We start from the raw sequence: 288,358 nt of genomic DNA, 5'->3' as shown, positions 1-288,358 counted from the left end.
GTGGCGGCTAGTTTATTCATTATCACCTCTGAGTCTATGGAATTTAATACTCCGAGTCCTGTTCCCAACATTCCAGTTACATCTCTCACTATTCTGTTTCGATAAATATTTCCCCTTTTTCTTAACCAAGTTGTCCATCCCTCATAAGAGGTTCGTAAGAAGGGGGAACAGGATGGCTTAACATCAGAAACATTGACTTGTATTTTTAACTCTATTCTTTTAAGAGACCATTCTGGGTTAAACAACATTTGTTGCTGACCTGTATTTCTGATTACATATGGTCCAATTGTATAAATCTTTGGATCTGGTTTAGTTAATTTAAGATCAAGCGTTAATGGGGTTGTTGTAACTGTGGTGGTGGTAGGAACAGTGGTTAGCATGATTGTTATTTTGATCTTATAAGTCAGAGCTGTTCTTGGGGATTCCTTTCCTAGGCATATTATAAAGATGGGCTCGGTTAAGGTAAAATTGTGCCAACATTCCCGTGAATTAAAGCACATGGTTGTATTTAGAAGGGTAAATTCCTTATCTACCTTTCTGACATTAATCTGGGTGTCTCCCGAAATCTTGGTGTTATCCTTTTCATTATATGTTTGACATCCTACTTTTATCTTATCTCCTAATTTTCCCCATAATCGGTCGACTTTGTGTACATCCTCCCGATCCCATTGATTCCTTTGGTACACCTCATTTTCAGAAAAAACCACCATAGCTAGTTTCGTCTTTGAGTCCACCTTTCCCATTATTCCAGCGTGTTTTTTCTGAGCATGATTCCAAGGCCAATTATCAGGCTCTTGGTTGTAGGCAAGAGAGAGGGTACAAAAAAACACAAATGGTTTAAACCCACTATTGATCATTTTAAGAATCTAAACGTTAAAATCTGTTTTGATCAAAAATATCTTTGTTTGAGTTGGGGCTTACTAATAACAAGTTGGGCGAGCCTGGCCACTGGCTCAGTCCCCGACTCTTGTTCTATATTGTTTGTTGTGGTGCCCTTCCCATATGGTGGATCCGCAACTGCTCAGGTTCACTTACTTGCCACCCACATTGTTCCCATTTGTCCGAGTAAATTTGAGTTTCAGTTCTTTTTTATCTGGGGTTACTTTCCAAGAAGTTGCAGGGGCTTTCTTAATCCGGGTATGGTGAATCCAAGAATTCTGTCCCTCAACCTTGATTGCAGTGTAGGTGGTGAGTAGGACTCGAAAAGGTCCGGTCCACTGTGGTTCCAGGGTTTTATCTGCAAAACACTTAACGTATACATAGTCTCCTGGTTGTATATCGTGAACAGGTCCATCCAGACCCCTACTGCGTGTTCCCATCACATGCTTCTCAATTCTTATTAGTTGTTTGTTTAGTGCCACCATATAGGAAGTCATTGTTTCTTCACCAATCTGTGAAGACATCCCCTTTTGTACCCCATAGGGTCGTCCATATAAAATTTCAAATGGGCTAAGCCCCTCTTTTGCTCTCGGTCTAGTTCGAATTCGTGTAAGAGCTAATGGCAAAGACTGGGGCCAAGTTAGATTTGTTTCTTGGCCTAACTTGACAATCTGTTGTTTGATTAGATGATTCATCTTTTCCACCTGGCCACTCGATTGTGGTCGGTATGAGGTATGTAATTGCCAATCTATTCCTAGATGGTGGCTAATCTGTTGCACTATTCTGGACACAAAATGTGGTCCTCTATCCGAGGACATTACCGCTGGGACTCCAAACCTAGGTATTATCTCTTGGAGTAGTATTTTGGTCACTTCCCGGGCTTTAGCAGTTCTGCACGGGAAGGCTTCTGGCCAACCTGAAAAGGTATCTGTTAGTACCAATAAATATCGATAACCCCCTTTTCTAGGAAGTTCCGAGAAATCGATCTGCCAGTGTTGCCCAGGAACATTTCCTCTCCCAATTTTTCCCAACTTTGGCCCCTTGGTAATCTTAGGATTAGTCTGGAGGCAAAGATCACATTGTTGGGTTACTTGTCTAATAGTAGTATACAAATTTCGTGCTATTATGTTTTTAGTGAGATCCTTATATAGAGCTTCTGCCCCCCAGTGCCTTTTTCTATGTTCTTCCCTGACCACTGACCATACCATGTAGGAAGGAATCACTATTCTCCCATGTGAGATTATAGCCCACCCTTCCTCATTATATGATCCCTTTAGGTCAGAAATTAGTTTGCGATCTTCTTTCGTATAGTCTGGTTTACCTTCTAGAGATATTTGTCCATCGGGTATTAGCGCACCCTCTACCTTGATTGCTTTTCTGGCTGCCTGTTTTGCTTCCCTGTCTGCCAGTTCATTTCCTCTTTCCAATTCTGTGCTCACTTTCTGGTGTGCCTTAATGTGCATAATTGCCACCCTTTCAGGAAGCTGGACCGCATTTAGGAGTTTCAAAATTTCTTCCGCATGTTTGATGATTTTTCCTTGGGAGTTTAACAGTCCCCTTTCTTTCCATATTGCTCCATGAGCATGTACCACTCCAAAGGCATATTTAGAATCAGTCCAAATATTTATAGGTTTTCCCCGAGCTCTTTCCAGAGCTCGAGTAAGGGCTATGATTTCAGCCTTCTGTGCCGAAGTGTCAGCTGGTAGCGGCCCCGATTCTATCACTTCTTCAGAGGTTGTAACAGCATATCCGGAATGTCGCTTTCCATTCAGCATATAGCTGCTCCCATCCGTGAACCAATGTTCAGCTCCATTAATAGGAACATCCTTGAGATCTGTCCGACTAGAATAAGTGGCTTCGATTGTTTCTAGACAGTCATGATCGACTGATTCTCCAATATTCCCATTAAAAAATGAGGCTGGATTGACGATGTTTGTAGTCACGATCTCAACATCATCTTGTTCCACCATTATGGCCTGGTATTTTAGGAATCTCTGTGGGGAGAGCCAATGCCCCCCTTTTGTTTCAAGGACTGCAGACACTGTGTGGGATACTAAGACAGTCATTTTCTGGCCCAGGGTAAACTTCCGGGCCTCTTGGATGTTTAGGATGACGGCTGCTACTGCTCTCAGGCAACCAGGCCACCCTTTTGCAGTGGCATCCAGCTGTTTAGAGAAGTATGCCACTGCCCGTCTGTATGGTCCCAAATCTTGTGCCAGTATTCCTAATGCCATTCCCTGTTTCTCATGGGAAAATAGGAAAAATGGCTTACTCACATCAGGAAGTCCTAGTGCTGGTGCCGACATCAAGGCTTTCTTCAGTTCATGGAAAGCTCTGTCTGATTCAGCATCCCACTGAAGATCCTTCTGGTTAGCTGCTATCAGGGAATATAATGGTTTAACAAGCAAGCCATAATTGCATATCCAAAGCCAGCACCATCCTGTCATTCCCAGAAATGTCTGCAGTTCCTTTACAGTTCGTGGTCGGGGGGCTTGGCATATGGCTTCTTTTCGGGCCTTCCCCAGGACCCGTTGTCCGGCACTGATCTCGTACCCCAGGTATGTGACCTGTTGTAACACCACCTGTGCCTTCTTCTTAGAAACTCGATATCCCTGTAGTCCCAGAAAGTTCAGCAGACTCACAGTCCAAATAATACAAGATTCTTCGGTTCTGGTTGCAATAAGAAGATCGTCTACATATTGTAACACTTTCCCTTCTTCTGACGGTGGTTCCCATAACTCCAAATCCTTTGCTAATTGGTTTCCAAAAATTGTGGGGCTATTTTTAAACCCCTGTGGCAACACCGTCCATGTGAGCTGGGTCTTTCGACCGCTTCTGGGATTTTCCCATTCAAAAGCAAAAATTCTTTGGCTGGCTTCATGGAGAGGGAGGCAAAAGAAGGCATCTTTTAAGTCTAAAACTGTGAACCAAGCTAGGTCAGGTGTCAGGGTGGTAAGTAAGGTATAGGGGTTAGCTACTACAGGATACAGATCCTCTGTTGTTTTGTTAATGGCCCTTAAATCTTGAACTATCCTATAAGACCCATCAGGTTTTTTAACTGGGAGGATAGGTGTGTTAAATTCTGACTCACATTCTTTTAGTAGTTTTAGTTCTATGAATCGCTCTATGTTTGGACGAATTCCTTCCCTATCTTCCCTTTTCAGTGGGTATTGTTTAATTCCTACCGCACTCTGTCCATCCTTCAATTTTACTATTACAGGTGATGCATTCTTGGCACGTCCCGGTATGTCAATTGCCCATACTCCGGGATATACCTGATCAATAATCCTGGTATCAATTTCCCTTTTTATAGGAGTATTGGCCAGAGATAGGCTCATAACCTGTATGTATTGATGATTATTTACCTCCAGAGTAACTTCCCCTTTTTTAAATTTGATTGTTGCCTCCAATTGTTCTAATAAGTCTCTACCAAGAAGGGCCTTTGGGGAATTTGGCATAAATAGGAATTTATGGATCCCCATCTGTTTTCCCAACTTATATTTTAAAGGTTTACAAAAATAAGCCTTTTCAGTTTGGCCAGTTGCACCTTTTACTGAAACATAATCATTTCCCAAAGGCATTAAAGCCTGGTTCAAAACCGAATAGGTGGCTCCTGTGTCTATTAAAAATTCCACCTCCTCCTGTTCTTCTCCTAATTTTAATTTTATTAATGGGTCGGCTAGTCAATTTTCTTCTTCCATGTGAGCTATTGTTTTCCCTTGATTATTGCGCCATTTAGTGTTTTCTTGATGTCTGCGTTCAGGGCATTCGTTTTTCCAGTGTCCTGTCCTTTTGCATATTGCACACTGATTCCTACCCAGGGGTGTCAGCCCACGCCTTGATTTAACTTTAGATTTTTGATTCTCATTTTCTCTTACTACTGCTAATATTTTATTTTGGTCCTGCTTGTAACCTTCTTCTCGATTACTAAATATTCTCCATGCTTCCTCTACTAATTTTTCCAAGTCTCTATTTTCAGGAGGTCTCAATTTTTGCAACTTGCGCCTAATATCCCCCTGTGATTGTCCTAAAAAGAGGGATATTAGTTGCTGTGCGCCTACCTCCGAATTTGGGTCCAGAGACGTGTGCCGGCGCATTGCATCTCTTATTCTGTCTAAGAATTCTGAAGGTGTTTCAGAAGGACCCTGTCTGACCTCATATAACGCTGCCCAATTTATTGTTCTAGGAATTGCTTTCTCCATTCCTCTGAATATCCATTCCTGGTATGCTTGCAATCTTCCCATTTCAGCGGCTCGGTTTGGGTCCCATTCCGGGTCCAACAAAGGAAACCATTCTCTATAATTATCTCCCTTTATATTATAATGTTCCTTTGCGAGATCCCCCGCTGTTTTTATGACTAATTGTTTTTCAGTTTCAGTCAAACAATCTAATAATAATTGTATATCACTCCAGTCAGGATTGTGCTGTTTTATTAGAAATTTAAAATTCTGTGCCGTCTTTATCGGATCATTACGGTATTCTCGGGCAGCCTCTTTCCATTCTCTCAGATCAGCGCCCGTGAACGGAACTTTTATTTTCATTGTTCCTCCGTCCGGATTTACAGCTTCTCGGAGGGGTGCCTGTAAAATAGACTTCTGTCTGGTGCGTGAAGACACCGGACTATTTGGAGCCGTAATGGCAGTTTTTGTGTTTCCTTGTGTGGCACCGGGTGTTTGGTTTTCTTTATAAATAACTTGTGGAATTTCTTCCTCTTGTTCGCCTGGGGGTGGACTGGGAGCCCCGGCCGAACCTTGTCTCTCCACTCTATAAGGTGGATTAAATAAATCATTTAATTCGGGCTCTTGTTCTCCGTTTAATTTGATACACCTTTGTCCAATACTACATGCTGAGCAACATCTTTTTAACTTTCCTTTACGCTCCGTCCTGTCCTCTCTTTCTAGTGCTAGTACCATAGGATCCCGAGGGGGTACTAATCCGCAGTCCTTTTGCCACTCAGGTTTGTCCCGGAGGACGAAGAACATGTCTGCATATGATACTTCATCCCATTTTCCCTCTCTCCTCAGAAACAACATTAATTGCAGGAGAGTGTTATAATCTAACGTTCCTCCCTCCTGAGGCCATTTCGCATCGCTCTCCAATTTATACAAAGGCCACCACTGTTTACAATATTTAACCAATTTCCTTCTATTTTCGGTACCACCCTGTCCTACGATATCACTCCAATGTTTTAATATACAACCCAAAGGCGATTTTTCACAGGGCTTACTCCTTCCATTTCCCATTTTGCAATTTTAATTACTTTGTTTTTCTCCGGCCGCCTTAGCCACCCAAGGTTGGAAACGCGGATAGAGCTTTTTACTCGTTTTGCACTCAAACGCCTGTCTCAAGCACTCTTGCACTCACACTTAGTCAAAATAATTAAGCTATACACGGAAAATCAAAATGCGCATCTCAATCACACCATTCACACTCTCCGGGCAGCCCGCAGTCACACAAGCAGTATGTTATACGGTACCGTGCACTTATGTACAAACTCTTAGGAACACTAACAGTTCACAAAGTATGCATTTCAATGAACAATTGCCAATAAACAAACAACAAACAAAACCCAATTTTTCCTGGTCTTAAGCAGAGTGTTAAGTTTTCCGCTATTTGCCACAAATTACCAGAATGTTAATATTTTTCAACATACATTTCATAACTCCGAGTTTTGAACATATAACAAGACAACACATAGAACAAACAAGACACAGAGCGCTATTTCAGTTGTTACATTCCAGGAATTCCCCAATTCTTAAAACAACCTAAAGAAGTTTTTAGCTTCCTCTTTTTCCTACGCAAAAGTTTCCCTTTTACTTTTGCTGTGAGGTCCCTCTTGTTCCTGTGAGATTCCGCCTTATTCCGTCCCGCCCCCCGCTTTCCGTCACGAGGCCTCCGGGCTTTTAGGAATGGCAGTAACCTCGGGTTTGCTCGATCTGCCCTCAAGATCGCTAGCGGCCACCCCTTGGTCAGCAAACCCCCTCCCAAGGTACCTTTCCTCCTGGGGACTGCGCTGCGCGCCGGACGTCTCCGTGCGTCTCACCAGCCGCCCCGTTACTAAACATACCGTTTTATCCACGGATCCAGGGGTTTCTCTTCTGCTCCCGGGTGAACAGCTGAGAAGAGGAGGCTCCTCCGAGGAAATCTCCCGGGGCGCGCCTAGGAGCGTCCGCTCCGCAGCTGGTCCCTCAGCCGAGCAGAAATCCTCCTGGCTGGCTCGCCAAACTGACGTGCAGAATTAGACTCTATAACTCGAAAGTTATAAAGTAGGTATGTTTATTGCGCGCAGATGCACGGGGGATCGCTCCTCCACAAGCGTGCATACCCGAAGTGACGAACCATCTCACATTTATACAATGAACAAATGAATATTCAATTAACGCCTATACATATTCGTTACCTAAACCCCGCTTCGTATGTTAATTAGCTTATCAGTCCGTTTCCTGGAATGTGGTGGTCTTGCAGGTTTGTAGGTGATTCATGTTCTTGTGACCATCCGATCTTCTTCAGGTGATTCATGTCCTTGTGACCACCCGATCTTCTTCAGGTGATTGTGACCACCCAATCTTTTCCAGCAAGGAGACTTAGCACTCCCTCCCTCTAGATAGCATTTGAATGTCTCTCATCTTTTCTTATTCTCTTTTAAATAGCCCCTTTGTTAGAGGAAGAAGGGCAGGCGTCTCCCCGTCTCCCCTTTGTTAGAGGAAGAGGGGCAGGCGTCTCCTCAAAACTGTAGTTGTCACCGCAGCCATGACTAGTCACCATACCCACATTCCTTAAGCAGACACATACAATCACAATCCATGTCCATTATCCCCATTTCACATTATTTCTCCATATCAACATAACCATATAGTTTTAAGGAAATAGCTACTCTTCTTCCTCTAACAAAGTGGCTATTTATAAAAAGGATGAGAAACATTCCAATGTTATCTAGAGATCTCCTCGCTAAAGAAAACCGGATGATCGACAAGGACAAGAATTACCTGCAAACCTGCAAGACCACAACATTCCAGGCAAAGGACTGATAAGCTAATTAACATATGAAGCGAGAGTAAGCGGGTTTAGGTAACGAATATGTATAGGCGTTAATTGAATATTCATTTGTTTTATTGTATAAATGTGAGATGGTTCGTCACTTCGGGCATGCACGCTTGTGGAGGAGCGATCCCCCGTGCATCTGCGCGCAATAAACATACCTACTTTATAACTTTCGAGTTATAGAGTCTAATTCCGCACGTCATCAGCACTATTAGCAGTGCAAATTTGCTTTTGGTCAGCAAGAGCCGACTTGCCTCTAGCTGCCTGACGTTACCCATAGGTCCCTTTAAAAAAGAATTTTCTTTCTGGTTGTTTTTTAAGTCCTACGTCTTGAAATAGTTTATATTTTCTGTGTGCCTGTCTGTGTGGTGGGGGGCTGGAGTCTGCACTGTCCATAAGGGTTATATACATTACAGTAACCGTGCAACCTGTAATGCAGCATGACACGTGAGATGCTGATGTGAATCAGAGCTTGCCTAGGCGATAGGAGAACATACGCAACCCCTGGCTTCTGGATTCCAGCAGCAAGCAAACAAGGTATCCCATGCACATCAGAAAAGACCACCACTCCAGGGAGTGCCGCTCACAGAGCAGTTAATTCTGATGAGATGAGGTGCTTGGTGAGGTGTTGCACAGGAATTTGTCAGGAATCTGGTTTCACTTCTGTGGGAGACTGGCCTGAGCCAGCAAATACAGTTACTTGGCCTGAAATATTTCATGGGCTCTGTTCAGAATACTCCTGTCACTCAAAGTAGCTTGAAATGACATGTAGACCAATATCACTTTTTTGACCTTCCTTCTAATGGGATTAATGGCCCATTATTTCTATTGCTTATTCTGTATCAGGGCAAATCTGGATTAAAATACCTTTTCCAAATGCCCTGCTAATGTGCAAGCCAGAGTTGCAGCTTGATAAATGCTATTGGATTGATGAAACTGAAACTTAATGCAGTGATTGTTCAGAGTTTGGGTTTTGTGGGGGTTTTTAATCTTTGCGGGATTTTTTGGTTTTGCTTTATTTTTGGTTTGTTTGTTGTTTTTTTTCCCCCAGGTTGGCAAGTCTATTACATGAGAGAACGTAGACTGTGATTTGGCACCAGCTGAAAAAATTGCATGCACAAATACTTTGAAATGGAGAAAAGTGAAACATGCTTATTCACTTGTTTTCTGAGTTCCTTGTGCCTGTTCCTGTTACTAGTTAACCTGCTTCCGACTAAAATTACTTCTAAGCAAGCATGTAAAGTTTTCATTAAAAGTATTCAGTGTTCCCAGAGTTCAAGAGCTGAATTATGATCCAAGATTTGTTAATTTGAGAGGAAAACTGTTTTCGATTAAAGCAGATCTTAGACAAAACTTGCAAATACTTTCTAAGGGAATCAAAAACGTGTAAGCATGAAACACATTTGATCCAGAATACTCTAAACAGGGAAATACCTTGTGATTATTCTGGTAGATACAGAAGAAAAAAGATATTGAAATATTGCATGTAGCTGTACTTAATACAGCTAGACCAACCTCATCTACCTAAACTGGTTAACAGCAGTTTCTAAATCTAGGGGCTAGATCTTCCATAATTCTTGGAAATGTTATAAAATTAGATTACCTAATTAGCTGATATACCTCAAGCTATTACATTGCAGAAAGGAACTCATATGCAAGCGCATTCATCTTGTGTACTGTGCTTGTATAAAAAATGCCATAGAAAATGTGGTCAGAAATTTTCATTTTAGGTTCCTAGATATCAACATTTCGCCTGGGCTCTCCAGAACATTGCTATGCAGTAAGTGCTGCTTCACACAGGGGGTCTCAAATGGGGGTTCTGGATGACCAGCAGCCAGTCAAGATCTGCTGGCTTGGTCTTCATAGTAATTACCTGGGAAAACAGTGTGGAGGAGCTAGGATATAGGCAAGAATGCTGTGCCTGAGGGCTTGTGCACACAGATCCAACAGCTGAGAGCTAGAGGTTTTCTGTACTTTTTCTGTATTTCTGAGGTCTGTTTCTTCTTACAATACCACTTTTTTGATAACAAACTGTTCCTATCAAAACATGCTTTTGACTAGTCTCCACAGCTGTTTGGTTTTGGTTTTCAGCGTAGATGATTTTCACGAAACCAGATCTTTCTAAAGAAACAGCATTTTGACTAGTAAAGGGAACAGTAGCAGAAAAGAGTAAGGTTTGTGAAAAATGTTGGTTTTGCTTGTTTTTCTAAGGCTGTTTGATGTCAAGTCAATCGAACAACTATGGTCCAGAATGTATACGAAACTATTATCACCTAGTGTTTATGACTAGAGGAAATTATGACTGATGCGTTTTTTATCCTGACAACTGTATCAAAAGGAGATGAGGTCATATTGCCAGCCTTGTTGCTTTTACTTGTAAGTCATTATTAGACATAACTGTCAGAAATCAGCATCAAAACCCATGACAGGTACCAAAACTATGTTTTTGCTTTCTTGACTAAATAGCAGTTTTCCTTCTGAAATGCACAAGGATGAACCTTGAAACCAGAAGAAATCAAGGACTAACTGAATGTTAAACTCTTTTTTTCCACTTAGTGAAAGTCTCTAAATAAGTCAGAAATTCTGTTGTTATGTTGGAAGAAACGAATTGGCGTTTTTACCAGGTGGGATTTTCTTTCCTCTATGGAGACCTCACCGTGCCAGTTGAGGAAAGAACTTGAGACAACCTCTTTGGCGATACCCGGGAGGTGGAGTGACAGGGTGTCTGGGAACAGTAAGAGGAAAATTTGTCATTTGATGTGCTGTTTTCAGTGCCAAAGGCTTTGTGAAAAGGGCTCTCTTGCTAGCAAATCTAGGTAAGAAAGTGAGTACTGCGTGTCTTTCAAGAGCTAGAAAATCTTACTGGATAGCTTGACAGTCACATGAATGATGGCCAAGAGGTAGATGCTGTAAAAGCAATAAAGCCTGGGAGGCTTTCAGTGGTCTGTACTGAAGCAGCATCTCTGAACCTCAGTGTTAATGGGACGAGAGATGCTGTTGGGCAGCAGAAGGGCAGTCACCAGAAGCAGGCTGCATGCCACAGCAGGGTTGTCCCCTCAAGAGGACTTTGGCAGGCTGGAGATGGGGATGGAGAGAAAGCCACTGCAGGCTGGCCAAGGGCAAGGTCACAGTATGCCCTGGGCAGGAGAAGCCCCTGAAGGTGGACAGCCAAGGGTGGCAGGGCAGATGTGCTAGAGAAACTCTGGGTCAGGGTGGAGGTGAGAAGTTGGCTGAACCTTTGCAGCAAGGGTGGCCAAACGCCTGCCAGTAGGGCTGTGGGGCCAGGAGTGCAGCCGGAGAGGCGTGGGGAGGGGGTCTGCCTGCTCATGGCACGTCTCCAACCGCTTTTGCGGTCCAAAGTCCAGCCTGGGGCTCCCCCAGAGCAATGGATGTCAGGTGCCTGGAGCAAGCGTGGCTGAGGCCCCCGTGCCCCAGGGGTCTTGTGGGAGGTTCAGAGATGGGATGGTTTGTGGCCAGGGATGGGGCTTGGTCACCTGGGGCAGTCAGCAGCTGTTACCTGGCCAAGCAGAAGGGTGAAGGGACTGGGCTTTCGCACACACCAAAAGGGCACGAGGACACAGCTTGGGAAAGGGAACAATGCAACAAGGCAGAGAAGGCACATTTGCTCCCCAGGACAGGGCTGACCTGGGAAGGTTGCTCAGAGAGTGTGTGGGATCTCCATTGTGGGCAAAAGTCTGCTCCTGTTGGCCTGGCTATGACATGGCCACTTTACCAGGTGACCTCCAAAGGTCTTTTCTGACATAAATAACTTTATGACTTTATGACTGTCACTGTCAAGCAGAGAACACCAGTCCTTATAGGTTACCACTTCACTGTCCACCCAAATAGGGCCCTACTGGGAGAAGAGAGACGCTGTCATCCTTAAGCACTGAAGCAGAAGACTCACGGGATCAAGCAGCAATGCATGCCAACTTCCAAGAGAAGGTGTAAGGCCGGGGTTGTGGCATGAAGAAAACCCAAATCCATTATGAGGTGAAGTTCCAGGGAATATATATGAAGAAATGAATTTTTACTAAAAGCAAGTTGTACCTGGCTCCGGGGTGAGTCTGAATGTGGAAAGTAAATGGCAGCAGAAGAGCGCTTGTAGCTTTGCACCACGTTCTTCCATTCCTGGTTGGCATATACGTAAAAAAACCCCAAAACCCAAAACAAAAAACCACCAACCATGGTTCATCCATTCCCTTCACAAACCTCCTACTGAGTTCTGACCAACACGCTTCATCGGGCCACCCAACAAAACAAACACCAGAGCCCCGTATATAGGGAAGAGACCTGACACTCGCCCTCTGTGCTTCACCTTCATCACCTCTACAGTGAACTTGCAACTGAAGCATCTTTAAGCAATAACTTAAATGATGGAAATGAGAATTTCTACCAATTGTTGCTGTCAATAATAACTTGAGCTATTTCAGTTAGCTCATCAGCTTTTCCTTTGTCAAATAATTGGTGGGAAACACTGGTATTTAACTAATCGTGATCCTTTTCTCTATTTTAAATTCTGTTTTGGTAATGATAAACAGTCTTGTGAAGGGCAATTCAGTCTAGGGAGTGCCTTTGAGATAACTATTTGAAAAGAACTGGTGGTGATCCTTGTTCCTCGTCATCAGAAATGGCACGAGCCTGCCTTACACCAGATGTTCCGAAACATCTTGTAATCCTGTTAGAACTGGTGAAGCCAGTGGAGTGCGGTGCTGGTAAGATCCAAACTCCTTTTGTCAGGTCAGAATCAGATTTTGACCTCCTGTATCCCAGGTGGCTGGGTGGCTTGTGATGGACCAGGGGAAGACAAAGATGTGTGCTCCATCAAACGTGGGGCATTTTTCTCTGTGAAGGTTTCAGTATGTCATGAGTTATGAGAATGGGCAGCACTCCGCAGCCGTGAAAAGGCTTTTAAGGAAACAGCATCAGTCTGCACTAAAGCACAAAATGCACATAAGCAGAAAAATTATTTTTCTGTACACACAGATGTGTAGCTTTGTGACAGCCACATCTGCGAGTATTTTAGTGGTACAAGGCTGAGGCAGAGGCAGGAACATGACAAAAAGGACCGTGATAACTAGGGAGAGGACATACAGGCGGCATGTGGTGGTGTGGAATAACTGAGACGTTGTGGGACAGCTCGTGTGACTGACCTGCTGCAGCAGATGCGTACAAGCTCCTCAGCAGACGCTGGCCAGGAGAACGAGAAGGGGTGGCCCTCTGTGTGAGGGAGCAGCTGGGTTGTGTGGGCTCCCCTGTGGGGTGGGCGACAGGTGGGTGACAACAAATGGGCCAGGGTTGGAGAAGAGGGCAGGGAGCCAGATGACACCATGGGGGGCTGTTACCGACCACCTGGTCTCTGGCCACCGACGCTATTTCTCTGGTGGGACTTCAACCTCTCTGAGGGGGAAATGGAGTGGGGCATGAGCTGCCAGGGGCATTTCTGGAGGGTGTCAGGGATAACTTTGTGGTACCGGTCCTGGAGGGGCCATGCAGGGACAAGACAGAGCTGGGCCTGCTGGCCAGTAGCAAGGAGGAGCCGAGGGAGAGGTGGCAATCAGAGGCAGCCTTGGCTGTAGTGACCATGAAGTAGTGAGATCAAGATCTGGGGGAGAGTGAGCATCAGAGGACAGATCCCAAACTTCAGGTAAAGAAGGAAACTTTGGCATGTGCTGAAGAAAAACTAAAGTAAGGGGTGGGGGGAGAGGTACAATGCAAGTTGCGCTGGTTTAGATTTTCAAGGGCCCCAGCATGAGAGCGAACATGATGCTTTTCCACAGGACAGAAACTTCAGCATATTGATAGCCTCAGGTGAAAAGCCAAGGAACTACATTTTGTTAAGCAAAAAGTACACTCACATCATTAGTTCTGGGATCTGCACTCTTTCATTATGCAGCACATACACTGTAAGTTGCACCTCTGTAAAATGTTTTGCAGGGACGTAGGAATCAGCGTTCAGGCGTTTCTTCATTCCTTGCTGTGGGCTGAGCTCCCTGATTAACTTACTGCTCCCATGACACATGGTCAGCAGGTGTCTCCAATGGTGCATTACATATCTCTGGCAGGAGGTGCTTGAGGTGCGTCAGGAGTGGAGACAGAACTGGACAACGTCATTACCACTTGAAAAATGAGGGGACACATACACAGCCCCCATGGTTGTCCACAGTATGTTGAAAAGGAGATTTTTCTCCTTTTTCACTATGAAAAATATTGAAAGGAAATGTGTTAGGTACAAACAAAATACCGCCTTACCCCCCCAACCCAACTAACCAACGCTCCCAACAAAATGTTTCAAATGTGTCAGTTCAGATCAAGCTGACCAATGAAAATGCTTCCCTGTTCAGTGAAATTTTGTTCAGGGATTTTCTTTTCTAATGACATTAAATTTATGATCTATGTTTTTTAGCTAGTAGTTCCCAGATGGTCTTTTTTAGATACTAATTTCCTAGGAACTATTAACGAGACACTGCTAAATCCCTTAGGTCATGCTGAAAATCTCATTGCAAATAACGGAAAAATGGTTTTGGTTTTATATGTATATATACTGGGAAGATATATGTAGATATACCTCTAGGGACCATACTACTTCCAATTATTTGAAATCAAATAAATTCAAATTACTTTGAAAGTACTCAAAATGATGATTGAAGTTGCTCTTATCTGAAGTAATTTGTCTGCATTTATGGGTTGCTATACTTAATACTGATGACACATTCCAGTTCATTAATAACTTTTGAAAAATGTAGCATCAGATCCAAGCTTTCAATGACAGTGATGAAAGCTGTGGTTTGGAAATTTGGTATTTCTTTAGTTCATTAGAGATTCAGCAGTCTCAGTGCTTGTGAATTGGTAGACGCAGAAGTTTAATAGTTTTTGTTCATTTCTAATTTTTGTAAGATTGTAAAACTTCCAAGCCCATAGAGAGTGTGTGCTGTGTAAATGCCATCTTGGCTTTCCTACTCTAGCAACAGCTCATAATCCACCATATTTCTTCTGGCCCCTAAATGAAATTTTTCTTTAAATAACACAATCTTCGATTTTGCAGCTCTTTGCGAGGGGTTCATCGGGTCAGTGCTCCAAGGAAGGGATCAGTTTCATTCCCTCCCTCCTTTCTTGAGCACTGCCTCCTGGAGAGCTGCACCTGCCATCTGCAGGGGATGGGGTGCAGAGGATGGCTGCATGACGGGGCAGAGCCACCCTGCCCTGGAGAGTCCTGAGCAGAGGCCTGTGAAGAAGGGGGGATGCAGCTCACATGGGATCCCCCTCCCCTTGGTTAAGCAGGTCCCTCCACAAAGTGAAAGGTCCCTTCACTCTCTGAGGACCTCCCTTAGTTACTAAGACCTGAAGCCCTCAAACGAGAAACAAACCCACCAAACCTAAACCAAAAAAATGAAAAAACACTGGTACCAAAAGCCCACGCATTAGCTCTGTATTACTGGTAGTGATTGACAGACAAGTAGGCAACCTCCTTTAGTGTCTTCATTTTCTAACTAGTATAGCTATCAACAGATAAAAGCAACCTCATTATTTATTTGCCACTGTTTTGCTAAAAACCATTTTTTTATTATTATTATTTTGGTTGCAAATTTACACCAAACCCATGGCACTTCCCTGACTTCAATGCAGATGTGTACACTATGAGTAGGTGTAAATGATCCCACAAATCCAGAGAAGTGTGATTGTATTTACATGCTTCCATGGAAATGCTTTATGCCTCACCGCCCCCCACCCGCAAAACCCCACAACTCCCCAATAAACCTCACATTTAAATTTCAAAAAGAACCCTTTATACCTTCTTGCAGAACAAATGCAATCACTGTGTCATTCAATACAGCAACAATTGTCAGGAGCTAAGAGGTAATTAGAATTATTGTCTAACTAAATTGCTTACGATAGATCTAGCCCTACCGTTTATTAAAATCTTGTTCATGATGCTGTTTCCTTTCTGCCAGGAGAAAATCAGAAAATGGAAAGTGCATTAGATGTGTTTTGCTATTATTGTGCATAATGCTACCTTTAAATAACTGAAATAATAGCCTTGCTATCAATATCCTTACACTGGAACTGTGTTGGTCACAGCTGCCTGCCTAGTGAAAGCAGGTAAACCTAACTGCTCATTTGCATATGCTACTATTTTGGTAAACCACTTAGCTTTTGCTGCCAGCTGCCTCTTACAGCCAGACAAGGTGATTCATTTGGGATGTTTCTCAGCTCTGCCTTGATCTGTGAGCACGCAACTAATTGTTGTTCAAACCACTACCTTTTGATATGACTAAAATGTTTTAAAAAGCTTGGTTTGAAACAACTGAGTGCCAATTAAAGCATCTTCTTTTGTCACAGGAACTATAGGAAACTACACAGATGCCTCCATCCTGCTCACTACAGAAACACTGAAGTAACACAATATGCCACCGTGAGGTAGAAAACTCTTTAGTGTTCTGGGGAATTTCACAAGATGAGCAGATCTGGACTTGCTGTGGTTAAGATTAATTGGCATGCAAGGACTGCTTGCAACAAAAGAGTTGCAGTAAAGCCCCTTTTGTGAAGCAGTCAATAAAGGTTGCAGCATTTTCCTGTTCTAGGGAGCCTGAAAGACATTTCTGTCCATGGCACTCTCCACCAGACACAGCCGTCACAAGGAGGACTAGCATCCCAGAAGAAGTATATACCTGTTAAATTCAAACTTTGACCTCATCCTTAAGGCCTTCCACAGCCAGTCTCCATTCCCCTGATGCCTTTTCATTTTCATGCGCACAGAAATGCCAGCACTGAGATGAAGACCTTTATATTTTGATTGTTCTCTAAAAACAGCCCCAGGGCGGAGTTATGTAGCTTTTATTTAACCTGTCTTCATTGCTGTTGGGAAGATGGGGATGTAATTCGACTGCCATTGTAACAGAAGAGGCAGCTGAGAATCAAAAACTTATAGCCTCAGAGAAAAGATGAATGGGGAAAAACATTTTCTGCTGGATTTCCCTAAGTTAACTTTTCTCCCTCTCAGCATATGCACACGTGGAGAGCTATTGGGTGACAAGCATAGTAATGCTAGCCTAAATTGGAAATGAAAATTGTCTGAAATGGGAGGTCAAACTGAATGCAGTTAGAGCAGCCTAGACAGAGAGAAACTTACTTAACCTACACTGATTTGTTCCTATCAGGTCTCCCATTGATGGGTAAAATAATGAGTCTGATTGTTACTGTAACCTTGACAAGACTGCTATGCGTCCTGTGTACCTCTGCGTGGCCCTGCTGCCCTGCAGGGTTCATTTTTTCAAGTGCTTTGCTTCTTCCTGCATGGGAAGCCGCGACCTGTAACATCAGTCTAATTAGAGGAGCATGCAGCCTGCTGTCTTCAGTGGCAAACCATTAGTTTGAAATCGCTGGCTAGAATTCAATGAGAAGAAAAAAGGTGGCTTGGAACAAGGTGGGATATTCCAGGATTTTAACCTTCCACTTTGATAATCCTCTTTTTACACTGGGTCTCTGATGAAGTGCAAAACAAACAGTCTATGTTTGTCTTCCCCCTGCTGTCACTCCAGTTTTTAACTTGTAGATTGAATTTTCAACAGTCTTTTGTATGTGGGAAGAGTCCGAAGATTCTACATATTCTCTTAAATTAACAGATCTGGGAGAAGTGTGACAGACCCTAACTCTTCCGGAAAAAAAAAAAAAAAAAAAAAGAAAGATGATAGTCTCTGTTCTGTCTTGTGTCCTGTTGGAGGAAATCCAGCTTGAAACCTTTCAGCAGCACAGCCTTGTGCCTTGGATCAGTGTGTGTACTCTCAAACAGCTGGTGCATCCCCAGGAGCTACTGGCAAACTGGCAGTGCACCTGTAACGTAACACTGATACCAATATAACAACGCACTGAATGTTATTAGTACCCTAATATGCTTTTAGTTATTTTATAAATGGTTTATTGCATTTTACTGAGAAAGTGAAAAAAAAAAAAATTGATTTTCCCTGGCACAATTTCTAGATTTGCAAAGCCCAACAGTTTCCCACAGGGTCTGGGCAATTCTTTTTGCTTCAGGTCTCTTAAAGCCACTTGTACTTAAATGTCCTGCTCTCTTGAGCAGATACCACCTTCTCCACCCCCCTTTTTTTCCCTCTTGCTTTTTAAGAACAAAACTAAGCACGAAGATCAAGGAATATAGTGTATTCTTTTTTTTTTTCCCACTCAGGTTGCTTTGTGTAGCTTCACTGGTGGGCCATAGTTACATCGTTAACATAAAAAACACAAGAAGGTTATTGAGAAACAGCAACCTGGCCTGAAGAGGCAATACGGGTTGCATGGGGATGGGGGACACATGGAAATTGGTGAGGAAAATCTTTCTGGGATATCAAGGTAATATGAACAGCCTTTCCCTGTATGGATGCTTTTTGTGCTGCCTTTGTGCTCAGCGTTCAGGCTGGCCCACAACAGCAGCAGGAGGAAACCAGGGCCTGTTTAACACGACTCATCTGTATTGACCATGGACCTTGCTGAGGGCAGGTGGTACACGGCTGAACGCCTTCTGTAGGAAGCTAAGGAGGAGCCTATGGAATATGTGTATGTGCAGATTCACTCCTCATGTCCTGAGTAATTGCATAATGCTTGAAATATCACCAAGAAGCAATTAATCTTGACAAGCTTCTTTCAGAATTTCTACTCTCTTTCTTTTTTTTTCTTATTAATATTCTCCACCCCACCCCCCCACCCCACCCCACCCTTTTAATCTTGGGATTTTCTGCCTTTCATTTCAGGTCATTCTAAATCAAAGCCAGAGCTTTCTTTAGGCACGCTACACTTATACCATGAACCATATTATTCCCTTTTTTGCTTGAACGAGACCGTGGGATGGTTTTACTGAGAGACACTTTATTCCAGAAAAGCAGAATTTTGCTGCTGCTGTAATGGAGAAGATGCCAACATGACTGAACAAGGAGGAGGGTTCAGTGTGCTTTTCTGCAGTGTGATGACACTGGAAGAATAGTTGCGTAAGACGTTGCTAAACTGACAGAAGATTCTTGTCGTGAGTCTTCTGTTGCTTTTCACTCTAAGTGCACTTTTGCAGGGTAAGAAATTAGCCAATACAATGGCTATCAGTTGCTTTGCATACTGAAAGGCAATGACTTTCAGTCTTGAACATTCATTAAAGACACTTTATGAAAAGCCTCTTTCTCCAAAAGCATTCCTTTTGGCAACACTTCTGTACTTCCCTGTTTTTCTTGATTGCTTTTCACAAACACAGAAGTGTTTCCCTGATTTTGCGAGACTTAGTCACTAAGTTGGTATTACATATACTTCGCAGTTTTGCCTTCAAGAGCAACTTGATGTATCTCAGTGATAAAATAGCCCTAAAAATTTCTAGTGTCCATTACATGTTCCTCTGGGACCTTGTCTTGACTGTGAAAAAAGCACTAGTGCATGCAGAAAAACGGAGTCAACAAAGCAGTTTCAGTTCTGATAGACAGTTTTCCACTGTGAGAACTGCAGGTTTTCAGTCAAAAAGGCTTTTTTATGCTCTTTCAAAAAGAGCATTTTTTATGCTCTGTGGGTTTACTCTAAATCCTGATTCCCTATTTCCTTTGCTTCTTCCTCTAGTACAACATTAACAATTTAGAGTTATGAAGGGCAGCAAAGGTTTTGGAATAGATCCTAATGCTGTTCATATAATCGTGATAATGCAATTCCTGTGACTTGCAGTGCAACATTTTTGAATATATGAATTGTTCAGCAGTTGGGCAGTTGTTGGTGTTTATACTTGTATCAAGTATTCTCCAAGATAAGTAAATAGCAAGAATAATCTCAAATTGTTCTACCTTGTGTTGCTGAACTCTTTGAATATCTCAGGACCCATTTCCCTTTATTACTAGCATTGCCTGCTTGATATACGCTGTTCAAGAACACTGTACTGAGTATAAAAATAAGAACATATCTCGGGAGACTGTTTGGCTCTGTAATTTCTGCTTCTAGAGAAAATTGAGTGAATGAAGTACCATGACCACAATGTCCATGAATCATCTCCTGTGGAAGGCAGGAAGATGTCTGACCAACATGTGTTCATGCATAGTGAGTATCTTTCCATGGACTTGGGGGCAGATTTGCAAAGTGCTTTGGGAGAAATATTTTCTCAAGTTTTTAACCACACAGGCATCTCCTTGCCTCCTTAAGTTCTTAAATAAACGTATAGGTATGGCACGGGAGGCTACCAGGACTTTTGAGGCAAAAAGACCTCCCTTCTGACTCTTCATTTAGAAGTTTTCAAGGCCAGACTGTCCCATTAAATAATCTATTCTAGCCTCTTGTGCAGAAATAGAATATAAGAGGCAGGGTAAGTACGTTTGTAGGAATGACAAGACAGTACTGTCAGACAGATGATAATTTCTCTTATTTCGAATACTTTGTCCTGGATTCAGCTGAGATAGAGTTAATTTTCTTCCTAGTAGCTGGTGCAGTGCTGTGGTTCGGATTTAGTTTGCGAATAACGTTGATAACACACTGATGTTTTGGTTGTTGCTGAGTAGTGCTTATACAAGTCAAGAACTTTCAGATTCTCATATTCTGCCAACAAGAAGGCGCACAAGAAGCTGGGAGGGGACACAGCCAGGACAGGTGACCTGAACTAGCCACAGGGATATTCCATACCATAGAATGCCATGTTCAGTATATGAACTGGAGGGGGTTGGCTGGGAGCCACCGATCACTGCTGGGGGACTGGCTGGGCATCGGTCAGTGGCCGGTGAGCAACTGTGTTGCAAATCACTTTGTTTTCTTGGGTTTGATTCCTGTTTCTTTTTCATTATCATCATCATCATCGTCATTATGATTACTGTTATGATTATTGTTGTTGTTTGTTGTTACTGTGTTTATTATTACTATTAATACTATTATTATATCTTACTTGGTATTAAACTGTTCTTATCTCAGCACAGAAGCTTTACTTTTTTCCCTGTTGTCCTCCCTTGCTCAAAGCCGGGAGCGGGGGGAGTGAGCGAGCAGCTGCATGGTACTTGGTTGCTGGCGGGGGTTAAACCACGACATACTTGCATCTCTGTAATTTTCAATTATTGTATAGTAAAGATTTAGAATGGATTTACAATTAAAAATAATGAAGTGGAAAATGAAAACAGGAAATATTGAACAGGAACAGAATTTTCTTCTCCGTATTTGCAACTGAAATGACTCGTGAATAGGACAAGCAGACGTGCAGATGAAATGAGGAAGGGATAATTGCAGTTCAAGATGTTAAACTGTGGGATTTTTTTCTTTTATTTTATTTTCCTCACTGAGAGTCAAACTCAGTTTGCTGGTAACACTTCTTATGGCACTTCATAGCTCCAGGTGTAGAAAGAGCAGATCAGTTGTGTTGCAGGGGCCTTTCTGTGCACACTTCAGCAGGACTCCGTTGGGCACCGGTGGGGGTGGCACGGACGGACGGCTTTCAGCCAGGGAACAGCGGACTGTGTGCTCAGGTGCCGCACAAAAGGAGAAAGGCAGAGAAGGGGGAGACGTGAGGTGGCAGGTCTCTCCACAGGCTGTGTGCCTTGAAACAGTCAGGACGCTGTAAACAAAGAAGAGGCATTTATGGGTGCTGGGGACAGGTCAGGACAAGCTGCGTGTATGCAGAATTCTTCTGTCCGTAGCGGTGAGAGGGGACCATTCCTTCAATTTTAAATCCTCGTTGGTTCCTATTATATCTATTTGCCTCATTTCTTTCTTGGGAAAACAACTACTTAAGGCAATGGGTAGTTATTATACTACACTAATATATTTACATATATATATATATATGCACTATACTAACATGTAATAACTATATTCTTATGACATACTAAAATATAATATGATGAGGAGTTACTATACTATATGTACCAGACACAGAGGATTATTGTTTCTCTTTCTCACCTCACTTAGACTTACATTGTTAAATAATAATAATGACAATTATATTAACAACAACAGTAATAAATTTAAAACCATTCTTGAACTGGATTTAAAAGATTATTTTAGCCTCAAACAATTTTCTGATTTGTTAATTTTTATGTTATCTTGAAAGTGGATTTTTTTCAATCAGAAACAATATGATTTGATTTGATTTCTTTCATCTAGTGTAAGTAACATGGAATTTGACTTAGAAAAGAGAAAGCCGGTACTTTTGGTCCTGGAAACAATGTCTGACAGCAGCATTTCCATCTGTAAAGTTATACACCTGCTTTAGAGAATCTGAGATAAGACAGCAGAAAGCATGTTTCAATTTCACAAAGTATTGATGCACAGGAAAAAATAAAATAGAAAAAAAAAAAGAAACTCATTTTACCGTTGCGTTGCAGTGAAGTTCCCTTCTCAGCAGGATAAGCCCATTGAGGAGTGTGTTCCACGCTGCTTTCAGCAGCAGGCTTACACAGGACTGGCCTACGAGAGGTACCCGGCTGTTTTAGCTGAGACGTGCTAACTTTGCTTCCATCTCTGGGTAGCTGCGCTTGAGGTTGCACTGCTTTTCCACCGTAAAAATATCTTAGCATACGGCTTTAATTTTTTTAATTTTCAACATCATATTCAGTCTCTGTGTATAATTATCAAAGATGAACATGGGATAATCACGTGAATTGCATGATTCAGAATGGAGCGTATCATGGCTTCAGACAAAATGATAGCTGCTTTTGGTGAGGCCTCAGAAGTTAAGAAAGGGAGCAAATGTCTGGCTTGTCATGATGGGACAGCTACAGTGGAGGTAGGGAACTGCCAGAAAGAAAATGGGAGATGAAGGGAGACACATGTTAACAGAAAAGCTGTCACAGGGGCCACCCAACTGAAGCACACTCAGACTGGTTTGTAGAGAAACAAATGATGTAATACTGAAATAGTGTCAGGAGCAGACTGAGCCTGTAGTGATCTTGCATTCCAGAGAATTTCAAGGTCAAGGGCTTCTGAAAACTCTGTCACACTTTGCTGTAAATCTGATGTTTAGTGGCAATGTGTGATGTTATAGTTCTCTTTTAAGAAGGACTTTGATTTGACTTTATGCTAATTAAAATGATCAGCAATAGATTAAAAGAAAGAAAGGACAAGTGCAAGGTTTTTGAGGCTCAAAGGTGGTCTTCAGCGATCCTGTATCACCAAAAATGCAACTGACAACAGTGTACACTGTTTCATTAGAGTTTCTATGAAAATGACAGCTTCTTTTGCCAGGTTAAGCACAGTTTGCCATCAGCATTTGGACCATCATTGCAGTTAAGTAAATGTGAAATCAAGAAGTCACTGGGAATCTCCTATGTGATGTAGCACTTGGGTTGTTGGCTTTAATGCTGATAAATTTGGTTTGCCTGTGCTGAAGGCAGAAACTTAAATCTTAATTGACTGCCAAATTCTGAATAATAAATTCCAAATTCCTTTAATGACTGTCATCAGCATTTTTAGGGTTAAGAGTGTTCTTGGAATACCTCTACTGCTGCTTCATTTGTCAGCCACCTGATGCAATGTGTTCCAGGCAGTGGTTCCTATCAGGGTCAATTTGCACACATTATCAATTAAAATCTATAAATTTTGTCTTCTATTTGAAAATATGACTAGTAATTTTTCAAGGTTTTTTATGCATCTGCTGGTTTCCAGCCTCCTGTAATAGCCTGGCTTTCAACCTCTGGATGTTCAGGACTTCTCATTATAAGGCAGTACTGGTCTACAATATGATCCTGGCCCACCTCTCAATAGCTTCATGGGAAAAGGAGGGAAAAGAAAAGATCATGTGATAACCAGACTAGTGAGCCTCATGATGCTGAAGACTTTTATGGGACTGTTCTCAGGAGGGTTTGCCATGATGCTTTGCAACAAGAAGGAAAGAGGGGATTCACCTGTCAGACACAGTAGTACATTCAAAACTTCGATCATGTGTTATTGAACTGAAGTCTCTTGAAGACTGTGTTTTCTTAAATTAAAATGCAGCCCACGTTTTCCTTCACATTTTTGTGTTTTACATCCTGAAAGACATCATACAGTAAAATTACGAAATATTACATTGCCTTTCTCAGTGCACCTTTTTGTACATGTTAATGTGTTTTTAATGCATATTAACATGCAAAAAAATTAGAAGACTTTTCAATTTATTATTTGCTGAGATCTTGTGGTTTGGTTTTAATGAGGAACAGGCTGGTTAGGTTTTCACCGTCCTAGCATCTGAAACACAAATTGCCTTGCATTTCACTGCAAGTTTTCCAAATACGCTTAAAGTCTTTGGAGACATGAGTTCCTTCTTGCTCTTCTAGTTCTGGAAACCTGAAAATTGTTAAACTGGAATAGAATTGTGTTGGTAAGGCACATTGAGCTGCTTTAAAATGCTACAACTCCTTGCAACTGAGGGCAAGGTTTTGCCAAGACTAGGACAAGAAATCAAGGTTCATTAAAATGTCATTAGTGGACTAAGGAAGGTCGTTAATTATCTATTTTGCATTGCTTATTGGAAAAAATGCAAAGTTTATTTCAGCTAGTTTTAAGTAGTAACAGGAATGTATTTGTGCCTTATTTTTTTATTTGTTTGGGGTTTTAAAATTTAAGATAAATACTGCCTTCAATCCCTCTCATACCTTTTTGTAGAGGATGTACAAAGCTACTAAAACTTTTTTTTTCATTAACTGTCTAAAGCTTTCATACAAAAACAACAAAAGAGATGTTCTGTACTTATGACTTTGATTGGGGAGAAAAACCCCAAACCCACGAAGGCCATTGACTGATATGAATGTGGTTGCTATAGTTTGCAAAGAGCCTGAAACAACAGTGAGTGAATTATTAAACACAGTTGGGTTGGTGTTACTTACTCATCAAAGAACACAGAGAAAAAGAAAGGAACAATGAAATCTAAAGGCATAGCACATCTTGTCAGACTGAGGCTTGTGTACGCATAAGTATATATGAATAAGTAGCTAACAGAACAGAGAAGCTTATTTATTCATAATTGAACCATTCAAATCTGAAGGTAAAAGCAGTTACATATGAAAGATTTGTCCTTGAACTATTAGATTGCTAAATTTTTTCTGTATGTGGATTTTTCAACAGTGACCTCTAGTCAATGCATTGGTCAGAGAGACTGAGCAAAGGGTGTTTTCCCAAGCCATGTTTGTAACATAACTGATATTTCAGCAGAACAGCAGTGAATGTAGTGTGCATTTCTGGAATGGTGCAATTTGGCAGTTCAGAAACAAAGCAGCCAAGCAGAAAAGGAAACTCTGTGACTCTGTCCTTACAGCAGTTTGACCACATCAAATCCATGGAACTTCTGCCCTAGAGTCTTAAGTGACAAAAGAAGAAAGAGAAGATAGCAAGATAACAAGCAAGACAGCTGTCTTACTCAAAATTCAAGGTTTTGAATTTTCAGAATCAAACTAGTACCATGTTTTTATAAAATACAGGGGAAAAAAGTAAGAGGAGATGGTCAAACAGAGGAAATTCTTTTTGCTGCTTTTAAAAGAAACATATTTGTAATGCTATTCCTTTTGACAGACAGTCTCATTTTGAAAGAGAGAAAAAAGAAAACAATGAATCTAAGAAAGGGTGTTGGGAAAGTAATGGTAATTTCCCAAGCAATGTGAAGAGCAGAGGTTTCTGTAAAATCTGGGAACATTCTATGTCTCTGAGCAGTTGCACTTTCAAAAATTAGGTTTTAGTGCCTCCCGCCAAAAAGCTGTTTCACTATCAGCTGTACAAGGAAAAACCACGAGTAAGCTATCTGTTCGGTTGCATGTGTCTGTTTTGAGGGTAATGGAATGGTTGCAATTCTTCGCTTAGCAGATAACTTAATATCAGGTACAATTACTGAAAGTATATGTAAATTCTTATACAGCAAAAAATAAAGTCTAATATGCAGAGTAAGTTTTATAGTGGTATTTCTACATTACTTTTTTTATATCTTTCATTGAAATAATGGAGAATTCAGGAGCTTTCGTTAGCAGCTCCTTCCCTCCTCTCACAGTTCGTGGGACAGATATAGGGTACCTATACCCAGGAGACTTTGCATATATACCTGCCAGCAAAAATTGCTTCTTGCAAGCTATGCAGATGGATTTATTGGTGTTGTCAAAACCAAATGCTTATAGTGGACATAGTCTGAGCAATAAAAATGAATAGTTAACAACTATAGAAATCGTATTGTAACCTTCAAGGGAACATCCATGATCAGCGTAATGGATCTCTCCAATGACAGCCTGGGAATTTTGGTTAATTATCTTTTAAGAACAGTTTGCTCTTCTTGCAGTTTATCAATTACAGCAAAACACTAATCACTAATCTTGACAGCTGTGGTTATAAGCTTGGCACCTCTGTCTAAGCACACTGCATCTTTTCTGCAAAGGCAGTATAACTCATCTGTTTCCTTCAAAATTACCTGCCAGTTCTCCTTTTCCACCCAACCAGTTCTGTCACCTGAAGAATCAGAGAGGAACAAATGGGTACTTTTCCTCTTTGCCCTCTCCCACATATTTTCTGCCCAAGGTTGTCTCTGGGGTGTTGGGAGATGTGGAGTCCTGCCATTCCATACAGGGAGAAAGCTTACAGCTCAGCATTGTGCAGACTGACAGGAACACCTTAGCTGTTTTTGAACAGCGTGAAGGAGAGCACTTAGCCACCTCGAGGGTCTCCCAGGGGCTCTGTTAGCCCCACTGGCTCAACAGCTACTCCTTTTCCAGCTGAAACTTTCTTGATGAGAAGCTTTTTTACGTTCAGAATAAGCCCCACCGATTTACTATCTTAGCTGTCTAGCAAAAATATTTACACTGGTAAGGAACTGACGTTTATTATATACTAGTTAATTTGAAATAACATGTATTTTTGGCTTATCTGCCTTGTCCAGCCAACAAGTTGATACCTAGCAATTTTGTAAAAATCCATCGTATGCACAGATTAATTCAAAATGCAATTAAATATTTTTATGGCATTGCATGTAATGAATCTACTTGTTTTTCTTCACCATAAAAAGAGGTGCCAGGAAAATAAAAAGCTGTAAAAGAGTATGAATCCTGTTGAGGTAATCCAGGCTGCCTGAGTACACCCTGAACTTTCTGTGGCTCTTCTCTGTTTCTCTTTTCTGTAGCTTTTCTGAGCCACTTTTCCTTTCTTACATCCTGCATGGCAGATGAATTTGAAATAATATTCAAAAATAATCTGTTAACAACAAGAACAACAGGGACACAATACAGTGGGACACATTATTATTATTAAACATTCAGAATCTGTGTTGTGAAAGGACTTAATCAAAGCAAAGATATTGTCACATGAAGAGACACACAGTCCCTGCTCCTGAGCCCACTTTCAAAAAGGTGCAGTCCAGGTGTGAATATATATGAATTTTGCAAAGTCTATGAATCTCCCATGGGAAATTAGTTTATTTTAAAATTGGTCTGATTTACTCATCATCTTGCTTATCATGCCTCCCTAAGATGAAGGACCTGTTGATAACTTTGGAAACATTTTTATCATCTGGTTTCTAATCCAATGGATTATCCATAATTCATTCTTAAAATTATTATGAAATTTTTCACACTCCAAGACTGCCCAAAATGAAGGGCTTAATCTCTGTCCGTACTTCCAAATAAATTAGCTGCTGTTCAATTCATTATTGTAAGATTAGTCCCCACTGAAGAGTTGAAATGGCATCCTTATCAGGTCTGATGATCTTTGTGAAGCTTTTTCACAGACACTGACATGCCTTCATTCTCTGATCATCTAACTTGGTGCTTTGAATTCCAGCTGACTAGCAGGCACTTAAAAATTATGACAATAACATTTAATAACATGGCATTTTGGTTTCTGTTTATATTTTAGTTTAAGTAACTCTTATCAAGGCATTGAAAAATGTCTTTAAAAGAGACATGAAAAGTGCTTGGCTTTTCTATACCATTAGCCTGTTTGTTGTTTGCAAAAGAAAATCCTTTATTTTTATTTCATCTAAAGGAAGACAGTAGCTGGCATTTACTGATACCATCAATTACTTTGTATAAAATACCTACAAACTAGAATGAGTTATGCAGACAGTTAGGAACATAAAGGGCTTCCCTTGAAGACATTTTTACAACACCAGTGCTTTCCAGAACTAGACTGGTAGTGGATATATACTTCACCAGGTTTGTGGGTTTTTTTGCAAGAATTCCATTATATCACTGTATAATTTCAATAGCTCATGACAGAGATTGCTCTGAAGGAAACTCATATGAACGTTCCTGAAACTGGCAAGTGGGGAAAGAGGTAAAAACATAAACATTGCTGTACTGAACTAGACCAAGGAGCTGTCAAGCCTCCTTTTCAGTGTCCACTCCCCAAAAGTGAAAGCCTAGGGTAGAAAATACTAGAGCAAGGCAAAAGTAGGTGAAGCATGCAATGGTCTCTCCTTGGCAGTCCTTCCAGGCTCCAAGTGAACTCTGACATGACAGTGATGTTACTGTAGGTAACAATACTCCATGGATTTTCCTTCCATGAATTTGTCTTATTACTTCCTGGAGAAAAGTGCATTCACAGCTGATGATACAAGATGTTTCTTGGATTAACCATCAAATGTTGAAAAAACACTTTGGGAAGTTGTTTTGCAGCTTTCATGTCTTAAAATCATTTGATGTTTCCTAGTTCCTCTTCTGGAAGGGGCGGTGAGCAGCAAATCTCTATTCAGTCTGTCCCAGTCATTCAGTGTTGTATAGAGCCTTGCTGTGCTCTTTTCTATTTCTTTCCAGATTGAAGCATCCCAGCTTGGGAGGACTCCAGGTGCATGTCACAATAGGTACATTTCAGCACAATTTACAAAATGGATGAAAGCAACTTTCTGCATTCAACACCTTGAATGGTGGGAGTGCTTGGACTTCAGAAGGTTGTTCTGCAGCATCACCTTCATTCCAACTTGTACTAAAAAAGCTCATAAAAATAAAGAAGGAAACAGTTGAGAAGGCGAAGCCTGCATTTGTTGATTACTAACAAAAAAAGAAAACTGAACTGAAGCTTTGTTAGACATCAACAATTTAGGTTGTTTTACCTGTCTTCCCTTTTTTACTTACTACTATCTGGATCTCCTGTGTGTAGCATAGCAAATTGGCACCAACAAATTAAAAAAAACCCAACCAACTGAACAAAATCCCTGCCTTGCTCTCATGAATCACTGCCTGAAAGAGTTCAGTCTAGCTTAAATGAAAATAAGGGGAAGCTTCCACAGACAGACAGAGTGGAAGAGATGCAAAGGCAGCTTGATTACATGTTTTTGCTTGGATAACAAATCCCTGGTGTTGCTGTTAATGTACTCTGGGGTTTTTTAGGCCAGCTATCAAAGAAGACAAATGTGTTTTCATTTTAAGCTGTCCAAAAAAGAACAAAAAATGCAGATCAAAATTTCCTGAAGACAGACTGCCTTTATGCAAGACCTTTCTGGAATACTTTCACACTGGCATAAAAACTTCAGACACCCCTGGATAGTGTTTATCAAAAGCAAGCATTAATTACAGGGGGTTTGGCATGGGGTAGTGTTTGTGTGAGGAAACAAATGGCTGAGCAGTCAGTTGCTGTCCAAATGACAGTGGGAGCCTGGGTTAAAAGAGTGCTCTCAATAGCATCTTCAGCTGAGTCAGGAGAACCTCCTCCGACAGTTCTGCTGTGTTCTTATAACCCAGATGTCTGTGGTTGCACATGACCACCCCAGCACATGCATGATCCCTCACTACTGTTGTCACTACTTGCAAATCATGTCCTACATATCCTGCATACCAGAGGCTGCCCAGCAAGGTTATTTCTTACCTGCAGAAAGTTTCTATTGTCTAGATTTAAATGTTTGATCAGCAAGTAGTTGATCACTTCTGCAGCAGAAGCTGCCTGGGCATCTCCAGGTCAATCCACCTGAGTGTTACTCAATGCATTTACACAGACAAGGGGACACAGCAGGAACTGCCTGGGACAATGTCTGGAATGGTCCAAAGTTCCCACCTGGAGAGCACTGCAGCAATCAATCAAACAGTTAATTGCAAAGGTGGCTGGGAGCTGAGCACCTTGCTCCACGCTGGCCCACTCTCTCCAGCCAGTCCATTGTCTCGCCCTTGCAGGTGACTGCCCGGGTGCTCCAGGTCATCCAGGGAATTAATGATTCGCGTGCCCACAGCATGCACAGAGGCACAGCCGTGACATCCTGCTATGCCACAGTAACAACCGAAGGACAGACTTGAATTTCACAGTTCTAATTTAAGTACCTTAGCTTTTGGCACACCTCATAGAGATAGATTCATACTTTCTAAGCCTTTCCTTATTAAAAGAGAATTTGAGAAAGCAGCTGAAAATGGCCCCTGATAACTATCATTAATCTACCTTTTTTTGTACAATATTTTTTGTACCATAAAAAATGTAATTGTGCCTAAGGAGACAATCTGCTGTGGCTAGTGATATAGACACCTATCCATCAAGATAATGAAATAAACCACTGCCATTTTTTCACTAATTCTGAAGTACTGTTAAGAACACCTCAACCTACATTTGTGTCTATATGTACAAATGCACATGCACACAAAAATATCCCTTCCATTCTGGGTCCTCCCTAGGTTTTGTATTAAACTAATTAAGGAAACAAATGAAGGAAACAACCAAAGAAAGTTTTGATATAAATTAAGTTTCCAATACATTATTTGCAATGTAACTTTGTTACATAATCACTCCCTGGATATTATGCAAATTTAATTTCTGTTGCGATTGTACACGTAGTTTCTCAACTTGCATTGAAAGAGCTTTATACCTGTAGAAGACACAGAAAAACTTAGCACATGCTCTTACTATTAAATAAAATCCAAACTGAATGAAGTAGTGAAGGTCAAGAAAATATTTGTCTTTATTAATTAAACTAGTGCTCAGAATACACCCCTTCTGAAAAAGCATTTCAACAATGCTGTATCATTGATATTGCAGCACTGAAGTAATGAAAAGTTGCAGTGCATTTCATGTACTTGATTAAATCAATACTTTCATATAGAACAACTCAATGAAATGCAGACAGAGCATCTAAACTTAAAATACAGAAGACAGAACTGAAATAGATGTGTTATAAGTATCAAGGAAAATGTAAATTTAATGTATAGGTAACAAAAACATTGGGAAACTGAGTGTTTTCATTAAAGTATCCTCACAATAAAGTAATAGAGTTCCCCCTGCCCCACCCCCAGCCCTGCACATGAATAACAGCAGTAACACCATTTCTTCTGGCACACATAATCAGTTTTTAATCAGACAAAAGGTTTCAAAGTATTAACATTCAAGATGTCATTTATAATTGTATTGGCATTCCTACCCTATTGATGCAGGATCTCACTGCTGGGATGCCTCTTATGCAGAAAATCTAGTGTTGATACTGATTTCTGCTAATTTTTGTGTATATATAGTGACAAATGCTCCGTTCTGCTCTGAAAAGGCATTCTGCAAATATGCTATTGGGTATTTCCAGTCTAGTCTGTTTCTGAGTTATGATGGGGTGTGTGTGTGAACATTTGGACACAATTAAGAATACTGATAACATTTTTCCTCCTGAAATACCAATCAATACTGAAATCCAATCTGAACTCCTAGGATTAAGCTGCATGCTCTCTCTTGCACCATCTGCGGAAGACAATTGAACTGTGCACACTGAGCTATGAAGTGGTGTTATCTACCTTCGTGATGAAGACTTGCAGAGTTGCAAAAGGTGTTCAGTACCTCAGTGAAAGGTGAGAAGAAATATGCCCTTAACTCACATGTATGCTTTTAAAAGTTCTCCTCCCAGCTACTTTAACAGGAAATGACATGTTTGTATTAAACGGAGCTGAAACCCCTCTCTCCATAAAGACATGAGATGCCAGGTCCACGTGATTTGGATCTGGAAGCAGTCTAGAGGTGTTTCTTTCTCTTGAGATTTCCCTAGATGCATACTCCCATTGTTTCGTTTCCCAGGTAAGTCCAGTGAGAGTCTGGGCTGTATCAGCAGGAAAAGGTAGCGCTGTCTTTTAGCTGTGGCTCAGGGTTGTACCAGGTCTGTCAGCACTGGGGAAGTGTGAAGGGCAAAGATACCTATTCACATCCACTATTGTATTTCTTCATGTGCCTCAAGAAATGAAAACCTTTTATCCCTCTACTGCCAGTTTAAAGAACAGTTACATTTCAAGGTATTTAAAAGTCAGTTTTAGCTTTAAGATAAAACAGGGGAAAATACCAAATTTTTAAGGTCGAAAACCTCATCCATTAGAGGATGAACAAACAGGAAATAGATCCTTAAGTACGTGTCAGTTTACTTTATTTATGTCTTTAGCAATTATTCTTTGTATCTATGTGCAAAATGTAAAGCACTTTAATTTGACTAAAAATGTTAAAAATTAAGAGGAATGCCTAAAAAAATCGAGGGTGGGTGGTGGGTGTAGGGGTAGGGGAATGGGTGGCGGGAGAAGTACAAAGGCAAAGGGAGAAAAGTAATGGAGAAAAGTGTAGATCTGCTACAACCAAACCAATTGTTACCATAAAAGTGTCCATGCAAAATACAGAAGACACCACATTTGCTTGACTTAGTATGTATATTTTACAGTTTAAGCTGGAGTGAAGGATTCACTTCTTTTGCTGTTTCCATGTCTGACTCCACAGTCTGTAATTGCAGACATTTGAGGGGCTAGAACACAGGAACCCATTGCACTGAAGTGTCAGTTACAGCTGACTTCATGCCTTTTTCATGTGTTTTGTAATTTTTAAATATGGAAAGGATGTATGTAAAGCAAACACATTATGCAGATTCTTAGTGAAATATGAAATATACATTAAGTCCTGATTTTACACACACTTGCCTATCACACTAGTATGATTTTGCTCCAAAAATGCTGAATTTAATGAGATACAAAGTAAGAATTATAAATTAAATCAGTTTGACACTAGATTATACCTGTACAACTGGTTTGATTGTGTGACATGAGTTTATTAATCAATTAGGTGTGGTTACAGACAGTCTGTTGTTTATAAAACTAAAAATTGTTGGCCAAGAATCTTTTTTTTGTCCATCAGTTGTGCATAGGCAGAAAATAAATCTGCATTTGCTACAGGTAATGTTTATTCTTGGTGCTTAGGTTTCTAAAATGCTTGCAGCATGGTCTAAGTAGGTAAATAAGTAATCTGATAATGATTTAATAGTGTTAGTATTTCTAATTTTTCAGGTCTTAATAGGCATAGTGTATTCCAAGGTTTTAAATTCCACATTTAATTTCTTCCAAATACTGGATTTTCTCATTAGTTTAAATCTAATTTTTATTTTCAAGGTTTTCACTTTTCATAATAAATACACTGTTCTTTATAGTCTTCCCTGATTTTAATTGTTGAGTTATAAAACAATCTTTATACAGGATTTTTGCATCTTGTGTTCTAAATGTTCTCAAAATCTTTTAGTAAGGTATTTAAATTAATTTAAAAGCAGAAAATAGCAAGAGAAAAGAAGGCTGCTTTTGAAGTTTATACAGTCAGAGGAAACACTTAGAAGTAACCTTAGAAAATGTGGAGTGGGTGAGGAGACTGAAACATAAAAGTGGGAAAATTTACACAAAAATGTATATTTTAATTACAGCTTTGTGGATTTTTGGGGAGTCCAGGGTAGGATACATGATCAAAGTGAGAGCAGAAAAGACCTTCTGTCTTGGGTAGTTCAGCGTTTAGGGGTGGCACTTAAGATGTAGAACATATGCTCTGACAATGCCTATATAAAATAGAGCTGCCCCAGTGGGAATGTGAAATGCAAAACCTGCTCCACCTTTGATCTCCATCTGGCCGCTGCAGACTGGAGCTATTGTCACAACACGACCACAAGCTGCTGCAGTCAAAATTATGGCGGGAGTGAGTATAATACTGAGGTGGGTCTCTTCTCAGCTGTGGGAAATGGTACAAGGTGTAATCTTTGTTCTGATGAGGCACAGGAAAATGCATATATGACATGTATGTCTAAATAGACACAATCTAGAGACAAACACATGCAAGAAGTGTTTTGCACAAGAAGGCTAGTCTAGTATGTCCCTAATTACGAGTAATAGAAGCAAACTTGGAATTGCCTGATGAGTGCACTGTAACATTACTGAGGACACTGGGGAAGAAGGGGAGGGAGGTGGGGAGATAGAATCATGTGACCCCATGACAGTGAAGAAGTGAGATCGTTTATTGCATACATAAGTGCTAGTTATATACAAACACTTATCTGCTCAAGTTCTGCCCTGGAATGTGCCTGTGTGCAGCAAAGCACCTGGGAATTTGTCTATGTGTAGCAAAGCAGCTGCTCATTATGAGCTGTTCACACACTTGCGGTTTCACTGCCAAATTTGGCCACATATCTGTACACTAACAGCTCTGCCAATTCAGCCATGTTTCTCTCCAAGGTCAACTTATTCTGGTCCCCTACAGAATCATAGAATGGTTTGGGTCAGAAGGGACCTTCCTTGGTTAGGGACACCTTCCATTAGACTACATCGTTCAAAGCCCCATCCAACCTGGCCTTGAACACTGCCAGGGATGGGGCACCCACAGCTGCTCTAGGAAAACTGTGCCCTCACGGTAAATAATTTCTTCCTTACATCTAACCTAAATTTATCCTCTTTTAGTTTAAGCCATTACCCCTTGTCCTGTCACTACATGCCCTGCTAAAAAGTCCCTCTCCAGCTTTCCTGTAGCCCCCTTTAGCTGTTGAAAGGCTGCTATAAGGTCTCCCCTGAGCCTTCACTTCTCCAGGCTGAACGACCCCAAGTCTTTCAGCCTGTCTTCATAGGGGAGGTGCTCCAGCCCTCTGATCAGTTTTGTGGCCTTCTTCTGGACTCCCCCAACAAATCCAAGAGAAAAATAAACCATTAACTATAATGTGAATATTGAAAGCATAACACATAAATAAAGAGATTTTAGTGTTTGTGTTCACTTTACTTGAATAAAAATTTCTCCCTTAGCAGCGTCCCTGCAGAAACCTAAACTGACACAGTTGTATATGTGACATTGTCACAGCACCATACCAAGTCTTCCTAATAAAATTTTATTTATGCTTATGTATTCTTTTGTCTCTTTACATAACTGAAGATATCTTCAGGGATCTCCAAACACTAGCTCTATTCATTCATAGTGACTGACTGAGCAAGGGAAAAAAAGTAGTTTCTGGGAGTTGTACTGCTCTGCTTCATGAAATAAAAACGTGGAATTGAAATTGAGTGTAGCTAAATTAGAGCTGAGTGGACAATGTATAGTGGAAACTATACTTTATGAGGAATCTCTCTGTCATTTGCTGGATAAGACAGTTGTGAAGCCCGTCTTCAAAAAGCTGTTAAAACTCATTAGAGGTATTATGATCAACATGAATTCGAAAAAGTACAAGAGATTGCTTACACAGTGGATTAAATGTATCATAATATCATCATACAGTTAAGTCAACAGAGTGCATTAAGGATTAATTTGATCATATAGTTTTTCTTGTTCTTAATTTACAATATTAGGTTTTGTGTTTATCTCTGCTATGTCCTGTATCTGTTTTATTGATGTGTTCCTAGTGAATCTAAAATGTGCATCCACATGGGACAGAATTTATGTTTGGGTTTGGAGTATTTTTTCTCCTTTTTCATTCAATTATCAATTTTCATAGAAGCAAGAGCTGCTTTGTGACTGTAGACACTTAAATCACCATTTTTGCAGTGCTGCAACCATTTTTGATACAGCTACAATTCAAACTGGTGAACTCTTGGTCATGTACCTAATTTTCTGCAATGATGACTAATTGAAACTCTTCAGGCAAATTCTGCTGCTCAATGTATTGCTACACAATCAATTCTCACTTTGCCTTGCAGTTAATTTCTCCTCCCATTTCTTCATACCACTAACTTCTAAGTTGTTCCATGAATTCATGTTTTCACATTACAGTGGGCAATGCTTGTCTAGCTTGGCCTTGGATGTTCTTTCTTTTTTTTCTTTTTTTTCTTTTTTTTTCTTTTTTTTTTTTTTTCATTGCAACAGACTGCTTTCCTTCATCAGAAGCTGTTCGACAATATTTCTTACCTCCTTCCAGTCAGATAACAGTATGTTCATGAACTGTTGCCAGACAAAGAAGAAATAAGTATTAGATACCTGTGTAAGGAGGAATTTCTGCATCAGCTCAAGCAATAATATACAATTTTTTTTCTTATTATTGATGGAAAATACTCACCAGTAAGAACAAGTTTTAAATATTGGTCTTCCTAAATACATAAATACTTTGCTGAAACAACAGAATGATTTAGAGTAACATGTTGTATACCATATCATATTCACCATGAATGTTTTTATTTATATCTCCTAAGTAATTTTAAACTGAGCCAAACAGAATTGTAGGAATTAGTAGCTGAATATGCATAAAAGCCAGACAAATCTAATTTAAGAAATGCAAAAACACTTACTGTTTCAGATTCCTCAACTTCCACGTATCAGAGTTCATATTACTTCTTTACATGGATTAAGTCTTTCAGTAAATGAGGTAACATAACATGCAGTTTTTACAAGCATTTGAATTATCGTATGTAGTATTGCACCAGCGCAGACCGTCACTAAAGTAGTACGAAAACAAACAGCAGTGTCAGGTAATTGGACTGAGCTGCAATTAGCTGCTGTCCCAGGAACAGCCCGTTTCATTGCAGCTGTGCTCGGAATCTGAGTGGTGCAGGGTGTGGAAAAACCTGCCTGGTCCTTCCTTCCATCCTTCCTGCCACCCACAAGAATGAGCAGTGGGGCCATCATGTGACATGCAGACTTTGCTTGTGCCTCTTGTCAGGGGTGCCTGAGAATGGATGTTCCTTAACCAAATTCAATCATACCTGAACACATATGATCAAAGCAAAACCAAACACAACAGCTGTTTGCCCACCCAACAGGTTGCAGCGTTAGAAAACTGGAAAATATTTGTTTCATTATTTATTTAAACCATGGAATTTCTCTACCAAAATGTTGCTTTGTTCCCCTTTCTAACTCCACACACTAGTCCTGATTCTCTTTATCCTTACAGCCCCATAACTTCACTGAGCTGAGTTGTGTAATTTTTATTCATACCTTGTTAAGAGGAGGATTAAATTAAGTCTATTTATTTAAGTGGTGAACTGTGAATGAATGTAAGTTCATTTTCCATATTTGACTTTTATATCACTGTAAAAGTTGAGTTATTTCTTACATTATTTTTATAAGCATTTTTTAAAGTGAAGTTTTGTAACCAGCAGAAGTTGTAGTGGAGTTAAATTGAAAAATCTCTTTTTCTCCTCAAAGAAAGGGAAAACACTGTAAAATTAGAAACATTGAACACATTTAAAAGTATTGAGTTAGAGAAAAATTTTAGTTCCTGATGGTCCTATGATAGTGTGCTAAATGCTGAAATCATAAATCTGTACTTCTACATTAAGAAGTCTCAGGAACTCACTATGAAGTCATGCTGGAGACTACTCACAGCTTGATGGTTTTAAGTGTCTTCTGATAGTGTCTTCAAAGAACATGGAAGTGCAGATGGTATATCATTACAGATGCCTTTATTTTATTAACATGTTATTTATGCATTTCACAACCTTTAAAATACTTAGCCACACAACAGCCCAAGAACTAGAGACTGCAATGAGTCAAGAACACAGACAAAGTTTGGATTTCTGTAAGCTAAAGTTAATTATTGATCACTTCAGCCTCTAGTTTAAGAAGTACAAGTTTATAGCAACCTCAAGTCCCCTAAAGTATTTGCTATTGTGATGGACAACTTCCTCTCTGAACAAACTGCAGAGGCGTGCTCATTATTAATGCTCTGCTGATGGCCACCAGCGGGTGGGGAGCATTTGACAGCCAGGATGTGCATTGAGGAGTACAGAGAAGGCAAATTGGTTCACCCTGGAGAAGAAGATGGAAAGGGAAATTTAACTGTAATTGACCTCAATGGGCTAAGCAGAGGGAATTCATTGAAAAGATAGAGGTACGCAGTAAAAGATATGAGGCAGTTATCACAAATCACAGCAAATTCTATCCTGAATGCATGTAAGGAAAATGATAAAAAACCCCAAACCAACAACCCTCTGACTGTGTTCAAGCCCTGCATGCACAGGGTAGGCAACTCAGCCCCACACAACTGCTTGCTTTCCCCACTCCAGTGGGATCTGGAAGAGAATTGGAAGGATAAAAGTGAGAGAACTTGTGGGTTGAGATAAAGACAGTTTAATAGGTAAAGTAAAAGCTGTGCGCACACACACACAAAACAAAATAAGGAATTCGTTCACCACTTGCCATCCGCAGGCAGGTGTTCAGCCACCTACAGGAAAGCGGGGCTTCATCACATGTAACAGTTACTTGGGAAGACAAACACCATAGGTCCCAACATCCTCACCTTCCTTCTTCTTCCCTCACCTTTATATGCTGAGCACAAACTCATATGGCTTGGCATGGCATATCCCTTTGTTCAGTTGGTGTCAGCTGTCCTGGCTCTGTACCCTCCCAGATTACTGTGCACCCCCAGCTTACTTGCTGGTGGGGTTGGGTGAGAGGCAGAAAAGGCCTTGACACTCGGTAAGTGCTGCTCAGTGCTAACTAAAACATCCCTGTATTATCAACACTGTTCTTATCACAAATCCAGAACACAGCACCATACTAGCTGCTACAAAGAAACGTAAATATCCTAGCCAAAAACAACACAAGAGGCTACGAGTACTCCATCCCTGGAGATATTCCACATATGACTGGGCAAAGACCAGAGCACCCTACATCTTTTATTTTACTTAAAGCAGAAAATTGGATGGGACCCTTGGAGGTCATCTGGTTGGATTGTCATCTCTGATTAAATAATCTCCCAAGGTCCTTTTCAACCTTAAGTATTCTGTGGCTCCATGTGTTAAATTATATGTGAATCAAGAGCCATCATTTTGCAGAATAAGACTAAAAAGGCAGCTTCTGATGGTGAGTCTATGGATCTATAACACAGGACAATGAATATAAAGGCAATCACTTATTTGCTTAAGGAATTGATAGTCTGATATGGAGATATTTTTGTCTTCACTAAAGAACAGCCAGATCCAGTTCTAATCAGGCAGTAGAGCTATTAAACACAATCAGTGAGATGTTTTTTCTCCCCTTCCCCTTTAAAAAGTCATAATTATAGTCTCAGACTTTTTGTAATAGTCCACCAGACAGAAAAGTCCTGCCCAGCATCTATGGCTGTTCAGAGTCTCTGAAATGCCCTAAAGAACTTAGACCACAGGGTTAAAACCGCCTCCTTACTTTCTGTGACACATAGACATGATGGTATCTGGTGGCACAAGAGCAAAACAGTAGATATTGGAATAAGAAAGTTATGGGGGCCTGCACACAGAGTTAAACAGTGGACTAAATGTCCAATATCCTCAGATGGTGTAACCAGATGCAGATTAGGTAATTTCATCTGAAGACAGGTCTGCAGCTGTAGAAATTCAAGTACACTACACCTTTTATAGTGTTACAGTATCTCTGCTTGCAGAGACAATTTAGCATTATATTCACTTATATTAGGAAACAAATCCATTTGATTGAATTTTTTTTCCACACTTTTTCATGCACATAAAGGGAAAAAAGTTGCATTGCCACAAGCTAAGGAAAGAATTTTGTTCCTAGTTGGTCTGCTGTATGAATGAATAGTGCTGAGATTGTTAATATTCTCTGTTATTTTAAATGCACCTTTCAAACTGAACTTTAGAAAATGCGCTTTTACTACCATGATGATGAATTAGATATGATAGACTTTGATGGTCAACTATCAGCCACTTCTGAACCAATTCCCATTCCTGTATGCCGATTTCAAGTTCAAAGGAGGTCTCCATGGTTGGTTTAGTTGGTTCACTTCAGCTTTTGTCGTCCTTCATCAATTAATATATTTTATGTAGATTTAGTATCATGGTTACTTCTCATCAGTCAGAACATTACAGTCAAGCACAAATTAGAGAGTTTTGTCTCCCTGAACAATATTTTGCTACCTTTACTGTGACTGACGTGGCTTGTAGGAAAATTCCTCTAAACAGTGCAATATAAAAAATAGAAATTCTAACTCATTTCTGAAAATCAGGAATGTCTGTAAAAAGAATCTAAAGGGTGATGCATGTCATTTATTTAGCTAAACATATAAGATCAGCTGAACTGTTTTCAGTGCACTCACATATTTAAAACAGGCTAGTCAAACATAAGGTTTTTTTTCCAAGTCATTGTGAATCAATAGATTTGTTTCAGTTTTACATATGAATTTAGAAATTTATTTTAAATTTATAATAAAATGTGAAGGATAAATTTCAGACTGCTTTTTTTTGTAATGTATTTTTACTTAAAAAGGTCTGGCAAATCTATGTAGGAGAAATTGTCTGCAAAGTGGGTGTAAGCTGCTGCTGCTGAAATAGGCAAGCACAGATTGTGAGCAGGTATTTTGGAAAAGTCGTAACACAGGCCTGGGAGTGAAACAGTAAATCACTACAGCTGTGTGTTTTGTATAGTAATAAATGCGATTTATTTTAATGCTGATTTTGTCTTTGAACAATCCATTCTGATTTACATTTATATGTACACATATATGAATAATAAAGTTATGCTTTCTGCAATGGACTACTACTACTATTACTACTACTACTACTACTACTACGACGACGTAACAACAACAACAATACTACTACTAGTAATAATAATATTATCATAGTAATCAGCAGCAGCAGCAGCAGCAGCAGGTCTTCAATACAAGAGTAACCTTTTTCCTAATAAGCCTTTTTTGCCCTTCTTCTGTTTTTACATAGAATGCTTGAAAAAGAAATTTAGGGAAGAGAAACACAATCTCATTTTATGCTGCAATTGGAGAAAATTACGTATTACCTTCCATTAAGACTGTTAAAAATTCATGTTTGGTCATAGAATGAAATAACCAAGTTCCTGCCCATCCCAAACCAAAGCTTGTCACAAGAAACCACGGAGGCTGGTATGTCTCCTTTGACAGTGTAATAGAACTGAAACAAGGGACAAGCAGCTCAGCTGGGTCTGGCTGTGACAGCATCTCCGGGGCTGCAGCCTGCAGGGCTACACCAGGCAGAGCCGGACAGTGCGGCTCAGAGCAGGGGCATTTGCAGAGGCAGGTGTCTCCACGCTTTTGTTTTTCTGCTGTTTCAGTCCTCAGCTGCAAAGGACGCAGTGGAAGGTGGAGGGAGGTGGGCAGCCTTCATGGCCCGAACCCTTCTCTGGCTGAGCACCAAGAGGCCTGTGCGGGTGGTCCTGGGGAGTGGAGACAGCCGCTCCCCGGGCCGGAGATGGCCACGGTCTCTCTGTCAGGGATGGGGCAGGCCTGGGCACGGAGGGGAGTCCCAGGGCCATTCAGTGGCACCAGTCTCATGGCTCACTTTCTGCTCCAGGGAAATCACTGGGCAGTGGCCACAGGACTGACACAGCCCCTTCAGCTGCATACACAAAGCAGCGGGGCAGGGTGCAGGGCATGTTAGAAACACTCAAAGAAAGAAACTGCCCAGATGTAGCTAATGAGAACAAGTAAACCACGAGAGCAGTCTTCACTGCTACCTTATGTCTCAGACCAGCATCGGGTCTATCGCCATCGACACCATACAGCACAGTGATGGCTCAATGCTGACAAAGAATGTTGCATTACTTCCCTAGAAATAGAGTTTTCTACAAGATTTAATATGGCTTCAAGGGTTCTTGACCATGTGAGTATTGTACCCCACTTTGATGTGAAGGATGAGAAAACCGAGGGCTATTATCAGGTAAATCAAAAACGATACACATTTTCCCAGACTGTTCCAGGTCGACATTGAGTTCAGATGACTATTAGCTTAAATGCTAAGCAGCTGGCAGTGTGGGAGGGGGCCTTTTATGGAGTTTCAGAGAAACTCACAGAATCATAGTTAAGGAAACGGTCCACTGGTTACTGCATGATGGGTAGAAAGTTGGCAAGATGCCCTTTTTTATCTAGGAGACAGTTCATTGGAAAGATTAGAAAGGAATGTAATTCAACCAGTGATATGCACCTCAGGTAACGTCCACAACAACTAGCAAGATACATTATGCTACCTCAACAGCAGTACAATTTCTTTGCATATACACATGTAAGTTACTCTTGAACTACAAAATGAGATCAAATATTAAATTAGTATGAGCACACGAAATACCTGTTGAACATAAGGATTCCACACCATGCAAAGTCCTGTCACACAGCATAGATGAAATGCAAATTGCATCACAGAATTTGTGTAAACCTCCAAAAAGGACAGGCTAGACACTTCTCCAAATGAAATGTTTTGCTGAATTTCAAATGGTAGCTTTTAGGATTTCACATATTGCCTGAAGAACTGCATGTGTGTAGTTCTAGTGTGCACAAGATTAAACCTTTGTCCCATAGTGTGAAAGTCTGTGTACTCTGTACCACTCTGACCAGATTTACCATAAGGACTGTGCCACCACTGCAGTGTCAATACCTCAGCCACATTGGGGAAATGTAAAGGCAATCCCTGTACTGATAAAGTTAATTACAACTCTCTATAGATCTTGTGAATACATACCTAACATGACTCACCTGGCCATGACAGCAGAGGTGCTTTAGTGTAGATGTACATGAGTGCTTTAGTCCAAAGAGCATACTTTGCTTGTGAAGTGTGTTCTTATTGTACCAAATTGCTGCTGGTGGAGGTAGTGGAGAGATGTTTACACAGCAGACAGATGGTGTGGCTGTACATGTATATATATGACCCAAACAGCCTGTTATTGCCATTCTGGTGTAGTTTGTTGTCCCCACCACTTTGCCAGCTGGAGGGGATCATATGGGCTCTTCAGACAGGCAAGGTCAGCAAGGCTGGCTCCTAACCAAAACCAAGGGTGATTTGCTCTAGCTGGGCTGATTTTGCCAAAGCAGATCAGGAAGATTTTGCACAGCCCCTAGTGTCAGCAAGATGATGGGAAGGTGCCTCCCAGGTGTTGGTAGAAATTGATGGTACGGACAGTAAGCCAGTCAGTTGCTGCACTGAGTTTCAGAACTCACTGACTTATGGTTGGAGAATATTTTTGTCTACACACAGTCTCCTTATCGGTACAAGCAGCCCAATATAGACATGGCCTCAAGCCCAAATGTGTATATTTGTGTATTTATGTTGAGGCTGGGAGAGAGGTACTGCTTTAACTTATATAAAACCCCGAAGGTTTCAAAACTGCAATTCATTATTTTTTCCTTTCAAATTTGAAAACTGGGACAACTAGGTTTTTTCTGGGGGGGGTGGTTGTGTGGTTTGTTTTTTTTTTTGGGTGTGTGTGTGTGTGTGTTTGTTTTTTTTTTAATAATAGAAATAGCTACCTCGCACACTTATGGCACTCAAGTTTCACACCCAAAATTGAAGTCTGTCTTGGACATGCACCAGTAGTTTATTTTTGCAGACTCTGGATTTGCAGTGTGTAGATCTTCTGCAGTGAAAGAAGCAAATAATCTATTTCAATCTCATATCTGGCAAACAGTAGTTCAGTGACTTTACAGGCCACTTCACAGCCAAAAACCTTTTGTTCAACAACTGCATATCTTCCTTTAGATGTAAAACTTTCTGATAAATTATGATAAGCTATGCTCCTCTACCTGCTTATTAAGTATGACCTAGAGCTATATTCCAGAGCCATTCATCTGTAAAATATACTCTTGCAATACAGCAAACAGTAAAGGGAGGTGAGATTATGCCTCAACTATTTTAAATGTGATTAAAAATCTGCTGATACTCTGAAATTAGGTACTTTCCTTAGATGTCATTACAGCAAGAGGTGAAAGGTTTGTCATTACAGTAAGAGGTGAAAGTTTTTTTTGGGACACCCCCCCCCCCCCCCCAAAACAACAAAGAAATCAATGCCATCCAAACTAAGTATATGCTTTAAAAATAGTATCACTTTAATGTTTGAATCTGCTTTGTGACTAGACCACTGTGATCTTGACAAGTAATTCTGCTCACTTTTGGAGGTTAGCTTGTTGTATAATTAATTTATTAAATATTAATAAAAAATCAAGAATAACAGAAAAGTTTTCTAATACTATGATATTTCTGAGTGTACAAATTGATATGTAATCTAAAAGGTCAATCTATATGCTTCGTACACAAGAATGCGTGTCTTACGTTTGTGACCTTGCATTCTATTGCTGTCTGCCAGTCAATGGCACTATGACCAGCCTTATAACTCTGGAAACTTCGTTACGTACTCATTCAGACTCTATGGCCAAGACAGATGTGATATGATTTAATAGGTATTAAAAGCTGTTGTATTTTACTCACTTATTGTACTTAATGGCATTTGTTTCACTACAGCACAGCTCTCAGAAAAAGGCGTACTCCTGACTGTAAGGCTGCTCTTGATGTTTGCAAGATGATCTAATTACTTTGATATTTTTTATTTTGCTAACTCCTTCTCATTCTTTCTCAGACACACTTATCAGCATAAATATGGTATTGTAAAATGATTGTAATCTGTTCTGCAATAATCTGCATCTCTGCAATCTTCTAGCAATTACCAATGTGGCTTATTTTCTGTGCCTAGACATTTTCAACACAACACTTGCTAACAAAACCAAAAAGCTTGTACAGGTCAAAGGATACAATTTCCTGTGGTCAGGCTTTTTCCCACAATCACCTGGATTTCCTTCACCTTACAATATGCAATGTGAGAAACCCCAGAGTGACTACAGCACAATTTTGAGTCAATGAACCATGGGATTTCTGACCAGAATGCTGTCTGCCTCTTTCAAAACATGGCACATCTCATATGTAGTTGCTGTAGTTTTAATCACAAATTTGTCATTGTGAACACGTTTTCATCAGAAACTAACAAAATAACACTTGCAGTGTGCTGTGAAACACTAAGAATGGACACACAAAATGCACAGTTTCAAGTGTAGGCTTGCCCTTAGATCTCACTTGGTTCCCATTTAATGTCAGTGGAGCAATACTTCAGTTACAAAGAGAAGGGAGAAAGACCTTTCAGATGTAGTAAATAAATCCTTGGCATCACCATTTTAAAAAAGAAATATTTTCTTTATTTTTTAAACAACCTCTACCATCTGTTCTGCTTTCTAATTATAAGTGTATGATGCAAATAATTCACAAATGTGTCATAAAAATGAGATAGAAATTATTTAGATCTCCTCTTGTGTCTTTCCTGGTCTTAATTCTTCTAAGGAAACATCTGCTTTATTTTGCTCTGCTGTTTCAGACAGTTGGAGAAATTGGTCCCTTGTCACAATGAAATCTCTGCCATGGCTTAAAGGAGTCCAGGATGCATCTAAGAATCCTGTTTCACTCTCACAGTCTGCAATCTGGCAGCTTTCATGAACATTTAAATACACTGAATATGTTCTATGGATTTTCCTATCTGCAGTCCTCCTGAATTTATTTTTTAGGGCTGGTTCTTTTTTTTGAGGTGATTATTATTGTGCCTTTAGTGACTTTCTTACCTGAGAGGAAATATTTAAGGGACAGAGACTTAAACAAACTTGGATTCTATGGTAATATCGGTGGTATCTGACTTTACAGTTGTTTCATGAATGTAAAAAAACCCATATCATTTTTTCAAGAAATGGGCGATAATATTTTTACAGAGGTAGCTGTGATTTCAGTAAGAATCAATTTGTTATGTTAGAAGTAGTCTAGGGCTTGAATGCAGATCCCAAAGGCTATTTTTTATCTCTTCATAGAGAAAAAAAAATGATGCCATCTTCCTTCATCACATTTCCATGCCTTTCCTTAGGCAGCTTTACAATTTGTGTGGTAGGCAACACAGAAACTGCACAATGAAGATACCCTGGCTGACTACTGTCCTAGCCAGAAAAGCCATTATTCTTTGTCCAGGTCAGTGCCCTGGGTCTGTTTCCCCAGCAATGGCAATGCAGGAGGCAAGAGGCAGGAGCAAAGAAAAGAGGTTAGATCTGCCTCTGTTGGCAGCATGTACATTCAGCTTGGAGTTAGTGCCAGTAAAAGTAGTGGAGCAGCCCAATAATTACAGCACTCAAGATTATATTTCTGGCAGAAAAAAAAATCTGCGTTGAATTCCAGCCACAAAGACTTCCAAATATTTTTTTTTAATTTATTCCTACCTTTCTTACTGAGCATGCAGCACTTGGATGGAGCTTTTCAGTCCTCAGAGCTTCTGTTCTGGCTCTGGGCATGATCCCTTTCCCAGGGATCCAAGACAACCTCTGTCACTGAACATTTTGGGGTTTGTGGAGGAAGAGGAGGAGTTGCTTAGGATTTTTTGTTGTTGGGTTGTTTAATTTTTTCCCCTCTAAAATCTCCAAATGTTCTGAGTAGATGTGGGCTGTTCACTTTGCATAATATCAAGATAAACATTATTAAGAAAGTGGTCAGGGCCAACTAGTTCAGGAAAACCAACAAACTTCCAATGTTTCTGTCCTTAACTGCAGATAACCCTAAGAGAATAGATATTTCTCTCATTTGAAAACTTATAAACCTCAGGGTATGTTGTTGTTCTTGTCCATATTCTCCAAACGGTGGAGAGCTGTGAAGGTGTGACTCACTGAAACTCAGCGCTGAGGTGCTGAGACCTTGCCCTTTGCACTTCAGAAGAGCAGAGTGTGCAGGATGGAAAGAAAGAATCCTTGGTTCAATGCACCATTTTAAAAGCAGACCATGCCTTTGACTGTTCTTGACCCCAAGGCAGCTAACAAACAGTGAGAGGGAAGTGCTTAATAACGATGATCTTGATGGGGTTTCTGTTGTGCATTGTCCAAGCTGTGCCAGAGCAAATGAATCCATACCAGTGGGTCTGTGCCACCCTTGCAAAGTAGTAAGCAAGCCTATCAGGAGTTATAAGACTATACCCAAAAGACATCATTAAGATGACAAAAACTTCAGAAGGACGTAGTACTAATCACTCCACTCCATACAGTTCTCCATGTTACAATATTACACGCTTCAGCAGTAAAGTATTTCTCCAATACACATGGCTTTATATTCATGACCAGACTTCACAGATTGCTCTAGGTTATTGCAAAGGCTGTTGCAATGTGAAATGCACTACATCTATTTAAGAGCTTCCCTCTTGCTGTCACCTTCTCAAGCTTTCATGACAATTTCTTCATCTCAGCAGCATGTTTGTTTTTTCTATTAATTTATGAAGCTGAAAGGAAATTGTTCACGTACAGTGAAGCAGCACGCAAACACTTCAGTTACTAAAACTCTGATATCATGCCTCACCTTACTGAATCTACTGTCTATCACTATATGAGGTAAGTTGAAAGTCCACCTCCTAACTACAGCTGTATATCTGTATGCCTGCGTGCAGCTATGCCTGACTTGCATGCACTTCTACATGAAAAGAAAAAAATCTTTTGAGAATATAGAGTCAGCATTAATTAGGATTAATTAGCAGAAAATAGTTAAATCTGAAAGACAGGAGCCTCTTTCAGAGGAGAAAAATGTGAATTTCTTCCCTTGCTCATTAGCTACATACAGCAAAAGAGGTATACTTTTTAACCGTGGCCTCATTAATTGTCCATAAGGGGGCACTGCTTCCCAGCGGAACAAATTTGAGCCCTATAAAGTACATCTGCAGATAACAGGCTGAAAACATCCAGAAATCATCATTGACAAGTGTTTTTTAAAGTGTAAGGAATAGTCTACATTCCACCCAGCAACAGAAAACTCTCTTTGCCTTCAGCAATGTAAGCAAAGTAAGATTTTCAGGCAGAGTACAGAGCTGGACATCTTCAGGAACAGTGAAGCAGAAAGCTCAGTTGCTTCATGCTCAGTACTGTCCAGCTGAATTTGGACTCTGGTGTCACCTTAAATTTACTGTCTTACCACAGTTCCCTGAGATACTCAGGCAATTGGAACATGCAGTTGTGAAAATTGGCATGAAGGACAAGTGAGGTATTTTGCAGTGTACCAGCATTTCCTTTAGTGCCAGTAGAATGGTTTTATCTTCTCCTTCAGAATCTTCTGCTTCAGAGACACAGGCAGGTGTTTGTAAAGCCACTCACAGGTGGTTAGCTCAAAATCACACCTTCAATCCCACTGTTCAATTTTTGCTCAAAGTTCTTTGGAAAAAGGAATCAGTTATGGTAGGCTCAGTCCACATTTTTGATTCAGCATTCAGCGTTTTCTTAGACATTGGGAAGAGGTTACAAAGTTTGTAGGTTATATTAAACCAGTCAGAATAGTAAGCTAAGGAGCAATCATGAATAACTCTGCAAGGACATCCTAAGACTCCTGTTTGAGGGACTGGGTAAGGAAATCCATTATAGACAAAAGAAGGGATGCATGTGGGAAAGGAGACACACACACAACTTTACGTTCATAGCCTTGGACATTGAGATGATCATAATAATAGGTAGTCTCAGGGAAACACAGTTAATTCCTCCTGTGGAGTTAAAGAATAAATGACATATTACGAAGTATTAGGAAAAAAATACAGTGCAAAGGATATATTTTTACACTGTATTGGTCCACAAGATATCTGCAGTTTGAATGTTGTGTTGCGCTTTGGTTCCTTTCCTTTCAAAATTTAGAAGGCTAGGAGAATTTAAGTAAAGGTTTTTACCTAATATGATAGCAGCTCAGTAAATGTGTAAGGTGAAAATACCTACGATGAATAGCTATTGGTGGTAAAAAGTAGTTCAGAAGACCAGATACATGAGTTCTTCACATATCTGTGGCAGCACAATGTATTCAGCATGGTGACTAGATGCCATCTGAACATGAGTTTAAGGTTGATAGTCTAAAATATAGTTTCTTTGGAAGTGTAAATTCCATTTAATGCCAGATTACCACTGCATTTAAATGGAAGCTTTTCTTAAAATTTACTGGACATATTCTACAATAGTAGCATACTCTTTCCTTTTGTGTTGGTTGTTCTCCAAGGTTTTTCTCCTCACATTCAGATGATGATATAATGGAAGCTAATGGAATTGTAAATCACAGTATAGTGGCAATTCATATTATCACTTGTTCTGCGGCTCACACCTGTACAAATGGTAGATTTCTACCAGTGCTTATGAAGTGTGTGAAAGCTTTCCCTGAGAGCCAGCACGGTCCTATAGAGTGTTAAATTTATACTGAATATTTACTGAATGTTAATTTCAAAATAAGAAGATGAAGCCAGACAGATATTAGCTCCGTTTCCCTTTTCAAAGTACCATGCAGTACTACTTTCAGGTTTTTGCTTTCAAAAATGGATAGGACCATGCCCAGGTAGAGTATTCAAAATGTACTGTTAGCCATGCAGGTACATGAAACTGTTTCCACAGATACAAATGGACTGGAAAAAGAGTGCACGGTTAGTTTGTGGCAACACAGAAGACAATTTTTAAGAACAGAAAATATAAAAAAGCCTCTGATGCAACTAGTTTTCTGCAGGGATGCTCTTGTAGAGGAAAGCCTCCAAATGACCAAGCAAGATGTTCTTTACTCTCTAAAGAAATGGTGTGGACCTACAGCACCGATGTTTGCAGGACACATATCTGACTGCAGGCTGCAGCTCCAAAGGGATACAGACAACACCACTGTCTCAGAAGTGTTTCAGACATTTGGACCATGCCTTTAAATGGAATTGGCCAGGACAAAACCTGTTTGTCTTGACATACTTGATTAATACCTGTACCCTCTATAGTCCTAACCCAAGTGTTCGAAGTCATACTCCCTCTGACCACCGAAACTTCAGCACTTGCTAGTAACCTGGCACAAGTATTTTTGAAGCTTGTCAGGACCCCCGAGCCCTAGGACAAAATCTAATAAAGCAAAAAGCAAAAGCGATCCAAAAAATAGTTTTTGAAAGGCAAATACTGATGGTTTATTCCTCACATTTGTGCTTAAATAAATGAGCATTTAAAATCTTCACCTTTGGGGTGTCTGTGGGAATAACTCATGAAATTTGATCCAGGAGTTGGGAAAGAAACTAAACTGTATTTTTAAAATAAATAGCAATACCAGTACGACAGATGAAATTGATAGGAAAGTATGTACCTACCCTACATATTCCTGAAATAAATGTTTGTAATCTTATGAAAGAGCACAACATCATTTTTCCAATAGGACTTATTCCAAAGGATTGCATGAATAGAAATTCATGGATAGAAATGCATCTTAGCATGGCCCAGGCATTAAACAAGAGAAAAGTCAATCAAAACAAGTGTTCTTTTGTCTGGCAAAGCGCATTTGTAGGTTTGCAAACACACACACACACACACACACACAGATGCTCCAGATTACTCATTTAGCCCACAGGTCAATCTGCTTGTTTTGGTTGCTGACCAAAGCCTTTGCAGCTGTGTATATCTCATACACAAGCATTCCTACAGCACATTCAGTACTTGAACACATATACGCACAAACACCGCTAATATTTGGGTCCAAGCATCTGTTTAACATCTGAGCATCTCTTCTCCCCTTGCACAAACATACCATTAAAGATTCTGGGTATTTTTATGAATTACACTAACTCTGGAGATCAGTCACAGAAGAGGGGCCTTTTGTTTCTGTGTGTGTGTACATATTTAACTCTGTCACATCGGCTGGTTCAGCACCACTGAGATTCACCGGAGTAGGGGACCCCATATGGAACACTGCTATCACTTGTGGTAGCAGCAACATCGCAGCTGACTAGCATGCAGCTGCACCCTCAGAAGTATCACTCGCATGTAGTCAGGCAGTGCCCCTGTGGAGACACGGGAGGAGCATCTTGAGAAGCATTTAAGCTCAGGAGTGTTTCTTTTGACATAGGAAATGCATATTTGATATTCCACTGCAGAACACAGCTGAATACCTAACAAGATTACCATGTGAAATAATAATTTCTACAAGACAGATAGGAGGAGACAAAGATGTTATGAGACTAGAGCTACAGATCTAGTTATCCACAGGTTTTCCTTCACTTAGATTTTCAGCATCAAAAGACAATGAATAACGAACAGGTTTATCACAGAATATTAAATATCACATGTAAATATAGCAGAATGCATAATGAGCAAGATACCATCTGTATGACAGTGATTGAATATTCACATTTTATAGTGTTCCAGAAATCTAATGTGTCTCTAGATGGCACCCTGTAATGTCCATGACTGATTCAGTGCATGCAGCATGTTAATCATGTTGAATTTTCAACCACCAGCTAAGAAGCAGCTTTGGCAAATGTAAAGTTGAAGGATTTTGTATGTTTTATTTTGTTTCTGGAACAGCTATTTATGCTAACATGTAAAGTCTTGGACAAGTTATAAAAATGTAATGTAACAACAAAATATCAAAATTATAATTTAATATAGAATCATACATTAATTCAGTGTGGAATAGACTACAGGAGATCATATATGTATCCACAGAATTATAGGTGCAATTAAGTATATCTATACCTTGCTCTTGCTATGGTACTTCTGGTAGTTGTGATACTTACAATATATGATGCAATGGGACAGGGAATATGAGAGGAAATAGACAAGAAGGTAAATTAGTTTTTCTTAAGTCACCTAAAAGGAAGCAAGACAAACTTTCTGATTATATTATCTAGATTTTAATTTTCAGTGATGCTCAGAGATGTATCCAAATTTGCATGACCTGTAGCTATGGCTGTTAGGAAAACTAGCCTATATTCAATGTTGTGCAGGGAATTCACAGTCCACTTCCAGTCATTGACTGTTAAAGCTGCAATTTTGTTATCGATTTGTTAATAAGTTAAGATTGATTGACTTTATTTGATTGATTAATTGATTTTATAAAATTAAAATATAGAAGGATAAGAAAAAAATTAAATGAAACTTATAGCTGCACAGTAAAAGCTGCTATGAGATCTTCTGTACATCCTGTATCAAGGCCAGAAGGGGCTAGAACCATTGTTAAAACTTAGGTAATAACTTTAGGGTTTGAAAGGTTTCTTTGTATTTGACCAGTCTTCTGTATGTAGAGGTGTATTGAAATGTCAGAATATGAGATTAATGGAAACCGGGGAGAGTCGACTGGAACAGCTTGTGGTTACCTGCCAAGAAACTGTGAACTTTAGTAAAAGGTAATTCCGGCAGGGGGAGATCGCGACCACCGACTCACATACCACCTACCCAAATCGTACCCCAGACCCATTTCTAGACCTTTCTAAGCTCTACTGCGCAGAATCGGATATAGGAGGAGAATATGTTAATGATTTGCAGGAAATATTATGGTTATGTATGAATATTTAATGAATATGTATGAATAAGTTCTATATATGGTGTCTGATTTTGAGACCTGGTGTGCGTAGATCGTGAGAGGACTCACTCATGCACCTGGTCGTCAATAAAGAAGTGTCTGCTTATCTACATCACATTGGTGTCGATAAGTTCTTCATTCCGAGATTTCAGTAACAATTTCACCAGGACATGGTAATGTTGTTGCATGGTTATTTACTCAGACTACTCTTCAAAAATGTCCTCTTTGCTAGGATCAGCCACAAGCACAAGAACATACTATTTCATCATGAGAATTTGCAGAAAGATGTACTAATACTCCAGTAAGCTATTTCTCCAGTTCCTAAGCTTAATCACTGACAAGATCAAATGTGATGACAAAGGAACATAAATGAAACACTTTCAAGTACAGAATACAGCTGACAGACCAAGTCTAAACATGTTGAGTGCAGCACTATGGCTATCACACATCAGCCCAAAACAATAATGAACTTACTGATAAAACTTAAAAATAAACAAAAAGCAAAACCTCAACGAGCTCTGTCTATACAATTTGATCTGTTTGTATAGCTGCATTAGGTGCAATGCAAATGAGAGAATTACCCTGTATGCATCGACTTGTATTTCTAATGGTGCATATTGTATGTGCTCTATGTTCACTGCACAAAGCTGGTAACATGCTGTAATCACATCTTTAGCCTCCAATGCTTATCATGTTTTGACTCTTTCCAAGACTTATAAGTCTTACTCGGATCATTTATTATTTAGCTATTCTTTCATGTGTGTGCTTGTATACATCATTAAGCAAACACTTATTTTTGTCTCAAAGTGCATGCAAATTATAGAGGTGAATAGCTAATCAGTTTAGAGGTAGGACAGGGACTGGTGTAAAACTCGAGGTGGGTTCCTGCTGAGTTACCTTAATGTGGATTAAAATCAGCTTGAAAAATGCATCCTGCTTTTTCACTGAGTGCAGTGTCACAGAGGCCAATGTGTTTACAGAGACCTTAATTAATTGCAAAGTATAACCCCTTGATATTTCCTACTGATAGCAGCTAATGAAAAATTTTGTTTCCTAATGGAAAGCAAAAGCATTCTATTTTTTTTTTTTTTATACTTCTTAGGCAATTGATTAGCAGGCCCTTCTTGAAGGATTAATTTATGACCTCAGGTACAATGGCAAAGCTTTTGCTGACAATGATGATGCCTGTATTTGTGAATGAAATTTTGCTTTTGGTATACTCAGAAAAATAGCATTTAGTTGGCAATAAGGGGAAAAGATCTGCAACGTCCAGGGTTTCAGGGGCTAAGGTTAATGGCACTACTATGTAAAAGAGCTTTACACTTGAGCTCAGCTAACAGATATGTTTTCTGGTGAGGATTAATGCATTCCAAACACCATGGGAGTCTGCAGTGGACTTAGGGTTTTCCTCCAGGGGAAAAAAAAAAAATAGAGACAGTTAATAACTTGTATCTCTAAGATGACGTCTAAAATAAGTAAGGAAGAAAGTCTTTGAGTGCAGCATTACCAGCTCATCAAAAACTTGCTCTTGAACTGCATTCAATTTGTTCTGGGAGATACAACTGGAGCTGATGTCTAGTTATCAGCTGCAGGTGAGTTAGCTTACTAGAGATTTCTGGTGGAGCTCTCACTGAGCTATCCCAAGGCAATGCCTGACTTCTTTCTTTTGTCTCATAGTGCTTTCTGAAGTGCTAGCTGTGCCTGCTCCTCTGGCTGCAAATCTGAGTTCTCAGTGCTGTGAGTCAAGAAAAAGTGGCCTCTGGTGCCAGCGGGGTTCCTGCTTTTTTACTGTCAGTGTGACTGCTGTCACTCTCAGTATGACTTCTCACTCTGCTTGCCTTGCCACAATGGATAACACATAATACTGTCTGGGGGAGGCACTGAGGGAAATGCCCATTTTCAGCTTAGATCTTTCTAAAAGAGGTTGAACCAGTGGGTTTTGGGCTGTAGGAAAAAAAAAATGTCTTTCCTGTCATCATCATTATGACAATCATCATGACCTACTAATAGACTCTGAAAACCTTTACCACTGTGGCAAATTGGCTTTGTCTCACAAAGGGAAGATATGTTGAGTCCTCATCTTCTGCAGATCTGTAGATGGATGAGTCACCTAAGTTTTGACTATACGTGACTATGATCCACTGTGAAGAAGTCAAAATTTAGTTAAGCAGCTCCTGAGCTGACATATATGTTTTAGTTGGTTACACTTATTGAAAAACAATTGTATATTGGCTTTCTGCTCTTTCAAAAGGATCTTTTCTCTCTATTCTTTTGTCATGCAGAAATAGTAGTTAAGAAACAAAACAAAACAGAATGAACCCCACAGAATAATCTTAATTCCTTTTTTAAATTTAGGAAAAATTATGAAGTATTATGCCTTTACATTTACTCAATGCTTAAAAATAGAGATTAATGTTAAGATTTTGATCAAAAACCCTTCTCACAGTTCTACTGAGGTTGACACATTGACATACTATGCCTTACACCCATTGCCTCGCTAACACAATATACCAAGTGTGCAATGTCATCAATGAAACACTTTTTCCTCTCCAATTGACCATGTCTTCTAGTGTTATAGAAAAAGGTATCCTTTATAGAAAAAGCAAAAAGTCCACTCCATGTGAAAATAGGTGAGCTGTTTCACTGAGTGTGTCTGTCTATCCTCTGCTCTAACCAGCTCTATCAAATTTAACTAAATGAGAGACTTTGACTCCATATTTCATTGGAAAGAGGGATAGGGAGAGGAGGGGGAAGGAGAAATAAGTCTTAACCTCCCACCCCCCCCCCCACCCCCCACCCCAAACCACAACACTAATTTAGCCATTTAGTGTATAATCCTGTTTGATTCTATACTGGTAGCCAGGCAGTATTCATTACTAGTCAGACAGTCTTTATCAGTAATCGGGAATTTAACAGGGAATGTGGTTTGTTGTCCGTAATTTTTTCTTTCTGAGAGTTTGGTACACATAACATAGAGCTTGTAGATTAGTCCACTCAAATGCTGCACTGACATTGCACATGTAAGTGGGTGAGCAGGTAGATACCCAACAGGGTTCTGCAGAGGCTGGCACTCAGCCACACTTCATACAACACAGGAGCTAAATGTGACATTATAATGTAAAGGTGATACCAAGACTCAGAAGATGTTGGACTATGAGGAAGCAAGAAGTGATCCACATCGCTTTGAAAACACAGCAAAGAGAACAACAACAGCAAAATCATATGCAGGAGGCAGGATTGCATGCCTTAAGCAAGGGGGACTCTCTCTAGAGAAGTAGTAGCTCTAAAAAGAGCTGGGATTCCCTGGTGCTTAGTGAGTTCAGATGTCTCCAAAGATGACTTTGTGGTGAGAAGGAAAACATGAGTGTGTGGCACAAGCACAAAAAAATTTAAGTAGGAATAGCAAAATAATTCTGCCTGTATCCTGTATGATAATGTGGCAATTTATACAAGGTGTCTAGTCCAAGGTTGAGAATAGAAAGAAGTGATGGCTAAAAAGAGGGGTAGTTAAAAGATTAGAAAAAGCCTACAAGATCTTGATATCTTGAAACTGAAATTCTTGAGGAGTTGGTCATAAACCAGAATGAAAAAAGGAACTGAAAACTTATCAGAGGAGTCATCAACATCCTTCTAACAGACAGAGCTAAAACCTGAAGTTTGACAACCTTGGAGGAAATGTAAAATGTATAATTTAAACAGCAGAGATAATTCAGTAGCTGAACAATGTACCAATGATTCAGATGGGTCCTCTCAGAGCAGCAGCTCTATGCCACACACAAAGCTATGTTTTTAGTTACATAAAAGTATTAGAAAGATCATTATGAATTGTTAGGCAACTCACACAAAGAGTTTTAGAGATACTTTTAACACCAGTGTTTTTTAATACAAATGTCTTTCTTGGGTGACTCCTTAACTGTGAACTGAAAAAAACACAGAGGGCTCCATTCATCTTCACTGCGCCCTGGAGTCAGGTGTTGTAGCAACTGACCGCCTGCTGCAACTATTTTGCATTTGTGGCATTTACTGAGATTTGCCTTAAAGGTGGAAAGTTTTTCTCTGCAATCTTATGCATACATTAGTGAGCTATTATACACCTGTTGGTTCGTATGGTATCTCAGTATATTTCAAGTGACAGCTTTATAAAGTCAAAAAAATCCCTATCATGATGCACAAATGTCTCCCAAGAACAAATACTGAATCTGCCTTTGTAGACACCTGATCATATACAACACCACTTCAAGCAAGGCAATTTATAACTCCCTGGTGTTAAAATAAGACAAATAAATCATTGTGTGAAACCACTGTAATCCACAGCTAAATTATTATTTTTGCATAACATATTTGTTACTAATGATTTTCTGTGGACAACCTTATAAATATCACCATCTAAAGAAATACAAACCCACAGTTTAGACAGTGTACATATACTAGGAGTAAATGAAAAAAACCCACACAGATCATAGGAATTGATCTCTGTTCTTCAGTATTTTATCTCTTTCCTTACAACAATTCATTTTTTTTATCTTAACCTTTGATTTTCTTCATAGTATCAGCAAGTCTGTGGGCTTTTACATAGCACGACCATCCCAGTTGCAGCTGAACAGTCTGGATAAAGCAGCTCATATCATCACTGATTTCACTGATCCTGAAGCCTTTCTGGTTCTTGTTTCTAAAAGTAAACACATAATGCTTGGGGAGAAATATGTCTGACGATATTTTTTCTCTCTGAGCTGCAGAACACTTTGGACAATACATAGTTATGTCCCTGTTAAGGATCAATATTGAAATCAATATTAGAGACAAGATAGTAAACACCTGAAGAACTAATTCTGCTCAAGCTGGTAAGCACCTAGTCCTGTGAAGCTTGTGGGAAAGATTTATTAATTTGATCTTCCTTGATTTCATCTGTCACACTGATAGATTAGTGGTCCAACTCTGGTTTAAAAGCCAACAACAAATCAGTGAATTGAAGCAATACTGGTCAATACACTGATGATATGAAGTTGATTTCACTTGAACTTCTTTTATACTGCTGCTCTGAGTCTTCCAATTAAATTGTTAAGCTATTTGACAACAGCAGCTCAGATCCCCTAATTATTCAATAAAATTTTACATTGCCATCAAACTAAGGCTCTGTATCTTAAGGTGGGCTAGTACAGATAAGGAATAGAAAAGAAAATATGGAGAATTAAAAAAGTGCAAAAGCATGCAGGGAACTATTTCCTACAGATAAAGACTTTATTTTCCTTGTTATTTTGCCCTTTTAAGAGATACAGGGTACACTAAAATTAACCAGTATCTAGCCAAGCAAAAATTATTTTGCCAATGTTGTAAGGATATAATGCTCAAATTCAAAGACATGTGAGACTGTCACTACCTCAAGAACCTTGCTGTACACAAAAGACTCTTGGATATACAGCAAAGTACTTGGAGGGAACAAGATTTGAAATGAAGGAAGGAAAGGGGAAGAAAAGGGAGGGAATGGAGGGAAGGGAAGGGAAGGGAAGGGAAGGGAAGGGAAGGGAAGGGAAGGGAAGGGAAGGGAAGGGAAGGGAAGGGAAGGGAAGGGAAGGGAAGGGAAGGGAAGGGAAGGGAAGGGAAGGGAAGGGAAGGGAAGGGAAGGGAATTTTACAGGAGGAATAATTCTGTCCAACAACAATCCTGTTACCTCATCACTGGCAGAGAGTTAACTCAGAGAAAAAAAGACTTTGGAGCTGTCATTCTTCTCCAGGACTGGAAGAAGAGCTAGATGAATTAGATGAGTGTCTAAAGACTGCTTACTGAAAATAATTGTTTGTTGTTTTAGACAAAGTGGTATTTCCAGGTACATTTTCTGAGATATTTACTCTCTTTAAATTAATATTCCTATTATAAATGGAACTTTTCACTAAAGAACTATAAGGGGCTTTCAATTAACATAATAATAACCAATGCCAGAGCTGAAAACCCATTAATTACACTGTTTATTCCTTCCAAGATAAAGCCACTTCCTTTGAGGAAACAATTTCAAATTACTTCTCAGACTCACCAAAATTCAGCATGAAACGATGCTGACAGATGCAGGGATCTCCATGTTAGTAAGTGCTTGGTCTCACAAGCCCTTGCTGCGTGTTACATTTTGCCTCGGTCCATCTCTGTGAGCCGTCTCTCGTTCTTCGCACCAGTCAGCAACAGTCAACAATTTCAAGCAAAATATTCCCAACATTAATTCAACATAATACAAAGTCCTATATTCAAATATCATATAATCCTGCTCACACTTCTTATGCTAATAGACTAAGTGTACAGTTTTAGGCCATATTGCCTAATTTTGACTTAAATTAGAGGAGTTTAGTAATGCATAGTTTGCTCATGAAACGGAAAAAAAAAACCCAAAACAATCCAAAAACCTAAACCAGCAATGGCTAAAGAATTTGCAGGTCTAGGATTTTATTTTCCACAGAGAGATGTATAAACTCGTACATAATCCTTAATGTAACAGGAGTCCCGCATAACATGACATGGCAAATGTAAATTTTATTAACATTTTTAGATATCCTTCCTTAGGTGAATGTTCCTGAATGTTAGTTTTCTTCAGAAAACCAAGGGCTGTGACGTTATCTTTTTGTTTAAAACCAAGACAAATCAAGGAATGAGAAACTAAAGGAATGTATAAAAATATGCTTAGCATATTTTAAAATAGACATAAAATAGTAGAAGTTTTATATGCATGCATATGAAACTAATATCCAACAGGTTCAATCATGTGCAGTACATTATAAAAAAAAATAAAATTGAATTTCTTTATTTCCATTTCTTCCTCTATGACATTTTTCTTTCAAATTATTGTTTAGATAATTATTGTGTCTAGAAATTTTGCCTTTCACATTATTTTTATGTATCAAACAAGGAATTACAAAACCAGGTTTTCTCAGCCAGGCCATATAAAGTAGACAAATACATAATTAATTGTTTCCACTACATTATTTAAAAAGAGGAAGTATTTCTACTTGATCTTAAACATTATTTCTTAAAAACTTCACTTTAGACCATTTGTGTCCCTTTTGTTTGCTTATTAGTGTAAACTAAATTTGTGCATAGGAATGTGTGCCCATCTGCTCCACTGAGAACTCCCAATATTCCTGCACTCAGTGCCAGATTTTAGTATGCCCTTAAATTAAGTAAGGGCCAAAATCCAAAGATGAATAATGAAATTGGAGTTTTCTATTGCAAGAAATATGTAAGAAAGTCTCTGTCTCTATTGTTGCATCGATTTGTTGGGTTACATATGGGTTGCAATTTTTGAGGATAAAAGAGTATCCTGATGCATACTTAATTTGTGCTTGTTTGGATGTGTCTGCACTGCCATTGTCTGATAGTGCACAAGACTGAATAACCAAGAGAGGAAGCTGTCACTGCTGTGCGAGGATGCACACTAACTCTGGCACAGCTACCCCACATAGTGTGAGAAGGTCAACTGCTGAATGATAATGTTGTCCTTACAGATTCCATCCCACTTGCAGACCATTCATTTTCTGCCAGTTGTTCTTTACAAGATACTTTTCCATTCCTGCTATCACTTCCTTAATCTGGATTTTTGTTCATGTTTCAAGCATTCTTAGAATATTTTGCTTTTAATAGGTTTGTTCTCCTCTATGCTGTGTATTTTATTTTTCTTCTCCTTTTTGATTATCTTTCAATGTGCAAAATCTTGCTACCTTTTTGGTAATCCTAGGTCATAGCAGAAACCTTTCTGTTGTAATGTAAGTTTTATTATCAAGTCACAGATTAAAAAAGAAATAAAATTATAGACATAACTGCTATCAAGAAAATACATTGTGATGATTTTTTTTTATTTTATTAAAAGAGGGGTTAGAAAAAAATCAAACCTGTGTCAAAAAACTTGCATGCTACAAAAAAGCCTGGATGTAACTGGTGTTGGTTTCATGCTTTCTGCTGTGATAGTAATGCTTTTACTTACATTATGAGAATATAGAGTTTGACTGTGAAAGCAAATCCCATAGTTCAGTGTACACTGGTTGGCTTATACTGTGTCAAGACTTTTACTTACCAGACATTTTGCACACAGCTGGGAAGCTGCAAATATTGTGAGATAAGGATTATTATTGTATGGAAATGACGTATGCCAGTCACCATGACAGCGTTCAACTTTAGGTTTCCACTGAGTCATTAAGCTGAAGGGTAGATTTGTCTGTCAAAGTACTTTTCATTCATTAATAGCGCTACAGCTCAAGCTGGGTGCCTCCAAGGAAGGACCCCAAACAAAGAAATCCCTGGGCAATTTTACCCTTACAATCTAAGTTCCCCACCTCTAGTGATAGTTTGGACCAATAGTAATATTAAGGTCTGGGGTCATCTTGCTTTGTACTGGTTTGACTTGATTGCTATTCTGTTACTAAGCAGCTGCTAAGCGGTCATTTTATACAATGTACAGTGGTTCTATATCCTCTTCCACATCCTCTCAGATGAGTTTCAGCAGGCTCTGTGGTTAGCTTTTTGGCACATTGTAATATAGTTGTTACAGTTCATGTACCATAACCTATAGGCTTTGTCTACTCTAGCTATTAATGTTTAAGCTGCTCCCTTTCTAGAGCAGTGCCTAGGTTAAAGTTCATGGTTTCCAGCCTAAGGCTTCAGTTTCTTTGGCTTCTAGTGCTGAGAAAGGCTATTAATCCTAACAGTTCTTAACAGTTAGATTATTGTACTGTTATTCCTGGCAATCAAGACACCCAAAGGCGGAAAAAATTCATAATTATTGCAAAGGAACATGAGAACAGAGAGGCACAAAATAAAAAATCCAATTGACTTGCCTTTCCCTTCTCCTACCAACAGGTAAGCAAATATCATGAACTATCATTACAGTTTAAGAAATTGCTTACACAAACCAAAGACAGACAGTGTACAAATATTAAGGTTTTCTCCTTTTATGTGCATACAGGAATAGCTAAAATAATGTTTTATCCCTCAAGTATTTCGGGTACATTTGTCAATTCGCTATAATATTCAAGTGAATTTGAAGGGCAGTTTTAGGTCTGCTTTATTTTTGTAATCTGGTAGATGGTGCATATGTCTGCTTTTTATTTTATTAGCAATCACAATTTGTCTATGCTAGCTGCGATACGAGTTAACAATCATTACTCTCCAGAATAGGGACATGTGGCACACTTTGCAGCCTCATTACCTCCATGGAGCTCCACAGAGCAGCTCTGTTATGAACAGCCTGGGACCTGGGAAGAAGTTCTTGTTAGTGTGGGATTCAATTGCTGAAAGGAGGATGCAACGAGAATGGAGCCTGGTTCTTTTCAGTGGTGCCCAATGACAGGGAAAGAGGCAATGGGCAAAAACTGGAACACAGGAGGTCCCCTCAGATCAAGAAACAGTTTTTCACTGTGAGGGTAACCAAGCACTGGAACCGATTGCTTAGAGAGGTTTTGGAATCTCCCTCCTTGAAGACATTCAAAATCCATCTGGACATGATCCTGGGCAACTGGTTCTAGGTGTCCCTACCTGAGCAGCAGGGCTGGACCAGATGGCTTCCAGAGATCCCTTCCAACCTCAACCACTCTATACTATCAAGAGTTCAGATCTTATTACCGGCTTTGCAACTGTTCTCCATGGTAATTGCTCTGTCTCAGTAAAGTGGAAATTCTGCTATTTCCTTTGTCAAGATCACAGCTGAAAAGTTGTAAGTACATTACAGATAATTTAAAAGACTCTGAACCAACTCCCTAAACCTGAATCCAGCAAATGGCTTCAGCAAGTGCATAACCTGGACTGCTACAGCAGTCCAGAAGAAATCATCTGGATAGTTACCATTTAGCCTTCTTGAACCGAGGAAACATTTAAAATATGCAACTGGGCAACAGTAAAAAAAGCCTTTGTTATAATTCTTCAGATGTGTATTACTACTTTCTAAAACAGACATCTACTTTTCAGTCAACAAAACCACAAGTGTTTCAGTCCACAAAGTAATAAGCTTTACCACATGGGAGAAAATGCTGGTCTTGATATTCATCAACCTCTTTCACTGGTTAAAGACCAAAAGCAATTGCTACATTTTTTCTTTACCTCACACCCAATAGTTAAAGAATAGAATACAATTTAGGAAACTTGGGTGTTTAAGAGACTGAAATGGTTTTATTCTTCACTTTGGGTTGTCAGATAGATACTGAATATTATGTGCTGTTCTTTTCTTAAATTTTATTTTATCAATTAATCATAAAAATACTGAAGGATTTGCTAATGAGCTCATTTGAGGCTGATGTTCACTGATGACAAAAGAACCTATGCAGTAATCTCCAACCTCTACATCACATCCTTAATTTTATTTGAATAAGATTGTCATTAGTCTGACGCATACAAGAACAACACTAAAAGTTTCTTAAAAGATTGTTTTAACCATCATGTGGAGCGTAGTCAGGTCTTAAAGGAGACTAGCCCTGTTACTTGGCTGCAGGTTTCAAAACTTTGATGTGGTATCGCATTTTACTGTGGCATCCACTGAAGGCATTCCACAGAAAACATCTAGTTTTACATTTCTACAGTCCCTGAAACAATATAAATCTTGCAGTGAATGAAGTTACGCATGAATGTGAAAGAATTGGGGGGTTAGCCACTTTTTTTTCAGCAGGCAGATTTATTGCTTTATGAGAGACACTCAAAACCTGTTTTTAGCTCAAGACATTGCACAACCTGTTTTTAGCTCAAGACATTGCACTGACTTTAAAAATATTTTCAAGCTTTCTAAATAAAATCCAATCATTTAATGTTACCTCTGCTGTAAAACTACTTGCATGTTTGTGTGAAAATTGTGAAGTCTGCTTAGAACCTTCATGTACCTGAAACTCTGGTAAAATACATCCAGTGTGAACTCACCTCCTTTGGCTTATTACTCAGCACCTGCAACAATTTTTGCAGGAAGTTACACAGTTAAAATATTAGAAAATCTGGTCTTTGAAATCAATATTAATTATCAGTAAGTTGTAGCATGTTGCATATTTTACAATGTTCAGGCTAAAATATTTTTCCATTAAACAGGAGGAGTGCTGTAGCTGAACAGGTGAATAAAAATATCTGATAATCCTTTGTAAACAAAACAAGATTTATACAGAGAGGTTAGGGCTAAGACTTAAGGTTAAGGTTTAATTTTCATACTTAGGGTAAGCATTTAGATTTAGGGTTAGGGCTAGGTTTTAAGGTTAAGGTCAGACTTAGGCTTAGGGTTTATGGTTAGGGTTTAGAATAAAGGTAAAGGTTATGTTTAGTGCCAGGGTTAGCATAAAGTTTTAGAGTTAAGATGTAGGGTTAGGTTTAGAGATTTAGGGCTAGGACTAGAGTTTGCATTAAGGTTTCAGTTTTCAGTTAGGGTTAGGGTTGGACTGGGATTTAAGGTTATGGCTGCTGTCAAGTTTCAGGTTTAGATGTAGGTTTAGATGTAGGGCAACTGTTATCTTTATAATTATGCCAGCGTTAAGGAGTAGGGTTAGGTTTCTCTTATTCTACAAATATAAAAAATATTCAATAATCTGAAGAGTAATTCTGGGAAATTTCTGGAGACATTTTGAGGATGATTATCAAAAGACAATTGGATGTACACCCATTACTTAAATCTGAGCTCCCAAAATTTGTTATCCAACATTTCTGTAACTCTGGGAAACTTACTGTTAATGCATGAATCTTCAGATATCTGGACCTGAAATGTTTACATACATCACAGATTTCTTCCTGGAGTAGTAGATTCAAGACAAAGAAAACACAACCCTACCTTAAAAAAATACATGATATTAATTCCATAATTTGATTGTCTTCTTCAGCCTTCAGCCTGTTCCTCTTTTCTGTTCCTCAACCTCTCTTCATTTATTGCACCACAACATAACACAGACACCAGTGCCGTAGTATAATAAGCTTCTTTCTTGACAGAGTAACCCAGAGAAACTTCCAAGGTACTGAAACATCACTGTATATTCATAACGTCTTCTCTGGTATAATTTTGCCTTATGTCAACTAACAGCTTATTAAATAATTCTTAGAAATGGTTCGAGCACAAATGCTTTCAAGAGACCCATTGCACAAAGTGGTTTGTAGATGGCTACATCTTTGGGGGTTAAGAAAGTTTGCTAGCATGGACACAATCTGTTAAACACCAGAAAGCCTCCACAGCTAGAAAATTCCCCAGGCATGGGTAGCATAGACGTAAAACCTTAGTGTCTTTAGTAAATAAAAACCCTAAGTGTCCTTAGTAAATATTACTCTCATTTGAGAGAATAAATTACATCATATTCCAAGTCTTTTGAACAAAATCTTTTCAGAAACCTCAGCATTTCTGTACACGTTATTCTTTGGTACTGCAAAAACATTTCTTATTTACGTTGCAGTGTTAAGTAAAACCCTGATTCCAGCATGGGAGACACTGTGTTTGCAAATGTGTACACTGAGTAGGGTAGCTCCTATCCTGCCCCAGGTCAGGATCTATAATTTTTTTAAAAAATAAATAAACCACACTAAATTAATACTTTTTCCCCAAGCTGCTGTAATAGCAGCATAGTCTTCTCATAGAGTTATTTTAGTTTTTCATTGTTCTGTCTACATCCATGGCTTATGCATTACTGACATCTGCAGCAGTGAGATGGAGGAGTTCTGAAGTAAGACTAACCTTGCTGGCTGCAAGACTATCTGAGATGTTCAATCATCTTGTTTACAAAACCAGAGAAAGAATTGTTTATAAATGCACCATCCAATTACCTCCAGTTATGGTTCAAAAGCTTTAAAGTGATTCTTGCACTGAGTCACACCTGAATGTCGTGTTTGCTATAAAGCCTCCTCTAGCTCATGCGGCTTGGCTGCCCAGTCTGTCTGAGAAGTAGCCAGAGATTATGCATTATACTTGTTTAAGGTGTGCCTATGAAATCACCCACAACTGCCAGTCTCTGAAATTATTAGTGATTTGCTCATCTGCACATTTGCTCATGGGCATCTCAGCAGGGTCTCTGTTCAGATATTACTTCCATGTTCTTTGATCAAAGGAGACATTAGTCAGCCTCTGAGAGAATAAAACTAGAATCATGAGAACTTAGTGCCTAGACATGTTTGCCTTTATTAGCTCTATAATTGCTTCATTTTCTCCATGTGGCTGCTCATGGCCCACTCTCTAAAGGTCTGCACCATTTGTGAGACTGTTACGTCATGTTCTGAAGCACAGCACCAAGTGCTGTTTTATACATACCCCCCGCTACACTGATCATTCCTCCACTCTTTACAGAGGAGCCAGAGTGACTGATGTGATTCCTGACCACTGACTGCTGTAACAAGACTGCAGATGATGGAAAATCAGAAAAGTTTCTCCTGGGAGAGTTTCCAAGTAAATACAATTAGCCCTGCTTTTCCAAAGAAACCTGGATTTGCATACAAAACCTCCACAGTTGCTCCTTTTTTCTTGAGGAAGATTGAACACCTCAAAAATCTAGCAGATCCTTCTTGTTCATAAAGGCTACCTAAAAAAGATGAGAGCTAAACGTCTCCTAGCCAGAGGTGTCATGAGTTTTATCCATGCTAAGTAAGATTCACTGTACAGTGATAATGTGCATACGTGTTTAGGAGCAAGTGTAAATATTTTGGAATAGTGCAAGTAGATACCTTTGAAAACCTGGTGGCATCTCTGTTTCGTTGTTGTTTTCTTTGGCAATTGCCCTTGTGGAATGGAAAATGCTCATATCACTATAAATTCAATGCACATGCAACAATACAATTACAGTTCTAACAGAATTTACTTGTTCTGTTTTGTTCCCACTGAATACCCTACTCATCACAGCCAGCCTTAACTGTCTTTTCCTGGTTAACTTACAACAACATATTCTCCTCGATAGATGCATTTAAACAAAGAAATTGTTTGTTTAGGCTACTTGTTGATGAAAATCAAAGCAAAACCAGAAATTCAGACACCCCAAAAGCACCTCCTAAGACTTGTAGACATCATTCAGAAGACTAGGACTGTGCTGATATCATGCAGACATGTAGTAAGCTGAGTTATGAGATGTTATTACAAATAGCACAGATTTGCTCATGCTGTTGACTGTGCCTGAGAAAATAGGCCAAAAATAGGCCCATTTAGTAAGTGGGATTCTAGCAGCAGTGCATAATTGAGATACAGAAAGGATTTTTTTTTGCCAAAGCCTGTTTTCCACATCACCACCTCATCCTCTATCATGAGAGTCTCTGGTCCATCAGAATCATTCAGCATTGCTGGGCCACACACAGTTTAGTTCCTGCGAGCAGTGGAAAGCTGGTGTTAGGGAGTTTCTTCACTGCAAAGCAGAGAACTAAATAAGACAAATTTTAACATGGATAAATGGAGGTACATCTGTGAAGCCCTACCAAAAAAAGCCAATACATTTTTGGTCATCACATCCTGTATGTCAGAGTTTTTCAGCCTCAACTGACCAGTCAGAGAAAACAGCTTACAGAAAGGCTGTGACTGCTGCTTGTATCACAACCCACACAAATACAGTGACAACCCATCACCTCACTTCAGAAGCTGGTGCTCCTCTATCTCCGTCCCCCACTGGTTGCTGCAGCCTCACCATGGAAGGCTAGATGTGGTATGGAGCTAAAATCAGAAGGAAAGAAAGGGTTATTATGGAGCTTGAAAACTGCTATGTTAATACTGTATATCTTGATAAATCAGTAGCAGCTCTTTTAACCACATACCAATTTGGAAACAGTCCTAATCCACACATTATTGTCTGCATATATGGGCTTGAACTTGGAAAGAAGAGGTGCCTCGAATTTAGCTCCCTAATGAGGATTCACTCATTATTTTCAAAGCAGCTGGTGCTTTCTGGGACCTTTCTGCGCTCAGCCCCTGTAGGACTTGAGCTCATGGCCATGAATGAAACTTCAACTTTTGCCATTGCGAAGCAGCTCAGAGGTTCATTCTTCAGCTCAATGTGGTGTAACAGCCATTGTGAGTGGTCTCCTTGTTGGCCCCTTGTTGGCCCTATACTTGATTATAGCAACTCAAACACTTTCAGAGAGTATTTTCAAATCCGACAGCTTCTTCCAGTCTTGATCTCTCATTTTTTTACCCGCCTGTCAGCCCCTACAGTTACAGATTTCTTTGGACTTTTCTCAGACAGAAAATAGAGGTTTTTAAGCAGCAAAGCTAGACGAACTGATACTAATTGTTGATACCTTTTGCATTTCCGCTCTTTGCCCTTCAGAGTTGAAAATTAATACAGCTGTTAAAATTAGAAGTATTTTGACACACAGTGTTTGAAGAGGAAGTCCAAAAGTACCACACAGGTTTTAGGAGTTAGTTGGTCCCTCTGAGTTCACTGTTTTATGTCTGGCATGATCTCTTCCCTGTGTGCTCCTACCCGCTCAACTGTGCAGCTGGTAATGTAAGTGTCAGCAAAGGATGAAGCAGAGGTCTTGGTCCAGCAGTGTTTTGTAGCAAATGAATGAGTCTAATTTAGAAATAGCATGTCCTCTCCTGGCTGTAAAAGCAGACAAAATAAGTCTTGGCTGGCTCATCAAGCACCGGTAGGCTGCCACAGACTGCCTGTGTACCCCAAAGGGTAGACAGATAACGACAGGTGACCTTTTAGCAGCACAGGTTGACAGTAACAGCACAGAGTAGCATTGGTCAGATGCTGAAGATAACTTGACTGCCTCATAAAAATTTGAAATCAGCTATTTTAGCACAGTCACCAATGGACTCAAATAATCAAAAAGTCAAACATATTCATTTTAGCAGTCATATTTACCTTCCTAGTGTGATCCAGCAAACCAACAAACAAGAATTAATAAACTTAAAGCAAAACAAGTCTTGCACTGGCTACATCCGTTAGTCTTTCAGGACATAAAGGGTGTTGGATACACAGTTAGGGATAATGAGATCCTTACGTTGGTTATCCCAGCATCACATGCGTGCGTTGTCATGGGACCAGCCTCCTCTCCCTTGGTTTGATGGGAGCACCCCTCTGCCATACAGGCAGATTGTTAGCAGTAAGACACTGTTTCTCCTTTTTTTTGCTTTTTCTTTTAAATATGTGGCCACTGTCTTAGATGTGTCATCTGTGAGACAGATCAGAAAACTAATGTTTTCTCTCCTGGTGTCAGGAGGTTAACACAGCTCTGAAACAGCTCCAAGCAGATACAGCCTCTGGGACTGGCAGAGTAAATACTGAAATGTTGGCATCCAGGAGAGAATTACTGTTTCTTGCCTTTCTTTCCAGTCTGAGAAAAAAGTGCCTGGACAAAAGATCAGCCATGCCCTTTATGAAACCCCCTGAGCACCTTCCTTGTAGCTATAATTAGTACTGTATTATGCGTTATTCCCTAAGTGTTCCCCTCATAGGCAAAGTGATGTCTGAGAATTACCTGTGGTTTAATTGCAAAGCCAATCACATAATAATCCCAGATAGGCAAATTTTCACAAATGTAACAGCACTGCTCCAGTGTAACTTCAGCTACTGGACTGACGAATTTGGCACCTCTGTCAGCCAAGTAGGTTGGATCCTCTGCAAGCTGAACTGTCCATTTAACCCTGCGGCCTCATCCACTCTTTTGTGATGGCATGGAAAGTCAAGTAATGGGAAGTGGATCTGTGGCTGAGGACATAATTGTTAGAAATGGAGTCACTGGGATGGCTGACTTCTGCTTTCTCTGTTCACAGCAATGTGGGTGTTGGCCTTAGAAAACTGAAGCTAGAAAGCAGGTTGTCCAGCATCACAGTGATGTCTGCCTTAGGACACTGAGGTTCAAACTGAAACCACAACCTGTGAGCTTCCTTTTTCTTTTTCTTTTTTTTTTTTTTTTTTTTTTCCTGCTAATGTTCGGGAAATTATTGTATGTTCAGTAGAAGAGCTCCAGAATTTCTCCACTGGACCATCCAAAGGGTGCAGTCTTTCTTTCAGTGACCAGAGGTGAGAAATTGTTTTTCAGCCTGTTCCCAGTCAGCCTGTTATCCTTCCAGGCCCTGTCATTGATGGAACTAGTATCAAAGTAGCTAACCAAGGTCTAATTAATGGTGAAATCTCCTTCTGTTTTTTTCCTGTGGCTGTCTGGAAAAGTCAGGTCTGGAGTAAATGAGGAAAGGACTTCCCTGAGTTTTGCTGTGCCAGTGTCTCCTGGGATCGCAGTTCTCATTGATGTCTTCAAGCCTTGGGCTCTGGACCATGAAGACCACCATCTGCTGGAGCTGACAGCAACGCCATTTAGGTGCTGGAGACACCATTTCCAGTAGCATAATGGCATAACAAATGTTGAGCAATGCTGAGCCCTGGCAACAATTCTCTCCTAGCAAGGTTGATCTGTGCTGGTCTGGTTCTATAGACCAGTAGAGAGCAAACGCCACAATCCCCAACCACATTGTTAAAGCCAACTTGCCTGTGGCAAAAAGGTAGCTAGATGTGATGAAGGAAATCCTGAAATCCTCCCTAAAATCTGTCAGATTGACCTCAATAACAATGGTAAAGATGCTTTTGATGAAGCATCTGGAGATGGACCTGTTACAATGCTGCCACAGATTTTGACATAGAAAACCTATTCCAGCTGCAGCTCAGGAGGAAGAAAAAGGAACATAAAGAAATATGCTAACAACTTTCAGACACCAGATTTGACCTGCTCAACTTGCAGTCATTTATGGATCTATGTGTTGTAGCCAGGCCCACAGACAAACAGTGAGAAATAAAGTTACGTTACATGGTCTTCACAACCATTATCACAGACTATGCAAATCATCTATCTCATTCGTTCAATTTTAAGTCTGATACTGTTAGACTGCACATAAGTGAAGTGGGAAAAGTGATGCTAAGTCCTTTTGAAAAGTGCTTTGATATCTGTAGAGGGAATTATGTCGAAGGAAAGTGCTGGGAACTATTACTGAAGTCTTTGAAGAGAAAATGAATCCAGAGAAAAAGCTGCCTCTGGGCTTTCAGTCTATTCTAGGATGCCTCAACTCAGAATTTCTTAACTTGTGAGCAGTTTTGATCCCAGTCATCCATCATTTAATCAGACTACAAAAAAACCAGGAGAATGAAAAAGAACCTTGCCTTTGTAGCACTGTAAAGCAAACAGCAGAGCTTAAGTGCAGCTACGGCAGCAGCTGCTTATTAGCCATAAACAAAGCCATGTTGTCAGACACTTTTATGGAATACTACCAAGTCAAATACATAATTTTGTGCCAAAGCCATTCTGGTAGAGGGTACTGTTCTGGCAGGGGGACTTTGCTCCGTTCTGCACTTGTGAAGTTGCTCTTGTAACAGACAAGAAAATCAGCCACAGGAAAGCACTGCAGGTCACTGACCACTCCTGTGTTCTGCTTGGTCTGGCTTGACAGTTTCTGGATGGTAGTTAGCTCTGTGTGAGGTCTTCACCAGCTCAGCTAGAAAGGTGGTGTCTTAGTGAGGAAACATAAAAGAAAAATATAAGGATAGAAAAAAAAAAAAGTGAAAGGGAATATACAAGTATGGCATATATACATTTCCAATTTAAGGGTACTTTGGCTGTACTCAAACATTCAGAAGAAAAATAGTACTCCAGTTTTCGTACTAGATGTGTACACACTACAGGTTTGGTTGCTTCACTGTTATGCAAATGAAAAGACAAGTTCAAGGAGTTTTTAAATGATGCTCCACACTTTTCTAGCTGACATGGAGCAATTAAATATGTAAGTTGAAGCAAAAAACAAGAGGAGATGCTATACTAATTAAATCAAGCAGTTCCTTCTATACTACTGCTTCTTGCCAGAAAGGTGTGAAAATCACAAAGTACAGTTTTTATTATGTATTTAAAGTTTAAAAAAACCCAACAAATTCCAGTGGGTGTTATAAAATAAATAATATTTTTTTAAAAAAGCATTAAAAGCTACACTCTTTTGTGAATATCTTGGCAATGCAGTGAAAATTTTCATCCAATGTTTCTTTTACTGAATGAATTTAAAGAAAGATCCACGGGCTACCACTGGGCAAGGTTCCTGGGTGCTGCTCCACTTCCATAGATCTGACTGCGTGTAACTTGGCAGGTCGCTGATGACTACATTTTCAATTTATTTTTGTTTTTGGAAACACAAGCAGATGCCTAACAAAAGGTTCAGAAGTGGACAGCCACCAAACTGCCATCCATTTGAGTGCACATTATAGTATAATTGTGAAATACATGGTTGTCAGTTTTATGTGATTTAATGTCATGTAGGGCATTAAATATATTTTAAACTCCACAGTCTGTCAGGTAACTTTGTTTAATTAATACTATAATATTCCAACTAAGAATAATCCAAATCCAATTTTCCTAAAATTCTAATCTAAAAGTTGTGAATGTTTAGAAAAAATGGCCTTTCTTCTTCTTCTAATCTATTTAAATGTATTACACTTTTTATTTAGATATACAGGTGTGCATCTGAGTTCACAAGAATTGTATTCAGTAACAGTCACATCAATACTCCTGTCATGCTTCTGATGTGACTGGAAGCTGAGTTTTTTTATTAAATATTCTTAATTAGTTTCTAGCAGACGTTTGTTTAGAGATTTTCTATCAAAGACAGCCATGTTTCTTTACCTAAACTGTATGCCAGTTTTGTGAAAGTTATGTACCTGCTTACCTTTACTAAATACTTATTGTATCATCAAGGAAGACTGTTTGTCTTAAATCTTTAGTTCCATATGGTTAAATTCTCATGTGTACATGCTTGCATAGCATTATCAACCAAGTGGATTTACATCATAACACATAAACTGGACTCACAGGCTTTTCAATCCTTACATATGGTTTTCACACCTCTAAGACAACTGCTATTGTGCTCCAGTATCTCTAGCTAAACAAGTTTAACCTAAAGGAACTATGTGATGAAGTTGGCATTTTATTTGCAATTTTATTGCAAAAACTTTACTTCTGTCTTTAAGGACAGGAAGATATGCTTGTCTTTAAGGTCACTAAAAATGACACAGTTTCCTTGGGAAAATTCCTTGGGAACTTAGTTTGAGTAAGCTGCAGCTTTTGTGCTTAAAACATAATTTCAGAGTGCTGTAAATACATTAATTCCTCATTAAGGTTGGAAAGCATTTCAAGATATTGTGATAACATTTTCAGTGCTGAAACATGAGAATTTACTTAGAGGTTTCTTCATTATTGCAAACAAACCCCTAAACCTGTTCTATTAGGGAAGCTAATGTTTCAGCCTAACAGCTTAACAGAAGAACTTCATTGGTTTTTTTCATAGTGATTCTCCTCTGTCATATGATGCTGAGAGGTTTATAGCAGCAGGTATCTAATCATAATCTTTTAATCCTTATTTTCTGGTTTATGTTCTAGAAATTTGTGTGGCTTCAAGAAGTTCCCAGCTGAAAAACTAATGAATTCTCAATTACAAGAATGCATTTGAGATAGCTGTGGATGTAATGAACTCTGCTTTATAATAAACTTTGGTTTCTTCAATGATTTTTTTTGTTTCATAACTGTTTTTACACATGATAAATAAACATTTTGAAGTAGATATTTTTAGTAGTGCCTGTAGAGCTTGATGGCCTGTAAAAACTCACCAGTGTTGAGCAAAATAGAGTGTTGTGAAGTTCAGACATTTAAGTCCTACATGAAAATTAGAAATTGGGAGGCAGAGAGACACATCTACACCTGTATCAGTGCAAGAACATGCTTAGGGAGGATTTACCACCATAAAAATGACAGAACTATGACAGACCAAAGGCTGTCTAGCCAACTGTCATCTCTCTGGCCATGCCTGCAGTGGGTGCCTAAGGACAGCATGAGAGAGGGGCAAGGGGTGTAACTGTAATTGTGCCAAACGAGCTTCCAGCCTCCTTTGAATTATGGCTTGTGTACTTCCAGGGTCCTCCATGGATTTTTCTTCCATAAACCTGCATGGCTGTGTTTTTGACTCACACAACCCATACCAGCATTCAACCTTCACAACAGCCAGTGGCAAGTCGTTCTGTTGGGTCACTACACCTTGTGTGAAAAACGCAAGAACCTCCTTTTGTTGATTTTGAACCCTGACCACTCCTTCTACTTAATGTCCTGACAGCCTCCACCAGGACTTGTTTTTAGATGTGGCCATGCGGCATGGTTTCCTCAGTCCCAGAGGTGCTGAGCACACTCAGATGTGATCCTTGCGTCACTGATTGTTTTTAAAGAGTCTTGTGAATGTCCGGAAGTCTTGGGAAGACTTGCAAGCTGTCCTTTTTGCCTGCCTAGAGTGTCTTTTCACCCAGAGTGGATATCATCTGAGTCAGAGACAGAGTGCAACCCTTCCTAGGTGGTTTGCTTGACCAATAATCTCCCTTTGGTATCGGGCACATCTGTCCGCCACCCTTGGTATCTGTAAAACATGTACTTGATGCACTGTATAAATTACCTTTTTTTTAAATTCTTCAGTGAAAACAGAAAGAACAATTAGTTATTTTTATGTATTTTCAGAAGTCAGCATTCTCAGCAAGATGTCCAGCACCAGTCTTTCACTGCTTTCCCTTTCATCTCAGCTCCTCACGTCAGTCATGTTGAGTGGCTTATAACAAATGGCTAGAAATAGCCTCAGGGTTTAAGGGTTTGAGGTTACACTTTGAAATCAGGTTGACATTAACTTTATTTACAACATACTTTGGACCAGAACCTCGGCAGCTCTAGTGGCTTGTTTCCACTGAACCCAGTAAGTAGAGCTGATTCCATGGCAGATGAGAATCTACCCAAGACTCATAAAATTCAAAGATGAAAATCTTATTCGTAATGATGGAATGATATTAAGAGAAACTCAGAGTTATACTCAAGCTGTGCTGCAGTGATAGCTGAATAAATTCAGTGGCACCATGTTGCAGCCTTAGCAGAACAAAGTTAGCTACTTAAAATTTCCATATTGAAGCCTCAGAAGAACGATATTATTCAGTTCAAGACTGTGTGTGCCTTGCGCACTGTCACAGATTTTATTTTATTTATTTATTTTTTATGAACACTGTCATCCAACTTTAAATGGATGACATTGGTGCCTTAAATGACTATTCAGAAATTTACTGGGATAATCCTAAAAAACTCCATGTAGCTGCACTTGTGTGTTTTGTTTTGGCTTGGTTTGGTTGTTTTCTGCTCTGGTTAATACCAAGTGAGTCATAGTAATGATTTTACTGCCACGTTTCTCTCCAAAGGGTGGTGAAACTGCACACGGCAACTATAGCCTGCTGCTTTCGGGGAGTGAGACATACCAAAGACCTCCTACTGAGAAACGCAGTCTATGTTGGTATTGGCATCAGACTCCAATCCACATGAAGAAAAAGAAAAAGAAGTTAAATTCCTGTTAAAATAATTTCCCCCTTCTTCGTTAGTTGCCTAGTCAGTCAGCACCTTCAAATTGTTCTTCAGCTGGCCATAGTAACTTCATCAAATAGGGCAATATATTCTACTAATTCAGGATGTCTCATCCTACATAATACCTTCTCTCTACTGAGGTACTGTTCAGTACTAGTATTATGCTACTAATAAAATATTATGCTACTAGTACTGTACCATAATAATTTATTTTAGTTACAGATTTTTCTTTTTCTCACACTCTGAAAATCAAGAAAAAAAAAAAAGAAAAGAAAAGGAAAGCTAGTGATCAGCAGACTAGTACAACTAACTTCTGTGTCATTCATAATGGAGAGAGAAATGGAATTTGCAAGTGACCGTCTGGCAGAGCCCTGTTGAGGCATATGCAGCAGGTTGAATTCAGAAGCAGGAACCTTATTAAATCTAACTCTTTGTGAGGTAAGACTGGTTGTTACATAAAATAGAACCAGTATCAGGTGTAGGGGAAAACCAAACCAAACCAAACCAACCTCTAGGTCACCTGAACAGTTCAGTGACCCTTGGAATACAGCCTTTTTCCTGCCTTTCAGTTTGTTTGCATTTTTCTACAACATAGGCTAGACTCTGCAATGAATTTTCTGTTGCTGTTACAGCCTCCTGTACTGAAATCCAAGAAAAAATATTAAATTTATTTTTTAATTGTCCAAGCAAGACTTTTTGGAACTTAAGCCTGACAATTATGCAGGTGATTGGGCCTTTTCATACCTGTCTACCAAGGAAGGTATACAGAAACCATGGCTCTCACGAAAACCATGAGAACAGGCTTCCTGAACGTCTCTGAAGAAGTTGCCTTGTGGAGGATGTGCACAGATTGTGACACAGATGAGGAACTGAACCTCTCTAGATAACCATGTCCAAGTGATTTCCCCTGGAACAGAAGTGTCCATAGGGTGTGTTTCTCTTGCAGTTGCCCCTCTGAACTCTACAGAGACTTTCCATTTTGGGTGAGCTCCTTGGACTGAGCCTGAATTATTTTTCAGGTGGGATGTGCCTGAAGCTTCAAGTGTTTTATGTTTTCCTTTCAAACAAGCAAAAGAAACAGCTTTCAAAGGTTTGTGTTACATTGTAACATTTTGCAACTAAATTGATATTATAGGTTCAAAAAGATAATCATCAGAAAATTGATTTTTATAAACAGATTTATTTTTACCAGCAATTATTGCAAATATAAAATCCTCTGCCCAGTAGAAACACTCTCCCTTCCTATATCCATTTGAACTGGTTTATTAGAAGGGCCATTTCTTAGGACACGAATTTCAATGAATTTGTGAGCTCTGATATAACTGACTGTGAAGTTTGAAGGTACTAAGGAAAGCAACATCAACTGTTTTCCTGACATAAAGGCTGGCAATAACAGCTAATTCTTCATCAGGATGAACAACATAAAAAGCAACACCATGTTTGCAAATGAGAAATAGGTGCGTAAAGGCAATGATGAGAAACTGAGACATTGTGTAGTTTTGGCTTCATTTTCCTTGTATACAGACTCGTTGGAGGCTGAGAGTGTGTGGGTGTGAACTATATTCACTGCGATCCAAAACTATTGAGACAAATCAAAGATCCCTAGTAGCTTTGCTGGATTTCAGATCTAGGTTTGATGTGTAGGTTATTAATACAGTCGGTACTGTAATTTACTACAGTGTGCCAAACAGTCCTGGGTGAGAAGACCGTGTTCTCTCTCCGCGAGAAGTGAGCACAGGCAATACTACACAGTGGCAGTGTAGTACGGGGAGCATTTGCCTGCAGGGCAGTCACAAAGTAGAAGCCACATATGCAGCTATAATTAATTATCAGCCTATTAAGTACTTTTGTAAAGCTGGTCTCTTGAGGATTAAATGCCAGGAACTAAGCTGCAGACTAGACATACATCTCGCTCATGCCAAGCCACTCTTCCTTTGAACATCAACAAAATCATTTCTAATATTTTGTGAGATATCTAGTTAATTTCTTACCTATTGCTGGTAACCATAAAGGCATTTCTAATTCTGCAGGGCTTGAAGTCATAGACATTGCAGTCTGCTTGTTGATTGACAGCCTTTTTTGGCACTGTGAATACTATAAATTGATTCTTTCCTTTTCCGCTTTGTGCTCATCTGTGCAAGTCAAATTGAAAAGCACTGCACCAGCTGAAACAACTACCTTCAACTCAAAGTTATGCTCTACATAAAGGTTATTTTTTATACCACTTCTTTCTGAGGTCTTCCACTTGTTAATACCTAACGGTGTCAAAACTTCTGGAAACTGCGTGGACATCTCCCACCGTAGCTCAGGGAAAAGGAAGGATAAATGATAACACTAGGTAATAGCTACATGAGCCAATACACAACTCTTCACTAGATTCAACAGGAGATGAATTTGGTCAAAATACATATTCATTCACTTGAACACACCTGTGGGGTTAGCACAGAATTAAAGGGTTGGACTTATGACAAAGGATGCTATTTCTGCCCCTGCTTAGTAGCAATTCTTTCTATTCTCACCCCCCCAACCCCCCCACAGTCCAACAAATCAAACTGGAAAAAGTAATGAAAAGTAGTGTATTTCCCACTGACATTTTTTTACCTAAACAGATTTGAAACAGACAAATGAGGATGCTACTAGTTACATATATTTTGAATTATGGCCTCACCAGCCTTTGTCTCTGGATTTGATCTTCCTTAATTTTAGACAGGGTCCATATGATGAAATAATATGATTTATGAATAGCTACCACTAAATTCAAGGAACTTAGAAAAAGCAAGCATATAGAAACATATATTTAAATTAAGCATCAAAAGAGAGGAACAGTTAATTGAGACTGGCTAGAGAGGTTGGGAAATGACTTGCCACTTTTATTATCAAGAGATATCATGATGTCAAACTGGCAGAAGAGGGAAATACCTTATAAGGGACAGACATGTAGAAAGTTTGAGAAGACTGTCAGATGCCTGAATAGGGAGAAGTTAAAAAGTTGTTAGGTTCCCTGCCTCCCCGGCCCCCCCCCCCCCGCCCCCCCCCCTCCCCCCCCCTCCCCCCGTATTTCTGAACGGTCTTGAGTGACCCAGGAGTGCTGCAATACTGGTATTCCACAACAGGGAGCACTCCTGTAGGTGCAGAGTTGTGAATTTCCAATGTAAACTTATTTCCAGTTTCAGGGACATTTCTGGAAATTTTTGAATATTCATAGTCGGTACACCTTTAACAAGTTTTCCATCTCTTGTAAACTGTCAAGTCAAAACTTTTGCACAACTTTAAGAAATGGGCAACAAACATTTGATTCTATTTCATTGTTTTAATATACATACATACTGCATACATAAACATATGTGCGAATGTGTGTCTCCACGTAGATATAGTTTTACTATATGGATATAGTTTTATTTTTATTTAGGTCAAACCCATAAAAATATCTGAATTAAATGAAAATTCCATTCACAAAATTCCTCTAAGAAATATGAAAAGATTCAAGCTATGATAAAAAAAAAAAAAAAAAAACATATGAAAAAAAGGAGATGAAAGAATCTAGCACATCATTACTTTTCAGGATTCACAGAAGAAAACCAGTATGGAGAAATCCCTCATGCAAAATAAACTCAGAGTTACAAGAAGGATCTAGGCCATCAGATCTCTCAGTAATAAACTACATAGCCTTCCTTTTCCTGAAAAAAAAGAAAAAAAAAAAAAAAAGAAAAAGAAAAAAAAAAACCCGAAAAAACCAGAACAGAGATATTTGTATGAAATGTGGAGAAACCTAACCAATTAAAAGCTTCAAAGTATCTTTGTGGTATTCAGCACAACCTTCCTCATTTTGAGGATTGCCAAGTAAGAACAGGTTTCCTGGAGGAACTTCTTATGATGATGGTGGGAGAAAACTCTTCCAAAAAAAAAAAATAATTGCTGGCCCATTACAATTACTGTAAGCCAGCAATATTACAGTGCTGTTTGTCAAACCATATTGATTTCCATCTCTTCCAGGCGAACAAAGTCTTTCAAATGCATCTGCAACAGACCCTTTAGAGTGGCATGAGAACAAGGTATGATACTTCAAAATATTATTCCTTTACTCAAACAAACAAATGAACTGAACAACAGAGATTCCCATATGCTGGTTGCCTTATTTGAAAATCAGATATTTAATAAAGGATTTTAATCTCATTTTAGAAGACTGACTACTTTACAGTTACGTTCATTTGTGTTTTTGGATACTTTTCTATGTGGTCTATAAACTTCATGAATGTGGCAATAATGCTGTTCTTGAGTTTAATGAGGAAAGTTTAACAGAGTAGAATAAGAAAGGCTATTAAAATATATTAAAAATTAATAAATCAAAATTCATTAAAATAAAAATATTTCTATAAACAATTAAAATATTTTAAAATATTAAAAAATATAAATGTTTACTACTATGTTAAGTTTTCTGTCGTGTTTTGCCAGATGGTCATAACAGATCCTAACATTACTGCTGCTCATTCATTCTTGTCTTGATCATACAATCACCAGCAAAATATAGGTCCTTAATTTATTTTTCTCTTTTAAGAATAATTAGACAAGTACACATGAAGTTGAAATGTGGGACATACAAATCAAACAGTATAGGTAAGCAGTAAAACTCCTTATAAAGGTATTCTGTTCATGATAAAAGTTACTGTGGCATCAAATGGAAACAGAACCGCAACGTGAAAACTACTGAGAGTTACTGAATACATGCACATGATTCTTCATTTGGGAAGTCAGGAGCTGTAAGCAGAGCAGCAGAGTGTAACTGGAGGAAATATCATACATGCTTATACTTCTACACTGCCTTAGGCACCCATTTTCCTTCACCCTAATGGTGGCTAAACCTGGGCCGATATGAAGTGGCCACTTTTACATTCTTAGATTCCAAAACAGCTGTAGTAATTTCCTGTAAAAATTGGATTTTTACACAATTCAGTAACGGCAGCTAATTATTGAGGTTTTATTTTTTGTCAGAAAACATTTTTTTAGGAAGAAATAAAATGTGTTCTATGGAATTTTTTTAATTTTAGCAAGCTTGTTTTAAGAGCAGAAATGGTTCTCTGACAGGTTCAGGGTAGCCTGATTTTCTCTTACTGAACAGATGATGAAATACTCAAGTCTGTAGCTACAAATCAGTAACTTGCTTGTGTAGGAGTGGAATAGCTGTATGTGCTTTACTTTTGGTGGAATTGCTGTAGAATTATGATCCTAGAAAGGTCTGTGTATCAACACCTATTTCACGTTAAAGATACAGTATCATGGAAAGGCTGGTATGAGTGGATATGACAACAGATAGCAGAAAAGAAAGATAAATGAAGAAAAAAAAAAGACCTAAGCCTTTCCATTTCTTGCATCACACTGAGAAGTATAGGACATGCAGAAAATATAGCAGTTTTGTGGTTCATACCAGTTGAAACACCAGACCTCCTAAAGGGTAGCAAATTAAGTCTGATCACTTTATTCTCCCTCAGGAGAACAGTTGAAAACCCCACCTGGCTGCAGTCAAATGATAGCTCCCAGACCTTAATCCATTTATTTTCATTTCTCAATATTGGTTATTTTTCAATTTTGAAGACTGTTGACCTCATCATTAGCTTTGATGAAAATGGAGACAAGACTGCAGTAAAACGTGGCAGAGACTGAGGGGCTTTTCCTCAACCCCACGACCCTTGTGAGAGATTTACATGATGTTCAGGGGAAGACTGTAGAAGCAACATGATTTTATCCTTTGAATTTGGAGGACAAGTATGTAAAAATCATGACTGTGGTGTTCTTGGGGTTCTCAGGATTCAGCAATGCATGAGTACATGGAGGTCCAGGGTTTTAAAAATTCCTTTATTAAAAATTACTGCAAAATTTCTATAACTAAAAACAAATATATTTGTGTATACACCCACCCCCACCCCCCCAACCAGTTATCACAAAGTTACCACTAGGAAAGCAAGTGTGTGTATTACACATACTACAAGCAGGGAAGCTCATTTTGCATAGGCTGTGAGTTAGTTAGTTTTTATACGTTTTTAACATAGATAAACCCGTTTCTGGAATAGTGGTTGCTGATTCCTGTTTTCCTGGAAGGCCAGTTCCTTAGCACACATCAAGGTTTCTTTGTGCTGCCAACTACTCCCCATCTATGAGGTTTCCTCTGAGCTTATCAGGGATGTCTCAGGGTTCCCAGCTGAGAAGTCCTTTTTTGTCATTACGTTTACCTGCATCACCTTTGTGGTGGCTCTGCCAGGAGTGTAAAGGGTGATGTGAACTAGCACAGGGTAAAGAAAAAAACCCTTTTCAATGTTGTTGCATATGCAATACTAACGTGAAACATTTGATTTCTGTGGGCATCGCAGCCAGATTACCTTTACCACTAGACAGATAGCTCTAGACTGGCTTCTAGCTGCTTTTTCAGATACGGGGCAGATTTCCATCTTGCATAGCACAATTGAAATTAGTAGAACTGTGCCAGCATCAGACAAGAGAAACTGCTGTTGATACAAACAGCCAGGAATGCTCAGCTGAGCTTCATTAGGTTCCTCTGAAGACTGATGAGCCTGAAGGAGATGCAACCTACACAACTTCATGCAAGTAGTAAATGGCTAATTGGAAAAATAATTCTGAGCATCCAACACAGCAGTGTAGAGCTTTGATGAGCCTGATTACCATTAAGCCTACAGAGAGCCTTAAAAGCACTACTGAATTAAGACTTCAGTTTTCAAACATGAGTATGGGAAAGCACAGCAGTAAAAAGAATTTGTGTCTGTTGGCTAAATATATCAGAGTATTAGAAATCTTGTGAGCATGTAAATAAACCAGAAAGTCTTCATTTGTAAATGTTGCATGATATACATTACCATCTGCCACCATTTGTTACTGTAAGACCACAATGACTCGCACTAGGTCACATAGCTAGAGCCTGATTACTCTGTTGTTATGATATGGTTCATCACTTACTTGCTTTTGTTTGTCATGTTACAGTCCTTATATCCAATCTTGTAAATATATCATCACCCTATTTCTCATTGTTCTCAGCCCCCTTTAACTGTACAATTACATAAAATGGCAAATAACACTGCTTGGAGTCACATAATTTATTGTATAGAAGTATTTTGATATATCTCTGAATTTAGCAAGGTCATAAATTTATTTACTCATCGTTAACACTGTAACAGTTCACAATGTGAGTTGTCAGAGCATCGTCTTATTTTGTTGCAACCACTGGATATGAATTTACAAATGCTAAAATTCAATACCAGCAGAGAACAACCAGCTGGAAGATGTCATAAAAAGAATGCACAGAGGGATGATGAGGCAAGTTGAAAGGCATCACTTTGCCAGCTCAAACTGCTAAGCTGCTTCTTAGAATTAGCTCAGCAAGTGGCCTTTGAGAGCCTGTAGGACCCAACACCGGGAAAAAAATGTATGTGAGTAAAAGGCACTGAATGAAAATCCAAACCCAAGAGAAGCTTTTTCCCATCCCCATGACCAGGGGCATCACAGGGGCACTGTGGTGAGAAATACCACATGCACTGTGCCCGAGCTGTGTGACACCAACAACGCTGGTAAAACAGCAGCTTTCATGTTGTTGAGTCACCTCTTTGAGATGACAAAGTAGGTGCAGTGCCTCCTCACACTGGGTCCAGTTCTGCACTCGCAGTAGACTTCTGCACCATTCTCAGCCCTGCAACTGCTACTAAACCTTCTCCAGCTTCTCTAACTGTTTGTAATGAGCAAACTCTGGGGCCAAACCACTTTGGTCTGGTCTTGAATCAACTACAGAGTTCAGTACTGTTACATCAGCCTGGGATTCACTTGTTACACCAGCAGGGAAATCATCGCATTAGAAAAAGATGTTTCTCCTGCTGCTTTCAGGCGATTATGGCAGCAGTGCCAGGAGAGATCAGGGACAGGATTTGACACGGCAAACCCTTGTTTCAGTTCCTGCATGGTGAGTGGGAAGGATTGGCTGCTTTTATTCCCATCAGCAGTGAACAGATGTTGACAAGCCACAGAAATTTGCTTGAAAAGAGAAGTCACTCACAGCGCTCTCCTTCCTTTACTGTAATGCAAATCCCACAGGCCTGAATGCACAGTAAGGACACTGCCACTTGGGGAGATTCACTAACTTCCAGGCATTTCTGAACTGTCAGAAATATTCAGGAACTTTGCTAATGAAAAAAAAAAAAATATTATGAGAAAAAATAACAAGGTCTGCTCTATATGACACAAACAAACAAGAACTAAAATGGATTACTGAAATACCACTGCTGATGTCTCACTTTACAGACAAGTGAGCCTGAGATGAATTTTTTTCACCAAATTCTGTGGCTCTGTCCATCTATTGCATGCAGGTATATGTAATATTCTGCTACAATAATCTCATTGAAACAGGCAAGGTGTTTATGTTCTGGTTGGAAATAAGCAGCAAGCTTTTTCTAGGACAATACTGGAAACTTTTTTACCTTTTTTTCCTTTTCACCTTATTCCCCTTTTTTCCCTGACTGAGAGCTAAAAAGTCAGAGCACAGGGAAGTGAAAATTCATCTCAGGTAATCTATGTTATCCCACATTTTACCATAGTCTAACTGCTATTTCAACTCTTATTCTTCATGAAAGATTATCAGTGTATAAGATTGATTGTCAGGTGCGAGGCTCAGGCCTAAGGCTAAGCTGAGGAATTCCCAAGATTTTGATCAACTGCATCCTTTTCCCTGCACCTGATGTGTCTGAATCTCTGTTATAAAAATCAACACCCTCCTGTCACAGTACCAGTTCTGATCTTGGTGATGGAGATGCCATTTGGTATGGCAAAGACATTGATTACCTTTTACCTCCTGGCTGTGGTAACCTGGCATGGAGTAGTACCAACTGCTGTTTAGTTTGGGTCAGCATCCACTGGGTCCAGGTACTTCCACCCCAGGTGTTAGTGCATGCAGTGTGCTGGAGAGCAGCTCTACAGCTGATGGTGCAAACCAGTTAGGGAGTGAACAGTGAGCAGAGGGGAGACAATCAGGTGTGCTGATGATGTCCCCTGACCCTCCTCCTGTGGCTGTGTTGGGAACTGTGGTGAACTGATCTGGTCTGTTAGAGCACCAAAAGCACAGCCCTCTGCTGGGAATTTAAAAGCTCCAGTTTGAGACAGGAAAACTGAAAATCAGAGCAGCTTTGAAAAAGTCGTGGTAAATAATTTCCCAGACTTAGTGAGATCCAGCCTCTTTCCTCAGCGTGAAGATTTATAGCTGGGAACAGGAGACAAATCTCTTCTTCAGAGAAAACCGTCTCCTCAGCGCTGCAGGCAGCACTCCCCTAGCACTTGATGAACACCTCCTGCCAGCTGTGAGTGTCCTCAGCTCTTACCAGTTTGAATAGATTATTGTATCATCAATGAATAAATATGACAGCAAAAAAATGCAACTAAGTTGTCATACCTCTAAAATGGCATAAAACCTGTTTAACTTCCATTGCATTCAACTTTCCACTGCCAGTTTGTTTCTTGAATTTTCTGCTTAAAAGTATTTTTTCTATGCTTTTTCCATTATATTGCTTTCACATCTTTCCTCCAGACTACTTACTTATCATCTGATCGCTGACTTTCTTTCAGTAGAAATATTCTATGAGTGAAATATGAGTCCACTTAAAACAGGCAGTAGTAGTAACTATAGAAATCTTTACACCATGTTGATGCTTTTGGGATTCTTAAAGACATTTCCCATAAAGACCTCACATAATCAGTAAGTAAATTTCACCTTTTTAGCCTATGTGTTTTATTTATTGTAATTTGTAAGTGAAGTTTCTTTTAATAAGCAAAGCATACCCCTCCCACCCCCACCCCCTGAAAATAAGATGGAAATATTTTTGAAGCTTTTGTTACATTTTTGCATTTCATAAGGTCAACAGCTTCTGGGCACAATAGAATGGCAAAGCTGGAAGGTCTGCATTGTCCTTGGCAAACTCAGAAAAATTCATCAGCCTATGCAGCCCGTAGGGAGAAAATGTGCCTTTCACTCAAGCTGGCTATTAGTTGCATAGTGCAAAATATTTAGGCATTTGATTAAAATTAAATTTGTATTTATGAACTTGAGAAATAAGCCTGAGCATTCTGAGACATGGGAACCCAATAATCATGTAGAGGAATCTTGTATTCCTTCTTACCAGGCACATGCCCAGGGAAGAGTGCAAGAACAAGATAGGACACAATTCTCTCTCTCCTAAGTAATCATCCAGCTTACAAAAATTGATTCAAGGGCACAAAGCCAAAGGTGGTGTCTTTGCATTAGATAGCCCTTGCTGGATTTCCCATTCATCTGTCAAGTTGTCTTTAATGTTTAGCTTTCCAACAATTGTGAGGCAAGCTCAAGTGTTTCATACTTAACAGATTAAAGGTACTAGACAGGACATGAACTGCATTTCCAGCTCTGACATTGAGTTGCATTGGAAAGTCATTCAATCCTTGTTTTACTTTCACTCTTGTCCTTCTTGTGCAATTCAGCTGTAAGCTACTAAGAACAAAGGCTGCTTCTTTTATAACAGTTTTGCATGCCCCTTAGCATGTTACAGCTGTACGATTAAAGCGGCAGAGACAAGGATAAGGTTACACTGGGCAGGACTATGTCCAAGGCCATTTCATTGGTAAAGTGAAGAAACCCATTGTAATGGCTAGTGGCAAGCATTTGTACAGCATTTCTTCAGATCTTTTACTGTGCTGAGTTTCATTTATTCTCTACTGTCATATTCCACAATAGGGCTTTTTAAAAAAACAAAACAACCAGACAGAATAGCCTCATGTATCCCATAAAAATCTTTATCCTTTCTGATGGAGAAAGCCCTTTGATTAAATTCATAAATTTGGACCCAGTACACTGTATTACATCAAACATTCCTGGCATTTTAACTAAGTTGTGTTTCCAGAGCTAATGAAAACATATACAGGTCGTGTGGAAAAATACATCCATATTCTACTTATTGTGGAGGACAAATATTTTGGTTTGTTTTGATTTTTTTAAATAAGCTGACCAGATTTTATCCATCTTTCTTTTAAAAATCTTCTTTTTTTCTTTTTAGTCATTCAGTCATTTACATAGATGTAAGATATTTTAAAACTAGAAAAAGAAGATAAATCGTTTGAATTACAGAATGTGGTCTACAAAACTTGTTTGCAGAACTGTGACTTCTAGTTCTGTTGCAGCAAACTTTTATCTTTGGGTCTTTTTGATTTGTAAACTTAAAAAATATATAAAACTAGAACTCTCTGAATCCATGACCTATTGCATTTCAATGTTAATCTTTCAGACCTTCTGACTTCTTGGTCTGAATTTTGTATGAAGAGCAAGGATGAATGAATCAGACCAGCTCATCTGTGTCAATCACTGGAGCTTCACTGTCTCCTATCAGTAACAGACTGGTGTGAAACATCATGCTTGGGCCAGCTGTCTTTTTGGTGTGTTGCTACAGTGCAGTGCAGCAATGGCTATAACTTGTTTACACATAATAGACTATAGGGTGTTAGATAATTCATAAAAAAAGAGAAAAATGACAACACAAATTATAAGCTTGGCTTTAAATCACAGTTTATAAACTTGCATAAAAAGGATCATTTATGTTATTTAGTTCCTGTGAATGTGTTGTAAATATGGTGATCTGAAATACTGCAAGTAAGATGAGCTCACCCAGGCTGTGTAACTACTGAAATCCGAAAGATGAAAACCCTTAAGCACAGACATATTGTGACTCATAAGTGTCGTCCTGCTGAGCTATATTATTTACTTACCTATGGCATTGAGTGAGGCATCTAAGTGAATTCTTACAGGACAGAGTGCTTAGCAGGTCTTCTGAACAGAAAGCAGCATCTTTCAAACAGTAAAACTTCTAAAAAGGTACTAATTAGCAATGTTAGAGCTAATTTTTAGTTTCTATTTTAATAAGGAAAAAAGGAGAAATGGATAAAGGAGAACTTAAAAGCTTTTCTTGATGTATTTGCAACCTGTCTTCTCATCAGTCATTTGTGTGTGGCAAGGCTTTTACAATGGGAAAATTCAGACTGAAAGATGCAGCTCCTGAAGTCCTCCCAGGATGCTGTCCGACGATGACTCACCCACCACCTGCCTGTTCTCCTTTTACTTAACCAAATGGCAGATAAAATCACAGTCGGAGATAGGACATTCCAAACCTACTTTCATTAGAAGAATCTTATTTTTAAAAAATTTTAGCCAATAAAATAAAGAGAATAAAAAAGTTAACAGAATAAAGGCAGATCATCCACCTTCAGCATCATTTCGTAAGAATTGCGTATCTTAACTACATTAAATCAATTTTTTAAAATACACCTGGTTAAATTCAGAATTTGTGTCTTGCTTTAATATCCAATTAATGTGGTGAAAGTACTGAGATTACAATGAAAACTTGTTTCATTGCTCTGGAGACGCTTCTGACTTCATATTTATTTGTGCCTTGTTCCCTCTGCTCAGATGACAATGGAAATGCCACCACATACATGTTTTTGTCAGGGTTTCATTTCTGAACCACATCGGTCTTTATGAGCTTGTTTTCAGCGCCACACTGTGTGCTCCGGTGTGCTCCGCCTGAACTTCCCCGCAACAGACCAGACTCTGCTCAGCCATTGGAGTCACGGGGAACGGACGGGCTCCCCCAGCGATGAAGGAAGATGGAGGATGCAGAACTGTTGTTTACCAACAGATTTATCAGCTTTTCCAAATATAAGTTGTTTTCATTTCCCTGAGAGCTCCTGACTGTGGTTTTCACTTCATGACCTGACCCCTCCCTTCCCCTTCCTCCCTGCCCCAGGCCATCACCAGCCTGCTGGGACACTACCGGAACAATCTAGAGGTTTTGTGGAGGTTTTTGGCAAAAGCCAGGAGTGGCCTCACCTCCATCGGATGTGTGATTGGTGTAGATGCTTCCAGGTGCTTCTCTCCCTCTGCTTTTTCTGGAAGGAGAGGGGAGGGAGGATTGAAATTAGTTTTATGAGGATAGTCTTTGAAAAACTATTAACTGTTCGGAGCTAAATGGCAGTTGGCTGGGCTACTATAGTGTATACATTAATGTAGTGAATTGTGAAGATGTGGAGACAAACATTAAAATCCTTGGTAAAAGATAACATACAGAAAGCACAAGTAGGGAAATAAAATCTCATTTATACAGGTGAACTTCCCACGTTCCCCATCAGTTGCCTGCATTGCTCATCAGGTCTGGTCTGCAGGACAGACACAGGCCCAGCCAAGCTTTCCCTGAGAAGACACTCTATTGTCAGAAAAATTCCTGCCTGACACAGGTAGATCTGTTACACAGACTGATCTGCAATCTGTTATGCAGTACTGAAATGGGACAATTTTACAGCTGCTGCATATAACGCAGCTCTGGGAAGGACCAGGCTGATGTGAGAAGGGATCTGGGTGTGGACACTGCCCCTTGCATTTGCAGTTCAGTGAGCAAAGCTGCCAGCACTGAGGCAACTGTGTCCTTGGTCTAACAAGTGGTAGTTCTTCTGCCAGGGTGAGAGGCAGAAGATCACAGGGATCTCAGCAGTTATGAAGTCACTAAGTATTGAGGAAGCTGTGGTAAGTAATGTATATGACAGCTCTGAAAGAACCCTGCTCTTCAAATTTGTGTTGAAGAAGCCTACTCACCAAGCTCTGCTCCTGCCACTTCAGCAGTCTAATACTGCCTTTACATCAGCTGTCACCAGAACGTGATTCTTTGAACTTACACTTGCTAATGGGGAGGTATGTTGGCCATTTTGTGATGCTTGTGGTTGGCCCTGGATGATCCAGCAACTCTTGGCAGCCAAGGTCCAGTATAAAGCTCATTGAAATCAAGATGCTTTGGCTCAGTCCCCTGGGTGAACACGAGAAATATCATGGGGAACCTCATCAGGGTGGGATCCTGCAGCAGTTCAAATGTGATGGCTGCACAGTTACGGCATCACCCTCCCCTGAGACCAAATGCGCCCCTTCAGGGACCCAAATGTTCGCTTTGCTCTCGAGCAATGCTGTGTCTGATTTTTCTTATTTCAACCAGCACCAGCTCCTGAGCAGGTGCTTGGGCAGCCTTGAAGAAAACAGTTCTTGCTGTGAAGAGTTCACAAGTTAAGATGACATGTTAAAGTAGGCAGAGTTCAGAGAAGAGTAACGAATAAGGGAAAAATCAAGCCTGATTCACTAAAATCTTCCATCAGTAGGCAGATTTTTAAATGGGCTTGTTTCTAACAGGATGTATGTTTATTTGGTGAATGCAGATGAACACAACTGTGACAAATAATACCTACATGTACCATTTGAAATACTGTCCTTGTTCATTGCAGTTTCAAATCATGGCAATTTCTTGTATTTTAGTAACTTTTAAACCAATTCTAGTTGACATCTGTAAGAGTATAAACCTAAAATATATCTTTTTGAATGTATTAAATATAGAGGTAGGAAAGAAATCACAATTTCCATTTGATATAGTTCCACATTAACATTTTTGCTACTTGAATAAAATGTTATGTATACATGTTTATTTTCAAAAATACTTCCTTTTCCTTCAAAATACTGAACAGAAAAAGATAATGTATATAGATTAACATTGTCTATACAACGAAAATAAATTGATTTTATGCATTTGTTGTGATTGGTACTTATTTTCTGAAATGTCAAAACTGATTTTTTGTATTTCCTTTAGTTACATTCTTTCTGTGGCAGCGTTTGGAGTATCAGCATTTTCCTCTTCACATAGCTGTGCCATTCCTGCATATGTCAATGCCTATTTTATATTTCTGATGTCAGAAGATTTCAGAAACTTTTAGTGAGAAATATTTGGTTACATTCTAGCCCTCTTCCTGCTCCCCCCGCCCCCCCCCCTCCCTTAAATAGTGGATAAGACCTACCTAAGACAGGACATAAAGGGAAGCATGGTTCTTTGAGCATTCTTTCCATGTTGTGGGAAAGGGAAACAACAAATCATCAGCCTGAGGTGCCATTTCCGTCTTCAGTTCCCATAACCTACTGTGCTTGTGTAAGAGAGGAACAATCACAGAGCCGGTATCTGTTTCCTACCCTTCACGTTTTGCAGAGCATGCACATTCTACCTCTGCAAAAGCATTAGCAGTCTCATATGATTCACATTAGCCAATCCCAAACAGACCTATAGGAGAAAAAAGGGCTAATGAAAGATCTGTGATTACCTGATAAATTATTATGAGGTTTTTCTTCTCGTGGTTTGAATGGGTCAAGTAGAACGTCACTTATGTTATGAGATCAAAGATATCAAAAGTCACGATGCTGTGGCAAAAGCAGAAGTAAGTCAAGGCTTCTCACCTGGATCTCTAAAACTCAACTGGTCCTCCAGTTTATGTGGAAAAAGAAAGAAAGTGGAAGAGCCAGGGCTGACCCCCACACCCTGTTGCTCTAAGCAGTTGCTACTGCTTGAATCTATCATGGAGCAAACCTATTGATTCCTTCTCTTACACCTGCATATCTGAATTAATGCCAGGCTTCTCTTTCTTTTGTTTTGTTTTGGCGTTTTTTTTAACAATATGTCTGGGAAACTACACAAGTCCTTTAGGTCTGATTTCCTGATGAACCTATCATTGTTTTTACAGCTATGTCTTCTCAGCTATTCTGTAAAGAGACAGCACTTCTTTCAGGCAGATAAGGTTAAAATCACATAGGTATGATATGAGTCAAAATGAACTTGGCATTCAGAAAAAGTTTGTTGTTATGACCTGTCAAGAGGCACAGTAAGTGTAGTCCGATTTGAGTAATAGAATATTGCAAAGTATGTTCTATTTGGATAACAGGAAGGTAGGATAATCCATCATGCCTCAGAGTGTTGAAGGAGGGAGATAAATTTCCCGTCCACTGAAGTGTTTATTCTCACCTGCCCACCTGCTCAAGCCTTGGGCACCTCTCAAAAATGCTGGTTTTGTGCAGCTGCTGCTGGGCTCAGAGAATTGCAATCTGTAAAGAAAGTTCCAGGGCACTTAATTGGAGAAATAACATACTTACACATATTAACAAATAGAGGGATGAACAAACATTTCACACAAACACTCACCACATGCACTTTGTGAAGTTTTCATTATTTATATGCCTTTCGAAAGAAGAGTGTTTCATTTTTTCATAGTTATTAATAGTAGGGGGGGAGGGACAGGAAGGGAAATACTGTTTGAGTAGGGGAAGGGAAATATTGTTTGAGTAGGGGGGGCGGGTTGAAGGGAAATACTGTTTGTATTACCACAGTGACTGTAAAAGCAAGCACAGAGTGCTCTCCCCCATGCTCACACACACACACCCATCCACATCCACATCTCTACCTTTACTTTTCTAATTTAGGATACAAATCAGGCCACGTTCCCAAATCCCCAACAGTATAATCGTGCTGAGTGGACCTGAAAATCAGATTAAGCAAAATAAATAAATGAATAGTGTTCTACTGAGTCACTGTGGACTGAGAAATTTTGGCGAAAATCCAGAGGAGATACAAGATTGAGGAAGTTTGTATCAGATGTAGGCATGGGAGAAAGTGCACGGGCAAATAGTTCAGTTTTCCTCTCACTTCATCACATCTTTCCTGTTGATTAATTAATTCCTTTCCTGTTGTACTGTGGGAACAACCCCAACCAGAATGTCAGTGTCATGTTAATGCCATTTTCACCACCATTTAGAAAGGCAATTTATCAGAAGATTAAAGAATTTGCATTTAACTTTCAGCTACGATTGAAAAATATTCCTTTTTTGTAAAGCACTTGAACCTAAGTTTCTCTGGAAGCCAGAAGTTGTGTTAATAGAAATTAATTTAATATGTACTTTAAAAATATTATGTATAACTAGGGAAAACCTAATAATTTTTATTTTTACCTCTTTCTTACACGGTTATTTTGTGTTTAAAATTCTGTCCCCTTTTATGCTATTTTCTGCAAATGCCCCATTTTATCCCAAAGATTTTTCCAACCAAACTTTTGCAGAGCCTTGCAATAGTCATATATAGTCATGTTATTCCAGTCTCCTAGCGCACCAAGTAGATACTTCAGACTTTCTACTTCCTGGTATAAGGCTTATAATATCCACGGAATTTATTCTAAAATAAAAAGAACTGGGTCATTTCAAGGTTGAAAAGGTAAAGGTGATACCATGTAACTCACAGCAAGGTTATTCCTATTATTTCTGGGGTACCAGCAGGAATCACATGCTTGAGCTAGCTTTAAAAGTAGCCATAGCTACCCCTGAGTGTTTATATTTCCCCTATAAGATAACTAGGAAACCTAAATAAAAATAAAAACAAATAAACAAGAGAGGTGAGGTTAAAAATCTGAATGACAAAATTTTCTCAAAATTATTTCATTCAGATGAGGAGTTGTAATTTATGCTATAAACTAAGCTGAGACATTGTGTCATTATCTCCAGGAAAACGTAACTTAAGGTCTTTTTGATATGAACTGTGAAGTTCCCATCATGTCTGTATATTCTGTGAGAATTCTACTAATGTTTGCAAAGTAAGACAACTAATTTTCACAGGGGCTTTCTAACAGATTGAAGCAAAATTGGTACAGGGGTTCATCGCTGTCTTGACAGCACTATCTGGTCTGTGTATCTCTCACCTATTAACATGCACAGAGTCAGCAGCAGTGGCCACCCTGGGACTTTATGTTTTTACTTCTAGTAGAAAGAAAGGATACACAGAAAGCTAACTCACATCATACTGTGGATACGCATTTGTGTATGTGTGTGCATTCAGCTCTACGCACGCAAGTATCTATACATGTGTATGTGGCATGTTTATATACATATATACAAATCTGACTAACTGACACATAGTTTTAGAATGCTAAGCTCTCTAAGACCTGATGACAATTTTCCTCCAATTTTTCTGAGCTTTAGGGAAGAGCTGGTGTGGTTGTAAGATCATTCAGTACAATTCTGTGTCAGTTGTAACTGCAGCGATGTGAACAGAGAAATGGCTCCTCTGCCAGCCCAGTGTGCCTCCCTGCACCTCGACCTCTGTTCAGAGGGCGCTGCACAGACCCAACGCATCTGCCTAGTTACTTCTGTGAATATTTACGTATAGGCCCACAGACGACTGAATATCCGTGTAAGACTGTACTCTGTCAGGATGTCATCCAACAGCAACATCCACGCACAGCAGCACACAGACAGATTATAGGCAGACTATGACGTGGTGAAGTTTAGGTTAAGAGACACAGAGTCTACAGGAGGTTTCAGGCTGGAGAGTTCACTCAGAATTTATGGCATCTGTGAAATTAATCCACACTTGCTCCAGTGAGCTTTGGACGAGGTCTAAATGCCTCAATCTACAATGAAGACTGATGGAACCGTGGCATGGCTTAAAGGAGGTGAGGAGAGGAGCCTACACAGCTGCTAACTCCTTAGGCAGCACTTTGAATATGAACAATATGTTAACACCCTTGTATATTGTGAAATACTATGGTAAATTTAATATGAAAAAACACCACCTTTCTGCAGATTTCTAGAACCATCCAACAGAAGGTATCACTGTAATCCTTTTACTGAATCCTGAAAGGCTGCTCAAGGAAAACCAGAAGCGGTAGCAACAGTGCTAAATATTTCAGGATTTTAGAATAATGTTTATAAAACTTAAGCACCTTCGTTGAGAAGATTAGTCATTTCACAGCTGTTAAATGGTACACACTTTTTTTCATTAAAGGATTAACACATTTAATAAGAAAAACATGAAACTGAAACAGAAAACATAAACCCATGACTATATATTGTGTTATGCTACAATGATTTATCTGAAAAGTCTTTGCAGTGGAGGTAAACTGCAGAACTGGTGGACACCAAAGCCAGCCCCTTAAATCAGTGTCGTTCTCCTCTGTAACAGAAAATTTCCTGGTGCTCCCTGGCAAGAGATTTCCCTGTGCAAAACCTGGAGATCAGTGTGTGTGGAGGATACCTGAGATTCAGAGAAACCTGAAGCCCAGTGAATGTCCAGATGCAGCGTCTGCAAGGTGAACAAAAATCTCTCCCACAGCCCAGATGCTTCTGTAATGCTCCTTCTCCAGAAGAAGACAGTTTCCAGGATGTGGAAAAAGGTACTGGCTAGGGGGTGACTTGCTTGAAGGCAGCTCTGCAGAGAAGGACCTGGGCCTCCTGGTGGACAGCGAGGTGCCCATGAGGCAGCAGCGTGCCCTGGTGGCCAAGAAACCAGTGAGATCCTGGGGTGCATGAGGAGGATCACGGCCAGTAGGTCGAGGGAGGTTGTCTGCCCCTGCTGCTCTGCCTTGGTGAGGCCACATTTGGAGTGCAGTGCCCAGTTCTGGGCTCCCCACTTGAAGAGGGACAGGAAACTACTGGAAAGGGCCCAGTGGAGCGCTACAAACGTGGTGAGAGGACTGGGGAATCTCCCTTATGAGGACAGGCTGAGAGAGCTGGGCCTGTTGCTTCTGCAGAAGAGAAGACTAACAGGGGATCTTATCACTGTCTACAATTTTCCTAAGGGCAAGTGGTGAGAGGATAGGACCAGGCTTTTTTTGGTGGTGTCCAAAGACAGGACGAAGCGCGATGGGCACACAGTGAAACCCGGGAAGTTCCACCTGAATATGAGGAAAAACTGATCTGAGTGTGACAGAGCACTGGCACAGGCTGCCCAGAGAGGCTGTAAAGTCTCCTTCTCTGGAGACATTCAAAACCCTCCTGAGTGCTATCCTGTGCAATCTGCTCCAGGAGAACCCGCTTTTGCAGAGGGTTGGACTACATGATCTCCAGAGGTCCCTTCCCACCCTGACTATTCTGCGATTCCATGATTCTGTGATCTTTAAATGTCCATTCCAACGGAAACCTTTCTATGTGTGGTGGTTTGACCCTGACTGAATGCCAGGTGCCCACCAAAACTGCTCCATCACTCCCCTCCTCAACCAGATAGGGGAGAGAAAATATAATCAAAAACTTGTGGGTCGAGATAATGTCAGGGAGATCGGTGAGGAATTACTCTCAAGGGCAAAACAGTCCAGCTTGGGGAATATAGTTTGATTTATTACCGTACAAATCAGAAAAACGCTTTTCCCTCACCCTTCTCCTCTTCCCAGGCTTATTTCCTCATTTCTCTACACCCTTCACCTGAGCGGTGTGGGGGAATGGGGAACGGAGGTTACAGCCAGTTCATCACAAGTTGTTTCTGCTGCTCCTTCCTCCTCACACTCTTGCCTGCTCCATCGTGGGTCCCTCCCATGGGAGACAGTTCTCCATCAGCTTCTCCAGTGTGAGTCCTTCCCACGGGCTGCAGTTCTTCATGAACTGCTCCAGCATGGGTCCCTCCCACGGGTTGCAGCCCTTTGGGCACAGGCTGCTCCAGCCTGGGTCACCCGTGGGGTCACAAGTCCTTCCAGCAAACCTGTTTCAGTGTGGTCTCCTCTCTCCATGTGTCCACAAGCCCTACCAGCAAACCTAATTCAGTGCAGTTTTTCCACAGGTCACAGCTCCCTTCAGGCATCCACCTGCTCCGGTGTGGGGCCCTCCATGGGATGCAGGTGGATATCTGCTCCACCGCTAACCTCCCCAGGCTGAGGGGCACAGCCTGCCTCACCAGCGTCTTCACCACAGGCTGCAGGGGAATCTCTGCTCCAGCGCCTGGAGCACCTCCTGCCCTCCTTCTGCACTGACCTGGGTTGTTGCAGGGTTGTTGCTCTCACATAGTCTCAGTCCTCTCTCTCACTAGCACAGCTTTTTGGGCTTTTTCTTAATATGTTATCACAGAGGTGCTGCCACCATTGCTGATGGGCTCGACCTTGGCCAGTGGCAGGTCTGTCTTGGAGCTGGCTGTCATTGGCTCCATTGGATATGGGGGAAGCTTCTGGTATCTCCTCAGAGAAGCCACCCATTTAGCTACCAAAACCTTTCCATGAAACCCACTACAGTATGATTCTACAGAATTATTTCTATAGCTTCGGAAGGCTTAAAAATGTAAAGCACTATGCTCAGCTGCCAAATCTCTGATTAGGGTCATAGTGAAATAGGATGATTTTCAGAAGTGCCACGTTTCAGTGAACTCTTCTAAAAAACATCAGTGACTGTTTAGATTCCCATCTGATGGTTAAGGTTGGCAATTAATCCTGAAGTGATACTGCTTAGCAGCCTCCACTCTAACTTGTGTATGTAGGCATTGCAAACTTTACCAGGTTGCTATTTTTCACTGTCGTATTTTGTTTCTGTCATTGTGAACTCACACGCATCTGTGTGATATTGTGCAAAAATAACTTCCAATTAAAACTGAAAAAAAAGGCTTCTCCGGTTCTTGTGTTTCCAATATAGTAAAAAACCTCAAAATCATTTCTGCATCCAGAAATTAAAAAACAGATTAGAGATCTGCCTTTTGATTTACCTATGAATATATTACTTCCAAGCCTCTGAAAATCTATGTAAGTATGTGGCAGATTATTACTGTTATTTGTGTCCTGTAAAAAGCTCCAATGCACCAGACATTGTAAGGAAAAAAAGGACAGAAGTATGTCATCATCAATTAAAGGACAATGTGGGTTCATGCTAGGTTTAGAACCAACTGGTTAGCTAGCTGATGGGTACAAGTGGTAAACACATACCTACAGAACAAGAGAAACAAAGTGATCTGGCTGGTTAAAATGTGGTCTTATGATTAAAAAAGAAAAGTTTATGAAAGTTTTGTATGTTTTTCTATCATGACAAATAAAGAGCTTTAAGATACATTGAAGAAAACAATGATGTAGCTTTTTTTCTGTCAGGTAGGCATCAAGAATGTCATGCCTGGAGGCATGGAAGAGCTTCTCTGGACGCAATTGAGGCTACAGCCATAGGCTGACAATACCAGTCAATGGATCAGGTGGGGATATGACACACAAGGTCCCTGAATTCTCTAACATTTAGGTCCTTAATGAGATAATAAAGATAGAATTGGTGGAAAGAGAGAGGAAAGGGATGAAACAGACAAAGTAATAGGCAGAGAAAACATCTCTTCAGTCAACAGCCTTATTATATATGAATAGTCCAGTTTTGCTTTTCTTATAGCTATGAAATATATCACAGTTGTTGACCTGAGTGTTTGAGAGACATCTAAGAGAACTTCAGCACTGTGGAGAGGTGGGAGAGAATACCCTTTTGTAAGGCAGAGTCTGGAAGACATAAGAGTCGAAAGCAACACTTCAGAAGAAAATCCTTAAAATACTCCAGGACAGTACTGCTGATGTAATGTCTAAAGCAAAACCTGGAAGGCAGCTGGGCAAATGTATTCATTTTTCTTGTTTGCTTTAACAAAATTTTTACTTTTGTAAGATTCTGTCAACATGAATCACAAGAAAATGGGTTGATCCCTGAAGTTTGAAGTAACAGCCTTCAGATAAAAATGAAAGGCTCTTCGAGGTAATTACTTGTAGTAAGTTTTAATGGTTAGTGAAAAGACATAATGGGCAATAAAATACATTGAAGCAACAGACTAAGACTAACACTGTGTACTGAAGAAAGCACATGTGTAATGAAACTAGTGCTTTAAAACTGATAAAGGACCAAAGTAATGAAAACCAGTCATAGATTTTCCACTCCTTTTATGATTTTTGTCCAACAGATGATGCAGTTAACGATGAAAAAAGGGCTGAGTACTAACAGTAAAACTGTACTCAGACTACAACGATGCTCCTTAAATGACATTTGAAGTCAAGCTTTTCCAGATACTGGAGCTGTCTGTACTTTTGGTTCTTCCACCTGGTTATTCCATTCCTGTATCCGTTTACCTTACCTTCATCTCTCACAGAAAAGTGTGATAGTCTCTGACCCCTCCTGATATCTGCAGTTGGGTTTCAAACACCAGGTTCTTGCCCTAATGAAATGTAGTGGAGGGGTCTGGTGTCAATCTGGTGGATTCTGTGGTCCACCAACACTAAAGTTTCTTTGAAGCACAGCTACAGTCCAAGCACAATACCAACAATTTAATAACAGTAGTATAATTAAACATAGAGCCATGGTGAGTTTAAGATTGGATCACCACCTCTATCAAGGGAAACATAAAATATCAGTGACTCACAAATCAGACGGAGCTCTTCGGTCAATCAGTTTCTATATCAGATATTGTCTCCAATCTACTACTAGGAAAGGCATCCAATATGAGAAATGAGAGGAATGAAATCTACAGTGTTATTAATATCAGATAATGATAGGGTAAAACTACAAACCATGGCCTCCTCATTTATACCCCCAAGATTTCTCCTGAGATGGGAGGCTCCTGAGCTTGCTACAGATAAGATTTTGTAGATATGCACCGTACTGAATTTGTCTTCTTCACAGAAAGTCAAGTAGCCTTTGTGTGTCACCCTTAAAGATTCAGTTATCAGGCTGTAATTCCCTGGTTTGCTTTCCCCATTTTCCTTGGCCTTATGACAACTTTCAATAAAATATGATTAACACTGGTAGTGACAGAAGTAATCTCAAAAATATCTGGGTGGATATTGTTTTGGGTAGGTGTATCATGCAGAAGATGGAGGGTTTTGTGAGAGCCCTAACCTTTCAGTAGTTGTGTAAGACTCGAGTAAGATTGACTAATACTGATGATATACTGTATAATGGTAGTCAAAAGTTTAGAGTCAGCCTTAGGTAAAAATGTCTTTCATGTTACCCTCTGACAGTTGCTTACCTGGGTAAATTTCAATGTTTCAGTTAGCTGCACTACTTTTAAGCAACAATGAAAAGCTTGAGGGACAATATGGTTGCTGGGATTCATAAGGGAATTATGAGTCTCTTTTGCTATTTAGTCACTAACTCATACCAACCCTGAAAAAGATAATCTGCACATAATAACTAAACCCATGAAATTCTTTGCCTTTCCCAGGAAATGATCTATAACAAATTTGTTTTGCCTATGGATATGTCCTGAAGGCAGTATTCACTGAGTAACTAATGCCCTTCATTCTTATTGCAGAGTCAGGAAGGTATCTATGAGTAGCCAATACACAGCTGTGTTGATTAACCTTGACTGGCCATACAGTTCTCTAAGGACAGATACAAGTCCCCTATCTCCCACTTTTTCAACTGAGAGCTATGTAGAACATTGTTTTTGCCAGCCCCTTGTACAGCCCAAGCTGATGTGACTAGTTATTACTAGTAAAAAATCCTAGTAATAACTGCTAACAGTCCCTGGCATGAAAATCTACCCCAAACAGCTTTTGGGCTGCAAGCGGGAGGCAGTGCTTTTCCTTTTCCACGGAGAATGTGTGATCAGGTCGCACATGTCTCCATGTGTGTGCACAGGTGTGTGTAGGCAGTTAGAAATCAGTATAGAAAAGACATGACGTAAAAGAATGGGAAGCAAACAAGGGCAAGCAATGTGAAGGTCAGTGAGGTGAGGCAGGAGTGGCTGGGCTCTTCTGCCGCGTACTCAGGTTAAACCTCTAAATACCATTAAGTTTGCTTAGCTTCTGATGAATGGAATTTTCAAATCTTTTAATACCATGTTCTTTTCTTTCATTCCCCCAGTGTTTCTGCAATTCTTTTTCCCTCTGACTTGCTTTGCTAATAGTCCTTGGTGACTGCTTTGCTTCAACAGAGGTTTTATAAAAAGCCTTTAACATAAATTCCACCCCCACACAATGACAATAAGATTATTTTTTACTGTTGCTTTTCTTTCTCCTGTCTGTCACCAGAATGACACTTCAGTTTCTCTGTTGAGCCATCATCAAACTTCAGCTTAATGCTATATCACCTAAGAGACCTGTGGTGGTGGAGAGAAAAGTGATCCAAGTCATTAAAGGAGGAAAAAATACAAAATTTCAATAAAAAGGAGTGATATAAAAAGAGCATAACTAGATCATCTCAATTTCTTCTCTCCCTCAGTCCCTTATTGTAACACATCTATGCAATTAGAACATCTGTTATCATGATGGCCTGCAGCGTAGCACCAACATCAGCTATGTGATTTTGCAAACTTCATGGTGTTTAATAATAGGGACTCAAAGGACACTATTTAAATTAAGTGTAAATTAAAATTCTTCTAAAAATCGCTAAATAATAGGCAAGGGGAAACACACTGAATTTACTTTTGTTCTATTAACAGCTGGGCAGGCTGTTTTGGATTGAACAACAACAAAATATCCTGAACTTTTTTGATCCTCAGGAGCTTCTAAACCAATTGCAAATTAAAGAACTTCAGCTAAGAATTAATTTCTTCTCTCAACTTCATCCAGTCAATTGGACCCACAAGACAAACATTTTCTTCTTTTCCATGGTATTAAACGTATGCACGTCCGTGGTCCAGTTTTTTGGGGTTGGTTGGTTTTTTTGTTTTGTTTGGGTTTGGTTGGGGGTTTTTTTGAATCTGGGTATTAATTTAGTTTGTAATTTGAGGCAGAATTTTCTAAGTTATGCATTTCAAAATTTGCCACTGGGAAGGATAAGCAGGAGAAACATTATCATTGAGGTGAATTAGGTATAAATAGGAAATATTGGCACAAAATGTTAACAATGCATTTTGAGATAGACTGATAATTAGGGGTTTTATTACTTCACAAGCTATTCTGTCATAACCTTTGCAGTCCCATCCTCATTAGAACAGCATGACCTCATATGTCCCTTGGTATTTAGTAGCTGTTCTGTGTACAATCTTCCATCCTAGGTAACTGAACAAAAATTTTTATGAAATGTCAAATGACTGAGAGAGAATGGAAAGAAAGATACATTTATATAGACAACTTTTTACTTCTTTCAAATAGCATGATTAATAAAAAGAATTTTAGTAAACTTTGTGATAACACTTGCACAAACACATACTTATCTTGCAGCCCAGTACAATAAACTTGAAAAGACATCTGGAAAATGTCTTCATTAAAAAAATAAAATATGAGTGAACTGTTGTTTCAGGGATCAAATATTTTTTTCCTGGGTTAAGAACATTTTCTGCTTCTATAAGGGAAATGAAGAGAAGGTTGTTGAGGCAGATAATAGCTGAAGTCTTACTTAATCTGTTTTTTCCCCCATGTTATGGCAGGTAAATAGGGAACAAGCAAAGATTAAGTGATTTGTTTCAGACAAATTAGGGTGCCTGGGGTAGCGTGTCAAAAGTATCCACATAATAAATTGGTATGTGATAAAGCCAAGGCCCAGATCTGCTAAGCAGATTGTCTTTTCTCATTTCCACTGAGATAACATCTCTAACTGCTGTTTTCAGTTTTGTTTTTCTTTTTAGCTTGTCCTGTATATTTACTTGGTAACTTTATGTCTGTTAATACTTATGAAGAATCATGCTTCAGTTATGAGTGAAAGATTTGCAAAATCTATAGCACTGGCCGATGAGCACATCAGTGCGAATGACATAACTAGGATATGCCTTGTATAAGAACCTTCTGTCCCTAAGGAACTCCAGGACAAGGAGGACTGCAGGTTCCCATCCTTCCATACACTCATATATGTTTAGCATGTTAAATCTGTATCTTAGCACATGTGTCCTATATGATCTTAAAATACATATTTCTGTATTATTGTACATGCCTTCTTTCCTAGTTGAACGGAAAAACTGTGTTCATAATGTACAGGTTTTAAATCTTCATTGTGTTTCCACTTCAACAAAATTACAGGTTTTTTCTGTTTTTATGTGAAGAGAGTGGAGAAGAGAGGAAGCAGAAATAAAGGACGGAAAGATGGGAAGAAAGGCCAGGTGTGTGAACAGACTTGTGGCTTATTGCTCTAAGACTCATTCTTTCCAGTTTCTGTGCACACTTCTAGTTCATAAAATTACAGAATCATAGGAAGGTTTGGGCTGGAAGGGACCTTTACAAATCATGCCATCCAATCTCACTGCTGGACAGTACACCTCCACTAGACCAGGTTGCTCAAAGCTCCATACAACCTGACTTTGAACATTGCCAATGAACGGGGCATCCACAGCTTCTCTGGGCAACCTGTTCCAGTATTTGACCACCCATCGTCATAAACAATTTCCTCCTCAATGTCCAACCTAAATCTGTCCTCTTTTGGTTTAAAACCATTGCCGCTTGTACTGTCACTATGGGACCTGGTAAAAAGTCTCTCTCCATCTTTCTTGCAAGACCCCTGCATATATTGAAAGCCTGCAATAATGTCTTCCTGGAGCTTTCTCTTCTGCAGGCTGAGCCACCCCAACTGTCTCACACTTTCTTCATGGGAGAGGTGCTCCAGCTACCTGATAGTTTTTGTGGCTCTCCACTGGACCTGTTCTAAGAGGTCTGTGTCTTTCTTGTGCCAGGGACCCACAGCTGGATGTAGTACCTCAGGTGGGGTCTCCTGTAAGCAGAGCAGAGTGGCAGAATCATCTTCCCCTACCTGCTGGCCATCCTTCTCTTTTATGAAGCCCAGGATACAATTGGCTTTCTGGGCTGTGAGTGTACATTGCCAGCTCATATCACCAGCATCCCCAGGTCCTCTCTGCAGCCCTCTATCCAACCACTCATCTCCAAGGCTGTACTGATATTGGGGATTGCCCTGACCCAGGTGCAGGATCTTGCACTTGGCCTTGTCAGCTCACATGGGCCCACCTCTCAAGCTTGTCCAGGTCCTTCTGGACGGCACCCCTTCCCACTAGTATGTCAAGTGCACCACTCAGCTTGGTGTTTTCTACAAACTTGCTGAGGGTGCACTCAATCCTACTATCTGTGTAATTAATGAAGATATTAATGTTATCTCTAATATCAATTGATATCAGTTGATAATAGCTGATACCAACTGATAATAGCCAAACATCTCTGGAAAAAAATTGTCTTCAAAAACCTCAGTAAGAAATATCTAGGTACACAATCAATCCAACTAAGTTTTACAACCTTCCACTGGGTCACTGCTGCTTAATCACACACCATAAATAGCTGACATGATTTGTTATAGCTGTGCATCCAGCAATAACTCCACTAATGGCCTTAACTATTACTAAGTCATAATTCCAGTTTTAGGTTGCTAACCAGCAATGTTGAACATTTACTGAAATGGTCCAAGATAAACCTCTTCTGTTTTCTTTTCACAAGGTGGGTTTTGAGAACTTCCCATGACACTACTTTTTTAAAATTATTATCTTCATAAAAAATTGCCATGCTTATAAGCCCTGTTCATGCATTAATATCCTACATATTCTCTGTGATACAAATAAAGCATTTTCTTTCCTAGCTCACATAAAATCTCAGACAGGGAAGGTACAGGTGTAAACAAGTGACATAGAAAATGAAGATGGAGTGTTCATACTGTTTGACTTTACAAATTTTAGGTTAATGTACTAATGTTCTCTAATAAGCACGATGAAAAGGAAAGTCTTCAATAGGCAGCTAGAACTAACATGCAATGCTATCATTTTATGCTGGAGCTTTCCCCTTGACACTAACTTTATGGGAAGCCTTCAGTGATCAAGTCCCTAACTACATACAGCCCATTTAAACAGCTGTGACTGTCCCCTCGGAAAACAGCAACACTCCATACTGTTTATCAGGAGGCACATGGGACAAGAGCAGTGACTGCCCCTGTCCTGTCAAGTTGAGTTTTTTTGTAAACACGACTGAAAAAAACCTAAAAAACCTATTAGTTAGAGAAAATGGAATGAGAACTGTTTGGAAAACATAGGGGTGATAGGGATGCATGGATTTAAGCAGGTGTTTGAACACCTCTGGGAAAAAACGCTGGGTAGAGAAAGATGATTAGACCTAGATGGGAATGTGATTCTCCAGACATCATGTGTCTACAACATTGTTGTGCTTTAACCTTGGCCAGCAACTAAACATGACGCAGCCACTCACTCACTGCTCCTCAGTGGGATGGGGGAGAGAATATGAAGAGTAATATAGTAAGAAAACTTGTGGGCTGAGATAAAGACAGTTTAATACGTAAAGCAAAAGCCATGCAGGCAACCAAAGCAAAAAAGATTCATTTACTGCTTTCCATCAGCAGGCAGGTGTTCAGCCACCTCCATCATTTGTAACGGTGACTTAGGAAGACAAACACCATCACTCTGAATGTGCCCCTCTTCCTTCTTCCCCCAGCTTTTTATACTGAGCATGTTGTTCTATGATATGGAACACCTCTCTTGTTTCGGTCAGCTGACCTGGCTGTGTCCCCTCCCAGATTCTCATGCCCTCCAGCCCTCTCACTGGCAGGGCCTGAGAAACTGAAAAGTCCTTGACTTAGTGTAAACATCACCCAGCAACAATCAAAACTATCTGTGTGTTATCAACATCATCCTCACACCAAATCCAAAACACAACGCTGCATCAGCTACTAAGAAAAAAACCATTAACTCTATGTCAGTTGAAATCAGCACAAATATCTATCGACACTCCAAATTTTGAATGAATAAAGCCTTTGTCTTAGTGTGCTAAAGTGATCGGGATCATCCAAGTGGATGCTAAAAGCACAGAACCAGTTTGCCATCTGGATGTTATGAATCCTGTCACTGAGAAAACTCCAGTGCCAAGTAAGTTGAGGATGCAACTTAATGTCTGTACTTCTCTGGAAAAGAGTGGTGGGAAAACTGTGCAATATAGCTCCTTTGATTTCTTTTCTGCAGCTCTGTGACTTTTTTATAGAGAGCATATTGTCTCATAAAAACAGTTCCACTGAAAATATTACTAGCTACCTAGCCATCTTCACCTTCAGCTGTAGTCTGAGCTCTCTATCATGAATAACATATTTTCTCCAGCTTGTTCCATCTGGACCTAGGTCATTATGAATAGGAAGATACAGAGGAGTAACAAAAGCTTTCTTATTTTAAGGATTCAATGTTTTTACCGAGTAACTTCCATGCTGTAAACAAGTGCACTTGATACAAAAAATCTACACAGCAGTACCATTTCCACTGTTGTCAATCATCTGGTTTCCTTGTTCCCACACTTAGAGATGCTGCAGCACCCCTTTGTGCTTTTTACAGATAGAAGTACCCTAGCAGAAATGAAACATAGCTACCTAATTTATCTTCCATTCCTGAGGAAAGAACAGAAAGCTCTTGCAGACTGGGAAATGAATGGTGCTTAAAGTTGGAGACTGTATGACTTTATTACCTAGCCAATGCATAAGCAATGCCAATACACTAATGATAATCTAAAAAAAGTAGTGAAAATATATGATACATATGATAATCCTTTTCCCTTCTCCTCTCCTCTCCTCTCCTCTCCTCTCCTCTCCTCTCCTCTCCTCTCCTCTCCTCTCCTCTCCTCTCCTCTCCTCTCCTCTCCTCTCCTCTCCTCTCCATTTTCCTCTCCTCTCCATTTTCCTCTCCTCTCCATTTTCCTCTCATTTTTCATTGCTTTGCCCAGTATTTAGATCAAAAGATACACAAAATCTCAATATTATTTTCTTTTTATCTGTCATTTGTAGGCAGCAACCTTCTTGCTGTGTCTGTAGTTCTCAATGATGACAGACAATCGGTAAATACGTGACACACAAGCACCAAGAGAAATAATCAGAAACAGCTCTTATGCATATTGATTCAGTGATAAAGCGTTTGTGCTTTTTTTAAAAAAAGGGGCATTTTTATTTCTACTGTTAATAATGCAATTTTTGTCATATTATTTTTACATGTTACTATTTACACACACAAACATGCACAGACACTATGATTTTAGTTATGCACCATTCTCTAGTAGAAAAAAGAAACTTTTCAACATACTTTAACATCCTCATTATAACACTGCAGTTGCTAGGAAAGTGGGAAGGGAAAGGTCTTTTCCAACCTGAACAATTCCATAATAGTAAAAGTTTAGATATGTTAGTGCTTTCCCTGTCTTCTTCTAAATACCACAAAATACCAAGTGTTATTCACTTGAAAGAAAACATACTCAGCATTCTCAGGCTGGTGTCTGATTCTGGCCCTAAATTAACAGGAAAAGCTTAAACCTAAGGGCCGTGTCTCCTTGAAAGGGAAGGACAGGGCATGCAAATTTTTGTATGTACATGTATGAGAAATGTTTTGCCTTTTCTAAACACTGCACCAGCTGTTACAGTGAAAGGTATTTAGTCCTTTAGAAGGCAACATGCTAAGACATTAAAGAGGAAAACATCCAAGCTGCACATCTAAGAAGAGGGCAGTAACATGGTATATCTGATGTTAACTTGATGCTTTTAGTACTGTCTCCCAAGGATAGTGGGGTAATGGGCTAGGTTCAAAGACACCAAACACTGAGCATTTACTCAGGTTTGTGGGTTTGGGCTTGGAAATGCAACTGCATAAACACAGGGAAAATGGTCTTCTGGTATTTCTTGGATACTCATTTCCATGTCTAGATAATAGTGTATAGTCCCGTAGTAAAAAGCTGGTACCATTTTACAAAAGCTGAAGTTTAGAAAAGTCTTGATTCCACCTTCATGTGAATATAAAACATTAAATGTCTTGTATGACATATAATCCTTCTTTACCTTTAGCGATGAAAATAACAGAACACAGTTGACATACCAAGTTCCATGCTGTATTGTGCTTGTAAAGTGTGTGAATGTTTTAACATTCCACATAGCAGTGGGATGTGGGAAGTTTTAACAACTTACACATTGTTGGGGAAGTGTGGGAATGTTTTAAAAATTTACACATTTCGACTTGACTGTAGAAAACAAATTGTGCTGGTTTTGGTTAGAGTAGAGTTAATTTTCTTCATAGTAGCTGGTCTGGGGCTGTTTTGGATTTGTGCTGGAAAGAGTGTTGGTAGTACAGAGATGTTTTTGTTGCTGCTGAGCAGCACTTAAGCAGTGCAAAGGTCTTTTCTTCTTCTCATCCCACCCCACCAGAAAGCAGATGAGGGTGCACAAGAAGCTGGGAGGGGACACAGCCAGGACAGCTGTGAGCAAAGCGATATGCCATACCATAGAGTGTCATGCTCAGGATATAAAGGTGGGGGAAGAAGAAAGGGAGGATGTTCAGAGTGATGGAGTTTGTCTTCCCAAGTAGCTGTTACATGTGATTTAGCCCTGTTGTCCTGAAGATGTTTGAACACCTGCCTGCAGATGGGAAATGTTAAAGGAATTCCTTGTTTTGCTTTGCTTGCCTGCACAGCACTCGCTTTACATATTAAACCGTCTTTATCTAAAGCCACTTTTACCACTTTTTTTTCCACTTTTACCCCTGCAATTCTCTTCCCCATTCCAGCCATGTATAGTGAGGAAGTAGCTGCGTGGGGCTTACTTCCTGCTGGGGTTAAACCATGACTCAAATTTATAATTTAAATAAATGCTGCTTTCTCATGTAAAACATCACACCTTCTTAACTAGAGGTAGATGAGTCTGTCATTGATTGGTTAGTAGAGATTTGGGTAATGTTTATTTCTTATTTCCTCTCTTGCCATCATTATCAGATTGATTGGGATGGGCTTTGGGAGGCTGTTACATTTCCACTATTTGCATTTGGTCACTACTGAACACAGGTGATTTAGAGCAAATAAAGGGCTCACAGTGCCTTTCTGTAGGGTAATACATACAAATGAAAACTTCCATTATTTGGGATACTGACATGTGATACCAGCTGTGTACCATGCATGCACACCCTATCCCTAACAGTGTTCTAACTGGCACCTACTGAAGAACAAAGGCAAATAAGTGCTTATTACCTCCTCTGCTCACCGTGAGAGGTGGTGATGACACAGGGCAGTTCATTGGCATAATGCAGGGACCTCGCTATGGCAGATTTTAGAAGGATCCATCCTAATGGCTCCAAAAGGATATTTATTTTCCATTCATGAAACTTGACTAAGAAATAGTTACCAGATTTTACTTAGGGTTGAAATATTTTTTGAATAAAATGTCATTGTCTAAAATTGAATTTTGTTTAGCTGCAATGCTTTTAGATTCTTGCAAGCAAGTTTGGACACTGTTTATTCCTTGGTAATTTAGCCTATGGCAAGTGTTGAAACATGTTTTTTTTGATGAATTGTACTTTAACATTTGAATACATGAATGAGAAATCACAGGTGCAGAGGGTCTATTAAATTTACTAAGCTATGGGGCCCATTTCAGCAAATGCTGCTCCTTTTACCCATCAAACCAGGACGCTAAGAAAATGCTTGGTATCTTTGAAGAGAATTACCCCCCAAGGAAACTTGCATTTCCTCCTCGATTTTACTTTTTCAGAGCTGTAAGCTTTGATTAAAAAGCCTCAGCTATCTGTTGTTAAAAAAAACAACAAAAACCCAAACAAGACAGAATGCAAGACTTAGGATGTCACTTTCAAACACAGAGGTTTATCAATAAATATTAATCAATTTAGAAAGGAAAATTTGTTCCATATGGAGGAAGTATTGTATACCTTTCACCTTTCTTTGAAAGATTTATATAAAGTTATCTGCAGTAGAATTTAAAAAGCAATGGCAGAGGCAGATGTGTCTGCCTGTTCCACAGGACATAAAGTGATGTTTCTGAAACATCCAGTCAGGAGTACAATACTTCAGAAGTTTATGCATCAAAGTGCAGATCACTCCTGAGGGAGCAGAAATTTAATCTTCCATTTCAAGGGTTTAGGGGACAGACTGTTAAGGCTAAACTACTAAATGTACTGAATTAATCAATTTAATTAATCAAATTATAGATAGGGCTTCTGGTGCCAAAAAAGGCACGTAAACACATACCTTAAATGAAAATTTCCATATCAAACCCAAGTTGCACAAATTGAAGAAGATTGCTTTTATAACTGGTATTACATTAGACATGTTAAACCAGATCCTAGAATATTAAGTAGTTTCACTGGAACTAATGAGTCAAGCTGAACAATATTTCTCAGGTTTTCATCATGTAAAAAGATCTGTATTGCTAGTGGTGGACTGCACACATGCTGCTTTAGGAAATGTATTACCAGCATTTCTCTAAGTTTAAAGACGTGTGTAGAGCCTTCTAATCACCATTTGTCCAACTTCAATAACAAAATAAGATAAAAATACTCCATGGCTTATTCAATAAACAGCAATGCCATTCTGTTTGGACAGTGCGCTCTGATTTTTTTAAATAAATTACTATTCTTGCTTTGATAAATGTAAATAGCTTTTAAAGGTACTTATTTTTATATTTTGCCATAATGACTGAAATGACATTTCTTTTAAGCAGAAAGCATTTAAAGAAGGTCATAAAATAAAAAAAAAGTTTGATCATAACATCATTACACAAATGAATGATAAAACTAAAATTAAAAAAGTCTATATTTTTTGTTAAATAAAAACAAAATATGAAGAAAAATATTGCTGAAATAATCCCTAGTGTGAAAGAGTATTCTGTTACTTTTTATTTCCTTTGTCCTTTTTTAGTTTTATGGTTTTTAGAAAACAAAAGCTAGCTTTAACAGTCATAGAAGTGGTGAAACAGTACTGTGAGTCTGTCTATGAAGTTGGTTGGTTGTCTTCTGCTCAGTGAAGAGCACTGGTTAGACAGGCAGCACACAGTGTGTCTATGAATCCCAGACTATCTTCTCTAGGTCTGCTATTGCTCCCACTGAAATCTATGTCAAAATTATTTTGATTGGTCTGTGATGACAGAGAAAATGGAAAAAAAATCTTTGAGCATTAAGCTGTTAGAAGGAACTGCATCATCTCAAATTGTGTTTGAATTTTGCTATTTGTCAGTTACAGTGAAGCAATGGTTGCAGCTTAATAGAGGTAGAAATGGTGAAAAAATGTATTTCCAAACTTATACTGAAATAAACTCTGTATTGTCCTTTTCATGTAATTTTTCCTGCACATTAACGGAAGAGGAATTGTAATCAGGTTTGTCAGAGTCATGAAAGCATGAGTAAGCCACACTTGCAAATGCACCACAGCCCTTACAAAAGAATCACAGTCATTAATAAATGAGGTAACTGGGAGCAAGATTTGAATGTTCACCTAGGAAAATTACTGTCAAGTTTCTTGGATCCAGAGGAGTACATTTAAAATAAAACAACAGACATCAACAACATGAAACCAGTTAATTTTTTTTCAGCTTGAATCTCAGATGGTAACCATTGATAGCTGCAATTGGAAGACCTATCTGTCTCCATTAAAATGTCATTTTCCAACCACATCTACAAATTGAAATATCTGAACTTAAGGTCTCACTAATGAGTGGCATGGACCACTATGCCTCAGAGCTAAACTTGCCAAGCAGTGAATGGGGAAAATTTTGGACATGGCCAACCAGGTCTCTATATGTTGGCACAGTCAACAAGTGCAATATCAAATGCTCTCTAACCAGCCATGGACCACCAGTAATAAGTGCCTTCTCATAGTCTGCCAGTGCAGAAAAGATGTTCACTCAGCTCTTCAGATGTTGTCAGAAGGACCACAGCAGCACTATATGAAGCTTTGCTTTCTGCATGCTTATTAGCTTACTTAGAACGAAAAGCTGTTACAAAAGATAAGAAAGGCAAAACTGGAGTTTTCCAGAGCTTGAGTTTGAGTGCCTGGGAGACAACACATAGCACTGCATGAAGCTATGACTGTGAGAGTCAAGCACATAGTAAATCACCATCTGCAGAGATGAGGAAAGAAGCTACTGTAGTGATGCTCCTGTTTACTGTGGACCGCAGCACATCATTTACAATATTAATGGCTACAGCTTTTTTCATTATACTTCTACTGAGATCTTGGAAGAGGCTAATTTACAGGTCCATGAGTCTGGGTGTCATGCTTGCTTTCCTCCACATAAGAGTTTATCTGGTGGTTAGCTTATTACTACAATGAGTTAGAACAGAGGCCATACAATCAGTGATGTATTTATGACAGACAAACATTTCAATCTGCTCTTTCATGTTCTTGCAGACAAAGTAGACTCAATAGGTATGGCATTGTGCAGTGAAGTATTAAAACAAAAAAAAACCCAACAGATTTGCAGTCAGGAATCACAGAGCAAATGTACAGGCTCAGACACACACACACTGAAATCCATTTACTGGCCTGTGTGTTCGTGACCAAGAACTCATCTGACTATGCAGATTTATTTATTTTATTTTTAATAGGTGTCTGATTTCACAAGTTAAAACCATTCTCTTTGATTTAGTTTTTTAATGTTCAGCAGGATCCCAGATCTATAATTTGGCATGTATGGATCAGACCTGATTTGCAGGAGCTGAAGATTGACCTGTGCTCCTGTGCTTTTCTATTATTTTTTTTTTCAGGCCATAAGACACAGTAAAAATATAAAGACTGTGCTATGTACATCCCATAATGATTTAGGAACTTAATGTAGATATATTTAGCACAAGATATTTTCATAATTCTCATTTAAAACAATCTCCATGGATATCCCATGAAGAAAATTAATACTTACGTGCTGTAAATTGAGGCAATCCTACAGAGCTGAGGGTGTCTCAGGGTCTAATTCTATTGTGTGCAATATTCTCATCTGTTAAAGTCATTAGATATAAATTGCTTAATCTGAAAACTACAACAAAATCTATTAGACCTTTCTAGTTAAAGCTTTTCAAGAAGACTTGATTAATGCTATACTACATTAATTCATTGTAGATGTTGGCTTTGTAGTTCTAGAACAACTTAAGTGTGCTTAGTCTTTTATAATTAGGAAAGAATAGAGGAACATTTGCAGGAAACCTAAAAAACTGTAAGGTCTTTGTGCAAATGGACCACATAGACTTCACATAAGTCTTTTCACATCCTGTTTTTCACTTTAAAGTTCTTTTTCTGTCTTGTTCTTTCACCCTAACATTGTGAGCAATCTTGTATAACTGTTGCATTAAGCCCCAGGTAGTCCAGAGCAAAATGGGCATATGTACTAAGGGAGACCTGTGGATGTCCATGTGCCCAAATAAGATTTACAGGATTAGTGCTGGTGTTCATGGAGTATTCAGGATGAAAGCAGCTGAGCAATTAGGGGCACTGGCTGTGAAGATTGGAATATGGGTTGGTCTTCCAGCTTTGTCAGACTTCTGTAGGACATAAGCATATCACTCAGGCATTTTGTGTCTCACTTCCTCAACTATAACATGAGGAAAAAATAGTAGTTTTGTTTTACTTTACAATGCAAGAGAAATGCTTAATTTCTATATCTGTGCAGGCAATACAAAGCACTTAGATAAGCATAAAGGTCAAAGTATAACGGTTAAGTCTGAAGTTATTAGGCCTATGCTATTTAAATGAAAACATGAAAGTAGTTTTCATAGAAATCCCGAAGTGCTTGCTAGAGATGATTTCTATTTACTTTCTTCTTTATTTGAATGTATTTTTAAATTTTGGAGGGAAAAGGCTCCCTCTAGTCTGTGAAGGTCCAGCCTTTGCCCCTAGTGAGATCCAATAATGTCTGTCTTCTTACAGTGGCAAGATATTGCTGATTAGGGAGTTTCTTCTCTCTGTTACAGCCTGAAGGTCCTGAGTTAAAGAATTAGGGCATCAAGTGCTAGAAAGTGATGCTGATCAATTAACCTCTCCAGATACATGTTCTCTCCTGCCTTGCTTCTGCTGGTCACTGCATTTAGACTACATTTAGTGGTGACTCTTTCCTCAGGAATCTCTTCTCCTTGACAAAGGAATTTATGGCATCTCATCATGATCTGGGACTCTTCCTAGAAAGGCAAGGACCAACAGATCTTCCTGCATAAACCTGCATTTGATTTAGCCATAATCTGGCCAATACAATCAAGGACATTGAAAGAACAGCTCACCCCATCCCAAACCAGGCACCTTCATCTGCTCTTAAAAATCATCTTACACACTCCATTGACTGGATTGACCGGATCTCCACTAGTACGTGAAACTAAAATGAGTAGCTCACATGAAGGTCACATGAAGGCACCTACACTGCATATATTTATGATTAACTGAGTTGAAACCCATTCTTGATGTCAGCCAGCTTGTCTGTGCTTCATGGGGATTTTCATAAGAAAAGAACGTAGTCTTACATCAGTTTTCATGTTTTTATTAGATCTACCAAAGGAGATATAAATCTTTCTGAACAGAGGTAAAGATTAGGGTGGAGACTTGAACATATGTGGTTAGCTGTTCCCTAACCACAGGAACTATCCTGAGTTATCCTGAATTCATTATCCTGAATTATCTCAGAAAATTGTCCCAAGGAATGTTGAAAAAAAAAAAAAGCTGAAAGATTGTGATTTTTGTTTTGATTTATCACCTTTTTCTGTAAACTGCATTTAGCTAACAATGTCCTGACTAGTTTTGTCTTTCCTTATCAAATGTTTCCCTATTTGCCACCATCATCACAATACCCAGGCAGGTAATTTTGCTGTTTACTGCCATAATGTTCCTCACGAGTTAAATTCTTTGTCTCATCCCTATTCTACACACAGAAAATGAGGACTAATAGCTGTGTGACTTTAGGCAAGTATCCTAGCTGTTTGACTGTTTTTCTGCTATAATTTCCCAAAGCAAATCAATAAACAGTTGCTGGCAGTGAAGACTTCTGCAAAGTGTGAAATAAAAAAAAAGAAATACTATTTTCAGTTCATGGCATGACTTCATTTTCCTTTCAAATTATTTTTTAAATGGTGTTATGTTTAATTTATGATACTATTTTAAATCCTTTTATTCTACACAGTGCTTTTGATAGATAATATTCTGGTAAAAGTGAAAGATACACTCAAAAGATAGTAATTAATGTAGTCCTGTGAAGTGTTTCTCTTTTCATTTCTTGGATTAGAAAAAAGACTCATTTTATTACAGTTCCATCACTGTTTGTAGTTGAAGCATAGTAGTTTGATCAAATAAAATGGAAAGAAGAAGGCCGATAGGGAGGCTGGGCCCCAAGCCAGACAACACTGAATAGTGTAACCAATGGATTCAGCTTAGGGAGCTGTGAGAGTAAAACTTATGCTGTAGTTCATAAGCACATCAGCAGAATGTGAAACAGGTCAAACTGTTTGACATGGCACCTTAATATTCTTCTAAGTAAAAAACTTTCAGGAGTTCCTTGGAGAATTAAGAAAGTGCCTTCTTTCTTTTAATACTGATTTTTAAAACAGTCTTGATGATTTAAACCCTATCTCAACAGTCCTTTTAGCTTCCTCCTTACGACTTTTTTTATAGCAGGGTTAATTTTTTCGAAGTTTATATATCTTGTTTTCATTTTTCAGAAACTAGGAGTCAAAAGCATCCTAACAGTTGCATTACTAAAGTCCCATGCTCTTGTGAAGTCCTGTGAAGACATCTTAAATTTTCCTGAATCAGGGCTAGGAACAAACTTTAAGGTGACAACGTGCTATATGGCTTTAAGGCGAATCAATAGCCTGAGTATTATATTTCTTTTAAATTCCACTCAATTAATCTCCATAAAACTTAGTTATAATTCTTGCTCAGCTATAGATTTCTAGCCATGAGTTAGTCTGTATAATTTAATCACATAAGTAGCTACACCACAGAAGTGCTTATATATTAGCCAGGAGCATTGTGAGTAGATGGGAGTGGATAATAAATTTCCCTGCTACAATACCTCATACCTCATAGCGTGTCAGAGAATAACCTGATATGTCAAAATTTGCGTCCTTCCAGAAAAAGTTGGGGAAACCTGCAATTATTCAAATCCCTAAGAGTTTTGTCTTAAGGGAGAAAACAACAGGCTTTATCCAAATAGATGAACAGGATATATTTTTAAATTGTGAAGAACATATGCGTGGAACTGTGCACCCAGCCCAAGCCCTAACTCAGTCACCAGGAGGCATTTGTGTTTATCCATGCTGTAGTACCATAGACTCACTCTTTTTTTTTTTTTTTTTTTTAAATTTATTTATTTATCAGTATTATTATATCTGAATGAGGTTTTGCCACAGTTTAAGCCTAGGCTGATTGCTGTCCTTTCCTTTCCATAACTGACCAGATAGCAACAACAAAAGTAAAATAAAAATGACAGCATTTTCCAGAAAGGCAGAAATTCCACAGCATGTGAGAAGAAATAAAGAATTGCCCTAGAAATAATATTGTCAAATTAGAAGCAGAATCAACTTTAACCAAGGACTTGTTGCCTAACTAGCTGGCATAAGTTCTTTCTCTCAATATACACTCAAAGCCAAAAATTTCAATGATGATCCTTTGCCTTTTAAAATATAACTTGGAAATATTGGTAGTACTCAGCTTTTAATTCAAAATATTCTACTTTAACACAGGTAATTTTGCTCTCAGACTGCCAAAACATTAGCTATTAAGGACTGTTGGTTTGTTTTGTTGTTTTTGGTTTTCTTTGTTTGTTGTTTGTTTTTGTTTTGTTTTTTTGTTTTGGTTTTGTTTTGTTTTTAATAGATTCCTAATACAGCTTGTTTCCTTTATAACCTCTTGCTGTTAATTCTGACACTTCCTCCCATGTACCCCCTGCAGATGCACATGCACACACACACAGACAAATTCTAATCCCGGTTAAGAACTTAGATAAAGGATGATGTGGACCCACTGTGATGTAGCCTTGTATACATAAACATGTGTTTGTCTTGTAGAATTATGTCAACAGACATATGCCTCTTAAGCAAAGATGAGCTTTATATTAAATTGTCTTGAATTTATTGAGTGATGATTTAAATTCAGGAAGTAGATAGACGTGGAGGATGTGTGGTGAAATACACGCTTTAAACTGCACCATCCCCAAAATGTCCTAAGGGTGTTAGCCTAACAGGCAGACACTGCAAGAAGATGTAAAGCTGCCAGTGATGAAAAGAGGAGTTAGGCATGGCTTGATTTACATGGTCCTAGTACCCACAAATCAAGTAGAGTGCTCAGGGAGTCCTCCACAGCTGAAACAAATGTGGATTTCAGGGAGTGTAGACCCTGAACAAAGTATTTCTTTCCAAACAGAGTTTTCAAAGCTTTTTCAAGGGGCAGAGCTGGGCTTCCCTGAACCCTGATGTGCACCATCTGCCCAGCTTTGTAGAAGAGCTGAGCTGCTTGCCCAGTATTGATGAAAAGCTTTGAGAACAGGAGCAGCAAGCATCTCCTTTGGAGCCAAACACCTGCAGAGGGTTTGTAGCTACACAGTGAACTGAATCACAAGGCAGGTGCAATGTGATGGGTGGTTTGACAGCAAAGCCTTGGCTCTGTGCTACACAGGAGACACTCACTTTTCTGTTAAAGCTCTGGAAACAGTTTATGCCTGGAAAATTAGTCTAAACAATGAAGAAAGGTTGGTTTGGTGGGGGTTTTTTGTTTTTTTGTTTTTTTGTTTTTTTGTTTTTTTTGAGGGGTGGTGGTGGTGTTTTGATTTTGAGGAAGGTTTTTTTTGTTTGTTTTGGTTTTTTTTCCTTTGTGCTCTCACTGTTGACATTGAGTTGCTGAGGCTGAGACATCTATCCCACACCATAAGAAGCAGCCCCTGTCCAGAACTGCCTATAAATATGGACAAAGCAGTTGGGAACAGTAACGCATCAGATTCTGCAGCTCACAGCTTTCTGTCACAGCCCTGACTGTGCGTTATGGCCGTCAGTGCCTCCTTTTCTGTGCCCCAAAAAAGTGAATGTTTTTTTGCTAAGAGCTTGAGAAGGAACATTGTGCTGAGACTCAATGAGAGTAGTTGTATTCAAATGACCTAGATATACTGGCTCCAGCCTCTCCTGTTTTTCTTGTATTGTTTTCATCTATTGTTTGGCTGAAGAATTACAAGAAAACAAAGCTCTGTTCTTTGACATTCATTCAAGAAAGGCAGCCACAAACTGTATGTCCTGGAGGCAATAAATCAAGATTTTTAAAGTTTTGAAACTGTTTCCAAAAATTATAGCCATGGAGAATCACCCTCATCTTTTGATTTTTAAACCAAATTAAGTAGCACCTTCACTGTTGTGCAGGAAGAGGTACTCCAAGCCCACACAACACATAAGTGCTGAAGAAATGTCATTATTGAAACCCAGTCATCCTGGGTAAATATAAACCAAAACCAGGGTAGCTGATCAGCTGGGAGCTGATCTCTCCCAGTAAATCACTTGTTTAGAATATAGGAGTACTATGTTTCAGGGTCGCTATGCAGAGTTAAGGCAAGCTTGCATACTGAAAAAAAAATATGTTGAAAGTAATGTTGAAATAAATTAATTTTAATGCTGACAGAGGATCTGAATTTACAGTGTTCAGCTGAAGCTCTCTGTTGTTAAGTACCAACATAGTATTGAAAATCTGTCTATTTTTAAGACAGCACTGAACAGGGTTTTCCTGAAAAGAAAGCAACAAAAGAATTGAGCAGTCCAGTTTTCTCAGAGCCAATAGGAAAAGAAGAGTAGAAAATCTGAAAACAAGTTCAATTTAGCCAGATTTGAGTTGGTGATCAAAACAGAAGAGATAAAATAAAGCTTTTTACTTCCAACCACACAACAAAGTAAAATATGTTTTACTAAGCTTTAAGGCGATGATTGTCTGCAGTGAAAATGTTCAGCTGAAGTAAATTCTCATACTTGGACTAGAAAAAGTGAAGGCATGACTTTTACATTAGATGTGGATCTGGGCCAAATCGCTAAATATTACCTGGCTTTAAATCTTCTTAACGGTATCTGATTGAATGTCTTTCTTGCTGCTTTGTTATATAACACGGTATTTTTCTTCTGGCTCTGGAACTCAAGTGAGAGAAAACTGCAAAGTTGATCACACTCTTCTTAGGTAAATTTCTAATGTTAATTCATGCAGTGTGAAATTTTACATTAATATCCCTAAGACTTCACATTTCTACAGGCACACTCAATCTGTTTATTAAACTACATGAATTTTCAACTAGTAATAGCTTTGTTTCTGGTTGTTAAAATTATGATCCTCAAGCCCTTTGGAGATTACTTTCCTTTTCCTTTTTTCCTGTTTTCCTTTTTAATTTTTTTTTTTCATTTTTTACCTTTTTTTCCCCTTTTCTTCCATTTTCCCTTTTTTGTATTTTGTTTATCATTGGCCAGGGTGGTAGGAAGTCCAAATTAATTGCTGAGTACTAAATTTAAAAAAATATCTGACCAGGGGTGTAATTTCTGCTGACATGTGGGGAGCTTAGAGTTTCCCATTTAAGTTTTTTAAGTTTTTACAGATTAAAAAAGATGCCATTCTGTTTCCTTGGGGTTACTGGTGAAAGTGAGGTTGTAAACAGTGCACGGAGACCTTCTGATTGCCTGGATACTTGGCTAGAGATAATCAAAGTACCAACTTTACGATTGTGCATACAACTTTCTGAACGATCTCAAAACCCTAATGTACTATAAAATATATTGACTTTTAAAGGCAAAACTCAGTCTGACCAGCCTGTTTTATAGAATAAGATTTACAGCTTCAGTACTTATAAGAAAAAAATAATTTAAAAAAAGGCAAATAAGTAGCAAACAGACAACAGTTCTGTTCTTTTGCTGAAGCTCATTACATGCAGGCTCACCGTCTCATAAATTTACACCTGGTCTTTTGTGTCTTGCTTAAAAAATGGTAGACCTAGTCAGTATAGAAGCTTTGAAGGTAACGAGCCCTTAAAAATGGATTAACCATAGAGATAGAGAAACCAATTGAATAAGTTAATTTCTGAGTACAGCACTAGAGCCTTTATAAGCTACCTTTCACAGATCCCTGTGATCTTTCCAAGATCAGAGCCTTCTGAGCCTCCAATCAAAGAAATGATCGACTGAACAACAGTTAAAAACCCATGCTTTTATACTGAAGTCTCCAAATCTAATTAACATGGTGAAGACTACATTGTTGTTTTTGGCTTAAACATACAGTGTTCAAATCACTCCAGTGTGGAGCCTTTACACACAAGCAAAGCCTGCACCACTGGTATTTTAAAGATACTGAGAAAACATATTCCTTCTGTCTAACAGAATCAGCTGCATTTGTTCTTCCAGCTCATTGGAAGAAGCTATTTAGAGAGAACACATTTACTCCGAAACTGTCAGGAGACTGAGGAAACAGGAAAAAAGTTGCCTTGGAAGTAACTGAATTGCTGTGTTTGCAGCTGTAAGCTTTTCTTTCCAAGTTAGACTATTAATAAACACTTTTCAATATGAGGTACAGGTTACAGGGCCTCAGCAATAGGCAGAGAACCTTTGCTGATCTGCAGCAGAGCCCTGAAAATGCTTTTTTCAAATATTCCTGCAGTAGGTCTTAAAGGCTGGTTGAATGGGATTTCGGGCAACCTGGTCTAGTGGAAGGTGTCCCTGCCTATGGCAGGTGGGTTGCAACTAGATGATCTTTAAGATGCTTTCCAACACAAACTGTTCTATGATTCCATGATTCTTTTAGACGTACTGCCTCTGAATTCTCTGATTTGCTCAAATCTTTTTAAAGTGTCAAAACTAATAGCACATTGAAATAGAATTTCTTCTTCTGGGTTTCCAAGTGTTACGTATACTGGTAGAAGGGGTGCTTTTCCACACGTCCCTGTGAGTTCACTCCAACCAATCTCTGTGATAGTCTTAACTTTCAGACTGGTGTATTTTATTGTGCCCAAATAACTTCAAGCCAGATGAGAATCAAAATGGCTAATTTACTTCAAGGGTCTAGACTGCAGTTTTCCTTATCTTACAGCCTTCATGCACACTTTTAGGAAAACCAATCAGCCCGCTCTGATTAATTGCCATATATAAATCCTTGCAATATCTTTTAAGCAGAATGCTGTGCTGCTTGCTTTAGGACCTGGCTGAAGTCCAGAACAAGTGCATCAGCGCATAAGAGTGAACCAACCTGTAATCAGTAACTGTCTTCATCTGTTAATTCATCAAGTCAATCAGATAAATGGACAGATACATGTTCTCATTCATTCTCTTGCATTTCCTTGTCTTATCCATAAGTAATTAGTTTTAACAAACTGTCAGAATGCCTCCACAATTACTTGTTTTCAAGACAAAACAAAACAAACTGTCCAAATCAGGATTCACTGATTTCTTGACAGTATTTGTGTTACAAGTAATTACTCCCTTCAAATGTCAGCTACAGAGCTACACATCTACAGCTCATCGGGATACAAAACATTGATTGATTATGTAGATGTCCCTTTAAATAAAATCACTTCATCTTGAAATACTTTCCATTTGTATAAAGGATATTGTAATGTACAAGCATCGGAAAATAATTCCACAGAACTTGCAACTTTATAAATCTATAAGTAATAATAGTCTAAGAAGTTATTAGTTCAGAGGATTCTGGAGAATTTTTAATTAAAATACTTTATCATCAGTTTGTTAGAACAGGTTCTTTGATGGGAAGGGTTATTGCAAACAATTTTCAATGCACTTCTGACAAAGATCTCAAATTTCTTAAATTACCTTCTGAGAGACAAAAATATGTTTGACAAAGACATTGAAATTGTTCATAAAGGAAGAGGAAGGAAACTGGGGATGCTTGTTTTTTCTCTTGTTTCCCTGCATTGTAAAAAGGGTCAGAAACTTCAAATAATTATGAGGGAAAGAAGAAAAAAAGGTTTCCAGCTGGATATACTAATTCATTACCAGTTAAACTCGTGTGATGCCAAAATCCAGGTAATTCTGGAATTACTGACCCAGCACTGCTCTCTTAGAAACACACAGATTCCCCAAGATCACTACCATTGGTGTTGGTAGATCAGAGCTGAAAGGTGCTCCCTCTATACTGCTCTCAGGAGACTCAACTAGGAGTACTGCACCCATTTCCAAAGTCACCAGTACAAGAAGGACATGGACCTGTTAAAGCAGGTCCAGAGGAAGGACAAGAAAATAATCAGAGGGCTGGAAGACATCTCCCTTGAAAAAAGGCTGAGAGAATTAGAGTTGTTTAGCCTGGAGACAAAAAGGCTTGGGGGAACCCTTACTGCAGCCTTTCAATAAATACAGGGGGCTTATGAGAAATATGGTGAGAGACTTTTTACAGCGGCCTGTAATGATAGAACAGACAACGGCTTTAAACTGAAAGAGGTAGGTTTCAACTGGACATAAGGAAGAAATTTTTTATAATGAGGGTGGTAAAACGCTGGAACAGACTGTCCAGAGCAGCTGTGGGTGCCCCATCCCTGGCAGTGTTTAAGGCCAGGTTGGATGGGACTTTGAGCAACCTGGTCTAGTGGAGGGTGTCCCTGACAGTGGGTTGGAACTAGATGATCTTTAAAGATCCTTTGCAACCCAACCCATTCTATGAATCAGTGATTCTATGATAACCTGATATTATTTTGTGTTACTTTGATGTTCTATGAAAAATTTAAAAATGAAGGAATGACAATTTCTCATTATAGAAGATTATATCATTTGGAGAAACAATTACACTGGACACTCCCTCTTTTTTTTTCCTTCAATGTTATTCCTCTAGCTAAGACAGGCTCACACACTTCATAAAAATAATTTAGTATCTATTGATAGATGTACGCTGCAACATATTTTACTTTAACCTCAGATTAATCTCTCCATATGTGTCCTGAGTGAAACCACACAAAGCTCCCATGTGGTTAGATGTTTAACAAGTCACTCTGAAATAATGGCTTTGTGTATGTCCCCTTCATAGCTAAACTCCAGCTGTTCCCTGACAGATAAATGAATGTAAGCAAATAAAGTGAAATTTCTGCACTTTAGAACATATGTATGCATATTATCTCTCAGTTTAAGACTTCATTTGAGATTGCTCATTGCCTCAGATGATGGAAAAACTTGCCCTTTTCATCATCCAAAATGGGGGTACTTCACCTACCTGACCATAAAACTGGTGAGTATTGACACTGGGAAAAGCTTTTCTGATAGCAGTTTGCACAACATATGGACAATGTTCTTGCAGTCTATTGACTTCCTGACCTGGAAATTATGTGAAATAACTACTGTGAACAGTCATACTGAAGAGTTACCACAGAAACTTCATTTGCTTTTTGAACCTATGCCATCTTTTGTCATCAGCAATGCACTGTGACACTGCATTTCAGAGCTGAATTACACAATATATGCAAATTGTTTCTTATTTCTGCTGCCTGGTAATAATTTAATGATCCTTTATTTATTTTTACAAGACAAGGTAGAGTTTATACAGTTTCTCTATTATTTTTATAAATATAATGGACTTCTACCACTTTTTCTTCAGTTTGAAGCAATCTAATAAATGTAGCTAGTGTTGATGTAGTTTGGTTAGGTTTTTTGACCATGGTTCTTGTAATCCTTTTGTGTTCCATTTATAATTCTATGACCTTCCTGACATGTTGGGGCAAGAACCGCAAATGATATCCAGAACAGCATCACAGATTTATGGAGTTGTCTAATAATGTTTTCTGTTGTGTTCTCTGTTCCTTTCTAAGAATGCCTAATAGTGTTATAACTATTTTTGACTTCTGCCAGGCAGACAACTACCAGGCAGAAAACTATTGACTATTAACACTTCATTGAAAAAATAGTATGTGCTGTTTTTTTCAATATAATTACTTCTCATTTACTGAAAACTAAATTTATCTACTAGCTAGCCTTCATCAGATGACCTTCCTGCAACTTTTAAAACTAATAAATAGTATTAAGCTTCTTTTGCTGTCCTGCATAACTTGGCATCAGTAGTGGACCTCATCTTTGTTTTCATTCCAGTTTGGAATGAAGTAAGTTTGAAGTGGAATAATCCCAGCAAAATTGTTCCTGTACAGCTCCATGACTGTACTTAAAAACTCTGACTAACAGAGTTTAAAATAGGTTGTAAACTGCAGAGTTGCTCCTTTATATTCCTGAAGGCCGAGGACATGATTTTTAAAGACTGAGAAACCTGCAGAAGCAGAGTATCTTTCCAGTGTGCAATGAAGAGTCCAATATTCTGAGCAGTTTTCTAGGCAGAAAGAATGGCCGAAGCTCTTGTCCTTGAGCCATTCCAACACTGGAGCTGCACTGGAGGTGTGGGAGCTGTAGGCTAGAAGGCTGGTGGCATCATTCTGCCCCCCAGCCAGGCAACTGAGTGGAAAGAAACTGCGTGTGTTATGAAAAAGCAATGCTCTCCCTGACCCTGCAACAGAATTTGTTTCCTAGAAAGAAAATATTTGGTAAGCTTCATGAAGCAATGCAAAACAGTAGAAAATGGGTATCAACGGAAATGACTTAGATGAAATAATTTTGCATTAATTAAGAAAAATAAATATTTTTTTCATTCCAATTTCTTCCTGTCCTGAAAATGAAGGTACAGTTCTTCACCTCTAAAAAAAAAAAAAAAAAAAAATTACTTTAAACTGAAAAGTGCTACATTGGGTGATTCTTGATCAGCAGGTAATAAATTTTATGTTAACAGTGCTTAGCCACAGATAATAAAACACAAACAGATATAAAATGCAGAACTTCATCTGAAATTGAAAGGGTTTTAAAAAAGTTTCATTCTAAGCAGAGGAAAGAGGTTGCAGGGTGCAGCAACTGGTTCCCATGGCAGAAGAGGATGAAGAGCTCCAATCTTCCATGGTACATCTGCACCTGCTTTAGACTGCAATCTGTGGTCACCTGATGATTTTAATTTATTTTTCCTGTGGTGTAATGATACAGATTTGATCCATATGACTTACCAGAGAGTATTAAAAAAGAAACAGAAAAAAATTAAATTAAATGAGAAGATTAGCCAAAACAGTAAAATGTCTTCAGCTCCCTAGACACATAACCCTACTGGCACTACTTGAAGTGGAGACGAATGCACCTGTAGAGTTGTCATTTAGGTCTTCATCTGTGTAACTCTGCTCACTTCAATGGTCTTGATGTACATGGTTCACTGAAGTTAAGCCGCTATGCTTAGTGAATTAAGCTGTGATTTCAAACGGGTATAACTCACCTTAGTATCTGTAGTGGTCAGCACGCAACTGTGCTGATCTGCCCTTTGGGAAGCAAATTACTTCACATCTTCTCAAGCTAACTTCTCCAAACCTGTTATGTCCAATCTGTTACCACGCTGTTCCACCCAAACTATAAACTGGGCTGTTTCAGCCGCGCACTGGATTGTTACATGACAAACCACACAGTTCATGTAGGCCAAAGAAACACGCCTTGTGGTTAGTCCTGTCAGCCCATGCATAGTATCATTATTAGTCCAGTTACAGTGATGATAATAATTTTAGTTCAAATTACACTCAGTTCAAACTGTCTATACAAATGCTTTATTATATTGCTCCCTCTCCCTCTCTGGTGCTGTAGTTTCATTTCTCATGCCTCCTTGGTTTCCCAGGCTGATGGCTTCAGCCTGGAGATGGGCAGGGGAAGAGAGGGAATTTGCAGACTGTCATTAGCATCCTGAGTCCTTGACTGGGAGAGTCTGAAGTGCATGATGGGGGTATCTTTCTCCACCCCCTTGAGTCCCTTTTTTGCTTGCCAACACACTCCTCTTGTTCTTCTTTTATTGGTTTCCAAATTCATCAGAATTTACTACACACAGTGTGTTTAATCTTTAATGAAGACTTGCTCTGGCGACTCTCTGTTATTCCTACAAAACATTACCCATCCTGAAAAGCTCATTTCCTCTACTGAGGATCAATGATTTGCCTGCTACCTTAGGGCCTCTGTTGTCATCCTGTGGCCATATATTCAAGGCCTTTGCTATCATCTAGTGTCTTTAATGCCTCTGTGCTTCACTTTGATTCCAGGTTCACAGGTAATTCATTCTACACTGAAAAGCCACTTGTTATTAGTAGCTGTTAGGTGCAGAACTAGACAATTGTGTGGTGCTGTGGCTACCCTTTGCACAATCATACAGAGCTAAGTTAAGGCTAAAAAAAGTAACTGGAAAATAACAAAAAATAAAAAAAAAAAGAAAGTAGAGTTTCTTGCCATCTCTTGATTCCCTTTTCCAGCATGTCACAGAGCTGTTTTGGCTGCAATCTACTGCAATATGATGAGAAATTATGAAATGCAATGCAACACCAAACAGAAGAAAATGCAGTCAATTCCCCACAGAGTCTAGCAGAAGAGATTTAAATTTGACAAAGTCTGGCTTTGCAAGAGTTTTCTTTTCATTTCTTGAGTCTAAGCTATCTACGTTCCCTGCTGAAACTGTAGAAGAAAATTGGAAAGTAGTCTCTGCATCCACAAATACATGAGCAACATGAAAACTCAGCAGGTGTTCTCCTTATCAGAAGCAAGGTATTGTTTTGTTGGAGAGAACCAAAACTTTTGCCCTTTTTCTACATGACTGTAAAGAATAGACAGTCTCCCATTCTGTACCACAGTCAAAGTTACTTTACTGAGCTTTCTGTGCCCTGCTGTTGCCCTGCTAGTCCAAGAACAGAAGATGGTTGCAGTGACCAGCCATGGCTCGAGCCACATAGCAGATAAATCAATGCTTTTGTGCTGTCCTGCAGAACTTCAGATGACATTTTCTTTGACATGTTCTTGAGAGGAACTTAGGGAGTCATACTTTTTTGACTGTTTTGCATTCTTTTAGCATTATTTTCTTGTAATTGATTAATGGCTGAAATGTTACTTCTGTTCTTTTGTTCTCATCTTCCTTCCAAATAGATAGCAAGGCATTAACACAGTGAGTAATAAGGGGATGAAAGCTGGCTTCTGTTGATATTTGAGCTATAATAAATATTGAACAATATTGTTATGGCCTAAAAAGTCATGTGATATAGAAACAAGTTGTACTTCGGCATTAGTTAGGCCAAACCCAACGATTTAATTTTTGACCCATCTAAATTCTATTGATGAGCTCAAAGACTTCATTTTTCTTCAGTCTTACGCTAAACTTCTCTCTTACTGAAGAAATTGAACTGTATGCCAGCATGATGTATTTAAAATTAACAAAAGATTTTATGGCAGAGGAATACATGATAATTCTGTCATGTACTTTAGAATATTATTAATATTAAGGATTTAACTTCTTCATTTTTATGATTTATTCTCACATTAATGGATAATCCCTATTTTTCATTGTATATTGCTTCTCCCTTTGTGTGAGAGTACTGGGTCATAAAGTACTCAACTTTCTCTTCTTTTAGATTGTTTTAAAGCTTTAACATTTGTGATTTTTAATTGAAGTCCACTTTCCTGTATTTACACGGTGGGACAGGAAAATGTGTTTCCATTTGGATTTATAAGGGTTGATGTTTTTATATCCACTGGCTTAATAATCAGGCTTTTTCACAGTGAATTTGGGTTAATTGTGACAACATCAGCAATATAACCCTCTACCTTCTTGATGCTGGTATGCTGTTTCTATTGTCCTGATCAAGAATTCTGTTTAGGCAATTACTGGCAGATAATTTAATAAATACGTAGGCAATGACTCACTGGTGTGTGAACCTACACCTGGTTTTACCTGCCAGTCCTTGGATTCCATCATTCAAATTCATTACTTTGAAAAATTTTATCTGTCCCTGAATGTTGGCAGATGTTGGCAAAGGAGACCTTTGTAAAGGCAGCAGTAAAATTACACATCTCTTTCAAAAATATAGCTATTAAAGTAAACCAAGTACTCTAGGTATCCTCCAGTTCTACAAAGTGACCTTTAGCCTGTAACAGCCTCCTCAGTCTCAGCGATGCCTCTTCTTGAAGCCTTTACTTATCAAAGAAGTGCGGTCACTACCTGAGGAAGTATTGATTGAGCTGAGCCAAACTCCAAGTGATGTGGAGTTTACTGCTGTAAATAAAGGCAGTATGTTTGGGGACCCACCCCTTTTGAAGTTAAATATCAACAACAACAGACAAAAATCCTGCACCAGTTACTGAGAAGCTTACCAAAAATTCTGCTTCTCTTGGATCAGGAGGGCTGCAAGCAACAGAGATTGCATGGAGGTTTTGCCTGCAGAGGTCAGGAGAAGAGCAAGGTCTGGCTCCTTTCCAGAACTGCAGAGAACTGGATGCAGTTTGGCTGCTGTGACCAGTTTTTTGATGGCAAGTGGCTGCTGAGGGTGGATGGGTGGGAGCCTGGTGGCACTGCAGAGGCTGCTGTGACTGTTGAGCGACTGTCACATACAGCGGAGGGGTTTGGCTGTGCAGCGTGGACCTGCTATCCTGAGTAGCAAACAGAGAGTGCCCAGGACCAGCAAGACAAAAGATGGTGCCTCACAAATGAGGGGGTTTGCACCAGGGGTGGTTATGAGAACATCAGCCACCTCGACCACATCTTTGTGTTGTTCTCAAGCTATCTATAATGATAGAGCAGAGGAATGGGAGAATAATCTTAACCACTTCTCCAAAGGAGGGAGTTAAAAGCTAGACACACCAAAACCCACATAGTATTTAAGCTCAAAATGCTGTCTGAGACTCCTCAGAAGTGTGCGAGATCACCCAGTCTACTGTATACAGCCCAAAGTGTAACCTGACCAGGCAGCTGGCCTAATCTGCACGTACCTGGTAAGAGGACACCTTGTTCTTCTTACATGAGCATGGCTGAGGTGGAGCACCAGAGAGAAACAAGGCTTCACAGAGGAGGCCTATGGAGACAGTATCTTGCTGCAGTGCTCCTTGTGCCACTAAGTCATTAGGAAGGAGAGCTGTCTGCTAGGAAGGAAAAGCCAGAGTATCTTGGGTGTGTGCCACCCTTAAGTGGGTCTGAATAAGCTCCTGGAACAGAGAGGGCCCTTCTGAAAGCAAGAGGATGCTGTTGAGAATCCATGATCACCGGGATCAGTGACATCAGGTAAGACTGGAAGCAAAACCTGCAGACTTCCTGAGCTAAAAAATAAAAGCAGAAAAATTACAATGTTTGGCATCAAATGATGATCCTGCCATAAGAAGCACCTGGGATACTTTCTGGAAAGAGGATCAGTGGGGTAGTGTTAGGTGGTGATGAACTTTGCATGAGTAATAGAGTGAAGATGTTCAGTGTTGCTGCCTACAAACGAATTGCATTAAGTTAAAAATATCACAGAAGCAGCCCACAATATACGCCTTGTAGGTGGATGTCCCCATAGTAAGTACTAAGACCATGTTGATCCTGTGAGCAGGGTCCCAACAGTTAAGTCTAAATTATATCAGACGGCAGAAGTGGGAGATTTCAGCTCTTTGTGGAAAGAACACAACACCTAGAGTTGAGAAGTGGAGAGAATTCTTGTGTTCGCTAAATGTTGTTCAGAAAGACAGTCTGAAAATGCCATTATGACTTTGGTCTGGAGTGGTTTGCAGTTCAAGACATTAGAGAACAGATGCTCTGTAGTAGCAACCACACCATGACAGGTTTATTATCATAGCAGGAGAGCAGGTCAAATAAATCCCACATCCAGGTGTTCTCTTTTACAAAAGGAAGCTACGTAAAAATGAAGAAGTAGTGAAAAATGAACCAAGAAATTCCAGAAGAAGCCACCTGGGTGCAGCGCAGAAGCTAAAAAGAACTGAATAACCCTTCCCTACCTCCTAATCCCTACAAGGAACCTAGTGCAGTTTGTTAAACAAACAAACACACACGAGCAGTAAAAAGCATAAAATACCTAAAGGATGAATGGGAAAATGGTGCAGCTATAAGCTTGGCATTTAGAAAAAAATGTCTAATCTCCAAAGTATGGCCAAAGAGAAAGAATACATTAATATGCTAAAAGAAACATCTACAGAGCCCCTGGAGTTGAAGACATGGGTGAGATTCCCCAAAGTGACAGTCTTTGTGGCAGACACACCGAAGTAGGTAGCTCCATTTGAGATAACTATGGGAAGGGTTAGATCTCAAAGTGGTCAGTGATACGTTAATAAATTACCATGACAGATGGATGGAAAAAAAAAAAATGTTGCCTCTGAGATATTTTGAAAATTGAGGTGTAAACCTGATCACAGGAGCAGGGTGCTGCCCACTCCCCCAGGGGACCCTGAGAGTAAAAGGCTCACCCCATGTGCTGGAAGAGTAACCTGAATTGCTGTGTATGGAGTTAAGACCCACCACACCCACCTTACGATTAGTGAGTTATAAGGTATTCTTTTAGTTGCTTGCACTCTCTTCATAGCCATGTCTCCAGCCCCCATTAAAGGGCACCTTACACAGAAATAAAGAGATAGAAAGAAGAGACTGAGAAGTCCCCCAACTGAATGTGCACACACACACACCCACACCCACGCACACGCACATGCACACACACACACACACACACACACACACCCCCCACACACCCCCCCCCCACACACACACCCCACGGTAGGGTGTCAATCCTTTTTTAGTGTGAAATGCCATCAGCACAAAATCTTAGGATCCATTTCTAAACTTGTGTCCAATGACACAACATTTCTTTCAGACAGGTATGAAAAGAGTTAAATCATCTCCTGTCTGGGTGGGAACTGGCTTTCTCCACCAGCAGACAGAGCAAGCGCTGCTGCAGAGTGGGAGCCTGTCTCCTTCTGCAGCTGGAAATCTAGCCCTGAGGGACTGTTTTCCCCAAGAGCTCTTCATCTAAGAGCAGACACATGGAGTCAGACCATCGGGCTCTGCGTGTGTCACAGCAGATGCAGAGGGGAGAATGTGAGAGTGGGGACATGACAGTCATGAACTTTCAGGGATGGAGGTGGTGCCTCTGTATTCAGCAGCATTCAGTGGATTTCCCTTCTGTGAAGTGGTCCAGTGATTTCCAAACTCGCTGTGGAGCATCCGTTTCCGATGATGCCTCCAGGTGCTGTAGCAGTGTAAGCAGCAGGAAAGACAGTACTACAGCAGTGATGGATTGGTAAAGAGCCGTAGACAGCAGCACGTGACACTCTACTCTGACAGAACTGGATGTTTTACCTTCACTAAATTCTTTTACTGCTGTGCTGAAATGGCTTATACTATTGGATGTGCAGTCCTGTGCCACCTGATTGTGTCATCTTCTTAACTACAAACAAGGGCAGGGATAAAATAGTTCATAAACTGCAAAACCCTCCCATAAACATTAAAAGCCTTTTGAGACTCAGCTACATGTGTGCCACATTTTGGTGCAGTATCTCAAACAAGCCTTTGTATAAATGGCAAATAGAGAAAGGCAGTCATTTTAGTAATACACATGAAAACAATAGACATTAAAAAATCAAATACTCTTGCATAGTAAAACTATATCCAGGATCTTCAATCACAGGAGCGCTAACAAAACTTTGCAATTTCCCCACATTGCAGCCTATCAAGTTCAGTAGTTTTATGCATGTTAATATCCTGGAGCTATAAAACTTCTCAAATGTTCATAGCTTGTATGAACTTATATGTATTATTTTTTCCCTTGAAAGCTGTCTCTCAGTTTCTCTTTATTGTAACAGAAACATAGATCTTCCTGTTAATTTTCTACCTGTTAGCTGTATTAAAGCATAGCATTGGAATCAGATCAATTTATTGCAAATATTTCACTTTTTATTTTGTTTTTACTATATGGTTAAATCACCTTGAAAATTGTCTTCCTTTCACTCAACATCAGTGCTCAAAACTTTTTTATTTAACTTCAGCTGTTGCTACCAAGTAAAATTAAGAGCCTAAAGTATGAATTTATGACGTGAAAAGGGGAAAGTTGGTATATTTTGGAAATCATCATAAGCGTGAAGATAAAAGGGAGAAGTATGTGAACAGGAGCTGCAATACCTCGAGTGTAGTCAGAACTCTCCAAGCGGATTAGCCAGATGTAAAGAAAACTTTTTTCTCTTTTTCACTACATGTGATTGTGTATTCAATGAAAATAAATGACGCCTAAAAAAGAGAAGAAAAAAGCTAAAGAATAAGACTATAAACTAGCTGTAAATTTGGCCCGATAATTAGAAAACTGTCCCTCAGTGATGTAAGCTTGCACAACAGCCTTCTCCTGGGAACAGAGGAAAAACCCCAAACAAACAAATAACAAAGTACAAGGAAGCATGAGGTCTGTGTGTTGCTTTGCTCCGTGCAGGTACAAGACCTGCCTCTGGGCAAACAAGGTATTGGCCAGAGCACACAGGTGCCTTCAAGCTTAGCCTTCGGGTTGCCCGTGGGCCTCGTTCCCGGGGGCCGTACCTGGGCAATACTCACGGTGCGAGCGGGCTGACCTGCAGACCTGTATGGGGAAGGGGTGGGGGGCCTGCCAGGCTCGGCAGGGACCGTCCTCAGGAAGCAAGTGGCCGTCTGCAATCTCACCCTGCTGTGGAGAATTAGCCCGAAACATCTCAAACTCACCCTGGAACTGCAGGGACCAGGCAGATGTGTTTCCATTCCCTCCATCCCAGTTCAGAAAATAGCCTGGACATGTGCAGAAATAGAAGTCTTGGTGTGCAGGAAATTTCCAAGTTAAAGGCAAGTTCCAGTTTACAGCTCAAAGTATTCCCTTGTTTTGGACACGACAGACTAAGCCGGCAGCAGCTACCTTCATGGTGAAGCTCCAAGAAGAAAACTTCTGGCCACCAGGAGACCTGGGGCAGCTTGGTCTCACTGTGGGCTCCTCCTGCGCTGGCCATAGTTGTCATCTGCTGTGGGAGCTGCAGAGTTTGGAAGGAAACACTTGCCTCTGCTGTGAAGGCGTTTCAAGACTAAGCATTTCTAGTGCTGCGTGCTGTTTGGGTGCCACAGTGATGACGTGGGGCAGGTGGGACAGTGCTTCCCACGTTTGCACACATGAGAAAGAGCAAAGGCAGAGCTGTAAGTCTCAGCTGTTACTGCAGACGTTCAGTGCTTCAGTAGAAATACCTGTTACTTTCTCCACACTCAAAAAATGAGTTTACAAGTGTGTAAGAACTGGAGTTTTGTATTGAGGTTAAATGTTTTGAGCTGAAGAATAAAATCTGTTACTTTTTTAGGGAAAACTTCTTTTTGTCCATTAATCATTCAGTACTTCAGGGTAGAAGCAGGAAAGGAAAGTAGCATTATCTAATCCTGACAATGGGAAGAGAAACAGAGAATTGAAGGTGGATATTGACAAAAACGTCACAGATGCTTGCAATGCACTGAGTCATTTAGGTGTTTCTCTTCACAGCAGTCTTAACTGCTTCCTTCACATGTTAGTGTTCACTTTCTCCAGCCATAATGAGAGTTGAACATCTCTTCTTCTCATTACGATCACTTGAAAATGTCACAAGCAACCCCACAGGCTGCTTTCAACTTTTTGGAGAATCCATCAGGCAATAGTGTTGTATCACATCTGTTAGCTTAAATAACGTGAAAGCTGGCTTAGCTCTAGAGGCCTTGACCCTTCCACAGCGGCATCGGTATGTGCAATTTCCGCAGCCTCAGGAGGTGTTTATCTGCAGTCACTGTTCAGAACGTCTTCCAGAACATGGCAGAAGTTATTGCGTCTTTTCAGCTGCTGTGACCAGTGAAGGACCCATTATCAGTAAAGTATGAGACGCCTAAAGACACATTGTTAAGAAGCTGTAAGTACTGATGAGCTTGATTTCTCTAATGAGTAAAAAAGAAGTGACTAATGGAACATGACCTTTTGTAGATGAAAGATGAAAAATAACGATTCATATTTGGAGTCCTAATGGAGGACACACACCTACCAGCCTTCTGTACAGATTGGACAAGACTGTTAAATCTCTGCAAATGATACATCAAGTAAATTCTGTTGTGTGTTTAACAGCCCTTGCATGTAGCTTAAGCTTGTGATAAACGCAGTCATGATTCATGTCAAAAATAGGCTGTACTGTGATAGTGTAATTGTTGTACCCTGGGTAAATCTGGGATCTGTATCACAGTTGTGGTGAGTGGGCACGTGTGGTTCTCCTTTAAGACAATGTGATGGCTTCCCCCTCCCCTGAGGCAATCGCTGCCTGGAAAAGCCCACCGAAGGAGATAAGGAAAGCAAAACCATGCCAGGGAAGGCCTGACAAAGGAGACAAAGACCTTGAGATTTGAAACAGCACGCCAAAGGAGAGCCAGTAGGAGGAGAAGGCGTACCGTAACAGCCCGATGGGGAAAGAGCGGGACGAACATCCGGCGAGAAGAGATTGGTCAGGACCCAGGGATAAAAGACGCTGCTCTTAGGACTCAGGTGTGCGTGTGGTGGAACTAACTGAGTTCTCCACGCACCCAGAGCTGGTTTTGCTTATTGTTTCTCAACCTAAATTGATTGAACCTAAAATAAAATTGGTTTAATTGTTACCGTTTATAACAAGCTGGGAACAGATTATTTAGATCCGGAGGCCATCTACATGTTATTTGTCTAGTCTTATATGCACTTGTGAACAGAATTGCTCTCATTTGTAAAAGAGAAGCATTTAAACACTTACAGAAAAGATAATTAATTGAAGGATGGTTGGTTTATTGCAATGAAATAAGAAAAGAAATCCATGAAGTTTGCTGCCCAAAATAAAAATGGTTTCGTGTTTATCTTTGAGCTGAATCAGTTAGCAGGCAGAGTGGAAACACTTTTACTTAACAGCTTGAGTAAGAACAGCAGCAGCACCCACCCTCAGAGCATTTAGTGAAGGAAAAATTCCTAATACAGTCTGCAAAATGATGATGTTAATTATTTCCTGCCTAACAGAATCACAGAATCATTTAGGTTGGAAAAGACCTTTAAGATCATGGAGCCCCACTGTAAACCTAGCACTGCCAAATCCACCACTAAACCATGTCCCTACGTGCCACTTTTCCACATCTTTTAAATAGTTCTAGGGATGGTGACACAACTACAGCCCTGGGCAGCCTGTTCAAATACAACGGGCAGACTGACCAAGGTTTTTAGGTAGATAACTGCACATCTGTGTCATTTGCAAGTGTTTTGACTCTGGGTGACTCTGGATGATAAAACATATGTGCCATAGAATCCACCTTTATTTTACCAGAAGCAGTCTTGTAGGATAGCATAATGCAGAAAAAAACTCTACACCTGCCAATTCTATCACAGGCTCTAACATTTTGTGTAGATGCTTGGGTCTTATGTGATATCTAAAAGAGAGGTGTAGCCCTCTTTCACCTGAAGACTTGATTTATCAGGCCAGCTTATTTGGGATTTGATTTTAGTGACATGTATGAAAGCTATATCAGATTTTTTCACCTGCTAGTATTCTCATCTTGTGTGTCAGGCTAACTTTTCACTTCCATTATCATAATCTCTTGGATTTACTCAGTCTTTGTTTTCCCTCATAAATACCTCTGAGATGTACTGTAGCATTATTATCCCCAGGCACAGAAGATGTATCAGCTTGTTTCAGGTCCATGCTGAACTGGGCTCTCAAGCTTTCTGTGGGATCACATCCTTTTTGCTTCTGACAAAGACGTTCATTCATACGCATTTTTTAACACTGCAAAACAAAAGAATCAAAGCTCCCAACAATTTAAGGAGTGAATTCTGCAGTGAATGGGACACAGAAAAGCCATGAAGGGTTTTTTTTCTGAAGTCCTCCACACAGTGGGTAGCAGACCATGACCTGAACTGGAATCCTGCAGAGGCTCAGACAAACTGTGCGAGATAAACTCAGCAGTGGTGCCAAATATTGCAACAAATATATTTTTTTTTAAATAGTGTTTGTATTTTTAAAAGTTCCTGCAGCTTGTTAATATTCAGATGCCTTCACTTGCATTATCCTTGGAGAAACCACAATGTTTGATCTCAGTTCTGTTACACGCTAAAACGTTTGGGTCGAGGCAGCTCCTACTAGCTAGTGGGTGCTAGAGAATCAAGGACAAGGAACAGTGAGTTTGCTACGTGGATGTGTTTGCAGAGGCACACCAGAGAGGATTTTGCACCTTTTGAGCTCCTTTCCTTGGTACACTCTTCTACTATGTGCAGTTTGGAAGGCTTACTTACGCAGCCCCTATTGTGGTTTGTGTTTTATATAAAGTCTTTAATAAACAATTTGTACAGCTGATATGAGGTGTCCTACAAATAATAAGTATTGTGTTTATTGGTCATTTACACCGGAAAGGGTACGTGTTCAGTTAAGCTGTTTTATTAAAAGCTGAAGCTCAAAATCCTGCCATCGTGGGCCAGCTCAGCGTGGGGAAGCGCTTTCCCTCTAGAACACATCTGCAGCCACGCTGCCCTAGGCAGCTGCAGGCTACATCTTCCCTCATCCAAAGAAAAAGTCCTTTTGAGCTTCCTCTTGTTATGTATGCCAAGTAATCATAACACCCTTACACACGTACTTTAGACACTCAGTGAAGTCTTGAAATGTTGAGGAAAACGCAGGTAGCTCTGCTGCTTTCTCTCTTTCAAGCTAAGTGTGAAAATACCGTGATTAATTGTTAAGGAGTCAAAATGTTTGTAAAGATGCCCTCCAAGCACCTTCACTGCCAATTTCAACGATGCTGGAATAAAAGATTTAAATAATTAAACCTGGCAAAGTCACAGATGCTAGAGCTGGTTACTATATGATCAGTTGCTCTGCTGTGCATGTATATTAAATTTTGAAACTAGTCACCTGGTAATGTTTAAACAATTGCTATCTAATGCAGAAAAAGCCACTCTCATCCAAGACAGTTTAGAGATTATGTCTTTTAAAACAAGTGTTCAAGAATTCCCTCAGGCTGAAGTTCAAGATGATTGTTTTGAGAAAAATAAACATCAAGGTGATACTATGGATTATACTTAAGCAGCATGTCAGCAGCTAATAAACCCCCGTGAAAATATGAAAATGTAGATCATCATAAATGAGCCAATCAAGAACAGAAACTAACAAAGAAACAAACAAAACCCAAACAAACAAGGTGAAGGCACGGAGTTATCTACAGCATTTTATATATATATATATATATGAACACCCTGAATACTTATGGACTACAGAATTTCACTAAAGTACTTCAAAGCGTAAGCTGTACATTTTTTAGTCTGACAGGGACAAAATGAGGTCTAGGTTTCTCCTGCGCTAGAAAAGGGAGCCAGACTACCCTGGACTGAACAATTAAAAATATACCACACTTGCTTTTCATTCTTATTGAAACTGAACAAAGTACTTTTCATATTAAGCTGGTTTTTTGAATGAGACAAGTCTCAAAACAAAAATTTTCTGTCTTTCCCATTTACATTACCTGCTAGAGTAAAGGATAATAGTGTTTAATGTAAAGCCTTTTTCCCCACTGGCTGCCCACAACTGAAAATATCTAGAAGTAACAGATTCCTGATTCAGCATTACTTTGGCAGCAGCAGGGAAGGATGAGGCATGTTCAAGCAGTGCCCAGAATTAATCAGAAAACATTTTAATGCACGGGATCTTTTTTGTATATGCCCATAATAAAGAAGGAACAAAATGTACATTTTTAGATTTTAAATTAAGACTTGGACAGTATTTCCAAATTATACAGGGGTTAAACTACATGTTTGTGGAAAGATAAAAGAAACTAATATTGGCAAAAATAAAAGGATTAAAATGGAATATAAGATCAGGTTTTGAGACATCTGCAGGTGTGATGACTTTAAGCTATCAAATGAAATAATTGATTTACATTTACAAGCTTTAGTCTTTATGCATTTAAAGCCCCTTAGATCAGCCTGCATTGTGCTGTGTTTATATTTCTGATACAATGATGTTCATGTTTCAGTGACTTTCTTAAATCAGTACTTAATTAACATAACTAGACTTAGAGGCACTTATAAGAGTCAGGATCCTCTGAATCAGGCACTGGCTTGGAAAACTGCTAAGTACATCCCCAGCTAAATCCTACTTGATACATCTCTACCCCGTCTCTCCTGCCAGGAAGAATGTTTTTCCCTGAGTGACATGTGGGAGAAACTTCTAAAGCTCAGAGAGCAGCACTCTGATATATAACAAAATGAATAACGTGTAATTCAAGTGCTAAGGGAGGAGGGGAAGCAATAAAAAGCAGACCAATCAGCCTTAACAGAATTTGAAATCATTAGCAATGAAATTCAGTGCAGACAATTTTAATTTAGGTGACTGCACAGTCTTTGGTTTTAACCTGCAGAAGTGTTCAGACTTCAAATTAACTGGAGAACAGCTCCCCTGTTGTTGCCCAGCTTCATTAAAATCATATTGCATATGGAGGTGAAAATGAGACTAATATTAAAGCTCGCAAAGTTCAGATGAGATATATTCTTTAGCCCATAAAATCTGCCACCATGCAAAATTTAGGAGAAAAATTAGACATAATTTGATAATTTATTTGGTCTTAAGAGGAAACAGTTACATGACCCTGTTGAGTGACATTTGTGTCAATGATAATTGTTAACCTGATCTATAATGAATGACCCTGTATTTTGATGGCACGTTATACTCATAGAGGGGTATACATTAGTTCTGTGGACTTCAGTGGGGGTTTGAGTTCAGAGCAGCAGAGAGCATGAATCACTCCAGGACTCTGAACATGTGCCATGCTGCTCCGCCTCCAATTCTGGAGCCATAATCACGGGTGTATTCTTTCTTCTCCTGTGGACAAGACCCCTGATGTGCTCTGTATTTTGCTTTTGCTCTGCTGAATGTGTGACCACTGTTCCAGGAGGACAGTGTAGAGTACTTCTGAAAATTGTATGAACCATGGGTTGTTTTTTTTAAGAAAGCATAACCAAGTATTTTGGACAACTGAATCAATGGTAACAGGTTCTTAGTTTGTAAAAGCAGTTGGAAAATATGCAGACTATTTTTTTGTCTCTAATTAGGGCAAATTTCTAAGCAATGCACTACAAGTAACCGGACTGTATTCATAAAACATTTATACGCCTTTGCTCCCTCGGTGGGTCTTTTGCGTGCCATGACAGCTTAAGCCATAGTTAACATAAAAATAAAAGCTAACAGACAAAACTCCAAATAAACCTAAAATATGTACAGTCAAGGAATATTTGCAGTTCAAAGCTAATTATCAGTGGTTCCACTTGGTCTTCAGAGAAATGACACCAATTAAAATCAAGAAGAGATGTAAGTTTGCTGCAGAAAGTAAGCGTGGCCTTTTTATGTAGTTTGTTTTTACAACAGCTACAATCAAAGCAGTTTTCATTAGCTCAGGGTATGCTCCAAAACCTCAGTTGCTCTGAACAGGAAGGCATACACCCTCACCGAGTTCAGAAATTCAATTGCCGTGCCATTAGCTTGGTTTGAAGTTTTCAAAGGCATGGTCACTCAGGTGTTAATTGCTGGCTGCCATCTCAGCTGTGAGGATTCGGCTCTTCCACAATATATGGACTTGGTAACTACAGCCAAATCAGTGTCACAAGGCTGAAGTGTACGGATACTGTGGTTGAAGCCCCAGCTACAGAAATTATGCTTTTTTGTACATGGAGACCTGTCAATGAAACACACAATTTCGGCACCTATAATTATTAATATTATAAAGCTCTAATAAATGTAATAATGGATCAGATGTTATGGTGTGCCTTTCACCAAAATTCAAGAGCTGCACACAGAAGCTACACACTTTGTGAATATTTTGTTAACTGGAAGTGGGCTGCTATCAGGGTTTGGCTGTATTCACAAGCAGAATATAAAATTTCCCCAAACTGGTACTTTAAGTTTGCATGCCACTTGCTAGACTTCTGTGGCATTCAAAGGTTACTACCTCTGTTTGCAAGAAGAGACAGTTAAAAAAAAACATTTTCTACAGTAGCTTTGGCTTTTTTCTGAACATTCCACTCCTGGCAGCCTCACGGTTGAAACATGGACATCCCTGCTTGGTGGGAGCCCTGCTGCAGAAGGCAGTTGGAGGCAAAACGTTCCCCTGGGAGTGCCCATCACCCTGACCTGCAGCACCAGGTTCTCCAGACCACCTGAAGCAGCCCCAACACGTGCCTTCATCAAACATGGACGCAGCAATTCTCAGATTATCCCCAGAGGCAGGTACAAAAATAATCCCACAAGCGAACACTCAGTAAAAACATGGTCAGGTTACAGCAGCGCAGAGTGCACGAGGTTGCCACGGAAGACAGTTCATCGTGTTGTGTTACAAATACTCTAAGTAGGGACCCGCATGGGTTAGAAGTCAATCAAAGGAGCGGCTCCGACACACTGATGTGCAGGACTGGGGGGATCAGACTCGGAGACCTGCCCCCAGCCCTTTGCCGCGGGGTCTGTGCGAAGAGCCAGTGAGACCATGGAACCAGCCCCAGCATGCAGCCCCCTGCCACCTTTGACTGGCACGAGCCCTGCCGCGAGATCTCAAGAGAGCTGTCGTTTATCCAGCTAAAAGCTATCAGCTGTGTGTGCTAGGGGTTTACATCTATGGTGGCATCCTCTTGGGCCCCTACTACAGTGCACAGTGTGTGAGTTACACTGACCTGAATGCTTATGGTTCTTACGGGTCGGTGATGCATTGCTGCATTGCACACATTACTGCAATAGGTAATGCCATATTCTTCTGCTATATTATTGATTTTTGTCATTAAGAATTAATATTTGGGGGGGAAGACAAAATGTGAAAATGAGTTATTTTTGTGTACAACACACACAAATTCTTGCAGTGACACAAAGAACAGAAGAAATTTCTGGCCTGCTCATGGGTGTTGGCAGGTTTGAGTGTGGTGTGGTTCCACTGTGCTTGTAGCATTTCTATTAAAGTGGTGGTGGGAGAGGAGGAAATGATTTCGAGCTCTCCTATGACAAATTGTTCTGATTACTGAAGATGTCACTGTTATTTAAGGTTTTAAGCAGAACAAGGCCTGTGCAAGCTGAAGCTGAAATAAACCTTTGGGTTTTTTGGTTGGTTTTTTTTTGTTCCCCCTTCACAGATGGATTTTCCTTCCTAAGATTAACAATCTGGTGGTGTCAAAGGCATTTATCCTAAAGAGATCGATAGTGTGAGGAAGTACATCCTGTCTCTTTTTTGCTTGAGAAAAGGCTGCAGGTTACACCAGCATTTCAATCAGTCGTTTCATTTGAAAGTACTGTTGCATGGTGACTCTGAAGCTGTACCTTTATTTGCCATACATCTTAAAGCTGGTTTTAGCCTGTATTCAGTAGCACATAAAAAAATCATTCCTTACTCTTAATATGCTGTTTTGCAGAGTTGACTATATTTGCTTTCTTCCCAGAACAAAATAGTCTCATTCATCTTTAGACGAAAGTTTTCCATAATGATTCTGTGCTCGCAGAGGTCATTGAATCTTTGAACATGTTAAAAAGTTAATGCTGTACTCAAGTGATAAAGAATCCTACGCCTTAAAGCACATTTTTGAGAATATTATGCTCCATTTTCACAGTCATATCTTGCTCTGGCAGCCCCAGTTTTCCATCAGTCACAGACAGACAGTGAAGTCGGAATGCAGACTGTGAGCTGAAAGGCTGACATAGGTGCTACATTACGGAGCACAGCAATGCCAGCAGTCCAGGCAGCCAGTGCATGGGTTGAGACTTAAATCTCTAAGCTGGTTAACTCCGCTTTCTCTGTAATGTGGACACTAGGCCAGAAGCCAAAAGTGATAAGCCATTAAGAAAAAGATGCTGAGGACATCAGCAGGTGAGGTGGCTCGAATGCTTTTGTGCTGGGCACTTTCATGGGTGTTAAAGTCCAAGGGCAGGTTTGAAAGTCAAACCCTGAAGCTGGTCTGGAGCCCGAGGTCTTTCTAAATCAGAGCAGGTTAATTTGCCTCCTCTAATGCAGAGGGGAACGGCTGCGGCAGAACAACCCTGCCTCTTCCTGGCTGATAGCTCAGTGTGATCCACTACACGGTTATTGGAATAGGTCTTGCTCCGTGAGGCTTTCTCTGTTCAACATACTTTAGTTACTGAAAGTGTGCGAAATTTCCACCCCATTCTCTTAGAACCAGCAGCGTGCAAGTGCATAAACCCCCCTCTGTTAAATTAGTTCCTTCTCCTTAGCTGCAATAATTTTTGGATGGAGCTAGCCCCAGGGCTTGGTAACCAAATATGCCTCTGATGCAGCAGTGTGTTTTCTGATAATGATAGAACAAAGGTCTGACACAGTACCTTCAAGTTCCTTTAAATTCCAGTTGGATTCACAGAGGTGGTTTCAGCACAAAACAATAATGATTCTTTTATTATCTAAGATGAAATCATGCCAAATAAAAGAATTAAAAGAAGAAAAGTCATAAAAATAAAAGCAGTAAGTAAAGTAGATGTGAATAAAATGTACCTTCTCTATTAGGGACCAGTGATGAAACGAGAACCACAAATTTTTAAGATTACAAAAAATGGACCTGAAAGGTCCAATGCAAAGTACATCAGCAATGATAAGTGCAATCAGGAATTCTCAGTTCTGGAAACCCAAGGTTGTTAAGTGAAAGCTACAGTCATTTTAAGTTATATGTGTGTCCTGTATTTTTTAACCTGTTCTATATTCTAGACTTCAACTTAAGGCTTGCAGTTTTTAGTCCTGAAATGTAATTTAGACGTGAGATATTACTAAGGATTTGGGTCAATATTTAATTTGCAGTGAAGGTGCAGATACCACTGTGGAAACCTTAATTGCTTTAGTGAATAGTCCCATGGTTTCACATATAGTCACATGGAGAGTTGTTGCTTAAGCAGGGAAATGAACACACAACACTGAGTTTAATGATTTGTTTTCTTGGTCCCTAAACTTTGCTTGGCCCGTAGCAGTGACATTTCCCATCAGCAAGGGATGCTTCCTAAGATAACTGTTTCTGTGGGAGCTCTAGATCCTAGTTTCAGCTCTGATGAAAATGGATGAAACATCCTGCATTTGGGCAAAGCTTTCAGCCCCCCTTTTACCACTAATTTCTTTGGTAGAGGAGAAGTTTAATTTCCAAATGTCATTGTCTCTCCTTGGAGCTTCTCTCAAACAGATCCCTCATTTCTCTTTGGAAATTTTGGAGCATTAAAGAAACAGTATTAAGAGCAGCATCCTTCCATTGATTGGGTCAATTATCTACAAAATATGACCTGCTGCTCCTGAAACTGTAACAGAATTAAAGGGCCTGGGAGAAAGCTTTGCCAGAAATGGGGCTGCATCATTCTGTTTCCTACATTCCCAGACTGGATCTATCTCCAAGGCAGTGACTACATCCCTTCCTCCTCCCAAGCTTTTGTTTTGATGACGGTGTTTCTCAGATTTTGCATCCAGTACAAGAAAATATGAGTGCACAGAGCTCTCTTCCAGCTCCTTTGGTTATATCTCTTTATTTTATTACCTTTGGGACTAAATGGAAAACCCATTTCTCTTAGATCTACACAAACTGACTTTCTCACCCTCCATCTTTTGCTCTTTCTGATTTACATTGTGTTCTCATCAAAGTCAATGTGTTGTTTACAGATGGGAAGTTTCATGGCTGCTGTCTATTGGATAACTGACTTCTGGGGAGAGAAGCCCACTGGCAAGAGCTGAGAGTTGTGCCTTTTGACTTATGTGGATAAATGCATGGACCATCTGGGTTTTAATCTTTCACTCTTATGCAAGGCTTCATTTCAGGTAAACCAAGCAGCATTCCTCATATCAGTGACTTGTGGTATTTATTGCACGTTTCACTGTCCAGAGTAGCAGAGATGTAAAAAAATTAAGTTACTCTTTTAAAATCTTGCAAGATATCATGGAGCTCCATATTTTTAACTTTCACTAGAATAGTAAAATGCTAGCTTTGTCCATGACAACATCATAACTTATCAGGGTCATGTATATGACCTGAAATGGAATTAGGGACTCTGTATTCCATCATCAGTGCCACAGGCAATCTTATCCCTTGTGCAGTGCTTTCAGAAGTTTTCCTGACACAAAGTTCAGTTCCTTTTAAACTGAAGAAATATCTGAACTTAAAATTATGGTAAAATTTATGTATGTCACTAGTTTTAATTTGAAGTGTAAATCTTGACAGTGTCTTTTTAGCTGAATTTTGTAAAAATTTAATTTCTTCTGTCATGTACTAAAAGCAGTTGCTATAACTCATGTTTTTTGTGACTGTTATGAATGCTAGTAGATGTAATATTTGTTCTTCTGACACAGCACTATTTATCATGTAATACAGCCCCACTAATATCCTGCAGAAAAAAAAAAAAAAAAGAGACCCCCCCCCCCCCCAACCATCAAGCTGATTATAAGTATACATCTTTTTCTGCCACTTTTATTTCTGCCTAGGCATGTTGTTTCCCCCCCGCCCCCTTCCCCCCAAAAAATAAAAATTGAGTATAAAAGCTGAAATGAATTAATCCCTGTAAAACATAAACAGACAGCTCTGCTTAACAACGGTGTTTGTGATGTTCAGTCAATTTATCATCTGTAGTGATTTAGGTAGCTGCACAAAACATAGGAAGATTGTGATGACCCTTATGGAAGATGATACACATTTTATACACCACAATCTGTTCAAAGATATTGGATGAATTAGTCAGGCAAAATTGCACAGAATATTTAACGTTTACAAGCCTTGCTTAAAAAAAATAAATCTAAAAATCACTATGACGGAAAAAATATTTGCTCTGTTAAATAATTATTTTTGCTCTGTATTAATAACCATTTCAAGGGTCTGTCTCTGTCTAACCAAAATCAAATTGCTGACATCCTCATCCATGTTCCTCACCTATAGAAATACCTTTCTACCTCCCCCTGCTGATGCCCATGGGTTTCTGATGAAACAGAGGAGAGGTATGAGGATGCAGCAGACAGGGTGCCAAGCTGGCTGAAAAATTGTCTGTACTGATGGTACCAGAGGAAGTGTTTCCAGGCACAATAGAAATAGAAAATGGTTATGTGTTTCTCCCCCCACCCCCCTTTTGTTTTGTTGTTGCTTTTTTGTTTTTTTGGGTTGGGGTTTTTTTTGGTTTTTTTTTTAAATTGTTGATAAGGATGTAACATGCATAGATTTAAGTGGAGAACACTAGACTTAGGAGTCCTTTTCAGGGCTGAGACTGTGTCAGCCAAAGTGACATCATGAACCCAGAAAAGACCAGACAGAAACTGGTGATGGACTGTTGCAGTAGGAAATAGCAGTTTTGGCCTCCAGTCCCTTCTTGTGAGTTTTTACTTATCTCTCTCAGAAGTCTTCTGTTTTGATCACTGTATTTTTAAGTGTCAGCCTGCTTTCTGTTTGCCATCTTCTGGACCCTTATTTCTCCAAATTCTAAGAGTTTGTAAGACAGATTTGACAAAAGGTTTTGCTAAAAATTACTTAGATGTGAAGGCTGCCCACATAGAGAGCACATCATCTTCATTATTTTCCTGATGATTCTCTGGGCTCTCACAACACTGAAAAGTTTTCCCTTCAAGTCAGTTTGAAATTAAGAAGAAATAGAAGTTTAAAAATTCTAGCAAAATGGTTAAATAATAAGTTCTTAACAAATACTGGCAGAAGACAATCTAAGGAGAAAAAGCAAGTCTATTCAAAAGACACAAACTGTGAGTTCATAGGAGTCAAACAAAACATTTTCATAGCATTTAAAGCAGGACATAAACACTGGAAATGGACACTGAAGCTACTGAACTGAGCTGAACTGAATTTCATCATCCTTCATAAACACAGATGTTTATATATATATGTACATAAGTATATTGAAATTAAAGAGGAAAGAAATCCTTCATGAAAACCAAGATCACTTTTTTGATCCCCTGTCATGTTCTACTTGGCTAACATTAACAAATCCTAGATGCAATCACGAAGATGCTCTTCATAGTGTATCTAAGACTCTAAGAATATGTGAAGGGTATAGTTTGTCCCCTTAAAGGATGAAATCAGCAAATTGAAAGCTATGGTACTGGAAACATTTCTAACCTGAATTTCTAAACCCCTAGATCTTAAGCAAAGGAGCACTCTTCCATGAGAGATATTCCCTAGAGGAGGAGTTGCTTCTCTCCTGGGAGACCAATGTTGAGTACAACAGGATTTTAAGTACAGTATGTAGCTGATCGTGCCATATGGATGCTTATGGGGGGATTAGAAAGATGGTTCTATGCTGCCATTGGAGCTTTGCAGACACATAAGCAAGTTGTAATCCTCCCTAAATCTCTACTATTCCCAGAACTTTGCTTGAGAAGAAATTCAGAACGGTGAAGAATGCCTCCATTCTAAATTAATAACAAAGAATAAATTGTATTTTTCAATAGCAAGTAGCATTATTTCTTTACTTCTTTTTGTTCTTGTGTGAGCTGACAGAGGCAGGACACAGGAACAACTACAAAACCACGGATGAAATACGAAGAGCAAATTTATTTTCATTAACTTGCCAGCTGTGGGATCCCGAAGCAGCACCCAGGCAAGGCACACAAGTGGGGAGGCAGGCACCACAGAGCTTGGTCCGTGCTGGAGGATCACTGCACCTGCTGTTCTCACCGGTGTATCAGGGATTTGCACAGGCAGTTTACCACTGTGCTTTGATCTTTCACATCACAGGGCAAGAATCTCAAGCACGTTTGATAGTGTCTAAGTCTGTCACAGGCCTTTCTTATTTAAACACAGATATTCTACGTGACAAACACACAAGACTAAACAATAATTGTTATGCTATATGTGTTTATCTACACCCCAGCTGCAAGCCACTTCAGCGTGTTTGCAACCATCCTCACCCATCTTCCATTATTTTCCCATAGTCCTCCATTGTACAAAATGGGCAATCAAAAATCAAGCAAATCCAGTTTGATATTTTGTCTTCAGGTTTCATGGAATGAAAAACCTGATATTTTTATCTTTTACATAAAGCATACTCAGACATTATTATTTTCTACCATTAAAGTGGGAAGAAGCTTTCATTCCCCGTTTCCTCGTACCATCTATTTTCAAATATGCAACAGAAGATCACTAGAATTCAGGACGCTCTGTTTCTGTGTACCACACTTGAACTTTGAGAAGGACAGAAACACAAACCAGAGCCCTCTCTGGTGCAGCTGCTGAGAACGGGTCCCATTGCATCCGTCCGAAGGAGAGCCCTGTTTCCACGTTGGCAGCTCATGGAAACACAACGCTCACCCAAGGCCAGTGCACATCTATGGCACATCTATGGCACAACTGCACAGACCGTGTTCAAACCCCTGGAAAAATAAATTTGCCTTTGAATTCTGAACTCAGACAGACTCTCTTCTGAAACTCTTGAGCAGCCAAGATAACAATCATGAGGGCAGTTTTCAGCACGTCTCCTTTCCCACTGTTTTCAAGCCAGATTTAGAAATAACAGCAGAAATAACAACAAACTTATTGTTAAGAACATGTGAAAGCTACACTCCCTTCATGCTAAAAGGTACTGTTTCAAATGAAGAAAATGAGAAAAAGTCCTCTAATGTTACCAACAATCCCATTGAAATACACTCAAAATTGCCAGAACTCAGGAATGTGCACTAAACCCCACAACCTCTTCCAAGGCTCCAGCAGACATGGGAATAAGTCTTCAGGTAAAAAAGCTTAAATCCGAGAAAGCACATAATTCTAAAATTGTCATCTCTGTTTTGGAAGTAATTGAAATAGATTTACATCCAAGTTGTTCCGCCTAGAGCATCCCTTAGATGATTCAGGAAAACCCTCCTAATGTATAAACTCCATACCTGCAGGTTACAACCATCGTTTTCTATGGTGTGTGCAGTAAATGCATTTGATGGGAAATAGATCCATCAAGTTACAGCAGCTTCATTTCCATCTCACCTCTAATCCAAGAGGTGCTGCAGTTTTGTAGACCTTTCCATTAGGTTCAAGATACTGAGATACTGAGTAACTTTATTGCCAATTTTGAGCTGCTGCTTTTTCCGTTATGAAGTAATAATTATTTCAACTCCTGTTCTTCAGAAATAAAGATGTTACAATACTGGCATTGCAAATTAAAAGTACCATTGCTTGATATTTAGAGGGATTTAGCACCAGTGATATTGCATTATTCTTTCTTTTAGCCTTAAATGACCTTTTAATACTACCCGAAAATTTGCACATCACCATGTTCTTTTTGTTTCTGTTATTCATATCTGTTGTAAGGTCACACGTTTTGCAAGAGCAGCCTGACTTCTCATGTCAGTGTTATATTTTCATTCTCAATTGCTCTAGTTCTACAGCCACAGCTTCAAATGAGAAAAGATACTCTTCGCGCACAACCCTGCCTGTGATTTAGTCTCTTTTATACTGAAATCCTCAAGAAAGACCGAATCCTGAAGAAAGAAGAGACCGATGTTTGTGGAAGGGAATTGCTTTCATTGCAGCTTGACAAACGGGACAGATTCAATAGGAGTTCAAGTGTCTGGGCAGTCTGGAAAAGGGGGACTGGGGACTAGTTTAGTTTGACGTGCACAAATCTGTTCTGCATGGGGCAGCGGGAGGTGGAGAGAGCCAGGGCAGGGCTCATCCTGTGAGAATCACCCTGCAAAGAGCTGTTTAATTTCCGAGAGGGAAGAGATGATGGAAATGGTTGAGGGAAACTTTATTACCTGAAAAAAACCCCAAAAACCAACAGTGTCAGTTCAAGGAAAACTTAAAGTCTTCCACCAGTTTAAATTTGTATAATTTTGACTAAAAATAAAAAAAAAAAAAGAAAAAAGATGGAAAACCCCATTACTGTTTCTAATTAAAACACAGATACTATATTCACAGTATTATTTTCATTTAAAAACCATTGACTCTTATTTCAAAAAGACTTAAACTAAACAACAAAACATTGGCTTCTATTTCAGTTTTCTCAGTGGTATTTTGTTTCTTTTTCCTTTCAGATTGTCTAGAGGGAAGGATGGGGAATGCAAAATAATGAATTTGAGAAAACATAATTTTTTAAGTCCAGTTGTCACTTAATCTAGTAACATTGGTAGTCATATGTCTTGTCTTTTCCCTGTACAACTTACAAAGTAAAAGCCAGGGATCTTCCTACGTTTTAATAAAAAGCAAACTAATTTGTTAAGTATTTCTTTTTAGAATTATATCAAATATTTGTTAAGGGTTAATATTTGATTTCTGCTAGTGGTTAGGCAGTTTGTAATAGTGTTCTAAATTGTATGATACTTTGAGCTCTTAAGTATGTTGCTTTCAAGCTCAAACTTCTATATGTCTTTCAATTTTTTGAAAACACACATTTTATACACTAGCATTAAACTATTACAAATAAACCAGAAAATATTCAAAAGTAACTGTAAAAATCAATTAGACCTGGAATGTTTATTTGTTTGTTTTCTCCTAAGATCATAAGCTTTTTATGCGCAAATTTGTTTAAAGAAAAATGTTAAAAAAAAAAAAAAAAAACCCAAGAATTTTTTTCAGGGGATTTGGTACCCATGTGGTTCCATAGCAAAGATTTCCAGACAAACACCATTTCTACAATTTAGAAGTCTCATAAATATATTGTTTGGATAATATTTGGAGTTCCACAAACAAGACACAGACTGATAGTGGATGTAATAGGTACCTAGACAAAAAAAAATAGGGAGACATAAGATTTCATCCCATATGTGAGAAATCACTGTTAACCAAGCCCTTCTGAGTTATCCTGAATTCACTGAATTTCTCACTAAACATAATATATATTGTTATAAAATGACAGCAAAGGGTCTTTCTTTAGAAGGAAGTGCTAAAACCACTTATACTTTGATACATATTTCAGTCATTCAGTGAAAAAGGAACGTACTCTCAAAAATCCCAAAACAACTAAAAAAATCTTTTATTTACAATGGCACAAATTGTTACAAATGACAGAAGGTTACAAAAATCCAGGATTTTGGATATGAAAGGAAATGTTAGGTGTGTACTTCCTCTGAAGCTTTCTTTTTTTGTGTGTGGATGCTGTTGATTTTAGCATATAACCCTGTGCTTCAAAATTATGTGATTCATAGATACTTGAAGAGACTTATATCTGACCTCTGTCATGTTGGTAAGTGACCAACTCAATTAGATTTTTCTTATGATGCATTTTCACAGACAGCCATGATTTCCATTTTATTGTGAGTCAGCTTTGCAAGTGATCAGCAGTTTGTATATATAATTCATCTGGAAACTCATGAGAAAGGTATTTCACAGCAATATTAAAAATTTCAGTAGAAATTGGAAGTCTTCATCCCCTCATGTATATATTCAAAATACTCATTATGCTTCATAATGCAAAGCTGTGGTTTTTTGTTTGGTTGGTTTTATTGTGTTGTTGTTTTGGGGTTTTTTTTTGTTTGGTTTTTTTTTTCTGTCTTAATCTGTGCTTATGTGTTGCGGAGGGGAGTATTTTCATATGTCCCATGGTTAAACATCTACCATTGTAGAGATTACATTTTTGGAACACTTGCCACTAATTCCATCAGAATTTTCAAACTTCTTATGGCAATGTACTTGTGACTCATGAACTTTTGTGTGGCATAGCAAAAGCAAACAGTAGAAATTTACAGGGACTGCCATTTGCAGTTCAACCTATCTTGACTCAAACCAAGACAAATCAATTTTAATCTAGACCAGAGAACAGATATCTTCCCAGAATAAAAACCTTCTCCAAAACCGTGTCTTATTGTTAGTAACAATTAATCTTAATTTTTTGTTAGCTCAGCCATATGCAACCTCACAAAAAATGCAAAATCAATCTACAGATTTCACTGTTGAGTTCTTACTGGAGGCTCATGGTGAAATAACCCACCAAATCCACAGTAAAATGGTAATCCACTTGCAGAAGGCACTCTGTCCTGGACCTCATGTATCTGGTCACATCCAACTTTGTTATTGTTGTTGTAAATAGCGTTGAGTTAGTTGGATGAACTGTGTTTGAGATTTAAAATTGCAAAGCATATCTGATTCATCTGGTCCATTATTTAGCAAAATACTCTTCCAAAATGCCTGAATGTAGCACTAAAAAAATGGCTGGACAGATAAACTCAATTCTAATTGCAAATATTTAGATCTTCTTACTGCAAATATCTGCACAGTTGAGAAGACATTAAGCAAGAGATGCTATTTCTGAGACCTAAGTGCTCCCAGTTCAATTTCTATAGTTCATGAAAGCAGCTATTGTAATTTTAGATTTCATAACTGTATCAGCTGCTGGGAAGCCCAGAATTTCCTCCAAGTCTGAAGACCACATTTGGAAAGCAAGCCATTTGGCGGGACGCTTACAGCTTTATAGGTGTTGGCCTGAGTGTATATATGTAATATTACAAATGTATATTCTGTTCTGCTTGTATTGATTTCCATTTTCAAGTGCAAAGTAATTTTTAAGCTTCATTGAATCCCGTGTTGTCTCAGATTAACAGCTTACAGTTTCCTGGAGAGATCTTAGCCCATATTTCTTCCACGCTCATATTTCCTCTAGAGACATTCAAGTTAAGCAAGTCTTAGAAAAATGTCACATCCCTTTGCCTTTTGTTCCTCTAAGGAATTAAAATATTAAGAAAACACTTTTCAGCTTAACCTGACAATCTGTCTGTTTAAAAGACATACAGGAAAAAAGAAGAGAGACTAAAATTGAATGTACTACATGTCACTGCCCACCATGCTGTGCTTAAAAAAAAAATTTTCACCATTTCTGTGACATTTTAGGAAATGCCTGCCTTTACACAGAGTTCAGTCCCATGAATTCATGGGGATTCTGTGTGGCTTCTGCAATTCACCTAGGGTGTCGCACCCCAAATCATGGTATATGACTATGACAGAACACATGATGTTCCAGCATTTTCAGAATGAGGCCATGCTATTGGACCTAAAACTTGACAGATCAGTCTAATTTCCAGCTGTAACAAGAACAAAGACACTGGAAAAATAAGAATATCAACTAAGATATCTAGAAATTTCCAAAAATAAGTACCTTTTAAGAAAGAGATGCTTCAAAGTTTTGTCAAATTTTGGTCAATAAAATTTGGCATTAAAGACACAAGATACTTCTATTAGCATTAAGTACTTTCATCCTGATGTTTCCCAGTTTGCAGATAGGTTTTCATTGAAAGGTCAGCAAGTCACCAGCTGCGTGTTTAGCTCTTGAAAATCTGACCCTCAGCCTACCTAGGTTTTTGAGGTCCCTACTTATTTTTTGGAAGTAGTCCTCATTGAAAAAAGCAAGATATATGTACCTCAGAAGCAACTAATAGAAACCCTTCTATTTTTAATTTTTTCCTCTTAGAACCTTGAAGGTTTTTTTCATTGCAATTTGTAAGTGATTTCTGAATGTTTGATTTTGCTTATTCAAAGAACTATTAGGTTCAGAAAATCTGCTTTCTGGTGAGAAATGAGTTCCAGTAAAATGTGACTGTGGTAGACTGGCATTTCAAATTTTACACTTCATTTAACATGCATACTATTGCTTTTAAACAGAACACTAAAACTAAAATCCTCTTTATCTTTTTTTGTTTGTTTGTTTTTATTGTCATCATTTCACATCTAAAAATGAAACAAAAACTGAAAAATGTCTGGCATTACATATGTGTATGTGAAGAATGAATTTACTAGGCAGTCCAAAGTCTTAGCTTCCTAGAGGGCAGCAGAGCTCTTTGGAAAATGTGACCCCTATCTGCTGTTGAACTGAGGGCTAGAGTAAGTATTTGCATCCATTTGTTTGCACGTTAAAAGAATAAAACATACCAAAAAAATCTGTGGTCAGTTTTACACTTGTTTTTAAAATTTGGACAGAAAAATAACTTGAAAGAACAGGTACAGGTATGAAAAAAACATTTGTTTTTAAGAAAATGCAGAAATAACACATAAGTATAATGTCAGAGATACAAAATGTTGGAGGCTAGGTCTGAAATGGGGAAAAAAGCAAAGCATAACTGTGACAGAGAGACAAAGGAAGAATTATGAACATGGACAGAAGCAATAACAACTGTAGCCTACGCAGGAAGGCTGGGAAAAAAAGACAGATGGTGAGGAGAGAGAGTGGATAGAAATGTGGTGATAGCTTGAGAAGAAAAAAAACTATGAGGAGCTGTGGAGAGAATTAGGGTTGTTTAGTTTAGAACTGGAGAAAAGGAGACTGAGGAGAGACCTTATCACTCTCTGCAACTACCCTGAAAAAGTGGGTGTCAGTCTCTTCTCCCAAGTGACAAGCAGCAGGACAAGAGGGAATGGTGTCAAGTTATGCCAGGGGAGGTTTAGATTAAATATTATGGAAGATTCCTTCTCTGAATGGAATGTCAAGCATTGGAACAGGCTGCCCAGGAAAGTGTTTGGGTCACCATTCCTGGAGGCATTTGAAGGACCTGAAGATGTGGCACTTAGGGACATAGTTTAGTGGTGGACTTGGCAGTGCTAGATTTATGGCTGGACTCAATGATATTAAGAGTCTTTCCAACCTAAATGATTCTATGAGTATATAAAAAATTCCAGGACTGCTCCAGCCGTGCCAGCACTAGGAACTTGCATGCACAGAACCTAGGAGGCCTGTACATTTTGCTATGAGATCGACTGACATAAGTGAAAATATGTAGGAGGCTATGAACTACAGCAGCCAAGCATGTAGAAGTCTGAAGCCAACTTGTTTTCTTGTAGGTCTTGGTGTGCAACTTACTAATCAGAACAGATGAGATCAAGAAGATACAGAAAGTCAGTTGAAATAACTTACTCTTAATAATATAATGAAAAATTGAAAATAAATTAAATAGATTCTATTAAAAAATAGGAGTGATCTACAATAGTTCACAAATGTAAGATATACTTTTTTCTAGTTTTTTAAAAAGTCTGAATATGTAGCTTAAAGTTTTGCTGTGAGGGGTTTTTTTTGTTTGTTTGTTTAATTGTGTTTTCTTTTTTTCTTTTTTGAGAACCTTATACTGTCAAGAACTACCTGTCCTGATACTTCTGATCCTTTTTTTACAAAGTAAAGTAGCTGTTAAATATTAGAGAACAGTCCTATAACATTTAATACATAAAGACAGGGCTTGGAAAACCAGAGCCCAGTTCAACACTTTTCCTTCTGTAATGTAGCCTTGCAGAGTTTGTTTGTCCTTCCTGAACCATTACTCTTTAGAACATCAGATAGGTGAAATTATTGCTGCATCGTTTTGGTGTCACAAGGGTCGCCATGAAAAGAAGAGAACTGTAAAGACTAAGCAAAGGATGTAGAAGTGCTCAGATATCATAATAACTGAAACTGGTGTATAATTTAACATAGATAAATCTTAGCAGCAAAAGAGTCTTCAATTGAGTGTAAAAATATAGGATCTCAGTGGTCCTTGGGGAACCTATAGAACAGACACAGTCATGAGTAGTGGAGGGAGGCACCAGCAGTGTTGTGTTAAAGGGGATGGAGTAATTTCACAGAAAATACCCCTCATGGCTTCCAGCTCTCCTCACCGAGCTGGGAGGTTAGGTGCGGCTAGGTTTAAATTCTAAGTGATGTCCAATTTACCACTATCAGTCCAGTCATGTTTAATATGTATATTAAACTACCGTGGGTCTGGAAACACTGACAGCAGTCTGCACTGCCAGTCCAGTGGTACTCATGAACCAGCACGGCCACCTTCTAGGGTATGGTCACGTTCAATGAGAAACTGATGACCAGCTATTTAACAGTGCAGTTTTATTAGTGCAAGAGGTATACAGGTTTTTGGATTGCTGGTGACAGTGACCATTTGCAAAAGGCACGTGCAAATAAGATGTTATAAAGTATGAAACATGTGGAAAAGTTACAAACGATACAGCCTGGCTACAAATATTAAAAAGTAACTCTCTAGAGATATTTCTAAGTCTCCCGAAGCACTTGGTTTCAGTCTCACCCGAGGCATCCCAAGGGCGGGAGGAACAAGGCTCAGCCCATCAGCCTGTCCCAGGAGTCCGTCTTGGTGGTGTCCTCCTTTCACTTGTTCTCCGTGGCATCTTCCCCACTTGTCCCCTCATTCATTCACTTTTTATACTTGTCTTTACTCTCAGGTGGGCTTAAGTGACTTTAGTCATACATTCCTTTATTATGATTAGTGTAAAGTTCTCTCACTTTCATTTAAAGATACAGTTAATTTTAAATTTACTGTACATGCTCCCCGTGCATTTTAAATTTACTGCGATCTCCCACTACCACAATTATTTTACCCTAGCATCCTTGAGTTTTATCTCTTCGGCAGTTTGTTTTCTTTTATCAGTTAACACATCTTCATCAGAAGGCTCTGAGGTGCTGAGCAGGCCTAGTTCCTGAACTTCTCTCACAGATAATGAGGTTCTTGCTTGTTCTTCACAGTTGTTGACCCAGCAACGGACATCTTCTCATATTTTTGACAGCTGCCATGCAGCTTGTTGGCTGTATGGTACCATTGCCTTCCCACCCCTGCAGGGAGCACAGCAGAACCTGGCTCTGGTGTCTCCACTCTGCTCCACCCTCCACTGCTACTCTAGGATAGCAGGTTGTGTGGCTTAGGGAACTGTGGTGATGCAGATTTCATGCATGCGAACCGTTCGAAAGTGGCAATTGTATATTTCCCTAAAAAAGCTTTCTGTAATACTATGCTTCTATTAGGACCCAATTTTTCTCAAATCTCCCCCTCAAGGTGATTTTCCCACAGGCAGAAACCAAGAAAACAGTGTAATCTTTAATCATAAAATAAGTAAAATAAATAAAAGACTAATAAATCAGAGTGATGATAGTGTTGATAGGAAGTTTGAATATGGTGGGAAGATAAAGAATCTAGGGTTTGCAAATTGAAGCAATAATTATACATTTTAAACAATAGAAGAAGCATTGTTTAAGTAGATGCATTTCTCAGGAGGGTTATATGGAAATGTAAGTATTATACAGCACATGGAGAAGAGAGTATAGATTTGAACCTTTGCCTCATGTATATTTGAAAAAATACTATAACCACTTACTGGGGTGATAAAACTAGTGTCCTTCTAGGCACAATTCATATTTAATTGTATATTCACTGTGGAATAGCTCAAGTCAATGAAGAAAAAATGTTGAAATATATAAAATACTTTATTGTATGAGAAACCAGTTTCTCCTCAATGAATCTACTTTATTACACAGCTAAGTTCTACCAAATTCACCTTTAAAGGGTAAGAATCCTTTAATTATAGAATAAACCCCACCTACCTTTCTTTAGTATTTGTATTTCTTCATACGTAGCATGGGATCATTGAATGCATTTGAAGAAAAAGCAGCATCTGTATCATAGATGGAGGGAAAGCCAAGAACAACCTATTGTGCTGCTGGTTAGTCTGAAAATAAAGGGCTGCTGAAAGCAATTTTTTTTTTTTTTTTTGAGAAATCACCACTTTCCTTTGTAAGCTGAATTATAATCAAGTCAGGACTCAGTAAAACTTTGGTTTTGTAAGTCTATACATTGGCAGATACTGCAGCCCAAACCGGTGGGATGAAGAAACCCAGTGGTTCCTCATGTGTGAAAGAACAGTGGTGCAATGGGTACTTGCAACACCAATGAAAGATCAGCAGCAGCTCAGCTGTGGCCCAGCTGAAGGGATGGCTGATGCACAGTGGATGTTGCTGTGTTCTTGTCCCCTTAGGCAACTGCGTGTCCACATTCTCACTCCTGTTCCAGCTCATGTAATTTTCTTTACTTGCAGGTGCCTCAGACACCAGAAGGGTCTGGGTGGGAGTCTTCCCTTCAAGTCAGGAGCATGTGTAAATATGAACATCAAGAGTGTCAGCCAGGATGTGATACACCAAAGGAAAAGAATCATCCTTGGCAGAGGAAATGTGATGGAATCCTGTGGCATTTCAATATTTAAGCTTTCCCAGGGCAGGGGATGCAATGGCCTGCCTCTTATCTGTCTCTGGCCTTTATGTTCTTCATATTTATGGCAGAGAACACAAATATCTGGTCATTGCTGAGGACAACAGCATGAACGAGACAAACTTTGTGAAATGCCTGCATATATTTCACTAACCCTAGTGAAGAGCAATGAGAAAAATCCTTGTAATGAAAGGTGATCTTTCCAATTCTGACCACTCACTGGACTTTGCAGCAACATTTTGTCTCCCTGAAAGAACATTTTATGTGATTTATGAGATCTACATTAAATAGGGAAGAAAATAATCTACTTTTCATGCTTAAAAAAAATAGGGTGGTGGTGGCAGAAATAATTCAGAAGTGTTGTAAAAAGTGCCAGAAATTCACATACCAACCCTTCCTTCACTGACGGTGGGTCTGTGTTTGTATCAACTTGGATTTTTGTTGCCAAGGCCTGAGGCCCAACAGTGCTGGTAAAGACAGAGGTGAAGAAGGTGTGGAGAACCTCTGCCTTTTCACCATTGTTGGTGACTAATTCACCTCTCCTGTTCAACAGTGTGCCGTGTTGCATGAAGTCCAGTTTCAATGTTGGAGACCATATCATGTATTCCAGTCTCTTACTTACCTCTGATATCACTGTTACTCTGATGGCTCCTAGTTGTGCTGGTAGGCTGAAAAAGAGTTCATATATTTTTGAGAAATGCATACATTGACAAAGGAAAAGGCAAAGGAGGGTAAAAAGTTATGGGGGAACTCAAGGGCTCCTGGTGTGGCACATAGCCCACTGCTGCAGGGACAGCACTGGAGATGTCTGCAGGAGTGAGGAGCATGAGCTCCCTGAGCAAAGTGCAGAGATGAGCAGGCGTCAGAAACACTGTGGCATGTGCTGCTGCCAAGCCACCTGCTCCCCACCGCTGAACCAATTAGCAGTCTGTTAATTAGCAGTGTTGGGAGTGGTCAGCACCAGCAAAACGCACTGAATGGGCCAGTTCCTCCTCTGCCCTCTTTGTCACTTCAGCTCAGGTCTCACATGTCAGCCATGTGTCCCCTTGTGCTGGAGGCACATTTGTTGTGTTGGTCAGTGTGGGGTTGCACAGCAGCACAGCCAGAGCTGCACCCCATGATCCCCCTACTGATCCACACTGCAGCGTGTAAATTGTTTATGAATGATACCCCGGACATAAAATATTCAGCAGAAACACACCACTTTATCCAGCAACTTTGTTATCTGCTATGTGGCAGCAAACAATTTATCAATGTGACTCTTCTCTAAAAAATAAAAACAAAGCCCAGAAAAACACTCAGCCCCCTGAATTCTCTGACATGTTAAGGCATTTTACACTTGACATTTTTGTCATATTTTGATGATTGATAAGTTCTGCCTTTAGAACTAGATATTAATCAGAGTTTGATTCTAATTTTAAATTAATTTTCCTACCTATATTCTTACCATGAACTCAAAACTAAGCTTTTAAGTTCTTCCTTAAGGATTTGACTTAGATAAATTAGTGTTGGGACCCAAGAGGAGCCATTCAGGATGATCTCCCTCCCTTTGGAACTAATGACCAAGTTTGGGACCCCCTTGGGCTGAATTAAGGTGAAACAACACCAGCCAACCGATTTTATGATTTGTTAAAACACACTACAAGGCATGTGGGTAGACACAATAACTCAATGGCAATCAATTAACCAGATAATTTACCTGGATAAGCAAGTCTGGTGCCACACAATTCTAAGAAGAAAGGGGAGGAGAGTGAGACATAAATATATAGAGAGAGATAGAGACATAAAGAGGTATTGTCACCTGCAATAATTGGGATCCAGTGGCTTCCTCCTAGTCCTTTTCACTCTGGGTATCTTGGTGGTGGGGCTCCCACCCGAGCTTTTGCTGGTACCATTTTTACACAGCCCAGGTCCCAAAATCTCTGCCCAGTTCCAAGAAACTTCATGTATATGCATGGTGGGTATGACACTAGCTGAGGGTACGAGCGGTCTGGTTCTGCACAGGTTCAGTATATGCTGGGTGGTCATAGGAGGACTATTTTGGGGTCGCATCAGACTATTTCAAGGTCACATCAGACGAGACTGTTCCCAGGGTCAATGACCCTGTACCCTTGCACACGTGCAGTTAGCTGTTTACAGGCACCAAAACCATGGGATGTGAGGGTGGAAAAAATACCATCTCAGTCCTGTCTCTGCAGGGTTGGAAACCAGTGTCTCGTTCTTTCTTGTAGTTATAACTCCTGCTACGTGCCTGAGTCAGCAAAGCTTGCACCTTTTTGTACGAAGAATGTTTAAGGCAAATGTCCACTCATCCATCCACCACAGTTAGTCACCAAAAATCTCAGTTTCTGAAACTTTATCACTAACAATTTAATAATAAAGAGCCCTGAGAAGCCATTTTTAACTAGTGAACTAATTGTTGATCCACATTATTCCTCTATTACAGTTTGATCTCTTTAGTAATTCACTTTTTCTTTCATTCTTCTCAGAGACCCAGGGTCCTCTCCTGTTCACATACTCATGTTAGAATAAATGAGCGAATGTCTTCACATTCACAGTTCATTTTCAGGAAAGTTATCTGAAAGCTTTAAACATGAAATGATTATTTATGTTGATTCTGTTAAGCGTGCTGCAAACGTAACAACTATCATCATAGGTATTTTAAAGACTAAAAATCTATGGCAGATAGTGGGGAGACAAAACCTGAACCTTATTCTAGAGGTGCGTTCTCAGATTCCTAATTAGACTGAAAAAAGGTATCAAAATGCTTTCCATTAGAGTTTTGTCAATGGCTGTAGTTGTGTATTTATAGGATGATATAAGCCCTAGAAGGGAACTGTCAAGGAATGAATTTAAGTGACATTATTCAACACTTAATTGGTGAATAACAACATTAAACACCACTAGTCACTGGAGATCACACCGTAGCTCACAAGGACGTGGTGGAATCATATGCTGCAGAACGAGTAAGATTGTTCCTGTAAGAAAGCACACAGTTCTACAGAAGCGCTTTTTTTTTTTTTTTTTTTTTTTCCCCTTCTTCTTTTTTCTGCTGGTCATACACTTGAAAGCTAAAGGTGGTGTGAAAACAATTTTTCGGAGAGAGGAATTGGTCCTGTTTTTCTCTATTGACTTTTTTGAGGTTATTAAGACAATCATTCTGCAGAATTTATATGCAGAAGCTAACTGATACCATTTGGAGTGAGTAAAGAAGGATAATTAAAATGCAAATGTTTTGGTCTTTCTATTAAATGTAATGAAAGTTATAAATCACCCGTATTGTTGAGACGTGAAGCAGTGATTTTCAGCCTTAGACCCTTCAAGCATTTGCTGTGTAATTACTGCTGAAGAGGAAGGCTGGAGAAAAAGGAACCCTTCTGGGCACTGTCCCCTGTAAGAGAGAGCCCTGATGAGGTGATCCATGACTTGATGGTGATGAGCACTCCCAGTGACCAGAGCAGGAGACATCAAGAGACTCAGGGCTAGAGATGGGAAATGAACTGACATGGTGAGTACTGTACTCGCGCCAGAAATCACCTGAGTGTTTGCATTTTCCCAAGAGCGGTGGCCCAGTTGCCCTGTGATAACGGCAGAATGAGAAACAGCCTCAGCCTCACGGGGCTGGTGCCACACGACCGTGCCCGGTGACTTACTGAGATGACAAAGAGGTTCCTTCTGCAAACCCATCTCTCTTGTGTGTTTGTGAACATGGGCAACCACGATAGAGTTTCTCTTCCTACCGTTTGCTCTGTCAGCATGAAGTTTCTCTCGGAGAAATATGTCCAACTTTAGATCAACAGATAGGTGAGAGAGAAAAGTCCTTTTGGTAGGTGAGAGTACATTACAAATTAAACCCCAAAGAAATCCCTATATAGTTCATGGATTTTATATATTACTAGTACTTTTGTTCCCTCTTTGACATGAAGACTGCATTGTACCGCAAGTAGGCTTAATCTGTACGAATTCTTTTGGCTTGTTTGACAACAGTCCTTATGAATGGTTTTGCCCTTTAACTGCAGGCAGGCAGGTGGATGCTGAAATGGTCACAGGATGCTGCTGCTGTATCTCAGGCTCTGTCTGCTTTCCCAGTGCACACTTTAGTCTTCCAGGTTATTCGTTGTTGAGAAGGACTTCTGGGCTTCCATGCTTTTCTCTGGTGGCAGCTTAAACAAGGGAAAGAGCATCAAATGACTAACAAAATGTGTTGGGAAAAAAGAAAAGAAGACTGTGTGCTGGACAGATGGCAAGGAATAGTCTCTATTCCACGGGCTGGCAGAATTTCCTGCTCCAAATATGAGGAAGAAGTTCTTCTACTCATCCACCTGTGAAAAGTTAGCTTGGGCCCCAACATAAACAGCTAAATTTTATGGGGAAGTTGCTGGGTGCATTAGACCACTTGTGTTGTCCTTAGGGCAGTCAGAAAAGAGAAGCAGATAGAGATCTTGCAGGGAAGTCATTATGAACCTGGCTTATGAAACCCCTTTAGTTTTCCTTCAGGCACTCTCAGTTCTAGATTCCTGTTTAAAGCAAACCAGGGCTGAATCCCAGGATAAATTATTTCAAGATCAATACGAATATAATGTCTTCCCCCTTAGTTAATGCAATCTTTGGGTAACTTCACAGAAACAACAAAACTGGAATTACAATATTATATGTGAGATACAAGTGGTAAACTAAATTGTAGTTTTAAGTAAAATGTAGCTTAAACACTAACTTGTGGTTTAGCATAGTTTCCTTAGCTGTTGGGTCCATGGGCATTCAAACTGCTGTAAAACGTCATAACATACATGTACCCTTTGCACATGCTCACAAACCAGCTCATAATCAGCACAGTCCATAGGGAAACCAGCTTCTTGGTCCTCCTTTAACTTCATAAAAGGAAGGCTAAGAAAATTAGAGTTTGGTCATCGAGGAGAAGAACCTACCAGCTGTATTGCAATGGCAGTCCAACAAACAGCATCTGCTAATGCCTCGAGAAGCAAGGGTAAGCTGTTCAGTAGTCAAATGAACTAACAAAATAAACAGGCTTATCCCCAGAGGGTCTCCTGTTTGTTCCATAAAATGAAAATGAGAGTTGAACCATTTTGTTAGTATTTTGTTTCTGAACGAAACAAAACAGTTATGCCTTGAGAATGTTTCATTTGTTTAGCTAATTCTACTTTCTTAAGCAAGGTGAATGGAAACATTGTCACGGAGTATTTTAAAAAATCTGAATGTTTCTTTTCAAAAATTTTTGTAACAGCTTCAAGATGATTTAATGTACCCTTTTAAGGAATAAAATCTTTTGTCATAGCAAATTTAAAAAATTGTTTCCCATCTTCATTTCCTGATGGATGAATGGAGATGGGAAACCAATTTAGTAAAGATATTATTGGGGGTGGGGGGTGGGGGGAGATGCTTTTGAGTTGTCCAGACACACATGAGACAACCATGTACCTTGAAAGCTGTGTGTATAAGTTTTTCAGCTTTATTTTGCTTTAAAATGCAGCAACTGAGGAGAAATTAGGATGTCTGATTAACCTTTGATCAGACAAAGACAACTAAGAATATTAGAGAAAAGAAAGTGTGAACATCGTTTAAAGGAAAGAAAAAAATTACAGCTGAAAACACAGTTGCATAAGTGGATTGCCAAAATATAACATGAGATCAGATGGAAACAGGCCTGTACTAAGGACAACTGTAGCTTCTGGAGCTGGATGAAGCAGGCATGTGGGTTTTTTGGGAGGCTACTTGGCTACTCCTGTACATCATGACTGAGTTATGTACTACTTAAGGCAGAGGTAATGGGACATGCCATAAATTCCTCCAAATATCAGATTCTTTTTCTTCATTCTCAATGTCATTTCAGAGAACGCAAAACATTAAGTTATCATGGAACTGGAGGAATGTAATAAAGGCTATGAATGTGTATAGAAAGAACTCTAAACCCCTAAATATTTCACTTCGAACCCTCTACGTTTTGCCTGAAACGTGTTGGACAACAAAAAGAAATGGCAGTAGGAAAAAGCCATGCATGACTATAAACTGCTGGTGGAAATTTTCAAGTCACAATAGTGGGACTAGCAAGACTATATCTTTAAAGATTTCATAAAGTCAAAAGAAATTAAATTTCTGAAGGAGGAAAACAAAACTGACTGTGTATAGTGGAAACTCCATGTCATAATGTTAATGCACCAGGATGACTGCCTTTCTGGTACGGAAAAAGTATACCAAATGCGTATCACAAAAGCAGGCTGAAAAGAGTGTAGCTTTTATACAGCAACGGTGCATAACCCCTTCTTTCGCAAAACATCTTCACAGATTTTGGTAATGTGTCACTCAAGAATAAAGTTAAGGAAGCAAGTTTTTAATGTATTGGAATATTCTTTTATCAAAGGAAAAGAGAAATTTCTCCTTTCATTATGTTGATTCAGATCAAAATAGTTTACTACAGTCAGGTATATGATCATTATAATCAAAGGTGTAACTAAGGTGATATTTAGCAGATAAATAGTAAAGAGTTCAGACCAACAATATGCCTAGCACTGAAGTTCAGATGCTATGCATTACCCTCTGGAGGAACTTAAATTCATTTGCTGGCTCCAGAGAGCAGCCTTTTTAATTAGACAGGTAAATTAGAAGGTGACTATGGAACTACATTTAAAGCCAAACTATGTATTTCCCAATTGTAATAGTATCTGTATAAAATAAAATAAAATTAAAATAAAATAAAATTAAAATATAAAATAAAAAAAAATAAAAGCTCTGTATCTGGAAAACCTGACGGAAAGCAAATCTCAGCTGGAGGTTCCCTTTTAGTATCCATTCCACAAATGCAAGATGAAGTCATAAATTTTTCAGCATATATTTTTCAGCTCAGAATACCTATGTTTTTATGAACAGGTGACACCAACACATGACACAACACCGAGGCATCATCAGGGCTGGTGCCTCACACATTATTCTTAACTGACATATCAGCTTAATTACCCCGTTTGTATACTCACACATTATTCTTAACTGACATATCAGCTTAATTACCCCGTTTGTATCCTAGATGTGTTTTGCTGCTGGTGGTGTCTATCCTCATTTTGGTGACATCAGCACCAGAGTAGGGACTGCCTTCATCTGCATCATACCTGTGATTGTGACAGGTGATGAAAGCAGTGTATAAGGGATGAAAGAGTATTTATGGGGAAGTGAGATGCCATTCCAGCTTAATAAAATGCTGTCTCTCTGTCCACGTGCAGCATGAAGGGCTTGCCATGGTGGGGGTCTGAACATGTTGGGACTCTTCTGTTGCTCCTGTCATGGGAACATCAAACATTGCCATTCCTGAAAATATCCAGAAAATATCCGCTCTGCCTTGAGAAACATGCTGGCACTATGACAAGAAAAATGTCCCTCTCCTGTAGTTTCTATGCACAGTTAATACACATATCTCTAATGTTTCAACCTGAAAATTGCTGTTCTGCCTTCTTGACTGAGGCAATTTGGTCAGTTGAAATAGCGTATTCTTCTGCCATAGTATATAAATCAAAGTGTTGCCTCTCTTCAAAAGCAGTCACAACATGTTTGAAATATAGGGAACAGCAGTTTTACTTCAGAAATATATGAGCTCAGGCCCATCTGAATTTTACTAATAAGTCTGCCCCATTAACAAATTCACCAGGAACTGGGCTACCAAGTCAAGGAAGATCCTTGTAAGGATTTCTGCATAACAAACTTCTGCATTGCAGGTGTTGAATCACAGGGAAACGCCTCTTTATTGCAGGAGAATCAGACTGTTTTCCCTCTCTGGCACAAAGGTCTATGCAAAGTAAAGACAGTTTCACAGGCACTAGAAAACAGCCCTGCTCCCAAATAACCTATGTGACCAGGTGGTGAGACAATATATGACCCAGTACCTGGTACTCTTGAACACTGGGAGATGCTGACCCTTGGTGTCTTACCCACTACTGAGGACTGTAATACCAAGTAAAGGAATATCACTGATGTTTTGAGTATTATTTACCCTGCTATCTCCTTGGTTTGCAAAAGAAAGGTAAAAGCAATATTGTTTTTCTACAGGTCTCTTTAAAAAAAAAAAAAAATATATATATATATATAGGGAAAAGAAGCAGAATTCAGGTTGGAGTCCAACTTCCTGCTCAAAACAGGGTCAGCTATGAGATCAAAACAGGTTATTCAGGGCTGTGTCCAGTTCCTGAAGGAACTCCAACAACAGCCATCCCCTACCTCCTGCTCTAATGCTTGACTGTCCTCACAGTGATAAACACTTTTTTTTAATATCCAGATTAAAAAAATCTGCTGCTTCTTGTCCCAAAAGTAAAACCACTATTTTTTCTCAGATAGAATGTTTTTATCTTCACTTCTTCTTAGAAATAAATCCCCAAACTCAAAAACTAGCTGAACTGTCCCAGTAGTTTAGATTGGGAAATTGCTCACACTCAAGGAGATGAATACAGTTACAGTAGTTACTGCTAGGGCACATTGGTCCAAGTTGACTTTGATTTGCCCCTTCCCGAAACAGAAACTGCAAGATCTTAATCATACATGCCACCATGTTCAAAAGCAGGCAAGCAGAGACAGCATCTTAAGAGCTCCTGGTGAAATAACTGGGAAAAATAGTTTGTAAAACATACACCTTGAAGTATTCAGCTACAGAGCACTTGCCATGAGAAAAATAAATAGGGAGAAAGCAGGATAAATGGGGTTGGTGGCTTTTCTTCTTGAAAATATCTAGCCTTTTGTATGGCACCCTTCCTTCCCCTTTTGTAACAAAGTGCTGAGAAGCAAGCAAGCTGCCTATCAGCTTACCTCCTGGAGTTTCAGTTACCACTGTGCAGTGTAAAGTATAGCCTTTCCAAGGTAATGGTAATGAGCATATCCTCAGTAGATCACAAGGAAACAGAAAGTGTTCTTTTGTTTGTTTGACTGGTATGTTAAAATATTAATAAAGGCTTTATATTGCAAAAAATATAAAGGACAAGGTGAAGTTACACCTGCTGTATCTTCTAATCCAATATTCACTAAAAGGAAATAGTGGGTTATGGTTTTGGTTTTGTTTTTTCTTTTTGGGTGAGCAAGGTCAAGCATACCAGTGTTCTAATATCTGTTGACATTGCATGAGAATCAGGAGAGGCTTTAGGTAGCAGAAGAGGCTGGTGTTCGGCACTGCCTACAGCTAAGACAGAAACTTTAGGGTATTGGCAGGTGACTTTTACACAACATAACAGCAAACAAAACAAATAGACAACTTGTGGCTTTATATGGACTCAGAGGAATAAGGAAGGTAGGGAGGAACTTTGTTGGGTGTTTGTAGGGAACATGTTTCTGCATTTACTTGGTTTTTCAGGCAGCTTTCTCTTCTCTTTCTGACATTTAGAGATTAGCTGAATATGATGCATCAAAAAGACACCTTAGGGTTACTTTGCTCCAGAACAGTGTTCAAACCTCTTACAATACAGTCGGTGTCTTAGGCCACAAATTTGGTGCCTTTTTTCTGTCTTGTTATTGGACTGAATAATGAATGTTACATATCTAGCCAATATATTTGAATTTGATACAGATTTGCTTTCTTTCACAAATCTCTCTTTTCTTTTCCCTGTGCCTTATGTTCCATTGCTCCATGTCATAACCTATCTTTTGTTCATTCACACAAGAAATTTTAACCATTTTGTCAAAATGATTAAGAAAAAAACCCACCAACTTTTCTTCACTTCTTAAAAATTAGAACAATTTCCCATTACTGACTTTCTGGTTTAAAGCCCATTTTTAAAATTAAGACTCCTGATCCTTTAGGTGTATCTCCATGCTCTGCTGTATCCAAGGCAGATAAAATTTCATACCAGCAGGAACATCTGATCACAAGACTTAGGAACTAAAATATCATCAGTCAGCACAGCCAATGTGATCGCCATTCAAAAAGTAGAGTGATGCAGAGCAAGGTGATCTCAGACACACAAGATATTGAAACACTGATCTCCCTGAAAGGTTAACCTCCAACCAGATAAAATGCTAACAAAGAATAACCCGTAATTAGAGATGATTGAAATATTTGGGACAACATGGAGTTTCACTGAAGATTTCTATCACACTGGGAAAAAAAGAAAGAAAACCTGTTCTTAGTGTACAGCCTGTTGGGCAAAGACCTGGCCCCTGGGAGGAGGGACACTGGGTCCTAATTTCAGTTAATCTGTGGTGATCTAATTAGCTCAGACCAGAAAAAAATAAAACCATGAATCTGTAGTTTCTTATCTTGCAAGTAATCAGATTTCACTCAGTTAAAAAATAAAATCTTGTGTATCAAAATTTTGTGCCCCTTTCTGTGTTTCAATTCAATATTTTATTTCATTCCATTTCATTTCACTTCATTTTGTTCCAAATGCATTTATTTTATTCTTTTTAATTTATTTTATTCTGGAGAGGAAAGGTAAAGGCAAAGGAAAGATAAAAATAAAGGTAAAGGAAAAGGAAGGGGAAAGGGGAAGGGGAAGGGGAAGGGGAAGGGGAAGGGGAAGGGGAAGGGGAAGGGGAAGGGGAAGGGGAAGGGGAAGGGGAAGGGGAAGGGGAAGGGGAAGGGGAAGGGGAAGGGGAAGGGGAAGGGGAAGGGGAAGGGGAAGGGGAAGGGAGAGGCAGAGGCAGAGGCGAGGCGAGGCGAGGCGACCAAGGCAAGGCAAGGCAAGGCAAGGCATGGTAAGGAAAGGAAAGAAAAGGAAAATAATTTTCAAACTTTGACATGAAATGGAAAGATCCTGCTGCTTTAGAATGTCATTTGTTCTTCTAGTAAAGCAGTCCCTAAGTTATAAGATGAAGTAACTGTTAACAAGTGTTTAGAACAGGAACATCAAGGTTAAATTCAATTTTGTTTCTGGCTTTGAGAAATCTAACCTTTGCTGGTCTCTAATAACAACACAATTTATATCTTTGCTTCAGCTGTCAAAAACACTCAAGTGAATTAGGTAACTAACATCCAGGGAAAAGCACTGGAACCTGACTACCTTGGTTAATTTACTGAGAGTCCTGTGAATATTTAGGCCAGATGCTGACAACCCCTGTAACCAGGGCACCAACCTTCTTCTTGAGGGAGCTTCTTTATCCAAATCTTTAAGTCAGTTGGCATCACACCATTTTTGGCACACAGTTTTCTAAACAAATTTGTAAATATCATAACACAAGAACACATTTATGATGGCATAAATATTAACTTAACTATTGCAGTAGCTTTTCACTTCATTGCTACAGGTCAGTATTCACCTTCTTAGCAAAGTTCATGTGCCTTTACAGGTTTGTATGTTTGACCACATCCAGAAGACCCAGTCTGTGCTTTACATACAGGATTTCATGGGAGCTCTGTGTGTTACCTTTTCTGAAAATTTTTAACCAGGCTTTTCTCCACAAATGTCTAAAAATATTCTGCTATAACCTTCCTTTTATCTTTTTTTTTTTAATAGATTATCTATACATTTACATTGAATTTGATTTTATTCAGAGAAGTCCTGAGCATTTATCAAAGCAACAGAAAAAGTCTTGGGTGTTTTTTTTAATTATTTTTTTATTTTGTTTATGAATAGTGGGAAATAGCAGTGAAGTGACTGCAGTTTCATTCACATCACAAATCTCATGCACTGTATACCCAAGAAGCACTTTTATGGAAGAGGAAGAAAAAGAAAAACACCTGCAAGTGATTAAAATCCAAAGCAATGCTTAGAATGGGGTAATAGGTGAAGCCATTTATTTCAAGAATACCCCAAGCCCGCCAACATTATTAATCTTGGCTGAAATGACAAAAGAATAATGAAGAAAAGTAAATGGGAATGGGGGTAGGGGGTGAATAGGAAAGAGAGAGGGAAAACCTATGATTGCTCTGAGGGATTTTGAAAGATTAAGGAAAGAAGTATGTGTGTAACTGTCCAAAAAGGGAGATTTATACAATTAAGAGATCCTTCTGGAAAACAATGTTAGACTGAAAAAAATATACATGAGTATTTGGGTTTCTGGTTAGTATGTTCCGATTGACTGGCTTCAGCCCTTAGTCTGCTGTCACAGCAAAGAGACACCAGAGGCACAACAGTCTCTGGACTTGCACCATGACTGAAAGCACTGCACTGGTATATCTCATAAGCCTGAGGTTAGTTTTGTCCAGAACCAGTACCAGTGGTAGATGCTGGCCTTCGTCTGGGGCACAGAAGAAGACTGGGATATTTGCTGTGGTATGTGTCCACCCTACATGTTTGATCCTTGCACAACCATGATGCAAGAGCTATACTTCGCAGCATGCACTCTGGGAGCAAATGGAGGTTCATCAGTGCAATGTAGGAACTGCTGAAAGCATCTGAGAGCATGAGCTCTTGAAAGGGTTGGGCCACAGAGGATGGTGCAAGACATCCCTTGGCTGGCCAGTCTGAGCTGCTGCAGTATCGTTCCTGGAGAGATTTCAACTTAATCTTCAAAAGATCATGACCATGCTAGGCCAGCACTCTGTGGGAACATTTTCCGCTGAGCGGGGATGTTTTGCGCGGATGCCAGCCTGTCGTGCCACAGTGTAGCTGCAGTCTCTGCACTCCAGTAAGTGTTGCGTTGGCTGGGCATGAGACAGACTCACCCATTGTCCAGCATGAACCGATGCTGCCTGCAGTGAGGCTGCCTTGCTCGTGCAGCTGCCGGGCTGCATGGAGAAGGTGAAACTGTGGATGCTTTGGTAACAATGACAGTATATGTTCAACATAATCTGAGAATCAATTTAATCTCAAGGGTAATAAACACTGGATTTCCAAAGATCTTTTTCTTTTATGTTGGGATTTTTTTGTTGGTTTTGTTGTGTGGTTGGTTTTTTTTCTCCCACTTGTAGCTAAAATACCCCCTTCTGTCTATCTGCTAGCTCATTTTGTCTCTATTTGCTGAAAAACCTTGGTGAAGCATTATTCAATCAGTGCAAAGCTTGCATATTGCAGTAAGAAAGCTGATCAATTAATTTCATGCAGTTGGAATCTGAATTTCCATTAATAACAGTTTAAAAAGACTGAATCTACTGAGCCAGTTCAAAGCCTTCAATATTTGGACTAGCTGCAATCCTCCCCATACTATGATACAGGTAATAAAATTTTCATTTGCAGTCAGTGCAGCAGGCTGTCTCAAAGTGTCCTTTTGAATATATTAACAACAAATAAGCTGTTGTCAATACATTACAGAAATTTACTCTCTTCATAAAAGATACAAATAAGTCTCAGGATTAGTTTGGTCATTTCTTTGTATATGTTCAATATTCCCATATTTAGCCAAACAGAAAGGATTTCCTTCTGCATACCTTACAAAAAGCTTTTTCACAGAATAGCTAAATGATGCATGATGCTTTTTTTTTTTTTTTTTTTTTTTTTTTTTAGTTTTCCCACCAACATTAAGAACTGTGGAGCAGGGACAGGAAGATGTATAATATATATTTTCAAAGAGATTGGGAACCATTGTGTTTGGTTTTGTTGAGCCCCCATAGCAGCCCTCATAGTGCTGTGCTTTGTGTTGGTAGCTAGAAATGTATTGATAATACACCAGTGTTTTGGCTACTGCTGAGCTGAGCTTGCACAGCACCAAGGCTGGCTGTCTCTCCAACACCCCTCCAACCACTCCCAGTAGGCTGGAAGTGGGCAAGATCTTGGAAGGGGACATAGCCAGGATAGCTGACCCAAAGTGACCAATGAAATATTTCATACCATATGATGTCTGCTCAGATATAAAAGCTAAAAGAAAGGGGGAGGAAGGTTGGGGACATTCGTTGTTTATGTTGTTTGTCTTCCAGAGCAACTGCTATGTGTACTGAAGGGCTGCTTCCTGGGAAGTGGTTGAACATTGCCTGCTAATGAGAAGTAGAAAGCAACATCTTCTGTTTTCCTTTGCTTCTGTGTGCATGTCTTTTGCTATTGCTTCATTAAACTGTCTTTATCTTGACTCAAAAGGGTTTTTTCCTTCTCACTTTCTGTTTGCCCACACCACGAGTGATAGAGTGGCTTGATGGACACCTGGCATTCAGCTAAGGTCAACCCACCACAACCATATATTTACTTTCAAGACGATACTTAACAACTCCAAATCAGGTTTTGTCACAATTTGAGAATAAATTGAAGATATAACAGCTTCTTAATATGAAGCAAAATGCTAACACAAAAGTGAGATTCTCAAGTTGTAGCTTTGAAGAAAAATATATTAACTTAATTCTGTATTTGAAAAATTTACTTTAAATCTGTATTTTCCTTAGATAAGTAGGTTTAATACCACCATATTTTTCTATAGGAAACAGTCAGTCCCTTAAAATACTTCTGAGTTTACAGCAAGAATTTGACAGAAGTCTTTCTGAATTCCTGACCTGTCCTTTTTCTTTTCTTTTGTCAAAAGATACTGACTGATTGAGACAGAGTCCTTGCAGCAACATGCTGGGAGCAGTGAAAACTCTTTCCTGGGATAGTGACACATTCTGGATCTAAGCTCTGTAATAATTGCTGCTAATAAGACAAAGGAAACACTCATGATAGTAGATCATTACTTGATATGAAATACTGCGCTCGTATTACTCCCTTGCCAGAGCTTAAAAATTAAGTGTATGTGCTTTACGTCATGTCTCATAAAATAATTGCCAAACAAGCAATCATCTCCCTCTCTGTAACAGAGCAAACTCAGAGCTGAATGAGCGATTCCATGTTGCAAATACTTATCTCTACAGCCCACCAGGCCACTGAAGTCTTTTGCCAGACTGTTTGATAGAACACATCCTGCACTGCTCCCGCTGCAGTGATGGGAAAACCTTAAGACTATTTGCCACCTGTGTTTGCAGAATCTAACCACCTCTGAATTCACCTGCTAACTTTTCATGCAGGACATAAGTTTTTGTGATCAGGACATACACTTATCACTTACAGGAGTCAGAATCTCCTTCCACACAAAAGGATCTTCCAACATAATCTCTTTACTTCCTTGTTCTGTTTTTCTTTCTCTTGTGAGAATCTTATTGCTGTTCACGGGATTTCAGCTGAATCCCTTAAGAACATTCAATTTGTATTATACTTCAGCTTCTCAGTTTTTCTGGCTTGCTTATTTTCTAGAGAGTTAGTTTTCCAAAATTCTATTAAGGAACATCTGAGGTCCACGCTATGGAAGTCTGTTGCAGGAATTGGATCTTTAGAGTGACTATTCACAAGGAGATATTTATTCATGAATGTTGATGGGAGCTGAGCAGAGGGGCTTTCTCTGATTCCCACTGAACATAATTTCCAGGGCTCTGCCTGCATTGCATGGGGCCCCTGCTGGCCCCTTCCCCCCCCCCATCCATCCCTCTGGATGCCCTCGTGTGCATCGACTGACCACCCTTTACTTAGTGTCATCTGCAATACTGATAGGACTTCACCGCCCTGCTGCATTATCTCATTGTAAAATGTGGTTTACACTGCAACCCATTACTATTAAAATAATAAATAAATAATTTTTAAAACCTGTGAATTAAGGACCTGGAATACACTCTTTCCTACACAAATTCAATGGCTTAACAACAAGAATATGAGGTCAATTATCTATTTCCCTGTTTAAATAAGTGAATAATATTTACACACGGTATTAATTGCAATTAATTTCCCCAACACTTCCACCTTGGAGAACTACTGGCTTAGAAAATTTTCACATTAAGGTTAGTAAAAAGGGACAGTTATAATCCCATCCATCTCACAGCTTCTGCCTCCCAAAATCCTGCTCTATCTGTTACATTCAATCTGGCAAGGTGTGGTAGTTCCACTGATTACATTCATGAACCAGCAGCTGTACAATAATAATAACAAGGATGCATGAAGGATTGCCTTTTGGTTTTGCTAACCAGACTTGAACAAACTGAGCAGAAAACCGCAGCAAGATTAAATGAAACACAAAGCTAACTTCCATTATTTTCATACAGCTTGCCTGGATTTTAGGCACCTGCAAAATGCTTGAAGGTGGTGTTTATCTGCTTGATACCTGGTAAGTGCCTACACTGTGATGATGCTTCCCCCAGGCTCCCCATCACACTGAGCTGCTCAGGGGCCACGACAGGAGCATCATCTGCCACAGAGGTGACTTCCCCTCTGTCCTTCTCATTCTCACAAACACGTTGCACAGTGTCTCTAAAAATGTGCTGGTACCAAAAAGGAAGATATGTTCAGTGTGTGGCTGTGTATCCTGTCGTATCTGGGGGTAGTGAGAGTAATAGATACCTCTAAAATGATGGCACATTTGCTTTCAGGTGTTTTCCTCGGCCTGATCTGAGGGAAGAAGCTTGCCCCAACTCTGTCATATTGGAAAAATGCCTACACCGGTAAAACGCCTTTGTTGGTGGTGAGGCTGCCTGAGTCTTTTGTTTTCCTTTCTAGACATAATCAAAACAGATACTCTAAACTGGCTCAGGATTTAACACTTCCTATTTCCTCCTAACAGATGCTTCAAGCACTTGGCAGCTAAACCAACTGGCCCTTTGAAAATAAGGCTGAACATAAACCAGAAGGGTTTGAAACTTCTTGCTTTCATTGAGCCTTTCTCTGAAAGAATTGATGTTCTGCAGCTGAACTCATCCATCATGGAAGTCAATGTGTTGTGGGACTCTGGGAAGGTGGCAGGGAAGAGAGCTGGGTAGGAGACCAGGGATTTATCAGCTGATAGCACTTCAAGCAAAGGAAGTACCATGAATTCAGAGATACCTTGACAGAATGAAAACATATTTGAATATTCCTTTGAAACAAGTGCTGTTAACCTTGCAAGCATCCACAGTGCACCAGCTCCACACAGAAACTGTCCCTTCTGTGAGATAGTAAAGTCCAAAGTATATTTTCAGCAGCATGAGCCAGCAAAGAGCTAGAAGCAAGAGTGAGCCAGGGAAGATTGCTATTAAAAGGCTGAAACTGCGCTCAGAATTTTCTCCAAATTTCCTCTTTTTCTGTTCTCACAAAGTCTGGGTGCTGCCCTCCAGCAAATGGCTGAATGGGAAAAAAGTTTGTCATGAAGGCTGTTTAAAACAGCCGTGCCTGATCAGCAAAAAATCCACCAGCCTTTGTATCGAAGAAAGGACAGCTAATCCAACAAGTTTTGGAAGATTAACTTTTCAAAAGCCAGGACAGAAGTCTGTGACTGTTCACTCATCTCCTGTTTAGAGTTTGGCTAACCCAGCTCATGCTAAGGCCTGATGATGCTGGGAGCAGCACTGTTATGTCAAAGCAAACACACCAGGAAGGCAGGACAGATGGCCGGGAAGAACTAAACGGCCATGGTGCAGCCATACTCAGCCATAAATTGCTGTCTCCAGTAGCCATTGCCTTTTGTCTGGCAGCTTTGTCACAATCCACTAAAGTATGGAAATGGTATAGACTAAATCTCCAAGCTAGAGGGTATAAAACACCACCTTACCCAAAAAACTTTTGAAGTAGCTCCAACAGCACATGGATTTGTTAAGGCTTTCCTGCTTCCCAGTGTGATACTGGGGACAGGAGGAAGGATGAGCTCTCTCACCAGGCAAACAATTCTTTTCTTTTGCTCATAGGTGCATGATATGGGTTATAAGTTACAAAATTTTATTACTTGAATGCTGAATAATTAAGTTAACATGATAGACTATTCTGGGCAAATGGGTAGTGAGACGGTTTGCCATGTTTGTTTATTATATTTTGTAATAAGCTCACAAAAAAGTTTAAATTACAGAATATATTGTCCTGTAAATCCTAGAGATCCAAATGGGCCTTGACAGTTTTATCCCTAAACCCCCCCCCCCCCACACTTTTCTTTTGTTGTTAATGCAGCTGTCATTAATCTCATTATTTACAGAAGGGGGGGAGAGGGGCGGGCATCAAGTACTGACATGGTTTTCTTTCTGTCGTATTGACTGAGCAGTTTTCCTACATTTCCTCTTGACTGTTTTCCCTGACTTTCTATTTCCTGCTGGTGTAGACTGTTAAGTCCTGGACACTGACTTGCATGACATATCTCCTTTTTTTTTTTTTTTTTTTTTTTTTTTTTTTCAGTTTTCCCACCAACATTAAGCTGCCCAGGTCCCTCTGTGAAGCCTCCCAGCCCTCAGGCAGGTCAACACTGCCCCCCAGCTTGGTGTCATCTGCAAACTTACTGAGGGTGCACTCAATTCTCTCATCCAGGTGGTCGATTAAGATGTTGAACAGGACTGGCCCGGATACTGAGCCCCGGGGAACACCACTTGTGACCAGTCACCAGCTGGATGTAACTCCATTTACTCCACCTATTGGGCTCAGCCATCCAGCCAGCTTTTAACCCAGGGTGGAGTACACCCATCCAAGCCCTGAACAACCAGTTTCTCCAGGAGAATGATGTGGGAGATGGTGTCAAAGGCTTTACTAAGGTCCAGATAGACAACAGGCACAACCTTCCCTCATCCATTAGCAGGGTCATCTTGCCATAGAAGATCAGGTTTGTCAAGCAGGAAGTGCCTTTCAGAAACCTATGTTGACTGGGCCTGATCCCCTTGTTGTCCTGCACATGCTGCATGATGGTTTTCAGGATGATCTGCTCCATAACTTTCCCTGGAACTGAGGTAAGGCTGACAGGTGTGTAGTATCCTGGATCCTTCTTCCTGCCCTTCTTGTAGATGGCTGTCACATTGGCTTATCTCCAGTCTTCTGGGACCTCTCTGGTTTGCCAAAACTGCTGATAAATGATGGAGAGTGGCTTGGTGAGCTCCTAGGCCAGCTCCCTCTGTACACTTGGGTAGATGCCACCCAGCCCCGCAGACTTGTGTGTCTAAGTGGAGCAGCAGGTCACTAACCATTTCCTCCTGGACTGCAGAGACTTCATTCTGCTTCTCCCCATCCCTGCCTTCCAGCTCAGGGGGTTGAGTACCATGAGGGAAGTTGGTTGTGCTATTAAAGACTGAGGCAAAGAAAGCATTACGTATCTCAGCTTTTTTCTTATTCTTTGGGGCAATGCTCCCCACTGCATCCAATAAAGGATGAAGAATATCCTTGGCCCTCCTTTTGTTTCTAATGTATTTGCAAAAACTTTTTTTTTTTTTTTATCTTTTCTGGCAGTGGCCAGCCTGAATCTAGCTAAGCTTTTGCATTTCTAATCTCTGCCCTGCATAACCTTGTGACATCCTTGTAGTTGTCCAGAGTTGCCTGTCCCTTCCTCCAAAGGCAGTAAACTCTCCTTTTTTTCCCTGAGTTCTAGCCAAAGCTCCCTGTTCAGCCAGGCCAGTCTTATCCTTTGCTGGCTTGTCTTTTGGCATGTGGGGACAACCCGCTCCTGCACCTTTAATACTGCCTTCTTGAAGAATGTCCAACCTTCCTGGACCCCTGGGCCCTTCAGAACTATGTCCCAAGGGACTCTGTCAACCAGGCTCTTGAACAGTTCAAAGTCAGCCCTCTGGAAATCCAAGGTAGTGGTTTTGCCAACCGTCCTACTTACTTCTCTGAGAACTGAAAACTCTATCATCTCATGATTTCTATGCCCAAGACATTCTCCAGCCACTACATCACCCACAAGTCCTTCACTGTTTTTAAACAGCAGATCCAGTGTGGCATCTCCCCTGGCTGGCTCAGGGACAAGCTGTGTCAGGAAGTTGTCTTTCACACACTCCAGGAACCTCACAGACTGTTTCCTCTCCACTGTGTTATATTTCCAGCAGATATCTTGTAGGTTGAAGACCCAATGAGAACCAGGGCTAGCAATCATGAGATTTCTCCCAGCTGCTTGTAGAATGTTTTCTCTGTCTTTTCATCCTGGTTGGGTGGTCTATAACAGACCCCCACCAGGATATCTGCCTTGTTGGTCCTCCCCCTTATTCTAACCCATAAACACTCAACCCTACTGTCACCATTATTCAACTCCGGGTAATCGGAACACTCCCTGACATACAGAGCTACCCCACCATCTCTTCTTCTTTGCCTATCCCTTCTGAAGAGTTTATAGCCATCCATTGCAGCACTCCAGTCATGCAATTACCCTGTCATGTTTCCATGATGGCGATTATGACATAGTCTTCCTGCTACACAACAGCTTCCAGCTCCTCCTGTTTGTTGCCCATGCTTTGGCATTGGCATAGATTCACTTCAGCTGTGCTATTGATCTCACCTCCATCCCTGGCATGTGGCTCCCAAGTTCATCTCTAATGAGCTTGGTTTTGTTCCCTTTCCTCTTCAAATGTAGTTTAAAGCTCTCCTGACGAGTTCTGTTAACTCCTGATCTTTCCCCCCCTTTAAGACAGCTGAATCTCATTGTTTTGCAGCAGGCATGGTGCTGTTTAACTGACCCACAATCAAAAAAATCGAAATTTAGCTGTTGACACCAGGCCAGGAGTCATGTATTCATTTGTGTGACCTTCTGATTAAACTCTCCATCATTCCCTGCAACTGACAAGACAGAAGAAAACATTACTTGTGCTCCTTATCCCTCAGCCAGTCACCCCAAGCTCTGAGTTCTCTCTTCATTGCCCTCAGACTTCTTGTCATTTGGACTTCATAATTGCCCACCTGGAAGATCAGTAATAGGTAATAATCAGAGGGCTGTACCAGACAAAGGAGTTTTCTACCGACATCTCTGACCAGGGCTCCAGGGCTGCAGCAGACTTCCCTATGGGTTGGGTCTGGTCAGCATTCCTCTAGGAGTGGAGGCACTGATGACAATCACCTTTCTTTTCTTCCTAGCAGAGTTTATTGTGATGCATGGGATTGACCGACTCTCCTTATATGTAAATACACCTCTTAGAGGTCTTCTAATTATCTTCTTTTTAGAATTTCCTTTAGCAGAAGCTTCTTTATTGTTACCAAACTTAAGTGAAGCTTAAGGAGACAAGGTTTAGGTACCTGAAGCTGGGTTACATGGTCGTCTAATAGCAAAAATAGTTTTTTCTGAACTAAAGATGACAGAAGTGGGTGACATGGATTCTCTTTTATATTGGGTGATATAGCTACAATAATGAATATGGAATAATACATACCTTTAAAAGTTTTTTCTAATTAAGCAAGGACATCTAACAAGTTTTAGAAAATATGCCACAATGACTGTGAATAATAAAGTGAAAGTAACTAATTTATGGAATACAAATTGCCTGTTACCAAATCTTCGCAATTAGCATTTTACGAGCAGACTCCAGAGACAGCTATACACCAAGAAAAATTAAGTTGAAAATATCATTGTAAGGTCAAAGATTTTTCAGAAGGATAAAATGAAAGTTATCATGTCTCTCAAAAAGAGTGCTAACTGCAAATGGCATATTGATTTCCTCAGATAGCAGAAATCCTTGGAATTTCACAGTGACCTAAGAGAAGAATCTGAGAAAAGCAGCAGATCTTTCTCTAATGAGTCTAAAGCAGTTATTAATAAAAAGCAGAGTTTTCAGAAATTTCAGCAATTTCTTCCCTCATTCAAAATACAGGTTGCTCATAGTTCTGAAAGAAATAAGAAATCTTGGAGAAGAAATACTACTCTAATATTTCTATAACAGCTTAATTTGTTTACTTTCTAATTTAGCTATAACATAGTTCCAGGCATGCTAGTGAATCAGCTAGATTACCCTTCTTGAAAATACTTAAAAAGCCTGAGGAGTCCTTTACTATTTGGAAAAACATATTCTGTTTTTTTGCATTATAAACCTGAATCAGCACTATGCTTATAAAGGCAGAAGGGGAAGAGGAGATAAATAGAGAAAATAATGTCAGAGGACTAAGCTGAAATACTGAAGCTGAGGAAGGAAAGGAAAATAGAAGTTGGTTGTGTTAGGCAGAATGTTTTCTTAGACGTAGAGGAAATATGGCACCAGAAACAGAGAGAATTACAGGGACTAAACCACTCTGCTACCATACCATGCAAAGGTATACCCTTTATTAGTCAGCAGTGATGAGCTTGTAATGATATATTGAATTTTGTGTGCAATATGACACACAGAAAGCAAGAGAAATATTACATTTCCATGCATTTTAAAGGTCTATCATGACAAGTCCTTCCAATTTGAAAACTTAAAATCATCATGAATATTTTGAAAAAATGTGGGTGAGGAGTTCTGCAATAAAGCTATTGCAGAAGTAGCTGTTCAGTGGAAAACTATAATCTTAAATGGGAGACACAGAGAGGTCTTGGAAAAAGAAGAGAGAGATCAAGATTTTAACCACAAAGACTGAGGGAGGGTGTGATGAAGAATATAATCAAATTGAATACTGAAGTTGGACAGAGATCTTCCTGACATGGTACTCACTGAAATCAGTGAAATACTACAGGGTAAAATTTAAGGCTTGCAAAAGAAAATACTGGTTTTGTGTCATGGGCAATTAGACTGCAGAGCTCACTGCCAGAAGAAACCGTTGCAGCCAACAGTCCAGCAACTGTTGTTGCCATGTTGTTAACACATGACTGTAAGGAACAGACACAAACATTGGAATCTATACCATCCCTGTTAAATGGGAAGAAGTGAGGGAGCGTGCAAAGCCTGAATAAAGACATCAGGTGAGCAGGCTGCTTACCTCTTTTCCTGAAGCAACAAGCACTGGCCACGTTGTTGAGGCAACAGGCATGCGGCTTGGCACCAGTGCTGATCCATCCCCAGCTATCCTCCACAGAAATCCCCCTCTTTGGCATTTGGTTATCCAGGAGAGGTGACGCAACGATGGAGCACTCAGCAGTTTCTGGGCAATTGCAGTCTATTGTAGAACCAAGATATTTCAGTGAGAAAACTGACATTTCCCTCCAGCATTTCTTGCTTGCTCCACTCCAAAATGTCATGTGTTTATACCAAATCCAGGGACACAAACTTAGAAAAGTGCGTATTTGCAACATCAGCAATAAGCAAGCTGAAAAACTTACTAATACAAATATAAAAAATATAAAAGTGAGGAAGAAGAATAGCAACACACTACTTATTCTTGCAGTATCATGTTTGGTTAGCTGTTTGTAAGCTACAATTTCACAAGCACAGAGCATATTCCATTGATGGAGTTCATAGTTCTTTACGTACTGAAAGGTGCAGACTATTGATCATATAGATTAACAAATTACTTTACAAAAGGTCCCACTTTTGTTGATTACAATATGCAAGAAGCAACTCAAGGTAAAGCTGTTTCAGTCCAGCAAAATTCAAGTAGCAAAATTCCATTACTGCTATCTGGATACAGAAGATGTGATTTACCATTGTATTTTTGCAGGTTTATATGTGACAAAAATACCAATGCAAATTCGGTGGCACATGCTGAGAATAATTGATTAATTGATAAAAAAAAAGGAAAAGAATCTTTCGCAGTTTTACAGAAAACCTAAGTTACATAAAACAGGAGCTGAGACTAAATCTATGACCTCCAAGATTGGCTTATCACCAAACAAAAATATGTTTGTCATTTCAAAGCAAAACATTTCACTTTCATTCTCATTAAAATTAATTTCCTAAATTGTTTATATTAAAAAAACACCCAAAAAACAAAAAACCATAAAGTTTGTCAGAGAGTTATTCTGTTCAGCTATTAGTCAGCGTATGTATCTGGTCTCACTATGCCATCTTTATGCTCCTGCAATATGACTACCAGATTAAAATAGTTAAAATAAATACTAACACCTGACAACAAACACCAAAATTTACAGTACTCCAGTTTTTCTGTTTATACCAGCAGTCAGCAAGGGAGTGTTTGTTACCTAAATGGTTGGGTCACAGGAATCAAGTCATGCAACTCTTTGTAAAAACTAATGAGTAAAGCTGGATAAAGGTTGTTACACTAACTTTCTTTAAGTTTTGTGGCTTTTCCCCATTTCAAACCAACATAAAACCACAGAGTGTGTAATTGTTCAAGAATGGAATCACAAGGGAAAAGTAGATAAATTACAAAGTTTTACTAATGCACTAAATTCAGAGCTTTTGTCTTTAAAATTTTGTTTTCCTGAGAAAAAGACCAGCAGCAAGTTTGTGATAAAAATTGCTCAAGGTATTAAGTTAAAATGTTTAAATGAACACAAAAATTAGTAGCATTTGTCAAACATATTTTTTCTCTTCAAAATAGATTTATTTATTTTTGGCCTTTTTCTTAATCATATTAAAATAAATGGGAACACTGAGAAGCCATTTAAAACTCTTTTGTATACTGGGATTACTCTTGTTAGCAAGAGTAGTATTTAAATCACTTAGTAGTCTCATTTTAAGTGTCTCATTCTTGTTGCGTATGAATGTGTACTTCAGCTTTTACTTCATAACTGTTGTCTACTTTTGAAGCTTGTCAGATGTCAAAGTGAGTTGTGATATAAATTTGAATAGAATAACCTGTTCACTTGAGCTTACTAATGATGTAGAAAAAGTAACTCTTATGCCACAAAACTGCCAGCTCACTAACCTACACCTCCATACAGTACTGTCCTTTGAAATGGTGACCTAAACCTTCTGCTAATAAATCAGTTGAAAAACAAGAGATACCAGAAAAGTTAACACATGATATTTTATAAATAAGAACACTACCATATTTTAGGGGGATTCATTATTGCTTAGAAAACGAAACAAAACAAAACAGAACAAAACAAAGCAAAATAAAAACCATTTTCCCTTAAAAATCCTTTTCCCCCTTCCTTCTTATAAGTGAACCTTGAAGTTTTATCCCAGCCATTTTCAGGATTTTTTATTACTTTAAACTTATCAGTAACAACTAATAATAAAGTTAGCCCAGACAAAAAATATGGTTTGTAGTTTCAATAATATTTTTGAACTATTTTCATCAGAATATCAAGCCAGCACACTGATAAAAAATAACTTGTGCTTAGAATTCAAATCCTGTTTTATATAATCTCTTCATTTAGAAAAGCAGATTTCATCAGTACTGTTATAAAAAAATAATTGGATACTTCTTCCAGAAAACATGGTTTTCACAAAAGAGATTTTAATGTCTCTCACTTCTCTCAGTGTTTTAACTACATTTGATTCTGCTTTATAGGAATTTGGTTTTTCCATGACCAACACTTCCCAAAAAGGTAGATGTGATTTTTTTACCATGAAAAAGAAATTATTAAAACAATGTCAACTTGCAATATTGTTTTCCACACTGTATTTTGTAAAGAATCTCCCAAATTCCTCGAAAGAGAGAGAGAGGTGCTTGTTCTGCATCCTGATCCCAGCAGCACCTAAACCCGTGGCACCCCCTTCAGCAGGACCGTGACTTGTGGTCTGCTTGGGACCCACAGAGCTCACGGAGAGCACCTGGGCTTCACGGCCATGAGTGCCCTTCGACAGGGCACCAGGTAAGAGCTTCCTCAGGGAGAAGAACAGAGTCAGGAGACAACCTAAAATCTAACCGCTATGATCTTTCACCCATTGAGAGTTTATGCTTTTCTCACAACGATTGCTTTGGGTTTTCTTCAGTCTTAGGGACTGTGTTTCAACAAACTCAGCAGCACCGGTTACAGTGGCACACCTTACCCATTTTTAAAAGTTTTTAAGAGGCATCCTGTGTCTGTGTTGCTGCAGCCAGAGTACAAGCCCTGTTACAGAAATAACTGCTGCTCCATTTCTTCAGCCTTTAACACAGAGCAAACCTGTTACAGCTGTGGATCATCAAATACTTCAATTCTTGTATCAATCATCTCCCCAGTGCCAACACTGATGTATTTCAGTCTCCAACATTTATTTTCAGTGGTCCCAAGAGGCTACATGGGGTAAGGCACCAGAACCAAACTGCTTTCATGCAGTTTTTCCAGGTCAGTAACAGACACCAAGCCAGCAAAACAAATACTGGTTGAATTGTGCCCATTAGAAAAGATGCCTTTTCCCCTCAAAAAGGTGAACACTTGATGAGAAGCTAAGGGGCAAGTATAGAAATGGATAAAAATTAAGTTTCCTCTCAGGAAATCTGGGCCAAGAAGGAAGGGGGAAGGTTCTTATTAAAAAAAAACCAAAAAAACAAAACAGTACAAACTTAATTAAAAAATATATAATCAGAGAATGTTAAAAATAAATGTGTAAGGCTGCTTTCTTTAAATACCAGATTATAATTCCTTTTCAGCTAAGCATCTTCCCATATGTTGGCAAATTAGACATATTTTCAAGACTATTCTGTTTATATTACTGAAGTTTAAAACGGAAAGAAAATATTTTAATGAACCCACATATGATTTGAGTTTTGGTTTCTTTAAATTACGTTTCAAAACTAGAATGTATGATGAGACCAAAACTATTAGTTGACTGACAAAATTGCCAAAAAAATCAGTTTTCTCAGTAACTTTCCACGTCTGAAGTTGAAGAAGTTTTTTGATCTGCCACTGGACATAAAAATCAGACAAAACTTATGCATATCTTCAACAGTCTTATGATGATCATAAAATGAAAAATATATCCAGATACCACAGTTTTGTACCACCAGAAACATTCCAAGCAGTCATTGAACGGTGGCCTCTGTAGCTTTGCAGGGCTTTTTGTATAACAGCTGCAAGCCTAGGGCCCATTGTCCTAAACTTATAAGCCTTGTGCTGAAATTCATTCATCTGCAGTAATTAAGGAAACTAAATTGCAGAAGAAATGAAGATACAAAATCCAGGAATCATAGATTGGGTTGGGTTGGAAGGGACCTTACATACTATCTAGTTCCACCCCCCATTCTGTGGACAGGAACATCTTCCACTAGACCAGGTTTCTCAAAGCCCCATCCAGTCCAGCCTTGAACGCTTCCAAGGGATGGTGTTTCGACAGCTTCTCTGGACAACCTGTTCCAGTGCCTCACCACCTTCATTGTAAAGCATTTCTTCCTCATATATAATCTAAATCTACCATCCTTTAATTTAAAGCCATTAGCCCTTGTCCTATCACTATAGCCCATTGTGAAAAGTTGTACTCCAGCTTTCTTCTGAACTCCTTTTAGGTACTGGAATGCTGCCGTAAGGTCTTCCCAGAGCCTTCCTTTCTCCAGGCTGAACAACCCCAACTGTCTCAGCCTGTCTTCTTCATAGGAGAGGTGCTCTATCCCTCTGATCATTTTTGTGGCAGTCTCTGTACTCACTTCAACAGGTTCATGTCTTTCCTGTACTGAGAACTCTGGAGCAGTCTCACAACAGTGGAGCAGAAGGGGAGAATCATCTTCAACCTGCTGGTGACACTTCTTTGATGCAGCCCAGGATTTGGTTGGCTTTCTGGGCTGCAAATGCATTTTGTTGGGCCACACTGAGCTTTTCATCCACCAGCACCCCCAAGTCATTCTTCTCAGAGCTGCTTTCAATCCCTTCATCACCCAGCCAGTATTGATACTGGGGGTTTCCCTGATCCATGTGCAGGACCTTGTACTTGGTCTTGTTGAACTTCATGAGGTTTGCATGGGTCCACCTCTCAAGCCTGTCAAGCTCCCTTTAGGACCATCCCTTCCCTCCAATGTGTCAACCACACCACTCAGTTTGGTGTTATTGGTCACCTTGTTGAGGGTGCACTTGATCACACTGTCTGTGTCAGCGACAAAGATGTTGAACAGCACCAGTCCTGGTACAGGCCTCTGAGGGATGCCACTCATCACTAATCTCCACTTGGATATCAAGCCGCTGAACACAACTCTTTGAGTGTGACCATGTCCTGGTTTCAGCTGGGATAGAGTTGATTTTACTTTTAGTAGCTGGTGCAGTGCTGTGTTTTGGATTTGTTATAAGACCAATGCTGACAGGACACTGGCATTTTTAGTTGTTGCTGGGTGATGTTTATACTAAGCCAAGGACTTTTCAGTTTCTCAGGCCCTGCCAGTGAGAGGGCTGGAGGGGCACGGGAAACTGGGAGTGGACACAGCCAGGGCAGCTCACCCAAATGAGCCAAAGAGGTATTCCATAATGTGTGACATCATGCTGAGTATATAAGCTGGGGGGAAAAGGAGGAAGGGGTGGGTGTTTGGCTTTATGGCATTTGTCTTCCCAAATCACTGTTACACGTGATGGAGCCCTGCTTCCCTGGGGATGGCCGAACACCTGCCTGCCCATGAGAAGTGGTGAATTAATTCCTTGCTTTGCTTTGCTTGTGTGCGTGGCTTTTGCTTGACCATTTAAACTGTTCTTATCTCAACCCTCGAGTTTTACATTCCTTTCCGATTCTCCTCCCCATCCCTCTGGGTGAGGGGCTAGTGAGCGAGTGGCTGCGTGGTGCTTGATTGTCAGCTGGGGTTAAACCACGACAGACCATCCCACCAATTCCTTATCCACTGAGTGGTTCATCTGTCAAATCCATGTCTCTCCAGGTTACAGACAAGAATGTTGTGCAAGACAGTGTCAAAAGCTTTGCACAAGTCCAGGTAGAAGACATAAGTTTCTCTTCCCTTTTCCACTGATGCTGTAAGACCACTGTAGAAAATCATAGGCATGATTTTCCCTCAGTGAAGCCATGTTGGCTGCCACCAATCACCTCCCTATTTTCCATGTGCCTTAGTATAGTTACCAGAAGGATATGCTCCATGATCTTGCTGGGCACAGGGGTGGGACTGACTGGCCTATAGTTCCCAGGTCTCCTGCTTTTTTTCCCTGAAACTTGAAGTGTCTACAAGCACCCCTACTATTTTCCAAGAAGAATTGTGCCCAACATGTCCTCACTCACCAGCCAAGACATTCTTTAGACATCACCCTAATTCTCCCTATGAATGTAGTTAATTTCAGAGGCAGGATATTAGATGAAACACATCACTGACCTGCCAACCTCATTTCTACATAAAGTTTGCCATCCCTAGCTTCTACTGAGTTCAGCAAATATGAAAAGGTACAGAGCAGCTCAGAGCATGAGAGAACAGTGAGACAAGCATTTTTCTCTTCCATTCTCTAAAAATACCATTAGAGATTTAATGACTGATATAATAATTATGACTCAGTGCTTGTGAGATTCTAGATCATTAACCTCCTCTGCCATGTGTAAAATGGAAAAACTCCATCATTACCATTAAACGAACAATATACAGAAATAATTAATACTTATTAGTCACACTGAAAATACATGAACATAAGCAGGTGCTGAGGCTGGAGTGCACTGTCTCTGAGTCTGTAAAGGGAGTACAACAAACTTGTGTAAAACCATTTTGCCATCTCAGAAGAGTAGGATATTCCACCCAGTTTGCAGTAGGAGAACACGAGTCTTCTGTAGGTCCTCTGTTTTATCTGCCAGTCCTACAAGGATGTTCACACTTACAAAGCCTCATGACACTGTGAGAGACTCCAAAATTTCCTCTAAGTTGCCCTGTTACATTGCAAACACAGGGCTGAAATATGCTTGTAACTGCATAGACATGAAGAAACCCTTTCTCTCCTTTAACACCTATAAAGAATGCTATTTTACTGAACTGTTGCTGTCATTGTGTTGGTGCTATCACAAGGGACTTTGGTGACTGAATTTGTTTATACCTGAGTTTGACATCTTACTTGGGATTTAGAGAGCTCTGGGACAGTGCTATGTACTCCAGCATTACTTCTCATCCACCGATAAGTAGAAACACAAAGATTTGTTGGAGAAAAAGCCAACAAAGCATCAGCATAAATTCTTTATTCACACTATTTCACAGAGATCCTACACAAGAGGAAAAAAAAAAAAAAAAAAAAAGGGAAAACAACAATGTTTGTGAACTTTCTGGTTTTTAGAGATATTAACTTCAGGTGTTTTCTTCCAGTAGTTCACAGCTAAGTCTCCCAGTGACCACAGCTGCTTCATCTAAATAAAGTAAAACTTAGTGGGTTAAAGACAGACCTGTCCAGATGATTCCTATTGTTTGCTTAGAAGAAGAGGGCCCAGTTGGATCATCTAGCAGTCATTTCTGGTTTTGGACGTTTTTTACCCCAAATTGTATAATTGCTCAAATCATCCAATTAATGCAGTGAAGAATCTTTAGGAGAGCAGAGCAAGTAGTCAGACTGTATCAGTCCTGTTTTAGGAGTCGAAGGCAAGGACTAATAATGCCTGTTGACTGCATAGCTCAATGCTGAGATTAAAGGAATCTGCCAGAGCATGGGAACTCACTGAACAGGCCAAATATTCTGACCAGATCCAAGCCAGCTTGGCTCCCTCAGGTACCTTGGGACATCAGTTATAACAGCTGTGCAGGAGCGGGCTGGAAACTAGGACCATGCCTGGCAATCAGTTAGCTGAGGGGAATGTGCTCGAGCTTGTCTAGACAACAATGAACATGATGAGACGTGTTTACAGAGCACAGGGGAGTGGGAGACGGATGGCGCCAAGGAAAGGCAACACCTTGCTGTTAATTGCTGGTAGTTAACCACCAATCAGGGATTGCCTAGCATGCAATGCTTAGCTTCAAGAACCAATTAGTTTAAAACGCGCAGCTTCTGAAAGTGTATAAAACCTCGTGCTTCTGTACAATAAATTGACATTTGCTTGCATCAAGCTGCGTCCCCTCTCTTCATTCGCCGCACAGCTGTGTTCTGGTCTGCTTCCGGCAGCACCTTCACCTGGATGAAAGGTTTGTTTATTGCTTTCCAGCACCCCTTTCCTCAACAGGGGACACACCAAAAATGCAACAAGAGATAAGTAAATGAAAATTACTTTGGTAAACTTGGCCAGACTTTTAGTCTTCTTGAAAGTAGTATCTCCTGTATGTCAGATGGCAGAAAGCCAGGTTCTTTGTAATAACAAAGTAAAAAGGCAGATCCTGCCCCACACAAAAAAAAGCTACTTACTTGGTACCATAGGTCTTCAAAAATTCTCAAAATTAATTGGAATACATTATGCCTTATGTTTTGTAAGCCTTAATTCAAATTTTAATGAAAGGAGTCAGTATTAGTCGTGGCTTCATGAAAGACCAACATAATTTCTGGAAACTGCCTGTCTACACATTAACAGTATAGGTGTCTTGTAACTTCATCTGGGACCAAGTGTATGCTTGTAGAGTGAATTTCACAGTCATATCTCTGTACAACACACTCGTGCATTTCATGGAGTGGTTCCAGAGCATGACCATGAGCTCTCTTTTGGAAAAGACTTAACCAAAACCTACTATCTTGAGGCGCTCCTAATATGCCTCACCTGCTACACCCTTCCAGTCCACAGGAACAATCCAGGGTTAATCCAAAGTTAAACACCCTAAATTTGTGTAATGTGAATGTCAGCTCTAAATGGTTTGCTGTGCAGGTCTAGTCATTTTTCTCTAAAATATGTGCTAATGTAGAAATACCCTTGTTTTATTTCTGGTCAGCATAATCTTGGCTTGACTTGAGCCACATGCATAGTTTCCTAAAACATAGATAGTAGGAAAATGCTATGTATGTCACCTATAGACAGTAAATAATTATAAAAACCTGCCTTATTATATTGCTTGTCAAGATTAGCATCAGACCAAAATGCTGTTGTCCAATACTACAGAAGGCAGATTGCAACAGTTTCTGACAAGACCACCACCATCAAGAACAGATGAGAAATGTTTCTGTACTCACTCCAGTGTTCCTCTGTTGGACTTTTCCCCAGCCTCTTCAATGAAGCAGATTCTTTGCGTTTGTTTCATAAAAAGCTTTTGGATAAGTCTCTCATAGTCTAAATAACCTTTTTGGGACTGTGTTGGGTTGACCCCAGCCAGAAACTAAGCCCTCACCTAGTTGCTTGCTCAGTCCCTGTGAGAGGGATGGGGAAGAACATAAGAAGGGCAAAAGCAAGAAAAACTCATGGAACGAGAAAAAGACCATATAATAAATGAAGGGGAAATAAAAGAAAACAAAAAGTGATGGAAAAGCAGTCACCAACCACCTCCCACCAGCAGATTGATGCCTAGGCAGTCTCCAAGCAACAGCGCTTTGGAAAAAAACTCTCCACCTCCTGCAGTTTCATTGCTCAGCATGATGTCATATGGTACAGAGTATCTCTGGTCACTTTGGGTCAGTTGTCCCAGCTGTGTCAAATCCCAACATCTTGCCCACTCCTACCTACTCACTGAGAGAGCAGAAACAAAGAAGATGTTGAAGCTGTGCAAGCACTGTCCATCAATAGTACAACACTGGTGTGTGATCAATGCTGTTTTGGTCACAGATCTGAAACACAGCCCCACATGGGCTGTTAGAAAGAAAACTCCATCCAAGCCTAACGCAACACAGGAACATTAATTTTTAGCTTGTTTTAACACCTTTTAATGGCACAGAAGGTTTTAACCAGGTGCTTTAAAAATTTCCTCAGAATTCTAATGCCTCAGTGAGATTGTCATTTGCATCTTTGACTCATCTTTGCTGCTTTTAACTTAGTCATGCACAGACAGACCACTTCTTCTGTCAATACGTATAGTCACTCTATTAGTTTACTGACCTCAGGAGTCCTTGGGCATCTGAACTTTCAAAGCATTTAAAAAGAAGATGACAGGAATCATCTGGAAAAAGTAGACATTATTTTGAGGAAAGAAAACAGCAGCACCCTTGAAGTATTTTACTGTGGTCATAGTAAGTCAAAGCCCAACACTATGTTGAACATGGAAGTCTGTCAGTAAGAGTAAATGAAGACACCAGATGTAAAAGGACATACTATAAATGATACGTGAGATATCAGTCATGTTGATGATGTAAAATTAGAGCTGCTCTTTAACATTTCATAGAGGACAAAGACATGTATGCTTCTGCAGCTGAATTCCTGCCACCACAGGATGGGCAGCGACTGCTTCTGACAGGCGTACTACCTGTAAGGAAACATAAGGAGGCACTTAAACATGTTCAAAAGGTTTGAAAAGGATTTCAAAAAATCATTTTAATTTTGAAACAGCAGAAAATATTCAGTCTTTTTGCCCTCTTCTTTCCACATTTTCATAAGCTGCATACAGAGGACTAACAACTCTCTCCAGTCCAGAGTTATTGAATGGCAATAAAGCATTTACATTAGTGCTAGACAATTAGTCAGAAAACAGTTCAAAGCCAAAACCATAAACTCCACAAAATCTACTAATTACTAAAATTTGAGTAATTGAACAATAGTCTTGATATAATTATACATCTTAATGGATAGATACCGTGGCCACTGTGTAGAGTCCCAACCTCATAAAAAAGGTGAACCTGGCTGTCCTATTGATTGTACACAGGCACAGTTAAATCTCAAGCCTGTTTTTTTAAAAATGTTTAAAATTCAAAGTGCCTGCAGTCTAAGTGTGAGAAATGAACAGCTAGAACAAGTAACGTATAAAGCAGCTATTAGAAGGCTGCACGAGTCACAGCAAAGCAAAAGATCTGAATGTCTACTAACAAGAAATAAAGCAGGGGTGGGGTGGAAGGAAGAAAGATATATAATATCCACTACCTTTCCCCTCACGGAGAACATTACAGTTCTGTTCAATAAGAATTTTCCAATAGCAAGATTTTTTCATTTGGTTCTCACTGCTACTTAACAATGAAAAAAAAGCTAGTGCTTTTGAAAATAATGTTTTTAATCCACTGTAAATATTAAATTGACAATGTGATTACTTTAATAAAGAGAAATGTGAAAGGTAGAGGGAGGTGATTCTTCCATTCTACTGTTTTTGTGAGACCTCACCTAGAGTATTACATCCAGCTGTGGGGACCACAGCAGAATAATAAGATGAACCTGCCAAAGCAACTCCAGAGGGCTGATATATCATGATCTGCAGAAAACTTTAAGTCCTCAAAATATGAAGCCTATATGTTCTAGATAACATAAACCTGATTTGTGACTAAAATGTTTTTTGCACCCTTAAAATCACTTGGCCAAATCAGAATTATTATTTTTGAAGGGATTTCTTTTGCCTAGAAAGTTGTTAAAAAAACTGAGTACTATTTGAAAATCTTAAAATTCTTAAATCCTATATATATAAAAGTAAACTAAAAGTTTTTCTAAATAATTTTGTTTTCAGTTAAAAAATGAAATTATTTGACTCTTAAAGATTTTTTGAAAATCATTTTAGGCACAGAATTTTTTTTTCCTTGAAATTAATAAGGAAATTAAAGTGGAAATCATGAAATCTTATGGTTTTGTTAAAATCTGAGCTTTTAGCTCCAGAAAAGTTTCAGTAATAAAGATGCACTTTGACTCATTTTACAGGTAGATTTTTTTGAAATGAGACTTTTCTAACAAAAAAGATGCTCCTTTTGATGGGGCAGAGTCACAGTCATAAATAAAATATTATTGCTTGTTTTTCGTTTCTGTCTTCTAAGGAGTTATGACAAGGCAGCTGAATCACAAATTTAATAATGTGTGCTAAGATTTTTATTACGAAGCTGTAAATAGCTTCTTTGTGTATCTCATTGCATTTCCTTCAATTTTCAAAGGCTCATTACAGACTGATTTAAAGCAACTAATAACAAACACAGATGAAGCCCAAATGTCAACCAGGGAGGTGTCCCCAATGTCGCTTTCTCTCTCTCCTAATTAGTTGGCATAAGAAATTTAATGCACAGAGATTTAAAAGCAAACAGAAAAGCCACTGAAGCCTAGCGTGCGGTTATGGGCACTTTCACTACAAACCTACACTCCATAAATACTCATGCAATAAACTTTGTGTAATACTAAACCATTACTGGCCTCCTTGCAGAGCAGCAAGTGGGAGGAGATATGCTGCATCACTACATCTGGTGTTGATGTAACAGAGTCTAATTAGAAAACCTGCTAGTTTCCCCGGGAGGTTTTCTGAAGAAGTCAAAAGGAGGTAAGCATCATTCAGTGATCAGCCAGACACTGCATGACAAAAACATCCAAAACATGCAGGAGTGACTGGTGATGGTGTTTTGGTGCATTTTGAGGACAGCATGTCAACTGTAGTTGGGTCAGACTGTCCTTGCTACAGTCTAAGGTCCCTGATTAAAAAATGCAACGCTTGCTTTCTTCGCCTGGTTAAGGCTGACCTTGGACACTACAGATGACAGTTCAAACAATGCTTTTGCCAGCTGTATGATAGAGATCATTAGCAAGGCAGAAAACAGAATACAGCAACTGCCACATCCAATCAGACCCGCATTTTTTCAAGTCCAATATCATGACCCTGTCAGTAGCCCGTTCCAGACACTTCAGAGGAAGGTGAGAGAAACCACGCTGCTGGAAAACTGTGGAGTCAGTCTTCCATGAGGAAAATGTGGCTGGTCTTTCAACGCTCTCTCTCAATTAGAAAAATAAGGAATGCAGTCCCAACATTCAGGGTTGCAGTTATTGAAGCAGAAGAGAGAGGGACTTAATCCCCCATGAACATCAGTGTTACGTGATCGTTACGAGAGGGAAGAGGCAGGGAAGGGAGAAGCTTTCACACTGCCTTACCTCCCTAGCACAGGTGCTTAAATGTAGGCAATGTAAATGTCTTTCCTTGATCTCAGGAGCTTTTTTCTCTGCTGGTTGCATGCAATCCATCATCTTTTTTTTCTGCCTTGGAAGAGTGAAGTAAGACTGAAATTCTTAAAGGTGTTAAAGTTTTCAAACATTTTTGCCATTAGGAAAAATAAAGAAAATAAATACCAGCAACAGGGAGGTAAGCCTGACTTGTGCATCAGTAGATCTCACAGCACTTTATGTAAGATGCTAGAGGGCAGTTTCTCCATTTAGAAGAGGAAGTCAGCTGTTCTTACTGGATGTCTGGTAAAATTTTAATAACACTTTATGTATGATACTGGCAAGTACTTTTGCCACTTTTTAGTGGAAGTCAACTTTTCTTTCTGGATATATGGTAAAATTCTTGTGACTGTCAATGTCCCCCCTTCCCCATAAATGTACAATTCATTTTGAAATTGCAGCTCCTATTTAGTCTAAAAAATACATGGAATCCAAGTGATTGGCTTAGACATCCATTATGTAGTACCGTGTTTTGTGTTTCTGAGCTTTACGGCTCTTGCTGGTTTTAGTTTTATGCACAACGATCTTTGCACAAGACCAAATGCAGTAAAAGATATTCACAGCACTATGTCCTAAGGCCAAGATCTTAAAATGAATAACAATTCAGATGCTTGATTTCAGGTATGTAAAAAGCCAGTTTTCTAGGAAGATAGACTTTGTGCTATTTGATTGAGCCTCCTTCAGGGGCTGCAAGTTGGATACCCAACAAGGGATCCATCTGGAATTATGAGTGGCCCTGGAAGACTTTACTTTCCAGATCACATCTTTCCCCCGCACCCTCAGAGCAGGCTAGCAAAGTTGTTTCCCATAGTGGATAGAAAGAACTAACTGAATTTCAAAAGGAAACTATTTAAAATTAAACTACACACCACACAGAAATCTCATACCTGAGCTGAAAGAAAGGTTCAGCCTAGAGAAAAAGCAAGTTTCCGATAGACTGCTTGGAATTAGTACGATCTTTTCAGTATTCATCTACCCAGAGAGGTAGATTCTAGTGAAAACAAATCCAACATTTAGCATGATTTCTAGCAAGGGCAAATTCAGTTCTGCAGTCAGGTGACTAGTTCTTGGTCAAAAAATTAGTTCCACTCATCCCAGTATTAGCAGCACAAACAAAAGCTGCATATTACACTAACATCTTAAACAGGGAGGAAAACCACCCTAAACCAGCTCCAAACAATAATCCCGATGAACCTCTCCAGAATACACTAAGCTTTTACGATGAAGAAATGTCAAACAATCTGTTTTCCATCACACTTGTTGGCAGTCATTTAAAGCAGTGAAACAAGGTCACTCTCAGCACTAATCGTGACTTGAGGTTCTTCTGCTTCTCCCTGCAAGACATCTGCAAAGTCATTATTGACAATCAAACTTTAACTCATTTCAATAAAATCATATAGCAATGTATTGTTTTTATTCAAAGAAAACTCTACACCACTGCGACGAGCGAGGGAAAGCAAGCAGCCGACTCAATATGAGTGATAAAGCAAGCTTCGATTTATTACGGTGTAATTATGTCTTATATACAGTTCCAGTTAATTATGCCTACAAGTCATCTGCTGATTGGCTAAGCTCTAAAGGGTTACATTTTCATACGTCCTCCTACTTGCAGTTTCTGCGGATAGCTAGCTACATATTTTTTTTCCTCTCTTGTCTATGCGAATTCCTCAAAGTTATTTACAACATTAGGCACAAGGTCAATGTTTTTCTCAGCTTCCTTATCAGCATGCCTCAGCATAGCTGCAAGGCCTGCTTCAGCTAACTTACGCTAACTTTGTTTCACAAAGATCTTTAAGGGAGTCATCGCCATGATCACACAGCCATTCTGCAACACACCACACTGACCATTGCAGCAGCAGGCAGCTATTTCTAGTTATATTTTTTCTGGTGGGAAAATCTATAATGCTGTGTAATGGATCCTTTATAACCTGTCCTGGACAGAGAGGTACAGTGTGCTTTGACAGCCCTTGCAGCTGTGTTTAGCTGCGTACCCAAGCTGAGGCAGTCTCTCTGCTGCCAGCTGTCCTTATGCCAGGGCACAGGACCTAGACTTCTGTGTGCTATCGTAATTCCTTCTGGAATAAACAGCTTCATCTTGTGGTCCTTCTGCACCTTCCTGCTTATTTCCAGTACTCAGACAACAAAAATATCTGGACTTTGCTGCTGTGCAATTAATAACCGGCCAGTGGCAGTGAGTTCAGAAGCAGTGAAACCTGCTCTCTCTGCTTGGGCGGAGGGCAGGGCATGCTTCCACCGTGCCAGTTCCCAGTGGGTCTGCCATGGGCTGAAGTCTCTAAGAGCATCTCCAGGTCCCAAGAAGCTATGAGCATCAAGAGTAGGTGTCTCCAACAGGTTTGATGTTCCTTCATTCATTCTTCCTGTTTTAATCAGAGCTCCCCGAGCATGAGTGGGAAACTCAGTCTCTGGGGAAAAACATGCAAGCAAGAAGGGAGGACACAGATGATGGTCAACATCTCCATCAGCCAGAATACAGCAATAACGAAGAATTCTTTGTGTGACTGAGTTTGTGAAGCACAAAGTACGGATCCTGAACTGTGATACCCTCTTCCTTTTATGGACAGAATAAATACAAGATAATTCAGTCACAGTATTGCTCTGTGAAACGTCGGTTCCCCCTGCCCCCCAGACAAAATCAGCCATAAGCAATATAAACAACAATACCTTTTTAGGGGAAATGCCACTTACTACTCTTAATAAGCAAGGCCTTAATAGAAATAATTCCAGGAATCTCACAGGCTCAATTCAGAACAACCCCATTATGATCAGCCTTGTTTGAGCTATCACTTGTAAAACCAGAAAAAAACCCACCACCCTACCCCACTAAAACGAGCATTTTGCTAGCTGAGAGTTCAGATAAATGTAATTACATAAAAACATTCAAAGCCAGACTGCAGAAAGTTTGTCCAAGGACAGGAAGAGTTACACAAATTATCACTCGCAAAACAGAAAAGTGGCAACCCACCACCTGAGTACCCTCCCCCATCCCGAGACCTGATACCCACCAGAACTGTGTATGTCAAACTGTCCCGCAGCGCAGACACGGGCTTCACACACGCTCCCTACACACATGCATTTCCTCCAGCTTTACATGGGATATGCCTAAGCAAGGGCCTAACCAACTTTGATCAAAATAGCTAATCTTAAAATGTCACACACGATAGCCAGTGAGGTTAACTCACAATTTTAACTGAAAATACCCTTTGCATGGCTGGAAATGAAAGTGAAACTGCTCCAGAAAACATGTAATTGTCTGAGTAAACATTTATGTGTACAAGATGGCAAATATTAATACGAGCAACGAAACTTCACAGCCATCTCTCCAACACATAATGCAACATAACCGTTACTCCCTAGTTACCAGATGACCTGACCCAACCATATCCATATTTGCCACTCTACCCAGGCAAAAAGAAGTTGAAAGGCAATTTCAGAGTTGATCTGATGTCCACAGTCTGTGCTAATGGTTCCTGGCACAAAGGGAAAGGAAGAAGCAGGGAACACATCCCCTGACCTGCTGCAACGGCCTCCTCTGCCAGGCTGCTGAGAAGGCAGGTTAGCAAGGGCTGTCTGCAGCCACGGCACTAGCTGGAGCAAAGGGGCAGTAGCTCACACAACGGCCACCTCCACAGAGAACCTGCACCTCCCTTTTGGATCTTCCTTCTCCTTCCCCAGTGGCTTCTCTTTGTCTAAGCAGAGAGTTCGCAGAGCAAACCAAACCCTACAGAATATGCTCACACAGTCAATGTTTTCCCAGAAACAAATTGTTCTGATAATCTCAGATGACAGACAGTTCAATATTTAAAAATATATACAAGCATCAAGGAGTACCAGGCATCTGGCACTCCTTTCACTTAGCACATGGTCAAGGTTTCAGCATGCACAGCAGAGTTTGTGATTTCTTTATTTGCTGTAACGTATCACTTGACAAATATTCAGATACTTTATTTCCAGGCCTTTTATTCCTCCATCTGAATCGGTACTGGGATTTTGTTAACATCTGCAAACCACTGCTATAGCCATGAGACCAAAACCAAACATCAAGAAGACATCTGATCCTCTCAGGAAAAGCAGCCATGGCGTAGACTTGTGACATTTTTGTATCATGATTCACTATGTTTTAGCTCCAGAGCTGCAGACTACGGTGTCATCTAGGGACAAAAATTCCCTTGACTGCACCTGAAATTCCCAGAAGCACTTTTATTGTTCTGTTGCTCAGTGCTACTCCAAATACATCTAGAGAGAAATGTTCTGTTCTCAATACTTTTTTGTTTGAGTTCCTGGAAAATATATCATATACTTTCTTTTACAAAGCTACACTTGTAGTAGCAACTTTTAAAGCAAGTTATGGGTGCAAGGTGAGGTAATGTGATATATGTTGGCACTGAGAACTATTGCTTCTTGCACACTGCAATAGCATAACAAATCCTCAGCTAATTAAAATGGCTGAGCCCTGGGCCATTGGGTGTCACTCACTTGCTCTGCAGTCCAGGTATCTTCCATAAATATTTTATTAAATCGAAGATATTGGACAGGCTGTGACATTCACGCCATGCAGTGGGAACAACAAGGAGGGCATCTACACTTTACAACAGAAAAATATCCTAATTTATCAAAAGGATCAAGTTACTGCCCACCACAGATAGGCTATTAACTTTAGAAACTAAAACCTCCTTGCGGTCCACTGAAGATCAGAAAGATGTTTTCAGATGTGTAGGCAGTGTTATAAAATACTTGATGCTTTAGAAAGTACATTAAGCACCTAGATACATGAACCTCGCCCAATGAATATGCTGTCTCCTCAAGAGAAGAGAAAAAGCAACAGCGGGAAACGTAGCACGTAAGAACAAGGGAAAAGGCAGGTGTACAAACGTAGCAGCTGCTATTGCCAAAATGGATACCGTAGAGCATGAATTTCTTCCAAATCCAAAAGAAAAACATGCTCTGGGGAAAGACCCCAAAGGGAAAGGACATTATAACAGGGACATTTACTAAGGATCAATTTTCAACATGCAGCTTAGGGAGGCTGTTGTTGTGCCATATCAGCCCAGAGAGATGACTGGCAACACAGCCTGGGCAGGCTTGCTTTGCAACCCCACTCTCTAATGTGGAGCCAGAGTGATCTTTTCACCTAAAAAAACCTCCTAGAGGATACTCTTCCTTTACATAACAGGGCAGAGGTGACTCACAGGCATGTTCGCACTTTCCCAAGCAACAGTGGGACTCACATCTCATCACTGAGTGCTGTTTGGGGCTCTGACAGCTTCAGACCTGCTCTGATCAGCGGATGTGTGGTGCAATAGCACTGCAGTTACACAACCATGTTTTTTTCAGGACAGGAAGGTTACGAGCTGAGCATTCATAGTGCCTTCAGTCGGGTGAGGCGGTGCCCTCTGGGCTCCATCTATGGTCTGTACAAAGAGACAAGCTTCTCCAAAGCATGATGAAGAACAAATAAATTAGATCTCTCCTCTCAGCTGCCTGGCACGTGAATCCAGCTCTCACTGATGACTGTAGAGAGTCTTTGTCAACGAACGCAGAAGAGTCTGATTTTGGGGTCTTCTGTTGTTTAGGCCATCCACAAGAGGAAGCACACGTACTTGTGTCTCAGTACAAGGCGGTTGATCCAGGTGACTTACTAGGACCAAACTGTATCCCAGGTGAAAGGTCATAGAAGTAACAGAAATCTAAACTTTGCGGTGGGATACAATACTGGAAGGAAAAGAACTAAACAAGTAAAAGCTAGCAGGCTCCAGGATCATACTTCTCTGTCATCTGTGGATGTTTGGCTTTAACTGCTTTCATGTAACTATTACACATATGTCCATCTTCAGACTTCCACAGACATCTTTGAAAACAGCAATGCATCAAGGTGCCACTGCATTTTACTTCTTCCCATCTCCCTGAATAAGTATGTGCATCTTCAATTTGAATGACGATCATGAACATTAGATCTGTACCCAGTGTAGTGCTTTTAGGACTGGCTGTCAACGATACACGTGTATGTTAGATGTCATATCCTCCAACATTTCTGTCAGTTCCTCTTCTTCCCACCGGTTTGCATAAAGCCTCAAAAACTGTTGATTTTTGCAAGCTAAACAGGCTGGCAATGCAGCACAGATTATAATCATCAGGTATTGAAGATTAAATCTCTGCAGTAAAATGGACTGATTGGAAACCATGCTTAAGCAGTCATCAATATAATTCACTGAGCAACCATTCAACAACACAAAATCTTGGCACATGTGCCCAAATTCTTACCAGAATTTGAAAATAATTACAGACAAAACACATTGTGTTATGCTGTAAAAATTAAATCCTTTTAATAAAAAACACTCTACAAATGCTACATAATCGTAGTAGCATTTCCTAATTTGTCCTATTGTCAATGACTACAGAGTAAAGCAGAGAACAAAGGATCATCTATTGTATTATAAGTTTCCATAGCAGATGAACTTACTTTCCTATATGCCACATTCATGGGGATTTAAAATTTTATTTTACCTGTTCTTGTTGATGTTTTCTAGCTGAAACCTAAAAGTTTGCAAGAAATACCATGAAAGAAAGGTTTTTGAAAGCAAAACTTCAACAGTAACATTGTAGTTGATACAGATATTAACAAAATTATCTTTTTTTTGGGAAAAAGAACTCAGCTTGCATATTTCAAATAAAATTTTTGTCAGATCTTTGGATCATGAAAAACACTAAAACCAATGACATTAAGCAGATTTGCTTCCGGTGTCTTTTTTTCTCTTTGTTTGAAGGTTTATGATTAATGCACTATTTTTTAACAAGACAATTGGAGGCCAAAGGTTATGATGTTCTAGTACAGTTGGAGTTGATACTAACACTCACCCTGATTTCCAGCCGTGAAATTATAATTCTATCAAGTTAATTCAAATAAACAAAAAATCAAGCAGAAGTTCAGGACAGAAGGAAAGTTGGAGGTGAGAAATTAACTGGCGAACATTATTTTTTTGCAAGGCTGATGGTGCATGCTATTTGACCTGAGGTGTAAGGTGTTTTATTTTGAGTCAAGAATGAACATAATTACATTTTGCAATGAAAGTTTTGGTCATCCACATCATGATCTACAAGGTAAAGAACTGTAAAGTGGGTTTTATTCTGAAAACACATTACTGCCCTGATCTTTGTTTTGGTTTCGTTTTTTTTGTTTTTTGGGGGTTTTTTTGTCTTAACCTTTTCAAATAATAAAAGATTTACATAAAGCTAATTAACATGCTTTCTGAGTCTTGGAAAATCTTGAGTGCAGAGGATGTATTGGAAGCCTTTTTAGGTTGTTGTGTTGTAAAAGATCAATTACAATAAATAAAATGTTGATAAATATTTAATGTTTTACTTTGAGACAAATGTGTTTAACTTTTCTTTCTGTTTTAATGCAGAAAAGCTCTACCAAAACACAGAGTCAGTCTAGCTAATGATACCATTTGGTATCAGCCCCCCTTGTTTTTACTGTGTTTTGAACACATTAAGAAGCTTGAAAGTGATACAGTGCTAGTATCATATCAGATATTATTACATTGATCAGATCCTTAAAACTCACAGCAGAGCATAAAGTGCAAGAAGTGCACACGAGAGCAAATGAGTAAAACAAACAGAACACTATGTAATGAGACTGACTCAGTGAATACCATTAAAGAAAAAATAACTCCAGCTCCAAGAGAAACGTGAAAATGAAACTTAAAAAAACTTGTTAATTTGTCCTTTCGTTAACATTGAAAAAAAAGAAAGTAGGAATCAGAAAATTTATCAGTACCTATGAGAAAGGTAAGAGGGAAAACTTAAATCAACTTTTAATCCATTTATGATAGAGAAGGATAAGTCTTGCAGATAAGAGGCAGAGATATTAACAAAAGAAAAGAAGACTGAAATCACAGAAGTAAACTTAGAGGCTAGGAATCTCCTGCTGGGCATTGTAAATCCAAAAATGCTAGAATTCATGAAGAAGGGGAAGGAGGCTTTGCCATCTTATGATCTCCCCCAGCTGCCATATATACAGCAGGAAACACCCACCAGGAGAAATATTGTTTCTCTTGCCAGTATTGATGTTATGTATAAAACCACCTCAGGAGCTGGCAGGGACTCAGAAAACAGCCTAGGTTTCTCCAAGGAGGTAGAAACAGGTTGTGTTATGGTTCAGTACAAGTTGCTTTAGGTTTTTTGAGCTTGACTCTCAGATCCTTTGTACTGATTTCACACCTTGGATTTTATCTGTTCACTTATACTGATGTGCATGAAAGGGGCCTCAAAATACAACAGATTTAAGAGATTTCAGCAGCTGGCGTAACATATTACTTTCTCACAAGAAACAAGCCAAATGAAAAAAGTAGCAAAACAGAACAAAGCATTTGCAGCCAGGCAGAAGAAAACTGAGGATTCTGATTTCAATTTATATTCTGGGAAAGGAACTGCATGGCAGAGTCAGAGGGGCCATTAATCAGTTAAATTGCCTGCTTTCCAGACTTTACGGCTTCATCACTGAGAAAAATAAGGCAGGTTCTACGTCCCAAATACCAACAGCTAGCCCCATAATCTCCAGGTGATGACCTTGACACGCAATCCTTGCTGCAAATCCAGCGCTGCTGAGAAGTGTCACAGGAGTCCCTTTTGCTTGTGTCCATCAGGAGACATTGGTTCAGCTCCTGACCAGCCCACAATGTTTCTATTTGACAGTCCTTGGGACTTAGGTCCAGATTAACCCTCCATACCTTCACGCATCTCACTGCTGCACTTGAACTGAGGCTCTTCCCAGTGGCTACCGGCTCCTCCAGCGGAGAAGGGGCAGAGGCACATCCCAGAGATGATGCTGGCCCACGGAGGGCTCAGCCGTCCTGCAGGAACACCGCCGGTATTTCCACAGTGAGGGTGAAACGCTGCTGTGGCTTTCCAGCTGCTAATTTTAGCAACTCACAGTCCACTGAAGTTTGATGGCTCAGCTAAGCAAGTACAATTAGGCACCATGAATGGAGGTCTTGTTCCCCCCCAAAAGCTTAAAATTTATTCTCTTAAAATCCTGAAGAGAATAAAATAAAATGGTTATTTTAAAAAAAAATGCCTTAAAATAAAACCAGGCTGTACATGCAAAGTTCATGTAGCATTTTGCAGTCTGTTCAAGCCAAATATTAGGCAGTCGTTTTCCAGGTGTGCAGCTATTTTTAACTAAAAAAATACAACCAGTTATTTTTACATCAAAGATGAAATGCAGTTTCTGCCTTGTAATCAGCAGTTTGAGGAAATGTATTCGATTAAAAGAAAAAAAAGAGAAAAAAAAACCCAGAAAAAAAGCCTTGTGTATTTTTTTCCTTTGGCTTCAGCTATTAACATTTTAATTCTTTTTTCAAGACCGTGTACTAGATTTGGCTGCCAGACCACAATTTAATTTACTCCTTGGATGCAGCCCAATCATTCAAACTTTCAGTAAAACATTTAAAATAAGGTTCCACTTAAAACCCCAAGGGAGAGTATGAAGTGCAACTTTGTTAATAAAACGCAGAAATATAAAGCAAGGAGTGTGAATCTAATTTTTTACAGAATATCCCTAAGATAATAAATCTTTTTTGTCTGTCTACTTGTAAGGTAAGATTACGTGGAAGAAGAAGGAATTTTACATTAGATTGTAATTGTTACATTGTATCACATGAACAACTCTTCCCCCCTCCCCCCTGCCCCGTATGTAACCATATATAAACATATATTGGACTGGAGGGGGGTCATGATGGGAGTGTTTAAAAGGTGACACATCAGGCCACATTTCAAGCTCTACAGCAAGACTGCAAGCATTCATTAACAACACACTTTCTGCTGGTGGTCTGTGCCCACAAATTCTCAACATTTTTCACCACACAAACCCAACTGCTAGTCTTCCAGCTGGTATCCTCAGCTGGCTGTGGGGCCACAAACCTGCAAGCGCTGCTGGACATGGTCCTTGGTGGCCTTGGCCACTGCAGTCGAGATGCTGAGGGTTGAGAGCTCCTTGGTGAGAGAAGGGACAACTTCTTTCTGCCCCATTCTGCCTTGTTTTTGCTTGCTGTCTTTTACTCCTGGGTCCTTTCACTCCCCAAAGGGGTCTCATCTACTTCCAATAACATTTATCTTGTTTTGCTTTTGTCAACCTCCTTTTGTATTTTGCAGGGTGTCCTGACTATTTGTGGTCCCTTACATTGCTCTTTATCATGAAACTTCTGTCACTTGGGAGCCTCCTGAAATGTGCCATATACGTGCTCACTAATTAATTTAAAATGCTTATACATTTTGCTGGCTGTGTTATGACAGTGTTGCAAAGTACTTACACGTTGTTGCTGGTTACACAATTTTAGTATGCTCATATTTGGGTTCAAAGGCACAGGATCAATGTTTTTATGGGGTTCCATCTTGATTAATGGACTTCTACTGTGTCACAGGCCTGTGTTTTGCTACAGGATCCAGTCTTTCCTGGCTAGGGACTCAGTTTTTCAATGATTTTGTGTATTATTCTACGTGAAAGAGACTGTAGTGAAGCCACTGATGGCTTCACACAGACTTCTTTTGCAGGAGGAGAAGAGAGGCCAAACACGAGCATGGTACCTCCAGCTTGTAAACCCTGTGCCATGGCACAAGGCAAGGCAAGTGTTCTTCTTTCAGAATATTTCTATAAGCAAACCCAGTGAAGACTGAAGCACAGGGAAATTCCACAACTCCCACCCCCACCCCCAGACAACTTCTTATTTAAACTAATTTGCTGAAAGAATATACCAGCTTCCACAAAAGTCTAAGAAAGTGTTCTTGGTCAGGGAGAGACAAGTATCAGTTTATCTCAGTCAATAGGAATTTCTCAAGGTGTGATCAAAGTTCTGAATGCTGCTTTGTCTAAAACAAAAATAGGGATTTGCACCTACATCTGCCCAAATGTAGATCCTGGTGGCCAACACTGGTGATTCAATAGTCATACACCTGTGCTCTCCTCCCCTATTTAGTTCAAATTTTTTATGAGTACAGCTCTTCTCTCTTAGATACAAGTTTCTCACACGTACAGTTACATTGCCACACGTTTTCTGTCCTAAGCTAGGAGAAGCTTCAGGCTTGGACAGTTAGTCACCTTTACAGTTACTTTCTTTCTACAAAATAAACCGACAAGAGAGATGCCTCTATGTAAATTCTCTGACTAACAAAGTGGATACAATCTAGAAGAGTAATCCTCTTCAGTAATTATTATTATTATAAAATTATATATCATAAATATTATATAAATACAATATAGTATGTACAACACAATATAATTACTAATACCATTATTGAATAATCTTGTTAACATGGCTCAGTCATTTCCCAGATTTGTCTTAAGTAAGACCAAAAAAGAAAACAAGCCAGACTAAACAGGACTATCATCAGCTCAACTCATAATTGTGCATCAGTTTGTATTAGCATGCAGATCTCTCCCAGACAGGTGCTGTGTAACCCCATGATGAAAACAGATGATTTTACCTACCTCAGGTTTCCCTAAAATGCATGTACTATCTGTAAGGCATGTCCATTGCTTACACTGGAAACATTCTTAGAGACAGACAGTGAAAAGCTGAATTCCGTTCTCAGGTCTGCCACTGCTGTGCTATTGGTAACATGGAGAAAGATAGTTCCTTGTAAATGACTATTTCTTATCCTGCACAGGACAAAAGCTCTCAAAATAATGAGCTAAACCTTCCACTCGTAAGGAATGCCAGCACAGCACAGTGGAGGTGTCACCTCACTGTTGCTGGTTTTAATCTAGCTACTTTGGGCAGCAACAAGACAAGTGGAAACAACCTTGATGGTGGCCACCAGCACAGCCCACCACCACCTCCTTTCCCCTCCTCCTTGCTCTTGAAGCCAAGAAGCCACACAGGGAGCTTGGCCTGACCTGGCTCTGGGGAGGAGGAGAAGGTATAAAGATGTAACAGAGCTGGATGGAGTAAGTAAAGGCTGGACTGTGAAACAAGGAAGAAGTGATGGTACCATCCCATACACCACCATAATATTGGCATTGCTGGTCTTCAGATTCACTTAAAATTGAGATACAATTACAATACTTGTATGTTGCCCAGTGCTAATACTGCAAATAACTGTAAAAAGTGGGAACAGGTCACTTTGCCAGCTGAGATATGCTAGAAACATGAAAGGAAGCTTTTTACTCCAGCGAAACTGTGATAAAACTAGGTGTGGTATGAGTGAGCTTTGGTCACTTGCCAAAAACATCTGCTTTCCAAGACAGCATCATTCTGACTATTTGCATAAAAGATATAGAGCTTCACACTACTGTAAGTAAACCTTTTACTGCTGCCTCCAACCCTGGCATGGCAGGCAGCTGGCAAGACAGTCAGCAACGCTAAGTATATAATCTTACTTTGTTTTACGAAGTCATGTACTTTCAGACAGTATTTTCAAGCTCTTTGTTTAAGTTGTTCGATAACGTGCTCAGATACCAGAGCTGGGAATTATAAATCTAGCATGAGGCAATGCAGTCAACGCAGACAAAAATGAATGGATTTCTCTCTGGCTTTGGTGAAGCACAACTAGAGCTGGCATGAAGCTGTATTATGAAAAGAGGGAGTTATACCTTTAATTATAAAAAAATTAAACCCCCAAAAGTCTTCCTTTCCATTTATGATATGTGATGATGAGGAGGAGGATGGGGGAAAAAAGATGTGGAAAATAGTGGAGGAAAGGCCTAAAGAAGTGAAGAAATACAAGTGTAAATGGTCAAGAGAGCTTGTAACAGACCCTGACACACTGACCAGCGACCTCTGGGTCGTGGGTCCCCCAGCAATCAGGAGGTGAGAGCCCAGGAGAGGGGTGTCTGCAGCTCATGCTGGAGATGGCACCCCCAGGGTCCCGTTACACCACTGACACCAGGCTCTGCTCCAAGCAGAGGTCGAGGGAGGAGGAGCCGAGCCTGACAGCACCACAGGAGAGGCTCAGCTGCTTCTCTCTTGTTGGGTGTAGTCGTGGATAGCGTTTCAGGGCAAAACCACAGCCAGTGTATGTCTGGATGTCAGCTCTACGTGAAGACACCAACAAAAGTATAAAAATGTATATGGGCAGACCTCTTAGAGTCATTCTCTTAGCCTTGGATTGGCCCCTGCATGGAGACAAGGTAGTGAAGCAGGGTGGATGAGCTTACACACATTTTGTGGCAAGACGGGTTAAAAACTGAGGACCTCAGCTTTTCAGGCTCTAAATGCAGCAAAGAAAGGAGGGGCAAGAGAAAAGGAAATCTCTCTTGAAAGAAGAATAAACCACACTTTCAGCTTGGCTTTAACTGCAGCAAAGATATCCTCTGAAACATTTAAATCAATGTTTTGATGTTCTCTAATGGAAAAACCTCTCACTGTATTTTGTGCAGAGCAACTTTGTGACACTGCTGTCAAGCAGGGCACAGGGAGCCCCACTGGGGCTGGTTTAAATGGCTGAGTTGTGAGGATGCTTGGTTGTGTTTGCTGCAGCGGAGAAAAGCTTAGAAATATCTCAGCCTGTATCCATGCAAAAGAGACTGGGGAAAAAAGTAGTAATTGCTGTTACATGTCTTCCTTTGCCGGTCTGCAAATATACCAGATACCCACCTAAAATAATGCAGCGTGCAGACTGAGCCAAGCACAGTCAGGCCACAGCTGACAATAATAAAGAGAACAGCTTCCACTGTCTCTGGGGGAAGCACCAATGGAGATGACCTGAGGAGGTCATTTACAGTCCCTGCCCCTGTAACGGAACAGGATCAAACGTGCCTAAAACATCACTGAAGGGTCTGGCCTCATAACAGCAGAGGGACTGGGAATAACAGCAGCTCCCGGGGGAGGGAGCACGGCTCCGTGCTCAATGACTGTTTTTACCACAGCAGGGTTTGCTTGGCTGGTACAGCTGGTCCTGTCTCCCTGCATCGCCCCTGGGCAATGTTTGGGAAAGGTGTGGTCCTCTTCTCTCTGGTCTGGCACTCACAGCTGTTAGTGCAAGCAGTAAATCCTGTCCTGACTTTCCTGCACTTGTGTAAGTGACCGCGCAAGGCAGCACAGACTGGATTCATCTCACACGGTGACGAGTACAAGGTCTGAAAAGATGGTGTGTTCTGCAGGCACCAGTGTGCCAGCCATCCTTCAGGCACTGGCAGTGGTGGTTCTGCTGCGCCTCCACCCATATGGGTGAGGGAGAAGTCACCAGTCAGCACACAAGGCAGCAGCTGCCACGGCACCTGGTTTCTGTACTGGATGTGAAGCTGAAGAGCAACAGGGAGATGGGAAGAGTCAAGGTCAAACTCTGATATTTAATGTTTTTCCAATGACATGCTGGAAGAAGCTGTTTTTGAAGACCCTGATTTCAGTTTTCCCTGTGCTCTCAGGTGTTTTTGAAGCAATTTCCTGACCAGCAGAGCAGCTTCTCTTTCTCAGAAAAATAAGGAATCATGATATTTCACTAGAAACCAAAATTAGTCCCACCTAAGCTGCCTGAAGACTAAGGGATTAACATTTGCATCGTTTGTCACAGAGGCACCCAGCAAAGTATTTATACTATGATTAAATTCCCTGCACCACCAGAGCCAAGATATGAATTCACACAGACTTGTTTTACATCATTGGGTAGGTGGGTAGCAATTACATGGGACATTCAACAACTGCAGCTCCTTTGTCAGGTGGCGCACACACTAGTGCTATTAGGAGTGAGGTTCTCAAAGTCACCTTGGAGACTTTCACTAGCAAAAGACAAGACCATGTCAGGGGAATGACACTCTTTGCCCCATGAGAAGCTATGACAACATTATCTCATTCTTCCTGTGGACAGCTTAGTGCATGGTACTTGGTGGCAGAAGGCAAAATTTTGCAGGATGGCCATTCAGGTATGAAACAGAATATCAACACTTAATGATGAGAATTCTCAAACATCACAGCAGGTGAGAAAAACATCTGAGCATTTTTTATGCATGTGGAGACACAGAACTCATATTTCTAACTCTCCTTACAGACTAAGTCATAAGCATTCTTAAAGCAAAACCATCATGAAAATTAAGTTTACTGAGATTTTCCTTCTTTCTGTTGCTAAAATGAACAGCTTCTTATATCTTACAAAGGTGCATCTACCTTCCCCAGGAGCAGAAAGACTGGAAGGGCTGGCGTTACCACCAGTGACATGAAGGTAGTTGCCAGAAGAAATATGTTGTGGCAAGCAAATATACAGCAGATGTGAAACGCCTGTGCTATCAGTAGAATTAAATCTTAACACCAGGAAATGAACATTCATTTTTGTAATTTCTGTCTTATACATAGATGCCCGTCATTGTTGTAGGATCAAAACATTTCACACTTCCAAACCTCAAAGGGAACTCCTTTAGTGACATGGTACTGACAGGACTCATATTTCTTCACTGGCGTCAAGAGGCATTTAGCCAAGGCTGGTGTACAGACTTAAATGATGCTCAGGAACACCACTTAGTCATTCCATCCTCACCTTTGTATCAAGGAGCTTTGCTGTAGACAAGAACGGAAGCAGAAATATGTCTGGTTTATTAGGTGTGCTCAGTAAATACGTAGTCTGTAGCACACGCTCAGACTAAGAGCGTTTACTATAACTGGTGTACGCTTACACCATGTTTCGGGTGGATGCACACGTATGGCTGGCCTGCGTTCTTAGCAGAGTTATACCATTTCTGTGAGTCTGTCACAAGCACAGGGCTGAGCAAAACAAACAAAGAAATACTTCCAGAAGCTGACGCTGTTTGTCAGCTTCTGAACAGTGGTCTGGTATTTTCCTTAAAAATCCCCAAAGAGTAGTTTACCCCTAGAAGTCTCAGACTTCTGTACTGCTAATCCATCTCATGCTCAAAAGGAAAATAAACCTAGAGTATACATGTGTGTAGTCCCCTGAAGAGATGAGCTTAAACACACATGAACCAAATGAGGTGTTCTGCTTGATGGTTCAGGTATCGATATCTACAAATGGTGAGATGCTTATACCACTGCACACCTTGCAGATCAGCTTAACTTCTCTTTGCAGTGCCCTGGACACTTATGGGGAGGCACAACAGCGTCTTTTCTGTGCTTCCCCTTTTCCTTGGTGACAACAGTTATGAATCTCCAAAAGAAGAAAAGATTTCCAAACTTCTTTCCTGTCAATCAACTTTGAGCCAGCCTCAGAATAACCGTAACAGTCCTGGTGCCACAGCAACTCATATAGGACTTGATCTAGTCACAAACCCAAAGCCTATGGGAACCAAACTTTCCTGAAATTTGGGAGCATTTGGATAGGAGTTTGCAGCAGTAATCTGATCTGTCACTCTTTTCTCCCCCGGTATAGTTAATAAATACATACTGACCCTTTTTATTCACTAGTTTACTATTATTTATCTGAGCATTGAACTACGCTTCATTCTTTTGGCTGGGAATGAAAAGGAAGAGGCAAGTCAGTGATGTTTCTGTGCCAGCCTGCACATTTCATTGCTTCTTCCAGATAACGACAATGAGGATCTGTTTGTTTGCCAGATGAAGTGAATCACATACATATTACAACTCAACAACACCAGAGAAGCCACATAGTTGTAAAGCACATACCAATATAGTTAAAACTGGGTATAATTAAAACAGCAGGCTGATAGCAGAGAGACGTTACAGCACTATAGGGTGCTCACACTGTACAGCTATTGTCACCGGTTAAAAGGCACCTTTTGGCAGTGCAACTCTCTTCGGAATGTGGAATTGGTCTAGTTGAAAAACCATACACACTATTCTCTCATATTAACTAGAATAGTTTTCCAGAAACCTTTAAGTAACAATGTTTGTGCTATGGCCTTTCAGCCACTTTTCTCTGCCAAAGTAATGCCGTGATTGCTATGGCTGTGTAAGGAAATAAATGAGCTTTTGGACATACAAGATTTCCTTCAGGTCTGACAACGATGAAGAAAGGTCTTAATGTGCATGAAAGGGAAATTTGCTAGGAAAGATGTGCTCCGCTTTTCCTAGAAAGGGCACAGTTAGTGAAAACTGAAAGGTAAAATCTTCTAAAATGGAGAACGGAAATGCTTGCCTTTTTTGAATTCTAGAGAGAATAATATTCATGGTAAGTCCACGTGGCAAATTATATTTAATATCTTCTCACATTTCATAAGATTAGAAGTGTTGTGAGAAGATAAGTCAATGCAAAAACACAGGTGACCCCGATCACCGCTCCTGTTGACAGGCTTAGTAGATATGGAAAATGAGTCATTGTCCCGTAAGTCCCTGCAGAAAGGCTTCAGGGTGCCTCTTGATGCTTAATGCTATCATGGCCTGGTAAAAATAAATAAACATTGATTTTGTTGCAATAAAATTTGCTTTTAATTTGGAGAGTGAAAAAAGCTGTCCTGCCCCAGGCGGTGTGAAAAAGAAGAGATGGCACCCAAAGAAAAGCTAGGGAATTCCTCAAAGAAGCCATGTGGTCAAGGGGACCCAAGCAACAAACATACTGATAAAACAAGATACATGCAACAAAGAGTAATCAACTTGTACATGTTTTTTTTTTTTCTTTACACAAGACTCTGGAGGTGTTGGCTAGGCAAGAAACAAAATTAAAGTAGTGAGACAGTCAGAGCAGATGTCCATTATTGCTCATTAGAAGATTATTCCAATGTTTCTCCTAGGAAAGATGCATCCCAGCAAGTCTGAAAAGCCTAAAACCTTTTGAAATCTAAATCGTGCTGGGGGAAACCAAGCCAAAAGCTAGACAAGGAGGAAAGGACTGCACTGCCTGCTCTCTTCTTACCGCTTGCCACCCACTACATGCCAATGAAAACCTACGTCAAGTTTGCCGAAAGAACAATGTCATTTGCTCAGCACAAAAGGATATTTTCTCCCATATTCATGGAGCTTCTGAAATGTCTGCTAGCAAGACCATCAATCTGTGCCAAAAATATCATGCGTTCTCCAATGACTATGTTTTTTATCACCTATACCTGTCAAAATGCTATCAAACTGCAGCACAGATATTGTGATGTGGAACAGATGGTAATGACTTGCTTCTGTAGCATGTGACACAGCCTTAGAAAAAAATGTATTAACATCTATTCATTATAACCTTAATATGAACCTCTGAAATGAAAGGTGTTAAGTCTTTTCACAAGAAAAAAAAAAAAAGTAAAGTGGAGGTAAGATCTGAATGGTAAGTGTGGAAATGTGGAAATGGAGGGGAAAAAAGGGTCAGGAACTGCTGGAGGGTGATGAGGTGGGAAGGGGGCTGGACTAGCTTCTGGGAACATCATAAGGGATACTGCACGGAACAGAGGAGTGATTAAAAGGGGAGCAACCTAAGCCAACATACCTCGTACTTGCCCCAAGAACAGCTACCATGGCTCAGTTTGTGTATCCAGTGATGTCTGAATGGGTTGATGTATATCCAGTAACTCGAGGAAAGCAGACCACGTATTTCTGTAAACCGATGCTTTGACCCTGCAGAGGGAAATGACCATTTCTTTCACAGCTTGGTCACAAAAGTCAAAGTATTGTCCTTGTCCTGTGTGTAACAATTTACTTTTTCCTCTCTTTGAAAAACTGCAATTTGCTTTGTGACCGTGACTGTGTTCAGAGACTGGGAAGCTCTGACCACCACCAAATCGCCACTCACAGGCACCCCCGAGAGAGCAGGTCTCCACCAGGGTTTGGATGGTAAAACCCTAAGCCATTACAAATCCAGTATCAAACCCATTCCAAAGCCATTGAACAGCACTGATGTAGCTAAAACGTGTACAAAATCTGCTAACCTTTCACTTGGAGCTGGCACACGCTGAAAGGAGCAGCTGTAATTTTGTGATACCCAGGGTCTGTGAGAGTACGCAGTATCACAGTCCTTGTGATATTGAGTATTCTAGTGATGTTGGGTTAAACATAAAGAAGAAGAAGAAAAAAGTTAGAAGCAGTTCATGCTTAAGATAAGTAACCAGAATCTCTAAAATGACCTTTTTATGGCAGTGCTCATGTACTTCTTTGGCTTAAAAAAGGAGGCAGGGCAGGCTGAGCTCACCAGGCACAGAGAGTTTTTGGGGCGTGTTGTGCACCAGGAATCAAACTGTGCTACCTGAATTTTTACACATCACATTTCCTAGATGCCTACCAGGCTCAGATCCTTATCACTTTCACAAGCTCAGTGTTTCTCTGACAATCTGGGGAATAATTAAATACCTAAATGGCTTGTAGCACTACCTGAGTGCAAGAGGTGCAAATCTTTCAGATGATCCACTGGGCCAGGCAAGCAAGAAAACCTGTGAGGGGATGTTTTTATTCTGAGTTCGGGTAGTCAGGAGGCTACAAAGGATGTGAATATCGGGGATGAAATTGCAATCTTTTTTCTGTGGAAGAGATATGCAATCTGAATGTCTAAAACAGAGTGATGGATTTCATTACGTTGGAAAATACCTGGAATAGGTTTCTTAGCACTGCAGCAGATAAACCACTTCAAACAATTTTTATAGCAACTTCAGCATTATAGTTGGCTGTGGCAGTTTTTGCATTTTGCTGCGTGCAATTCTACTAAACTTCTGTCAGCGTTTTTTATGGCCCTCACCCCTCACCCAAGGGCAATATTGGAAGTGAGCAATTTTATCTGTATTAAATCCTTCTCCCTAGTAAAAAGGTTTGTTATACAAATATTACCCTCAGCGGCACAAATCCAATATTGTCGTCAGCAGAACTCAGCTTTCCTTGCCTTTTTGTACACTACAATGACACCTGCTGAGGGGGTGTCCCCAGCCAGTCAAGATCACCAGGCGGAGACATCTGCAGGCAGCAGGAGGTCAAACAGGTCTCTGTGCTGGGACTGCAGTGGTCAGGTGAGAAAAAAACATCACAGACCAATAATGCCAAAGATGTACAGCACAGGCTTCCTCTCTCAGCTGTGGTAAGGGTTTCAGTCATTAAAATTACCCTTTTCTTGAGGGTTGCAGGGACAGTCCAGCAACAGTAGCAACAGATAAAGTGGTGGAAATCCACGGTTCCGTTCACGAGGTTTATGTCCAACAAGGCAAAGGGAGAAGGTTAAATTTCACAGTCTGAAGCTGATCTGAAGAACCACTCAATTTTCTAGATCCTTCTTATTAATTACCGGCAGTCATGCTCAGATGCTGCACTAAATACATTTCTGAAGAGCATGAGTCATTTCAAACACTTGCTGGGCACACCTCTTTTTGATCCTTTCCAAATTCTTGAAGCCTTCAGTTCTTGAAGCTGCTTAAAATATCCTAAACCATGATGTTCTAAGGCACCCAAACAGAAATGGTGTAAAGGGTCTGAAGGCACAGGAAAAAGCGGTATTGATTTTAAGGTCCGAAGTGAGAATCCTGCCCCCTTTCCCCTTTTGCTGCCCCAGCTGCTTTGAGAGATGATGCCCAAACCCACTCATTTCTACAGCTCTCCTTCTGTTAAAAAGGAAAGTTTCCTTATTATCCTCAAAAATGGAATATTTAATGTCAATTAAAGTGTTCTATACACACTGAGTTGTTTTGTTTCCTTTTGTGACAAATATGGAAAGATAGTTCGAATCTCAGTAGAAATGTTTTTGGATTTGTTTGAAGACCGCAAAAAAGGCAATGTCATCTTTATCCTGAGGAGATCCAAAGTTGTTGGCAATAGAAACTGAGAAGTATACAAAATTCAGTATGCAAAGGACTGGCCTACACATGCATTATGAATTGAAATGTTGAAACACTTGGAGAAATTGAATAAAAATTATGTTTTCAAGATCTGTCATTCATTATGATATTAAGCAACGTTGGAGTGCTTGACTCTTAAGCATGATGCACCCCTTTGTAGATCTATTGAGAGCACTAACAAAGTAGACACTTTGTCATTTTAATGATTAAAGAGAACCAATAATTTTGTCATTTATTGAAAGCCATCTAATAAATATAGTGCTCTGATGATTTCTGCATCATGCTTGTAATTATAAAATAAATAGCGGATGCCTTATGCCCTTCATAGAATAGCAAACACGGCTGGAAACTGAAACAGTGATGTTTTCGTATTCAAATCCTTGAGTCTTTCCAGTTTTGCCACGTGTGGCAGATTTTACTGATACAGGAAATATTCTCTGTTGAGTGTTCTTTTCCCATAAAATTGTGTGGGAATAGTTGTTCTCCATTAAAAAAAAAAAACAAACCAATCTACAGGGAAAATATCTGGGCAGAAACATGGTATTTTTTTTGTTATTGACAACTCGTAATGCTTTATTTACTATACTATAGCTTCAAGTCAGGCAAAATTTCTGCTTTGAGAGCAAAACAGTGCAATCTGTCTTTAGCTGATCAAACACGCAATATCAATAATAACTAACATAAAACGTTTCCAAGAATTTAGCTGTTATGAAAATAAAGAGCTGTGAACTTGTGGGGTTTCTTTAACAAATTGAAGCCATGCTCTCAAGCAGTTTCCAAATAAACAAAATGGATTACATTAGCTACTCCGAATAAAGGATTTAAGAACTGCAAGAGTTGTCCATGGCCAACATGACAGTTTAAAAATGTGTTTCCGAAACCCTAGGCTGGGGTTCTGGGAGAGGGTGGGGTCTGTGGGTGCACAGAGATGCTGCAGTGTGACTCCCACTCCCTGACAGTATCAGTCACCGTCAGAGTGGAAGTGGAAGGTGGTTCTGGCTTACCGGGCAGTGAGCAAGGCTGAAATTACCAGACAAGGGTCTAAAATCAGGAAAAATTGGGCTCACTGCACAAAAAGTAAACGGGGTACAGGTTGTTTATATGAGAGGGGGTAACGAGAACATAAAGCACACGGTGTGCCCCGGGCTGTGTGAGGACCCTGCCAAGCTGTTTTGTGCCAGACTGGTGCAGCCGGGAGGCACGGGGACAGTAACCTTCTGCTCAGCGGGTGCCCTGCTGCGTGCCAGCTCCTGCACTCAGGGGCACCGGCATGGGAAGGATGAGCAGGGCCCAAACCTTGTGCTCAGGACGATGCTTGGTGGCCAGGCTGTGGGCTTAAGGCGGGGTGGGAAAACACTGTTGGGAGCAAGGAGGAGCAAGAGCTGAGGAGGCAGCGAAGGGGAGACAAGAGTTGTGCTGCCCCTCTCTGATCTCCACACTGGGAAGCACTTCTTTGATGCCTGACAAAATTATTGCAAAGTACAGATACTTCTGAAGTTTGATTTTGTGTTACACTCAACAGTGAAACTCATGTTGTGTCTTCCAGGGGCAGCACATGGCACATAAATAGCCTTTTCCACTCATTTGTTGGCAAAAAGCTAGAACAAAACACAAATACTTTCATCCAACACAAGCAGGTAAATGGCATTTAATTTAAAATGTGGCAAATATCTCACATAAAACTTGAGGCTTACCATGAACTTCACATTCCCACTGAACGGCATCAAAAAATAAGTTTCCTTAGGCTGTCTCCAGCCTATTTTACAAACTGTATTTGGTGTGTGCAATGGTCATAAATGCATAGACTTTAAACAGACTGATTAGTGACAGGACTGGATTTCCCCCTCAGAGCTGTACTGAAGTCCTGGCTCCTCCAGGCAAGAACCAGATCTGTCCATCTTTGATGGCTTCGTGAAAGCATCGTCATAGTGGTTGTGCTCCTTATTTCATTTTGCAGATGCATCCATCTGCAGTAGGCCTGTGTGATCAGGTATTGCTGCTATTCCTTTATTCCAACAGGTGGCAGGCAGCAGGTTAACGTCAGAGCAAGGCTCCTGGAATATATTCTCTCAACTTCCCCTGTCCTTGCAGGTTCAGCCCTTCTGTTGGATGGCTTTTTAAACCACCACAGGCGACACAGCAGTAGCCGCTGCCCCTGTCAAGCCGGGGTTGCAATCACTCCTGTCTTGGAAGATTCAGCCGCCTGTTTTTTCACTGCTCCAGGGCTTCTGCTCTTTCCACGACACTAAACCAAACTTTGCATGCAGTCTGCCAGAATTTCAGGGTTGCCCTCTGTGATAGATCGTAAACTGTTTCTTCATCAATTTCAGTTAAAAGACAAAGGAGGAGAAGGTTGCCACATAAACTATGTGAGGCTAACTGCAAGGCTAACTATATTGCTACATTGTATAAGACTAACTGCGAGCGCTCAACTAACCACATATGGTAAAGCAAGATAACGTTGTGTGGGGGTCAAGGAAACAAAGAGAAAAGGGAGTACAGAAGTAGGAGGCGAGGAATTCGAGACGTGAGGAAGACAGGGAGCCTTCATCCCCACGACCACCAGGAGGCCGAAGAAGACAATGAACGACCCCCTAGCAACGAGCCACCCAGACGCAGAGTACACCGCTAAAGGGGACACGTATACAGGAAGACGAAGGGTATAAAACCGGTGGCTCTCGGGAGCTGGGTGCGCGCCGTTGGTGGAGCAGGAGACTCCCCGGCCACCCAGCGCTGTTTTGCTTGTTGCCGCTTGCTTTAATAAACTAATTCGGCTCAATTGGCTCTGGCCTTGACCAGTTATTATCGCCAACTTATATAACCCCCTCAAACCTGCTGAAAATCAAAGCTGTGGGAAGGATGTGAGCAGAATGAGATCAGGAGCCTGCTTAGCAGTTCTGTAGGTTGCCATTATGTCACTCTGTTATGCCTGGCATGTGCCAGTCCCTGAAGGAAAACAATTCAGTGATGGTCTAAACTGCACATGAAGAATTTCTTCTTAATTACAGACCCACAGAAGCAGCAGTTAGGTGTTAACCAACAAGGAGGTAGAGTAGTCTTTAGTAAGAATGCAAAAAGAACCATCCTCTTCCCCTGACATGTAGGAATGTTTCTCTCCTATTTCGTCATTTTTTTTCTTTTCCAAATTAATAATTAAAAAAATAAGAACCCCAAGATCAAGTGAATATTTACTGGCAGCCCAAGCTCTGAAAAGCATGCTCTGTATTCTTAACAACTGTCTCTTGTGTCTTTGCTGGTGACACTCTTTACTGAAAATCCTCCGTCTGCCTTCTTTTCTGCACCAGCAAGTATAGAAAAACCTTAGTTTTCATGTGATATCGCTTCTTATTGAGAACCAACACAGTGTGCAAGCTCTAACGGCTCACAAAGGTACCGTCTTAAGTCCCGAGCGCGCTGCAGCCCCGTACCGGGTGTGCGCGGCCGGGCTCCGGTGCCGGGGCTGCCGGGCGGCCCTGCGCGCAGCCGCCGGCGCTGCCCCCGTGCCCGGGGGAGCCCACGGCCGCCGGCTGCCAGACGGGCCCGGCGCTGGCCACGGCCCGGCCCGGCAGCCACGGCGGGAGCCCCTCGGGGGCAGCGCGGCTGAGGAGGGGGGGAAATGGCCCACGGAGCTGCGGCAGAGAGGAGAGAGCCTGCCTGAGAGCAGCGGCCCTGCAGCCCCCGGGCCGCGCCGGGCAGCGGGGGGCCGGGGGGGACCGGCCCGGGGCAGAGACCCCCCGCAGGGCAGGGCAGGGCCGGGCAGGGGGAGGCCGGGGGGGACCGTCCCCGGCGGAGGGACCCCGGGCTGGAGCGGGGCAGAGGGTGAGGAGCCCTGTCCTCGCGGGGGAGGGCGGCAGGGGCAGCGGGGGAGGGACCGGCCGCAGCCCGGTTCCCGGCCCCTGCGCCGCCGGGCGGGAGGGGGAGCGAGTGCGGGAGGGCAGCTGCGCCCGGCAGGGAGGAGAGCGGTGGAGGAGGGGCGGTGTTAGGTTTGGGGTTATTTCTCACTATCCCACTCTGATCTGATAGTGAATTAAACTAACTGGCGCAAGTCCAGCCTGTTTCGCCCGTGACGGCAGTTGCCGAGCGCTGCCCTGGCCTCGACCCAGGAGCTTTTCATTCTATTTGCTCGCCCCTGCCCAGCTGAGGCGGGGAGGGATGGAGCGGCTGTGGTGGGCGCAGTGTCCAGCCAGGGCCAGCCCAGCACAAGCCCTAGCAGAGAGCTGCTGTAAAAATCAACATCATGGTTTTACTGACGGAAAATAAAAGTTAAATTATTCCACCTCATTTCCAGAATGAAAGAAATCCTCTACCTTTTATCATAGAAATTACACTAAGGCAATCTTCTCACTGCAGAAAAGCCATTAAAAACATATAACCAGGTTGTTTTGTAATTGTGACGATGTGTTAAGAAGTGTGAAATAAAGCCCAGAAAATCTGCATTTGCTATTGCTTAAGCAATGACCAAGCATAGGTCAAGGTTGGCTTCCAGACATCTCATTTATGTTGCTTGCTCTGCACTGGGTAGCAGTAGTGCCTACTTTGAGTAGCCGTTGGTGTCTCACACAGCCTCACTCCGTGACAGGGGCCGAGGTGGCAGAAGTTTCCTCCCAGCCCGGGTGCTAGCAGGTGTGAGGTCCGTGTGATCTACCTGGTTGTGCCAAAGGGGGCACAACAGGCTGGGCAACACCGAAGCGGGAGACACAGTATACTTCGTTTAACACGTTTTCTCAGAAACGAGAATTCAGATTTCTTGCTTGGCTCATATACAAACCACCATAATTTTTGTGTTAAGGGCATTCAAATTCATGTGGTCCCAGTTGCTATTTGACTGTATAGACATACTGGGAATTCAAAGACCCAATCATTATGTGCTGTTATTGCAACTGTGAAAAGATATTTGGTACATTTATAGGAGCAAAATAACCATATCAACATCTCCCCTTCCTTTTAAAATTGCATTTTAAGGTCAGTAGGCCAAAAAAATACTTTAGAATCTGTTTAGCTGAGAAACCTATGCTCATAGTGTGTGGTAATTCATAAAGGAAACCTATAAATGTCTGAAAACCCACTGTAATGGTTCCCTTAGCAGCTGTAATTCATTTTCTTCACACGCATGCAGGACAGGGAAGTGACAATTTCCTCAACATTTGTTTTGTATATTGGTTAATCATAACATACCTATACGTCAGCATGTGGTACAACTTTGTCCCTGTGATTTTAGAAGCTCAGACTGACATTTAGACTGAATATACCTCAATAAAAACTGTAAAACAGGCACACAAGGTCAAAAGCCAGAAATAAATAGCAACCTGTTACACAGGCCACTGAATTAAATTCCCACAAATGTTGCAAGGAAATGAAAAAAAAAAAAATGTGTGTGTGTGTGGAATTAAATCCCTAACAACTTCGTTTACCTTCTCTGGATCTATGCAGCACCTGCCAGAACTAGGGACTTGTTTTACAGTACAGTTGTACCTCTTCTAAGTCAAAGACTGCAGTCTTGTTCCTAGAGGTATGAACTGGATACAGAAAAAAAAAAAAAAAAAAGGCCCAGTGAAGCAGACACACAGAATGAGAAAACTGCTTCAGATTCTCCCCTTGGCTTGGCCCCCCTCAACCACAGGTGCAGAAGTTTAACACTTTTCTAAGTGAACATCTCATAACTCCCAGGGTAACCAGCCTGGTGTGGAATGAGGAGGCTGACCTTCAATCTGCATCAGAATCTCAGTGACTTACAATCAGGAATGCTCCCAAATAACCTGGCAAAGGAGTATTTGAAACAGAAAACATTGTCTCCATTTGCCCATGTAAGGAAATATGTGGGACCCAAAGTTTCACAGGAAATATTTCTGGTGTGTCACAGGGGTGATTTACTGCAGCATAAATGGTACCTTGCATAGGGGAGAGGAAAGGGCCATGGAGGCAACTATTGGCACTAGGAGAGACAGAGCTTTATTCGAGCCAAGTGTAAAAGCCACCTGCTTGTTTGTAGGGTAACGTTACATATGTCCTGAATATTTTTATGGAATCTGTTGCCAACAAGAAGTACTTGTTGATCACACACTGTGTGTGATCAGTACGAAGGAAAAGAAGGAGAGTGGCTTTATAAAGGAGAGAGGAACATCAACATGGGTACAGGAGGAGACACGAAGTCAGGGGCATTAGGATTACCTGTAAATGTGAGTATGTCCTTCCATGACTCTGGAAGTTGTCTGGAGAAGCTGTTCCAGTGTGGAGGGACACTCCTTTAGCAGCTCACACCTGAAGCTTGCAGGTTCCCCTGAGCTAAGGAGAGCATCGAGGAAACCTGTGGGGCTGCACATGCCAGTCCACAAATGCTTTTTCCCAGCGGTGTAGAGGCAGCCCTCAGCTACCTGCAGAAGGCAGAAGTGTGGCCAGATGGCTCGTAGTCTCCCTCTAGACCAGGGACCTCAAACTGCGGCCCGCAGGCCGGATACAGTCCCCCAGGGTCCTCAATCCGGCCCCCGGTATTTACAGAAACTTCCCCCCCGCTCCCCCCGCCGGGGGTTGGGGGGGGGAAACCAAGCAGCCGCAGATGGCTGCCTGCCACTGCATCCGCGCCGGCCCCCTGGTTAAACAGTTTGAGGACCCCTGCACTAGACCCACATGAGGTGGATTAAGAGCACAGACTTTGCTCCTCGCTCTGACACCGACATGCCAGACTGGACTCAGACAACATGGATCGGTCAGTGTGTGAGCAACAGGACATGGCACGTGCACACGTGTGTGCATGTACACACACAGTCACGGCAGCGGCATTACACACCCTCCCGTAAAAGAACTGCTGCAACATACTTTCGATCTGCATAGATGCAGGACGTGGAAAAACAATCTTTCAATAATTGCTACTTTTACATTTTACTGCTTTATTTCTATTAGAGATCAGAAATTACTATGGCTTCAGGTTATGTCATACTGAAATAAGCAGTCTCTGTCACTGTTACAGACTTGTCACAAGCACGCACTTCACCCCTCACGCAGAATTATCTGAGACTTTTAGCAGGAAAGAGAGTTAAACAAATGCCCAAAGGTCAGGGTCTACTGTGTTTAAGAGCCCAAAGTAGAGAAAGAGACACTTGTTTCCTTGCTCCTTTCCTTGTCCCTCAGCATCTCAGGTACCGTGTGCATGTTAGATCTTATGAACAACATTCAGCAGCACCAAAGAAGTGTATCCTTTACAGCCACTTCTCAAAGGCATTGTCACATAGGCGATATGGTGCATTGACTGCTACCTGGACCGCAGCCAGAAAGCTCAGCAGGGGCTGCACAGCGTGACAAATGTGGAGTATACAAACTCAGCAGGTCGTTCTGCCTCAAACACCTGGCTGTATCAGCTAGATGGTACCCAAAACTATTGGTGAAAAGCTAGCTAGGATGGGTTCAAGCAACACTTCAGGCACTGCATGTATAAAAACCACGAGTGGCTGCTGGGTGTATGAACCAGCTGGTCTCTCAGCTGTCGGGGGAATATTCCTTTCCTGGTGTAACTTCTTTTCAAGATGAAAAATCCTCATGGAGAACATGCATTTTTCTCACAAGGGCTAGTACAAAAATGGTAAAGGGCGTTGATCTGTCTGATTCGAGCTAAGAGCTGGCACCTTTAGCCATGCATTTGCAGGGCAGCCTGTGGCTTTCTGTGGTCCCTCAGCGCTGTGGGACCAGGGCTCCAAGGCAGCCCCTTGCTGCTGGGGCTCAGCCTGCCTCTGCGCCTGAGGGCGCCTGTGCCGCAGAAAGGTGTGGTTCCTGCTGGGCCCTGTTTGGAGCTGCCTCACTGGCATTCAGCTGTTGATATCAATTAGGCTACTATTTCATTAATCCGTAACTGAGGGAATTGTTTGGGAATGATACGATCTAGGAAATGGTGAGACAATTCCCAGATTTTCCATTGCACTGGTAAAAATGATTTCTTTCTCTTGAGAATGTGAAAACACTTCCTGGTTTATATAGTTTTCAGAACTCCTGACTACACACATCTAAGCGTTTTCCTAAAGAGAAGCCAAATGTCAGCTTTTGCAAGCCAGTGATGCTCTTTGAAAACTCCTCATGAGAAAGATGATGCTGGCTGCAGTTCAGCCCGACTTTCTGTGGGCATGAATTGCACTGTCCCTCCTTAAATGCAGTTTTATTAAACCCAGAGGGGAGTGAGGACTTTGTCAGGCTGCCTAGGGTGGTTAGAGGTGGGGATCAGTGGCAGCTGTAATACCCACAGACCATGGGAGGTACAAAATGACAGTGAGGACCCCACAGTGCCCAGCCACCTGGCACCACTCTGGCGGGAGAGAACTTGCTGTGCTTGCCGAGGGATGATTGAATCAGCAATACTCCCAGGAGTAAAGAAAAAAACCTAAACAAACAAGTCATAGCAACATCTTTCTCAAGGTCCCAACGTTGCTCAGGTGCTTCTCTTCAAGCAGTCATTTCTCACCCTGCCTTCCCAGGGGCACAGGTAACTTGTTTGTATGAGAAGACTTCCCTGGGCAGCAGCCCGAGTGCAGCAGGAGTCTTTGCTTCCCAACGGGCATCAGCTGGAGTGAGAAACTCTTTTTCATGCCTCCTTTTCCAGGAGATTCTATTTTTAATAGGTTGGGGCTAATCTGGTCCATGGATGTCATTAATACTCGCTTGTGCATCACATGCACTATCACAGTTTCCAAAAAGTCCTCACACAGTCAGTTGAGGTAGAAACTACAGGAAGCTGTAAACCTGATGTGTTCTTCTGCCCTTGCAAACCTCTTCCAGGCCCTCCGATCTGCTTTCTCCTTTGGTGCCTGTTTCTGTGATTTTCCGTTTCCACCTGACAGTGTTGTCAACTCTCACTGGTTTTGGTCGTGATTTCCACAATATCTGGCATCTGTCTGAAAGCTGGAAAACTTGCCCATCTGTGCCTGAACAAAAGCTGCCAGGTTTCAGTTATTGATGGCAGTCTCTTTTCCAAGGGAACAAATATGAGTCAGCATACCCAGAAATTTCAGAAAATGGAAGTTAAAACCACGAAATATGCATGGGGGTGGGGTGGGAAGTGGCAGGGGTGGGTGGGGGGGACCGAACCCTGTGCACTGTCAGAATTCCCTTCCTCTGAGCCTAAGGAGTCAAAGCTTTGGTGATCAGTGTCACTTTTGCTAAATGCTTGTTCGACCGAGTTTCCAGCCTGTCTGTTCCTGTCTCTTGTATATAAATATCCTCAGCTGCTTGGCCACTAACATTCAAACACAGCAGAGCCATAGAGTTCTCACATCACCTGCAAGCATGGTGAAATGAAACGGTCATCTTGTCTGGAAATAAGCTGCAGAAACCCAGCCCAAATACCCCTTCAGTCCTGGAGGAAAAGCTCAGCTGTGGGGTTTCAGTGAGCTACTGGGCAAAAGGCTCTGCCCTTCGTCACAATTCTTGTCTCTCAAGAAACGGCTCAGGCTTTCCTGCACCTTTCGTCTCTCTCTTGTATGTGCCCCTCTGTCCAGTTAACGTGTAACAGCCACATACAAGTCACAGAACTGATTCATTTGTATTTCCTCACCATTTGTAAGCTTTTTTAGTCCTTTTTTAAGCTTTCCTTGAGGTTATACTATGGGAATTTCATTAACAGCCGTGTCTGTTGGGCAGCTGTGTTATATGTATATACATAGATACATACATATGTATGCAAGTAGGTGTTAGCAAAAAGTGAAGGAAGTAAAGACATAATACAGGCTTCTCCAAACAATTCAGGAAGCAATTTTTTCACGCAATTTAAATAAAGCCTGTCACAGAAGGGCTGAAGACAATTATAGTAGCCAAAGATGTGCAAGAGAGAGGCGGGGAGAGGAAAAAATAGTAACACTTCCAGATTTCTGTCCTCACAAGAGCTCCAGACCCGTGAGATATCTTTCACATTTACAGGGAAAGAGAAAATAGAACAAGTTGAGTGAAGGGTAGAGTCAAAAAGTTTTGAGATTGTGTTACCTACCTCAAGCGTTCAGGAGCTGACCTTATTTTACAAGTTAACAGTGTCAGTAGCATTTAACAAGTAATGCCCCATCTTCTCTGACATTTTGAATCTGTCGAGAGCATAGTGCGTGAAAAAATACGTTCTTCAATTGAGGTGACACTGTGCCAGGTGACAAAAGAACTTAACATGATGGAAAAATAGGACAAAAATAATAGCAAGGCAATTCTATTAAAAATTACTCATAGCAAAACCTACCTTTTTATCTTAGCTATTGCAAATGACATCACACAGAGGGGATACCAAATGGCTGGTCAGAATATGTCAGATACTTATAGGTGGAAACACTGACTTTTGTGTTTCTCAACAAATCTTCTCAAGTCTTGACCATAGTTGGGGGAAAGATGTGAAAGCCAGCTTTGGAAGAAGACTTCTTCCAGGAGTCTGGAAAGAATGGGAATACTTTTGAGCAGTCTGTCGTGGTTGCATTATTCTCCTCATGAGAAGGAACAAGTTCACCGCTTAAAATATGTGAAGAGGCAGAATGGTGATGGCCTCGTAGAAATAAAGCCTTACATGGAGGCTGGGAGACCTGAGGAAGAATCATCCTTTGTCGGCGTCCTGCCTCCTGATCAGGAGGAGCAGCAGGTAGAGGAGGAGCTTCAGGGTCAGGACTCCAACAAGAGTGCTTTGAGGTACAGATACCCCTTCTGAATTGCCCAAAACATCATGTGGACCAACACAGTAGTCTTCAGTCCTATACAGGTCTGGATGCAAAGGGAATGTTGTTGTCTTATAGCAATAGAGGTTTTTTTAAAGCCACAGATTCTGATTTCTATGTCCTCCATGGGCTGAAAAAAGGAGAAATAAATCAAGAGTGGATACAGGTTTTATATAATTGGCTTAATTCACAGGAGGAAGCCTTTCATCACTGAAATCTGAAGCTCAGAAAAGTGGCTCAAATGAATCTGGTTGTGAACAGAACCACAAATACGTGATGGATGGCACAGGACTGTGAGCAGAGCAACCTTCTCATCTCTGTCAACACCACGAGACAAGACCTTACAGGAGGCTAAGCCCAATTATTTTCCTTCACATCTGCCATCACACCGAACTCAAAAGAGACACGGGAGTGAAAAAAGCAGGATTTAATTCTGAAGGAAGCCAAGCAATTATTTTAAGGCAGTCTGCTCTGAACAGGCATTCAGTGCTTCTGTGGCTGAACGCACAGAGCTTATTACTGTGTGTCAAATTTATGTTAAGGCTCCTACTGCAGGTAAATGAGGACACCAGAAAGCATACCCTATGCTGGATAAAAGTGCAATGCTCGTCTGTAATTAGCTTTTCACTGTTCTTACTCATGAAATTATTTCATCTAAAATACCAGGAATTGGATTTTGTTTTCAGTCCTTACTTTGAACATAAAACACCCCAAAGAACTGGATTTAAATTTGAAATGTTTACTTAAATGATTGGGAATGCAATCAGTTGTAATTATCAAAGTCCTGTAGGCTGAGTCACTAATGTAAGTAAGAAAAAAAGAAGAAATTCTAAATATTTACAAGTCTTATCGTATCTAGTGAAAGGTCCAATCATGTCAAAGGTCCAAAGAAGCAGAACATTGTTTCGTTACATTACGATTGCCATCGGAAGGCACCGATTACTGAAGCCATGTTACAGCTGGTTAAAACAAGATTTGGATATTTCCTAGAATTTTTTCCTTCAGCTACATCATTTTGGCCATCACAAACAGGTGTCCTGGTCATGTTTTGTCAAAGCAAAACTTTGAGGAACTTTGAGCTCACAATAAAAGTCAGTTTTTACATTAGCATTTGAATATGATTACTATCCAGTGAGGATAAGTAGCAGACTGATTTCTTGAAGCTGTGGTAAGAGAATAGCAGAAATACGTAGGCAGGCAGCTTTTCTCCTTTTTTACCCCTGCACTCTTAAGCTTTTTCTATAATTTTCTGCTTATGGTTACCCAATTATTTCAAGGGACACGTTCTTATATCTAGAATTTGGCCTTCATCTGTCATCTCTCCATAAATGATCAAGCCACTCTTGATGCCTGCAAACTGGGAGGAGATCTATTACTGAGCCCTCAGGTCTTGTTTTAGTCCTATTTTAAAGATCTGAATGAAAATTAGATGATGCAGCAAGTCTGCCATTGGCCCCATGCCAACAGACCAGATGTCTTTCCCGGGAAAAGTATAACCTCTCATCTGCTGCTTCAGACCAAGGTTAAGAGGTTCAGCAGTAATTAAGTGGTTGTGAAGGACCTTTCTTTAAGGCTGCCTTTACTGGAATAATAAGGAAACACAGTTCCTCTATCAGTAGTCACCTTTTTCTTCTTTGTCAATTGAACTTTAACATGAACCTTGTTTCAACAAAGGACGGTAAGCATGTATTTAACCTTTACACCACACTTGTAGTTATTTTGCTGAGTCAGGTTCCAAGTAACCTATAATTCTCAAACTTTTAAACCTCTTTCTATGTCACACCAATATTATGAGATCACTAAAGGAAATAAGAGCTTGAGATGTAGGAATTTTCATGGGAGTTGAGAGAGTAATTATTATCAGTCTTTTCTGATAATTCCACCTGGTGAGCAACTGCCATACCATTGTAGACTCTGGCTGAGTTACTGATTATATTATTTTGTTAAATCCAAATGCTGTGCATACAGCGCCATGAAACATTCATTGTTGCAGAACAGAAAGAGGAAATGTTTAGAAAGGCAGTGATCAACTGCATTTTGGTGAACCCTAAGGAAACCTAAGTACCTGTGTAAAGAGGGAGCATAGGGCTTCAAAGAGCAAGAAAGGCTCTGGTCATTCAAAGCTACTTGGTCACTCCTTTATCTAACCATGGTGGTCTACTGTGTTTCATACTATACAGTTTCCAAGTTTGGACAGTTGTAAACCCCCTAATAAAAGAAAAACGCTTTATCTGTACAAGTGAAATTAGACTTCAGGTCTTTGGGTGTAATACTTTTCTTCAAGTAAGCAAGCAGAGATCACCCCAGATTTTGAACATAGTAACATTATTGTTATTTATTTATTTATTTATTTGTGTGTCCATTTGTACTGCAAAGAATAGATCAGTTCTGTGAGAGAGGAATTCCTGGAAGCTAGATGCAAAATCCAGGGCAATGCTTAAATTTGTGCTCTGTATCTTGTGCCATGAGCATGAAGAGAGAAAGTGCTGCCTCCTCTCTTAATCTGTAGCTCCAAAGCACAGGAGATTTTTCAAGGAAACCATATAATTTTGACATTTGCAAGGTCAGCATACAAGCCCTGAGAAAAAAACTAATCCTTCCAAGTGGTTCCTAAAGTCCTCCTATTAAGGTAACCTTCTAAATATATTTCATATATATTTCTGCATTAGGAATATATTCCTAATGGAGCAGGAAGAAGGTTATCCACTGTCCTTGGATAGTACAAAACTGGTAAGAGAAGGCACGTACTGTAAGAGAACCCATTAAACAAAGTATCTGTGTTTCCACACAGTTTAAAAGTCTAGTGTCAGTGTTCCAGATTTAGTTTGTTATTTTTGCAAGCCACTGACACAGGAATGATCTTTGGGTCAGAAATGGATTTCTGCAGCAGATCTCTGGATCATCTGCACTCACATCACAAAGCGCTCTCTGACCACATGAGCTGGCTTCCTTCCAGATGACACCAGCCTCCAGGGGTGTTCCAAAACCACTTCAACTGCTGGTACACTTTCAGCTTGCAGGACTGGACTATGACCAGTCTGAAGAACGATGCCCTGGGAGGTCTGTCCTGTGGAGGTGCAGTGCCCTCAGAGCTGTTTGCCCCGCAACATCCCCCTTCCCCCATCACTTGCTGGGGAGACACAGACTTCTCACCCGCAGCTGCAGGAGCCACAGGTCACCTGCTGAAACCCGGGGCCTCAGGCACCTGGCATGCAGAGCACTGTCAGTGAGGCCAGAGCTTACCTGTCATTAAAGTTACTTCTGTAACAGTTCCTGAGGAGCTGAACAGGGGATGTAATCCCTCCCACATGCTCAGATCCTCTTACTGAAAGAGTGATTACCCGATCACCTGGTCACACAAAGACAGGACCCCAACAGTCCCGGGGGTCTGGGACTGAAGACTGAAAAGGAGATGTTATAGAAAATAATCTCAGAAAGACTTGGAAAGCCTGTCCTTGTCTCAGAAGAGACAAAAAGCAGAATACTCTTATTTGCCTCTCAGAGGCAAGGTTTCTGCTAAAATCCTTGTACTACGGCAGCTTGCAGAAGGATATGTTTGGAATAGGTAGCTATGAACTGAAGGAAGGTTCTGGGGATAAAGATCTGGGAAACTCACCCAGAACACAATAGAGGAGAACGCTGTTATTCAACATATGACAAGGTTGTGACAATGAGTTTGTGCCAGTTTAAAGTGACAGACGTTTAAAAAGGACTTGCAGTCATTTTTTTGTCTCAGGCTTAAATAACTGTCCAACTCAATTTGTCTCAATAGCAGAGGGTTTTTTTCAGAGTACATCCCCTGAATTACTAAGCCACAACTCTTAGCCAGGAATGAAAAATATGACAAGATGGGTTATGCTGTATAACCTCACCTGAATGAGTCCAAGGAAAATTAACCTAACAGGTTGTTTTAAGTTACTTGGCATTTAAACAGAAACTTAATTGTGTATAGATACTGTACTCTGTGTAGAAATGTACATTTTGTTGAACTTCATTTTGCTTCCAAAAGTAGAATTTATCTTTCTCTCACATAGAACATGACAATGAACTGATTTATGCTTTGGCATGAATCCCATTATGGTCCAATTCTAAATATTAAATCAGTAAATAAACCTGAATCAACTAATGTTGAGCTCAAAAAAAATCTCACTGAGTATTATAAATCTACCGTTTCTTACCGTGCATGGCTCTTGCATTCTCAGTTGTCTCTCTTATTCTACGTTTGAGCCTTTTATGGCCACCATTAACAAGGACACTAAGTTAGTCCCAACAGCCACAAATCCATGTTCTGTGAGGAGGGCACAGAAGGGTGCTGTCAAAAAAGATCTCATAGTGATGACCATCAAGCCCAAAACCAGGCCACTGTCCTTGCACTGACTGTTGGAATTTTCTTGAGTTTTGATGACTGAGAGATTTTGTTGTCAAACACAGTAAAATGGATTTTACAATGAAGTTAGATGAATTAGACAGGCTATAGAGGGTCTCACTAGAGCTCTGGTCTGATGGCACACTGCATCGCTTGAAAGCCATCAAGGAAATCTGTGTGTCGATACTATTCTGCATTCATTTATTTCATGTGATACAGCGATTTAAAGACTTCAGTGGGGCATGCCTATTCCTCTGCAGGGCTTTGTTTGCTCATGTCATCATGTACAGTAGCAAGGACTTATTACACACTAGTGTCCTGCTTCACCGGGGAAAAACGAGGCGTGCCACCTTGTTTCAGAAAATGGGGCCTGGAGTGGAGTGTGGCTGAGCCTTACGTCACCAGTGCATGGAGAGATGAAAGTTGTCAAGTTGCTCCCTCTGTGTATCTTTCCACTGCTTAACTAAATCTGATATTTAATTTCAGTCCTTTTTAGTAGGACAACACCTGCAAGCGTATTTCTCTTTGTATTTTTCAAAAATCGCTAATGATTTTGTGTGTCTCAACTTCTGAGGATTTATTAAATAAAAAAGTCTCTGTTTAAGACTCTCAGAATAAATTATTTTCTTTTTTCTTTTAAAGGTACAATTTTGAATATATCCTTGAGCACTTACAGTGCACATTCAGGGGCTGCAAAGGTAAAGTTTGACCTCTGTACTTGTGATATAGGAAGAGAAGAACAACCACCCCTGTGACATATGGGAGTGTTATTGGGACATCTAGACAGGCGTTATTACACCCCCATGTCTACGCAGCAGAGACGAGCAGGGAAGGCTTTCTGAGAACCGCTGCCCACTTCAGAGCCATAGAGATTGTAGTCCCCTTTCCAGCAGTACAAGAAGCAAAGCTTGGGAAATACTCATCTCAGTTAGTGCGATCCTTCCCCTCGCAGCCATCCAGCTTTGCAAAGGCGAGGAGGTGTCCAGGACAGGCCAAGCACGAGCGCACGGCTGCCTCTCCTGCCTGCCTGGCCAAAAATGGCCTGCCCTCCTACAGGGCAGCAGGTGTTCTTTCCAGTTTGTCTCATTAATTTGGCCAGAATTCAGCACAAAACACTCACCTGTAAATGTAGAAAAGATAGACAAAACAAATGAATGTTTCAGTTCATGGTTATACACACAGTGGATTGCTATGTGTGATCGGAGCTCTGGGAATGACAAGGGCATAACAGGACAAAAATTAAGAACAATCACAACAACTGCAATGCAGCTGTCCTAACCACTAACAGAGGGATCTATCTCTCCCCCCAAAATCAATTTTGCCTGGGATGTAATACAGTGTTGCAGGCATTAATTTTCCACTGATGTATGTGGGAACGAGATAAAACTATAAAAGAATGCCCTTTAAGACCATATTGTGAATGGCTGAAAATGCAATTACAAGAAAGGAAGATAAAAGCTTTATGAGATAGAATTCTTTTTTTCTTTTCTGTTTGCTGAATGTAAGTGTAGGTTGAGTTGCCTCTAAAGACGGCATCAGGCACTCAACTTGTGTGTTGTCAGAATGGGCTTCTTTGATATGGAAGCCTACCACAAGTGAGCTGATGAGTGCATTGCGCGTACTCGTGTGCCATCCATCGTAGGTGGATTTCTTGCGTGGTCTGGAGCGGCAGCAGCCGGCTCCACTGCCCAAGATGCTGCTCACCTGCTGGGAGCAGCTGCAGCTCCTCCTCAGTTTTACCCTCCTCCACAGCTCTCACTGCTTTCCTCTTGGCTTGCACTGGTCTTTTTAACTTCTAGCTTACTGGTTTCAACACCCCTGTCTTGCCACATGATTTGTTTTTTTTCAGGCAATTAACTCATCTCCTTGCGTCTGATCTCCTTCCAAGTCTGGCTGCGCTCATTCCTTTGTCCTGGTCAGGAATTGTCCCCTTCTCTGTGGGTTTCTGCACTTTGGGCTTCTCTATTTCTTTCTCTCTTTGACTCTATTTAATAGTCATTTAGCCATCTATTATAGTGTTTATGTGTATTCATATATAAACGTCAATGATGTGGCCTTGCAATCCATAGATTTTCAGTTTAAATTAAATTTGAACCTGATCATTTAACAAATACTAACAAACCCAAATGCTTTCTTAACACCTTCCCCTCTTTCCCCCCCTGACAACCCTCATCCATCATCTTAGAAAGACCCGGTTTGGACATCAACTTTCGTTTAATCGCTTCTTAGTTTAAAGCACAAAATTCAAGCCATCTTTTCTTGCCCTCCCTGTCCTCTAGCTACATTAAAAAGGAAACAAGCAATGCAAACCTGACACCCAGATGTAACAGACTTACATCAGACTCCTTAATGCATGCGGAATGAAAGAGTGAAGACAAAAGTTCATTCAGGGACAGCATTTACCTTGGGAAGAGTGGAGCTAATCTGCACTGGAATTGTATATCCCTGAGCGCAGATTTTGTGCAACTTGCATGCCTTTGGACTAAGCATGGACAGCATGCATGCCAGCACCAGGCTTGGTGCCTGAGCATCCTTCTTCAGGAGTGAGCCAGTGGCTGTGCAGCAGCCTTCAGCAGGGATTTCTGTGGCTGTCCTTGAAATCCTGGTGGTGGGCGGGCGGCCACCTGGCTGGACAGGAAGAGCAGTGCACAGGGGAAAGCTAAAAGGTCTCAACCCACTGCCTGTCCTGTGGTTTCATTCCTGAGGAGAGTGGTGAGGACTCAATAACTGTGGGCTTCATCCTCCTTTCTAGGGTGAAGCTGAATAAAAGAGGTATTTTGTGTTGAAAAACCACATCAGAAAATACACTGCAGGTTTCTCATGCATTTGTGCACCTCTTCAAAAGCCTCTAACAGAGTTTGCACCAGCTGTCCCCAAGCTGGCAGAGGTGGGAGCCTGGCCTCTCAGGCCAACAGTGCAAAGGAGCACACAGGAGACATTTACAAGGTCCCTTGCAAGGTCATCACCAATTTTTAAATATTTTTATTCTGATATAGACCTCACTTTTTGCATCCTTTTGACATTATCTTGGTACTCAATACCCTATACCCTTTTTGATTCACATCATATCATTGCTTAAACCTCACATTCTGCTATACATTGGTACTTCTGTACATATATGCCTTCCGTTGAGGTCCCCACCAGATGAAAGTCATTCAAGTTACCGTGGTGATTACCTACCTCTGCCACAGAAGAACTCTTTTTTTTTCTTTTAGTAAGTGTTAATAGAATCAGTAAAAACAGGAGAATGATCTTTAAATCACACAAAGATTTAATTCTCTTTCTTTTAGGTTAGATTTCCATCTAGATTCTCCAAATAATAGACATCCACTGTGCTTTTCCATGGCTTGCCTTGGATCAACACTCCTAAGAATCTGAATGCAGTTGGCAAACAGTGATAGCAGTGATATGGAAGAGTATAAAAGAAGTTGTTGGGAGAAAGGTGAAAGGAGAATTACAGTCAGCATCCGTGTGCCACACACAATAAGTTACAATTAAAAAATTATAACCACAGACAGAATGTAAGCCAAAATCCAAAGGCACCTGCAGAGCTTCACCACCAGACTCCAGTAAACCAGAGTAAACCAGTAAAAAATCAGTTTATCTGATGAACTGTAACTCAATGAGAACAACCTACAGAAGCTGAGGTGCCCCAGGTTTATTTTAGTGGAAGGAAGAAGGAAGGAAGGAAATACAGCTTAAGGAAAAGGTGTTTGTGAGAATGGTCTTAGAGCTTGGTGTCGCACCTGTACATTAAGCTCTATTGGATTGGGACTTGTAGAAAAGTAAAAATACAATTCCTCTGATATTCTCAATACTTTGTTAATGTTCAGGGCCCACAGAACAAAATTAATCTCCATAATGGGGTGAAAAAAGGAAAAAGGAAAAAAAAAGAAGAATCCATTTTTGCCCTTTCAGACTGCTGCCACACAGATCTTGGAGGTGGTAAAACTGAAGGTCATTGGCAGAAAGAAAGAAGGGAATACAAATGAGAAACTGAGAGGAGGACCCTTCCAAAGGGCATGGGAAAATTACAGTGCTCCTGAAAGCATGAGTGCCTTTTTCCTAAATGTCTCCTCAGCTGCTGCTTCTTCTGCCCCTTCTTCTCCACCAAAGGCCTGAGCCAAGTGTTGGCCAGACCACCCTACAGCAGGAGCAGCGAGGCAGGAACCTCTCAAAATTGTGAGTGGAAACCAATTCACTATTGGTAACTGTCACGGTTTTAATGGCCCTAATTTTACGCAAAGTTATGGAAAAATCCATGAGGAATAATCAAATCAGAGAAATCAGGGGACTTCTACATCATCAGCTTGCCCCCACTGAAAATGAAGATGCACCATTGCTGCACGGCTGGGAAGGCAGAGATCCCGCTGCCCGGTCTGGCCCTGACCCCTGGGCAACCTGAAGCCATCCCTTCCCTGGTGCCCTGGGGACGAAGCTGCCAACAGCCCCGGGGAGCGCGGTGACTCCCATCAGCTACGAGACACTTTGTGGGAAGCGGGTGTTGTCACTGACACCACGGTGCTGCAACATCAGCAGGAGAACGAGGTCACACGGGAGCGTCACAACAGCTTCTGCACCCGGCCAGAGCTGACAGTCGGTTCGCTGTACACATAGCTCCTTTCTAAACAGTTGTTTTATTGCTCTACCCCCTGTGGGTTCTTTGCATATGTCAAGCTTCAAGACTAATAGCCTGTGGCAGGCTGGATAGTCCACACAACATTTTTCCTCCGCTCTGATTAGATTAGCATATGCCTCCATCAAGAATAATTGTGCATAAAAATTTAAAGGGCAGTTTCCATGACAACTTGAGCGCATGACTTCGAAATTTGCCTTCTGTGAGCACTTTTACCAGTAGAACTGGGTTACTGAAACGCCTCATAGGGAAAGCCGGTCAAACAGGCCAGGTGTCTCGGGTGGCTGTATGGTGGGGTGATCTCTGCACCGTGTTCAGAGAGCTCCAAGCGTGCGCCTGGCCTGCAAACAGGACGCTCACTGCTACCACAGTTCCAATGAACTCATCAGGGAATTAATTTATGCTAAGAATGATGTTTCACGTGAAAATAATACATTTGGTCCCTCTTTATGGAATTTGCTTTGCATACTTGCTCTGGGGCCTCTGTCATCACCGTGACTTCGTGAAGAAACTGTCCCAGACAGCTGCTTTCACTGGCACTGTTCCCACACCCATTTTCTGCAAACAGATATGGTGGGGCTGACAATCCACAGCCATTTCTGACGCAGACAGTGTAACTTGGAAACAAGAATTGGTTGGGCATATTCAGTTTCTCCAGGGTTCTTTTCTGGAGCAGAGCAACCTCCAGTATTTTTTTCTGGTGAGCTTTGTGAACAGCCAAAGACACTTTTGTCCTGTTAAATCAATGTTTCTTTGGACACAGCTACTATTTTCATCTTACTAAAAGGAAACCAAAGTGAGAGAACATGAGATTAGATCTTCGCAAATACAAAACACTATTTCATGCTACATAAATTAATTATATTGAACAAGTCTTAAAATGACTGTGTTTTGGTGTTTACAGCCAGATTCCCCTGATCACTGGGATTCTGGAGGGACTTCAGAACACTCAGAGCTTGGTGTTTCTTCTCACCCATTTTATTCTGGCCTTGGTGAAATCTACAAGAGCTTTAATTAATCCAGCTCATAGATTTTGAGGTGCAAAGTATGTTTACCCACAGATTTCACACCATCTAGAGATTTTCCTTTTAGTAAAGTAGATGCAATTTCTATGAGGATTTTTCTCTTCTGATTAGTTAGTTTTAGCTACAGGCATGCATTCTTTTTTTCTCCTGGGATTATTATTTTCCTTCCGTACAGTTTCCAGAGGTGCATTAAAAATAAAATAAAATCTAATCAGCATGATACCATTTCTTTTCCTTCTGCTTTTAGTTAGCCTAATACATTATTTGTCTTGCAATGTGGTGTCATTTGCTACTAGGTGTAAAATGAAATCTTCTTCTACAAGTCCTAATTTTTTTTTGCATTTCCAGAATCCCAGTCACTCTTATTTACATCCTAAAAATGCTATTTATTGCATGCAAACAGAACACATTAAAAGTCAGCGTCTCTCACAACATAAACATGACATTGCCATTTCAGCCCCCTCGTTCCCAAGTACAGTGTATATCTAGTACTGACTGTGAACACCCATGGTGACGGTGACCACATCTGAAAACCTAGTCCCTATAAAGAGTAACCGCAGGGCTCTTTAACGCTACCTAAGACTTCATTTTTTCATTCTTCCATAAAGAAGTCATTCGGATTGCTACAATGACTTTTCAAGATTTGCCCATTTTTAGCAACTGCACAGCTCGAGAATTGATCAGTTGCATTGCCTTCTCACGTAGACAGCCATTGCTGAGTGTGGGGAAACATTATGCACTGAAGGTTGTTTCTTTCCGACTTTTCTGGGGAAAAATGAAAACAAAGTTCCATATTTACCATGTTAGAAATTCTTCTTTTAATGAGTGCTGCCTCTGTATACTGAGTAGGATAATTAGCATGATCTCAGAAGCACAACTTGTAATGACAGTCCTTCAAAAACGACATGCTTCCCATCGCTCCTTAACAGACTAAATAGGTTTTTTTTCTGGGTGAGGGCAGATTGCTCTCAGAAAGAGAAAACAGCAATCTGTCCCTTGGCGTTTTCATGGCTCATAGGGCTCAATCTGAACTGTCAAAATGGTTAAAGTTTGTGTGCGGAGGTAAAAGGAAATACTGATTTGAACTGAATACTTGCAAATACCCCTGCAAGAAATGCAACCTGCCTAATCTGATTGAATCACTATGAAAACACGTTACGTTTCAATATAAAAACTTAGGCTTTGTTCTTAATGGGAACCTAATCAGGTAGCTAATAAAACTGGCTTGGTACTCAGGGATGCATAAATGAAACAACTGCTCTCACGCTATGCGCAGAAATGGATGATATTAAATCTGTGGTCACTGCTGCCCTCCTGAACTTTACACCGGTGTGAACAATGCTCAAAACCACCTTATGCAGGCACATAGTGTTGATACAGACTGAAAACTCTGTTCAGCCTGGCTGGGGAAAGATCCCATTAGCTAATGAAGGTGTTTTTAAACGCCTATTTGGACCAAACATATCAACAACCTCAGAAACCATATAGACTCTTGTTATTAATTACTGTTGGTATACCTTCTGCCTCATGCCTCAGTGTGCCTCCTTCTTCCTCATGGTCTCGTTGCCAAGTTACATTGGCTTTCTATTCTTCCTCTACATCGTTTTAAAGTCACAGAGGAGCAAAAATGAATACGTATTATCATCATATTGTCCATGTTTTAAACCAGTAAAGAAATTATTTTGAACCTAGAAAATATCAATTTAAATAAATTGCTGGGAGTACACCTTCAGCCTCCCTGCTGGTTAGACCTGGAGACATAGAGCTGCATGAGTCTCACATCTGTTGCGATACTGGATCCAACAGCAAATACCAGAAACTGCCTATATTTGTAGTTACATGAGTGTTAGGTGAAAAACAAACCCTCAAGTCCACATTTTGGAAGTAAGAGACTGATAAAAGAGAGAGTTTTACTTAATGAATTTCACAGAGGAAGCTTCTCCTGAGCCAACCAGAACACAGAAGTGCTGAAGGTGAGAGGCAGATGTACCTGCTGCTCGATGCTCCGGCTTCAGTCTGGAAACTGGAATGAATGCTGGAGATGCTCAGAAAAGAGGATGTGTTGGAAAAGGCTCTCGAAATTGGGATGGAAGCATTTGCCAAATTATCAACTTGTGAGTCTCCAAATAGCTTCAAAAATCCTGCCAGACCTGGAACAGGAAAACTATTTTAAAGTACGTAGATAATGCGTGAAGGAGTAGAAATCAGAAACGTGCACCAGGAGGAGGAGAGTCATGCATTTGTCAAAAGGGTAATGTAAAAGGCTTGCCTAGATGGAAAATGGTGATGGCTTCTCTGAATAAAGAAAATTCTTCCAGCGAGGAGAAAAAGCTGGGAAGAATTTGGTCTGACTGAAAAAAGATGGAAAAAAAATATGGATTAAATTAGTGATCAATTTAATGGATTCTTGCCTGGGAGTTTCAGTATTCACTTATGACTCAGACCTCTCAGAATCATGCAATTGGCTTAGTCACTTCATTTTTTTTCCCCCAGATACAAATGCTGAACGCGCTCCCTGGCTGCTTTATCAACCATGAGCACACATTTCATACAGTGGTGAGCAACAGAGATAAATTGATGGTTCTGACAAGTATTGAAAGAAAACCCACAACCTGATTTCTCAGGAAAACACATTTCTCGATAAAACAAACACATAGGATACTTAGATTGAGCTCATTCTTCTCCATTAATGCTTGTGCTGTCCTCTATGAGGGTGGCTCTGACTATTGCCAAAATCCGGCTCTTGAAGACGGGGGTATAAAAAACCTAAAATCTATTTCCATTGTTACAAAGAAAGACCCTTTGCTCCCCTTATATATGTTTTCTTTATATGAGGAAGACTCCACCATGGAAAGGTAACAAGTTTTCTGGAAAAATCACTCTGAAATTATTAACAGAATGAGCAGAACACTGATGCACTTTGTTGCTTTATGAAAGGCAAAATGTACTTCTGCTGAGACCTAAATTGATGCCCCTCTGTCAGCCAAAATTTTCCTTTGCCTGAAATGGTGGTGGGTGGGGGAGGGGAGGACAGACGAAAAGAGAGGAGGATCTCCTTGAGTACAAAGATAGAGACAAGGTTTCTAACAGCAAGGGTACTCACAGAAAGCGTGATCAAAACTGACAGGTTCTCCATGTGTTTTTACCATTCTCTGGGGAGCTTTTTCAACACCTTAAAGCCCCGTAAATTACAGTCACTCTAATCTTGGCTTAATAGACCAGCATTTATCTTCTTGGAGGAATTCACTTTCTTTCAGGTTGTATGGTGTAATCCAAAGGATTCTGACATTGAAATGTTGTGTGCTTTTTTTTTTTTTTTTACTACCTCAAATACTTATTGAATGAGACCCACAATGAAGAATTATTAAATTCAGAAGCTGATTTGCCTATCCTTTTCAGCAATATCAGCAACTTTTTGCCCAGTCATCCTGGATGAGCATAGTAGCTGGCAGCTCTTATGCCTGTCCAGACTAACAAACAGAATAGAAAATAGTAGAAATAGCTCCAAATTGCTCTGATTGTCAATTAATAAATAAAAAGTTTATTAGGCACCTGAACAGTATACATTTACTGTTAAGACACCTCGGTTTCTTACACTCATTATAGCTCTATTCACTGTTAGGAGGTGACTTGTTTTAATTAAATTATGGAGCTTAGGAAGTGTCATGTTTGACAAAGTACTTTTTAAATGGAGATCAAAACCTCTTTTAAGAAGAAACAAACAATAAACACTTTTTTTTTTCTCTTTCACGTCCTTCAAAGTAGGTCCTATAGCTGCTATCTACCTAAGATGGTTTATGCTTTCCCACTTGCAAGTTATTTAAATACCTTAAAAATGAAGACAAATTTGCTACAACATTGTCCCTAAAGACCTTTGGCTTTCAGTGGTACCATCCCACCTGGGAAAGGGAGAGAAAGAGAAAAGAAAGAAGGAACAGAATACTAAAAACTCTCAGTTTGCTTCAAGCTGCTGAACCTAATTGAGAGGCTCCGAGGGAGAAAATCAAACAAAAATTGCTTAAATACTTCCCCACCACCCCACCCTCCCAAGAGGAAATTCATGAAAATGCATCATTACCTTTGAAACAGCAAGGAACAGGTACCAGAGGATTTCACACGAGAACAAAGTGCTGTGATACAACCATGCAGCCACTGGACACCCCCAGGTAAGCTCCACACCTGTGGCGTGTGCATGCATATGAAAATTTTCCTGCTGCTGCCATTTATTCCTCTCTGCATGACTGTTTCTAAGACATGTCTGAATCAAGTGTTTCTATTTTGTTTTTCCCCTTGGTGTTTTGTTGGCCTGTTGTAAATGTCCCTTCCCACACTCAGAGATACCAGCTCCATCATGCTCCTCCTGATGCTCTGCAGCCCCTTCCAGAAATCCCAGAGCCTTTTCACGGAGATCTAGGTCTCTCCTGGCCCTTGTTGAAAACCCTTTATGCAACACCAGGAAAAAGAAAAAGAAAGAAAAAAAAAATGCCACCTGACAACAAAGAAGTTGAAGGCGTGCCAGTAGAGCAAACTTATGACAGACTGTACTGGCAGGGACCTGCTAGCCTGGAAAGGGGATGGAGATGTACAAGCAGCAAAAGGCCACATTTGCCCTTTCCTCTGCATCAAACCTCCTGTGGCACACTTGGTCCATAAAATAGGAACAATCTCATTTATTAAACAATCTTCAAATTGATCTGTTAAACCCCCTCTGGTTTATAATTCTTTCACAATATCCATCTTGCCTAACATTTAGGGTTCCTAATGCCACAGGAATGGCTTCTAGGGCCATAAACCCCAGAGCTGGCACTTGACTTTCCATTTGGGTCACTGGCAAACCATTCCCTGCTCAATGTTGCTGACCGGCAACATTATTTCACAGTCCCTGCTACGCAAGAGGACATTTTCATGATAGAAACTAGCTAAAAAGGGGGAGGGGGGAAATTCTGCTGTATTATATTAATAACCATTTTCTATGAAAATTATTATATGGATACATTGATAACCATATCTATGAAAATTGATAACCATTTTCATAGAATCACAGAACCATTTAGGTTGTAAAAGACCTTTGAGATCATCAAGTCCAACCGTTAACCCAGGACTGCCAAGTCCACCACTAAACCATATCCCTAAGCAGCATTTCTTCATCTGAAGAAAGAACAGATGAGAAAGATTCACAACAATGGGAGATAAAGCAACTGTGTAACTCCAGTACTAATTTATTTCTACATTTGCCTGCACAGAACGGCACAATGCCCCTGTATAACAATATCAAAAGAGATGGAGTAGCCCTAGGAATTATTTATGTCTTCCTGCAAAACATTGCCCCTGCTCATGCGAAAATACCTCACGCACAGAACCTAACCAGATGTTGCAATATTTGCACGTCCTTGTAGAAATGTACAAAGAAACTGCTGTGTGTCCTGCACACGCAACAGTTGGAGGAATTGACTCAAAACATGTATTTGCGTTCCTTTTGAAGACAGAGAATACTGCCTTCAGAAACTGTTGTCAGCTGCTCTGTAGGATTTTTGCTTTTTGCCCAAACCTCCAAGCAGTACGCGGCTTCACGCGCAGCTCCTGTGTGGGGTTTGCTGCCTGATACTTGGACATGAAGACCCAGAGAAAGCTGTACCAGAGATGTGGGGAAGACACATGGCAGAGAGCTCACAGTGGGGTGAAATCCTGCTTAGCCTCCCAGAGCTGCATGCATCAGGCAAGGCTAGGCTCTTGGAACAAGGGAATTGTATTTATTTAGTTATTTGTTCAGCTTGCCAAAGGACTGACAGTGAACCTTTTGTCGCTATTCCATCTGTCCTCAGAGAAGTGTAACGTTGACACAGGAATGTCAGTGCAAATTCACAAGGCTTGTGCAGTGCCCAGCCTGTGCAAAAGCGAGGAGCCTGGGCTGTTCGGTAGCACCTTTCTTACAGGTAGTCATGTATCTGCGTTTGTGCCTATTCTTCGTAGTGACTTTAAAACTTGTTGAGTCAAACGTGACTAAATGATATAGCTCTGGCATAGATTCAGCTCCCTAATATGTTGTGAAACCAGAAGGTCAGGCAAAGGAGAAATGCTCCATTAGTGCTCCCTCACAGGGAAACTCACAGCTCATCTCTTGTCAAGTACCCTTAATCATAGGACACAGATGCATAGGAAATCTTGCTTCATTAATTCCACTTCCCACAGAACAACCTCTTTCATTATACACTCAAAAAGGAAAAAAGAAAAAAAAAAAAAAGTGTTTCTTAGTCCAATGAAACACTGGAAACTTCTTCAAAGTTCTTTCATGTTGGCTTCAATATGAGCTCAATTCTCTACAGCTCTGCACAGCCATTTAGGTGAGAAAAGTGAGCATTTAGAAATTGGGACTTTTTAAAGAGCCTGTTCTACAGTTTCCTGGCTATTATCCTCTGAAGAATTCAGTCACAGGGAGATGTTTCCAAAAGGTCGTTCTCCTTCCCCAGACCTTTACAGAAATTAGAGTCAGGCTTTGTACCAATGTAAACTGATTTGAATGTTCTGCTACAGGACATCAGCAATGATTATGGCAGCTAGGGCGCCTCAGGGGTGTCACTTTTTCCTTCTCAGCTAGAGGCCAGGGTGGTGCCCCAGTGGCGCTCCCTCCTACAGCTGCTCCTCACTAGGTCCTCATTAGGACCATTTGCTAAAAGAAGCCAATTTACTCAAAGCAAAACATATGTTGGCTTTCTGACTTGGTCTCTTTGAAGGGCAGACTTGGAAGAGAGTTTCAGTGGTCCCCAAAATGCTTCATCTTAGCACTTTCTGGGCAAAACACTGTCACATTTTGATTCATCATTGATTTTTAAACAGCAGCACTTAAAAAAACCCAAACAAACCAACAAAGAAACCAAACAAAACCCCAAACCAAACCAGCAACCCCATGGTTTACGATTCTTATTTACTGTAAATTTTGCAACAAGGGAGGGTAAGAGTCTTTAATCCAGAACTCACCCAAAATTCAGAACTTTAAGAGTTTCATGATGCAGAGTTTCTACCCTGTAAACCATTGTTCCTCCCTATCCCAACAGCCAACATCATCCTTCTGCTGTTTAGGTAATATTTACATAAAGTCCAGAAAACTTTTCCTCTACCTGCCTTCGTAGTCCTCCCTCTCAAGGTGCTATTGTGCCACCATGGATCACCAGGGACGAATGGGAGAGACAGAATGTTTCCTCAAATTTTAACTGCCATTTTAACCAGACCTCACAGGGGATGACCTGAACTAACCAGTTAGCTTTGTGCCTCGTGGCCTGCAATTCCCACTCAAATTCCCAAATGGAAAAAAAAAAATGAGCAGTTTTGGTGACAACCACTTCATTCCTTTAGGAACGTTATTTTAGACTATTTTCTTTCCTGGAATTTGCAAGAGACAGCTACTTCCACATCATTGTTGAATTTTAACAACTGAGAGACTGAGCTGCCACTCACGGACAGGCTCTGTGTAGGCATTGCAATGGCTTTAGACCAGTGGACCTATAGGTAAAAGCTTACAGCCTATGGCTTGCTTCCTGCAGTTTTCCCACTTGGGTACCAACAGTGCTGGGAGGACTATGACATTTTTGTGATTCTTTCAGAAGTCAGTGATAGTGTTAGCTCCTGATCCACTACTGTTGTGTTTAGAGGTTAGCACAAGACAAGTTTATTGCCCTGAAATGCAGACATTCTTATGAGTACCAGACAAAGAGCTACCTAATTTTGGGTAGATGGGTGGTATCAGGGTTTGCACCCTGAGCAAACTTCATGTGCCTTCAGTACCTCCACTGTTTGGAGAGGAGTTTAGGAACAGCTCACCCTTTTCTGATGCTGGTTATTGTTCTGAACCAAAACCAAGTAACAGAATGTGACTGCTCACCTGATTTACAGTTGGTCAGAAACACCACATTCTAGGAGCATATGCTCACAGTAACAACTATAATGACTGTGCTTTTCAGATACTTGATAACATAAAATCAAATTAGTGAAGGATGCGATCATTTGAGGTTGACGGCTTCTTTCATAAGACTCCAGAGAAACATAAGGATTTTACAGGCTGCAGTAAGAGAAGGCTGCACTTGTTTTGGCCCTCCTTAGTTTCACTGGAAGAGTTCAACAAATACACCACTGAATGCTATCACCTTTACTAGAAAGGCCTACACAGTCAATCCTGGAAGTCTTGTGTGCAAAACCTAACTTTATTAACTACATACAAGCTCTCAGCATGAGGCACATTTGTTTCTGGTCAAAGTCTGAACAGAGCTATCAGGGGCACAGAAAACCATCTGGATAGCAGCAGCACAGTTGCCATGTTCTGTGGATGAGGGGGATGTGCTCTGAAGGCATACGTAACCTGGGGTCTGCAGGGCACTTCTAGATGAGCATTTCCTGGTATTTTCCCCATCCTGAACCTCAGCTGCACGACACCCATAGATTCATAGACAGCAGCAGTGGAAGAGATCTGTTGTGGCACACCTGTCACACTGTAGGCCCCCAACAACATTTGAACTTCTCTTTCAAGTCAGCCTCTAAGATTTTCTCCTTTCTGCTCTCAGGTTGTAAGCAAGCTTTGGATCCTATCTTTCTTGTCCATCCAAACCTGTAGCTCATTCAGTCTCCTACATGGTTTGCTTTCTTTATTTTGTAAAACTTCCTTCTGCCAAAACCGACAAATGTACCAAGACCAAAGTTAAACACATCACTATGAAGGTGCATAGAACTGAGCCCTCCCACCCCCGAAGAAAACAAAACAGCTTGTGTCCCTGTGCTTGGAGGCAAGGGGCTGAACCTGGTCCACCCAGAAGCAGCAGACCACATAGCCAAGGACAGAACTGGAAATAATGCTACACCACATACCCAGAGCCCACACAGAAGAGAGAAGGAGAAAAAAAAAACCAAAAAACAACCAACAACAAAAAACAAAAAGAACCAGCCTGAAAACAAGCACACCTGCAGCATAAATGAGCCATGGTCTGGGTTTAAATGCAGCTTTTGTGCTGATGCATGAGAGGTGGGGTGAGGGGACAGCTACAGAGGTCCCAGCTAAGGCTTGTCAGGGCAGTCAAGAGCAATTAGCACCCTTTGGGGCCTGACTCAGACCTGCTGAAGGTCATTCTGCTGCTTGTCCACGCTTTTTTTGTGTGAACAGTAAACCTCTTCCTGCCTTTCAAAACAGTAGATCACATCCACACAACATTCAGTTTTGGCTGTCTGAAATAGAATTAAATAGTAGCTATGAAATAAAAAATAAATGCATGAAAGAGAAATGATCCTACAAAATCCTTGATTTTCATTAAGCTACCTTCTAGCTCAGAGAAAAACCCCATCTCGCCATTTATTTTGCTGCAATAAATATAACCGTATAAATAAATATCAGCTGCCTTTTCCTATTCTTTGGGGCCCGATGGCCTCAGAACTGGCTGAGCTTCACCAACCCCAGCTCTGGGACACAGAATAGCAAAAGAGGCACCTGACCCTGCACCAGACCGGGTTTCTCCTAGGTCTGATCTCTTCTCTAGGAGAGATCAGCTCTCCTAGCTGCATCTTGTGAAGATGACTCTTTTCACACCACAGCCATTCACAAAAAGGCCCAGATGTAAAGCAAAGCTTATTTACTTGAGAAACACTGTTTACTATGGTGTAAAAAGAAAATAGTCCTGATCCTTGTTCAGCTCCTAGCTGGGCTCTGAAGCCCTCAGACAGAGAGGTCCCTCTGGAGTCACCTCGCTGGTTACATCAGGCTGCCAGTGAGACGAGTCAGTACAGAGGACACTGCACCAGAGACTTCAACAGCGAAGTCCAGGTCAGTTGCATTTTCCTTAGCATTGTTTCCAGTAACCTTTCCCAGTTCTGTTGGTTTTAGAGAGAGCGGGGTCTTTAGTCCCTGTGCCCCTTATGAGACCCACCACGCACGAGGCATCCCAAACCATGTGACAGTTGAGAGGATGAGAAATCGAGTTACCTGGGAAAAGCAGAGATGTGCTTCCTGCATCACTCGCCTCCTGCAGCGGTACAACCTGCAATGGGCAGTTCCTTTTGTAGGACATCTCAATGCAGACTTCTTTTTCAGAAACAAGTACAGCTGAGGAGGGAAACTGCAGCCAGCTCAGCCCTGCAGTGCCAGAAAGCCAGTGGGAGAGCAACCACACCAGACCCAGAGCCCAGTGAGCAGGGCTAAATGCTTTCCGAGGACAGCCAGCCTCACCCAAAGCAGAAACTTTCCGGTTTAGCATCCATACGTGCTGCCTCACCCGGCACTTAAACGTGCTTCTTTTCACAAAGCGTTTCAGAGTTACAGATTAGGGGGAAGGGGGTTGAATGCTGGTACATGTCACAGATCAATTTAACTTAAAAAAAAGCCCCATCCCCCAAACAAGCGACAAACACCAAAAGGTAGTCTGAAAGTGTAATAAAGCTCCGTATCAACACGAACGTCAGCAGACCAACCAGTATTCATTCAGCTGGCTTAATGGACTTCCCTGCAGCTGCTTAACCAAATACAAACTCGGGTCAAAAACAGGGCTCCAGTGTGTGTCCCACATCTCACTGCATTACAGTACATGTAGGTGATGGACAGGAAGAAGGAGAGTAAAAGTGATCTTCACAGATAAACTGGTCTTTCCCCAAGCAAATACTGCCTGTATTCGGATGCCTTTGATGGTCTCTCACAACACATTATATGTGTATATATTTCTCATTTTGTAACCTTTAAGCCACTCCATTTCTTAATATTTACAGTTAGGCTTGCATCCAAAAGTGTTGTAGGCTCCTCATTTCTCTCAAGGTTTTCTCTGCCTGCCTCATCAAAGCAATTCAAAACTACACCGAGCAAAAGCAGAGAAGACTGGAGAAGACTGTAAGGGCACCTGGCTTGGCTTTGAACATGTGATTGAAGTTTTTAGGCTTGTAGTCCAAACTTTCTTAAAAGCAACTACAGGACCCCTGGGAGCACAAACTTGACACACAACCAGATTTCCTGAACACTTCTCTGCTGTGCTGCTGCCTCAGCCCCCAAATTTCATTAAAATGCCATCTGCCTGACATCTCTCCTCGTGCCACATAACAGACGTGCCACGCTGCTGCAGTGACACGTTGGGACCACCACTCACGTATACCTGCCCCAAGCACACAGATGGCTCTTGGGGTCTGCGCTGGTGAAAGCTGGATTCACGGCTCTGAATTGCAGGGAGCTACACGGTTGCTTAGACCTGACTTCTGTTTGCACACCCATTCCTAACGATTCCTGGAAAGCAGCAGCAGGACCAGGGGCAGAGATCAGCTTGTTTTGGGATGTACCATATTTTGAGCTTATTTTTCTTGATTTTCAAAGGTTTCCTGCAGAAAGGCCAGAAGCAGTGCAAAGACAATGTAATTATGTTTTTCTCATGCTTGAGGCATTTACCTAAAAAGTATCAAAATTTGTCTGAGTAAAAGTGACTGAGAAGAAGATTGCTGCCTTGTTTTATACTCCGTGCAAGATCATAGAATCATTTAGGTTGGAAAAGACAATTAAGATCATCAAGTCCAACCATTAACCCAGGACTGCCAAGTCCACCACTAAACCATGCCCCTAAGCTCCACATCTCTGTGCTTTTAAATGCTTCCAGGGAGAACGATCCTAGCATGCCCCTGGGCAGCTTGTTCAGTGCTATGGATGGCACACTCAGGAACTGACTGACCCAGTTCCCAGACCTGTGTTCTCCATAGAAGCACAGAATGGTTTGTATTGGCAGGGACCTTTGAAGTTCGTCCAGTCCAACCCCCTTGCAATGAGCAAGGGACACCTTCACCTAGATCAGGTTGCTCAGAGCCACGTCCAACCTGATCTTGAACGTTTCCAGGAGTGGAACATCTACCACCTCTCTGGACAACCTGTGCCAGTGTTTCACCACCCCTATTGTAAAAAATTTCTTCCTTGTCTCTACTCTCAATCTCCCCTCTTTTAGTTTAAAACCATTACTCTTTGTCCTATTGCAACAAGCCCTGCTAAAAAGTCTGTCCCCATCTTTCTTGTAAGCCCCCTTTAGCTGTTGAAAGGCTGCTATAAGGTCTCCCCTGAGCCTTCTCTTCTCCAGGCTGAACGACCTCAAGTCTCTCAGCCTGTCTTCATAGGGGAGGTGCTCCAGCCCTCTGATCAGTTTTGTGGCCTTCTTCTGGACCCCCTCCAACAGGTCCATGCCTTTCCTGTGCTGAGGGCTCTGGAGCTGGTTGCTGTACTCCAGGTGGGATCTCACCAAAGCAGAGTAGAGGAGCAGAATCACCTCCCTGAAACTGCTGGTCACACTTCTTTTGATGCAGCCCAGGATAGGGTTGGCTTTCTGAGCTGCAAATACACATTGCCAGCTCATGTCCATCTTTTCATCCACCAGCACCCTTCAGACCTTCCCCACGGGGCTGCTTTCAATCCCTTCATGCCCCAGGATGTATTGATACCAGGGCTGCCCTAACCCAGGCGCAGGACCTTGCATGTGGTCTTGTTGAACTTTATAAGGTTCCCATGGGCCTACTTGTCAAGCTTGTCCCAGTCCCTTTGGATGGCATCCCATCCCTTAGGCATGTCAACTACACCACTCAGCTTGGTGTTGTCTGCAGGCTTGCTGAGGGTGCATTCGATTCAGCTATGTCATTGTTGAAGATATTAAAAGGGTACTTGTCCCAGTATAGACCTCTGAGGAACAGCACTTGTCACCCATCTCCATCTGGACATGGAGCCACTGACCATTACCCTCCGGATGTGACCATCAAACCAAGTCCTCATCCACTGAAGAGTCCACCCATCAAATCCATCTCTCTCCAATTTAGAGAGAAGGATGTTGCGGGGACTGTGTCAAAGGCTTTACAGAATTCCAGGGAGATGACAACTGTAGCTCTTCCCTTGTCCACTGATGTAGTCACTCCATTGTAGAAGGCCACTAGGTTGTTCAGGCAGGACTTGGCCTTGCTAAAGCCATGCCAGCTGTCTCGGATCAGCTCCCTGTCCTCCACAGCCTTAGCATAGTTTCTCGGAAGATCTGTTCCATTATATTCCAAGACATGGAGGTGAGGCTGGCATATCGGTAATTCTCAGGGTCCTCCTTTCTACTCCTTTTCCATGTTAGATATATCTGGTATCTGAACCAAATGAGGCATCAAAGACCTCCATGCTCTACTGCTTAGACCCAGCCCCGGAGAGCTAAAATGAGACATAAGTTATGCACTTCATTCTATGTTGTGCTGCACACAGTTTTATCTTACAGGAGAAAAGTCCATGAAATTATATCTGATTACAGATTACAGAATCACAGAATCACCAGGTTTCATGATCGGTTTCAAAATCAGCCTACCAACAGCCTGGCATTTTTCTTACTCTCCAAGGCTGGCAAGTTGGTGTGTCTAATAAAGCAATTTTAATCCAATTTTCACTCAAAGGAGCTTGCTTGCTGGACCTTCTAACCACACAAACAATAACCAAAAGGTTTAACAGGAATGGAAAAAAAGAATCTACTCTTGCTTCTGACGATGATTGCCTACCACGGCAAGTGCGAAATAGTCATGTGTTTTGCATGATGCATTGGCTTGAATCTCATTACCAGCTGTCTTACTGAACACAATGCGAAGCCCAGTGGGGAACAGGGGAACGCACCAAGGGTTTTCCAGTCACTGACATATTCTCAAGACAAAAGAAAAGCCTATGGCTGAGCCGGGGTGACCACCACTGCTTATGGAACAGCTCATGGAAAAGTCTTTTCTGGCTTGTCTGACCCAGGATCTTAGTCCAGTTGAAGAATATGTGCAAGTTTCAGATAAATTTTTTCTTATCTCACTGCCCGTGTAATATTTCCCAGCCATTCCTTCTCCCAGAAGGTATGAGATTCACTTGCCTGATGGTGTATCTGTCTGTTTGTGTCCTGTGAAGACAATTTCTGGTCTGACTCTCCACTCCATTACCTCATATCTAGCGTGGTGTAACTCTGCTGGAACTGTTCGTGGCAAATGCTGTTATAACGGAGAAGAGAAATGGTCTCCTTGTGCTTTGTGATAGAAAGAAAGGTATAGAAAGATGGGAAGAAGATGTCGACGTTCAGAGAGTGTTTCTCCTGAGAGTGAAAACTAGTTGTGAGCAGAGAGGGGGAAAGAGGACTGTCCACGATCCTTCAAATGTGATCGCTTTTGTGACAAGAGAAACTGGAGAGGTGATCACCAAATTGTGGAACATTGCACAGAGCAGCCACCTACCATCTTTTCTGCAAGGAGAAAGAAAACTCCTGTCTTTGGCAGCGACAGTACCAATGGAGGCTGGGTTTCTGCTCAGTTTTTGAGACTGCAGCAGTCACTAGTTTGGACTGTCCAGGTCTCCTAAAACAGGTCTGGGCCTCACCTTAAGCAAGCTCATGATACAGAAATGAGTGCCTCACCTCAGGCTGCATAACTGTCCTAAACTAAAGCTATACCCCAAAGGGTAGTGAAGTGTAATTTGTTTCTCAGGCCACAAGCAGACATCATAAATGCTTCTCTGCTTCTGCACACCCAGGGACCCAGCTGAAGTGTATCTCACTGGGCATTTGCACGGTGCATTTAAAGACAACAGAGTTAATGTAATTTTTTTTACAAATAGGGAGATGAAAACATGGCTGTGCAGACACCGACGTAAGAAAAAATGAACAATTGGCATCGAAATTTGCATAAACCCAGAAACCACGTGCAACAAAACACCCACTTGTTAGATACCTGCCTTGTATTCACGAGATTAGGGGAAAAGTCTTTCTTGATTCTGTCTTTCAGATAAATTGCATGACACTACACTCTCGTTTTAAAGTGGGTATTGTCAGAAGCAAATGGCCTTTTGGCAACCATTTCCACTGGAACTGCTGCATGAACAAAGCAGTGTCCCGAGGCTGAGATGGGAAGTGGTGTGGATCCCAGTAGCATTTACCTATAATGTACATAGGTGTGAAATGTCTACCATCCACCCATCCAGATTTTGTTCATGGTCCTGGCTCGACAGCAGTCTTTGTCCATCCAGGGGACAGGCTGTGGCCCCCAGTAATGTACACTTTGGGGTATACATTACCCAAGGGTGTATATTGCTTACATAGTGCAAGTAACCATACACGGTAATGCATACTTAGGGGTGTACGTTACCTAGCGCTGTACATTCTCCTCACTGAGAAATAGTGCTGCAGGAATAGGCCTTAATGTTTCTCACCATTCTACTTAGTGATATCAGTGTCAGACCACTTTGAAGCAGATGGACTTTATTGCCATAACTGAAGACAGAAATATTAAAGGCTTCCAAAAGATGAATTCTGGAGCATTCACTTCACTTGGTGGCTCTCCAGTTGTGTTTGCATGCAGCATTGTCTCAGCTGTCTCACCCTCTCCGGTGCTGGATGCTGCAGTGGCCGCAGTGCAGGCGGGCATTCACCGGTGGCAAGTGCTGGATACAGTGGAAGGAGGACAGAAAGACTGCTAGTCAGAGCAGAAGTGTCGGGGAAGTACACAGCCTCTCACCTTGATGTGACCAAAGAGATTTGCAGAAAGCCCTTTTTGTTGTTTTCCCCCCCCTGAGATTTGTGTGATAAAACCTTGGCTAAGGGAAATTGGCAGCAGCTCCCTGAGGAGCACAATTCAGTGCAGGGTCCGCAGCAGGCAGAGGTCAGCTGGAGGCACCAGCCCAGCTAGCGCAGTCACACAGCACAGTGTTGTGCACAGTGCCAGCGCCGTCTGGAGCAGGTGCAGCTGCTTCCCCCGGTGCTGCTCCCGCTGCTCCCGCCCGCGCCGTCAGCTCCGGAGCAGCGGCCCGTTCAGGCCTGACCACTCGCAAAACCGCAGAAACACGCTGGACTTTCCAGGGCATGGAACTGTCGCCACAGGAGGCATGCTCCAGGCCTAGCGAGAAAGGTACCAAATTCTGAGAAATGAAAGGAGCACTGATGGCAGCAGTCTCAGAAACACCGGGAAGACAAGATCAAAATGCCTGATGCTGAGGGCACAGCACTGCCACGGTGTGACCTGGATTCCTGAGTGAAACGTGAACAGAAATAACTTCTGTGGATATTAATTACCACAAGGCCATGACTTGCCATGGTTGATCCACAGATGGAAATTACACGCTGCTTTCTGCTGCTCAGCACAAGAGTTGAAGCTAGTTGAGGGTGTCAGAGGTACCACAATACCTTTGTACAACCATTAAAAGAAATATCAGGCGACCTAGTAGCTCATCACTTACTCTGTGCACAGCATTGCACAGGCATCTAAACCATAAGGAAGCCAGAGGGAAGAGATTTAGTTCATTTTACAAAGAAACGTTAAGAAAAAATCAACAGAGGAGTCAGTAGAATGTGAGCAATAACCTAGAGGAAATACCAGCACAGCAGGTTTTTAGAGTTCAGAGAGAAGTTTTGCTTGAAACCAAAACACAACAGCAGTTCTCAACAATGAAATAACCTTATTTTTTTCTCAATGTGCATGTCAGTTAGCATCCATATATTTTAAAATACATTTTTGCTTATTGGTTTTCCACAGAAGGAAGGGAATTTTAATGGATAAGGGGGAAACGCAACACATCTTTTGAGTTCACCTCCTTTTGTTCTGTTTCTTTACTATCGACTATGCCCTTCTACCAGCTGTCAGACTTCGTAAATGGCATTTCTGCTGCTGACCATTACAGCTTAATCCTTCACACTGTATTCAATGTCTTATAAGGAAATGCTGCCTAACTTCATTGCTTCTTTATTTAGCACTTGCTTATTCCAGCTGTATAGCTCCTCATGCTTCTGCATACCGTTACCTCATTGAGATTCTGCTGCATTTCCTATCTTCTCAGGAAATGCCAAGTCACTGTATTTCCGCTGGATTTTGCGAACATCCCTTATCTTCTGGTTGCTGTATCTCTCTATTGCCATATGCTTTATTTTCCTCTTTGCTATAGGAGACATCCCAGAGCTGGGTGTGAAGAACTGCCAACAGTCTTCCAAATGTAGCCTCACCAGCTTGAGCAAAGCTAATTTCCAAATCTCACAGCTGAGAAATGTATATATGCATTGTAGAATGCTGTTGATTTTATTTCAACAGATGTTAAGCATTCTGCCAGAGAACTCTACACTGTACCCACCACTACCCCTCATTCCTACTTGAAAATTAACAGCATAACAAAACAATGCTAGGTGTGTGATACGGCTCAGTAAAAGAAAATAAAAAAGCAGAATAGCTAGCAAGGCTGGTTATATCCCCATTCAGCTAAACAAAAAGAAAAAAAAAGAAAGAAAAAGGAAAAAGAAAGAAATAAAAAAACCCCCAACCTCCCAACCTTTTTTTTCTTTGAGCTAAAAAGTGCTTTGTGGCCCACGTATGCAATATATGACAGTGCTTCCATTTGGAACATATTGCCCTGAGTTTCAAACCCCCTGCTCCAAAGTTTGTCATACAAAAGGGTCTAAAGGTTACATGACATTCTTCTTGATGAGAAGGCAGTTATATATAATTGAAATATTTAAATATACCAGTATATCATAAATATAACCACATAATGGCTTTAATCAGTCCAGCTTGGGTAACAGTTCAATAACATTTCAGCAATTGACATGGGCTTCAACACGCATCCCAAATATCAGCTAATCACAGGCTTTTGTGGGATAGTAGTGTAGTAGTAGGCAGTTAACTGGTACACGGAGGAAGACTCCTTTGGTACATAACGAAGTCAGACTTTGCCATTAGGAACCGATCATCTTAGTACTGCATTTTGATGATTGGCTAGTAGTTTTCCATTTGGATGGATAGGACAATATTTAAACATCAGAAATTTGTTGAAAGAAAAATCCAGTTGAGAAGATGGAACAGGAATTTTGCACATACACATGTAAAGGTAGGAAATAATGAAAAAAAAAGCTTCACATTTTTTTTCAGGTATTTAAAAAGGTTTTTTTTAGTCCTGGCTTCATTTCTACATTTAGTTTAAAAACCTCCTTCAAGATAAGAACAAGTTGAAAACAAAGGCTAACATTTTCATCTCACTAGTATAATACAGAATATTTCGACCTGTATTCCATACTTACACTCAGGTTCTTCCATGTCAAAAGAGCAGCATGAGTAGGTTTACAAATTAAGGAGGTCAGCTCCACCTTACTAAGTGTTTAGTGTAAACTGTGTTTTCTGGCACCGTACTTTAAAAGCTCTCAGTGTGTATAGCTGTGTCACGTAATCTGGCAATTGTGCAGGTATGAAAGTTTTTTGTGAAATGGGAAAGTTAAAGATGCATCTCTAAAACCTCCTGTGGGTTTCCAGCAATTGCCAGTAGCTAAGCAGTCTTTGGATCTCTTCTGGTGCTAGCAGAGTGAGATGGCACAGCACTGGGATCTGGGGTCCCTGACTCTTCAGGAAACTGTAATTTCTTAGAGCACACTTGGGCTGCCCATCTGGGTGGTTGCCGTTCAGCAGCTTTGCAGCTCTGCACCCTCCCCCTTGCTGTTAGTGACTTCAGATGAAACAATTTCTTTTATAAAATGCAAATGAGAATGTGTCAATTTCTTGATTATTATTTATTTAATTCTGGTGATGCAGAGTCATTACTGTTATTGAAATGTCACATAGGTGACCTTTCTTAAGAAGAAAAGGCCTCAGAATAGAGGAAATCGCTACCATGTTGTTTCACAGTTTCATAGTTGGCCTTTTCCTCTGTTCAGTAAGCAAAAGCTATCTTTTTTGTTTGTTTTATTTTTCTATTTTCTTTCATCTTTCAGAGCACGCTTCTGTTGCTGTCCACACAAAACCTTCAGCAAATTAGGGCGGTTTTTCCCCCAAAAGTTTCCTTTTTCCCCAACAGACCCGAGAAAATGTTTTTAAGGCCTTCTGCAACAAGTGAGAATGAAAATTAGAAGGACCGAGCAGACAAGGGAGCTTTGATTTGGAGAAAACTGGGAATGCCAACACTGGGAACAGGTGAAACAAAAGAAAGAACAGGCAAAATCATGCTGCAGAAATGTTCCTGGTGGACTGGAAGGCAGGTAGAAAATAATGTGGATCAAATAAAAGGGCCAAAATATCGCAGTAAACTCAGCATGTTAACACAGGTTGTGAAAGCAGCAGTATTTGTGCATTTTTGTGATATTGTCTTTACCATCAGTTGTCTGCAGACCAACAGAAACTGTTGAAAAGACACACTGAGTAGAAGAATTGGATCCTTCTGACACTTCAGCTGAGCAAAGCCACCCTGACTGCACTGCCTGTCCATTTAAACTATCACACCCCTCTGGCCTATCTCAGAAAAAAAGCTTCTTAAGACAGTACGTCACCGTTTACAGAAACAACAATGTGAGCTGTAGTTGGGTATCAATATCAGTAATACGAGTGGGTGATACTGTGACTCAAGAAGAGAAAAAAAAAAGATAGCCTGGAAACACTTTAGAAGCTGTGGATTGCAGTCTATAAAATACAGAAGTGCTTATGTATTTTGTGTGATGATACAGCTACTTGTAATAAATCTAGAAAGTGCACAGTAAGTATTTTTTGGCAGTCCTGAATATGAAATGCATATATAATTACCAGTCGGTGGCTATACCCAAATTTGCTAGTGCAAGTCAACACAGTTTATGAAGTGACACCATTCCTACAGTTCTCACTTCAATGTATGAGATATGTAATACTAACTTCATCAACATGCCTTTAGGTTATCCCTTAATATATGTCTTTTAATTTAAAACCTATTAAAAAACAGTGGAGAAGGGGAAGAAAGACCAAGTGAAAGGTAATCCACCAGTTGGATTATCCAAGCTTTCAGCATTTTCATCGTGAGACAAATATAATAAAGTGAACCAGTAAAATTACCCTGGTACAAACTTAGTGCACAGAAAGGTCAAACAACATCTGCATTTTGAATGAAGGAGTTTTAAATCTGATCTTGATCTTTCACTTCTTTTAGAGGGATTTAAATGTTTAATGAGAAAGTCTGGCAATCTCATAGAAAAACTGTCCCAAATCAAACATATTGGCTAATAGTGTCTGATTATTAACTATCTTTTTATGGTTAATTTATTAAATAGCTTTGTTCCTCTGGCTGTACATTCATCTGTTTTAAGGAGAGTATCCTCTGGAGGCTAGGTTTAGATTGCACAGGAGACAGAAACTGGAATCAGAAGAGACATTTAAAATGACAAGAATATTGAAACAAGAGCTCTGTTCCATAAATAGCAATGAAATGTATCATTTATGAAAAAAATTAGGGTGCCATAAACCCAAAGATAAATGCATGTGTGTATCTCTCTAGATACTTACGTGTTATTGAGCATTGCACAGATCCATCCCAATATATGTATAGACACACACACACATGCATGTTATAAGATAAATAATATATGTATTTATTACATATATAAAATAAATATTAAAAAAGATAGTGTGACATAGGTATAATCATGGACCTATGCACGTGTCTCATATCTGCATAAATTTGGTTTTATTTTGTATATGTCTATATTATACATGTTAATGCAAATATGTTCACCTGTAATTTATTTTACCTCTCTATAAATTGTACTTGGTACCCTCTTGACCTTGATTTTTGGCTATTAACTGCAGAAGAATAAGTAAGGAGGATTTGTCTGGGAAGTAAATGCTCTTTTATGAAAAATGGGGGAACTGCAAAATGAAGCCACTCCGAATATTATTTGTCTTTTCTTTTATTAATGGGCATAAGAACCTTCAGAAAGAAAAAAAAGAATAGTTGAATGAAAGAAAACAAGAAGAAACAGGAGAAAAATTAGAGGTTGGGGTTTTGTTTTTGTTTTTTCATTAGGGAAAAAATCCTCTCGCCAATCCTATCCCCTCAGTTCCCTTATAAAGAGAAAATACAAAGAGAAAAGATGGGTGGTTTGGAGTGACACGCCCTGTGTGTCACCGGAAGGGTTGATTTGAGCCCTAACCAAACCGCCTGTGCAGAGGGAAAAGGGAGCTGGGATAAGGAAGGGCTCTGGGTCGTAGTGATGTGTAGGGATGATGGTGGAGCAAAAGAGTTGAACCGCCAGGCACGGTGGGACGTGTGTGTGCATCATGCCAGCTCTTCTCTTGCTGTGCCAGCTGCCAGCCCCTGGCCAACCTGAAGAAGCTCATCCGTTTCTCCTGCCAAGCTAAGCTACCTGCCATCCCATGTGGAGTCAGAGCAAGTACGAGGCATCTCAGAAGCAGCTGACACGCTGGGGCCCAGGCCCTCGCTCCCCACTCTGCAGCTTGTCCCACGCTCTGAGGCACGGAGGCAGAGGAGCTTCATGAGCCAGTGCCTCTGACAACAGTGGATCACGCATCAGGGCTGACGGAGCTCTTCAGCTGTAAAATACATTGAGCTCTCCTATAATGCCTGTGACTGTATGACCTCGGCCATGTCTCCCACACATGTGACATAATGTGACACAAGTCACAGGCGTGCATGCTGCCAATAAGAGAAAACCAAAAATGTTCTGCAGAATTTGTGATGATCATTCTGGATGTGTGATACAAGGTTGTTAGGAAAAGTCCCCACAGCACTAGAAGCCTACTGCTCTGGGGTGTATTTTCCTGAATGTTTTCCTAGCCCCGGATGATTTACTTGCAGTGTTTTTCCCCAGGTACTCTAGTGAAAGGCAATAACATGTTTCTTTAATCTCACATGTTGGCCTGTCCAACTGGCAGCTTTTCCAGCACCAACTCTGAGCTCAGGGGACCACTTAAAGCCTCGTTAAGAAAATAAACTGAAAGCAACTGACAAATGTGTGCCTAGATGGTGTGTTTGGGGGAAGTATTTTATACCATTTTATCATTACTCTTCCATCTACCTGTTTTTAAAACAAATCAGTATGGTTATATCCAGACTTCTGTAACTCACAGCATTCAACAACAGGACAGCAAATACAGCAGCCAACTGGAAATCCCACCGTTCCCTCCGCTTTCACAAAAGCTCTGCTAAAACAGCAAGTGGGCGAGCACCAGTGATTGCAAGCTCTGTTAGTCCATATCGGTGCAAGCAGGGTATCATCACCTGTGCCAGTGTCAACAGCAGCCTTCATGGCCTCCAACGGCCTGTGGGGTGAACCCGGGTCTATTACTGTAACACAGATGTCCCACAGAAACTGGGTGAAGGGGAACAGCGAAGTGTGATGGTGAAGTTGCTCCCAGACACAAATTTGGGGTGGAAAGGTCTGTGCTTAATATAATGGTTTAGCTTGGTCTCTGGTGGAAAATGATGTGCCAGTCCAGTGAGCCTGATTGTTTGGGTTACCTGAGCCCTGTAGTATGGTATCCTCCTCTGCGCTGGGCCCTGGACCACTTTCCCACTGCTGCAGAAAGCCCAGCGGTACAGGGGTGCTTGCACCATTAAGTCGGGATCCCTAGGGTTCTGTTCTCAAAATGCAGTCGGACCTCCAGGTCTGACACACAGTTTGGGAGCTGACACCTGAAGGGCTTTGTGAACACCCTGGGGAATGTGTGAAAACAAACCAGACACCTCCCATCGCTCAGTGGCTGGAGGGTCTTCTCACAAAAGTATTCCAAAGCTCATCACTTATCATCTCTTTTTTTTTTCCCCATCAGACATTTGGTTCCTTTTGAAAACATTTTGCACTGCAATCTGTGTGCTGGCTTTTAAGCTCCCAAGTCACATTAATTCCTACTAAGCAGGGAACATTTTGTAATTTTTAGGAGTTTGTTTCTAGTTGCATGCCATCTTGCATGGCTGCTGGAAAGAGTAAAGAAATGGATGATTAGCCATCTTGGCAATTTGAGAGTGCTGATGAGTGTTAGTTTGTGCTGTAGTGACTATGGAAGAAAGAATAATGCATTGAATTTTAACGTTAATGCAAATCTTAAATAAATATAAAAGTGCTAAACTGAATATTAGCTTTTCCCAGCCTCACAGATCACACCCTTAATTCTGAGCATACATATGGTTTTTCTGCTTCTCTGCAAAGTTAAATGCTGATGCTACCTAAAGATCTTTTCCTTCCACAACCACTTCACCAGCTTGTTCTCAATATAAGTAATGACACTAAGTCTTCCACAGAGGTGACAAGTGCATCATCACCTTGAAATGTTCCTGAAAATACAGCTTTTCTTTGCCTAACAAAGGAAAAGGTTGTGAGCTGTCAGTTGGGATGCCAGTTCCAGAGGTGACCCACAACACCTGCAGTCCAGTGAAAGGGAAGCGAACAATCCCTACAAGACTCCTAAGACGTCATACCAATTTTAAGGTGGCATTTGGCTGCCGAACTGCAAGACTGAGAATCTGTGTCTTTTAGTATTGTCAGTCAAGAGTCTGCGCAATTTCCAGCAGAGATGCCGTATGTGCAAAGGCTATGCCCTTTGGATTATATCCTAAGCTTTGCATTCCTGGCCATTCGTGGGACAGAACCTGAGGTGCTTTTGATAGCATATCAAGATCAGCTGCATCTGCCCTGCTTCAGGGATTCTGTAGGGTTATGCAAATCCCTCTTCATAGGTGAAATACTGGTAGCTGGTAGAACTAGTGCCTGTGGAAGTATGTCATGGATGTTGCCTGTGAATACTTCAAGCACAGCTTATTTTACCAAGCAAGTTAATTATACGGGTTCTATTTTAATTGGCAATAAACCCAAATCAATCTTCATATCGAGAAATTTCATAAAGCAAGTATTGAGCTATGAAACAACCTTCAAAATAATTAGCTAGAAAAGGAAGAAAAAGAGGCAATAGCATCATTTTAATTGGAAACAAGTAGTTTTAAGAAAGGAAGAGTGAGTAGATCCCGGTTACATATGTACAGTGGATAAAGAGTCTGCTAGCGAGCTCCAGAGGCAGTCCTTTTAAATTAACGTGAATGAGTACACGAAAACAACAGGTAAGAGCATCCCAGAGAAAACAGTTTTAGCCTTCGGCAGCAAGGCTTAATTTAAGGGTACTGCTCTTGTAGCCTCTGCCACTTGCTTAGCGGAACTAGTGAATTCTAGCTATAAGAGTGACAAAAAGAAACCACCATCTGTAAGAGACAAAGACAAAACGCACCTCAGCTTCAACATGCCCTTGACTAAAGCCCTTACAAAGCCCTGTTAGAACAAAATGTATGTGATTATGTGGCCAGAGAACTGCAGATCTGAGGTACCTTTAGTATGATATGCTTGTGAAAGAACTTATTTTTCTTTCTGAAGATTCAGAAGGAATAAATGTTGACAGTGGCTGTATAAAAATAGTAAGATATTTTCAGTGTCTAAGTTCCTGCTACTCTCAGAAAAAGAAGAATGAATGAAACTCAGTTAGAAAGGTCATTTGGACACTGTTATGGATTAATACACTACCAATATTTTAATCCATGAATTGCAAAAATGCACCCACAAATATAAAGATATGCACATGGAGATATATATATATATATATAATATATATATATATATATATGTATATGATTTTTTCATTTCAGAAAAATAAATCCAAAGCAGGAAAATCGGATATTTGTAACCTTTTGTCAACAAATTTCTTTTTAGCTTGGGACCTTGCTATGCCAAATTGAAGTCTGAGCAAATTTACATGGTTTAGAAAAAGCTAATTTTAGAAAAATTATGGTTTCATAATGGAAACTGTGACAGGCCTTTAACGGTAGCAGCAAGAACAACTAATATAATAATACATCTTAATGTATCTTCTTGGAAAACATAATTGCAAAGCAATTAGATGTAAGACTCCCTACCTACCAGCTTCCTCCACCTCCCCCAGGAGAATGTTGACACCCATATTAAGATTAATTTTAAATTAGCTGGGAAAGAGTCATGCTGGCTCCGCAGTGTAGTAGATCGTCGCATGTCTTTGCAAAGCTGGTTCCATTGGCTTTGAGGCAGTGGGCTGCAGACAGTGATGTCCCTGAGGTTTTGCAGGGTGAAGGCTGACTGGGCATCACAGGGCTGCTTAGTGGTCAGCTTTCAACAGCCTTTTGGCATCTGGAGCTCATGGCATCTGGAGCATTTACTCCCTGCCATCAAGCTGTGGAGCACGGTACCAGTCACCTTGGCTTTTTGGGACCACAGCATACCTATCAGCAGGTCACACAAACCCCTGTCCCTCCCCTCACCCAAACGGGTCACACTGACCAAACTACTACGCTAGAAGTCAGGTGCCAGAGGTAGTTCCTTGATATTATGTTCCAGAGTTTCATTATTGTTGTTTTTTCGAGGCCAGAGAATATGAAAGGCATAGTGTGCACCTTAATACTGGACTGATATGATCCAGTCAGGGTATGACTGAGCAGAATTACTCCTTGAGCTTCACTGGGTTTTGTGGATCTAAAAAGCCAGCACAGACGGCCACTCTCCCCGGATCCTGTTATCTTTTGTCCATAGCGTGCTCACTTCACTTTCTGGCTATTCCTGAGCACCTCAAAAAGCCACCATCACAGAAGTTCCAGTGTTACCATTTACATTTTCTCTGGGTGCTTGGCAGAGTTAGTACCCTGACTAGTCGTGTTGAAAATTCAATGGCAGGGTTGGTGTCCCGCTCCATCCTGTGCAGCTCTCCTTGTGCAGCTCGATACCTGTGCAGCTCCTGTACCCTGACCAGTCCTACAGAACTTCTGTACCTAATCAGTCCTTGGACTGGCTCTGCAATTTCATGGGAAAAAAGCTTGCATTCTGACTAGGGCTTTGCAGGGTGTGTATCACTGAGACGTTAAACAGAAATATGCCTGTCATTTTGTTGTTGATACTTGGGATGAGATAGAGAAAATGTCAGCAGAGGATGAGCTGCTAGCAGCGCAGAGCTCTGCATCCCATTCTTTTTCTCTTTCTCTCCTCTTCTTCCTGCTTCTGTGTACCACTTGCTGCTCCTGTCATATATTTCCACACTGGTCTTGAAGCCTGTCGAGGCCTGAGACTTGAATACAGGCTAAAACTTCTGGTTATAGCTCCTAATTTTCTTCTTTCTTATTTTGTCACATTTGTCACTGGGTTGGACTGCACATCCACCGTTGTTGCGACGGAGGGAAGACACAGTCACTCAATATGAGTGATCAGCAGACTTCGTTTATTGTCCCTTACAGTCACCTTTTATGCCTTCTTATAATTAGCTCATACATATTACAAAAGTTAAGCTCATTATTGGTTAGTTGCCTAAATACCAAGCCCGCCCCTAGTTTCTCTTCTGTAGTTATCTGTTCCCACCTGCAACATTCTTTTCCCACCGAAATCTTCCTGTTACTGTGTAACAAGGACAGCCAAAGACAGTGTATTTTGCTTTACTTCAGATAAGCTGAGAGCGATGTGCATTTTTGTCCAGCCAGCTAGACTATGTCTATGTGACCCTTTTCAGCTAGCCAGTTATCCACACACCGTCCCTAAAAATCCTCACTATTTCCCACCTTCCACAGCAGCTGGGATGGGCTTCAGGTTGGCGCTCACCCCCCTGACTGTCAGTTCATGGCTCAGAACAAGGCAAGTTGTCCCCAGGAAGAGTTTTATCTGAAAACTCCTACAGGTTACGGCTCTCCTGTTCATTTGTGCAGATTTGATACAGACATACACACTTACAAGAACACTTCCCCAGCAAAAACACGTATTCTGCCTCACTGCATAACACAATCCAAGTCTGTGAAGTACCGCTAAGAAAAGTAATACTGCCTTTGATAGGGAAATTGATGGATTCTAGGTACTCTGACAGGAAATAAAGTGTCAAACTTCTTTGTGCCTCCATTTTGCTGTAATTACAACAAACCCAGTGCTAGACTATTTTGTCTTAGGTATGTTTATTTTTCTAAAAGGATTTAAACATCTTGTTGTTAAGCAATGCTTGCTTTTTAACTTGCCAACAGAATTACCAAAGACCCTACCCAAGAACAGCTTTCACCCTACTCTATAAATGCATAAGTTTTGAGGCAACTGCCTCTCTCTCAAAAACATGGGAGGCTGGAGAACTTCTTCTCACTTACTTGAAGCTATCTTACTTCAGACTGAAAGTTTGAAGATGCATTTTTGCTGAACACTGGCAAACACCTCTGAGCAGGTCACTCATGCCTTGGGGATATAATGTCAGATATTCCTTTCAAAGGCAGACTATTTCAGAAAAGTCTTCTGCCAAACACTAGTGACACATGATGGCAGGAACTAATCAGACACCACTTACTTTTGAAGAAATAAAGTTTAGAGTTGATCAGCTAATGCCAGATAGAGTCTGTGCTAGTGCGGAAAGGCAGTTTCCCACTAAATGTGGTGGAAAAGTAGAAGCACAGTGTCTCAGACCATCTCTGACCAAATCAGGACCCATGGATGAAACAAAGGCATACAAGATTTCCTAAATTGTGACTGCTTCATTAATCCTATTCTAAACATTGACATAATATGCGTACATATATGGTTTCTTTCTTTATGGGGAGCTGTCCTGGTTTCACATGGGATAGAGTTAATTCTCTTCTCCATTGCTGGTTCAGTGCTGTGGTTTGTATTTGGTGTGGGAATGATGCTGACAGCACACTGTTGTTTATGGTTGTTGCTGGGTGATGTTTACACTAAATCAAAGACTTCTCAGTTTCTCAGTCCCTGCCAGCGAGAGGGCTGGAGGGGCATGGGAAACTGGGAAGAGACACAGCCAGGGCAGCTCACCTGCGTGAACACTCAGAGGTGTTCCATGTGACAGCACATCATGCTTGGTATATACACTGCGGGGGGAGGTGTTGGCGGGGGCTGCCGGCCGTTGGTCAGGGGCTGGCTGGGCACCAGTCAGCGGGCAGTGAGCGGCTGTACGGCTGTACTGTGCAGCACTGGGTTTCTTTTCTCCCTTCCCTTTGGAATCTCATTCCTCTCCCCTTCTCTTTTTCATTATAACTGATATTGTTATTGTCTACTACTACTACTACTACTACTATTATTATTATTAGCAGCAGCAGCAGCAGCACAACCAATTATGTTTTATTATTATGTTTTATTTTATTTCCATTTGATTTTTAAATTGTTCTTATCTCAACCCTTGATTTTACATTCCTTTCCAGTTCTCCTCCCCATTCCTTGGGGTGACAGGGCACTGAGCAAGCGGCTGCGTGGCACTTAGCTACTGGCTAGGGTTAAACCATGATGGGAGCTTACATGCCCGACAGAGTAGATTTTTAAATGCTAGTTTAAAAAGGGATTATTATGAACAGGATGGGGGAGACGGGATTCATTCCTGAGGCTGGATATGAAATCATTCAGCACAAGGCCTGTGTCTTTTACTGTAATGTCATGGAAGCTAAGGAAGATCATACACCTTTCTTCCTCTAATTAAAAACCCCTTAAATACATAAAGGAATGTAGCCTAACTTTCACATTTCAGATTATGAAATAGATTTTATATGCCTCCTTACATTTTTAAAATCCAAAATTATTATTTTATTTTTTCAAGTTCAATTAAAATATTTAATAAATGTAAATAGCAATGCCACAAAAAAATGCTATTCAAGTGGTTAAAATGTTTCATAAAAAGCATTGCATAAAAATTTTATAACTATCTCTTTTTTTCAGAGGCTGCTCCTATGAGCAAAACTATGTGATTATAAAAAAAACTTATGCTGAGAATGTCTGGATCTCAGACACTTATTTTTATTGGTTACGGGGATACTTCTGGTGCACTGCAGAGCTGGAATGGCATCCATAGAGATTATGCTGTATCCCTACCGAAACAGATGCTGCTGTGAAAAAAATTGCTGGCTATGGTGCCACACGTGTTGGTATCTCCAGCCACTCCTAGTCTAAACCGGCTGAGTCACATGGGAAAACGCTTATGTGCCTTGCCACAGCGCTCACAGCCCTGCACAGGGCTGGTTACAGCTCCAGGGTTTATGATGCTCACACAAAACAGAGAATTGCATTTGGCATTCAGTGTCAACACCACACGCATGGAACTAAATTGTTCTATGTCAGGAACCCAATAAACTGCTAGGATCTGAGCCAAGATGGAAAAATTTCCAACTTGTTACAGACTTGGCACATGCACTTCTCAAGTCTCTGCCAAAAGCTGCCCTCAGGCTCTGCAGGACTCTCAGAAACCCCTGTTCACCTCCAGCTGCTGCCCAAGCACTGTGACGGTGTTGTGTATGAAATGAGTCTTCTTTGCATGAGTCAGCCCAGTCAGGTTAGCGATGCTGTTGACAGTCAAGTCCCACGGAGTCACCAGCAACTTCAGTAAGCCTCAGCACAAGGCTCCTAGTTACAGTTTGTCCCTGATCCCTCAGAAACGTGTTCTCCAGTAAATGCCAAGTTGTCACCAAAAACTTGTGCTTTGACAGATCTGTCACATGGTGTCACATATGAATGAATAAAGAAATAGATAAATGATCAGATAAGCAGAATGCACACAGAGTCCCATGATGCAGTCTTTTTCTCACCATCCCTGATAAAGAAATGACTGAGGAAACACTACAAGACTGGAGAACACATTACCAGTCTGTAGGAATTCTGACATCGCACACTGACAAGGCCTTTGTCTGAAAAGTTTAATTAATTCAAGAACTAAGTGATCTACAGACTATTGGAACTGGCTGAAACCCTAGTGTATAATAAAGGCAGTGGATTGTAGATACATAAAATACACCTCTATACGTCGTCACATAAAAAAACCCCACCTTGCTAGCTAAAAGAGTAGAGATTAAAGAAAACAAAACTCATCCAATCTGTTGTTTTATAGTAGCTTTTTAGGCAGGGAAAATTGAAGAATTTCCCTATGAGACAATGTGCTCCCGGTAAGATTCAGTTCTCTGCACGTATGGGTACTCTATGGGCATATGAGCTACAGTCATCTTCAATACTCACTGCAGGGGCAATACCAGCAATTTTAAAACACTGATCACCGTGGCATCAAAGCCCAGAAGCCACCTCAAGCCCAAAGAGGACAAGCATCTGAGGATCGCTTTACTCTTCCAAACGATATTGCTAACGCCCTGGGAAATCAGGCGTGCACAACCGAGTCTGGAATTGATGAATTGACTGGCACTGGGAGCTGTACCTGTGTTTTGGGGAAAGGCATGTACAGAAAATTAGGCAAGAGCAAGTTATACCTGTTTCCATCATTGTCATTAATGTGAATACTGAAGGTGGAAACGCGTCATGGCTGCTGTCCTCCTGCAGGCTCGCGGTGCTGCGCTGCCCGGGCTCCTTACGGCGCTTCCTCCTCCCCGCACGCCTGCTGGGTCACCAGTCTGCAGGTACCGTGGTAGCACAGGCTTTCCAAAATGGCAATTTAGCCTCACAATTCCAAGAGGAAAACAACAAAGTCTGCTTCAGAAAGGCTGCCTCAGTCCTTGGAAAACAGGGGAGTCTCAGCAGAAATCCTGCCAGGTGCAGTGCTGGGGGCAGACGGGCTGTTGCCAGCTGCTGTGAAAAGCCTTTGCCTCCAGCTGCCTTGGGGCCCCTGGCAAACACCAAACCTTCAGGCTGCTGGAGACAACCTTGCTCTAAAGCTCTAGTCTTTTCTGCCGCTCATCAAACGCACGGGACAGTGGGCCTACACACAAAGCTCTGCAAAAGTGTTTTGTTTGAAAAAGTTGGCTTTTTTTTTTTTTTTTTTTTCAAGAGAGAAACAGTGATACATGCTTCCTTTCCTCATCAGTAAGAGGGAAAGGTGTTTCTCTAGTTGCTGTTTTTAAGATTTGGCAACATTAAATAATGCCAATAGTTCTTTCCTAGCACTTGCTCTTTAGTTGTCTTTAAAATAGAAACAAAGAAACAATTAAGCAAAAGCATCAGGAGACTGTAGTTTGGGTTAGGATGGGGGAATCCAAACTGTTTTCAGAATTCTGGAGATTGTTGGATGTGGAATAAGCTTCAAGAGTACCTGAAGTGCAAAGAGCCTGCACCTCTTCTTAAACAAACAGGCCAGATCTGTGTAGCTATGCTAGTGCTCACAAGCTGCAGGTGTGGCCACAGAAAGCTTCAAACAGGCTCCCAAGAGTAGGTCTGGAAGGAAGGTAAAATTGGCAGGGGCGCTCACAGCAATGCTCTTTTATTATCCCCATCATTCTGCTTTGTATCCCAAACAACATATTACACATTCTTCTTGTGTGCAGCAAAAAAACCTTTAAAATTCAGTGAAGCACGTACGTGGGAAACTACCAGCCTATATGAATGGGATTTTGTGTGTGTATAAAAAGCCTGAACGTCTGTTCCTATGGCATAATAAATGCAATCGCTCCTCCTAGACCCACGACCTTCCAGCTTCAACCACTGCGTACAGAAGTATGAAAACCATGAATGTTGCTCCAGCTAAACCAACCCTTGTTTTATATTTCTACTCAGAATTACAGTATATAGTAACATAGGAAAGGGTGCCCTAGTAAAAGAGAGGCAGTATGTTTGTAAATACAAATTTGTTTATGCCACCATCTTGAGCAGAGTTATTCCTGCTCATACGAGGAGCAGAATGTACAAAAAGCCACACACGTTGTCCTGCTTTGCACAGGGGTGTATCTATTAAGGCTGCTTGTGTCTAATGTCCAGCTTGAACGTACTCTGCAGAACCTGGACAGACGTCACAGAGGAGCATCTCGCTGCAGAAAGGAAAGGCCATGCCTGGGGTGGAGCAGCTCCCCTCAGACAGCAGATGGCTTTCTTCAGGGGGGTGGAAGAACTGAAAGCAGAAGAACAAACACTGTTATCTGGGAACAGTGCAGCGTTCCTCCTTGACTGGAATAGTAATGAAGGGTGAGCAATTCCAAGAACAGGGTTTTCTTTTGGTTCCAAATGCAAGAGAATACACTTCTAGAGCACCAGCAAACAGCAGCATCTCATTCCCAGACGCACTTTGAAACCAAGGGTCAGTTTGCCTGTTTAGAAAGATGGGGACCACTGTGGCAACAGAGGCAGTTTAGCCTTAAACAATTTCTCTTGCTAGGAAAAAGGAGGACTTTAGACCAGCCATAGCACAGAGAGGCACAGGAGACGTGCAAGGCAGTCAGCTTGTACTAGTAGATCCTTGAACATGGCTGTCTAAAAGCATGGGAAAGTATCCTTATCATCAAGGTAAAAAAATATTGTGGCACTGAAGAGTGACTCCCCCTGAATGATGAAATCACCCCTAAGACTGAGCACAGCTGACTTGCATATTTGCAGCTACTGACGGCAAGTGACGGCAAGCCCTGGTGCACAGGCAGAGAGAGAAAGGAAAGACTCTAAGAAGGAAGATGCTTTGGTTGCTTCCAGAGTCTGTGATGGCACACAGCCGTGCAGAGAGGAGGCACCACGCCCTAAGCCTGATCTTCTGCACCCCAAAGTACTACACAAATAACAGCAGTCATGCTTAAGGTAGCAGAAAATAAATCAAAGCCTGGGCACAGCGAGAAGTTTGCTACAGACATGTCCATAACCCAGAAGATTTTGTAGTCTTTAAAGGTCTCACCACTTACTACAACAGTGTTTGCTAAAGACCAAACATTTTGAGAGCTAAATCTTTCGGACGATAGTCACTTGAAGTGAGTAATTTTGTTTGTTTTTCAAATCAAGCCAGAGTCTTACCTGTGCTGTAGCTACAGATCCACAGCCTGTTCCAGCTGGTTGCGCTACCTGGCTGAAGTCAGTATCTCTCTGTGTGACACAATTTTAAGAGAATTGCTCTGTCATCATTAACGCACCTACCCATCCAATAGTCTGGGAAGCCAATACTCAACCATCCTCTGGTTGTGCTCATGCTGAGAATGTTGAGACACAGGAAAAGCTTTAACAGAAAACACAGCCAAGGGAGGTTTTTACCCTAAGCACCATTATAGCCAAAGACACCGCAGGGGCAACTCTGCTGAGAAGAAAGCCTGAGACATTTTCTCTTCTTCTCTCATCAACATACACACTGATGTTCCAATTAATCAGCTGCGTGGTGGCCTTTCTAGGCAAACAATTGTTTACCTTAACAATCACCTGCCTCCTTTTCACCTTGATGGAAGGAATATGTTCTTCCTTTATGTCCTGGTGCTTAACACTGACAAGAGTGTCTTTGAGTAATTTACATATGCTTCATTTGCAACACCATTAAGAGCAAGAAATTCTATCCCCTCCTCTGCTTCTTTTCACCAGCGTTTACCTGATTCCAAAAGCAAAGAAATAGCTGTACGCGGTATTGACTCTTTCAAGTTATGTAACTAATAGCGATGTCTTTATTACAGAAATAACAAAAGCTCCCGTTGGAAAGTAAAGCCTTTCATGCACAAAAAGGTTTTAACAAAGCAGATATTTACATTCAGTTTCAGAACTCTTTACTGCTAATATTTTAAAGGTTTGGAGATTTGGTTTAGTATTTAATGGTCCTTGAGGTATTTCTTCTTTCAAGGCTCAATAGTCCGACATGATTTATAATTATACTTCACAGATTCCCGACAAATACTCCAAAAGAATTTCAGTTGTAACTCACACCGGGCTCAAGGGAACATTGGCAGTGATAAAACTTTCACAGAAATTAACCACAGATCTCATGAATGAATTCAGCATTGCATGGAGCGTGAGCATTTTACAGTGAGTTTAACAAGTTACACATTCATATGGATCTTGACTCAGTGACATAATGGAACACATTTGCAGCTCTAAGCATCTTTGAAGCTCATGCAAATAGCTAAAGACTTTAGGTCAAACCTGTGATAATAGCACTTTGTTCAAAAGGAATGAATAATGTGGGGTGGTTTTTTTGCCTAATGATAACTGGATGCACTCCATCCCATCTCTTTGCGAATAACAAGTAAAGTTTGAAGGCAAGACAAACTTTTGAACTACAATAATCTGATGTATCGAAGGGAGGATCTTCACCTTTTCTTTGGGTACAAATCTTTTAATTTTAATGGTAGTAGAGAAGGCATTTACAGATTTGTATCACCATGTGGGTGCTATAGCAACTATGCAGTTTTTTCCACTCCTTCTCACTAATGATATGATATTCCAGTTCTATGGACTAAAAGCTGCATTTTGGGAAATACATACCAGGCAATCCTGAGCTGTATTTGGTCAAACAAGTAGCGAGATGAGATAGTGAAATTGAGCAACCAGGTGAAATTACCAGCTAGAGGTAAACCGCATGGGTTTAGTTCAAAAAGGTATTCTGCTTAATTTTCAGCTTATTTTATCCTCTTTCGCTTTCTGTTGTAACAAGTTGGTTTGGAAAGACTAGTGCATTTCATAAACAAAACACTTCCTGAAAAAAATTTGAAATCAGGAATATTTCCCTCTAATTCTTGCACCTGAAAATAATTTCCACATTCAACTTCCTAACCTAAGTACCTTGGAATAATCTGTTTCCAAATATATGCTGTTATAATTGTATCTATATGCTGAAAAAACCCCACCCAATTACATCAAGCACATAAAGAATGTCAGATTGCTGTTTTACCTCCTTCTAAAATACAACTTATGACCACCAAATCTAAGAATAACTACAAAAAGCAAGAAAATTGACAACATAGTTCAGCTGCTGCAATTTCTAATAGTTTGTCATTTCATTTAAACTCACTTCTGCAATCCCAAACATACTGTACAGTATATTCTCTATCTACAGGCTCAGTAATTTCAATTAATGCCAACAGGCAGCAGCAATCACATCTTTAATGCTTAAACAGCAAATGTTTAAAAGGCCTGAGAGTATTACACTCTGGACTGTTCTCAAATTGCAATGACACTGGGAGACTTTGAAGTCCCTTTAAAAATCCTGTATTTTGGCTTTTTGTTTTTAATTCTGTAAGGTAAGAGTCTCTTCTTTAGCTAAATCGGTAATGACCACGATCTAGGATGTGATAGAAAGGACCACATAACGTACTCCGTCAGCCTGAACTGAAAAGTTAAACTTTGCTATTACCTATCCATACCCAGGAAACTGGCGTCAACCAAGGATCTCATATCAACAGTGGCAGAAGCTGCTTGCAACACCCTTTTGCTTCTGGTGGCTTTGAGACTGGTTTGTCTGAAGCGTGCAAACTGTAGTGTGCTCAGTGTACCAGAAGACTTCCTTGACTTTAAAAACACTATAGTAGTGCTGTTGGAAAAGTGAAGGGCATTTTGTGTGTTCTGGCTCGTAGTGCACACAGAAATACTTTACACTCTCCTGCCTGATCATCCACTTAGTCTTCAAAAACCTAAAAGTAATGGCTATGTGACTGAACATTTGCATTTCATAAAAACTTAGGAAAACAGCTTTTTGATCCATCAGGTCACTAAGTCATAACAGGGAGAACTGTCAAAGCCTTACTATGAGGTTCAGGAATTTAATGCTGCTAAGGTCTGAAAGGAATGTAAATCTGCATGAATGCATGCTGTGCTAATGCATCTCTCAAAGACAGATCAGTCTGTTGTTTCACTTAGCAGGGTATCCTATTTTTGACTACGAAAATAAAACTGTTTCATACAGGTTCAAAGCTTGCAGTTTGGCATGGAATTTTAAGTTCAAGCAAACACAAAAACCTCCCCACGACACCTGTTGAACCAACCTGACAGAAACTAGATAAAAATCTAAATATGCATTTTTACCTGCTTCTTACCAGGCTTGTTTAACACTCAGCCCAAATATACCAAAAGGTTTATGAAACTCAAAATATTCTGGAGCCTGTAGACTGAGTTTGCAATCAGCAAAAGCAGAAAATTTCTTTCCCCTTATTCCACGGAGCCTTTACAAAAGCAACTTCAGCTTTGCCAGGAACACCTGCCTTGATAAGGTTTCTAAATGAAACTAAAAATGTCTGAGTAGTGTTCTCACATTGTGATTTTAAGACACTGTGGAACTGAACAGCGATCAATAAACAAATAAATAGCAAATATTAAAGGAAAATCCAGAAACTCATCAACTCATTCTCGTCTGTTCTAACCAAATTTCTTCAACTATCAGATCTGACATGCTTCATGCAAGCAAAGTCAAAAATACCTTTACGTTACTACTACAGAAATACCCTTGCAGCACTGATCTTGTCATTATTTGGCATATTTACTCCTCGCATGAAAGAGAAACTATATAAGCAATGTAGTTAACTAACTGTCTCATGGGGTTTTTTTTACATCTTTTTTGTTTGGTTTTTTTTTTTTTTTGTACATCTAGTTTTATTTGTACATCTAGATAAAATTTTGAAACAAGATGATAGAATATGGACACAGTATTCCTGGTGTGGCTTGCCAAGGGGTGAGCAGAGTGGAATGATCACAGCCTTTGACCTGCTGGCTCTCTTTGTACCAGTCCCGAGCAGGGTGCTCTTGGTCCTTGTTGCCAGCTTACGCTCAGCTCACTGTCACAGGCGAGGGGTTTGCAAAGGACCTCCAGAGTCTTTCTATCACAGCTGATCTGCAGGTGGTGACGTTTTGGCTTGCACTGCTGTTTCAATCCCCAGTGCAGAATTGTACACTTGCCTTTGTTAAACCTCATGCAGCCCTTGTTGGTCAACCTTCCAGGCTGCTGAGGCCTCTTTAAGTGGTTGCTTTCCCCTCCAGCATATCTACCTCTTCTCTCAGTGTGGTGTCACCCACAAACTTGGTGAGGGAGCATTTAATCCTATCAGCCCGACAGGATACTGAGTATTATCAGAGTATTGTTGAATAACCTCAGGTACCAGGACTGACCTCTGCTCCTCCGTTCACTAGCTGTCAGACTGATTCTGGGCCGTTAACCACTAGCCCTTCAGCTCAGGAGTTTAGTCAGATTTCTACAAAGCCAGTGGTCCATGTGCCTAGCCAGATTATTGTGAGATATGGGAAGAGTATTGTCAGATTGTTGGCAGCGGTACATCTGTCCAGTCAGATATTAGCAGCTTGTCAACAAGGATGATGTGAAAGATCAGGTCCAATGCCTTCCTAGAATTCAGGCAGATGAGTTTCAAGGCTCTTCTCTTGCCCATGAACAATTCTTGCAGGTCCCTTCCAAGTGAAATAGCCTAGTCTAGAAAGCTTTCTGGGTGATAGTGGTACAATCTGCCTTTCATAACACCCTAGTCGTCTTTTCCAGCCCTATTTTTGTCCTTCATGTGCTGGAAAGAACGTCCGTAATGACTTCTTTCATCATTTTGCTGGAGACTGAAGTGTGGCTGACTGATTTGCGGTTTCTCAGTAGCTCTTTGGTGCCTTTTTGCAGATGGGCAAACATGGGAAGTCATCTGGGACTTCCCCTGATGGCCATGGGCTTTCAAAGATGCTAGTCTTTGTAGTGATGTCAGCCAGTTCTGGTACACTCATGGGCATTCCATTAGATCCTCTCTGTCCACCTTGTGCAAACAGTCCCTAACTCGACCCTCCTTCCATGAAGGAAAGTTGTAACATGAGCTCAGGAATTAATTAGTCTTGCTTTCTTAGACAATGATGAGTGCTTTTCTATGTATAAGTTCATTAACTTTGTTTACTATTCATTCAACTTGTCATGTCTCAGTTACAGAGAGAGGTCAGAGGGGAGCAGCAGCACACAAACCGGCTGTTTCCCTCAGCCTCTTAATATCAACTAACATGTAGAATCTGCTTCAGTGAAAGTGTGTCGAGGGAGGGATATCTCAGTGTCTTCCATTCCAGATTTAGAATGCAGCAGTTTCTGCCCACATGTATTTTATGTGTTCAAAACTTGCTGATAATTGCCTATTTGAGACATTAACTTATCGTTAGCTATTTGTGCCAAAAGAGATAGAAGTTAGTAAAATCCTGTATTTAAAATGAGGAAACTAAAAAATCCCAGAAGGCAAAAATCAATTTCATTGAAACAAACATGTATAACCAGAAACTCTGGAAAGAAATATTAAGACATTGACAGATTTCAGGAAAAAAAATAAATGTGTAACTCAAGAACATCTCAAGGAATCAAGATTCAACAAGGGAGAGAATACTCTGAAAACAAACCGGTGACTTAAACCAAAGAAATAGGAAATGTCAACACAGCACCTTCAACTTCAGCTCTCTGGCAGCAACTGCATAGCAAGCAAACAGCAAGCCTCTGGTAGCGCTACTAGAGACAAATCAGCTTTTCAAACTGATTCTGCTGGTTCTTGAGTTGTCTGTGTACCATCTTTAATTTTGCCTTTTATTATTTGTGCTCAAGAGATTTTCACTTCCCAGTCCAATAAAGAGAATTGGATTAAGGCATCTAATAAAGACAGAGCTTTTGAAACTGAAGTTTTTAATGAATCTCATAAATAGTAACCTAATTATCGCCTTGCATATATAGTGGAAATAAAAAAGCAGTGTTTGCTTAAGCAGATCTAAAGTCCTATATCTATAGAGATGTTTGTACAACTGGCAATTTCAAAAGTAGTGAATGAAATTAAAGCTCATTTCTACAAAAATATCACTAATTAAAGCTCCACCTGAAGTTTTCCCTATTGTTTGTTTACCAACACGATCTCCCTTAACTAAGTTGGTCAGAAAGGGCTCAAAAATACTGGAGACTGGGGGTGAGGGGGGTGGGGGACAGGGGTGAGGAGGAGGAAGGCTGAAATACGTACAGGCTAGTAAAATGTCTTACAAGAACCTGACTCACTTTAGAATTGGAAATTACAAAAATATCCGCTTTGTATTTCTGATTATGTTGGTTACAACTACTGAATATGTCGAGGAGACTGGTTCAAATTCCACTTTTCTCTTAAGGTAGTTCTGAGATCCAGATGTGCAGAAGAAAACAGATACCAAGAACAATGAACAGTGATAGCCTGAAGTGGGCCCGATATCTCACTGGAAACACACTTCAAAAAGTGTTTTGGTTTTTAGCTGCCACCTACATGTGTTGAAGCAGCAAAAGTATTCCAACAGGTTCAAAATATTTCAGCTGAACAAACTGATGTTGGATGAAGTCTGAACAGCATCATGGCCAACATGACTGGAGATTGCCAAAGCTCAAATCATAGAATCATAGAATCATTTAGGCTGTGCCTTACCGCTTCACTAAGGCCCTAGGATACCTTTGGGCACAGCTGAAAAAATGAGTTCTGATCAATTTTTCTCAATGGAAATGCTTAATCCTTCTGTCCAGGTATAAACACTATTTCCACATCTCAACAGTTCCTTCAAACTTTGGCTCCAGTGTGGGCTCCAGCATCCCAACGCTGCGAAAAGAGGGAAAACCTGGTCTGAGTGCCCTTTCCCCTGTCTGCCCCTCCTCCCCAGCCTTTTTGTTCCTCCATCTGTCCTTTTCCTGCAAGAAAATACCACTCCAGGCACTCCTCGGCTATAGAGCTTGCTGGATCCTGCACTGTGCTGTTTGAAATTATTCAAATGGCAGAAAACCATGTGGGTTGACCGAGCTCATTTACACCACAGAGCTCTCCAACAAGTAGACTGTGTCTTGGGGTCAGAGGGCAGGGTGGACACCTGTAGTAATTAGAGTTCTCAGACAGATGTGAGCTCCCTTTGCCTGTGCTCTGGCGTGGCTATCGCCATGTGCATGTGGCTGAGTCACAACAGCCTTACACCACGCACCTCGTCTCTCTGCCAGGTTTAGTGGCTCAGAATCATGCCAGCTTTCTTCACCTATGTCCACAATGGCAGGCTAAGCATCCCATCTTCAAAGAGTCCTAATCACATCTGAAAAACAGAATATACGTTCTTTTACTTAGTCATATCTTTAGCAAATGCAGCACCACCCTTTTTGTGTTCTACTTAGGATGGAAAGGTACTATTGGGGGAGAAAACATGACTGTAACAGATGCCTGTTTCATTAAATAATTAGTCACAGGGGCAACGTCAAAGACACTCAGGGGTTTAACAGCAAAGATACAATTGTTGCTCCATTTGGCATTATACTTTCTTTGAAAGACAGCAACAAGAAATTTTTTCAAACAAAATCTTATCTCACCCTACCAGAACCTAACTTTTGACAGCAAATGGTTTTAAAGGTACTTTTTTGGAGAAAAATAATCTCCAAAGAATATATCTGTCAGGAAGCTGAACAGCTACACAAAAGAAATTTAGAAAAGGTCAGAAAAATTTAAGGCTTCTACCTTGTAAGCTAGGCACTGACAAAGGTGACAGCGTGTGTGACTTGGTATCATCTCCAGATACAGCCATCACTGCAATGCGAGGGCTCTAGACAGTGCTGAAACCAAAATAAGTTAAAAACACACACACAAAAACTACTAAAGCCAAACTTGTAGCAGCAAAATTACAAAATTATTTTGAGTAGTTTAAAGACAACGCTGGAAAGTTGACTGGAGACCACTGTGGAAATCGATCAGGTTTACAATAAATTAACATAATTAATTTAAGTGTTCATTCACCCCATACCTGCTTCAGTTCATTTTAATAATGAGTTCCTTCTGTCTGTGAGCAAGGAAATGAAATGGTATTGAATATGCAAGCAAACGGAAAAGGAGACAAGGTTTCTTCCACTGAAAAGAAACTGCACAAATAATTTTTTTTTTTTGTTATTTTACTGGAAATAACTTGTCTCTACTTGCCTAAGAAGATGATTTCAGCATGGCTGACATGATTTCACCAGCACACTGGCATTAGGAACACATCAGAAAAGCAAAAATAGAATGGCTGAAAGCATCACAACTGCATAAATATTCTTCCTTTTACTTTGTTTTGAGCTTTTGTACTTTTGACACTCAGATACTAGAACCTTCACTGCTGTTTCTTCTTCCTTCCTCTTAATCACAAATATTTTTCATAAAATACCACTGATACTTAGGTTGCTGGTTGCATATTAAAGGGGGAGAAGGCAACGTTTTCCAAGGTAGGTATAAAAAATGGTCACTTGAACAGTGACCTTTGCTCACTCCAGATTTCATTTCTTTTGGAAGTAGACATTAACTATAACGCCAGAATTTTGCACTCAGCATTGAGTACAGCAATGAAAGCAGTTTAATGTGATGATCACAATTAAAGATTTTGTGAACTGCATGAGGCATAAAATGAAGAAAAATGCATACAGGCAAAACAAATGATAACATCACAGCGCTTAAAGCTAAATATATCTAAATAGCCTCCAGTCTGCAGAGGTTTGGGTTGGGTTGGGTTGGGTTGGGTTTTCCCTATAGATAAAGATACTATGAATTACCAGAAACATTGCATTTTCATAGTATCATAGAAAGATTTGAGTTGGAAGGGACTTTACCTAGTTCCAAACCCCCTGCCTAGGAAGTTGATTTAAACTTAAAAATATCCTGTGACTGGCATTATGCAAGAACCAAGTAAGTCCCTTCTAGTCATTTTCTATTAAAAAAGCCAGAAAAGAAATGTTTTCTTGCTCAGCTAGCATTCAGTGCAGATTGATTGATGAGAAAAATAATAACCTAATCTTAGAACTTCTATTGAGGTGAATAAAAACTATCACTTTGAAAAAAAACAGTATCTGTACGCAAAACTTCATAACTAAAAGAAACCTCACTGAGATTGGATTTACCACAGAAACTAGTGTTATGGAAACAGAGATGAGTTGCCTTCTTATTAAAGTTATTTTTATGGTTTACATGTTACTTTTATTTAACTCAGTTACGCTGTGTTCTTCTGTCTCAAAAGATAACCGCCAACATGGACTACATGGTGAAGAGACAATGCAGGATTACTGAGTTTAGATTTTCATTGGTTAATTACAGAATAAATAAACAAAGCAACCTACAACATACTGGGATGAAAGATTATGATTCTGATGAACAGGTTGCATTTAATTATCTCAGATACAGGGGCATGTAATATGGCCCTCTGTAGCAAACACTACAGTAACAAAGCATTTCAGAAAAACTGATCTTGACGTCAGGATTGGCTGGGAAAGGAAAATTTTATACTGCCAGCACTGAGGTGATTGACTCTCTTGATGAGTATCACCACCACTGAAGTTACACCAGGGTCCTGATTCTGCAGCTCTGTCAGGCATGGCACCCGCACTTGCAGCACATACAAACTAAAACCTTTTGAAAGTCTTTGGCATCACCAGCTTTGGCTAAAGGCTTGTGTACATCAGTCAACGTCTGTGTTAATTTACAGTACTGAGAATAGGATGCCATGTTCTGATCAACAGATAAGAAGACTCCATTAAGGTGTGAAACCTGCAAGCTCAGCATATTTGTCTCTTCTGATGTGTCAGGGCAGGTCGGTCATGATCCTTTTTATGCTCAGGGACAGCAGAGACAGCAGCTCCAGAAGCCCTCAAAAAGTTGGCTGTATATATATAAAGACTTACGAGTTAGGGACTCTGGACACATACTGTCATTTTCTTTGCAAGATGAGATGAAATCTCGTTAATTCTTCAAGAGCAAGAAGGATGGGAACACTGAGAAAAAACACCAGTACAGGTGAAGAAGATCATACCTAGTGGGGGAGGGTAAAGTTTATTTATTGGCCAGTGTTGTTACTGTGACACATTTTCAATCTGGACGAGCGCCACAGAAAATCGATGATGAAAGGACACACTTGCTACAACAGCATCGTGGTATCCAGCACAGTACCTATGTTTTGTGTAACAGGTGGTGGTATACCAGTTGAATATGCAGCTTATCTACCTGGGAAACTCAAGTCAACATTTTCAAAGCTGTGGCATGCACATTTAATGCTTAAGGCATTACCACATGGAGACATACATCATGGCTTTCAAAGCAATTTCAACAGCGTGTGAGCAGTCTCTCCTCTTGAGGAGCTGCCGTGATAGTAATCTAGTGCTCTGGAGACTGCCTGGGCAAGAACCAGGCTAGTAAATGAACTGTATTTAAAGCAGACTGTGTTTAATTGCTACCCAAATCACACACTATTGATTTTTTTGACTGGAAAAAACCCCTGAATCCTCAATCTAAGCTGAGGATGGGGAACTACATACTAAGGCTAGAAAAAAACCCCAATGTTACAGTATTATTAAGCCCAATACAGCACATTTGATCAAATCATAAGAATCAGAAACAGTCATTAAATCCCCCCCCAAATACTGACTTAAACATGAGTTTTGCGCCTGTCACTACAAGAAAGTCGTAGAGGTGTTGAAGTGGGTCCAAAGAAGAGGAACAAAGGTTACGAAAGGTCTAGAGAACAAGTCTTATGAGGAACAGCTGAGGGAACTGGGATTGTTTAGCCTGGAGAAAAGGAGGCTCAGGGGAGACCTTATCGTTCTTTACAGCTGCCTGAAGGGAGGTTGTAGTGAGGTGGGTGTCAGTCTCTTCTCCCAGGTAACAAGTGATAGGACAAAAGCAAATGACCTCAGGTTGCACTGGGGGAGGTTTGCATGGGATATTAGGAAGAATTTTTTCACTGGAAAGGTTATCAAGCACTGGAACAGGCTGCCCTGGGAAGTGCTTGAGTCACCATCCCTGGAGGTATTTAAAAGACATTTAGATCTGGCACTTAGAGGCATGGTTTAGTGGTGGACCTGGCAGTGTTAGGTTTCCGGTTGGACCTGGTGATCTTAAGGGTCTTTTCTAACATAAATGATTCTATGATTCTAATATTTTCACTTCCTTCATCACAAAAATAGTGTTGGTTTTACAGTACAGCACCAGCCAGAATAAATAGATAAATAAATAAATAAATAATCAAACCTAAACCCAACCAAGGAACCTAGAAACAGCAAAAAAGAAATAACATTGCCTAACTACAAATGTGTTCCCAGTACATTTTAAGACATCCAGCTTCTTTTAATGGAAAACAACAAGATGCAGTGCTAATGAAGTGCAAGATTCATGAGCTTGCATGGTAATATCAGGCTGGTGTACTGGTTTGCTCAGAAGGAATCAGAGGTTGAATCCCAGCACACAGAATCTGATTAATGCCCAGTAAAATATTTTCATCATTCTTTTTCTGTAGGAACAAAACTTATTTTGACAATCCCTATATAAAGAAATCATGCAGCCTCTAACACTTTGAGATTTTAAAATATGTAAATCTTTTAGTTAAAAAAGCCAGCACGTTACTTTCTCTTCTTCACGTAATGTTTCATGTAATGGCATCCCTATAGTGTCACTGAGGCAAAAAATAGACTAATTATGATATGCCTTTAAGAGACTTCGATAAGTCTAAAAGCATTTCCAAAACATGTTCTGCAGATTTTCCAGAGCAAATATCTGTGTGGAGACTGAGTCATAGAAGATTGACAGCTCCTTAGTCACTGGAACTTGTTAATAAGGAAATGTTAACTTGTTAATAAGGAAATGTTGGGGGTTTTTTAACTCTCACTTTGTACAGCAATTGATAGTACAGCGTAGAAGAAGAATCTCCCGGGACTTGGCATACTATGATTGGGCTAACATCCTGCCCGGCATGTCTGTTAGAAAAGCAAAAAGATCTCTCCCAGCTGAAGAATACAGATTATTCCACCTCTTCAGGGCAAACCAGGAATTGTGGAACCAGAGGTGAACAAGCTGGTTGCTGGTTGTGCAGGCTCTCCCTTTCATAGCTACTTGAAACAGTTCAGGAACACACATCCCCTAGTGCCTTCTGGCAGAAGGTTCTGGTCAACTGCATAAGGTGGCAGAAAGATACTTTAACTCTGGGATGATGGCTAAGCTACCCAGGATGCTGGTGAGGCATGAGGACCCCTGCAAACTGAGCAGTCACTCTACGGAATTTTCTGGCACAGGGATCTGGAAGCCCACAAAGTCCTGCCATTCATTTTAGAAGTGGAGTTTTTTTCCTGTAAAGAAAATAGAATAATCAGGCTAATAACATAGTTGGAAGGTTTTTAGGGATGATTATAACTATCTTTCACTTAAAAATAAAGCTGTTCAGATATACATTGCTAGGATCCAATTTGCAGAAGAGATATCCTAATTTTCTGGCTCTCTGCAGTATAATTAATCTCCCAAGAAGGCAATAATTCACAATGAATTCTAAAGGGTTCTACTCACCATATTTTTATCAGCCATTTTCCAGTTTAATAAAATAAAGGAAAAAGGATTTTTATACACCTCAGGCAGCAGGTCTAGAAATTAGGGAGAAAATACTGAAGAGGGAAAAAAAAATCACATATGAATTCAGTGCTCTCCAGCACACGTCTGGGAAAAAGTCCCGGTACATAGCATAAGGGTTTGCACTAAGCAGTTCGTTCACATGAATTCGTATCAGTCTTTCATGAAGTGAACATGTAGTGGATGGTTTCATTGCCCTGAGATACTCAAGCCTGAAGCAAGTTCAATCCTTTAAGGATAACAGAAAACGTGGCTGGTAGGTCCCCACTGCAGAGCAATGGAGAACATTTAAGGCATTGACTGATACTAATGGTAGCTCTGGGCTCTCTATTGTCCCCCTTCCTGGACCTCTTTCCAATCCACACCTGGGCAATAACACTGTCATACTCCAAATATTAATGCTTACAGCAGGTGGTCATTCTTGTTTCTTCAGTACATTTAAGGACAGATAAAAACTGTGTCTCCTTTAACAATTTCTCTGACTCTTTCAGGGATTTACAATAGCAATGGGCAGAGACTATAATTAAATGCCTACATGTATTCTGTCTTCTGAGGTATCCAAAATATTGACCTGATGTCACAGAACAACAGCAGTAGACAGCTCCATCATTTTTCTCTCATTAAATCCCAATGATGTGCAAATAAATCCCCACTAAAGACACCATAAGGTTCTCTCTCCTTTCCTGTTCCTAGATAAAGAGCAGCTGGCTTAGACTCACTGAAGAGAAACTGATGATGATGACAAGATAAGAAAGCTGCTTCCAAGAGCTCATCAGCATGCCCTCCCTCCCACAGAGGTCTGGTGGCTCTCTGTTATCAGAGCACCACAGCCCTCTTGGTGTAGCTCATCTTTTTTGTTGAATGTGAATGATCCCAGTGCAAAGTTGTTCTTTTGTCTTGCACAAGCTAAAAAATTTCCTGGCTGAATGAATCACACTTCCACTAAGCTCTTATTGCTAGCTGTGCCTTTTTACATGTGTTCTGTAGATAAGACTTTAAAAAGCTTGAAAAAAAAAATATCACTGTTATTTAACCAAATGTTTGGAAGCCCTCTGCCTCCACAATTATGCACGACTGAGAGAACTCCAAGACTAAACTTTGAATTGTTAGTGGATTTCTCTTTAAAGATTGGGAGATATTTGCATGGGGCATCCTCCTTTTACACATTACCTGTTTGGTGTTGAACAGCTGTACTTTGGGGACGATGCAAACAGGTGCATTGACATTGAACATCACAAATTTGGTAGCAAGTAGCTCAGTATAACAATTGCCCAGTTGGCCAAATGCAGTTATAACAACCACATTCTGTTTGAAGGATTCAAATGAACAGGTACTACCAGTCATCTAGGAAGAACATCAGGGTGAGGGATATCCTCTGTGTTGAAAGGCAAGGAAGTGTGCAGTTAAAATAACTGTGGGCTTAGTGCCCGTGCTTTACCCTTTGGAGAGACGAGTCCTCAGCTGCTGGCAAGACCAATGAAGACATGAAATTCCTGACATGAGGGCTGCGTTTTAAGAGCTCTCAGGCTTGTGATGGCTGTCAGTTGACCTGTGTTCATTATAGAAGTTTGTCGAAATAATGTAATTGAACCAAGGAAAAGAGAGCTGAGGTAAGAAACAGGGATGGAAATCACTGAACTTGAAACTCGCACAGAAGAATGACCTTTCTGTTTTTCAGAAACAGATTAAAAAACACAACCGAGGGATGCAAGGAAAATGAGATACAAACCGGGAAACCAAATCCTGGGAGGCTGTGGCGAATCACCCATTCAATCATTGATAAAAATATAGCAGTAATGGCAGACTAAATATGCAGATTAGTGATCAGGTTCTAACATCTGACCCCTGGAAAACTGACAGCCCTCAGAATGGGGAAGAGCTAAAAGAATGGAGGAAACAGTAATCTGCTGAGGATGGAATTAAATATTTGTTTTCCTCAACATTGTTAAATATTCAGCCACATTAATTATATGTGGGGAAGAAGGACTGACAGAGGACAATTACCTCTAGAGTTGTTAACCTGTATTTGCTTCCATCCTCCAAGGTTTGTTGGGTTTACTCAAGACAATTGCTTCCATTTACTGATTAATGATATAAAAGGGTGATTTATGATAAACACCACTGCTATAAAGCCTTTCTGAAATAGCAGGTCACATGAAATTGGTCATTGGATATGAAAAAAGGAGATGACTAAGGAGTTAATGTGTGGTCTCCTGAAAGTTACAGTAGTTTCTATTACAAGCACACACCAGGAAATGATTGCATTTTATTTCTTGTCGTGTTCTCATTTTCTGGTTTTGATAAGTGCCATAACTAGTACAAAAATTTACAAGGTTGTGTACCACAAGGAAGGTTGTGAATACATTATATAGTCCACTACTGGCACATAGCATCAAAGTAAGAGGTCATTCCTCACCTATTTACCCTCCAACATTTTTTCCTGGAAGACAAGGACCTGATTCAGGAAAAAAAAAAAAAATCAGCTAATCTCAATAAAGTCACCAAATGCAAACAATGAAATCTCTTCAAAACCTCTGTACAGATCCCATACACTTTAATATACCACAACTTACTTTTCCAGATCATTAAATGATTTAGAGAAATGACTTTCCAAGCAAACATATTTAACTCATGGCTGTCCAAAGGCACCAGAAGAGAAAGATGCAGCGAACTGAGTGTGTCAAAACCCACAAACCCCACTACTTTTTACCTCTTAAATGTGAAACAACACTTGTTACACCTGCCTGCTGCGAGTCTTTCAATGTCTCCGTGTAGCTGCCATGCATGTCCAGAGAAGACAGAATGGCTCCCTCACAATATATTGGGGAAAAATCCTCCCAGACCATGCCATCCTTGTGCAGGGCTGGCCACGCTTTCCAGAGTCCCCCACATCCCTAGCATGGACACAGTGGGTTGGATGTTAGTTGACCAAGCCAAGCCAGCTCAAAGGAGGGGTTCAATAAGAGTTCACATTGCCCTACCCTGAAGACCCCAAGGGATCTTAGGTGTACCAAGAATATCACAGCTGTCACAGCAACGAGGCTGTCTTTCTATACACAGCTTTCCATTTTGTTTCAAGCTGGTAAGACTGGTTGTCTTCCAAATGAAGGAAAACTTGACCAGGGAGTGATTAGGGGTTGTAAGAGCTGCATTGATCCCAGGAGACATAAACACATGGGGACACCTAACAAACAGTCACTGATCCAGTCACAGACCAGAGCTGACAGGGGTCCTTCTGTGGAGGCTGCTGTCTGCCTGGGAATGCTACCAGAAACTTAGACATCTGGAGAAGAGAGTGAGCAAACGATTGTGCTCTAAGATCTCCCATACAGGCAAATGAAAATCCTGAAATTGCTGGTTTACTACTAATTTGAGTTAATTGACTCAGTTTATAGCAAAAACCGATTGAGAAAAATTAAACCTAACTTTTTCCCCCTGTTTAGATCTTTATGTAGTTATGGGCTCAATCATGTCAGTGAGGTGTACCCACAAAGACTCCCTCAGGAAGATGTGAGCTTCCTCTATTGCTCCCGAATCTTTCTGGAAACCAAGTAGCCTCTATGTGCCAGTGAAGGAACTGAAGGTTAAAGCCTTGTTACCTGCTAATAGAGAACAGTAAACAGATGAGCTTAGATAGTTAAATTAGTAAAGCATGGCTCAACACTATCTAGATCCAGGAGCACAGCAATAAAACATGGCAGCTTCAGTTACTCTTCCGTTGCTTCTGGAGGGCAGTAATTTCCCTTCTGTGGCTCTCAGTCAGCACGGGAGTGTCTCATGTGTTAATGTCTGTGCCTGAAGAGGACATTCTGTCCACCTGGGAGTCCAAATAGCACACAGAGTAAGCCTCTACATTTGAGATATTGCCTTGTTAGCAGCTGACAAGAAAAGCGTATGGATTTGCTATAGGTCTTTAAGTGCAATGCTGGCCTGCAGTTCTGTGTCTGTCTGTGCACAGAGACTGATGTTGTAACACAACATATGTGTATAGACGTGTATACGTATTTATACGTGCATGTGTATACCAGAGAGTTGGAGAACACTGTGATGACAATGTTTAGACAGAAGTCAGCTCAGTTTAAAATTTTAAAATAAAACTTTCTGGCATTCATTCATTGCAAATACACCTATGCTAAATGTTTTGCGTTTGTGTATTTTCACTACTTATTCTTCATGTGCCAGCCTGTGAAGCTGTCAAGACCTACCCTGGATTAGCCTTAGTACACAACACCAGGGAGCAGATGCCGTACAGCCAGCACTGATGGTGTAAGAGACTGCGCCTGTGAGGCCCACCATCACCACAGCAGATGTGTTGTCTCAACATTCCTATGGCAGTGAATACATTGCTAAGGCAGGAAGATAACACCACTGCCACAGCAGAGATTTATCTATACCTTGTGAAAGGAGGAAACCAACTAATGCCATGGAGCAATGGGGGAGGCTGATCCTGCAAAACTCAACCAAACCCCTGTGCATGTGCACAGCCCTGGGGTCAGGGGGTCAAGGTGCCCAAAGGCCCCTGAGGAATACACATACACCATTGTCGGGTGGAAGGTGTGGTTGAGCAGAACAGCTTCTAACAGCTCTATTAAAAACAGAACCAACTAACATGGGATGGAACATCCCCCCACCAGACTTGGAAATGAATTGGACTGTCAGGACGCCGCAGCTCCGGGGTGGTAGCTATTGCTCTGAACCCTTTCCTTTTTTTTTTCCTTCTTTCTTTCCTTCCTTTCCCTCTTTATCTCTCGCGTTCCCTCCCTTTGCATTCACAGATTTATTGTTGGGCAAATAAAGTTCCTTGGCTCTTGACTCCGTTTTGAGTCTTAATTCTGTTCCCGAGAATACAAACAGAACCACGCTCCAGTCTCAGACCGGCATGTGACAGATGGCTGTGGTTGTTTGATGAAACCGTCACCTCGGCTGAGGTCAGAGTTGCGAGGGCTAGGGTGGTCAGGACTGGGAGACCCTTGACAAGCAGTTCAATGAGCACAGAAGCAGGAAACTTCTACACCATCCCTCCTTGCTTACGTTTGGTCTTTCTATACCACACGCTGCCTTACTGCCAGAGAGGATCATATCAGCTGCCGATGTTGTTTATCTTGTTCTGGGGTTAGTGAGCAATCTTTCCTCTGTGTTCATCAGCATGCCTTGCCTATTTGCCGTCCCCGTGTTTGTCTTGTCCTTTGTCTGGAAGCTCTTTTCTATGTGGAAGCTTTTCTAAAGCAACTGCAATGTCCTTTTTTGGCACTTACATTTCTCATATTCATTTAAAGTGCTTCTACATTGAGTCTGGCTACTAAAAGCATGCATATTCTTCTGGTTACGCTATTTTAGCATATGTGTTTGGCTCAAGACAAGACAGTTGGGTCTGGCTGAAATGGAGTTACTTTTCCCTACAGCAGCCCTCATAATGCTGTGCTTTTTGTTTGTAGCCAGAAAGGTGTTGATAACACACCAGTGTTCTGGCTGTTGCTGAGCAGTGCTCCCACAGCATCAAAACTGTGTCTTTATCCTGACCCACAGGTTTTTTCCATCTTCTTTTCTCCCCTCCCCCTGTCCTGTCAAGGAGAGGAGTGATAGAATGGTCTGGCATCCAGACAGGGTCACCCCACCACAATTATTTACATCTTCATTAGTGCGCTTCAGCTTACAGGGGTCACAGGTATCTGATTTATCTACCGCTATATCTTCTAATGACATATACACACACTCCTACGTGCACTATGTAGCAAGTGATCAATTGTTAGAAGTCTTATGCATTTCTGTAGCCTACCTGCTTACATTGTCAAACAAACCAACCAACAGGTAGCAGAGAAACAAACCCCAGAGCTTTAGTTTCTGATGATGTTTAAATGTGCCATGGCAGGGCTTAAAGCATCACAGACAGTCACCCTCCAGCATTTGCTGGGTCACAGCAACTGGAAGGTCCCTGCCTAAAGAAAAAAAAAAAAGCAAAACCCCGTCAAGGACTGAAGTGGCTCCTTAGCCTGCAACACGGAATTTCAGCCAAACCCACTTCAAACAGGAGCAGTGCCACTTTCACTTGTCCTTCCTTTAGGACACCACCCTTCCTATATTCCCTCCATCAGGAGTAGCAGGAACAATCTGGGTTTAGACTGATTACCACTTCACTGAGGTGATGATAAACCCCAAACACTAGCCAGAACCTTTTAACCCAAATATAAAAACTACAGAGCCAAACGGAAGGTAGCAATTTGTTAATCACGATTTTCCTCAACAGAATGCAGCTCTCTAGGTAGTCCAAAGGAAGTATCTACCACCTCTCCCGCTTCCTTCAGGCCAGCAGACTGTTTCTGAAAAATGTGAAATTCTTCAGCTAATGATGGTTACCACCATGACTACAGATAACACAGTGGTGAGTCTGCAATAAAATGAGGGTGATGAGAATCACAAAGTGCAAGAAGAGGACTCGTAGTGAAAAAGTCCTGGTCTGCTTTATCTGGGAAGCTTTTGGAACTGAAAGCACCCCGGTGTATTTATTTTCTTTGACCCATGTGTTTGAACTGTGACACTAAAAAGTCACTTACTCATTATGTTTTCTCTGTAGTGGTTTGTTTCCACTTCTGAGAACCCTTATTTTCATTTTCAATGGACTTGGTTTTATGCCTAGAGGCAGGTTCTTATTGGGGTTCTCTTTAAGATGAGAGTTCATTAATGACCTGAAAACTCTGCCTTCAAGGGGTTTTCTACAGCATAATTTAACTGTTGACTTTCTTTTAATAAACTAAACAGATTTGGCTCCTTCACCACATGCTGCAAAATATTCTGTTGATGCATTATGAATTTTAAGACTTTTCTCTACAGCCAATCCACATTTGCAATCTTCATTTCACCATGCTGACCTTAGACATTGGATCACAGGTATTTGTCTTACCAAAGATGTATAGGTTTTCACTATATTCTTCTGCCTTCCTGTTGGGCTAGACCAGGAAAAAAACCCCAAACATAATAATACCAGTGTGTTTCAGGTTTTCCCTTAAAACAAAAACTAGACACGAAGGTAGGCAAATTCATAAATGAAATCCTTATATTTTCTTTTTAATAAAGCTTAGAAGGTTTTTAAAAGTGTCTCCATTCCCCTAGATACCAAGTGGCATTCTGCTCTTTCTTTCAGAAAGAGTGCGATCAGTTCCAGGAGCAACATGTCATCGACACTTGCAACACAAATCCTAGGACATTTTCCTCTATATTTCTGAATAAATTTTAATTGGCAGGATGGTCCTTTTAATTGACAGGACACTCCTTAAATACAGCTCACCTAGGAAATGACAATAATTTCATAAATATATACAGCATAGGGTTAGAGACAGACATTTAACTGTGTTGAGTTTTTGATTTTATTTCCTCTAGATAATTTCAGATGGAATTACAGAGAATATTACAATCTTACCTATTTTTTAAAAAAAATTATCAGAGGACTCCTGAAATATGTAGTGTTTTATTTCATAGTGTATATCCTCAAAGAGGAACACTTCACTACACGAATATTTAGCTTTGCTTTAATTTTATAGGTTACGTTACCTGAAGATCAGACTATTTGGCTGTGCACCGTTTCCTTATTCACACAAGATGTGCTGTACGCTGACTAAGCCATTTACTGCCAGGGAAAAAAGCTGTTCCCACTAAAAAGCAAGGGGAAGATCACGTAGTCAGGCATTTTTGTCTGAGAACAAGATTCAAGACAGTTCTTTTGGTACTGGATGAACCACAACAGATCTACTATTTCCTGTCATTCATCCCCCCTAAAATTTCCTCCTCTGACCTTCCAAACACAGGCACACACCGTGAGCACCAGTCTGTACACGGGAGGGCAGGACACTCTCCAGAGGGGCCTGGGTGGGGAGGAAAGGGCTGATGGTGACCCTGTGCAGTCCAAAGCCTTGCCCTGGGAAGGCTCATGCACCAGGTAGATGGATGTGGTTGTTCCCTTCTCCTTGTGAGCCTGGATCTAGCTGCAGCATCCCTGTTTGGGCTACCCTATAGAGGGGAGATGTCAACAATCCTGAGGGGGCTCAGGAGAGGCCACAGAGATGGTGGGGCTGGAGCAGTCACCCTGCAAGGAGCAGCTGTGAGGTTGAGACTCGTTCAGCTGGAGCAGAGAGATCTTGTTGCCGTCTGAATTTACCCGTCCACAGGGCGCAGAGAAAATGAAGCAGGACCCTGCTGAGAGACGCACAGTGGAAGGAAGAAAGGCAGCAGGAACAAGTGAGAGCATGGGAAATTCCACCCTTAGATGCCAAAATTTTACAATGGGGGAAGTCAAATATGGGATCAGAAGGTCAGAGAGGGGCCATGGGATCTCCATCCTTGGGGACAGTTGAAACTCAGCTGGAGGCAGCTCTGGGCACCTTGCGCCTGTTGGTGCTACTCCGAGCAGGAGGTTGGACTGGAGGTCTCCTAACAGCCCTTCCCACACACTTGATGTTATAATTCTGTGTTTCTCAAAAGTATCCTTTTTGTCAATTCAGGAGGGGAAAAGCTGGGTTTGGGTTTTTTTGGTTTATGGGTTGGTTTTAAAGTTAGCATGCTTTATGTATGTATACTTGCATTGCAAATGGTTGGTCAGCTCTGGAACCCAAACATAACTCCTTGCTGTCTGCTTGCTGAAGGGCAGAAGCTGGAAAAACAATTGCATATAGTGGTGACCTATTAAGTCAATTGTTACTTAATATATTTCAAATCTGAATGTCAGAAGTTGTATTAGCAAATTGTATTACATCATCACAGTGATAATCAAGATTACCTTAAAGGAAGAGAATTCCTCAAAACAATCAAGCCTCTGGACATTATTTTCTAAAAAAAAATATCTGTATGTTTCCATCCAATGGAGCCGGCAAAGTCTCAGCATTGGCTCTTCACACTTGGCTGTGTTCCGTACACTCGAACATTTCACTCATCTCTCAAGACCGAGGTGGGAAACTGTATCCATAGAGTCAGAAAGCCCCAGAAGCTGAGATTATAAATAAACAGGTTCAAACAGAATTTCCTGCAGAGTCAGGTGAACTTCTCCCATTATTCCCCACTCTCCCCACCCCCACCCCCACCCCTACCCCCACCCCCCCACCACTACCCCTGCAACAGACCAAGATATTTTGATTAACTTCTGGTTTCAGAGTTCCTTTCCCTGCGCGAGCATCATAATTATCAGCCACACCGAGCAGTCAGTGATAAGCAGGAATGTGTGATGAGCTCAAGCTCTGAAGGATTTTTGCTTCAGAAGGGCTGAGCAGGCAAGCCCTCCGTGTCTCCTCAGACCGGCACAGTGACCTCTCAGTACGCTGTGGGCCAGTGCACAGGCTACACAGGTATTTTGCTTTCTCCTGCCTGCCTTGCTCCCCATCCCCCCCCAAAACCTGGGGGGAGTGTGCTCACTTCCTAAGCTGGCACATCTCCACCAAGCGAGAGCACAGAGGTGTCTCCGGTGCCGAACTTCATCTCCTCAGCTTCGCTCTGGGATGAAAAACAAGTTTTGGAAGAAAAGCAGGGGACATTTCACAAGTCCCAGAGGAACCATGTCCAACATTATGCTGAACTGAAACAAGAGGGTAAATGCTGTCCCTGTGAAACACCGTTAAATAACCTCCACCCCTGAAGCCTGTCACTCACTCACGCTCCTGAAGGAGAAGGCTATGGTTTGGGACAATGCCTTTGCCAACCGCTGAGGCCATGGCAGGCCCTACAGGACTGAAAAGTTCTTCGAGCTTTCTGAAGACTCCTCAGCTCAACAGATTCCTGACTAGGGTGTGTGCTGAAAGACGTTCAGAGCTTGGACATCTTGCAGTCACGGGACTCTGAGAGGACACAAGTCCTACATATTTTGTGAAAAGAACTGACAGTTTTACAAAGGGTATAGCACTAAAATATATTGCTTAAATTAAATGTGTATATTAAAAAAGACTACATTAAATTTAACTACAAGAAATTGCCTATAACATTACTATAGGTCATAAATGATGCATAATAATGAACTAGTAATTGTATCACACTAGGTTTGTATCTTAATGTGCATTGAATTCTTAAAATCCATGTAAAATTATTGTATTCCTTAAACAGTTCTTAATAAAAGTCTACCTACTCTATGTATGTGTACATAAGTACACTGTTTTGCAATGTGTGTGCCATAATTTTCCTTTGAATATTTCAGTAGAAAAGAGTGCATAGAAATAGGAAGGTTGGGTGAACCGTTTATTTAGCTATGTATTTATAATGTAGCAGAATTACTTATTATTTATAATAAATGGGAATGTAATTCCCTATTATTTCTCCATTACAAGTCCAATGAATGTTCCCTTGTGTAAGAGTCGGTCTAAAGAGAACAATATTGTCTCAACATTGCCAACTGAGACCTGGAGATGGAATGTGGTCCTCATGGACACCAAGACACCAAGACCCTGGGAAGGAGAACTGCACGGTACAAGGAGTACTATGCCGCTCCCTGCAACCTGGGACTGAAAGGAACAACTACACCCTGGGAAGGAGAACTGCATGGTACGAGGAGTACTATGCCACTCCCTGCTACCTGGGACTGAAAGGAACAACTACACTCTGGGAAGGAGAACTGCACGGTACGAGGAGTACTATGCTGCTCCCTGCTACCTGGGAGTGAAAGGAACAACTACACCCTGGGAAGGAGAACTGCACGGTACGAGGAGTACTATGCCGCTCCCTGCTACCTGGGACTGAAAGGACCAACTACACCCTGGGAAGGAGAACTGCACGGTACGAGGAGTACTGTGCCATTCCCTGCCACCTGGGATTGAATAAGGCCGCATAACAGCTGTCCAGAAGATGGATCAAAACTGTGGTCATAAGAACGAACCGGAAAACAACACAAGAACATGCCTCCAGGTCTGAAGCTACCCACCACCGGAGCAAGATAACCTGGCTCGAGAGGGCGGAGACTGGCGGAAGTCCATGGACCAGAGGAGGAGCGAGGTGTGTGGCTTGGCATAAAAAGATGCCTTCTTAGCAACTGAACTCTGGAGATCTTCCCTACCAAGGATCATGACGATCGGAAGGACCGGTGGGATGCTGCCTGGACCTGGGACCATAGGGATGCCTTGGACCCATGGTGGTAGCTATAATCCTCTTTCCTTTTCTTTTTACTTTACCTTTCATTCACTTTCTGTCTTTCTACCTATCGCACACCGCTTTATGGTCAAACAATAAAATTGTACTGTTTGATTGAAGCATAACCCCTTGGCGTGGTCGCCTTGATTTTTGTACTTCGAGATCATAGTTAATGAACCGTCCGCTGAGTGGACCGTGACACCTTGTCACTGGTTTGATATTGTCACCACAATACAGCTTCTTTCCCTCACATCATGCGCCTATTGCTTCCTGTTCACTAAGCCATGCCTCTGACAAATCAGTTCAGTTGGTTTTCGCCTTCTTGGCTCATCTGATCCTCTCTTCTCCTTTACCAAGCACTGCAATAATGGAATAGTCACTTTATTCACAGGCTCCTTATTCCCTGAGAGGCAATCACCCTCCCTGATATCTCTCTATTTACAGGGAAACAGTGAATTCATAAGAGGATTAGACCTCCTTTCACAGCGTTCTTATGAACCACACTATTTCATAATTAAATGAGAAGTAGTCCCAGGGAGTGTGCTGCTCCATGTGTCTTCTTAAAGACATTTACATTCCTGAATGCCTTGCAGAATTAGGCAGATTGTGGTGCAACGATGCAGAAAGGGCATTAGGAACTGTTGCCTCCACCAGCCCTAGCTGAGAGTAGTTAGAAAGCCAGCTTCTCAGTTTCTGCAGATGAAGAACCTGGAACCTAATAACCTGGCATGAAACAGTCGTTTGCTTCAGCTGAGATAATAGCGAGATTGTTATATTTCCTGGCAAAACATCCTTCCCTATTTGTGCGCCTGGTGGAGAGCAATAGGCATCTTTCAAGGTGGTTTTGTTACTAGGCAAATTGTTGACATTTTGCTCTTACAGAAAACAGCTACCATCTCTCTGTTACATTTTGTGTCACTGCTTCACCCTTCAATAAGTACAAGGACACTTCTCTGGGAGGATGGAAGAAATCACACTGTTAAATACGGAGTCGTGGCAGGTAGGCATACAGCGTTCAGCTGGTCTACCAGAAAGGTTCTCCCACACAAATCTTCTTTCAGACCTCAAGACTGCTTGCAGATGAAATCTGGTGGACACACATCCAGCAGTACAAGGTCTTCTACCCTCATGTCCTTCAGCATGGTAGACATTGGTACCTCCTCCATGGCAGAGACTCTGGAGAAGAATGTATGCCAGTTGCACTGCCATGCCAGCTCAGTGAAATACTCCAGTTAAATGCTGACCGAGGCTGGCTTGACCAAAGGCACAAGGTTGTGAACTGAGGTGGATGAGCTGCAAGTACGTGCTTTTTTCCCCACTGTTGTTATAGGGACATCCACCCCTGGATGAGTGGGCAGGAAGGGGACCACAGCACATTAAACTGCTAGCTGGAGATTGCTGCACAAAGCTGTAGTCAAAGCCTTTGCTTTTCTTCACACTCAAACTTGAAATTGCCTCTGAATCTCTTTTTGGATTTGCCTCTTGGTTTTAAATCATATTTCTGGTATTTAATGTCATTAGGTCAAGCAGATATTTGCATTTCTCAGAAGGAGCAGAGAGATCAAGATACTGGTTTAACATCT

General features: G+C 40.6%; 1 protein-coding gene across 1 annotated transcript in view; it reads right to left on the bottom strand.

Annotated features, from left to right (window-relative positions):
• The window catches only part of LOC129734663 (uncharacterized), an 8,712-nt gene extending 3,292 nt beyond the window's left edge, over positions 1 to 5,420 (bottom strand). The window contains exons 1-2 of the mRNA XM_055698313.1: positions 4,697 to 5,420; positions 1,391 to 4,558 (exon numbers count right to left, since the gene is read on the bottom strand). Coding sequence (XP_055554288.1) covers positions 1,391 to 4,558; positions 4,697 to 5,420 — 3,892 coding nt within the window. The remainder of the gene's footprint in view (positions 1 to 1,390; positions 4,559 to 4,696) is intronic.
• Positions 5,421 to 288,358: the final 282,938 nt, after the last annotated feature.

The sequence above is a fragment of the Falco cherrug genome, chromosome Z (assembly GCF_023634085.1).
Source record: "Falco cherrug isolate bFalChe1 chromosome Z, bFalChe1.pri, whole genome shotgun sequence".
Classification (NCBI taxonomy): domain Eukaryota; kingdom Metazoa; phylum Chordata; class Aves; order Falconiformes; family Falconidae; genus Falco; species Falco cherrug.
The sequence above is the reverse complement of the archived record's forward strand: the minus strand, read 5'-3'. Positions and strand labels throughout refer to the sequence as shown.